This window comes from Siniperca chuatsi, linkage group LG23 (genome assembly GCF_020085105.1).
Source record: "Siniperca chuatsi isolate FFG_IHB_CAS linkage group LG23, ASM2008510v1, whole genome shotgun sequence".
In the NCBI taxonomy this organism is placed as follows: Eukaryota; Metazoa; Chordata; class Actinopteri; order Centrarchiformes; family Sinipercidae; genus Siniperca; species Siniperca chuatsi.
In genome coordinates, this window is record NC_058064.1 from 16,170,141 (window position 1) to 16,435,222 (window position 265,082).

The 265,082-nt window shown below is 40.6% G+C and overlaps 11 protein-coding genes and 2 long non-coding RNA genes across 37 annotated transcripts in view; 5 read left to right on the forward strand and 8 right to left on the reverse strand.

Moving 5' to 3' along the window:
• The window catches only part of sox5 (SRY-box transcription factor 5), a 198,913-nt gene extending 152,899 nt beyond the window's left edge, over positions 1 to 46,014 (reverse strand). The window contains exon 1 of the mRNA XM_044186029.1: positions 45,950 to 46,014. The gene's annotated coding sequence lies outside the window, so the exon portion shown is untranslated. The remainder of the gene's footprint in view (positions 1 to 45,949) is intronic.
• A 12,172-nt stretch (positions 46,015 to 58,186) lies between these two features.
• LOC122871212 lies at positions 58,187 to 86,889 on the reverse strand. The gene is made up of 4 exons (XR_006376821.1): positions 86,224 to 86,889; positions 84,256 to 84,457; positions 60,315 to 60,417; positions 58,187 to 58,879 (listed from the first exon to the last, which is right to left on the reverse strand). It is a non-coding gene; the product is annotated as an uncharacterized LOC122871212 (long non-coding RNA).
• Positions 86,890 to 107,254: 20,365 nt separating this feature from the next.
• bcat1 (branched chain amino-acid transaminase 1, cytosolic) lies at positions 107,255 to 119,350 on the reverse strand. 2 transcript variants are annotated; one of them, XM_044186149.1, is made up of 11 exons: positions 119,112 to 119,349; positions 118,271 to 118,330; positions 115,346 to 115,540; positions 114,310 to 114,420; positions 113,958 to 114,077; positions 113,703 to 113,863; positions 113,390 to 113,532; positions 112,986 to 113,071; positions 112,745 to 112,885; positions 111,887 to 111,961; positions 107,255 to 108,239 (listed from the first exon to the last, which is right to left on the reverse strand). In XM_044186149.1, exons 1-11 carry the CDS (start codon positions 119,151 to 119,153, stop codon positions 108,201 to 108,203), a joined length of 1,173 nt encoding a protein of 390 aa, XP_044042084.1. In that variant the 5' UTR covers positions 119,154 to 119,349; the 3' UTR covers positions 107,255 to 108,200. The 2 variants fall into 2 exon arrangements, with proteins under 2 accessions (XP_044042084.1, XP_044042085.1); XM_044186150.1 differs by lacking the exon at positions 118,271 to 118,330 and having other exon boundaries at positions 119,112 to 119,350.
• LOC122871248 (lymphoid-restricted membrane protein) lies at positions 117,983 to 152,483 on the forward strand. 9 transcript variants are annotated; one of them, XM_044186134.1, is made up of 40 exons: positions 117,983 to 118,150; positions 120,769 to 121,505; positions 122,383 to 122,493; positions 123,460 to 123,640; positions 125,097 to 125,155; positions 125,252 to 125,327; positions 126,595 to 126,753; positions 126,846 to 126,963; positions 127,703 to 127,753; positions 127,933 to 128,010; positions 128,161 to 128,217; positions 128,502 to 128,561; positions 129,200 to 129,264; positions 129,558 to 129,651; positions 130,131 to 130,277; positions 130,575 to 130,676; positions 131,413 to 131,564; positions 132,975 to 133,086; positions 134,088 to 134,367; positions 135,894 to 135,946; positions 138,175 to 138,274; positions 138,996 to 139,158; positions 140,399 to 140,483; positions 142,492 to 142,538; positions 142,768 to 142,856; positions 142,986 to 143,179; positions 143,943 to 144,027; positions 144,267 to 144,321; positions 144,436 to 144,463; positions 144,980 to 145,120; positions 145,894 to 146,028; positions 146,205 to 146,352; positions 146,792 to 146,835; positions 146,962 to 147,030; positions 147,542 to 147,600; positions 147,866 to 147,964; positions 149,120 to 149,248; positions 150,262 to 150,288; positions 150,901 to 151,049; positions 151,439 to 152,483. In XM_044186134.1, exons 2-40 carry the CDS (start codon positions 120,824 to 120,826, stop codon positions 151,579 to 151,581), a joined length of 4,626 nt encoding a protein of 1,541 aa, XP_044042069.1. In that variant the 5' UTR covers positions 117,983 to 118,150; positions 120,769 to 120,823; the 3' UTR covers positions 151,582 to 152,483. The 9 variants fall into 9 exon arrangements, with proteins under 9 accessions (XP_044042069.1, XP_044042067.1, XP_044042071.1 ...); XM_044186132.1 differs by lacking the exon at positions 117,983 to 118,150 and adding an exon at positions 119,606 to 119,810; XM_044186135.1 differs by lacking the exon at positions 117,983 to 118,150 and adding an exon at positions 119,607 to 119,810 and having other exon boundaries at positions 138,999 to 139,158.
• Positions 152,484 to 152,523: 40 nt separating this feature from the next.
• On the reverse strand, positions 152,524 to 160,407 carry dnai7 (dynein axonemal intermediate chain 7). Of its 5 annotated transcripts, none has more exons than XM_044186142.1 (17): positions 160,281 to 160,397; positions 159,619 to 159,636; positions 159,324 to 159,396; positions 158,992 to 159,080; positions 158,666 to 158,770; positions 158,182 to 158,319; positions 157,147 to 157,281; positions 156,874 to 156,977; positions 156,344 to 156,502; positions 156,046 to 156,199; positions 155,873 to 155,963; positions 155,418 to 155,581; positions 155,163 to 155,322; positions 154,858 to 155,072; positions 154,603 to 154,761; positions 153,229 to 153,342; positions 152,524 to 152,869 (listed from the first exon to the last, which is right to left on the reverse strand). In XM_044186142.1, the coding sequence occupies exons 1-17, from the start codon at positions 160,350 to 160,352 to the stop codon at positions 152,594 to 152,596; spliced, it is 2,226 nt and encodes a 741-aa protein (XP_044042077.1). In that variant the 5' UTR covers positions 160,353 to 160,397; the 3' UTR covers positions 152,524 to 152,593. The 5 variants fall into 5 exon arrangements, with proteins under 5 accessions (XP_044042077.1, XP_044042078.1, XP_044042079.1 ...); XM_044186143.1 differs by lacking the exon at positions 160,281 to 160,397 and adding an exon at positions 159,970 to 160,072; XM_044186144.1 differs by lacking the exon at positions 159,619 to 159,636 and having other exon boundaries at positions 160,281 to 160,407.
• On the forward strand, positions 160,035 to 161,505 carry lyrm5a (LYR motif containing 5a). Its single transcript, XM_044186151.1, has 3 exons — positions 160,035 to 160,168; positions 160,438 to 160,510; positions 160,607 to 161,505. Exons 2-3 carry the CDS (start codon positions 160,466 to 160,468, stop codon positions 160,817 to 160,819), a joined length of 258 nt encoding a protein of 85 aa, XP_044042086.1. The 5' UTR covers positions 160,035 to 160,168; positions 160,438 to 160,465; the 3' UTR covers positions 160,820 to 161,505.
• A 5,600-nt stretch (positions 161,506 to 167,105) lies between these two features.
• Positions 167,106 to 175,031, reverse strand: LOC122871250 (sodium-coupled monocarboxylate transporter 1-like). 2 transcript variants are annotated; one of them, XM_044186147.1, is made up of 17 exons: positions 174,660 to 175,031; positions 174,212 to 174,331; positions 173,730 to 173,795; positions 173,562 to 173,613; positions 173,378 to 173,445; positions 173,209 to 173,247; positions 172,676 to 172,791; positions 171,815 to 171,955; positions 171,505 to 171,634; positions 171,005 to 171,093; positions 170,579 to 170,688; positions 170,396 to 170,463; positions 170,126 to 170,212; positions 169,558 to 169,775; positions 169,122 to 169,225; positions 168,882 to 168,970; positions 167,106 to 168,805 (listed from the first exon to the last, which is right to left on the reverse strand). In XM_044186147.1, exons 1-17 carry the CDS (start codon positions 174,891 to 174,893, stop codon positions 168,677 to 168,679), a joined length of 1,860 nt encoding a protein of 619 aa, XP_044042082.1. In that variant the 5' UTR covers positions 174,894 to 175,031; the 3' UTR covers positions 167,106 to 168,676. The 2 variants fall into 2 exon arrangements, with proteins under 2 accessions (XP_044042082.1, XP_044042083.1); XM_044186148.1 differs by lacking the exon at positions 167,106 to 168,805 and having other exon boundaries at positions 168,880 to 168,970; positions 169,562 to 169,775.
• Positions 175,032 to 178,263: 3,232 nt separating this feature from the next.
• utp20 (UTP20 small subunit processome component) lies at positions 178,264 to 203,507 on the forward strand. 2 transcript variants are annotated; one of them, XM_044185546.1, is made up of 61 exons: positions 178,264 to 178,464; positions 178,761 to 178,841; positions 178,959 to 179,025; positions 179,165 to 179,297; positions 179,445 to 179,633; positions 179,772 to 179,853; positions 180,034 to 180,171; positions 180,443 to 180,598; positions 180,713 to 180,865; positions 180,987 to 181,121; positions 181,242 to 181,319; positions 181,429 to 181,607; positions 181,782 to 181,940; positions 182,401 to 182,489; positions 183,207 to 183,312; positions 183,643 to 183,793; positions 184,008 to 184,070; positions 184,168 to 184,335; positions 184,642 to 184,718; positions 185,035 to 185,114; positions 185,264 to 185,519; positions 185,676 to 185,861; positions 186,584 to 186,674; positions 186,950 to 187,035; positions 187,646 to 187,771; positions 188,762 to 188,928; positions 189,693 to 189,901; positions 190,760 to 190,903; positions 191,014 to 191,093; positions 191,238 to 191,473; positions 191,626 to 191,770; positions 191,898 to 191,985; positions 192,374 to 192,517; positions 193,179 to 193,232; positions 193,439 to 193,591; positions 193,708 to 193,863; positions 193,996 to 194,136; positions 194,240 to 194,377; positions 194,514 to 194,653; positions 194,830 to 194,912; positions 195,064 to 195,392; positions 195,493 to 195,632; positions 196,014 to 196,170; positions 196,549 to 196,647; positions 196,836 to 197,003; positions 198,172 to 198,338; positions 198,457 to 198,604; positions 198,700 to 198,816; positions 198,985 to 199,155; positions 199,407 to 199,538; positions 199,715 to 199,825; positions 199,948 to 200,097; positions 200,403 to 200,585; positions 200,784 to 200,915; positions 201,009 to 201,141; positions 201,238 to 201,422; positions 201,526 to 201,597; positions 201,707 to 201,982; positions 202,299 to 202,425; positions 202,565 to 202,710; positions 202,803 to 203,507. In XM_044185546.1, the coding sequence occupies exons 1-61, from the start codon at positions 178,414 to 178,416 to the stop codon at positions 202,956 to 202,958; spliced, it is 8,457 nt and encodes a 2,818-aa protein (XP_044041481.1). In that variant the 5' UTR covers positions 178,264 to 178,413; the 3' UTR covers positions 202,959 to 203,507. The 2 variants fall into 2 exon arrangements, with proteins under 2 accessions (XP_044041481.1, XP_044041482.1); XM_044185547.1 differs by having other exon boundaries at positions 181,785 to 181,940.
• Positions 203,508 to 203,544: 37 nt separating this feature from the next.
• Positions 203,545 to 208,461, reverse strand: arl1 (ADP-ribosylation factor-like 1). The gene is made up of 6 exons (XM_044185550.1): positions 208,327 to 208,461; positions 207,437 to 207,574; positions 206,466 to 206,547; positions 206,182 to 206,293; positions 205,029 to 205,207; positions 203,545 to 204,726 (listed from the first exon to the last, which is right to left on the reverse strand). The coding sequence occupies exons 1-6, from the start codon at positions 208,328 to 208,330 to the stop codon at positions 204,696 to 204,698; spliced, it is 546 nt and encodes a 181-aa protein (XP_044041485.1). The 5' UTR covers positions 208,331 to 208,461; the 3' UTR covers positions 203,545 to 204,695.
• A 454-nt stretch (positions 208,462 to 208,915) lies between these two features.
• On the forward strand, positions 208,916 to 221,504 carry LOC122871028 (DENN domain-containing protein 11-like). Its single transcript, XM_044185549.1, has 9 exons — positions 208,916 to 209,435; positions 211,746 to 211,845; positions 212,092 to 212,250; positions 214,633 to 214,789; positions 214,918 to 215,056; positions 215,812 to 215,943; positions 216,095 to 216,245; positions 217,833 to 217,901; positions 218,402 to 221,504. Exons 1-9 carry the CDS (start codon positions 209,033 to 209,035, stop codon positions 218,595 to 218,597), a joined length of 1,506 nt encoding a protein of 501 aa, XP_044041484.1. The 5' UTR covers positions 208,916 to 209,032; the 3' UTR covers positions 218,598 to 221,504.
• On the reverse strand, positions 209,216 to 211,409 carry LOC122871030. Its single transcript, XR_006376776.1, has 3 exons — positions 209,910 to 211,409; positions 209,690 to 209,818; positions 209,216 to 209,356 (listed from the first exon to the last, which is right to left on the reverse strand). It is a non-coding gene; the product is annotated as an uncharacterized LOC122871030 (long non-coding RNA).
• LOC122871027 (FYVE, RhoGEF and PH domain-containing protein 4-like) lies at positions 219,373 to 233,406 on the reverse strand. Its single transcript, XM_044185548.1, is given in 17 exon segments — positions 219,373 to 222,007; positions 222,596 to 222,641; positions 222,643 to 222,734; positions 223,044 to 223,184; positions 223,270 to 223,395; positions 223,499 to 223,582; positions 223,785 to 223,815; positions 224,090 to 224,262; positions 224,533 to 224,676; positions 226,429 to 226,487; positions 226,644 to 226,782; positions 226,885 to 227,041; positions 227,464 to 227,609; positions 228,075 to 228,549; positions 228,683 to 229,256; positions 229,471 to 229,608; positions 233,111 to 233,406. Coding segments are annotated over 17 exon segments (2,892 nt in total). The 5' UTR covers positions 233,238 to 233,406; the 3' UTR covers positions 219,373 to 221,767.
• An 842-nt stretch (positions 233,407 to 234,248) lies between these two features.
• On the forward strand, positions 234,249 to 242,675 carry LOC122871514. 10 transcript variants are annotated; one of them, XR_006376888.1, is made up of 17 exons: positions 234,254 to 234,529; positions 235,902 to 236,585; positions 237,132 to 237,254; positions 237,497 to 237,758; positions 237,862 to 237,937; positions 238,074 to 238,148; positions 238,333 to 238,343; positions 238,836 to 238,908; positions 239,234 to 239,308; positions 239,403 to 239,556; positions 239,771 to 239,935; positions 240,292 to 240,455; positions 240,569 to 241,337; positions 241,423 to 241,632; positions 241,725 to 241,978; positions 242,155 to 242,324; positions 242,481 to 242,675. XR_006376888.1 is itself a non-coding variant. In XM_044186710.1 (2 exons), the coding sequence occupies exons 1-2, from the start codon at positions 234,454 to 234,456 to the stop codon at positions 236,525 to 236,527; spliced, it is 702 nt and encodes a 233-aa protein (XP_044042645.1). In that variant the 5' UTR covers positions 234,249 to 234,453; the 3' UTR covers positions 236,528 to 237,125. The 10 variants fall into 10 exon arrangements, 1 of the variants encoding a protein (XP_044042645.1); XR_006376890.1 differs by lacking the exon at positions 240,292 to 240,455; XR_006376891.1 differs by lacking the exon at positions 239,771 to 239,935.
• Positions 242,676 to 265,082: the final 22,407 nt, after the last annotated feature.

Sequence of the window (265,082 nt, forward strand, 5' to 3'; positions counted from 1 at the left end):
ATGTTCCAGACGGTTCACACACACACATTTGCCAAATCACACACACTCCTTGCTCCTCTACAATGAAATCAATGCTCTCAGTTTTCCTCTCTATGCACAGCATCTCACAGTGCCAAAGCCTTCTTGTGATCAAACACCACATCATGTTCTGCAACTTCTGTAGTGATGCTAAGACAGTGCAGCTTTTGTACTCTGGTGTGGCTGTTCATCCACATTGTATTCAGTCGCAATGAAGGATGCCTTTTTTGATGGGTGTTTTACTTAAGTTTTCTTTTTTGGATGGACATTTATTCATTTTCTAATGGTTGCCATGCTTTTTACTTGCTGATATTTTGTGATTTTGTATTTTCTGATCACATCTCTCCCATATTTGCTGCCAGGTATAATATCCCTGAACCTTGCATTAACATTGTCTTTTCAAAATAAAATCTACAAACTGTAAAATTATGCATTGTGTAACTCAAATCAGCAAGATAAAACATGGCATAGTAAACAAGAAAAGGAAACAAAACAACACATTTGAAAATGTTTTTGTCTCCACATTTTTTAGACCAAAGTTACAGAATCATGTTTGCGGTGACTTTTTAGCAGAAACTCCACAAAAGTTTAAATCATCTTTGCAAACTGTGAAAGCAAGCAGAAAGGGAATATCTACCATAATCCGCTCACATTTAACTTTAGATTTAGATCGCCTGTTTGTTATTTGGCTCCACAATCTCTTCACTGTCGGTGTGGGCATGTGTGTGTGTGTGTTGGGGTTGAATGGGTTACACAAGTGAACATATGTCAGGAAATATGTCTGGTTTGGTTTGGATAGGACCGCTGGGCTGCTGCTCCACGGGCTACCGTGGGACCAGGAGTGTCCGGGGATAAAGCCTGATTGTTGGGAAGATAAAGACCGCTAAAAGAGTGGACGGAGAGGGGAGGGACCACAGGACCGTCCTGCCAAAGGCTGCCACACACACGCATGAAGGCACAAAGACGTGAACACATTCAAAAGTCAGTTAACCAAAATAGGCACACAAGCATTATCTATAGTAGTTCTACATTAGATTTCTAGAGTAGTTATGCTTAAAAAAACAAACACAGTGTCAAAGTGGTATGTTGGCAATGTGCTGGTGGGGAGATCATAGGACTGTTGGCCTAGACTGTGCGGATTGAGACAAGGGGAGTCAGACAAAGACAGATATAGAGAGAGAAGGACAGAAACATTCACATATAGATAAAAAGATATAAAGACTCAATACAGTGGGGATGATTTGCAAAGACATTTGTTTTAATTAAATGTGTCTCTAATGTGAACATTAATGCTTAGATATGGGAGTCTATTAAAGGGCTATTGTATTGGATTGCATTAGACTGCACAAGTACTTAATAAGCTGATTACAAGTGTGCATGCATTTGTTGGGCTAATTCTTACCGTCTGCATGCAATCTTCAAATACACTGTCACACACAACTAATAAACCTCAGAGAGAGGAAGGATGGACACACATGTGCACACACACACACACACACACCCACACACACTTAGAAGACACTAACAGGGACATGAGCAGCCTCAAAATGAAAATAAGTTAATGCGCAAACACACAAACACAGACAGTGACCTCCATCCAACTGAAAGCTTCTGACTGGGTTAAAAGTAAGTGACTTGATTGGATTATAGACAGGATACAATGGAGACAGATAGGGAGGTCTTGTAACCTCACATATTGTATCCGCCTGCAGGTTGCTGGTGAACAAGCACCGAGCTGGAGCATATCTTAGCTGACATTGGGTGAGAGGCGGGATACACCCTGTACAGATCGCCAGTCAATCACAAGGGAGGGCTAAATATCACTACAGATAAGTGAAAAAATGTATCTTTATGTTATTAGGGTACAGTGACCCTTTAATGGGTCAATGAATGGCTGAAGCAGAACAAAATGAAGACTTTGGAGTGGCCTAGTCAAAGTCCTGAATCCTATTGAGATGCTGTGGCATGACCTTAAAAAGGCAGTTCATGCTCGAAAACCCTCCAATGTGGCTGAATTACAACAATTCTGCAAAGATGAGTGGGCCAAAATTCCTCCACAGTGCTGTAAAAGACTCATTGCAAGTTATCGCAAACACTTGATTGCAGTTGTTGCTGCTAAGGGTGGCCCAACCAGTTATTAGGTTTAGGGGGCAATCACTTTTTCACACAGGGCCATGTAGGTTAGGATTTTGTTTTCCCTTAATAATAACAACCTTCATTTAAAAACTGCATCTTGTGTTTACTTGTGTTATCTTTGACTAATATTTAAATTTGTTTGATGATCTGAAACATTTAAGTGTGACAAACATGTAAAAAAAATAAGAAATCAAGAAGGGGGCAAACACTTTTGCACACCACTGTATATATATATATAGTGTGTGTGTGTGTGTGTGTCTGAGAGAGCAGCAGCAGTTGTAGCAACTGTGAGGGTCACAATGTTGAAGTCCAATCTTGTTTTATCAAATTAATAGTGGCCTTCTCAGCTTTCCTCCATGCACACACACACGCACACACACACACACAGTTGCACCGCATCTTCACCACTTAATCACATTACCCACAGCCTGCCGCAGTACAACACACTCACAACAGCAATACTCCAACACACTTACATACACTGTTCACACTCAGCTCCTAGACTCCACATAAGGAAGCAAATTATACCGTACTTATTTGCTACACTCGACACACACGTATTAAGAGGTAAAGGTCAAAGGGGAAAGATGCCATTGGGGAGCATCTCTTCCAATTTCCGTTGCAATATGGAGACTGCTCACAGTCTAATACCATTATAAAAGCCTATGTACATCGAAATTAAGTTGCTTTTCTCTAATTGCCTCTTAAAGTCACAACTCACTATTGAAAAAGCATCAATAGTAAAGAACTTGCATTGTGCTATACACTATTCCATCCTCAATTCAATCCATGTGGACAACAACATTGCCAGAGCAATTTCATTTATTCCTTCAATCATATAAAATGGATTATGGCTGTAATACCGCATTCTGTAAATGATAATAATAAAATGCACTTCATTATATTCCATGGGCAAATGAATGCCCTGTGCATTATATGAAATGAAGGCTGGTCTAATATTGTACAGACAATGAACCATTGGGTCCAAACATGTCATCATTAAACACAACTTATTGGAACAAATGTGCTTAGCAATTATGCATCAGTGACATCAGCATATTGTATTGTTTGCTGTATGGACAAGGACGCATTTCAGTACCTTGACCCCTTCTCACAGCTGGCTAATAGCTATTCAAACCAAGGGTTCGTTTTGAAAGACGACATTACTACTTTTCTTTGCCAAGTCTAAATCAACCCAGGTAATCAGAATTATATAAACAAGAAAGAATGAGACCTTTTCTGTTCCATCTTTGTGAGACAGAATGGATAGATTGCATTTCTGATGAATGTCAATAGGAACACGAGATACACAGCTGTGAGACCTTGTACAGACCTTGAAACAAACACACAAAACATGTTACAGAAGCAAACTCACTTGACAAACATACTGTCATTATGTCCTGTTCTCTATGACTCTCAAACCAAAAATCTACAGTAGTGTCTTGTCTGCTTAGTCCTCTACACGATCAAGTTTTAGTTGGCATACCAACCTGTTCAAATCTGGCCTCATGTGGGCAGCTGATAATAAATGACTGGTCCTTATTAAAGCCATTACATTGCTTCCATGTACTGTAGATAAGAAAAATGTGACACAGGATCCATGTTGCACATATGGAGGCAGTAGTTGTTCCGCCTCTCTTTCTTATGTCCGTTCAATGCATTTAGTTAGTGTTCGCACCTCTCAATGCCATTTTTCTCTCACTGCCTTGACATTCCTGTGTCCACATTGTTCAAATGAAAATTTTACTACATGAAATGGTAAAAATGCAAATTTAGAATATGAATGGTATAACACGAGTGGACTGATGAACACAATGCGATAAAATTTTCACTTTCTGCAAAGCGGCAAAGAAAGGCAGCCACATTGCCAGTAATGGCAAGGTTATTAAATTCTTACATATTCTGTAATGTTTTTGCATTTTGCTTGCAAACCAATCATGAGCTAGACTCAACTGCCACTTTAAATGCTGCGCCTTGATCACAGAGATCATTTTAAAATTGCACACTTGACTTTGAATTTTACTTTTATATAAAATGACTGGAAATTGGTCCAACACCTCCAAGACAACTTAGCAGCATGATGCAGTAAACAATCTCTAACCTCATGCATTGCACTGTATGTGATGTCCTGTGTTGCTGATAGTCTTGTCACGTTTGAACAAGTAAACATGGAACTTTTGTGACAGCCGAAAAGCTATTACTTTAACAGCAAGGCAAAACCAGTAATGTTTCAGAATACATGTCTAAAGGGGGATTTTGATAATGGCAGTGAAGTGGCATTAGGTGATACTGTACAGTAGGTAACATCCTGATGGACAGAGGTAATGAAAGATTAGGAGAAAGGCCAAAGTGAAACGCTCAGGCTTGGTTTTCTTGCTTCTCTCTCTCCAGCTTTCTCTCTCTCTCTCTCTCTCTCTCTCTCTCTCTCTCTGACAGTTGCTGTACTATTAACACCGCCTCCACAATTAGTGTCTTCTCACTGGCTACACACACACACACACACACACTCACACAAACACACTCACAAAAAGTGACACCCCAGGGCCCTGCACAACCCAAACAGCATAATTAGACATCCCCTAAACAAAGCACACACTCTGTAATTACTCTGTAATGTTACATAGCACAAGGGACTCAACAAAAGCCATTTTCCCTGGATCAACCAGTGGCACACACACCCACACACACGCTATACTCCTGTGCCTGTGACTGTGTACATTTCTATTGATTTCACCAGGCAGAGAATTCCCACTGGCTGCTTGACCTCAACATAACAGCCCCCCCCCAACACACCCACCCTGTTCGTCCTCCCCCTCCTCCCACCCTCCCCTTTTTCCGCCTCTATGCCCCCAAGTCAGTGCAGATATTGCTCCAAGTCCAGCGGCAGTAAATTAAATCTCTGTGCCAAGCCAAGTAGTGTGAAATCACATTAGATCTTAATCAGGGGCTATTGTGTTTGCCTTGTTGGATTTCTTTCTGTTATTATGGGTGTTATCTTTTGTTGTGTACAGTTTTATTTCACAATGTGTAAGCCATCACAGAGGGGGAATATCTGTAAGTGACTGTACGTTTTGACTTTGGTACACTGGATTGCAAACATCAATAACCCCGACTTCAAATGTAGTGATTTGCGTCCGTCAGTCACTGTCCCAAACACAGATAATCTCACATTATTATACAGGGTTTCCAACCAGGAAATTAGTCAGCAGAGGTAGAAAGCTTAATCTTTAAACCAACTTAAACTTAATGTCCAGCTGGCGAATAACAGACCTCAACTAACTTCAGCCTGGTGTTTGACCAGCAGCACTGCTTGCTCTCCTCTGCTTGTGCACTCATCCCCAACTAATAGGCCTTTTACATGGATGACATTTTGACATGTCACTGGAGGAAAAGTACAGGTGTAAATAATAAAATAATAATAAAATGAATGATTGCTTCAGTTCCAGGGTCCTGCTCTTGTGCATGCTGGCTCACTGTCACACTGTCATGGCTCACTGGTTCATCGTCAATGTTAATATTACTATCGATAGTTCCATTTCATTCTAAGACGAGTCAAAATGTTTGCTGTGAAAAAGATGTATGGTGACCAATTTATCCATTTGTCATTACTCTTCCAAAATTGTGAAAATTGTTCCTGTTCTTTCCAGACACATTCCTGGCAATGTGTTACTCTTAACACATTAGATACATCTCGTCTTTTGATCAATTTAGCTTCTCAAAGATGGCGTAAACAAAATGGCAAAATGGCGTTACCTCACACACACAGAGGTGGTCTTTTTACAGTATGGCAATGGAAGAATGATCTCTTTTCAGATGATGTGTACAAGACAAGACTTGGAATTGTTCTTCTTCGATTGTGAGAAAATGTAACCAAAGTGTCTGTCTTAAAACTCCACTGTTCTGTAGCTCCCCTTTAAATTCAGGTGTCCAAACCTTGTCCCCCAGAAATATTGTTTGTATAGAACTTATTTGTTTTATCCAATTATAGGAAACTTTGTTGCTGCCTGGAATATGTTCACATGTAACGTTTTTTAAAGTGAAAGAAGTGCTACATTTATGTACCACACACAAATTGTAGGGAGGTGGTCACGGTGGATGGTGGGAATTTAAAGCTCAGGACTTTGACACCAGAGACTGGGGCACACACCCTGAGTCCCGCATGTGGTTAGGTTTGGGCAAAAAAAGCATTTGGGTTACGGTTCTGTATTAAACCAAGATCATAATCTTCGAGTGCCTAAACATAACCATAAAAAAGTTTTATAGCCTAATGCTGTAGTCACTATGAGCAGATATTGTGGGTGTGTGTGTGGGGGGGGGGAGTCACTGAATATTTTGCTGATACATTCAGTATCAACATTTTGCAACTTGCCATATACTTTAATACACGTTTCCTCATCATGCTAATAAAAAAAATGTAATTCGGGCAGCATCAAAACATATTTGCTATATCATATACACATCATTTCTAGGAGACAGGGTTGGGTGTCCAGAGAAGTATGTTATTGTCAAAATGAAACACCGTCAAACCTAACAAACCACTTGAATGCTTCTCAATTAACAACAGTGCTGTTTTCTGCAGGATCTTTTACACTAACAATGCATTTGCTGTGCGATGTGTACAACATAAGTACAAGGAAATACAGTGGTGGATGAGAAGCAGTGCATGAAAAACTGTCCTCTTTTACCCAAGCACTGCGGTCCAAGCCTCCATGTTGACAATTATCTGTGCTGCCCAAGTGTCCTTGAGCAAGCCACTGAGGGTCTACTAGCTGCTGGTCATTTGGCTGATTGGCATTCAGCTTTCCTGGTTTACACACGGAGAGCTCTGCATGATCAATAATGTCACATTTCATCAATGCTATTTCTCCTTTGAAGTTCAGGTGTGTGTTGTCAAACTAGCAGGTTGCCCTTTATGAGTAATTTCACTTTAGATAATGAGCCCATGAAGGATGAGCATGACACCATGAATGATCTCCATGTTATGCGCTTTCTTTAATGATCTACACCACACTTTACAACACATAAAAATGAAAACTCTCCCTCTAATGATGTCTGTTAGGCTTAAAGACCTTCTCTTCTTCCTTATCTCACTCTGAGATCAACACAGCAAGTCTTCTCCATTACTAAGTTAACAATCTTAGGCATTATTCAACTAGTCAAACAAAGAAATAGACTGTGAACTATAACAAATAGTGTAGAACAGTGATTCCCAACCAAGGATACTTGTACCCCAAGGGATACTTCTGCAGTTGCCAGGAGGTACGTATAATGTGTACATGCTCAACTAATTTGACAAAATAAATATATATATAAAAAAGTCTAAATAGTTATCTTAATGTATTGGATAAATGGCTGAAATAGTTAGCTTAATGTAACGGATAAATGGTTGAAACAGTTAGCTTAATGTAATGGATAATGGCTAAATTGTTGAAATTGCTAAATGTAGTGGATAAATGGTTACAATAGTTGGTTAAAAGTAATGGATGAGAAGTTGAAATACTTAGCTAAAGGTCAAAGTTAATGGTGAAAAATCTAAGTAATGGCTATATGGTTGAAACAGTTAGCTAAATGTAATGGATAAATGGTTAATAGTTAGCTAAAGGTACTGTAATAGATAAATAGGGAAAAAGCTAAAAGCAATAGCTAAATGGTTGAAATTGCTAAATACAATGAATAAATGGTTATAATAGTTTGCTAAAAGTAATGGATAAATAGCTGAAATAGTTAGCTCAAAAAACGGTTAAAATAGTTAGTTATTGAAAAATAGTTGAACTTCTAACTTCTGCCACTCCAAGGAGTAGGAGTACGAAGAGATACTGTAGATGCTGTAGAGATACTAAAAGTGAAACCTGCCGCCTCAACTTTCATCTTTCTTATTGTCTTGTGGCACTGCAGCTCCTAACTGTCATCATATCTTCATTGTTGGTATCACAAATATATGAATATATATATATATATATATATATATATATATATATATATATATATATATATATATATATAAACAGGTGACCTGATGGAAGACCTCCACAACACGACCTTCAGGGAAACATTGTCTGTGCAAACAATCTGGATGAGCTGATATTAGGCATTCATAGAATTCATGCAGAGGCTCTAGCAATAATGAAGAAATGTCTGACGCCCCAGAGCCTTGAGCCTTGTGTGTTGATTGTCACACTAAACTCAACTTTTATTGAGGTTAAGAGTCAATGCTAGACAAGCAAGACATTTTGGCTATGGTTAGTAACGTGTGAGTTATGGTAAGACAAGAAAAGAAAAGAAAACATGTTTACAATTAAAAAGTCCCTCACTGTGTAAACATTTTTTCATGAGTTGGGAATTGAACTCAGGTCACTGGAGCTAAAAGAAAAAGCTATACGTCCGTTCACCACCATGACCCCCAAGCATTCACTTTCCTCTGTACTACTTCAATGTCACATAGCTGCCTGTTTCTATTTGTTACTCCTGCACGTAAATATGGTCCTGATGGAGAAACCAGTACAGGAACATAAAGAGTTACTGTGACAAAGAAGAAGCTCCCATGGACAAACTGATAAACTTTGCCTCTATAAATGTGTTAAGCTTATCTTACACACTAACTTCCTGTGTTCACGTGTCTTCATGTGTTTGTATGCGTGTGCCCTTGTGCGCCCCTCTGTGTTTGAGACAGTAGCTGCTTCATGTCTTGTCAACAAACTACCCCATTCTCTGTCTGGGAAACTGAACAGATACAGCCACAGTGCTGTTATCATTCATTGTATTACAGCTTTACATTTGACTGTGAAAAAGGTAAATCATCCATAGTTGATGTAAAGAAAAGAGCTATAATCAAAGGGGAGAAGCTTTTTAAAGTCTGAAGAAGAAAAAGGGTGATGATGGTGACAGCACTAATCTGATTGGTCTGTGGAGGCAAAGTAATCCTTTAGAACCTCAGCCACTCGAGCAGAGTAAAGTCAGTGGAATGATCTACATCTTTAGCCCAAAGGGGGTCTTTCTTCTGCACCATGTTAGTAGCGCATGTAACAGCAGTTGTCTTCTGGGGTGGTGGGATATCAGATTGGGAATCTTATTGGCTTACCCATGACTTGAGGAATAAGAATCCATATAGGGACAGAAAAAGTCAGAGCAGTCGGAGTCAGTGCACCTACTAAATAACATGCCCAAATATATTATATCAGCTGTGGTATCATTTGAAAAAGGACACTTGGAAGTTTCTCTGGATGTATGATCCAGCTGGGCAACACACAGTGTAAGAAACAGAAGTTCAGACATGAAGTTCAAACACATTTTTTAAATTAAACTTTACACTTCAAAATTTTACAGCTCTGCATCAAAATGACCACAATGTTTAAAAGGAGGAAAGAGCAAATCTATTATAACATATATAACATGTTTATATTCATATAACTGTAATTGCTGTCTCTTCAGACTCACATGTCTTTGTAAGGCCTAGCTGTCTATCTATATCACTTAAAAGTGTATTTATTAAAGATTTGGCTTTTCGAGCAAAGCTGACTACTTTGAATATGACAAATCTAATTTAACCTTCTACTTAGTTCATGTTACTGTGCTAAAATAAGCTTTTGGGGCTGCATGGTGAATTAGGGTAAGAGTTACACTACTCATGCATTGTAAATTCCTCCAGGTGAGAGCCTCACCTTAAATACTAAACTGTAAGTGAAAATGATCACAATTACATTGCTGAGCTTCCCAGTCGATCGAGAAACCAATTACATTTATGAATCAGATGCTGTGAGCTACATTGCCCAAATTTTGATGTGCAATCTTACAAATTCAGCAAATCAGACTGAAAGCGAGAGCGAGAGTGACAGGCTTGGTGTGAGGAGGGGAAAAGCCTCTTTTCCAGCCCTCTGCTCTGACATGGCTTACCTAACATGCTTTAGTTGATCACATTGCAGCAGAACACTACATGAAAACATGAAAGGAAGGACTGCCTGGTCGAGAGCAGTGAGCCAGTCTTGATACACAAACACACGCACACATCCAAACAAAAACCCTTACAGTAAAGTACTTATGTGTGAGTGAAGGCCTGTTGACAAAGTGTGTGTTAGTGTTTGTCTCAGTTTCTATACATTACATTTCAGACAATGCAGCTGTGACACTCCTCTGTTCTTTTCCTAGTTGCCTTTCTACCCTTCCTCTCAACCTCTGTCTTCCTATTTTTCTTTGCTGACCCACTCTTCTTCCCTGTTCTCTGAGAAACAAGGGTCATTTCATCAATTTTCATAGTTCTCCAATGCCAGCTGAGCAAAGAACCGCAAACAGACAAAAGGACAAAAAAAGGTGAAATTATTGATTTGATGTCAGTGTCAATTAGAGGGAAGAGGGGAGAGGAGCAGTACAGAGAGATCCAGGAGAGAGATGAAAGAGACTGAAAGTGAGCTGTTGGCATCACTAATGGAGAAGTGGAAAAATACAAATGTAGACTGATGGAGAAATGTCTAAAAAAAGCCTAAAAATATTTACTCTATATGAATGTTAATATGCTTGCAAGGACAGTATTTATAGGTGTATGTGTGCCCGTGTGTGTCCACATTTTGCTGTGCGAAAGAGCTTGTCACTGCTAGTGGCGATGAACAGATCACTTCTGTACCAATGCACACTGGGAATAGCAACAGCATCTCACACAAACACAAAATCGCACAAACATGCCAGAGAATGGTCATCAGTTATAAGGCAATTCACACATTTTTATCTATAATCTAATTCTGGCTTTTTTTGTCTTTCATCTTATATTTGAAGTCTTTATAGAGGATGGTATGCAAATACAAGTTTTTCACTTTTGTGCATGTCTGTGATGTTTCCAAACCTCACAGAAAACAGGAAGCATTGTCCAAAGCTCAGTGCATTTTGGTCCACAATATTTGTTGGGCATCTGTACATACTAACAACTACCTGTTGTGTAGGACATTTCAAGTCTGGTTGATTGAAGTTCAAAAGGTACAAAAACAAAATTTCAGCCTGAGAATAAAAGATCTGCGTTCTGCTTCTATCCAGTACATACAGGATCTGACAAAATCAACAAGTGACTTAATTAGGCTTAAAACTCATGATGCAAAAAAATCTGCCACTTCACCACTAGGCTTCTCACTGGAAATTCATCCTTTTATTGGTTTGGTAGCAAGAGTGATGTCCTTTGTTAGACCAAGTACAAATGCCCCTCAGTAGACAGCACGTACAGTACGCTGAACTTCTAAGAGAAAACAGAAAGTCCTAAGTTGGTAAAGGTAGAGAAAAAAACTTTTCTTATGACATTAGAATCCTGCTTGTCTTGTTTAAGGACACTCCAGCAGGCTAGATGCTTGCTATCACGGGGGGCTTGCCCCCAAACCAGGGCGAGCTGTAGCCGAGCATTACATGCATGCATAATAAAAGGTCTACCTGAAGAAACTGTGAGCGACATATATTGATTAAAGGAGACAATGTATTGATCTCCTCCAAAACATCAGAGGTAGAGGAGGAAAGAGGAAGAGGAGTATGGATGAATAAGTAACCTGTGATAAATCCGGTGATTCCATCAGAATCCAATGCTTTTACTCCTCAACCCTAATCCTACTGGATCTTAAAAGGTCGGTTCACTCAAATTACAAAAAAAAAAACAACATACTTCCTCACTTACCTCTAGTGGTATACTAGACACAGTATCTGTATCTGTAAAGGTGAACAGAATTTCATTTGTGGTGCTTAGAGTATTGAAAATTTACATTTACAAAATCAAACTGCAACACTTCATGCCAGAAACAACGTCCTGTTACTGTGGCTCACCCACAGAACACACTGTGAACAATTTTATTAGAGACTATTTCTTTGGTAGAAAGTAGGTCCAATGAAAACTGCATTCAGTTCCATTCACATTGATTGTAGTAGAATGGAGGTAGAAAATTGACAGATGCATCTCTCAAAAACTGGCTAAATAAAATCAAAGCTGCTGTATATGTATTAGTACTTGACCCATTAACATTAACCTTTCCCCAAACTTTCGTTAAATCCCTTCACTAAAGCTCTCACCCAAAATAAACCACTTGAAGATGTGTAGACAATCAAAAACAATGAAAGAAAATACCAATTGAAAACAGTCCCTGTTAGGCAAGTTGCTATTAGTGATGACACGTGTGGACATATATACGCATTCTGCGTCTAGTAATGATGGGTGGCATAAAATGTACAGGTTTAGAGAAGCAGAGGGAGGGGGAGGGAGCTGGTCAGGGTCAGGGTCTGTGTTTGTCATTGACTTCAGACTAGATACAGCTAGTGGAATGATAAGTGTGTATTTATGCATGTGTTTGCATTTGTGCACATGTGTAGGAGAAGGGAGGGCAGGGTGAGGATACTATTATTTTTCAGAAGACATGATGTCTCATGCACATCTCACACACACACACACACACACACACACACACACAAACCCACACGCCGTGTGTCACTGCGCATTACTGTTGCTTTCTGTGGACGCTGCGTCCAGACAATGACAGGCAGGCAGGAGCCACAGCATAATGAGAGAGAGCAGGGGCCTTCGCTTACACACACACACACACACACACACACACACTTCCACGAGCACACACGCGAACACAGAGGGCAGTCGGCTTCACTCCGTCCCCTAGCCTCTCAATTACCCAGCAGGCTTTTAGTGCCACTCCGCTCCACTACAGCAAATTACCCAGGGCCCTGTCTCACTTAGAGACCTGTGTGAGTGTGTGTTGGTGGGTGTGGGTGCTTGACAGAGGCAGAGCAAGAGAGAAAGTGCGTGTGTGTGTGTGTGTGTGCGTGTTGTGCTACAGCAAGTGCCTCCGAAACAGTGGCTGGAGCCCAGCAGAGGCACGTGAAAAGCTAATAAAAGTGTTTGAATGCAACTGCCATTAGGCTAATACCTCTCCACAAGTATGACAAACACACACACACACACACACACACACACAGTATGAGAGAGGAGAGAAGAGGCGACAGGGTCAGCTGCAGTGCCCTCTCTTAGATCAAATGTAGCTCTCCGGCTGGCTGAGAGTGCTGGCTTTTATTGAATGAGATATTAAAGAGTTGTTAGCTGAAGAATACAGATACAAATGGCTACTGATGACTGTTTAATTGCATCACAATTTGGTAAAACTTCTGAAAAATCTACACCCGCTCCTTGCCATAATGCACACATTTTTGGACCCTCTGTGTTTGGGTAATTTCACAACAGTATTATGTATATGCCTGCAGTATAAGGAACTTGATGACATCAGGACAGAAAATAATGCAAAGACCCTTGATTTGAAGGTTCTCACTGGCCATACAAACACTACAAACCATTGTAAACCTTCATATTGCTGAACATCACATTTACTGACAACAATTCCAATTTTGCTGTGAAGAAGGCGAGGAAGCAACGTGACATCGCACTATTAACTCCAACTCAGTAAAAAGGGTAATGTAACAATCAGGAGTTTCTGTTAAACAATCATAAAAGAGGACTGCCTCACACCAGAAACTCAGCTCTGGGCCAACTTGAAACTTCTTGGCATTTACTGAAACACTGAGTGATGCGTTTCGCGTATGCCTCATCAGGCTTTCTTGTCAATTAGAAGAACAAATCACAGCTGTAGTGCAGGGGACTCAAATCATGTGATCAAAAAAACACATACATTACTGTGTAGACCAAAAAAATCACAGTACACATACATTCTGATTTCTTTAATATTGTAATAAATATACACTTATATCCAGAAACCTCAAAAGTAGTTCATTTCAATTATGTGTCTATCAAATAGACACATAATTCAGAAGAGCAAATAAAGAAGCTACCAATTAACAAAACTAACATGCTCATAATGACAATGCTCACATGCTGATATTTAACAGGTATAATCATCACCATTTCAGTTTGGTGTGTCAGCATGCTAAAAATTGCTAAAAAGCACTAAACACAAAGTAAAGCTGAGGATGATGGGAATGTTATCAGTTTGGCAGGTATTTGGTCATAAATCAAAGTACTGGACAAATAAAAAAAATTTGACTTACACTTACAATTCATCCTTAAGGGAACATGAATGTCAGCACAAAATTCCATGGCAATCCAGCTGATAGTTGCTGAGATATTTCAGTCTGGACCAAAGTGGTGGACCGACCAACCGACAGACTGACATTGCCATCCATAGAGGCATGCCCCAAGCATGGCTAAAGATTTCATGTTTGAACTTGCTGTGCGTGTTACAAACTAGATCAGGAGAATGGGACAGAAACTGATGGGGACTCTCTCCTAATGACACTGGCTAGGCAACATTTTCACTGTCTGAGACCTGGTTTTAATATCTAATAATGAATGCAGGCCTTGGGTAATTTACATAACGTACAGTACTTTCTTGCTCAACTGCAATCTCAAAAGCTGCACGGTCTAATTTATTTCTGCCTATAAGTTACATTTTAATGGCCTACCATGTTATGCTGTGTGATATTGGTTTGCTTTAGTCATTGGCATGAGGACAGCAGCCAAGTGCTGACCTACAATACTCGACCTTTTGTGAATTTATGAATTCATAAAACTAATTGTGCAAAGCTGAGGGTATTTATATGTCTTTTCTTTTTCCACACTGTGAAGCGTGGAAAATATATATCTTATTTTCAGTCTTTTAACAGTTGCTATTGGTGTTGTAGTATGGTGTGTGACTTCTGTATGGTCTAAACAGCAGTTACCATTCTTGGCCTTTAATATTAGCTGCTGAGAGAAATAAAACAAATAATTCACAAAGTGACACACACGCTTTGGCACAGAGATTTCTCCAGAATGAAACAAAATTTAACTTGACTGCAACGCGACATGAAATCAAATAAAATAAAATCCACCTGCAGCACATGTCTAATTGAGCAGATTGGTATCACATTGACTAAATTGCCAAGGAGCCGATTTGTGCCAGAATAAGATAAAGATAAGTTCAATTGGTTAGAGTGAGTCAGACAGAAGAGGCACGGTGTGTGTTTATGTCTGTAAGCTAGAGTACACACACTTTTTTTTTTTTGTCTGAGCTGCCTTGTTAGCGGTCTTACTGTGTGTGTGTCCAAGTTTATGTGCACTCTCTTTGTTTGTGTTTACGTGTGTGTTAGTATGTACATGTATCTGTGCCTGTACTGTACTTGCCTGTTGTGGGTGTGTGTGTGTGTATTAAGAGATCTGTTAATTAACCAGCAGCTCTGCCCTGGTGCTGGGGTGCGAGACAGAGAGAGAGGCCAACAAAGAGACAGACCGGGAGAGAGAGAGAGAGGATCAAAGCAGGGGTCTGTGGCCAGGGGGCTCCCTCTGTGCTTAGATGAAATGCGGCGGCTGCAAACTTTAAAGACTTCCTGCCATTAGCCTGGACCTTGTCCCCTCGCAGGCCTGGGCTGCTTCTCCCCCCAAAAACAATGGCATAGAAGGACAGAGAACGAGAGCGAGAGGGAGGGAGACAAAGTACAATGACCATAATGACCATAATGTTAGATAAGTGAAACAGACCCACAGACAAAGCAGACTGCTATTACCACACACACAGTACAGCTTATAAATAGATAGAAAGAGCACTGATTAAGAGTCCACACTAGAAGGTTCAATTTCAAAAACACATCTTTTTCTCTGTATTTTGGACCTCTGTCCTCACTATGCCGACGTTTTTCACGCCCAAAAATTTTGCTTTCTGAAAACACTCTTTCGACTGGATCAATCTGAAACACCTGACACCCGATTCTATGTGGACACAGAAAACTGAGCTTTTGGAAAACGAAACAGATGATGGATGATATAAGCCTACTCGGAGGCTGTGGAGCAGTAGAGCTAAAAAGATAAGTCGATTTGCTGATACGTTGATCGACAGAAATTTTTTTTTGACAAATTGTTAAAAGTATTTTTTTAAGCAAACATGCCAACAATTCACTGGTTCCAGCCTTTAAAAAGGTAAATATATGCTGGTTTTCTTAGACCTTGCGGACACTGGATCCAGCTGCATCACATTCTGGTCGCGCTATGGCTCAGTCATGGCTTCGTCGCGATTTCAATGTCCAGTGGAAACATTTATATAAATATACATTTATAACATAGAGATGTTTTTTCATGTTTTACAGCAGATTAAAAAACAGTTAGCAGCTCATTTAGATGTGGTAACAGATCTTTTGTCGCCTCTAACCTTCTCTATGATCGGTCTTTTTAAATCAGAATCAGAAATACTTTATTGATCCCCGAGGGGAAACTCTTTAACGGCAATAGGCAGCATGCACGTTGGCGCATGCGCACTAATGTCAGCTGTTCTGATTAACCAGTGTTTTTGTTTATTTTGTCGTACAATGTCATGGTCACAAAATAATGATTAGATCTGCAGCAACTTTCTGTTTCTGTTTCATGTTTCTCTCTCTGTGATCGCTCATTTTAAATGTTAAAACAGGAGATCACATATCACAGTTGTTAGTTACTCTCATCAAATTGTGATTTGATGGGCATCTCAGCGCAGCAGCACAGGAATTACTTTTAGCCTGGTTAAAAGGTGGCATTCATAAGCCATGATCAGCTCACAATCTTATGATTTGCCTGACAACAGAAACAGAAAAATAAGTGAATAAGAACAACCAAATTGTGAGTTTGGTTGGCTGTCTCTGTCCCACTCTTTACCAGATGTTGGCTGTGATGCACAGTTTGCTGACAACAAAGGACAAAGAAGATTTAGATCTATTTTCTATTGTTTAGGCGTTTTTGATGATCTTTATGAAAACTGCCTGAAAACAATCAATGTTGTTTTTACACATAAACTGTGGTTTAAGATTTTGCCAGCTTAGTGTGGATGTGGTCTGTAATGGCATAAATAATGGACGTGCATTTTCACACACTTCCACCGTATGTGAGTTTGCATTTGCATTCTTGCATAACTAGTAAGTACTTGAGTGTGTGTGTGTGTGTGTGTGTGTGAGTGTGTGTATGTTTGAATTCTTGGCCCCCTTAGAGCAAGCACCTCCACCTGGGCTGCATTAGAGAGAGGAAGTGTCTTTACTGTCCTTTCGCCAGGACGCACACACAAACACATGAACACACACACACCTGACAGAGCCAGGGGCGTGATCTGACCATCTCTCTGGGCGGCAGTGAGCAGAGGAAGCTCACCAAGGGCTAACGACGGAGGATCAAAGAGCGCATTACCATGCCTCCCCTCTTCCTCTGTCTCTCCATTCCTCTCTCTGCCGTTCACAAGCAATAAGAGGCCCGGCGGCCGCCTGTTCTTGTGCTTGTTAGGCAGTGACAATAGGACGTGCCCTGAGCCAAAGGAAATGAATTATTTACCCCGATCCCTCTTGTACTCTTGAAGAAAGAAAATAAAATCCCCTTTCTTGTATTACTATTGAACTCACGGCCCTTGTATTACTCACACGCCTTGTTCTGTGGCCTTAGATGTTAAATGCTCGGAATAATTCTGTTCCCCGCTGTCGGCGAAGATATCCGTCCCCGGCTTGCCTGCGCAGCACACACCCACACAGAAGGGAAAATGATGCATACTTGAAGAGGTATGTGCATGTATTTTGTGTAGACAAGGCTACTTGAATGCACACGCACACTCAAACTTAATCAAACACGACTTTACTTTACACTTTAGCCTCAGTGGAGTTCAGGGTGAACACACGAAGGGCAAGTGAGGGCACCGAAACAAAGCGGGGGGGATACAGTGAAGGTTGGAGGGTAGGTGTTGTGGTTGGTGTGTGTGTGAGTAGGAGGCTGCTCCTGACAAACACACATCTGCTAATTTATCTGATTTTAAAGACACAATTAAATCCACAATGAGACTTCATATCTCATGACCCCCGACAGCGTAGCGAGACCCTCATAAGCTAACACTGCCCTCACCCAAGAGCAGACAAGAGCTGAAATTGGCTGACACGAGTGCATCCGTACAATGTGTGTGTGTGTGTACTTGAAGCTACTTTCTGCACAGTACAATATGCCCTTGGTGAAGTGGCTGCCATAATTATTTCACTTATTCTTACACGTCCTATCTTTCTCTCTCTGCCTCTCTCCCTTCCCCAATCACACTTTTCCTCATCATAATTCTTCATCACACCCCTTGCTCCTCAACCTCCTTCCCTTCTTCTTCTTCTCCTCTCTTTTCTCATCTGTCTGCCCCTCCTTATATGCTGTCTCCGCTTATCTTTCTTCCTCCCCTGTCCTCCGTCCTGGCCCTGCCTCTGTTCTTAGGGAGCCATAATGACTGTCTTTGAAACAAGGGGGAGTAATGGTCACCTTGATAATGATGATGGTTGTGTTGGCGAAGCGGCGAGAGTGCCGGGGGTGGAGCGCAGCCTGTCAGCTTGGGCTCACCTCTCCTGTCCCGACGTCAGAGTTGGAGCGGAAACTAGTGAACAGTAAAACTGGAGATTGTTCTTTTCTTTTCCTGTATTTTCTTTTCTTCTTTCTTTCTTTCTCTGTTCCCCCGGTTAGATCAATACTCAGAGACCTGGGGCTGACACAATGTGCTGCGGGCTACACTAGGGCCTGTGTGGGCCCCACACAATCCATCTCTATACACTTCAACTGGTGGGGGACATGAAAGTGCCTTCATTAGCCACGCTAAAAGACTCATATATTTCTCACAGGGCATAAAAGGCCATTGTAAAAAGGACCTCTGTTCCCTTTCAAACATAAAACGTGTCAGACGGCACAAAAGGATTCCAGTCGTCACAGAGAGCGAGGATCATTACCGAACAAGTCGGCAAAGCAGGCCGTGCAAAGTGAGCGGAGCAATGACAGGAAATCATGATTAGAGGAATACAGAGAGGGGAATGGGGAGTTTTGATGAGTAACCTAAAAGAGGAGGCTAAATGCAAAGCAGTGCAGAGATGGATGATGGAGGAGAAATGGCCTTGAGGAAAGGAACGTGATACATCAACACAGCAGAATATTTCCAGGTAGTCCTTCATGCTTCAGGCAGCTTTGTGTCTTTTTCTTTCTGACTTTCTGTGTGCAAACCTTGAGTTAGGGGAGCATCTGCTCTAAAAGCTCCTTTCTAGAGTCCTTGGACAGATAATGACTGCTCTGCTAGTCTATTAACAACCACATAGGCCTTGCACGCCGTTGTTCCAGCCTCTCCCAAATAGAGCCTCCACAATACAGGCAGCTTTCTGGATTTCAATGGTCCTGCACCCCCCTCCCAGCACCCAACTGTAGGGAAACTGACCCCACACATCACTGGCAAAGAAACTCAATTACTGGTAGGGTGCCACGGTCAAAGCTTTTCTCAGTTTCACGATGCCCAAACTGGTATTGTTCAGGTAGCAAATCACTGCGGTTGTAGTGAGGTTGTCCCTCATGAAATATAACTGGAATTCAGACATGGTGAGTTCTCCGGAGACAAAAAAGGAGAAAAATTACATGTAAGGCTCATTGAGATTGACCTCTGTTATATGCTGTACAACAGACAACGCTGTATCTCTTACGCAAGTTCTCTGTATGCGATGAAACGCAGACAGCAATGACCTCCCGATCTGCGCCATTATCCACCCAGAATTCTTTTCAGCTTTTAACGCAAAAGCAAATGAGTGTGCAGCCATGACCAAATTCGATGCAGTGGCAGAAATTTTTATTAAAAAAAGGCTGGAACGTAGAAGGTAAAAAAAGGTGAATAAAAGAAGAGGAATGAAAAGGCTAGAAAATAAATGAGCCAGGTATTTATCTGCATAAAACTATAGCATTCCAGTTTCCCTTGGTGTTGGATCATACATAGCAGGAATCCAGGTGAATGTCACATAAAAAATCCAGTTTTGTTCTTGTTCTTTTTTTCTTGCAGGCCGACTGTGCTTTCATTAACGCTTTGTGGTTTGGGACTCATTGATCCGAAGGAGAGTAATAAACACAGTGAATAGACACACATGTTTGAAATTTGATGATTTCAAGGTAGTGTTCTTGTGTCAAAACTGTAGATTCAATTTTATTTGTTCCTATTAGGTCAACTGCGTGACCTCAGAGAGTGTTCAGTGGGATCCTTACTCACCTGATTCTTTTTTGGAATATAAAATTTTATGAGAATGGTTGGCCTATGCTCCTGAACAAAAGTAGCCCTGATTATCTGTTAAAGACGCTTAAATTCTCCTGCTTTCTCCTTCTGTTCTTGTTTTGTGCTCCTGTGCTTCACTTCAGATAGTTGCAACTACGAAGCCGCTTCTTTGGATTGACCTATTTAGGAATTAGTGTGCTGATAAGACAACAAAAACAACACTTAGAGAAGGAGGGGACAGGGGGTCATGTAATGAAAGAAGTTCCCATATTTGTAACGGAGCGGATCAACTTGTCTGTGCAGCTTAAAAGACTCATTACATTATTAAGCCACAGTGCAGTGATTTGTTTTCAAGTACAACAAGGCTCGCTGTGCTCAACATTAACCACCCGTGTTGAGCTATGGGTGTGTGTGTGTGGTGGTGGTGGTGGTGGTGGTGGGGGGGGGGGACTAGAGAATTACTAGAGTATTACTCCAACTGCAAAGATTACATGGTACTTACAGGAGGTCAGGCTCCAGAGAGAGTACAGGGGAAGAAAATAGAAGGGGGAGGGAGGGTAGGTGTACAGCATGACAGGAATCACATAGAAGAGAAGATAGTAAAACCGCTTCAGTATGTCTTCACAGTTTTTCCATTACTGGGGCTCTGTGAGTGTATGTGTGTGTATAAGAGAGCTAAAGAGAGCGTACAGTACTTCTGCTTGTTATCATAACGTCACATTTGGATAACAGCTGTACATCTTGTGGCATTTCATTACTGATTCACCACTGCAGACACAGTACTTTATGATTCTGTGTGTCACTGTAGCAATAAAATCTGGTTTGCAGTTACAAGTTCTTGACTAAATTAAAATGATTCATGTATCTGAGGAGTCAAATATATATGTACCTAGATAATATGGTGAGAACCATGCTGCTTAGTGTATATTATTTAGGTGCTTCTGTTTTGACTGACAGTGACATGACATTTTGATGACCCCTGAGATCAGTTGAAAGTCGACAGATGATGGTCATTTTGAGATGAATTTTCATTTGCATACACTCCTCCAGAGAGAGATTTTTTCAAACTTCATGCAAAAATATATCCACATCTGAATGAGAAAAATTAATTTCAGACCTTTTGTGTAACACAGAATAACTCATTTACAGTATATTTTATTTGAGATAATAACCATGCTTACTTTTATTGTTTTTTGCTTGTGAACTTGGGGGCAGGACTTTCTGAATGACCTATTGTCCCAATTATCCAATCAGGATTCTATGCATACAGTGAATGCATAAAAATGTTTTTGTTTTGATTTCATGAACAAGCCACATAACCAATAAAGGCTTTTTAATCAAAATTCCACATACTCCTGCCTCGCTACGTGAGTCCCTGAAGCTGTCTCTTTCTTTTTCATTTGACCTCTCATGACCTCATGTAGCCACCACAGACCACCAAATGGAGGCCATCCCAGCAATGAAATGATTTTCGTGAAGCACTCTTTTTGATCCAAGCGGCTAAAAACAACTTTCAGGTGGTCAGCAGTGAAACCAAGCATATGAAGCACAGCAACCTTCTGCATGAGGCAAGACAAAATCACTTAAGAGCTACTAAAAAGCTTAAAAGAAAGGGGTATGAGTGGACAAGAAATAAAAGCCATCAGGTAGGGATCAGCAGGTGTTCCTTCATTATCGAGCCTTTCACAAAATACCTAAAACACCCTTTTTATTTAATGAGTGTCCTGTCCAGGCGGTTGAAAAAGCCTTTTAGAACTGTTAGATAGCAGATCACACATTATCGAAATAAAGTGTCTGGTCACCCAGCTGTACTATTCTCTCAAATGTTTTGTTGTAATTTATTTTTGTATTTTTCGCTTTTATTTTGTCGGTAGGGATTGTGTGCAGCACAGTTACATGGACATGTGATGGAAAGACAAGGCACATCCCGTGTTCTGCTGCAGCCTTGACCAAGAAAAATTGCATTCCTACCATTTAAAAATGCCTCTCGGCTTTTTAGATTATGTTGCACTTATGTCCTGTCATGTGCCTCTTTATATCACTTGAATACACAAATTGTAAAGACTTTATAGCATGTAATCCATATGTTAATCTGTTGTACTAGGCAACATTAGTTCTGACATTTGTATGAGTTAATCTGATAATGCCCCAGCAAACGTTATATTAAGTTCAGTTCAATCCTAAATACACTGTTAGGGTGCTTAAGCACATTAAGGGCAGTTTGACCAATGTGACTGTGACTGCAGTTTATGTAAAGTGAGTCCAAGTGTATCTGAATACTATGTTCAAAGTGCAGGGAGCCACAGCTGATGGAGATAACTTATCTCTGCCATTCGGCAAGGGAATACTTCTGTCACTTGGCTGGAGCATATGATTGCAGGTATATGCAGATTCTATCGGTGACTGAGTAGAGTTGTGAGTACGAAGGCTTATCAGGAGTTTGCAGGAGCCGGCTCTCCTATGGTGGGATCCACAAACACCTGTTGAAAAGGAGCGCGGGAGCTTCTGAACTCGACACGATAAGAGACGACAGTAAATGCACCAGTTACACTGACGAGTGGGATGTTCGGAGAGATGTTGATTGCAAAAAAAAAGCGAAAAAATACGGCAGAAGTTGCCATCTGAAATGTGTTTCTTTGCTCCGAGGAAACACAAACAGTAGCCTCAATGCAGCCACAATTTTGATATACTATTTGTGCTGCTGTTCTTTTCCCTTTTTGTTGTCTATTGTTTTAACAGGGGTGAAATGTTGAAAACCAGACTGGCCACGTTGAATCTTTGTGAAGATTAGCGAGCAGAAAGCACATGTGCTCTGAGGGAGGTTCACCACGATAATTACCAAGCACTCCCGGTTGCATCTGCCTCATGCTAACTGGTGACAAGCCAACCGACAACATGCACCGAAAACAACAGTCCCTCTCTGCTGGCACTGCTGCTGCTCGCTCTCTGCTTTTTTTTAAAACTCTCTCTGTCTCTCTGCCTTTTTCTCTCCCTCTTTCTTGCCCCATCTGTCTCTCTTCCTCTTTCATCTCTTCGTCTTCTGCATCTTTATCACATTTCCTTTTTTTTTTTTTTTTTTTGCTCCTGAGCTCTCTTTTTCTCCCCTCCTACTCTTGTTTCCACTCCTCCTCTCTCCGTTCTCTCGCTCCTCTCTGCACCCGAGGCCATGTGGTCCAGGCGAGGTAGCAGGGTGACAGAAGCCGGACCCTTTGGAGTCGCAAGTTCCTTATCTCGCTTACGAGGTGCTGCTGTGCATGTGCACTGAGTGTTTATGTGTGTGTGTGTGAGCGTGGTGCTGTTCTCGAGGGCAAAGTGAGGTGTGAGAGGATGATGCACTTGATACACTGTGAGGAGAGGAGGAAGAAGTGAGGGAAAGGAGTGAAGGGAGAGACTTCCAAAGGGAGGGAGGTGGAGGCCAGGATTGAGCTGCTTGCGCTGAGTACGCCTCCTACTGGACCTTAGTTTAGTCATGTGTGAGAGCCATGTGATTCCCAGTGAAAATAAAAGTTTAGTAAGTCGTTAACCGTGAGGCTTTTCTTCACCTTAAAACAACATAAAAATGTCATACTGGATTAAATGATTACACTTGTTTTCAACACAGACAATTTTCCTGTGCACCCTATTTTGCTTTCTCATTCATGAGAAAACAAGATTTTATAACTCAAAGTTAAATGAAATGACTTGCTGAAACATATAAGTATATATTTAGTTTTACACTATAATTCCACAATGATAACTAATTCATCTGGTTAAAAGCTACTGTACATAATTATGGTAATAAAAAAACAATTCCTAAAAATTAGTTGTATCTAATCTAGTGGGGGGAGATTTAACATTGCAACTCTGAATGGTAAATAATATCATTGCAAATCACTTTGAATCTTGGCATTTTTCTTGCAAGATGTTTCTATATTTATAATCTAATCAGCATAATGCCTGATATTTATTAAACATTATTATCATGCAGTTTATGATTTTGTAATATTTTCTTCAACGGATGGAAGAGGGAGAAATATGTTGACCTGTAGCACAACTCTACAGGGGACACTCCTCTACATCTATCAGTGTCATTGAGGTGTCCTCAGAAGTTGGGTGTTGAAGAAGTTGGTCCAGCAGTTTAAAGGTGTCAGTATGCTTCATCCGAAAAGCTTGTTGGATGGTCAAACAGCATCTGGAAACTGCCTTCCGTCAGAAGTGTGGGGGGTGAAAATTTCTGTAACTTTCCGAAACAATGTGGCAATCACGCCCACTTCACACTGCGATTGGTCAGGTGTGCAGAGGTGAGAAAGTAAGCAGGAGTTAAACTTCTCTCTCTTTTTTTCATTCCTCATTCAATTATTACAATTACTAATTACAACACTGTAAATGCCTTTGAGGAAAGATTGTCCAAAAGTGTGTGTCGTTCCCCATTTAAACGATTATCGCTCTTGCCCCTCTCTGCCAGAGCAGGCTTTTTAGACGTGGTCAGACGGTCAGTTCGCTTCAAGTATACTGACAACTTAAGTTACATAAATGTTTTTAAAAAAACTGGACTTCCAACAGCAATTTACTGGTAATTTTGCCCAATGAATTTTTTTTTTTAAAACAAAGTGATATATATCTGAAGGAGGACAGACTTGAGCAAATATCTGTTGTTTTAGAGTATCAGTGTCGATGATGAACTCCTCCAAGATGATGTGAAAATGCTAGTGTAAACTTTCAACATATAAACAGCATTTCAAATCTACCCTCATTACTGCAGACATGGCCTTAGAGCGTGGAGCATCGTTTTATGGATGAAGAGAGATGAAGAGCCTCCTCAGCACAGATTCCCTGGGTAAATATACGTAAGTTCAGAGGCAGAGGTCTTCGACCGCTTCTGCCTCTCTGCAGCCTGTAGCTGACAGACAGAGCAGAATGGCTTGACTTTTGGAGTGGAGCCCTTTTGTGTGTGGCACAGACGCCGAGCAGACATTGCACAGCCGTTGCGTGGACGTGGAGGCCTCGGGTCGCCGCTACACTGTTATTAAAAACAGTGTGATAGCATGTGGGCTGTTCCCTCTCTCTCTTTTCTCTCCTTGAGCACAATCAATCGCTCCTCTCTTGTCCTCTTTTCAGTGATAGAACTACTGCAGTCCTCTGTTTCTCTCTTGTTTTTCTTTACTGTGTTTACCAGTGAGGCAGCTTTCACACAGCAGACCTGATGACTGTATTTTACCGGAGCAGTCTCAGTGGCCCTCTCTCCCACAACCACACATTTCCATCGTTTATCTCATATACTTTTCATCATCTTTCCCTCCTCTTTTCTTGCCTTTTTTCATTCCTAAACTTTCCTCTACTCTCTCTCAGTGTTCAAAGATCTTAGCTTGACATAAAATTAAAAAAATTACACAGCCGTGTTGTGCGTCTTCTTCAGCTGACTTGAGCACCCACCACCTACCCACCCCCAATTGGGAGACAAATGTTTTTCAAAGATGCTCTCTTGGAGGTCCTTGAAGAAGATGGCGACAATTCTGCGGATTTTCAAATAAACCGTGGGCAAAAAAACACATCCCGTCATTCAGTGCTACTAAGTGAAATGGCAAGCATTTGGAACCAAGGGCTTCTTTCTATATCTGTCTATGTCTGTCTGCTCTTTGAAGTGAAAGGTTTTGTTTTTTTTTAAATCGTCGCTGTTATGGACCTTCTGAAAATGTCACAGTGAATTTTTTATGCAGGTTACACTCTTCATTTAGTGTTGATAATGCATTTGTGTACTCATATGCACACACACACATACACATATATATGTATATACAGTAATGATTTCTAACTACAATATTGATTGTTTTTACTTTTACTACAATCAAGTGCTGACCGAGAGGTCTTGACTGACTCACACCTAGGAAACACCTGAATCAGCCATCAACTATCTGCAGAAGTGATATGATGGCTTACTCAAACAGAGGCAAAAATCCTCATTTCCCTCTCATTTTCCTCTCATTTCCCCGTTCACTTTCCCCTGAAAGTGCTGTAAAATGGGTTCTATTACAATACCCATCACAAGCCCCTTTTTAAAAAGTGGATACAGATGCACACACAGGTATTCAGGAGATGTGTGTGTTCAGGCGTAAAGACTCATATGCATAGGCAAATTGCATGCAGAAAGTCAGTCACAAAGATCATGTCTTCAAACAAAACACAGGCTGGAACAAAGTCGCAAACACACACAGCAACCAAGCCAGGCTGCTTATATAGTAGGTCAGTAAGTACATCATTCAGTCGGCCAGGCCTGTCTGTCTGTTATCCATTCAGTTAGTTGGTCAGTCAGGCTCATTACCATCTTTGTTACCGGAGCCCAAAAAATTGAAAATTTTGGTCAACAGGATGGAGCCAAGGTCAGTCAAGCAAGCAGACACCCCTCAGTCAAACATACATTTTTAAGACTTAATATCCCCTTAATGAAGTAATCATTACGAAGACACACAAAAGAAGTTAAATTAGTCGTCTCAATTAGGTAGTAAGTTAGTCAAGTAGAAAGTCAGATAGTCCAACCCAGTATCCCTTTCTGCACCTCATGAGTTTACGTCCAGTGCCAATTTAGGAGTAGTGTGCTCTATATGTAGCGAGGCAAAAAGCAAGGGTGTGGAGGTCCGAGTGGTGGACTGGCTATAGCACAGCTATAGGATACCGGCGTTTGTGATTTATTTCAACCAAACCAGAGTTGATGATTGTTGGAACAGTTTAAAGACAAACCAAGACAGTTTTGGTGAGTTTTATTTTGTTTCTGTCAGAGTTTGAATGAAGTGTGTTTTACGATGTAATAGTTCGGTGAAAGAGAGAAATGTGAATTTAGAAGACTGTATTTTTTTTTTGATAAGGAAAATAGCTGTAAGAATATTTTATTTCTTGACATTTTGTGAGTTTGTTTATTTATTAGACTAAAAAAGCTCCTAGCTGGAACTACCTGAGCTATATTATCAAAATATCGCCTCTCAAGGCACAATTACAACACAGGACAGGCCGGGGCTAGCAGGTTAGCATGCTAATTTCAGTTGATATCTCTGCAACACAATACATAGACGTCTTTGACATGACATCATAACTGTTACTTCTCCACATTTTGTTGATAAGGTTAGTTCATTTTTAAAAACATTTTTATAAACTAAAATTCTGGCCAAATTTTACATATTGCACCTTTAATCATAGCCACAATCTTTTTGTAGAATCAACCAGTATCAATGTTCTCGTCTGGTGATACAGTTAGATAGTCAGACAGTGGGTCAGGTAGTCATCAGACTTACATCAAGCTACCACAGTATGCTTCAAACAAAGTGTTTGTCAGATCATCTAACAGCATCTGAGATTCCCTGGAAATGGGGGGAGGCAGCATTTACGCAGTGATTGGCCAAGCCTGCAGAGGTGTGAAAGTAGGCTAGGTTTGTTCTCTCTCAAGCTCTCTTTCTTCATTCTTGACACAACTACATCTGTCACTTCAGAATCAGAATCAGAAATACTTTATTGATCCCCAAAGGAAACTCTTTGTTACAGCAGCTCGCCTTTACGTCAGTGCACACAGGAGAAAGTACTAGCAAAAAATATAATACAATACACTATAAAAACAATAAATTAAGTACCAGGTGGGTATAAGATAAAATAAGTGTGAAGTACCAAGTGGGTTTACCGGTTTTCATGTGTGCAAACATGTGCAACACCATCAATGCTTTTGAGGAGAGACTGTCCGGAAGTGTGCCTTGACTGTGGTCATTCGGAACAGGTGTTAACACTTTCACCATTACATGTGGGCGGAGAAGTCGGACTACAACATCTAAAGGCAAAAGTGCATACTGAAGCATCTTAAGCATCTGTCATAGCAGTCATGTAGCCAGTCAGTCATCAAGTCAATGGGTCAATTTCACTCTCATCTACTCAGTCCTTCAGTTTGGCAGGGAATCAGGTAGTCAGCCAATCAGCCAGTCAGAGAAACAGGCAGGCAGACAGGCAGGCGTTATTCCTGGCTGCAGTCTGAGCTGATTCCCCAGGCCCAGCCTGCCCGGCTCCAGAGACAAGCAAAAGAGGTGGAGCCAGGAGGCCTATCAAAGGTCCATCCACAATGGACCTCATTACGGCTTCAAGAGGTGCAGTCACACCGCAGTCCAGCCATCCCACCACCCGGCCCCGGAAACCACTCTGCTACTCGTTCATTCTCACTCATCCTCACCATCCTCTCTCTGTTTCCCTCTCTCTCATCTGTCTTTCCTAGAAGGGGCACGTCAGATGTAAACAAAGCCCAACGCCAGCCACTAATTAAATAGATGAGCAGTATTAACATAACCTGAAAGCCCTAGCCAATTGTACCCCCCCTCCACTTCCCTTTAATACCCCTCCTCCTTATCCCTCCATCCATTTTTTGAAATTTTTTTCTTGTTGTGATCCGAGCAGTGAGCGCCAATTGTGGGCAGTGTAATTACCATTAGGACAGAAAGCCTAGCATGTCTTTGATATGGTAATGATGCTTCATGTACACCCTGTACACCCTCCAACCCCCATCCCTAACCAGCACACACACACCCGTTCCATCACCTCCCTCTCCTGTAACCCCCCAGACACACACTCTTCCAAATAATCTCACCCATGAATATCAAGTAGGGCAACTCGTCGACACCTGATAGTGATGGCTGCAGTTTTGCGTGAGCTGCTCAAGGGTGACGGGAAGAGTGAACGAGCAAGAGAGATGGAGGGGAGAAAGAAAGAGCAGATTGGTGATGGATAAAGCGACGGAGGGCAGGGTTGGGGGCAGGGGTGTGGTATGAACATAAGTGCCAAAATTACACAGGCAGACAGAGAGGGGGAGGGAGCGACAAAGGCAGAAGAGAGTGATAAGAGGAGGGGAAAGTGAAAAGATGACAAAATTGTGACTAAAGTGGATAAGAGGTGGAAGGGCAGAAGAGTAGGCATGTCACAGGAGTGTAACCTCAGTTATTGTCACATGCTAGCCGACCGTCGACTGCTGCTTTAATTATTAATTGCACTTGTCAGACGTCATTAAGTCCTCTTTAACATCTCAGTGTTGGTCTAACCAGACAAGAACAACCCCGCTGCTAGCATTGTTCTAGTGACATTTTCTTCTTCCCCTCTTTCCCTTTCTCTTCATCTCTCCTTTTTTCCTAACCCTTCCTGCCTTGGTCATAAAGACCTCATGTAATTTCTCCCAACACCCCCACCTCTTTCTCAGTCTCTTTCTACTTGTATCCGCCCTCTCTTCTGGCTCCTGCTCCCTCTCTCTCCATCATCTCTCATCCTCTGTGTCCAGGCTCTGGCCTCCAGCCCACGGATGGAACAGGAACAAACCGACTGCCCAGCTCCCTGCTGTCTCCCTCTCATCCCAACTACACACACCATCCCTCCAATGCCTCCATCAGTCCAAATCCCGCACCCTTTCCCCTCAACACCACGTGGCCCTGGCCAGCCGCACAAAATAGCCATGGACCTGGATCCCATGAACAAGAGAGAGTGACAAGTCTCATGGGGACACAATGCACAATGTCAGATTCACACAGTGCACTGTGCATTCAGTGTCTCGCCTTTGTGGTGGTAAAAACCCAATGCCATTGGCTCTGCAACATGAAGCCTATGCCAGCTAAAGAAAAAATTGGATTCAACACAAAAAAATGACCCAATTAAACTTCAAAAAAAGATATAGATATAGTATACGCAGCAACTGTGAACTTGTGCTGTACACTAAAAAAACTGTCTAATTGTTGGAGAATGGGTATACAGTGTAAATTGCAGGTACTGTAAGATGGCAGTGCCCTCAGGCATTGTGTGCCACAATTGGTCCGAAAGCTGGCAAAAGGTGGCATTGTCAGTGTCCATTGTGTGCATTGTGTGCAATATGGTGACAATTCTACTGACAGCTCTACAAATTTACTCACTGCACTCATCACATAATTTATTATAGTAGTATATTCAGACTCAACCATGTCTCCTCTAAATTAAGTGTATATACTACTAAATGGCTTTGACAAATATGCCCCGGAGGAAACATAATTGCTGCCTCGCTTATGCTGAGTGGCAACAATTATTTCTGTCCAGAAAGTGTTGTGTTTTCGTAACACCATGAAGTTGTAGGGAGATAGTCGGGGTAGATGGAAGGCCTACAAAGTGTAGCACTTTGACATCATATTCCAGGGTTCACATCTTGCATCCTGCAAGTGGTTAAGGTTAAGCTAGTAAAACACTTTAGTTGAGATTAAAAGCGTACTCCACCGATTTAGCAATGCACTCCTGTAACATTGTCAGCAACCCAACTGCCAACAGAATTTCCCCAAGTGACCTCACGTGAGGCAACTGTTAACTTTTTTAAATATTTAACCAAGACCATCATCTTCTCATAAACTTAACCAAGTGCATTGTGTTGCCTAAACATAACCATATAATTGTGGTTAAGTTGCCAAGAGTGGATATTGTAAGACAAACTAAATGCAGTACAGTGACAGTTCATATTTTGAAGATACATTTACTATTAATTCACTATTTATTAATTCTGTGATTTTGAAGATATGTTCATTAAAAAAGTTTCTTCACAATGTTAATAAAAATCTAAGTCCGGGTGGCATATATTTTCTTTAAAAACGTATTTGCTGTTGCACATTTGTATGAATATGAACGTAATTTTTAGGAGGCAAGTTTGTTTCATCATGAAATGTTTGCTCACTAAACTTTTCTTTACAGTATATAAATATTTAAATTGAATAAATATCTAATGAAGTCTGGCATAGTTTATACTAGGGCTATTAATCAACTACTCATTTAACCTATAAAGTGAAAGTAAAGAAAATAGTGAGCATAAGGTTACATCCTCAAATCACTGATTTTGCCTAACTAATCATTTAAAGCCCATGGTAATCAATTTACAATAAAATAAAATGGAGAAAAGCATCAAACCCTCATCATAATTTCTCTTGAGCTAATTTTGCATTTCTTCATTACTTCATACAACCTGCATTTACTAGTTGAACAATAACATTAATTGGTGTAAGAAATAGTGCGTAACCAGGTGATGTCATCCACAGGCCAAAGCTGTGTGTCTCACTGAAATTACGTAGATGAAGCATAAGTGTGCCCTGTAATCTTTGTCTATAATCTTATATTTCATACTTGAAAATATTGATATATTAGCATTTGCAAAAACTTATAATGGCTACTTAATTTAAGGATATAAAATGAAAAAAGTGAAGTGAAATAATTGTACTCTCCATTATCATTTTAGTCATGGCTGTGTAGCTCCTGTGTTACTTTTAGTGAACTATGCCATTCATCCGTTTAAGTCATTCTGTGTTTTGTTTAATATAATTTGAGGACAAAGTGAGGCTTTATGGGAGTTCAATGTGCAACAAAACATTGCAATCAAATATCAAACAAAAACCAAACTACATATAACAGTAAATAATCTTGAACAGGAAATCAATTCTACTTGAGGGTCTTGGAATAGTCCTTTAAGACAGACAAAACATGTAATTGTGTAAAACAACATTTATATAACGCTATGGTGCAGTAAAAGAACTGGTGGAGGTGAGAGAAGCTGAAGGTAGTCAGGCCTCGCTTCTTTTTCTCTCTCTCTCGCTTTCTCTCTCTCTCTCGTCCCGCCGGCTCCCAAGTGAGCCACAGAGAGCAGAGGGAGCCCCGGTCGATCAGAGGGGAGCCCAGATGGACTGAGACGCACACACACAAACACACACATACACACATACGCATACACACACTCACTCAGTCACTCACATGTCATATGTTATCCCATCTGCACTGTCACCAAGCTGCCTGTAACCCCAGGGCCTTGCGGGGGATACACACATGCACACACACACACACACACATACAGTATGCACACACACGCCACCACAGTCAAACAGTCACACACAAAGGTTATAAAAATGCGTGACTGTGTACACACACATATACACACTGCAGAGGTGTTCCCAGTGTGTAATTGGAGGTGAAGATAACTACAGCCTCTCTTGTTCGCTTGAGTGGGCACCCACGTTGTAGCAGCCATTCACACACAAACACACACATAAGCACACATACTCCTCAATATGAGTCTTTTCACGTGAGTGACAAAGCTATTCTATAGGTAAACAGTGTTTTATGATCCAGTGTGTTTTCTCTTATGGAGGCTGACAGATACTGAATCCATAAACACACAAGTATCTAATTTTCTATCAACAGTGAGTAAATAGATAAAGATATTGCCATAGTATAAAATGCTCTATGTTACACTTGACAGAAGAGGTGGCAGTGGCTGTTGCAGTACAATAGGCAGTTAGATGGTTCTGGCTATTTACTGAATACACACTGTGGCAATCATCTCAAGTATCATGAAGAATGGTATATACAGTATACTGTGGATAGACTGGTATTGGAGTGGACAAAGAATTGACCTGTAGATGAACAACATGTATATCAAAGTTCCAGTTTATTGGGTCTTATTTTCCTAGTTTTAGTCATCATTTCTATCAGTTATGAAAAAACTATACTCACCAAAGTAACTGGGAATACAGTGACATAGCTAAAAACAGGACTATGCGTCTATAGCCATTCTAGCAGCTCCGTGAGGCTGTATTTACGCACAACTGTGTTATGAGCAAAATGCTAATGTTGGCTTAATAACATGATCACAATTACAATGATAACATGCCGATGTTCAGCAAACATAATGTTAATCAAGTTCGCTAACAACATTTATTGTGTAAGCATGCTAACATTTACTAATTAGCCCTAAACACAAAGTACAGCTGAGGTTGACGCGAATGTCATTAGTTTTGTAGGTATTTGGTCATAAACTATTGGAGAAATTGTAATTATGACCTGATGATCACGCTTTACACAAGTAAAGGGATCACCAAAGTCATAGTCTGGGGACCATGAATGTCTGTACAACATTTTTTGACAATCCATCTGTTAGATGTTGAGATATTTCACTGGATAAGTAAAAAATGTTACCTGCTGGTGGCTTTAGAAGAAAAGCCAGTTGGTGGACTGACCGATTGACCGACCAACAGACATTGCCATCGCTAGTGTGGCAAAAAAGTTGACAGGGCAGAACTGAACAGTCAGATGATTATACAGGTTGTAAACAAGACAACAGTTTAACCAGATTATCTAAACCAGTTTAATTGGAGGTAAAAAACAAAAATGAGAAGAAGAAGAAATATCGGTATAATGCCTTGTTGGAGTCAGTTGTTAGCAATTGAAACATAACTCGTATAAAATGGTACACAGAAAAGCGATCAAATCTCATGGATGTGAAAATGAAACTCTATTGTCTGCTTTCTACACACACACACACACACACACACACACACATACTGAACTCTGACCTGCTTATTTATCATCAGTCACATAAGAGAATTAGCTAAAGGGTCTAAATGTAAAATTTACATGCCTGAAACAACAAATGCATTCACACACAGGCCTTTGTCTAACAGAATGAGACCAGTAATCTTTCCTCCACTTATCTTGGACGTGTCAGCTAAATGGGAAGTGAAAACTCAAATATGAGATGTCACATTTAGTTTACCTCCCTGGCTACTCCCTCCATCTCTCCCTCCCTCCCTCTCTCCCTCCATCCTTCGCCGGTTTTGTTCTGCACATCTCTATTTGATTGCATCTCTATCCGCCTCAACATGACGCTCACACAATACACACTCAGCTCCCATCTGGGTGATGGTTGTGTATCGGTATGTTGAGTTAATGGATTTTATACAGAGCATGGTGCGTTAAATCTGAGCGTGGAGTAAGGGCTTTAAGGAACTGACAAAGAAAGAGATAGAGAGACAGATGGATGAGAAAATGAAGGGAAGGAGAGAGACTGAGAAGACAAAAGCAAATCCAGAATATAAATCTTTGGGATTTAATCCCTCCACCGATCCTGTCTTGCCCTAATCATTACTTTTCATTGCTGTCACATAGTTGAAAAATAGCTTTTCTTTATGAAAAAAACACAAAGTCATATTGTACCTGGTCACCACATTGCCACATCTTCAAGAGCCAAATTCAGCCAGGTACTTGTGAAAATTTCACTCACACTTTTGCTGTGATTTTCATCTCCAGTAATCATCTTTGGCTGCAACTGACTTAGTGATGCTAAACAATTTCTCAATTATTTGTGTAGTGGATTATATGGACTGCTTCAAGAGTGATGTACTGTGAAAGACCCACTGCATTTAATGAGCTAGAATCTGGTTAAAAACCAACAGTTTTGTCAAATTGTACAACTGCCGTAAAATGTTGCAGAATTTCCCACTGTTAAAGTAAGTGGCCAGGTAAATAGTCACTACTGGCACTATAAGCTATTGTTACTGTACCACTGTACTGATAGCTCCGAGCAAATTTAATTTAACAAAGGAACTATTACTACTACTACTAACAGAGATCTGTTGTCCACTCTGTTTGTCCAAAGTTTCTCATTCTAACTTCTCTTTGACTTCATATTCATCCATTTTACTGTATTAATACTGTATGTGTAACTTTGGCAAAGCTGGAAAGCTATAAAATATAACAAAAAGAAACTGGCAGGTTTTTGCACATCTTATTTGATTTATATAGAATATAAAGAATAACTGTTGAATAATATGAAAAACCTAAGGTAATTCAGTAGGGATGCGCCACTTCGAAACTCAGTATCGGATATTTTAAAAAACTATAATTCAATACGATCCATTAGCCTAAATTTTCACATAAATGCTTAACTAAACTTTGAGCGACATGCCATAAAGAGAGATGTGTCACAAGTAACACACATGAGCAGCATGTGTCACGTGAACAGCAGCTATAACGTGAGTGAGACCTGTAAGCAGCGCTGTCATCATGTCAGCTGTGTGGAGTTATTTTAAGCTCAAGGAAGAAAAAAGCAAAACAGCAGAGTGCAATTTATGTAATACGAGTGTTGGGGGTGGCAGCAGCGTTGGAAACTTCAACACCACAAACCTGAGTAAACACTTGCAGAAGCATCATGGAAAGGAGTATGCTCAATTTATACAGGCAACGAGTGCCAAGAAGAAAAGTGTGCCGCAACAACAAACATTGCTGGAAACAATTCAGAAGCGTGAGAAACTCCCTCCACACAGCAACAAAGCAAAGCTGATAACGGAGAAAGTCGCTGAATTCATTGTGCTGGATGACCAACCCCTTTCTGTTGTTGAAAATATGGGTTTTCGACTCTTAATCGAACATTTGGAGCCTCGCTACACGTTGCCAAACCGGCATTTAATCTCCAAAACGGCTATCCCAAATAAGTATAAGCAAGCAAGCAATTTTGAAATGCTTGAAAAACGTTGCCATGGTTAGTTTCACAACTAACATCTAGAGCTTCAGACGTGTGTCCAATGCCATTGCTAAGTCTGACAGCAGAGTAGATAGGCTCAGGTTTTACTTTTACAGGGCTGCAGGCTAAACAGTTTTGGGGCTCACACACAGGAGAGCCCATCGCTACAGCAATGGGGGAGATGTCAAATGCATGGAAAATTGAGAAGAGGAAAGTCCATGTCATTTTAAGAGACAATGCCAGTAACATAATAAAAGCAATGGATCGCCTTGGAGTTGCCAGTTTGGGATGCTTCGCGCAACTTATTGTGAACGAGGGACTGCTATCACAGCGTAGTGTAAGTGATGCACTGGCTATCGGCAGAAAAATTGTGGGTCACTTCAAGTGCACGCCACCTGCATATTCACGCTTGGAGAAGATTCAGTTGGAGTTGGAAATGCCACCCAAGCGTCTGCAACAAGATGTACAAACGATACAGCGGAGTACAACCTGCCAGCCACATTGACTGCAAACCAGTGGGGGGTGCTGGAAAAGACTGTCGCAGCTCTAGCCCCTTTTGAGGAGGTGACGAGGGAGGTAAGCGCTTCATCTGCATCTGCATCTGATGTCATTCCCATTGTCAGTGTCCTTAAATTCATTCTCACTCGAGAAAACGAGGCACACGAGGGAATTAAAACCATGAAAGGCACCCTCCATGAGGCTGTGAATAGACGTTTCAGAGACGTGGAATCTGAGCCATTATACTTAGCTGCAACGCTACTGGATCCAAGATATAAAGACAGGGCTGTGGGGTCTCTGTTAACTTTATATAATATGATTTGCGTGCGCGCATGTGTGTGTGTGTGTGTGTGTGTGTGTGTGTGTGTGTGAGAGAGAGAGAGAGAGAGAGAGAGAGAGAGAGAGAGAGAGAGAGAGAGAGAGATTTACACACACAAATCCCACACCTGTCAGTGTGTGTGTGGAATTTTTACTTTTGCACATCTAATGACAGTATTTCTTATCAACCATCAGCCTTCAGAATGGGATTAATCACTTGATATTAAGGGTAGGCTAATTTTAAATAGCACATATGTGTATTTTTATTGCTCCAGGTACTTCTTCAGGCAGAAACCTCAAGACATGCCAAGGATGCATTAATGGCAGAGGTAAGGAAGATGTGTTGAGGATGGAAGAAGCCTCAGAGCCAGCAAAGAAGACTCCACGGGTGGAGGCTGCAAGCAAGAGCAGACTTGGAAGTGTTTTGATGAAATCCTGGGGGAAAGCACAGTAGAACCTGGTCCTGAGTCAACCACTACGAGTGCACGCATTGAAGTGCAGACCTACCTCAGCAAGCCAAATATTCGGCATTCGGACAATCCACTGCTGTACTGGAAAGTCAACCAACCTAGATTGCCCTCTCTGGCCATCACGGCAACTAAAATTCTCTGTGCACAAATGTGGAGAGCGTAAGGCTCTTCAGCACAGCCTCCATTATTATTGATGAAAGGAGGAGCAGGCTGACAGCTGAGAAGGCTGAAATGCTACTCTTTCTAAAGAAGAATATGCCCCTCATGTTAAAGTGAACAAAACTTAAATCACATAAGGACTGTAAAAAAGATGAGCCAATGGTTTTTGTGACAGTTTTTAAAGGCCAGACAGCTACTGCTGTGTCTTATCATCTTAGGGGGAAACTTGAACCAAATATTTTAGTTTACATTGATTCATTCTAATGTTTAGATTTATACAGGTGTTTTACATATAGTTCAACCCCAGAGGTTACATGTGAAAGAAATTTAGATTTCGGGATTTATATATTAATGACTCTCCACAAAAATATTTATCATTGTATATAAGTGTAAAACAAATCCACAAATTAAAAAAATATGGTACACAAATGTATTTCTGATGCACACACAAATATTTCTAAATAAATGTAATAGAAATCCACAAATACAAATGTATTTAAAAGTATTTGCAATTTTCATCAAAAACATATTTAGATGTTATTACATTTATATACAAACTGTTGAACCTGCATTTACAAACTGCAAATGCAGTTTTTTTCAACAGGGAATTCCGCTATACTTCTGCTTCAGCCAATCGCAAGCGTAGATTCGAGGGTGTCATTTAATGTGATCACATAGTGTTACGTCTACCTGCAAGTCAACCTCAACATGATAACTCTCCTGTCGTCCATGATTAAATATGTTTAAGTTATGAATACTTGCTAAGTTAGTGATGTGGCATTTCACATTAGCGTTAGCTAACAAGTTAGCTATATAAAAGAACGTTGTCGGTTTCCCATTTCCTACCGACAGACAACATTGGTTTCTTTTAACCATGACCACAATGTTTCCCGAAGTAGCGATTTTAACCCAAACCATGATCTTCCCCTAACCTTGACCAAGTCGTTTGTGTGCCTAAACTTAACCAAACCTTGATCATAGCGAGATCACATCAGACAGTTTTATTTTTGCAATGATTTTGGAAGGCACAGACAAATATATATAACAAATCATGTACTGTATTTAGTTGTTTAATTGATATTGATGCTTTCGGTGATCAGTCTTTCTGAAAAGGTGAAACGTGTTCCTGGAGTTTACTATCCTTATTCTAAAATAGTGTAAATGTGTATTTACCAAAGCACTTGCTAAACTTTAAATTTCAAAAGTTGGTCTCCCATTACGTTTTACCAACTCAGAAGCATGTGTACTATATGTCTCTGTAGCTGGATAAAGGGCCAAACCAACACTATGTCTTGGAGTTGAGCAAGGTTATGTTTTATGGCTGGATTTTTTAGTAATTTGCATTATTACAAATTTCAATGTGATTCTGAATTAGGTTCTCTTTCTTCTGCAATCCAGAATTCAAGTTTTCACTTCAGCTCTCTATCAAATAGCCAACTTCTGCTGCATTCTCCATAGAAGATATGAAGGCAGCTGATTAACTCTGGAGCATTGAAATAGGCTGATAATTAATTAGGTCAACATGTCATCACCACATCCATCACATGATCAATAGAGTCTTGGTTAAAAGCTGCAAAGTAGTGGCTTCTCTGCACTTCTGAGCAATTGTCTCAAACTTGGTTAATTACACTTTGCAGGTGTAAAAACCACTGCAGTGCATTGAAAAGTCCCTCTGGAGACTCCTGCCAACGGAAAATTGCAGTAAAAGAGTTTAATTGTAGAATTGAGAGCACTGGGAGGTATAAATTCTTTCTCCGGCACTCTGGAGAGTGTTTTCTTTGTTCCTGTCGGTGGGAGAGATAACAATTCCTCCCACCGTTAACTACCTGCCTGCCGACCGGGTTTTGTTGTGTTTTCTTGTGTTTTGTTGTTGCAAATAGGCCTAATTGGCCATAACATGTACACACACCCCCCCCCCAGGAGCCTGGGTTATTGCCTCTGTTCTCTATCTCACTTTCTCTTTAAGGAACAGTAAGCGCATTAAGGAAGGGTGTGAGCTCAGACAATCTATGAGGCCTGTAGCTCTGTGCACACACACACACACACACACAGGTAAAGAGGGGAGGAATAAGGTGGAGGAGAAGGGGGCATGAGCAGGTAGAGCATGAGAGAGAGCGATAAGAAAAAGAGAAAGGAAGGCGTGGACGTCTGTGCGGTTTGCCCGAGAGCGAAGAACAAAGCCACGTAATGTTTATGGATGATGATCTTTAAAGGCCTCGCGGTTGTTGAGCAGCACTTTGATACTAAAAACACCCTTGATTATCACTGGGTCAGGCTATAGAATGCGTGCTCTTGATGTTTAATTGATGTGGCTGTTTTGTGACAGTTAAATACGTCACATTTTGATCTCCCCAGTATGCCATATCATATAGCTGCAGGAAGCCATTGATGTGAGATTCATTTGTTCTGCGCCGCAAATAGTGATCCTTTACTTGATCTGTACATACGTGGTTAATCTTTAACTGTACCATCGTAACATTGTTCACTGTGTGTGTGTTTGCGTGTCAAACGTTCCTGCTAATCACCTTCTAGGAACAAAACCACTGGTATTAAAGTCATACAAACAATGAAACATTTGTGTAAAATAAGCAGTATGTGTACATTCCACTACACCTCAATGACCTCATCTAGAAATGTTGTGAATCACCGTGTGTTGTTTCAATACTCCTCTGAGATAAAGGCAGTGAAACCGCCCTGCCCGCACTCTGAGGGAATACTATGAGAACAGTATGTTAGTGGGCAGATTGTTTGTATGTGTGTGTGTTTGTCTGTGAGTGTGTGTGTTTGGAGCAATGGGACCTGAAGGTACACTGCGAGGACAATCTGTCGCCCCTCCGCCTGGGCCCTGGGTGACAGATGATGTGCTCCCACTGCTGAGCTGTGTGTGTGTATGTAAAGTGTGCATGTGCATGTGTGTGTGTGCGTGTTTGGGGGGTTGACCGTATGGAGCCAGCTTGCAACAATAACAATAGCTTTATTTCAGCCATGTTCTCAGAGGTTTCAGATGTTTCAGCCAAAATTAATACAGAGATCATCCTTGTCCCGTGTCAACAAGCTTCCACACTGCTAAAGTGTCTGTAAGCGCTGAATCTCTACCAGCTCCGGCTCCGGGTGTTCTGAGCTCTGATATTTAAAAGAGAATTTATCTTCAACATGCTGTGCTGTAAAGAAGTGAGAACTTTTCTGAGAAGCCATGCTGGCCTTATACACATAAAGGTACCCTGTGTAGTTTTTGACCAGTAGAAGCATAATCAAGCTATTAGAGCTTTCACTTTTTCAAAAATTCAAGTTTTACCAAGGTCAAACTAACACGTAATTCGTTCACACTAACTGGAAAGCAAACCCATATAGCCTATATTAGTTTACTGATTGGTCAATAGGGCACGAGAATAGAGAATTTTAAAAACGCCCTCTACATGCAAGCAGGCAATGAGACACACATTCCTGCCGATGGCTTCATGCTGTTCCACTGATTGACAGATGGTGGCAAAAAAGCATTGCTATGCACCAAGGCAGTGAAGAAGACTGCAAGCTAGCAAACACGTAACCAATGCATTAAAATATGATTTCAAATATTTAAAAAATCAGCTTTGCAAATGTTAAACGAGGAAGAAAATGCACTCAACACATTTGTCAGCCCTCATTTGTCAACACAAAATGTGTTTTCTTAAACACTGAATTTAAACATAACTTTTTTTTGTTGCTAAGACAATCATTTCACTTGCACACACACAAAGAAACAGAAAGACGTGTGTTATTGTTCTATCAAACCATTGACGCTATGCTCACCAGGAAGTTTGAGGATGGTGACAATTCTCTCCAACTCCCTCCAGATCTGGACGATGTGGACGTCCCAACCTGGAGCTGGTGGAGGTGCTGACCCTCTCACACTACAGCATGTAATAAGTGACAACCCTCAACTTATAACATTGTCATTTGCCTTTCTTTTTTTTTTTTGTCAGGGACAATCAAATAGGCCGTGACATTAACATATATATAATGTAATCCCAACCTGAGATTTCATTTTACTTTTCTTTTATTTTAATAATATAATATTCATTTTTGCATAAAATCATGCATGTAAAAAAGTGAATACTAAATGACAATGCTGAGCACAGATTAAGTATACACTTTCATACACCAAAGCACAATATATCAGATGGATTCTTGCACAAAAGAGGAACCAGTAATTTTTTTCCCCTTTTCCTCTGTCCAGACTGCATAATATCAGCTGCATGTTTGGACACATACTGGAAGTTCCTTGGAAGTTAATAAAGTCTGCTATCAAGGCCCTTATCTTTGCTTTTCCTCTTGTTTGTCCCTAAAACAACTGAACATGGGGCAACACCAGGGAGAGGAAAGCAACAGATTTATGGGAAATGTGGTTTTAATTTTGAGAAACCCAAAATGCTACATGCAGCACCTTTAAAAGCAGATCAGAGGCTAGAAAGTCCTTTGAAAATTCCACTAAATATATTGTGCATGGCTGCAGTGACCACAGGCCAGTCTTCTTAGCATTACTCACCATTGTATTTACAGTGAAACCCAGGGATAAACTCACCCTTTGTTACCAAGCACTTAAGACCTGACGTGTGGTGTATACACACAGCAGAGTGGGGGTGGTGTGTGTATGTGTGCATCCATGCTTGTGTGTATTTCGGACAGTCGTTTGTCTCTTAAACTCAAACAAAAGAGCGTACATCCTCCATCACAGCTTTATCTGTTTATGCCATCAGTTCCTCAGCACCCACATGCCAGTAAACACATCAACCCACCCACTCCGTGTCACACACACACACACACATACATACAGCAAAAGCAAACACCCATGTGGAGGCCAATGTCCCATGTCTTTGAAACTAATAAGTCCTGGTGGAAGTGAGGAGTTCATGTAACATTTCCAAAGTGCATAACTGTATATGCATGATTCCACAGGTTACAAGATTTCTGGAATATTAGGGAAATTATCCAATTCTCTAAAGAGAAGTCATGGAATATCAGGCACATACATACATACATACATGCATACATACATACATACATACATACATACATACATACATACCTTTTAATTCATTTTAATTTCTTGCCATTAATCATTTTGTCGGATTAGCTGTCACATTTTCGGTCAGATCTCTTCAATACAGACCTCCCTCTCTCGTACTTGTGTATATCAGAATCAGAATCAGAAATACTTTATTGATCCCCGAGCGGAAACTCTTTTGTTACAGCTGCTCACTATCACGTCAGTGCACACAGGAATAGAAGTTCTAAGCAAATCAAAATATAATACACTATAATACAGGCAAGATAAATTAAGTACAAAGTGGATATAAGTATAAAATTAAAATGTAAAGTGTAAAGTACAAAGTGGATTTACCGGTTGATGATAAGTATGTACGGTATAATAATACAATGTAATAATATATGCACACACATACACACACACACACACACACACAATGCAAATTTTGTACATAAATGCTGAGTCATTTAATGATGGAAGGCTGCCCTAAAAAACACGTTTTATAAGAGAACTTTTAGAGTCAAGGAAATGTAATTTTTTTTTGGAAAGATCTTTGAATATATGTATTGTCTCTGTATCTATTAGAAATGTGTATACTGTACCTTGTAGGGCACGCATATCCATCAGTCACACAAAAGATCTGCACACTGTACTGACAGCACCACTACTGCCACCTACTCCACCCTACTGACCATGTTTCCTTAATTCAACAAGCAACCTTATTATTATTTACGGCATACAAAGAACGTGTCAGTCAGCAGAGTTATGTCTGCTTAGAAGTAGGTTTGCATCTGGGTTTGAGATTGACAAGTCTTGGATGTTGGAATTTCCTTGAACACACCACCAAAGAAGACTTTGCAAACCAGTCCTTGCTTGGTTCTGCGTTGTTACTCGACAATAATGCAACTTTAATGGAAAAATAAAGGTAAAAGAATGTACAGTATAATAGATAATCTATCTCATGAAAGTTGTAAGTCTCTGTAGATTCATGAATGGAAACCAACTGAGCGACTGTTTAGGGGCAACAGCATGTAGATGAGCTATTCACAGAAAGTGTGTCTGTCACATTGACTCATGGTAACAACCTGCTCTCCCAACCTCCGCCGCTGACCCAGAAGTTTAACAGGAAACCAACACACAACAAAGTGACCCAGCGCTGGGGCCGGTGACCCCGTTAGCGGAGCCCCATCAGTACCCCAGTTTCACTCTGCTAACATTAAAGACAACTGGACTTGATGGAAACTGCATCAAACCCAAGGGCTCCATTCTGAGGCTGCCTGCTTGGCCTTGTTTCCTGGACAGAGCAGAGGAGCAAAACCCATATGTCAGACAATATAATGCCCTATGAAGCATACCACCCCAGTGGTATCTGACAGACAGGAGGAAAAGAGCACACATGCATAGACACACAATCTGATTTGAGGACAGGGCTTTCTGGATGGCCGCTCTGGCAGATGAAGAGACAGCAGTGACATAGAGTCTGTTTTAGTCAGTGTCCGTATTTGTGTGTGTGTGTGTGTGTGTGTGCATGTGCTCATGTCAATGTGTTTACATGCATTTGTTTGCATCTGAGAGTTTGTGTATGCATGTGTGTCCTATAAGAATGTGCATATGCTCTGTTTGTTTTTTTGTTGTATATGTGCATGTCTACTTTGCGTGTGTTTGTGTATCTCAACTTGGCCTGGCATTGTTACTGGGCTATACTTGCCCTCTCTAATACACACTTAGATACTTACACACACTACTCATTCTATCTCCCACTCTTTGTCCCTTGCGCAGATGGCATGTGGGTCTTTCCTCTTCTATTCTGTCCTTGTGGTCCCTCAGTACTGAGTCTCTGGGCTGGGCGAAAGCCATATGTCCCAACTAAACTGACCTAACTCACACCTCACTGTCTGTCTGTAGAGAGACAAACAGGTAAGTTGACTGACGTTTTTATTAGCTCTCTCTGTCTGCCATCACTAGCTCAAAGCCATACATTGCCTTGTGTCATTTTTCTTGATTGTACTGAAAGTCTTGAAAATCCTCATAGAGGAACAATTTGGTATTTCAGTGCTAAAAAACAAAACAGGCTCCGTGTTTCAAAAGTTAAAGCTCCATGTGTCTCTTTTGTCTCAGCTGTCCTTTGCTGTCCCCGTCTCCCACGGCTTTCATTCCCAAACAAACAATCCCACTCTCCCTACTCTCCATATGCTGTTCTCTGACCATTTACCTTGTTGGCCCTCTCACCCCTCGTGTCCCAGTTCATACACTAGTTCAACCCCCAGCGCTGGAAAACAGGGAATACAGCTAAATACACTGAGCATCTGAGCAACATAGCAGGAGAGCTTACATGATATATAATAAATGCGTTGTGGCAAAGGTCAAACTAACATTCCAACAACTCACCACACACACATAATTTACCAGAGCTGAACAAAATCTGTCTTGTCATCACTCATTGGTCAGCTTGCACTTAGGCCTGTAACTGATACTTCAAAGATTCCAGGTTTTCAAGGCAAACATACCGTAGTGACACTTTGCCATACCTTAGAGCAGAGATCTCAAACTACTGCACTTGGGGCCTGATCCAGCCTGCAAGACAATTTCAAATGGCCACCCACATGTTCAAAATGTATTGCTACATCCGTCCCACAAATAATGTTTTTATTTTTTCCTATGTAAAAATGTTTTATTTAAATTATTTACTGCAAAATCTGATGTATAAAAATTGGCTCTTTATTTCACATTTTGCATTTAACTAGCATAAATGCACAAACATGAACATGTTTACTACAAACAACAGCACTCCTGATTTATCCTGGCGCATCTCATACCAAAATGGCCCATTCTAAACCTAAAGGAGCACAGACAGTTTCGGCAGAGATGGATAGTTCAATATTTTTTGTGAAGTATAATGTGACTGCTCCCTGTCTCATTTGCAAGGAGAAAGCCTGCGGTTCTCTAGGAATACTATCTCAAGCAGCATTACTCTACTGAACATGCAGAGTAGTATGGAGAAAGTGGAAGGAGGAACGTTGTTCAGCTTCAGCGTGTAGAAAGTTGGTGAAAAGAAAACACTGGTCAGGATTTTGTTCCTTTATTATTTACTTCTGTATCGGGGTTGTTAGTCTCACTTCCCATGGAGTTACACTGTTTTTGTGGTTCCCTTTTCTCAAGACGATGAGAGTATCCTGGCATGTTTTGCATAGTGTCCTACTGTATTTTGTATCGTATTCATGGAGAGAGGAATGTCAGCGTGGAACTTATGTGACACATGTAGACTGAATTTGGAAATACTCTTTTCAACCGCAGTATAAAGAAAATATAGAAGTTCAAATGCAATTTTCAGCTAATATCACCACTTTTGAGATGTGTACACCTGTGAGATGCTGCTCAGTTTTGTCATTTATACACACCTACTGTGTGAATGTGATTTTTAAAACTGTTTGCTGCGATCTAGTTTGTACATCCATGTACATAGACTATATGAAAGCATATTACATGTAGAAATATTACACATTATTACTTTTAATACGTTTTTTTTTCAATACTAAGAAGAAAAATTGTTGTCAGTACACCTCACAAGATACATTAGAGGCGCTTGCACTAATCCCCCTCCTTCACACACACATACACACACACACAATCAGAAACACACATGCCCTCTTCCCCATATACCCTCCATGTCAGATGTACAGATATGATGCTTACTGGCTGCCCACTGGCCCCATAGAGGCTGAGAAAGCCGATTGGCTGGATGCTGACTGTGTAGTCATGGAAACTGACTTGAGCCCTGTGTGTGACCTCATGAAGGCCACATAAAAGCTGGGTTACAGAGAGAGGGAGAGAGGGGGAAAGTGTCTATGTGTGTTTTAGAGAAAGAGAGAGAGCGTGACTGACACTGTTACTCAACCCAGTTCAATGTGTGTTTGTTTTCCATAGTTTAAAAGCAGAGTCCCTTGAGCACTTACATACTAAATTAAATACCATAAGGATGTGTGTGTGTGTGTGTGTGTGTGTGTGGGTGTGTGTGCATGTGTGTGGTATGAAAATAGCAGCTGACCTACAAGCGTCCCCGGAGAGGTGGCTCTGCTGCCGAGTGGATACCCATCAGAGAGACGACCAACCCTGGTAAAGAGAAACAGAGAGAGAGTCAGGTCGACAATAACATTGTGAGATACACACACACACACACACATACATACAGCTAAAACACCACTACAGAGATAATAGTAGAGAAAGGAGAAAAGAGGAAAAAAGAAGTGTAGAGCAGACAAGATCGTCAGAGAGATGGAAGGAGAGTGGAGAGCGAAGCAGAGATGAACAAACAAGAGGAAAATCAATGACTATAAGAGGAGACCAAGTCAGAAAAAGAGAGCGACGGGAACTCCTAAAGATGAGAAAGGGAATGAGGAATAAGGAAAAAAAGAACTGAAGTTAGTGAAGAAGGTAGAACTACAAGTAGTAGAGGAAGCAAAGTGTAAAGAGGATCTAGCTACAAAACAATAGATTAATACATGTGTAGGTCAATAGCTCAACACTTCGAACAACTGAATACACTGTTTAAAAAACTGTTTGTTCTTGTAATGTCTTTTGTGTGAAGTGTGCAGAGCAGAATGAATCCTTCCTCCAGGGAATCTGTTTAACACCAGACTTCCCTTTTATTTTTTTAGGGGGTTGTTTAAAACACTTGTCCTTGTCCTCCAGATTTGGAAATTACACTGGTTAATGTTGCTATTTGTTTTGTTGTTGTGCTTGCTTTCATTGTTCAGCTCATTGTGGAAGAAAACAAAAGGAGCTACAACACTTGCTCTGTAGAAACAAGAAGCTCTATTTATTCATTAAAACATGATTTTGTGGAGCAAGTGCTGCACCTTTTCTGTTGGCAGCACCTTGTCTCTAGCTGTGTTTTTTGGGGAAATGCAGTCCCAATCCAACCCTATCTGGTTCAATTCTCTTCAAACCTAGCCAGTCTTGCTTGAGATCCAATGGAAAAAGCCAAGCTATTAGCTATTATTACATAAAAATGCAATTTAATATAAAGTGGGTAGAGTAAATTGAGAATTATCTTAATGAAGAGCGTTAGTAGGTGTGGCCTCTGTGGTTCACCTGCAGAGGGAGTCAGGTGCTCACAACTCCTTTAGACTTACACACACTTCTGCACATTTGTAGATTGGAAATATGCTCACTGCTACACTTATATACACAAATTCATCCTCACACACTCAAAGGCACGTCCAGTACAGACACTGTGAGCATGGACGCGGCTAATGAAGCTGAGGACAAAGACAGAACATTGCCTGTGTGAAATATAAACTCTGGGTAAACATCCAGATCAGTGGATCTCCACTTGGCAGGCCTCAGCTGCCTTTCTGCCACGTCCAGCCGCAAAACCACCATCCTCCTCCCCTTGTTCCAACCCAACACATCCCTCTTAAACATCAGCCATTAGATAAATACACACAAACACACACACACACACACACACACACACATACAGTTCCATTTATTACTCTTTAAAAAGGTCACCGTTTTCTCTGGCTAAGCGCCCTGCGCTATTGATAATTTTATGCATAAACAAATGGCAAATTTGTGCCACATAAATATGTATTAGCAATTAATAATGGTGGTGTGTGTGAGGGGACGCCAGGTGCATGCCGAGTGGGGCTGGCTGGCTGCTGGTGTAGCCGCTGAGCTGGACTGGTGGCTTTATGCTGCTAGCTGGTCTCCCTCTCCTCCACTGTGTCTGCACAATGGCCACTTAGGCACACACCAGCAGAAAAACACACTGAGACAAGCACACATACATACAGTACACCCAAATACCCCCACACACAGTTTAGAAGGTACACACAGGCATGTAGTTACAAAATGAACGCATACATAATAAACACATACAGTATATTACACCTGAGTAGAGTTAAATATTAACTTCAACACATTTGCATGTAAGTACACGTGTGTACATATGGACAGACATACACACACACACACTATGACAGGGCAGCATTTATGCACAGAGGCAGGCCTGAGGAAGTGATCGCACAGCGGGCTTAATGTCCTCTCTCTCCCTCCCACCTGGAGAACAATGCATTACATTACATTACATTTCACACCACTGAGAGCAAAGCAGGACTAAACACAGGCTTCAGTCGTCTAGGTGCAGTGGTACTGTAAATATTTCTGGTCAGTTTCATGAGGGGAAACATAGGCAGATACTAGCTGTGGGTCAAGCAGAGTAGGTCACTGATTAAGTTTGCTTAACATGTTGAGTCCTTGTCCTGGTGTATCATATATATTTTTATCGAACAGCTTACTTCACATACAGATGATATTGCTTCAGTTGTTTGTCAGTTTAATAATTATATTGAGCCAAAGGTAGCCCCGTTTGGACGGTTCCATAGAAAAGCTCAGCGAAGCGGCAGTGCGCTGGCTGCAACCAGACATACATGTGGCAAACCAACCAGTTAGTCTTCATCCTTGAAAGTCTTTTCTCTTGTAAAACCTAATAATACTGTTTGAAAACACTTCCAATAAAGCATAGATCTCACCTTTGTGTCGGTTATCGAAGTTTGTTTTAGAGTGTAGAATGGACTCATTCCTGCCCCTTGTGACCATTGGGGGAAAGACAGCCACTACAACTGTCAAGTACCAGGTGGTGTTTTCCACCCTCCAGCTTCAGCGGGCAGTAATGAGCCCATGACAGTTTTGCGCACCACAATAAGGCAAGGAAGATGCAACACTAGACAACTTACTGCGACACAAAGATGAGATTTATTCTTTATCAGAAGTGTTTTCTAACAGTAATTTTCGGTTTTACAAGAGAAAAGACTTCAAGGATGCTTCCCAAAGCTTTTCTATGGGAACCACACAAGGCTAAGCTAAAGGATGTGTTATAAATGTATCCACTGACATCAGTAAGTGAAATACTTAGGAACAATTACAACAACGTCACAATCTGGAAAAGAAAGAAAAATCAAACAAGAACCTAGATAATCCCACCCTGTCACCCCATTGAATCCGATCCCCCCCCCATTTGCATGATACTGTGCAATAAAAATAATATTTTATTTAATAATATACAATATGTAAAATTCAAAATTTATTGTGTTCTAATTCCAAAATGAAATCTACTAAATAAGGGGTTGACAAATGCGTTAAAATTAAGACACTTGAAATACGCGTAAAATGTAAAATCTCTTAATGTGGGGTATTAATTCACCCAGCCAGCCACATTTTGATGGTTGGTACAGTAGTTTCCTTCCAAAACATGTGAGTATAAATTTTGATGTCATAAGGGCATGAAAGGTTCCTGAGCTGTAACGAGGTTCACCACTGATACAGATAAATTGGGAATGATCAATAAAGAATTTGGTTCAAGATTAGAGTTAATGACTTTGGTAAATAATGTTTGAAAAAAAATGCAAAGACGGCGAAGGAGAAAATGATTAAAATACTGACAAGTGTAAACCAGATGTATACATTTGACCTCAGTTTCTTTTAGGACAGCAAAGCCAGTAAGGGATATTTAAAAGATATTGTGCAGGAGTTGCAGAGGTCGTGTGTGTGTGTGTGTGTGTGTGTGTGTGTGTGTTATGTTGTCCGTCTGGCATGGTGAGAGCAGGCTGGCTCCCCTGTAGAGCTCTATCACTCTGCTTGGCTAAACACAATCACACAACCTTAACCCAACTCAAACGGCCCACTGAGAGACGGAAAGAGAGAGGCAGAAAGAGGCAGAAGAGGGAGAGAGAGAGAGAGAGAGAGAGAGAGAGAGAACAGGGCACCTACATGGATATATACTGTATATGTGTGTGTGTGTGTGTGTGTGTGTGTGTGTGTGTGTGTGTGTCCTAGGTGCAATTGCAGGACAAAAGGCAGTCCCATCTGTTCCATTGTCACAGGGTCTTTAATACGGATCAGATAAACATGACATTTGGGATGAGTGGCCAAGCTCATGTTATAAACCCTGACATCAGACCCCTGCCTACTACCATGTGTGTGTGTTTGTGTGTGTGTGTGTGTTTAGGCGCATGCATTTGTGTCCTCCTTTTACTATCAACCAGAAAAAGCAGCGCACATTTAACTGTATGTATCCTGTGTATGTAATTTTTCAATCTTACCACTATTTCAATCTGTCTGTGTGTTTGTCCTTTCTGTGTGTGCACTGTTGTTGTGTGTGCCCTTGTGTGTGTGTGTATTAGTTGTATAACCTGTTCCCATTCTCAGAGGTGCAGGGCAGGGCTGACACACTGGATCTGTAGCGGCTGTGGAAGGATTAGCAGCCCATTGGCCTAATCAGAGGAGGTAATCAGACTATTCTCTATCATGACAACAATCAGCCGAGAGAGACACACATCTGCCTATTGAGCTCAGCTCTAATGCCATAATAGTGATGAAACATCTGGTCATTTGGGGCTCAATGCAATCAGAAGAGGGATTGGGACAGTTGCAGATGGCAGACCTATAGTAATTATCTGTTTTAGGCAACAGAGATGCAGACAGAGGGATACGCACAACACTCAGGTTCACAGGCCACCCTGCTTCAGTAACAATGAGCCCACACTGGGAGAAACATGTCAGTGGTCCTGAAGAGAGAACAAATTGGATTTCCATCATTCAGAGCATCTTTCTGAACTATTCATTTGAAAGATAAAGACACAACTGGACACACACAACAGCCTTGACTGCATCTTTTCTGTGTTCTGTATGTCATTTTCTGACCATATAGGTACAATAGTTCATGGGTGCAGTGCTTTTTGGCAAAGTGGTCGTGCTTAAAATGGTCCTACACGATGATAACTTCATTTTAATGATGACGAGTCAAATCGAGTCAAATGGCTGCCTGAAAAGTAGGAAATCAATCTAAAAACTTGCCGCAGTCAGCAGTTGGTATACAAAATGCGTAGTAACGGACTAAAACATCCAAAATCAACAGTACCATTTTTAAAGCCTACAAGAAGCAACACACAATCCATGATTTGATCATTTAAAACACTGTAGCTTTCAACAGGCCATTATAGATGGCACTGTGACCTAGCCTCTCATTGACCTGTTAGAATTAAGCAAAACATCAACAACCTGATCAGATTGCAGATGGATAGATTTCTACCTGCAGCTCCATGAGGACTCACTAGCTCTTATGCCAAAATGAGCATCAATTTTCAGTAGTTTTGTTTCATAAAAGAGAACTCTTCATCCTTGAGACTGTGCCAGACTTTCACACAACTCATTCTCTCTATCCATGGAGCAGTGAATAGTTTCATTTGTCAACATCACACAAGACTCCTGGCTCTCCTTGTTTACCCCTGGGGGAGATTTTTGTTTATGCGCACAATGGAGAACGAACGCCAACATCATTGTCTTTACAGGTAGATTTCAGGTGATGATCCACAGGCAGAAATTACATCAAGCAGTGTTTGGCCATAGATAGTTTTGTTCTTCAGAGCTCGCTGTGTTATACACTTAAATACTTTCCCATTTTCCCATCTGCTGGAGGAAATGCTGCCAACACTGGCGTTACCCTGAGAATATTTCATGGCAGCCGAGAGTGGAGATAATTTGAGTTTTGAGACCTTGGTTGTCTTTTGCTCTTAACTTCTCGTACCAAATGATAATGTTTAAAAACAATCTTCGATTTCAGTTTGTCAGTCATTTTACATGTGGAGTGATTAGCTATGCTATAGCTGCCCATTATATGTTTTGAATGGGAAAAAAAATTATTATTTGTCATTGTTGTCACCTTTTTCCTGGTATGGAGTATTTATCCAATGCTTTAAAGATGTCATAACATAACGTCAACCAGATAAAGCTTATCTGGAGTTAAAAAAGAGATTTGGCTACTACAGAGGGTTCCCCTGGTTTTGTTTCCTTTGCCCTGCCCCCTCAAACCAAAAGTGTAACCAACCACAGCTACTACATTCCACAGTGTCTGAAGCTGCAGCCGAGTGGGCCAAATTACCTGACTAAATACACGTACACACAGAAAAACACACAAGCGTCTAGTCTAAGCAAAAACTGACCCCCACTGGATACCCCCAAATAGTTACTGAATTAATGCGAGCACATTTGTGTGTGCGTGTGTGTGTGTGTGTGTGTGTGTATGGATATGTGTGTTTCCTGTCTGGCTCTGTGTGTGTGTGTGGCTGCTCTGAGACACAGAGTCCAGTCAAACGCTCCAGTGGAATAAAAGATCCATTGTTCACCAAGGTGGTCCCTGTAGGACCTCCAATCCTACCCCTTTACACACACACACACACACACACACACACACACACACACACACAGAAATTTACATGCACATACTACACTCACACATTCAAACATACACACAGTTTGTAGGCCACCAGACAAACACATAATACACCTCCTAATCATAGCTTTGTGTTAGAGGGTGGCAGTTGCACAGAGGTAAATATTTGGGTGTGGGATGTAAACGCTGGTCTGTGTAAATCAGACACACACAAACACACACACACATTCATGGTAGTCTGTGTAATTCAAACACAGGTACTTCCTTCCTGTGGGGTGATGATGTTTAGTCTCTCCACACCGCAATCTGATTGGTGCATTTGATCTCATCCACTTCCTGTTTAGGATCACTCCAACCCCTCCTGCCTCAGATCTGGGATCAGCCTTCATCAGAGAGATTCATGTGTACCACATGTAGGAGGGTTGATAACTAGTCTGAGATCAGATCTGTCTGCCGAAGGGCTGATTCATCCCAACTGTCTGCGTCATCTTGTTAATGGGAGCACACAGATGAATGAGCTGTTGCATCACTGGGTGCACTGCGTTTTTTTGCCGAGGGGGTCATGTACAGAAGGAAACACCACTAACTTGTTGGTGGTGAGACATGTTTTTAGCTTTCAGGATGCATACTCTTGTGATTCTTGCCCAGGCTCAGTCTAGCCTTGGTGTTTTTCCAAGAATTATCACGACTATCAAATGGACCCTAAACATAGCCAAACACAAAAGAGAGTGTGAACAACCTCTTACTGAAAGCATACACACCCCAAAAATGTTTCTCAGTTTGCATGTGTGTATGGTGTGAGTGTGTCGGAAGCTACTGGGCATAAAAGGGAACATGAGAATACCCTGATACAACACAACAACACAAAGCCATTTTGCTTTTAGTGCATTCATACAGTAGTTATTTAAGGGCATTTAGGGAAGTGAAAAAGATAATCACATATTCAGAGGCATAAGATATCCACTGTACGGTCAACTCAAACTGAATTTTGTAGGAAATGGCTACAGTATGTTGCTATTATTGAATAGCCACATAGCCATTCACTATTATAACAGCAGTACAACAGTAGTCAATGTTTGTACATCCTATTAGAGGTAACGTGTTTCAAAAACTCTAATGAGGAATTGAAACCAAGTAATAGTTGAAATCTCCTGCTGATTTCCGCCTTCAAATGTAATCTGCAGTCTGACAATTCCAGCCCAGTATCTCTGTGAAATATGTCGGGATGTCGAATTGGATGATTCTGTTCCTCCTGATTTACATCCAGTGCCAAAGTTCCATTCCAATGCAAAAAGTAGTGTGCCCGTTATGTAGCGAAGAGGAAAGGAAAGGCTGGGCTGGCTATTCTAGAAAATAACTGCTTTGAACGAAGCGTCGTCCAACCGCATCAGAAGGCAAAAGTGTTTATAGCTGTTCCGAACGGCCACCCTCGAAGGCAAGACGACATGCTGCTGTCATAGATGCGATGATCATTTAAATGTGGGGATCGCGGCACAAACATTCAGACAGTTTTTTGACAACGTGGTTGTAAACACGAAAAGTGACAGAAGTAGCTGTGTAAAGAATGAAAAACAAAGAAGTTGAGAGAGAAGTTCAAACCCTGTCTACTTACTCAACTCTGCTCACCTGGCCAATCATTGTTGTAGTTTCAATGCAAACTACTGTGGTATCCAAAGAGTTATTAAGATAAACCTCCTTGAAGGAAACATTTTCAGACTAACGTATTAATATTAATCTTAAAAGGGCATTAAACCATGAGGATATTTGTTATTGTGATGCAGTAAGCACTTTAATGTTAAATTAACAATAAAAAAATGGAAATTTAATAAAATAGAACATTTCTTCAATGTAACATGGTTCTAGTGTGATCATAAGGGTTGTTTTTTTCTAAGTTAACATCTCAATTAATAGCTCTGCTTTTGGTATTCTATGACAGTGTCTGATGTGACTCAGCCAATCAGACCTGTGTACTGGCACTGTCTTTCTCATAATACAAGAGTACTACCACCAACCAGCACATACATGGTGTATTGTTTTAACTGTCTGTCTGTCTGATAAAACCCTCCTGTAAACCTCTTGATGTCCAGACCAAACAAAGGCCTTTGTACAGACAGAAGCTTGCCCACTTCAGTACAATTGCACACTGGACAGCTTATTCATCTAACTAGCCCTGGTCCCTGGAGAGGAAAAAAAAAACAGATCACATGACAGTTACCGGTTAGATAGAATAGATAGAATGCCCTTTTATCTAAGAAATGAGGAGCAGGAAATCTCTAGCTTACACAGCATTATCTTTAGTCAGAAATATATGAGCTCAAATTAGCTCCTGTATAAATGTCACATATTTACTCAAACAGTTAATAAAATCAAGAACTAAATTAAGGGAGGTTTATTATGGGAAACTCAAGAGTAATTTAATGTACATGTGTTATTGGGTGGGTTCAATGGTTTGATTTATTGGTAAAAAAAAGAAGAAGTGGTCATTTATGAGAACAATGTATAATCAGTAGTTAAAAACACCATAAAAATCACACTAGCCACCCCCTATTATCACTCTCTGCTCTCCTGTCCTAAAATAAAAGATGTTAAGAATGAGATAACTGTTTCAGAAGAAAAGGGAAGCAAAAAGGGACATGTTACAAAGAAAAGCCTTCAAAAAAAGAGGAAGGAGTTGAAGACAAGACATGAAAATGAGATTTTGCTAAAGTTATGCTTCTGAGAAATTCACACACAGGACCCAAAGCATAACACAACTACTAAAACAAAATCTTTAAAGTCTCTTCTTTTGACACAGTAAACCAGGAGTTTCAGACCCGAAGTTTGAAAGGGAAACACCTTTAAATTTCAGTATTGAAGTCTGATATCTCTATACAGTTTGGTCTGTAAGACTACAAATGTCACCGTGAAGGTGGTCAGTTGTGGGTAGCACTTGTTTGTACTCGCTAGACTTTACTGTTTGTATCTGAGTCTGCTTTTGACAGCTGTGGGCTGACACACACGCATTTACTGCAGGGTTCAGTGACAGCTCTCAGAGCATGAACTATGGATTTGTGGCGGCCAGGAAGCATTGCAGATTTGCCCTTTTGACCCAATCACTGAGAGTTATGTATTATTTTGTACAACAGCTTCTACAATTTCTGCTTTAGGTAAAATGGAAGAGGACAGGAGGGAAGAAAAGAGGAGAATAAACAAGCAAAGAGTTGCCAGAGCCACTCCTGACTCCGGTCAGAACACTTTGGTTCAGGTAACTTAAAAGCTAAGTGCCAGATTTCCATAAAATTTGATCTAGATAATTATGGTCCCCAGAAGATGAATCTTAATGTTTTTGGAGACTTCCTAACCTTCCCTGTAGCACTACCATAAGTCTAAAAATGTCAACTAATATGCTAGAAATATCAAGGTTCTAATAAGCATATTGCCATCCTTTGCTCTGCAAAAGATGAACCCTTTCCTTTTTGGTTCATGAGGTATTTAAAATTAATGGCTGAATTGTTTCCATTCAATTTCCTGTATATCCATGGAGATGAAGACAAGAAGACAAACCCCGAAGATCTGAATGACCCCCTGACTAGGGCAACACTAAGCTCGATACAGACTAGATGTGGCTTGATCTCAGCAAAAAATTGGTAAAAAAAATATTTATCTCTTTCTAGAAATAGCCAACAAGGTCCATGGCAATCAATATACATTTTTTATATTTGTTTGACTTCTTACAAGAAATGAATCAAGACCACTCTTGAGTACAGTAGGTAAAGGATCAAAAACTTTAAAATAAACACAAACAAATAAAGCTCATTAAATCTTCATTTTATGTAAATAATGCTATATGCCAGTGGCTGTCAGTTCTGGAGCTCCGGACAGTTTGGGTTGCTTGTTTTCTCTCCTGAGATCTGGCAACCCCGAAGAACAGAAGCAAGATTGGGAAGGAAACATCAACAAGACAAAAAAAAGGAACGGATGTCCTGTGTTGTGCACACTCGGCTTCTACCACCTACCTGTTGCACATTTCCCTTTTGGCAGTCACTAGACACACATGGACACACACACTTCACCTCACAGAGCTGTGACAGGGAGGAGAAAGGAGGAGGAAGGCTGATAAAAACACTTAGGGCTGTCTTGGATTTGACAGGGTGAGTAAAACACACCAAGCACAGATCCCTCCTCATGTCCACACAAACACGCACACTCACTGATGTCTCTATTCATTTAGACTGTCACACTCACACACCCCCAAGAGATCTCACTTCCTCTGTCAGCCAGCTAAATTACAGCTCTCCTTCTTCCTGTCTTTCTCTCTTTTCCTTTCTTTCTGTCTCTCTCAACTCTGTCTGAGAGACAGACAGCAACAAAGACGCATGTTGTCGCTCTCTCACTATCTCTAAGGCTTTAACACAAAACCAGTGTCTGAAGAAGTATGACAGGACATACGTACCAGATGTGCTGCTTAATGTTTTAATGTGATTAAATGTTCCAAGTAAAACGCTGACATTAGGGAGAGAAATATAATTTGTGTGGGGTTGTGTGGGTCAGTGTCCTGGTGTGCCCTCTGAAGACAGACAAGGACTGTCTTATGGTTCTGCTGGCTCACACAAAGACAGCTCAGCTGGTTCAGCTGCTGAATGTATCATTGTGGACAATCAGACCAGAACCCACCTGACTGTCAGCCAAACAAATTAGCCAAAACAGCAACAAAAACTTAGCTTTATCTGCCAAATATAATGAAGGCATTTAATTGTGTCATTAGGAAGGGAACATATTGGAAACTAACAAAGTGAAATTATTAGTGCATGCTTGTGGTATTAGGTGATAAGGTTCAAGCTAAATTTTCATGTTTATGTTAATATGCCATCATGTCAACAATGAGTTACTATTCTACAACCTTACTGAGTCTACAACCATGCTAGCAGCTCTGTGAGACTATATTTAGGCATCGTGGTGTATTAAGCTAAATGGTAACTAATTGGATTCATCCTCAGGGGACCATGAATGTCTGTATGAAATTTCTTGTCAATCCATTCAATAGTTTAATAATATTTCAGTCTGGAGCAAAAGGGCAGACCGACTGACCAGCAGACAAACTGACATTGCCATCCATGGAGCCATGCCGCCAGTGTGGCTAAAGATGCTTTCACTTTACCTGGCGTAATCTATGGAGCAACAGTGATCTGCTATTTTTTTCCTGCTCATCGATTACAGGCAGGAGCTGTTTATCGACAGCAAATTTCTTAATTTAAAAATCAGAACATAAGTGAGAATGTCGTTTTTCATGCATCAATCTGCCATTTATCGGACTGTACAGTTTTAATATTAAATAAATATTGCTGTCTAAACCAGTCATTATACATGTGTAACTGTGACCCAAAGGGTCTTCTTAGGCTCCAAGTCAATTTTTTCTTCACTTACGCCCATAAGTACATAACATGATTATGTCCATCCAAAATGCTTCTGAGTGCACAGCAGAACTGTGGCTGGACAGATCCAGTAGCTGCTGTGCACTGTTCACTACACAGCCAAAGTAGACAATATGTTATATTCAAATGCTTCTTTAATCTAGAATTTATAATAATTCACTATAGCTATAGTTTATAATAGAAGAAAAAACTAGGCCACTAATGATTCATGTACACTGATGGAGAATAAACAAGTGAAGTGAATAAAGTCAAACCAGATCTGATTAAAGCCAAAGGTAATTAAGAGAAATAAAAGCCTGAGCTAACTGGACCTGTTGTGCCCAGTCAGGCTCAGGCTGAGAATCAAAGCTCTGGGACAAACTCAGATAAACTGACAGATCAACCTATATAAAAGGAAATGCATCAAATTGATTCAAACATAAACAGATGTCTACAGTTCAACAGGACATTCATTCCTAAAGAAAACAGACCAATTTTGTGATCTGTTTTAATCACGTAATGGGCAAATTTCTCCCCAAAAAATGTACTGCATTTTGAAAGGGTAGAAATACTTCAACCACATATTTTTATATGCCTCCCTCTTACACACATGTACACACATATAGAGTACATCACGCCCAGAAGTGGAACAAGAGCTTTAATTCTATCTCAGCATGGTAACAAACGCTATTCAGAAGAGATTAATTCCACAAGAGGATTATTCTCCACATTAGAGATAATAGGAAGTAGGATGGGGGAGGTGGACAACATTTGATCTCACAAACATCTAGCTAATCCCAGGTGTAACACATGTTGGTGTTCAAAAGACAACCGTATGTGTATGTGCATGATTTATCTATGAGTTTATGCCTTTGAATTCTATGTGAGTTACATGTGTGTGTGCGTGTTTTCTAACTGCTCTACTTTAAGTGTGTGTTTGCTGTGGGTATGTGGATGCTGATACATTCCCGTAGGCCAAAACAGCCGCTGTGCCCCCTGGCCTCTTCCTTACAGTGATAACATTGATGACAGTTTTGCTACTGTTATCGTTGACTGACATATCCAGTTCATGAAAGAGCTTACACTTGCTGTTCTAAACATGCAGGAAAGTCCTCTGTCGCGCAGGAAGTGATATGATTTGCATTTCCACAGCCATAGCGATTTGTTTCAAGTTAAAAGAACAAGAGCTGGGGAGTTAGCAACAACAACAGATGATAGAGCTGCAGAGAGTGAAAAGAGCGGCAGCTACAGAAACTTCATCAGAAAATCACAAAAAGAGGACGCAGCAGTACCGTCCATACTGTTTGATTGACAGGTGATCACGGGGAATCACAGCACAAGAACAGGATGGTAACTGTAAAATACGATAAAAAAAGAAATCTTGCATTATTTTCATGACAGTGTTGTCTAGAAGCTGTTTTTGACATTAAAAAAAATTTACCATCAAAAATGTGTTTGAGAACAGACCATGCAGAGATTCAAAATTATATTTTTACTGATACTGTATTTTTTCTACTAAACAAACATTTCTTTTCATCATCAGATAAAACAAATCATCTCCCCACATCATGCTATATATTTATTTTGAGGGTTATTCAATTAGTTGTTTTGAAGTGCCTTTTTTCAATTGTAATTTTTCAGTTCATCACAATTTTTCAAACAGTCTCACTTGAAAGTAAACACATGGGCTTCTGTATTATACTTGTTTTCTACCTTAAGTTTAGCAGTTTTGAGTTTAAACTACAAGCTATACACTCTGTCTAAACACATTTCAGTGTCTCCTTTTCTTTCTGAATTGTACCATGATAGAAGCTCCTGCTAACTCTACGGGGGAACAAATCCACATTAGACTAAAAAGTTATAGCATATTCTTGAAGAACTATAAGCCTAATGAAAACAGCGAGAGCTGCGACTAGCAATTATTTTCCATCCATCCATCCATTTTCTACCGCTTGGTCCCTGTTAGGGGTCGCGGGTGACTGGAGCCTATCCCAGTGACTTTGGGCCTTAGGCAGGGTACACCCTGGACAGTGGCCAACTCGTCGCAGGGCTAACACAGACACAGACAAGGACAGACAACCATTCACTCTCACATTCATTCAATACGGGCAATTTAGAGTTATCAATTAACCTACACATGCATGTCTTTGGACGGTGGGAGGAAGCCGGAGAACCCGGAGAGAACCCACGGTAACACGGGGAGGACATGCAGACTCCACCCAGAGAGATTGTGTGACGTTGGTCTGGTCCGGGAATCGATCCCACGAACCCACGATCTCCTTATTGGGAGGCAGGAGCTTTTAGCCGCTCTGCCACCGTGCACCCCGCAATTATTTTCATTATTGATTAATTTGCAGAATATTTTCTCTATTATTCGTTTTGTTCTATAGAAGAAATCAGAAAATATCAGAAAATCATGAAAAATGGCCATTACATTTTCCTAAAGCCAAAGGTGACATCTTCAAATAGCTTGTTTTGTCTGCCAAACTGTCTAAAACCCAAAATTTACTATAACATAAGACAAAGAACCTCACAACTAAGAAGCTGAATCAAGGGAATGTTTGGTGTTTTTGCTTGAAAAATGACATTAACGATTATTTGATTGTCAAAAATTCTTTGACAATTTTCTGGCAATCAACTGATCACTTAATCGACTAATCATTTCAGCTCTAAATGCAACCTTAGTTAATGGGACAAAGGATCAATAAAAATATTAATGTTTGAAAGTTAAAATATCCAAGATGCACTAGAAAAATTACACACAATGAGCAAGACAAGAAAACACACACCTTAATTAGGACATCTTGTTGTGCCCTCTTCCTCTGCAATGCTTCAGTGGCACCTGACTGGAGAATTAGCAGCACCAGCTGTTTATCTGGATGCACTCAACTCCTATAATAATAATAATATTCGCATGACATTAATTTTTTTTTTGGATGGAAGATTGACTATACACAGTTACACTAGCAATTTGTGTGTGTGTGTGTGGGGGGGGGAGTGTCAATCTGTCCACATCAGTATCCACAAGAGTGCTGGACCTAAATCACATGGCCATTCAGGCTTTAAAATACAGACACACACAAACACATGCTGACTCATGTTATGTATCTATCAACACAAATGTGCAAATATTCTCTCTCTCTTTCTCTCTCAGTCCCTCTCTCTCTCTCTTACACACACACACACACACAAATTCTCTGGAGCCCACTTAACGTGAGTGGCCTCTGTCTTCATCAGCTCATCTCTTAGACTAAAACACACACACATGAACTCACACGCACAAAGAGAAACAAATAAGACTTCTCGTCACTTGAACTGGATTGTCTGTCTAGGCAGAAGTAATCAAATCAAGGATCTCTGTCTTTTTTTCACTCTGGCTCTCTCTATATTTCTCTCATTGTGTCTGTTCTCTTTCTCTCTCGCTCTACCTCGAATGAGAAGCTGGCTGCCACTCTGTGTGGTTGTTTGGTGCTCATTTCAAATGCTTCCCCACTCTAATGAGGGTCAGACAGCTCCCGGTTCCTCTGGGTGAATGCTACAGCAAAAAACCTTTAAATGATTTTACAATTTAACTCTGATGGAGAAGAATCGCCATAGATGCATTAAAATGGAGCTACATGATGTATTTTAAACATTAATAAATCATTACAGTACAAATGTTACTGACAATTACAAACTCTGGTGCTCCCTATTGCACAGATGATGTTGATGCTCATGTCCCCTCACGCCATTTTGACATCATCTTTGTTTTTTCTTTTGGGTGTACTGAACAGGAGACACATCTTCACCCTTCACTCACTCCACCATCTGTGAGAAAAGCATTTTGCTTTCTTCTGCAAACTTCCACCAAAACTGGAAAAATCTCCACAAATGCCATCTTGGAAGTCATGTTCCCACCGTCACATGAATGTAACACACTAGGAAGCCTCTCAAACCAAAACTGAGTTTTAGGCTAACTTCAGTCTTTCAGATCTATCAGCAGACTTTTTTGGTATGCCAAAAAACATTCATTTTCTTTCATGGTTTAATACACACACTAGATGCATGTGTTATAGTATTAGCACTATTGGTTTGTGTGTTAATTTAGTCTCTAAAAACAGACGTGGTTGAAAAATAAAATAAAATGCTTAGAAAATGAATATCTGTATTCTCTGTATTGCGTCTGTATTTAATTGTTCAGTGTCAGCATGTGTCTGAGTGATGCTTTTGTTTTTTGTTAGTTTGTTTTCGACAGTAACAAGAAAATGTACCCGTAGTTGCAGGCTACCAGTAAAGCAGGAACGGACGTGTAACACTTTACCTTAAAAAGCACAAAAATAATAATTTTACCACATCCACTGTTTCAAAAGGTGGTGGTTAGTACCTGAAGGCACCTTTGTCAGTTCAAACAGCGAGACAGACAAGGAAGAAGCCTGCACTGTAATGTAAAAATAATTTTACAAAATGATATACGAACGCTTCTGCGAAAAACACACACCTTCACGTAAACACAAGGTTGGCGAGATGTTTGGACGGACAGACTGCGCACTGCTCCCCCCGTCTGCACAGAATTTGCAGCACTGCCTAATCATCGTCATTACAGCTGTTTGAAAACCTGTTTCCAAACAGGCAATCAAAGCCTGTCTCGATAATTAGCCGAGGGGAAGACGTCTTTGTGAGCGAATGGCTCCTCTCCCTCCTCCCATTGCCACCAATCTGAGAACACAAAATCAGATCTGTCTCCTATGAGAACACAAAAAACCTTGCACACGTGTCTTTGCACGCGTGTGTGTGCGCGCGTGCACCGGTTGCACTTATTGTGCTGCCGAGACAGCTTGACTGAAAACAAACTGACAAAAAACATTTGAAGCAGAAAAAACGGGGGGAAAGCGCGCACACACAACAACCTGTCAAGAGCGAAATGCCTCTAATTTTTTTGTCATCTGCCAGCCGTTTAACAAGACGAGAGCGCTCTGCCCCCACACTCCTTCTTCAAGCCACGAGAGATTGAGATGGAGGGAGGAAAAGGAGGGGAGAAGGAGAGGAAAAAGACGAGGAAAGAGACAGACAGAGCATCAGATATGTCTTTTTCCTATCTCAAATCATTTGACTCACTTAATCCTTCCTTTCTCTCCAGATTGCGATCTTTCTCTCTTTCTCTTAATCACCCCTTCTTCCCTACCTCAGACAGTGGAAGAACAAAGTGTATACTGTATTTGTAAGTATCAGGGGAGGCAGGGCAATAAGCACTTAGCCATTGGCCCTGTCTCTCTCAGACCAAACCTCCAGCTCTCTGCCTCTAGCCTTCTCTATAAGGGGGAATGGTGTTTATAGTAAAGGGCCTATTCACTTTAATATGGCACATTATGCTGATGCTGCTGTCAGCTCACATGAGAGTGCAGGCGGTGTGTGCGTGTGCGTGCATATGTGTGTCTCAGCGTGTCTATTTTTGTGTATGCTGGCTTGTACATTCATTTATGTGCATGCATGTGTACATTTACAGCAAATGTGTGTGTGTGTGTGTGTGTGTGTGTGTGTGTGTGTGTGTGTAGTGTGTGTGCGTGCTGTCAGCTTGCCTCCTCTTGCTCCTCCAGCGGAGCTGAGGATTGGTGGAGACAGGAGGATAGATGAAATATTTAACTGTCGTGTGTTTAAAAGAACAACAGATGCTTTGTTCTGCTAATTAGCACTTAGCACAGAGAGCAGCTACAGTACAGTTGTGTGTGGATGGGATTGTTATCCAAACTCAGCTGGGGCTTTAAGCAGCCCCACTTGACTTGCCAAGTCCAATCCTGTTCGCTCTCCACCAAACCTGGTGTTACAAGCTGGTATCGAGCGGGACAAAAGGTGGTAGAGAAAGACCTCCAGCCAAAGATCAGCACGACATAAACAACTGCAAATATAAACCAAAGTTGGCTATAATTCAATAAAAGCACACACTTCTGGTGAATGCAAAGGATGGTGATTTTAGGTGGGTTTAGTGAGTCAATTGGTCATTCTTCCATCTCTCCTACACTTTGGTCCAGAGCAAGGTATTTTGATCTAGATTTCTAGCAAGATTGCAATTAAATCAATATACTCTTATATTCTAATCAGCTGATGCAAACACGACTTCAGTACTCTGCCTGAACTAATGCTATGCTCCATATTTGGTCCATTTGGGAAAAATCCTAATGATTTTGGTGCCCCTTTAACCTATCCTCTAGCAACACCTTCAGACCAGAATTGCTGCCAGTCCTGTGGTGACAGCCGAATAGATGATCACATTATTTCAAAAGGTAAGACTTGTTGGCAGCAACAGGCCAACGTTCAGACTACAACAACAGTTTTTCAAGTTTGTTCAGCGAAATAAGAATGAGAGACTCCCACTGTTCACTGAACAGCTACCAGAGGTGCTTTTTGGCAAGGCCTTTTCCCTGTACTGCTCGAGTGCATCTACTTTCAGTCCAAAAAGAGGAAGTATGTGGTTCTCTCAAGCAGCTCCTAGTGTGAACATAAAGCATGGCAGCACTGAATATGTGTGGAAACCCTTGCAATTTGGCATCAACAGAACTCTGATTGACCTGAACTGACCTCAGTCAATTTGTGTTTCATTCAAAAGTAGCTGCATGCTGAATCCTCAACCTCCTGACCATCTAAATCTCACTAAAAGCCAGTGGAAACAGAACTACATTGTACATCTTTGATATTTTGCTCATGAGTTACATCACTCTATAGTGACTTACGAGGAGAACATTAGTGCAATAACCTTGAATTCCTGAACTCCTGAAGTTTGGAGGAGTCCAGCCAAAGCATATGACAATACCAGTTTTGTCAGCTTAAAATGAAAAGAAATGCAAGGAAAATAAAAAAACTATGGAAGAAATGTAGAAAGGATTTTCTCACTAGTCCTCTGGAATGCAATTTGGCTTGAGGTACAGTAGACATGCAGTTGTGGAAAGACCGCAATCCATTAGCCCAGCACAGCTCAGCTCAGCCCAGTCCGGTAGTTTTGTCCTTATATAGGGCAGGCTAGTGGACGGTCGTATAACACCCGAGTCACATTCAGCCAGAGCAAAACATAAATTAAGACAGAGACAACGGAGGCTACTCCGAGAAAACACAAGGCTAAGACTGTCTGGCCCGATTCTGTCACACAAAACAAAAAGAGAAAGAGAGCGAACAGGGGCAATGTCATACTGTACACAATATGGGTCATTATTACAAACACACTTTCATATCCTTTTGTTAGTGCGTTTCTCAGTAGCCAAGATGTCACTCTCTATAGCGGCGACAGGAGAAGAGGGATTTTGTATGCATGTGTGTGTGTGTGTGTGTGTGTGTGTGTGTGTGTGTGTGACAGGTTGTTGTAGTGCCATGCCCCCTCATGTCCCTCTTCTGCCCAGAGATGCTTGTCTCCTCTCCTCTCCTCTCCTCTGACACTTAATCAATGCACTGGAAGTAGCCTTTCACACACAATCTAATTATATGGAAATGAAGGGAAACCAGGGGGCTCTATGCTAAGTGCACTAACACACACACACACACACAAGAGTGAGAGCTCACTGTGATGGACAGAGACAGAGCGTTGTAGGAAAGTAAAAAGAGGGAAGGTTACAGGCAAATGGGGTCTACGTTAAGTGCTACTCATATCAACAATGAGGTCATAACTGTAGTAGGTAAAGACACTGTGCAGCTAGCTCACACACACACACACGCACATGAACACGTACATGCACTACATGTTACATATGTTACATCGCAAACATAAGCCTACATATCATCTGTATTAGCTTGTTATTGGTCCCTATCATGCTTTGTTTCTGTCCATATATCAGGCTCTAACACGTGCATTGAGTTGTAATCTTGTGCATGTGTGTGTGTGTGTGTGTGTGTGTGTGTGTGTGTGTGCAGTGAGGTGGAGTAGGGTCAGGGTTAACTTATATAATAAATCAGGCCTGTGCAGCCATTGTGAAGCCAGGATACTGCTCGGGCATTTGTCTAGGAAATCATCCATAAGCTGTGACTGCTCAGCTCTGAATGCCTACTCATACTGCACTGTCACAGCTCCCTCCTCTCACTGGCTTTGGGAGTCACCACACAAGGATACATACTGTAATGTTGCAGAGATATCATGTCACAGTGCCAGGAAAACTTTGGTAGTTACTGTTGCTTCCTTATAATCAAAGATGGGAATTTTGTCAAACGTGCTTTATGATATTTACTTTTAGTGAAATCAGCATACAGTGGATTCATAAAGGTGCACATATTTGAATTTTAAATTAAAGCCACTAGGTGTAGAATGTTTATGTTATTTTAGCATGTTTATACTAGCTTATTGTTATCATTGTTAAAAAAAAATGAGACTTAATAATTAATAATAATTCATTTGCATCGTCCTACGCTGCTGTCTTTTTTTATACTACTGCTTGCCATTCACCAAGGTAGGACATTTTTTCAAATAGACAAATAAAGGCATCAATTTGTAAACATTTGTACTGTACTTGTGTATTAAAAGTAATGGCTCGTTAATGCGCCAAAGTCTGTCTTTAATGGATGTGGTGCTTATGGCGTACAATGTTGCCATGGATGCATGCTGTGCCATCAAACCACGCTTCAAAACGCCTCTCATGTGTGAAGACAAACTTACAGTAGAGACGACATGGGTCCAGAATTATTTGGACTTTAAATGGCCCAGATGTCTTGTCAGTCCATGTGTTATGACATGCTTCACAAGCATCAAGAGCAATTTATGACAACAAGACGGTGTAGTCCCTCATTCGTCCAGGAGTGTTCTATCGTAGAAAAGGTTTCAGTTGTAGTCATCTGGACACTGTTTTCATCCGGAAGTCAATTGAGACTGAAACCTTTTCTACAATTTATGACAACCTCTGTTTTTATGAGCTCCACCCTTCAAAGATATCCAGTACCCATGAGACATATCTAAAATGCAAACTTAAATATCTTTGCCTAGTCTACCATCATATTTACCATACCATGTGATTATTAAACTGCAGCACAGTCACAGAAAGCAATGATAACTGATACATTAATGAATTTCATACTTAGAGGCATATTATGATATTGATTCTTAATCCATTATATATTGTACATGAATGTTTTGCCAAAAGGTCTCCGCATTACTGGATAGTGCATCTTTGTCATTTCAGTGTGTGTGAGTTTGTGTGTGCATGTCAGAATATGAGAAAGAAAGCAAGACAGAGAAGATCATGATTGAGACAAGCAACACTGACAGCTGTCAGTTGAACCTATTTCAGCTCAGACACAGACACACACAAACATACATGTCAATTAGGAGCCATGGTGAGCTGAGCAGTAGTGAGCTGATTGGGTCACGTTTACTCCCTGCAGCCACTGTCAGCAACAGACCGATAATACAGCGGACATCACCTGACACACAGACAAAGAAACAGACAGACATACACACAGATATGCAGTGTAACAAAGCATATACAACTACAGGTGCAAATCCTAGAAACACACACACGCACACAGATACAAATACACTTGCACTCAGAAATCCCCTTTGCTGGAGCTGTTGGGTGACAGGGCTACAATGCTGTAGCATTTGTCAGAATAAATTCACCATGTGCCAATAAAACAAGACCATGAGGCTACAGCCATGCTCGCAGCTCTGTGAGGCTGTACTTAGGCACAGCAGTGCTTTGAGATAAATGAGTCAGCATGCTAACATGCTCACAATGACAACGCTAACATGCCGATGCTAAGCAGGTATAATGTTTACCATGTCTGCCATCTTTTACCAACATTCACTAATAAACACAAAATACAGCTGAGGCTGATAGGAATGTCATGAGTTTGGCAGATATTTGGTCATAAACCAAAGTGTTGGACAAATGAAAAATTTGACCTGATTGTGGCACTAATTAGGATTCACTCTCTGGGGACCATGAATGTCTGTGCAAAATTTCATGGCAATCCATGCAACAGTTGTTTAGATATTTCAGTCTGGACCAAAGGGGTGGACCGACCGACTGACAGAACAATCGTTGCCTTCCATAGAACCATGCCGCTACCATGGCTAAACACAAAGTTGCAGTGTTTGTCGATGACATTAGTAAACCATTCTCAAGATTTTACACTTGCAATACTGGACAACACTTCCTGAATTTAACCAATGCAGCCTCATCAGCTATTGTTAGCTTAGTGGTGTGAAGTTGTGTGTGCTGAGTACTGTTGTCATTTGAGAGTGGTAGCAAGAAGCAAGAAAGGATAAGAAACAACCGATGATGAAATCTGCAAATTGGAGACATATCTCCTTGTAGAGCAGGATGAATTTTGCTGTGTCATAAAAACTGCAGAGCTTTTAAAGATTATTGGAGAATTTTGAGTGTTTTTTATTTGAAATAGGAGGTGGTATTTGGGGAAAATATACTTTGTGTTAACACATCCTTTTCCAAATACATGTCTTTTGACATCACCGGCAGATCATACTGACATTGGATAAGGATTGCATCTTGGTATAGATATCAAGTATCATTAAACAAACTGAACAGCAATTTGAAAAGTGAACGTAGCCAAAGAGGAAGACAGAGGACATGTTCATGTCCAGTAGTGAGCCATGCTGGGCCACATCATTGAAATACAGATTAGAGACAGAAAGGACAAAAGAGAAGAAAGGAGCGACACAGGAAGAATTAAAAGGATGTGGGCAACAGAAAGGAATGGTTGTGATAACAATACAACAAAAGACCAAAAGACTTTAAGAGCAAATAAGCAATAGATGAAGACAAAGTGATGAAGTGTGTGTATTCATTATAAAAGTGTTCTGATTGTCTTGGCGTCCTATCAGGTGGCATCAAACCCATGTGCGATCTGGAGGGGGAACTACAAAGTGGATCCTGGGGCCTGCAGAAAGAAGTCTTTTTGATCGCACTAATTAAAAGCCATTTTGTTTAAAACAAACAGACACAAGTCTAATTGGCTCTTTTCCATAAGAAAGAGAAGGATGTTGAAAGTGGAAGAACGCATGGAGGAGGGAGGAAGTGAGCATGTGTGTGTCTGTGTGCGAGGCGGTGGTGGTGGTGGTGTTGGATCAGAGGGAATCTGTGCTCAGCCTGGCACATGCACCACTTCAGAAACACACATGTACACATGGAAGCACACACACACATTGTACTGTGACCCACTATTAGGGATACCTATTAACAATCTGAGCATACAGTAAAAAGCCAGTATGCCTGGAGATAACAGGTGGAGATGACAAGCAATAAATTCACACAGGCATAAAAATACAAAGAAAACTGCTGTGATGTTGAACATATGTTGGAGTTAAACGGCCCCTTAATGTTCCATTATTCTCTCTTTCTACAGGAGACAACATTATGTCAACTTTAAGTCCTTTTTTTCTTCAAAAGCAGAGAGTTAACTGGCTTTTAATATTGTTTCATATTTACGTTTTTTACACAGTAGACAGTACAGTGGACAGTGGAAGCTCTCATGGATTGAACTCAGAGCCCTACCTAACCCTGCACATACATGCTAAAATTTGGCAATTTTATGTTTCATTGTTCATGCGAAATTACCTTACAGAACATGATTTCAAGGACCACTTCTCTTCTGAAGTGTGCAACTCCTCCGCCCTTATGACATTCACAACAACCCTCAGGTCTAAAAGAACTACTTTGTCCAAGAGTTACTCAACAGGGGTGTAGTGGTACCTTCAGAAGCGGGGGAGCACAGTTGCATATTGTTGCTCTATTTAGGGTAGATGGATACCCTATGCTTAAATCAATATTTAAGAAAATATGCACTGACTCATGCATGTACGCTACGCCTACCACATACAGAACAATGGACCTTTGAATTCTCTTGTTTCTAAATTTATTTTCAGTCATCAGTTTTTGTTTTTTTGGTGTGTTGCTGTTGTTTAGTAGATATTTTTTTATGAACAATAGCTGGGCGAGGCTAACAGCGGTGAAAAACACACTGTGTATCCTGTGACTTCTTCACCAGTGTTTCACTAGCTCAATGCTTTTAATGTGAAGTGGCAGCAGTAGGAAATTGCATCAGCAGTTTCTTAATACAGCTCTAGTATGTTTTTTTCTTTTTGACGTGATATCGAAAGGGGTATCGAGTATAATTTTTTAAATATTAGTATGCATGCATTTCCTGTGAAATCCTCATGCGTGGGTACGCAATAGGGCTGCACAATTAATCAAAATATTATCAAAATCGCAATATGGCCAAATGCAATAACCAAATTTCAGAAGCTGCAATTTTGCAAAGATAAACTATGTGACAAAACAACATTATAATGAAGTACTGTTGTGCCGAAGAGATGCCCTGGCCTACAAATGTTGTTCTCCAGATGTAAGAAAACATGTTTGTTTGGTACAGACCCCAACAAATGTCATATCATCATGATTTAATAATTTAATAGTTTTCTTCAGTGAAAACAGTGAAAATGAAAATTCTCATACAAAAATTATCATTCTCCACTAATCGTGAATTACATCAGAATTGTAATATCTGTAAAACTAATCACAATATGATTTTTTTTTCCCATATCGTGCAGCCTTAGTACACAATTGGAAGGACTATAACTTTAAAAAGTTTTATTCTTGCAGTAACCACTCTGCAACACCTACATTAACTTCACTCAACTAGACCTCCCTGATGCTCAGCTGAACATAGGGCTGAACCCTTAATTGAGGAAAAAAACATCTCCAGACCAGAAGAGGCTGCCATTTCTTTTTGAAATGTGTTTTAGAAAGTTTCCTTAACTTTGTATCAAGATTTTCCAGTGTTGTGCAGAATCACTACAAGCTCTAAATCAAGCTGTGGGATGCAGAAATTGTTTGTTTAACTCAACCTGGGCAACTTCTTCCTCTGCATTTCATTTTGAACCCTCCACAATGTTTGAAGATATTAAAGAAGGTGGTAAAGAAATTCAGCAGGCACAGCTCTGTCCGCAAAAATCTGAGTCAGGTACATTCAACAAAGTCAATAATATAACAAATATAAATAAATCATAACTTTGGTTTTTTGTCAATATCACAGTGCATCAAATCCTTGAGGAGCATTTGCATTAATACATACACACACTGCATGTGTGTCATATGTACACACACGCACACACACACACCTGGGGCTGAACAGGGAACAGATTGTCTCCTTCCATCTCTGAGTCATCACATCACGGCCTGCAGCTCCTCCGGCTGAGTTCGCACTGTTCTGCTGAAACTGACTGAAGTCAACTGAGCCAAGCTAGATCGGACCGGGTGGACCAGTCTGAACTATACTGGACTGGACTGGACTGGACTGGGGTTAACTAGCCCAGCAAAGAATTATAATCCAGTTTAACCAGTGCGTTTATATTGTGTGTGTATTTCAGTGATGCTACATGTGTGTAAGTGGGAGCCCTGGGAGGAAGAAGGCTTTGAGAGTTAAGTGGTGTATTCCTGTTTCTCTCGCTCTCACACGCCACCACACACACATACACATGCACATGCACATGCACATACACACACACACGCGCACACACACACACACTACAGAAGTGGCACCAAAAGGCTATTTGAGCCATGAGAGCTGTAGGGGATTTTCCTCTTGTCTAAACTCACTCCATCATTGTCAAAGAAATTCTCCTGTAGATACAAACACACACAACACACTTTGCACATTAAGCATACAATGCCACACAAATATGGAGTGTGTAAATGTCCAAAGTCTTGCAGAAAATGTTGAACTATTACTATTCAATGTAAACCATCATCAAATGCTTTTTCTTCATCTTCACCTTAAAATAAATATCCAGAATAAAGTGCTTTTGGAACCACAGTGCTACCACCTGTGGTTCCAGAATCACTCACACAGACACACACACTCCAGACTTGTACCCATGCAAAGTATGGGTACAGGAAGAGTACTTCTATTCCTTCTATTCTCAAGTGTGCATTGACGTGATAGTGAGCAGCTGTAAAGAAAGAGTTTCACCTCAGGGATCAATAAAGCATTTCTGATTCTGATTCTGATTCTGAAGACACATACATATACCTCACACACTCACATGCAAAATGCCCCACTTCACATCACAAAACCAAGTTATTGAGAAAACACACAAACACACAACATCTTTTCCTCATACACAAGGCCCAAAAAAACTCACAATCTTCAGTGATTGTGTTTACAACTATGACAGAGGTGCGGGCAGCTTGAATGGCAGAGGCGACAGGGGCCAATTTTAACAACGTACACAATACACTACATTACAGCCGTGCTTCCCCGTCTTGCCGCAACAGAACATTCACTTATCTATATGATAATAGGAGGGCGCAGAGCTCAATGTGACAACAAGGGAGAGACGCAGCACAATGCTGAGCGGCGCCTGCAGACAGAGTGATCCCAGATGTAATCTGCTCCGAAGAGAACAAGAGGGAGAGGAAAGAGAAAGGAAGAGGGAGATACTCGTCTTTATGTGCGACACAATTTGGAGTTGGATGGATTGACAATGAAGCTGTCAACAACAAAGTGCAAACAACAGCCTATTGTTAGGGAAGATATCTTTGGAGGAGATACTGATGCTGAAAGGGGATGAAATACAGCAAACAGTGTGATACAGGAAAGTACTGACAGCCTTTACAATCGCAGCTGGTGAGTGTAAGTGGAGTATGATTGTAGACTTGACGCAGTTTGGATGAATCACAGTTTTTCTCTCTAATGTTTAATGTATGTTTTGAACAATGGGACCTACTCTTCGTGAAGCAAAAAGTAGCAAAATTATGTAAAAGTGGATGGTTGCACCTGCTGTGTGTGGGTTTTCATGTCTGTGTGTGCAAGCTTGAATGTGTATGTACAACAAGCCTGTCTATTGAGCTTTAATAGAATAGTTCAACATTTTGTGAAGTACACTTATTTTCTTTCTTTTTGAGAGTGAGATGGAAAATCAATATCAATCTAATGTCTGTGCATGATATACAGAGCTGGAGTCTAGACATGTTTAGCTTAGCTTAGCATAAAGACAGAGAGCAGAGGGAAACAGCGATCCTGGCTATGTCCAAAGTTCAAAAATGTGCCTACCAACACCTTTAAAACTGACTAATTAAGATGTGGTACGTGTTCATATAAACAAAAATTTAAAAAACGACGATTTGTGGTTTCAAGGCGAGTTACATGCTTTAACTATTTGCAATGACTCTGCGCAGCTTTACAAGGTCTTGCTGACACAGCGGAGTTGCTTGGTTTAGTTAGTATCATCCTGCCTGTACAGAGACCAAAATAATCACAAATTGGCGTTGTTCACAACGTTGTACAGATAATGCCGAGATCAGACTACACAATATTTTTGTATTTTAAGATGGTCACTATGTCAGATTAAGCAGTCGTAGAGTCCTAAATTCTTGCCGTGACTTGGCTGAGAGACATGGCAGACTACACATTGGACCTCAACCTACTTGATGTATGTGATGTACAAAGGTGATAGAGAAGGAGGGTATGGAAGCAAATAAGGGTCATTAATATTTTGAGTTTGTGAAATAATGCTGACTAATAATTTCACAGCCTGCAGTTGTATATCACCTTTTGTGTGCATGTGAAAAATAAAATGCATGTGCACATCTAAATGTGTGAATTTGTAAAAAAAAAAAAAAATCTCACAAATTCAAGTTTGTGAATGGGAAGTTTTGCAGCTGTTGAAATATTTAGTGAATGTGTGAAAAAGTTTTGGGCACACAGATATAATTTGCACATATATAAAAAATGTTTTGTAGCTGTAGAAATATTTTGAACATGTGTAATTAAAATGTGTGCAGGAATATTTTCTACAGTAAGGTTTCACAAGTCTGAGATGGGCACACAAATTTCCGATATGTGTATGTGACACTGAAGTTACAAGTTCAATTAAATTTTATTTATATAACGCCAATTCATAACAGAAGTTATCTCATATATATATATATATATTTATATATATATATTTACAGAGACCTAACAAATCCCACCATGAGCAAGCACTTGGCGACAGTGGCAAGAAAAAACGTCCTTTAAGAGGCTGAAACCTCGGACAGAACCAGACTCAATGGTGGGCGGCCATCCGCCGATGCCGTGTTAGGTTTTGAGAGAGAAAGAGAGAGAGAGAGAGAGGGAGTTACAAGTTACTGTACATGCTACGAGTTACAAGCACGAATTTTGAGTCTGTTTTTACACCTCAGCTGACTAGCCAATCAGCACGTTGCCCACTGACTAGCCAATCAGAGGAAGTCAAATTGTCCAATCAGGGGGCAAAAGGTTCTAGAATGTTCTGGTTACTGACCACTATGCTAGCTTTGCCAGCCGGCAAGCCCGCCAGTCATGCTCATGTGAGCTTTTGCTTCTGCATTTCACATTAACTTAGTTTCAGTAGATGCAACAAGCAGGAACAAAAACGTGAGCTGCCGTGACTGAGTCACTCACTCAGCGAGTCAGTTTAGTCTCTCCCAGCTCCAGACAGCTCACAGTGGGGTCTGTGAGTGTGACTGGCTGGCTGGCTAGCGACGGCCGCAGGCACTAGCTTGCTGTTACGCCAGTTTGGGGAGCTTCTCTCTGCTGTTTTGGTGCGGGAGAGACTTGAATCGCTGTCAAACCACCCCACAAGAGAACAAGACAGATAACCAGGTTAATTTTTATTAATTTTATAATGGACATTTGTGTTGTGATATTTAAACCATCCAGCTGCTGCATCAGTTCTCCTCCACTACAACACACTCCATGGGAAAAAACGAGTAATTGTCATGCTCAAAGTTCATTTTTGGAATTTACCAAACACCATGTCAGGTCGGACCATTATCGGGCTGATATTATGTAGTCTGATCCCGGCATTAAACAAACAAGATACATTATGCTAAAAAAAAGCTTAGAGGTGTTGGTGGGTGTGAAACTGTTGCTAGCTGTTTCCCCCTGCCTCCAGAACTAAGCTAGACTAAACAAGTCCTGACGTCCAAACTCCAGCTCGGATCATCCTCCAGTTCCAAGCGTGTAGGAGAAACTACGGTGGCCGCGAAACAAAAAATGTGAAAGGCCCAAACTAGAGCCAGTGATTGATTTGTTTCTGGGCTACTGTAGAAACATGGCGGTGCAACATGGCAGGCTCCGTGGAAGGGGACCCTGTAAATAAGGTAATGAAAACACAACGATTCTTATTTTCATGTGATTATACACTAATGAAAACATACTATACATATTATATTCCATTTCTGCCAATAGCTCCTCCTAAATGTTACACACTGGACCTTAAAAGCTGATTCAGGTTGATCTGCTCATCTCAGCATATTACCCAAAATATTGACCTTTTCCGTCAAAGCTGGCTTGCCCATCACAGGACAATAAAACACAATAATCAGAGAAAGAAAGAAAGAGCAAGAGAAGTACAGAAGAAATCACAAAGGAATTACAGTTTCTCTTGGCTCATATGATCTATTATTAATCCAATTTTGCACGGACCCTTACATTGTTGGGGGGGAGAAAAATCACATTGAGCAAATTAATGAGGTAAACGTAATGATCTGAGATGATCAAAGGATATCAGTGTTGGGCAAAGTATAGCCACCAATTAGTAAAACAAGCGCAGGAAAGGGACTAAAATATGCACCACCGCGCCTGATGAAAAGACAGGGTCAGAGAGAATGGACTAATTTCACAAACGACGTGCACCAAGATAGGCCGACGTGTGTGTGTGTGTGTGTGTGTGTGTGTGTGTGTGTGTGTGTGTGTGTGTGTGTGTGTGTTCGAGGAAGAAGGGGGGGTGTATGCAGGTCATGTTTAGAGTCCCCCTGGGTCTATGAGCAGAGAGAATCAGGGAGGTCCCATAAGAGCAGCAGGAGAGGATCTGGCTTTACTTTGATAACAATAATAAGGTATTTCCCTCTCTCTCTCTCTCTCTCTCTCTCTCTCTCTCTCTCTCTCTCTCTCCCTCCCTCTCCCTGTCTCCTTTTTTTATCCCGCTTTGGCACAATGAGCACTGCCGCTCTCGTTTGATCCATGAAAGAAGCTTGTTATGTTTTTTTGAAGAGTTTGATGCACAAAGGAAAAGGGGAAAAAAAGTTTGGAAATAGGCTGCCTCTGTCCGATTTGGACTTTGGTTCATTAAGAAGGCCTCAAGGGGTGTACTTCTTTTTGTCGGTTCTTGTTTTGTTATTTTTTGTTTTTTGGGATCTTTTTTTGTTTGTTTTAAGGGCTGGGAGCTGCTTGACCCACTGATTGGGTACAAGGTTCCATGGTGTCTGCATTTGTGTTCACTAAAATGGTATGTTATATTATTATTATATACCACTGGAATGTTAAATCATTCTACTGACCCTTTAATATCCTCAAGCCCATGAAGATGAAAAAATCTCATCTCAAAAATGTAAAATAATGACATCTCTGAAATCATGAGGCAGCAGTTCACTTTCGCTTTGTGCCTGAAAATGCCTGCCCCCCAGTGTTACACCGAAATCTGTGACGTGTCAGATTCTGTGAAGCTACAGGATCAACTACAGCAAAAAGAGAGAGGCTGACCAAATATTTACAGGTGAGGTGTTAGTGATCTATAAACAGACCTACAAACTACTGGCCACCAGTCTCTGCTCTCACAGCTATCAAAGTTTGTGATCTTATCTAAATTCTACGGAGGCACCAGCTGTCAAAATACAGCATGTGACCATGACAGAAACATTTGCTTGGCAGCATAGCTGAAACTCACAGAATTTGGCGTAAGCAAGCGTTGAGGCCGAAAAACAGCCTTGCATTAAAACAACGCAACAAGCTGCGCTGGTGGAGGTAACGATCAGACATCAAATATGATCCAGGAAGTCCAGTTTGAGAAAAGGATCCATTAGTTTGAAGGATTATCAAACGTTAAAACACTGCACAGTGGTTTTTAATACTCTAAGACAGGATTTTACTACTCTGGAAGCAATTATTTAATCTTTCATCGCAACGATCATGAGGTAAGCAGTAGAAATACCGCATTCAAATAACAAAGTAATCTGTGTTGTTTGCTTGCTGGTATTTGATTGGCCACCACATCGTCTTGGCAGATGACACTGAGCTGCAGTCCTGCAAAAGTTGAGCCAGGTTCACCTATTTCAGCCAGACGACCCTGCTTCTTTTTCTTTTTTTTTACGTGTGGCGAAAGTTGGTCTGAACACATAAACAGCCCCTCTGGTATATTTTGGGTTGGGTTACTGATGCAACTTTATTGACTAGAAGTACAAAGACAGACCATTGTGAACTTCTCCAGAGCTCCAGGAGCTTGAGGAACTGAAGATCAGAGCACATGAGATGAAATTAATAAAATCTCAATATCACATTAAAACATACTGTAGGTGTCGCTGACTTTTGCATTGTACCATATTTTATGTAAAGGTAAAATACCGTTAGTTTGCTATCTGGAATGGGTGATAAAGTTTCATGCTCAGCCTTTCACACTGCAGACAGGATAAGCCTATAAATAGTTTGCAACATTAAGTAAACAATTCATTCATTCTAGGGCAGCAACTAACTAATTATTTTCATAAGCGATTAATCTGTCGATGATTTTCTCAATTAATCGATTAGTTGTTTGTCCTATAAAATGTCAGAAAATGGTGAAAAATGTCAATCAGTGTTTCCTAAAGTCCAAGATGACGTCCTCAAATGTCTTGTTTTGTCCACAACCCAAAGATATTCAGGTTACTGTCATCGAGGAGTAAAGAAACCAGAAAATATTCACATTTAAGAAGCTGGAATCAGAGAATTGTGACTTTTCTTTCCTTAATTATTTAATTAATAATTACTCAAACCAATTGATCAATTGTCAAATTAGTTGGCGATTAATTTAATAGTTGACATCTAATCAATTAATCGATAATGCAGCTCTAATTCATTCACATTCATTCATTCAACAATGGTTTTATTTATAGTACAGTCACCATTGAGTTGTGTTCCCAGGCCGGCTAAATGCAAACCATATTTATGTGCAATAAAAGTGATGTATTACAGGTGTGCATTACACACTGTGTAAAACCTCAATATGGTTACACACAACTTCAATAACTGTTAGATATGTTTTGTTTTCTGAGATTCTGACATATTAGATTACTCATTTACAATATGTTTTCCCAATATATATTACTTTTTGCAGAAAGCTTAGCACCTGATAAAGTAATTGTTAATCATAATCTTGGTGTGGATCAACAAACCTGTCTAGCTTTCTACCTCAAGATAATGTTAAATATTAAATCCAGATTAAATCCAGATCTCTACCTCTTCAACATGGGACACCTTCACACTACATTACAAATGCCAGCTAGCAAAGACCAAAGCTCATACTAAGCTCATAGAGACTTCAGTGTTATGTCACACTTTACACACAAGTCTCCTGACTCTTCTCCCCTCCTCTCCTTTTCTCCTTCAACTATTCATCCCTACCAGCGTCTTCTCATCCTGCAACATATACTGTAGTTCATCTGTAACAGTTTCATTCTCTATTTTTAAGGAGATTTGCCGTCTTTAAAGTCAAATATTGTAACAGCTCACTTACTAAAAGCCTCCACGGGGAATGAAAGCACGCAGCACATCTCACAATTTAATAACAATGGATCACTTTGCCCTTACAAAGCAGAGGAGACATAGGAGGAGGTGGGGAAGAGGAGAAGAAGAGAGAGGGGGAAAGTTAACGGTTCCTTTTGATGAATTTTAATCCTGACTTTGAAAAAAAAAGACAACGGAGAGGAGGGGGTTGGTATTTTGGTTTCATTCTAATTTTTTATTCCTGCTTTGTGTATTCTCCTAAGCCTCTGTATGACTATGTGTTGGAGGGAGACAATGTTAGGACAAGCCACTTAAGCCCATTAGTCTAATAATTCATACGTTTTGGCAGCGTACTCCTCAGCCTCGTCCAAAGTCTGCAGAGAGACACAGAGATATATAGATCATTAGATAGATGGATAGAGAGAGAGAGAGAGAGAGAGAGAGAGAGAGAGAGAGAGAGAGAGAAATAACAAAATAGGGATACAGAATACAAAGGAGAGAGAAAGACAAGGAGACTCAAGGTACAAAGTGTGTGCTTAAGTAGGCACTTAAGCTTTTACGAAGTACAGTGATGAGGTGAATCCAGGTAAAACTTATATTTATACCAATCACTTAACAAATGAGGATTAAATAAATGCAACTCAATATCATAAATATCAAGAAAATTGTCCCTAATATTTTAAAAGTCAAGACACTGAAGAGAGGATACTGTCTCTATTTGCAATATGGAGTGTTTCGTATGGAATCGTATACTGGACTATGGATTTCTGTTTTCATTTTCATTTTCAAATTGTTAGAAATGTTCATTTTCATTTAGACCCAAAAAGAGCATGGTGACATGTAAATTAAATGCAATAGACTGGGGGAAAATTAGACTATTGCATTTTCATTTTATTTTTTACTCAAATGACACATGCAAAATTATAATGCTATTGTGGAATTATATTTTCATTTTCAAGTTTACATTATCATTTGGACATAGTCCAGTATATTTCCATCAACTGGACTGTTATTAAATGTCTAAAAATGTCACTTTAAAGTAAAGTGGTAAAAATCTTTCACAAAGTTAAAGGAACTCTGTGGAGTTTCTGCTGTGGAGCAATGTTTTGATGAGTGGGACCTAGGGCTGAAATGATTCCTTGAGTAACTCAAGTAACTCAATTACTAAAAATGATTTGCATTATTTTCAAAGCTTTGTTTAATCCACATAACTATATATAGCTTTGCATGGATGAATATTACTGTTGCACAACGCGCTTACAATGTGTGTTCAGAGACGGTTCAGAGCGTCTTGGGTGTGATTTGACAGCACGGATTACAAAAAGGAGGAAGAGAGAGAAAATAGCGAGGGGTGCAGAGAAGAGACAGGCCAAAGAAAGCGACACAAAGTGTCCACCAAAACTCTGTATAGCGTGTCTACTGTAAAACTGAACTAGCCTACCACAACAGCATGACGTCTATGCTTCAGCATCTCAGCAGAAAGCGTAACGTTACAGTCTATGCATCCAGTCCACAGAGCAGACCCGACGCAAGGTATATGAAGGCTAGTAAAGAATGTAGGCTACGTTAATTATGGCTATATGTAATGGCTAGTTAACAACATAAATCAATATGGTGGCTAGTAATGATGTCCCTAAGTTAGCTAGGTTTTGTTCAAGATATTAACCACAGAAAATAAAATTCTGCAGTCAATTTGTGAAAGCCTGAACTTCATTCATGTTATTCATTATTATGATAGTCACAGTTCCTGTCCACTCGTTTTTGCCTCCTACAAATGCCACAAAGAAGACAGTAAAGGCTTACGTTATGCCTGAGCTGTAGTTAGGCTAGTTCTGAAACTTACTTATATACCTTTTTTAAAGCAAAAGGTGTTTTTGCATTTCAGAATTTTTTTCTTTAAAACCCAGAATGTAATATGGCACTTAAATGCACTAAATGGGTTTAGTATGGACAGATAACATTATTGTATGTAATTTAAGCAATGAAAATGTAGATTTTTCTAAAAAGCAAACCAATTAGTTGTTCATTTAAAAGAGACCTGTCTTATTTTCTCTTTTGCGTATTTACAATTGCTCTTCAATAACGCTCTTTAATAAAAGTATTTCTTATCCGATTACTTGATTAATCAATGGAATAATCGGTAGAATACTCGATTACTAAAATAATCGATAGCTGCCGCCCTAGTGGGACCACATTTTGTTTGTTTTTGTTTACACATTCCTGTTGCCAATACAACCACTGGAGGTACCTAAAGGAATCGGTATGCTTCAGACGAACTGCATGTCGGATTGTTGAACAGCGTCATCATTGGAAGTGTGCAGAGAGACAAAAACATCCAAAAGCCACTTCTCAATTGTTTAGCAGGCTGATTTTGTAAGCCTATAAAATTATTCAACAAATGTGTTTTTGATCGTTGTTTATTGCACAATTTCTTTCACCAAAACAAACCACATTTCAAGTGTACTAATATCTCTGCAACACTGAAGAACTGTTCCAATTTTCCACTCAGCTGTGATATTTCATTACGCCATTAAGTCACACAAACATACCGTGATAGAGAGAGAGGAAGAGAGGGATATGCTCCAGCAAGCGGCCACATGTTGGGGAGTTTGTTTACTGCTTCCTATCTTGTACGAGATCAACACCCCGGTAAAGTACTGACACTCAAACACACACAGCTTTCTCACCTGAGCCCTCCCCTAGTATATGTGTGTGTGTGTGTGTGTGTGTGTGAGAGAGAGAGAGAGAGAGAGAGAGAGAGAGAGAGAGAGAGAGAGAGAGAGAGAGAGAGAGAGTACCTCATCAATCGCATTGGCAAAATATCATTCAGAGACTGACAGATGTCTTTCTCTGTCTCTGACTCTTAACTGCATCTAACAGTGTGTGCCTCAAGACTTACGCAAACTCACTACAACACACACAAACACATTCAAGCACAGAGTGTTTGTGTGTGTATTTCTGTGTACAGTACATGTTTGAGTTTTCATCTGTCTAAAACAGAGCGGAAACCAATCCCTGATGCTTCAGACCGATAACAATATCCACTCCTGCCAAGCAGCGGCAACTGATACTGTATGACTGTAAACAGCAGACACACTTCACATTCAGTGCAGATGCAATATGACTCAGCAATGACTGCAATTTGCTCTTCAAATAAATTGAGCAGGAAGGTTGTAGGAAATTGAACTTTGAATAGCACGGAAAAGAATAGGTCTAAATAAAATCCATAGCTATGAGTGCAATATGTCAGAAATCAAAGTAAAGTTACTTGATCTTTCCCATTTGTCACTGTATAAATTAAATTTCTCTAATGGGGAAACATGATTTTACCTCAATAATGTTCTGTAGGTCAGGTCAGCCCTTACTGATGGTCTAAGACAACACTGCTCAATAAAAAGAAAGGTTCAGTAGTTTGTTTTAGTAGTGAAAATGTAGATCACAACCACACAGGAGCAGAGTTTCTGCACCAACAGGACACATTTTTACGGTGAAGTATCTTCAGCTTTTAACAACTTCGACTTAGGCATCTACGATTCCCCAAATCGTCAATGAACAAGGAGAGCAAAGTTTGTCTCTAAACGCTTAATGAGCAAGGCACACGGCTCAAGGAAGTTCCCGCGGCCAAAGTCACACAGGCATACACTTATACGCACAGTGCTCGAGCCATAAAGGCAGCCATTAGCTGGCAGGATGTCGAGACATGTAAGGCTTGTTAGAAAGGAAACGCCAGGAGAGTTTGACACATACACACACAAAGGATGTGAACTGAATGACTATCAGATGGCATTTTAGGAGGGAGACAACATATGTGATATATATATATATATATAAGATATATAAGATATTTAACACTTTTCCTCAAAGGAAGACATACACATCTTTGTTATATTGGAAGAGTATGACTCTGATGTTTACATTTACTAATTAGCAATTACCACAAAGTACAGATGAGGCTGATGGGAACATTTGTTCATAAACCAGTAAAGTATGGCACAAATTAAAATCTTGACCTGATGATGACACTAGATGAAAGGTCAGGAGATTGAGTTTAAAATTAAAATTCATCCACTGGGCACAATGACTGTCTGTACAAAATCTTGTGACAATCCATCTGGCAGATGCTGAGATATTTCACTAAATAAGTACAAACTTTGACCTGCTGGTGGTGCTAGAAGAAAAGTCAGAGGATCATCAAAGTCATTGGAATGTATCCTCTAGGGAGCTTGAATATATGTAGGAAAGCATTTCATTTTTCCATCCAATAGTTGTCACCATATTTCACTGTGAAACACAAATGTCAACCCTAATGGAGAGAGAGGAAAAGTCAGGGCATCACAAAAAGCAATAGGATTCATGCTCTGGGAACCATGGATGTCTGTACAAAATTTCATGGCATCCAATGGCATCCAATAATTGTTGAGATATTGCAGTCAAGACCTAAGTGGTAGATCGATCAACAGACTGACCAACAGGTAAGCGATGAATTGCCGTTATTCGTGGGGTAAAGGAATGTGTGTTTGTGTGTTTGAGCGCTGGTACTTGACAGATCATTTTAAAAAGCAGAAATTCCCATTTCATCTGTTCCAACCAGTCCAAAATGTAATAAAGCCTTGGCAATAAAATTCAAATGATAACCAGCCTTAAAAATAAACACTGTCATTTGTCACAACTTTTGTTTTTCATCTTTTTGTTCCATCTTGGTATAAAATTTAAATCCTTATGGACACTTTCATCTGTCAAATTGTGATTTTTTTCACTTAAGCGCACGGCACTCTAAAGGTGTGCGCACAAAATGTGTATGCCACGCATGCCACGCACATTCCCCAGACTTTGCCACCTTTGTCTCCAAAAAATCCAGGGAAAATCCTGAAATCATCATGGATAATACTAAACAACAGGCCACATCTTGTACAGTACAATTCAAAAAACTGGTCTCTAAGCACATGAACAATCACAAAGGCCTGCCAAAAAAGTAAACCAAATTCTGCTTAGGACCGTCCCTGATACTGTAATGAAGCCAATTTAGATACTTTACAAAATCTTTACAGTCCACTTATATGGGTTTTACCAGAATTACATGTCTACCATGTATGTTCTGAGTTAAAATTTAGGGAACAAAACATCACCTGGCTGTCATGGTTGAATCTCAGGATCTTTTCTGAAAAAAAGACTATATTTTTTTCTGCCAACAGTCATTCCGTGAGATTACTGAGTGTATCCTATTTTGTCACAGCTTAACAAAGCAACAATTGTAGTGATGGTACAATAAAAATCAGATTCAAGGACTGCCAAGGAATTCATTTTGTACTGGATACAAAATTTAGACTAACAGCAAAACCAAACAACAAAATTTGTTTATTTTCAAGGGCTGAAGGAATGGAAACCTGTGGCTTGCTGGAAGATGAGAAATCAATCTAAAAAAGTGTAAAGTGCACAATCCTACTGAATATCTTCAACACATTCTTTACAAATACAAGTTGCATGTTTGAATAATCCTCATTCAAACTTCAGAATTTAATTTTAAATTCTTGTTAAGATACCAGTGTTTCCAAAGATAACAAATATGATAAAGTGTTGGAACAGGTAGATACAGATGAACAGTATATGTGACACAGTCAAACAGTAACTTTAAAGCTACTTAATGGTCTAACACGTGCAGAACTTCTATGATAGTCCTTAAAAAAGTTTCTTTTAAATTCACTAATGGTAATGGTAATACTACCAAAGACACACAGTTAAATCCACATAGGGATACTGTAGCAACTTCAATGAATACCACAGACAAACAAAAAAGTTCCTATATGAATATTAAAGCAACATTCATGTCATGTCTCACAGAGAACTACCTCTCTACTACCTCTCCTTCTCTCCCTCTCTCTCCTCTACTCATCTACCAGCTCTCTCTTGCTTTTCGGGAGGCAGGGTGGTGATTGGCGGAAAAAAAGCCTCCCTCAATCCAATCCCTAATCCCCAGCAGGCTTTAAAACATATGAATGGAGGAGGACCGGCAGCAGCGGCTGTCTCGCTGTCCTGTTCTGAGCGTTTTTTCTCTTTCCTGCAGCAGCGGCAGTGGTGACAGAGGGAGAGGAGAGGAGCTGGTGCACGGGAAAAGCAGAAAAAAGCTCTCAGCCACGACTGCCTGCCCTGCTCTGTGCGCTCTGCGCCTTGGAGAGCCGAGTCACACTGCCAATGCACCCTTGTTGCCGTCGCTTCCACAACTTGTGTATGGTGTGAGGTATTTCTATCTCTGTTACGACTTACCAGATGCTGCGTTGTTGAGGAGACTGTCTTTCCTGTGACTCTGTCTCTATCTGTCTCTCCCAGGGAAAGGCAGAGAGGTGATGGAGGTCGGGGAGGCTGTCGCTGCTGCTGGTGACGGTGGTTTGGGTGCTCACATTGATTTGTGTCACTTCTCTGTCTCTCTCGCCACTCCACCTCTTTCCCACTCTCTCTCTTCCCTTCACTTCACATTACACACACATGCATGCACGCACACACACACACACACACACACAGACACACACACATACACACCAAGGTTTGGGCAAATTGCACAAGGAAGAGGCACCAAGGGGAGGAGACGTCAATTTGTTTCCTCTCTAGGATAGGGACTGCCACCGAGCCAAAACAGCCACCAACAGCCACAGCAGGGCCACCCAGCATCTCCAAACTCCCAAAAACTCAAAACAATTGTCAATTTCGACCACATAATGTATTGAAAAACTACACTTGTTCTTTAAAATACATCGGAGAATTCATTAGCATCCCAAGAATTAAAGATTACAATCTGGAGTGGTCCAACAGGCTCTGTGGGTTTTAGAATACAGTTGAGCAGCCATATTGGTCAGAGCTAATTTTGCAAACAGGATTGAAAACATAGTGGGCGGATGTGCCCTGAAGCAAGATGCAGTTGTATACTGTCAGGATGTATAACTTTTAATGTGTCAGTCTCGGGAGCTGTTATGCATTTCAACTCCACACAAAGCTTTATTATCCATTTAACATAGCTGCTTGAGCAAGCCTAGTTTCTGCTTGCCACAGTGCTAGGCTCGACTGAGTGACTAGCAGATTAGCAAACAAGCTAGCCATTGCACCTTGTTACCTTGTAGTTGGTGGTCTTACTGAAGCACTAATCAATATTTGTATATTAACAAAGGATGAAATGAATATGTGTAATGTGAAAGGGGTCACCTGTAGTAACAAACCTACAGATGAATATCACCTGACTCTGCAGGACTCCTCAACTCAACGAGGCATTTTAGCATCTTTCAGTTCATTGTTTTGGTTTTACGGCCCACAACTTAACTCTTGTGGTTTAATTTCACTGTTCTCATCAGCCCCAGGAGCTGTTTTCATAGAAAAAGCTCTTATAAACTCACTGTACGCTACCTGCCCAGTAACAAACAGTAGACAAAAAAAGTTAACGGCTAGCTGGTACTGGAACATAGTGGAGTATTTAGCAGCTAAATAGCTAAATAATTGGTTTTTTTTTCTCAGGAGTTGGTGGAAACAAAAAGGAGAGTAAATACTGGGATTACATTCCCTATGTGGCCTGAGACTCCAAATTAATGATAATATTGCTCTATGTCTGCTGGATGTGTAAAAAGGCAACTGTTTGCTAACAGTTTATAAGGTGATAATATGTTAATATTGTCTTTACAGCTTGTTCCACTACCACCTAATGGCCAAACAAAATCCATTCATGCTACTTTAAGCAGATAGGCATTAGAATTGCCATCTATCACATACAGTAGCTAGCATAAATCTTTTTGCTAATTTCTCATATTTTTCGGCAACAAGCAAAGTTGAAACTTCTGCTAGCTAGTGGAGGATGCTGCCATAAGACAACTTGATTTGTCGCAGCTTGTACTTTTAGTTATTAGTACAACTGCTATTTGAAGGTAAATGACTGGTAAAAAAAAGAAGTTAGGGTGAGTTAGCCTACTTAATTTGCAGTCATGATACATGTATATGCTAGCTTTTGCCCACTTTTCACATAGTAAGTATATGTGCCTTTTTTTGGGAGGGGGGGGGGTTATATATAGCGTTTGGTGCAAAAATTGTGCTTTGAATCTGCTGACAAAAAGTTGACAACTCATTGTCAATTTATTGTGAAAGCAGGAGGTCAGAAAAGCCAAAGCCTGTTTGTGGTTAACTGCTTTTCACACACATCTATTACATCTAGCATATTAAAAGCTTAGCTTTATTTTTTGAATACGAAACACTTACCCCTCCGTAGGCATGGCTGTGAAAGGTAAAAAAAAAAAAAAGAAAAAAAAGCTCCTGTCAAGCTCGTGGAGACTGACTGCTTGTTTTGCGCAGATTAGAGTGCCCGCCTCCTGCTTCTCCATTGGGCTGTACCGCTCTCTCCTAGCTCACTCATTGGCTGACCTAGCTGCACTTCATATAAACAAAATGAACATGCCTGAGTAGAAATTTGAAATGAATTTACCTAAATCTATTTAGTGAAGATAAAGACAAATACAAATGAATTTTAATCAGGTGGTTATCACTAGCTGCTATAAGCCTGGTGTGTTTATACAGGAAGTTACTTTTTTTAGTCATGTGCCTGAAAATCATTCTGTAAGCTACAGTTTAGACCGACAAAGGAGACTCAGGAGTGGATGGGCTGTCCCCACAATCTTGAACATATACAGACAGCTGACAAACTGAAAACCTAAACAAATGAGTGGAGAAATATAACAAATGCAGGTGTCTTTGTACAAGAGACAAAAAATCACTGACTAGTTTGATGCAGTGCTTGAAGTGGAATAAAACCAAATACAATATCCTATCCTATCTGGTCCTGAACTAGACCCAATATTGTGCCTCAACAGCCACCTATCATGGCTTGTTTGAGCAGGAAACAGACCCATCGACTTCACCAACATTTAGAATAACTACACCACGAGTGCCTATATATTCACAAGACAGTGCTCTCCACCGCCATCATCTAAACATTAAATCAGGGGCTATCTTTTGGAAGAGGCATAACAAAGCGAGGAACAAGGTCTACTCATTGTCCTTATATTAAATCTCTTGAAGTTTTTAAGGGTTCTACCAGCCAGCAGCAACAATCCACTAACACATTTTTCTTGCATTTTTGTTAAATCAATAGCAAAAGTCTACTGAAAAACAGGTATGTTTTTGATCTGCCCTCCTCAGTGCGTGTTCACACATCCGAGACAAACATTTGTGTCGGTAGATTATTGCTATTGATTTAATAAAAAGAAAAATTCAAAAAGACAATTTGTGAGTGCGCACCCTACTTATTTGTGAGTTCCAGACACTTGTAGAGGGAGCGCTGAAGCTATTGCAGACGTCATGGTGGCCAAATCTGTACTAAGACACTTTATGTTGGTTTTTCTTGTATTTATCTGAAATGATCTTATATTCAAGAATAGACAGTCAGTAGCATATGTATGTGTACATTGGTGTTTGCCTTATCACAGTCACCAGCTACAGGTCATTGTTTACCAAGCTTTTTATTTACTACTACATCACTGTTTCACTCAACCTTATGAAATGATTCACTCTATGCCTCACTCACTGTACCTCTCTCTCTCTCTATCCATGTATGCTTACTTGTTTCTAATGAGCGTTTTGCTGCCCACTGTACCTTGTAAATGCCACAGTATGCCTGTGCAGTGGAGAAAAAGGGCTCAGGGGCAATCAGCAAAAGCGTGAGGGCAGAGCGGATGCGCTTCAAAGCCTGTCAAAACTATATTATATGGTTGATCCCTGTCCAATTCACTTTCACAGTTCAATAATTACTGTACGTTGGAGAAAACAAAGGCACTCATTGGTGTCTCCTTGTTCTGACGTTAGCTCACACAAGAGGCTTTGTATTTGTGTGTGTGTGTGTGTGTGCGTTGGTGTGCAAACGAGGGAACATCTAAATAGAGTGACCACATAGGTCAGGTTTGACACATTTTATTATTCATTCACTGTCCTCAGCTGCACTTAGCTCATCAGTACACACACACACACACACGCACACACAACCTCCCCTAGGTGCGGCTTTTACTGCGCATATGCGCCTGGACGCTGCACAAATGTCATGAGCAATAACTGGGATGTCACTCCAAATTCACTCTCCTCTCTTCTGCGTTTAGCAGCTAGGTAGCTCAGGGAACAAGCGCTCTCTCTCTCTCTCTCTCTCTCTTTCTCTCTCTGTGTAGCTCACTCGCTCTCTCTTTCATCGTGTGTGAGTGTGTTTCTGTATGTGCCCTAACTTCTGAAAGTCTACCTCAAAAATGTCCCACCCAAAAGTACAATTCAATTCAATTCATTCAATTCTATTCAGCCACAGTAATCTGTATCATGACCACATGTCCTCTGGGAAGAGGGGGAAAAGCCCATCTGGTACAAACTGGTTTATTTCCCTCCTTAAGTCCAGGTCTGGTTGTTAAGGTGCATTCACAAATTTTACTTGGTGGGATTTTTAGGACTTCCAACATTTCAGTCACAGTATGAATCATTTAGTACATTTTATAGGTCTATTGTGAAATGCTGAATGTCTATTGACTTGATTTTTATCCATCATATGTCATTTTTTCACATCTTTCTTATCTCAAGGTATGTATGTATCTCATGTTTTGTGATTAAATGACTTTGTGAGTCTTTAGTGGCCATCAGATTGCAATAATCTTTGCACAGGTGAAGTTTTTTAGTTACTTTTTTCTGCACTCTGCTGTTTGACTCCCTGATGATTTGCAAAGAAGGCCATGCACTTTGGTGTACTTTTAATGATTTTGACACTTTTCAGTTCAACAGGGGTATTAAAATTGAGTAAGAATAAAGAAACATGTAATTTTAATGCCTGAGCAATAATAGTATTGCAGGTAAAAATTACTTTATATTTAGTTATCAGAAGAAGAAGGTCTGAGTCATTAGTCTCTTTGTCTTCTGTATTTCCTCTGGGTTTTAGCCACATGGAGAGAGTTTACATTCTACAGTTAAAAACTTGCACATGGTATTTTTAAGCTGATTCCAGTATTTTTTAGACTCAGTATATTTAAATTTGACTACTTGTAAAAAATGAATAAATAAAGGATTCAGTGTTTCTCCACCATAGTTTTGTTCCTGTAGAGGGCTTTGGAAAAGCATAGCGCTATTTTACGAGTCTGTAATTTCCCAATAAACTCCTATGTAATCTGGTACTAACCATAGGGAGAATAGAGACAAAGTTTGTTGACAGCTATCTTACATAGAGTTTAGTTAGCTGTGTTAGAGAACAGCTAAATGAATTGATAAAATATTAATAAAAATTTAATAGAAATTCAGAGACTTAATTTCCGAGGTCGGGCAGGAGGGTGGGGTGTCTTTGTGGGGACTTTAACTCATGACCTCAGTGTTCTAAAATCCTGTCTCTTTGTCTGATTGTACAAGAAAGACCTACATCTTTTCATGCTTATGTGACATACTAATCTGTTTTTTCACAAAACAATTTAGTTGTAAGAATTTCTGTGTCTGGGTTTGTTTGGGAATGTTTCCAAAATCTGTGTTGGTCTTTTAACTTCAAAACTGGGCATCAGAAATGCCCAAATTTGTTTAAAGCTGCTCCAAATCAAGATCATGTGCAGCCCTCTCTCTGGCTCTCTCTTTCTCTGTATAGCTTCATGGATGTTGCTGCGAGTTTGTGTGTGTGGGAGGGATGGTAATCAGGAAGCCGCGGACATAGTACGAGCATAACATTTAATGCTCGATCTGAGAAAGATCTTATTGTCAATTTCCTGTCTCTGACCTCTCAGCCATTTCCACAGATTCCTTTAGTTTGTGGAGGTTTTTTATGATGCCATACAACTTCTACAACCCATTCAAAATCAACAAAATTATGTTTGATGTAATTCATCCCATACAGAAAAATTACATTACACATAATGACTAATCATGTTCCCATTATAGAGTAAAAATGTTGTAGAATTCGTGATTTTCTTCTGGGAAAAATGTGGCCTAAGAATAGCTTTGCAGACTGTCTTTGATTTTTTAACAAAAACAAAAGGCACAGACACACACACTGAGCATCATGTATTACTCTTGAGTAGCTTGTAGTACAGCTACCTTTCCAGGATTTGGCAGCCTGTGCCAGACCCCCGGGGCCTGAAGCTCAAAAGCCTGGCCAAATGACACCCTGCTGGGGCCACAAGGCAAACCCATGAACCAATGACACTAGGTAGCCTTTATAAGCAAAAATCAGTCCTCTGTTGGCTAATAGCTGCAGCAACTGAAATCAATGAGTTCGTTACAGAAACATCCATCTCAAGTCTATTCATTTCCTTCAAAGTTAAAATGTTTTTGTGTCCACTGAAGTTGCCCTTGTGCGGCAATTTTTTTGAGACAAGTGTCAGTATCTTAAAATAAGTCAGATCAATCCACCAGTACATCATTTCACTAATCTCAAAAGAAAACTTGAACTTCTCAGGGATCAAGTGGATTTATGTCACTTCAAGTAGCTACTGAAATACTGCAGTTTTCCATTTGTTTCAAGGCTAACATCATTACAGGATGTCTATTGATGAACTTGTTAAGATGGTAAAGACATTTATTATAGGCTGTGCTTTACACCTGCTGCTGTTACAGAAAGGCAGGATGAGGTGGTGCATAAACACACATGTACACGCACACAAATCACATTCATACTGTAGCTTGTTTAGTCAATACTGTCTACAATTTTTGATGATGCAGAATGCAAACATGAGAAGTATTATAGAGAAAATTGATATTTGAATACAGTAACATTTTAAATAATAAGTATAGGCATGCATGCATCAAAGTGCATTTTTCAACTACATTGCCAAGTGTATTTCACACAGAGGAGAGATCATTTTGGGAAACATGTCAGTAATCTTACCTCCTGTCATGTACTGTATCTCCACAGTTGAATCTTGCTCACATAGCTCAGGCTTAACTACCCTCTAGTGACTCGAAACTAACATTACAATTACACCACAGCAATCACCAGTTATTAGGAAGCAGTTTTCCCTTCAGTTTACAGTGCTATTTCTACACGTATATGCTCTGCTAGACAAATATATCATGATATATCCATCCGCTGGCCGGGCTATTCCAAGCCTGAGAAATGACAGAGAAATGCAGGAAGTCGTTGGAACATAAACAAGGCGCAATGGAGGAAGCAAGGGTCAAGGCGGTGCTTCCTGTTCCAAAACCACCTCTGTGTGCCTGCAAGCAGACACTAGGCAGCAGTGACACAGTGGAATGAAACCTCCCATTACTATAAAGATCTTTGTTCTGCATATTTCCTTCATCCTAGTATACAATATAAGTATGTAAGTAAAAACCTGCATTTTGTCTAGTCTTAAAGCTCAATCTCTTTGTCAGACTTCTGTTTTTGAAGAAGTAATAATTATTTTCGTATGTTGTTTCTGTTTCCTGTTTTTATGTTTTCTATCAGTTGCACTATAACTCATTGTTTTGATTCAATTTAGCCCATAAAATGTCAAAAATAGTAATAAATGATGATATTCATATCATACAGGATAAATAGTTAATGTAAAATTGTTAGCACTAAACGAACTGCATCATCTTTTTACCCATGACAAAGCTATACCTTACCTTAAAGGGGAAATTGATATATATGGAATAATAGTAAACATCTAAGATGTGAGAGCATGGAAATAACCAGAATTTTGCAATTTGGGATTTTCATTCACTTGCAATCATCATTATGCAGCCAGCTTTGATTTCCTGTGTTTTTTTTCTCTCTTTAATTAGTATTTTTTGCAAATGAATACAACCTAAAACCTGTTCAAAGTCATTTGGGGGTTATGAAAACCTCCATTGTCAGATGTCCAGTTTGGATTAGATTCATTTGCCGGCCAGACAAAACGGTAGCATCTGGCCAGCATTATTACAGCATAATGAATTCATAATCTGGTATTATTGAAGCATTTGGTATCATTCTCAAACTCAATTACAGTAATAGGAGTATAATGATTTCAAAGGGTTTACATTTTGGGTGACAGACAGGATGTAACCTATCTCGTTCCCATTCTCCCACACTGACAGATAAAACTGCAAAAAAAAAAAAATGACCTCCATTTTGAGTGCAACATGCTACTCTAAATAACCTATTTCAAAATGTGCTCACTGAGTTTGTCTCTTTCATTCTGCTTTTTCTTTGCAGGCGGTCCAGCACTGCAGCCCACACAACACTTTGGACCACAATGCTCGCTGTATTCCACTCCAATGTCTTATCAGCACTTCAGAGAAGATGCAGTGTATTTCAAAATTTCAGGGAAGACATATGGTATACATGAGAATTATCTCAAACGACTTAGTGTAGTGTTTACAGCAAGAGCATCTGTATCTTAATAGTCTATGAGCAGTGGTGAGGGGAGAATGTGAAAGCTCTGAGGGATTTGGGAGAAAGGATATGATTGCATTTATGTCCCATCAAGCAGCTTGCTGGATCCAGGGGAATGCCTAATACATATCTGTGTTTGGTCGCCAGCTTACATCTGTCTGCTTATGGATTTATGACTTCAAAACTATTTGGAAAAAAAGGCGCCTCTCGACAGAGCCAGTGACTAATAACTAAAGCTGACAGGGATGGCAGGCAAACACACACACATGCGGATAGACGTAACGACAAGACTCGGCGACAAGGAACAAAGGAGTCGAAATCTGACACATTCTCTCTGACAGTAGGATAAAACTCACTCACCCCTCAAGCCATGCTAACACACACTACACACGCATGCACACAATTTACTTCTTTTTCTGTCACGCAGAGTTTTTCTCACAAACATGCACATGATGTTTTCACACATAAAAACAGTCCTGTCCGCATACTAAACTTTCAAATCTTCACATTAAGTGTGTTTATTCTCATTTTATTTCGTCTTTCATATACAAGGAGGTTCAGATACACAGTTTAAAGCAACAAGCATTTGTATAAATGCTGTTGGATCCAGAGACTGTGGGGGATTTTTGAGAAATACCTGGCTCTTTAGCTGCTAAATGCTCCACTAGCTAGTCGCTGACTTAATCTGTCTGCCGTTTGGTGCGGGGCAGGTAGTGTATCAGAGCTTTCTTGCTGAAAACAGCTGCATAATGCATCTGGAAACAGGACTGATGAGAGCGAAGTTGTGGGCCGCATAACCAAAACCATAAACTGAAAGATGCTAAAAAACTCTGTAGACATGAGGGCAAACTGCAGAGCCAGGTGATAATTGTCTGTGGGTTTGTCACAACAAGGAACACCTTTCACATTACACATGGTCATTTGACCCATTGCTTATAAATGTTAATTAGTGCAGCTTTAATGTCCAAATCACTGAGTAGTATACAGGGCCATTTCAGTCAGCAACACAGTCCACATGGTCCATAGTACATGGCCCATGTAGTAGAGTCCAGTTGGTCTGACTTGGGCTACATTCAAATACATACCTTGTATGCATGGATTCTGAAATCTGGGCAAATATGATGTTGCACAACAATTGTAGATTGTGGCTTTAAAATATTTAAAGATGCAGACAAATGAGAGAGTCAGCACTGGCAATAAGATGAAATAATGAAACAGGGGGAGAGAGAGAGAGAGAGAGAGAGAGAGAGAGAGAGAGAGAGAGAGAGAGAGAGAGAGAGAGAGAGAATGAGAGGGAGAAATGAAAGGAGGTGGAAAGGTGAAGAAGATGTGGATGGGTGGTGGGGGGAAGGCAGATTGTGTGTGAGAGGGGCTTTTAATCCCCAGAAGCATCCTGACGGCAGCTGCTCTGTACAGATGGGGACGAAGGGATGGTGAAACACACACATGTACACATGTACACACATACACACGTGCACTGTGTCACACAGAGAAAAAAAAGCACTGTCGAATGTTGGAACCCTTCTCTAACACCCTCGAGGATCATGATAAACATAAGGTAAGGGAGCTTGGTTGTGTTCCATTATTTCCCACTCTACCAAGGCCACTGGAGCTGTGTCATCAGCTGATTAATGAACACAATGCTCATTCTTTCTCTCTGTCTCTCTCTCAATATGTTATCTAGAGTTTTTTTATCTACTTAGCGCTGCAGCACAGACGTTTGAATCCCTGGATAGTCTGGGGAAGTGAATGTGTTATGTCTGGTTCATTCCTTATGTGTGGATGCATGTACGCAAGCTCCATATCAACTCACTTCATCCTGCTTGTATTCCTAAAAACTGTAGTTTGTTTCTGGTGCAGCAGGGAAACGGCAGCGGGTTTCAGCTAGTCTGGGTCAGTTTCTCATGGACTCCCAAACTTGACCCATTGTTAGGCCCACAGTTAGCCACAACCATTTTAAATACTTCCACATTTGCCTACAATTTCGCTTCTGCTGAGACGCTGATGGAGCAAGGCATTTTATCTGTTGAAAGCTATAGAGCTGCACAATGTCAAGCTCTACTTCACTTTGGCATGATATGCAAAGAGGCTCCGGTGCATAATAATACACTGGAGTTCATTAACAAACAAGCTTTTTCCAACATCTAAAGTGATCTTAGAGGAGAATAAAGCATCAGGAAAGCACATAGGAAGAGCAGAAGCTGAGCGCTCTAACATGCGCAACTCAACACATGTGCTGGCTCTAAAGCGTCAAGCAAGTCTCCCTTTGCAATCTAAAACAAAATCCAAGCCAATGCCATTGCCAGACACAGTGTTAATATTGAAGGATTCCTTACAGCACTACATTACCTTCAGTTGCAACATTTTAAAAAATGTTTAGGTCTTTAATATCCCCACATGGCAACTACAGTATGGTTATGGTCTGATCAAGATTAGTAAAAGGTTGGGGTTATGGCAAATAAACAACGATTAAAGCGGCTTTAATCAATATTTTTATATTTTAAATGGATTACATGACTACATGTATGTGAAAGAGGCCGCCCATAGTGATGGACCCACAGAGAATTATCACCTGACTCTGAAGTTCCCCTCAGCTCTACGGAGCATTTTAGCGTCTTCTAGCTGATTGATTTAGTTTTCCGGCCCGCAACTTTACTGTTTTTAAAAAAAGCCAATCAATTGTTGACAGAACTCAAACTCACCCCAGCCACTTTTCAGGTCTACGGGGGTGAGTGATTGATACTCAAAAGACAGACTTTGGGTCAGCCACAGTTCAGCCCATTCAGCACTTGTCAGTCAGTTCAGGCAAACTCATTAAAATTACGTAACATTATGAAAGCCAATGTGAAAAGGAACACAGAAAGTCTCTCTGCTAGATGCTCCACAATGTATAGTCAGTGCCTCATTATCATCATCAACCAAGTTTCAGCATCATAGTCTTATCTGTCAGCTAAAAGTCTGTTTAAATAAATTGGTGAATTGCACAGTAGCATGGTGTCAGTGTGACACAGTGTAAAGACTATATGGACTTTTCACTCCTCAAGGCAGGAATGTGGAGCAGCTGGAGAAGGTACTTCTGAAGCTCCTGTTAGATATGTGAGCTCTTTGAAACATTTCAGTTCAGAGAGTTAGAGTGACTGCATTGTCTTTCTGCCTTGTCTATCCAGGAGTTCGGCGCCAGGATTTTGAAGCTAAATTGGAGACAACATGAACAGTTAGAAACTTTAGAAAAAACATCACAAAACAGAATGTGAGAACAACCAACCACACAATTCATCCTGCTTGCATTTTTGCCTCAGCCATACGTATTTTACCATTTTTAACCCTGTTGCTGTTTTTTTATATATTTTTGGCGCCGTTTCCTTGTTAATCTATCATCGCTTGTTCCATTTAAAAGTGGAGGAGTTATTGTCAGCTGAGACGTGGAGGTGAGGTCACGGCATATCAGTGGTGCAGACTGCAATGATAGCCATTGTTCCTGGGACCAACAGGAAGTGTCTGCATGGGACTTCCTGCTGCAGATAGTGTACCTCTGGAGGGAAGAGAGGTGTGTGCTTGTACATTGGTTCATGTGTGTGTTACGATAATGATTACGTCTTTTTGATTACGTTTCTTTAGTTGATGTCAGCTCTCTTGTTTTGTCCCTGACATATCTCCTTCTGAGTCCCTTCTTTGCAAAATGGTGCTCCTTGAGGGTTTTTTCTCTTTGTTAATTTTAAATTATTGTAGGTACAATCACAGCAGTTATGAATTTGAGATGTATGATGGCAGATATTATTACTCAGTGGTAATGATTTGTTGTTTTGCAGGTTAAAATGTGTTTAATAATAGGTTAAAACTAGGATAAATTGAATTGAAATGACTATTTCAATGTGAAGGAGGTCGATAAACTTGTCTTCTGGTTAAATAATGTACATCAAAATGAAACAGGCAAAGGCAACATGCATACACAAAAGAGGGTTTATGTGATTGGGATCAGATCCTTGAGAGCCCTTTGCTAGCTAAAGTCACTAAAAAAGCACAGAATAGCATCACTGCAGTAAAAAAAATCAGCTTGCACCCAACAAAATTGCCACTTAACTACTACAACATCACAGTATTTGATATGTGTCGGCCCGACAATAGGGCCTTCCATACCTCTTTATTTCTCAGTGTCTCCCCCTGTAAAATTATAGGCACGATCAATTTTGATAATGCAAGGGAGCAGCAGTATCCGGCAGAAAAATAACCATCTTAATTATTCCTTCTCATGAAGAATTTTTTTTTCTATTCCGTACTTTCTTTGCCTTTCCACGGTAATGGTAACAATTTTCTCTTTTCAGTCTCACTCGAGGCCTCTTTCTCTCACTCACTGGAGAAATGTGGAGCCGTTGGTTTTTTTCCTGTCTTTTGCTGCAATGCTGAAAGCCTTTTGACCTACAAAGTAGGGTTTGGTTGATAGATTGATGCTTTCACACAGTGACATTAGCTGAATCGCTGGTGTTCAGAGGCCCGCGGTGCCACTCTGGAACAAATGCCCTGGAATTTTCCCAAATAATCCCCCTGTGTGTCTGTGTGAGGTACAGCGTCGATCTCAGGTGGAAAATGGAAAGCATCTATCTATACATCTGTCTGTTTGTCAGTCTGTCTGGCCATCGTTTACTAATCATTGTCTTTATCGAAGGGGATGGAGGTGCAGTAACCTTTGATGTGAGCAGCTGAAGGGAGATATAGATGAATGTGGGGGTGGAGAGGGGCAGGAGCAGGAGACGTAGGATTTTGTGATGACAGCTAAGGTATTAAAACTTGGTGACATTGGTACAACATGGCATTATACTCTGACAGCTAGGTGAGAGAGAGGCAGGGAGAGAGAAATGATGAAAGAACAGATGGAGAAGAGAGAAAGAAAATGTCTGTATGTCACATGAGAATCATACAATATTTAAGCCAGCATTAGTCAAGATTGCTATACCCATTGCTGTAATTGACAAGGTGGTGTTCCAGCAAAGAAGAACATACCATCCCCAACAAATGAGACAACAGATTTAAGTTGTTAGACCAAACACAAAACACAGCAGAAGAGAAAGCTTGAGTTACCAAAGACGAACCTCTTCACACTTAGAAGAGGAAATTTGGGTTCAAAGGAGTTATTTGTCCTGTCATTACACTGTGTGACTTAGATCTATATAAATTGATTTTTTTTTTTTGGGGGGGGGCAACACACAACACAGACATAGTATCACCTTATAAAGTTGTTATGGCTAACGTGTTAGCAAACAGTTGCCTTTTTACACATCCATACATGTGGAGTCATTTTTCTGACACCTGGTGAGTGTAAGTGCAATATTCACTCTCCTTTTAGCTCTGTTTTGGTCTCTACCAACTCCTAAGGGAAATATCTGGCTCTTTAGCAGCTAGATGCTCCACTATGTCAGTGTGCTGTTTAATGCAGGTCAGGTAGCGTACAGTGGGTTTATTCTATGAGTTTGAATTTTTTTCAATGAAAACAATTGCCCGCTGCATCAGTCTCACATCTGCAGTTAGAATGAACTGAAACAGTAAAGTTGCGGGACATAAAAACCAAAACAATGAGCTTAAAGACGCTAAAACGCTCTGTAGAGATGAAGGGAACTGTAAAGTCAAGTGATAATTTTCAGTGGGTTTGTCGCTTCTAGTAACTCCTTCTACATTACACATAGTTATTTGATCCATTGTTAATATATAAATATTAATTAGTGCAGCTTTAATTGTACTGAAATTTAAATTGTGAGAATATGGCGATCAGCTGGGCCTGACAACGTATGACATGCTTGGAGCTGGTATCAATATCAAAAGAAAAATCAACACTACAACACTTTCAACATGTTCTTTACATTTATCTGACCATTTGCTTGGATTTGTCTTGTCCCTGTGGATAACATACAGCCTCATATGGTAGAAAGTTATGGCATGTGAGTCATGTTTTGTATTTTTTCCTTCGCTCCATGTATCGTTATTGTTATTGGCTTCGCAAACCACATGAAAAAATCACAAGAGAAATTCAGCTGAAATTTTAGGTAACTTCTTTGGGGTTGTTAAGGGGGATTCTGGGAAATGTGGAAACTCAGTGTCTGAAATAGAAGAAGAGAAAGTGAGCACAACAGAAAGTTCAACTGAAACACGTTATCACAAAAGAACTCCTGGAATGCACCAAAAACAGTTGATCAAATCAAAACAACACACACACACTGAACTTGCAAACAGTTTCATCAATATGTCATTAAAATGCATGCCAGTGTGAAAATAGAGCTCTGTGTTGAGCTTTTGACTCTAGCCAGGGCAGCCTGAGTAATGTTGTCTTTACATACACATACAAGGTATTGTCAAGCCTCGCTAGCAGTGGGTCACAGCTGAGGGGAGTTCAGAGGGTCCAAGACCAGCACCGCCAACCCCCCTCTGCCCGAACACACACACACACACACACACACACACATACACACTGCCTTGTCAAAGGACCCTTTGTGTGCTGTTGTTTTTTCAGGGGAAATACTCTCTTTATTCCTCTATGGGGAATATAAAGCAGCGATCACCTAATCACACACTGAGAAACCAAGTCAAGCCCACCATAAACACACACACACACACGCGCCTTGCAGAAATACATATAATCAAACACATGCAGAAACACATACTCTGACACATGTAAATGAACACGTTTGCACAAACATTTGAGACATAGGCAAAGGCAAACACACACACACACACACACACACACACACACACACACACACACACACACACACACACACACACACACACAATGGGTCATTTATGTCCCTCTCTGCACCCCACATGCATACTTGGCAGGCGGGTGACTGCTCTGTTGTTTCAGTGACCTGGAGGAGAAGTTATGTGCTCTTAATTTATACATCAGGAAACACACCTCTCTCTCTTTCCCTCTTCCTCTCTGTCTCTCTCTCTCTCTCTCTCTCTCTCTCTCTCTCTCTCTCTCTCTCTCTCACACACACACACACAGGGATTTTCTAAGTTAGAACTGTGTTTTATATGCAACAAAAGCCAATAAATAAGCTTAATATAAAAGAAACAAATGAGAATAAACCTCCTTCATTATTTTGAGGAGAGAGAGAAAGACACAGGAGTAAAGTAACCCAGAAACCTGTAGCTGCCCTTGGGCAATGTAATACTGATGATGGTTGCAAGACCTCACCTATGGAAACACACACAGTGGTGTGGCAGCAGTGCATACGTTCAGGACCAAACCTTACAAAACCAGAGGACAGAAGAGGTGCTGTTGAAAATTAAATCCTCTAAAATAAGATGTGTGTGTGTAAAATGTATGTTGTATGTGTGTGTGTGTGTGTGCAGTACCCATTGAGTGCTGAGCTCTCCCATGGGAACGCGAGCACAGCTGAGAGTAAATGGCAATTACTGTGTTTAACTGTTTTATCCTCGCTCAGAGGCAACCATACATCGCCGATTCCACAGAACATCATTAAATCACACTTAAACACACACACACAGAGCCACACACACACACACACACACACACACACACACACACACACAGACACACACACTGTCACGTCACGTCTGGTGAGTTATCCATGCCTGTCACATCGTCATTTACTCAACCATGATGGAGTGATACAAATACTAGCAGACATATTTCAATATTCTGCTGGAGCAAATTATGATATCTGATTAGCAAATGGTGGAAAAGGGCGTCACACACACATACACGCACACACGCAGCAGTCTCTCCAGCACACAAACATTAGCACAGTTCATTGTAAATCCAGGACTTACAGTTGATGGATAGAACCATCAGTTAAGCGTTATGATGTGGTCATTCACTATGATGATTTGTGATGCCTGTACAGTTAAAAAGGAAGTTAGTATGGGACGGTACACAGTGTTACAGTACCTGCAAGGCTTCCGTTTTTAATCAACTTGAGTCACATTAGAAGACAACAAAAATCAACAATCCACAGTCAACAACATTTTATGAAATATATAAAAATATAGCAATACAAGAAAATGATGTAGTGACAGACATAGAGAGAAAGTGGATCGAGGAGAAATGTATGCAGTGGCTTCTTCTGTACTTTAACCCCTCCAGTAAAATGCATTTATGGATTTTGCAGCCAAGTCTCAAAATTCCTATAAATAACCTACATTCAGTATTCTGACAAAGCATGCTGAATAGTGCAACACCCCTTCAAAATGAGAATAATAATAACAGTAAACTAAGTCAAGAAATTGGACTCCTTAATCAATCAAAAATCCTACAAGTATACATGTAACTGCACTGTTTGTGACATAATGGGAACATATGTTTTTACTATTGTGTATGTCTTGGCAATTGCAATAATGCCTTGATTTAATGCTGTTTACATTTATAATTCGTACAGTAAAGCAGCTTGAATTTGAATTTTGAGAGAAACGTAGAGACAGACAGGGAGACGGAATAAACAGAGGAGAGAGAAAGGTACCTTCTCTCCACCTTAATGTGAGTTGGCATTTGACAGGGATGTGTCAGACTTGTGTGAGTAATGAGAGAGAATGACTGTGAGTGTGTGTGTGTGTGTGAGAGAGAGAGAGAGAGAGAGCACAAACATTCAGAGAAAGAACCTCACTCTTACTGCTGTGGTGGTATGTGCTGTTGCTCTACAGACAGACAGCCAGTTGGCTGCCATGGTCGCTGGGCTGGCACACTGAGGTGGTCAGCATGAAATGGGTGGCACTGCATGTATGTGTGTGTGTGTGTGTCTGTGTGTGTGTGTGCGTGTGTGTGTGTGTGTGTGTGTGTATGTGTAAGAGTGTGTGCGTGCATGTGTGTGTGACTCACTCCCACCTGCAGGGAGACAGAGCAGTGCCAGCCGCCAGGCCTGGAGAACATTACTCACCGTCAGGACCGACGTCTCCTTTTGATACATACACACACACACACACACACACACACACAGACACACAAATACTCAGCACACCACTGAATAATAAGTAGGTGTCCTGCATTCCAAGACTAAATGTGCCCACCTGCGAATAAAGTACATGCTTCACTCACACAGACGGAAAGCAAAAGCATAGAGAAATTCAATATAAACCGTGCGTTGTAGTAGCAATTTAAAAATAAATCAATATCATTTCAATTTTGAGACATTGTTCCAATGACCATGAACAAACTACACCATTGGCAAGAAGACTGGCAGCCTCTACACTGGATTTTATGTTGTGACTCATCTTGTCTAATTTTACTAAAAATCTGCTTGGTTGCTTTATGGCACAAAATAAGAAGCGCTGAGCTTGTGCAGTAAGGGACTGTACGAAAATTATTTAGGAAAAAAAAATATGTTAATAGAATAATCATTGTCACATATCCACCAAATTGTACATATAAGCAAATTGCATATAGCAATTGCCAAAATTATGGCAAACATAGCAAAAAGATGCATCCTGTTTACTGAATATTCTTGTTATTCTTTATTTTTTAACCAAGAGCTGTCATTATCACTTGACATGACACATGTGTGACATATTCTGACAAATGGCATGCTCTCTGACATTCTATCACTAAAGATCCTCCCCCACTCTCCAAAAAACATTTAGACTGCCCTTCATTCAGCAAAAAGAAAACAAAAATCACAACTCTCGCCCTTTTCTAAACCCACAACTAATTTTCGTACAGTTCCTAAAGTGAGCTAACTGAGCGTCTAAGTTTGGAAGGAGTGAAAGGTTCAAAAAAAGAAATGCAGTTTACAGGGCAAAAGTGTCATGATCCCTGGTGTTCAATAGAGATTACAAATTTTAAGTCTTAAACCAAGGTATAATGTTGTCATAGTGAAAAAATATATTTTTAAATTTGCATGTCACAAATTAAATGTCTTTAACTTGTTCGCTTTACTCCATTCAATCTCCAAAACCTAACCATCAGAAAAATGATGTATAATAAAATCAGATGCAGTTAGTACGGGATGAGGTGAATACCAGAGCAGCAAAATGGCAGATTTTTCTCTTCTGTACAAAATGAGACTTCAAGTGCTGTGTGACAGCGGAGCATCTCCATTACAACACTGATGAGAAATAAAACAGCTTTTACCACAAAGCAAATCAGGCTTTGGCGCTGAAGCTGCGTGAGTGACACTGATCTCTCTGTGCATGAGTATGTGTGTGTGTGTGTGTGTGTGTGTCTGATCTTCATCCATCCATCTATCCATCCGTCCATTTACTCTAAGCTCTTAAGCAACGCTGCTGTTAAAAAGTCCCCAAAAACTCTAAGCCAAGAGAAATAACATGAGCGGCAGGAGGATAACGTTGATGTAATGTCAGACACACACAACTGACACCCAGTGTTACTCTTGTGTTAACAAAACCCATCATGGTCTGTCTGTCCGTCTGATGGCGTGCGCTAATCTGCTCTTAATCACAAGCTCTTATTTACAAAAAATACATTTTTTATTAATGCAGCGAAGGGGGAGGGGAGTGAGGGAGAGGAGGATGATGGTGATATTGGTGATGGTGATGATGATTTTGTGATTAAATGATGCCATCGTTGTGCTGGTGGATTAGGACGGGCATGGAAATGGATTAGTTCTGCAGTGGTTTTTCATCATGATTGGCAGGCCTCCAAAAACTCACTCCACACACTCCCTCCTCTCTTTCTCTCCCCCTCTAAAGCAGAGCTGTGTTGAGGTCTATGGTTTGTAGGCTGCTAGCACCACCCGCTGGTAAAGACAGACATAACATTAATATTTCTCTCTGCCCCACATAACTTCACTTCCATTTCAACAGGATTGTGCAGTGGTCAGGGAGGTGGCTCGACCAAAAAGGTGGCAAAATAAAGGAAAAACATGAAAGATTTGTGGAGGAACATAACAAAGGCAGGTGTTTCCATAAAGGGTGCGTGGGAGTCAATGAATGTTGTGATGAGTATGAAAATTGTGTCATCAAAACACCAAATGAGGGAACATCTTTTGGAAGAATGGTGTTCATTCCTCCTGTATAGTCACTTGGACAGTCCATGCTGTTCTGGCAACCCTTTCTCTTATTACATTAATATATTAACTAATTTGTTTCCCCAGAATGCGTTTTGAAGGAAATGTAATTTGCTGCCTGGATTACAATATGCTCACTGGCAACATTTCTCCAGTCATGAAGGTGCTCTGTTCTTGTACCATACAGAAGTCGCAGGGAAGTTATTGGGTTGGATGGTGGGTGTACAAAGTGCAGGGCTGAGACACTAAAGGCCGGCGTTTGCATGCAGAGACTTGCGTGGGGTTAGGGTTAGGTAACAAAAACACTTTGATTAAAGGGCAGAGAGTGGTTTTGGTTAAATATTTAAAAAACTAAACACATCCTGTCTTGTGCTTCAAGTCACTGTTGCCTTTTTCAATATTTAACCACAACATTTAACAACAAGACCACAACAACGCAATATTCTTAACCAAGTGCCGTGAGTGCCTAAACATAACGTTACAAAACATTATTAAATGGTAAACAAATGTACAATGTTGTCAGTGAATATGTTGCAGATGAGAAATGTGAAAATATTTTGAGACTTGGTGATATGTTCATTAAAAACATGTCCTCATTATTGAAACACGTAATCCGGGCTGCATTATGTTTCTCCTTTGCTGTTGCAAATTAGTAGTATATAAACATAATTTCTAGGAGACAGGCTTGTGGTGGCCTTACTAAGACACTTTGGGTTTCTTTTGATTTGTCACCCTTCTGAATATACATAAAAAGGTGGAACTGTGGATCACTGGATATTGTCTCACAACGAGAAGAATCTTATTTTGATACCTGGTCTTGTGTGTAGAGTTTGCATTTTTGCTAATGTTTTGTTTGTTTGTTTTTTAAATACAGGCAGATTTGAGACTGAATGACCCATAGACATGAGTTTCTGAGTGTCAAACTTTCTGTGTTCACCATCAGCACCCTGTGGGTCCTCCACCCAAAGCAAATGGGAATGAACTTCACACACTACTGACAGTAGACAACATCTGCAAAGATCCATACTGTGGTTGCATTGATTTTATCTATATGCCTTTTCTATGATGTTTTTCTTCTTGTATAATAGATGAACACCAGTTTGCATCTCTACAAAGAAGTCTTTGCTCTTTGATTTTACGACCATCAAAACCTGAAGCTGACCACTGATGTTTATTGTGTCATGAGGTCATAGCTGTGACATATGTATGTTGATTTGTTGTGTCCAAATGCAAGGTGCAAAGCGTTTCAGAACATTAGGATGGAGTTCCCCGCTGAGTGTACAGTAAATGTGTGAAGTTCTGTAAAGAGAGACTGACCACTCCTCTGCCCTTCAGCATCAGCAGCCATCGCTCCCATCTCTGCTTCCTCATTAGGATTCTGAGACAAACAGAACACACACACACACACACACACACACACACACACACACACACACAGTTTGATTCTAATTGGGTGACCCAAAGCCACTGATATCATCTGCTATGGTGTGAGACCACAATCTCACCCGGAGCGACCGGAGGCCGAAGGAGACTGGAGGAGTGAGGGAAGGAGGAAGGGTAAAGAAAAGACAAATAGAAGACAAAACTGGCCTAAGAAGGATGGAGAAGAGGAGGAAGAACACAACAACAAAAACACAAAGTGGCGCCGAGTTCATTAATTAGAATTTCAAATTGGACAAACTCAAGATGACAGCGTTGCGCTTGTCAAATCAGATCATGCCCCGGCGGGGTGAGAGAGAGGGAAGAGAGAGAAGGAGGCACACTGCTCAGAGCCAAATACCACTCTTAGTAGTTGAATGGGTGCCATCTTTCTCTCTCTCTCTTTCTTTCCCTCTCTCTTTCTCTCCATTTCTTCTGATTACGCCGACTGCCTCCCCTCTGTCCCCGCGTGAATGTCACGGCCGCCTTAACAAGAAGTGACAATTAAAACATCATCGGCGTCTCCAGGCTGAATGGGAGCAGCCTGCCAGGGGTCCCTGCTTCCTGCGAGGGAGGGAGAGATGGAGGGAGAGAGAGGGAGGAGCTGGGGGGGAAATACTATGAGCTGAGAGAAATGGAGAGAGAGATACTTTGGCCTCATATCCTGAACTATCATGCTAATAAAACTCAATCATTGGAGATAAATGTACGTATGTTTGGATGTATAGGCCTATGTATGAGGGGTGGAACAAAGAAAACAACCTTAAAAACATACGGTACAATAATCCACCATGTAATGGCAAATTCAGTAATATGATGCCAAGAAATAATCTGTCCATTTAATAATACAGGAATATTTTGGTTATTTAATTTCTCTTGACCAATTATATGTGAATTTACTGTCATGCAATAATCAGATGTAATGAGCAGTTTTATGTTTTTGTTTTCTCTTTTACATAAAAAGGCTGGTAGATCTTCATAGCCCTACCTACAGTGAGTTACCAGTTTATTAGGTACACCTGTAAACCAATATCAAAGCCATGTAATAAATCAAATATTTGTGAAGCATATAATAGTGTAATAGTTTTTGCTGACAGTGTCAGTGGTTTCCAAAGTAAATGTAGCTAACCCTGAAGCTGTCCCTTTCATGTATGTAAATGGAAGAATTAAGAAAGAATTCAATCAAACCTAATATCACTTCTATCGCATCAAACATTTTGGCAAATGTACCAAAGATAGATCAGAGTCAGACCGTCGACTGCGTTAGATCAGCACCGTGCCAGTGTTTCCATCACTTCCCACCATCAGAGTTATTTTAACACTTTCACATAGTTATGAATTATTGCCTCAGAGGATTATCAGCTTTTTGAGTGAACAAGCAACTGTCCAATCAACACTTGTCAACTCAAAGTAAATATCAAAGAAATAACAACTCAGATTTGCTGTTTAGTGTTCCTGGAATGGTTTCAGTAAAGCTATCATCCAACATGCCCTTAAACAACCACGCAGTGTGTCCTCACCTGTCTAGATGTCATTTAGATTGGATTAGATGTAGTTTTAATGATCCCTGTGGGCGAATAATGGAGTGAGCTTCAGAAACTAATTTATAGCTAATGATTATTGAACAAACTGTTGTGAGCATTTCATTTCAAGGGAAAGCAAACAATAGAAAAGAGAATCTAGACTCGAGTATAAGACATTGAGATTCATGCTGTGGTAATTTCACCAGTGGCCTAGATCAAGCAGGCTAGATGGTGTTTGACATTTTGAAGTATGTGTTTTTTTTGTGTGTGTGTGTGTGTGTGTGTGTGTGTGTGTGTGTGTGTGTGTGTGGTGTGCGTGCGTCACATACACACTCACTGGGCTCTACACCAGCTGTGCCACTGCACACAAGGAAGGAGCTGCCGCCAAAATGAGCTGTCTTCACAAAGAGCCAAAAATCATCCAGCACGCCACTGGGCTCCCCCCTTACGCGCACACACACACACACACACACACACACACACACAAACACACACCATTCACACATATGTGCATCCTGTGAGGCAGACATACAGACAAGATCCCAGTTAATGAGGCATGAATTTAATAGTGGACACAACTTACCTCCTGAGTTTTCATTTTTAAACTAGTCCAGTGTATCCTGAATTATGTTACGTGTGTGTGTGTGTGTGTGTGTGTGTGTGTGTGTGTGTGTGTGTGTGTGTGTATGTGTGTATGCACGTGTGTGCAGAACCAAACAGCCAAGAGCTCTCCGGTTTGATGGCTTTCTGTTATGACTCCATTATGCTGATGGCTTTGGTTCAGTTCCAGGTTCTCTATGATTGTGTGTGTGTATGTGTGTGTGTGTGTGTGTAGGGTGGCAGGAAAACACTTCACAGCATCATTAAGGATAGTGGAAGCCTCTCTGCAGAGACTGGCTCGCCCCTAAAGTTCCTGAACCTTTGAAAAGCACTACACTTGGAGGAGATGCAGGTTTAGTTCCTGAGTTCCTAAAACGGTTCTCGGTCCCCTGGGAAAATTCATACAGTAAAAGGTGTTAGGTACAAATGATTATTTTATTGACAACTGAGACAACATAGTATTTTAACTTCAGGACAAAAGCACTTGTTTCCTTTTTAAATGAGTGCAAATGTGCGATGGTCAGCTCATTATTTCTTGTGCTGTGTTTACAGTAAGAGACACCACTGTTCTGTACTCCTTTGACAGAACACTGACAAGACCCCATTCACACAAACACAACACAACCAGGACTGATGAGGACTGACTATTTGTCCAGTGCTACTGACTAAATAACAAGTTCCATGAGGTAACTAGTGTGTGTTACTTATGGATACCCATTACATTTGACTGACTGTAGATTTAAAATGGTTCTGTTTACAACACAAAATAAAATGAAAAAGAGACATCAGCATGAACTCACATGTTTAGTGAAACTGGAAAGACTATGATATAATAGTATAAACTGAAAATTAAAACACTCAGGAAAACTGTCTTTGTACCACCTTTCTAAATTGTAGTTCACTGCAAATCTTTGAGACAGCATGACTTTTAAATTAATGTTTTCATGCCATACCCATATGTACCGTAGCCGCTTTGTAACTTTGTTCCTTTTTTTTAATGTTTTATCAAAGCCACAGCTGTATCCTGGATGTTGGTTGGAAAAGGAGATGAGAAACAGCAGAATAAGCCATGGTGGCTGGGTTACTGTAAGTTATTGTGCCATATTGCATGAGAAATTAGCCTAATTTTGTTAATTATTTTGGACAGTTGTGTGTTTGTCATTAATTTAAGTTTAAAAGGAGGTAAAGTGGTATGACACTCGCCGCAGAGCCGTTCTCCAACATATTGCAGTTAGACTACAAATATTGCACATACATTGTTTTCTTATTAATGTACATTTACAGTAGGTTGCATAATAGTATGTCCTTCTTGTACACACACACTCACACTCATTGTGCATGTATGTGTTCCAGGCTTCTTCATCACGGCTACACCAGGAAGGTCCAGTCGCTGGGTGTGCGTCCACACTGTAAGAGAACAAAGGCCATGAAAAGGTTGCGAGAGAGGCTCCGGTCCTCCGGGGCCCGAGCAGTAAAATAATTTTTGTAAATCTCACGTCACTAAGCACTGAACTTCTCTCGCTTAATTGCGAGCAAAACACAAATCAAAAAATGAAATCAAATATCCGTAAGCAAATCTGCAAACTCTGCCACCAACAGAACACAACACAACAGAGGAAAGGAACTATAATAAAAATCAAAACAAAATGTTCCCCAATCCGTGACAGCCGCAGAGACAAATCCAATTATTTGTGTCTCATGTTGCAAATTTGTTCTAATGGTCGAAGTGAGAAAGTAAATAAACGCCTGCGAAGGGGAAACAAAAGAATGTGATTTCTAATTAACTTGAAAGAGGAACAGCAGGGCGACTTAGTAAACCCATCTTTCATCTGCTGCCTCAGACCACTCGTTTGTTTGTTGCACAATGTTGTCTTCAAGAGAGGCGGGAGGAAGAGTGTGTGTGGGGGGATAACACTGCACTGCTTCCCTCCAAATGAAATGTCAACAGATTTAACAGCTCTGCAGAAGGAGCGCAGCGTTTTTCAGCGTTTTGTCGATTTTATTGTTCATTAAGCTTTGCTGCCCCCCCCCCCCAATCTTCCTCCTCCTCCTCTTCCACTTGTTCGAGGCTTCATTTGCAGCATCTTGGCTTTGAAGATCACAAAAGGCTGAGGCAATAATTGGGTTTGTGCAATTACAGCGAGCTTAATGAGAGAATCCAGGAGTTTGTCTTGCTCCTATCTCCAGCTCTCCACACTCCACCATTAGGCCGGCAACTGTCTCTCTCTTCCGCTCTCTCTCTGAAGCGCTGTCGACGAAGGAAGATGTTATCGGGTATAAAGACGTGGTCAACACATTCATAACGCACACCATGCATGCATAGGCCTGAATGATGGAGAGAGCAGATATGCTAATCACCTGCCCCAGACTGACCAGAAAGACAAAACAACAAAAACACAGAAAGTAAAGAGAGCGAGAGAGAGAGACACAAAGCAAAAGAAAAGAGGACAAAAGTCACTTGTTGAAGCGATAAGCCACATCAGCTAACCAAAGTGTTTCCAGTCAAAGTTTATGATTCATAATCAGCTTGTCATCAAAACAACTAAGCAAGGACGTGCTGACTTTTAATTCAACCCCGTTCAGGACTATTTGTGAAAACACTGGTAAACCAGAAATTCCAAATCTCTTTACAGATTCAAATTGTTTTGTTCAGCTTAGTTCAAAGATTTAAAATCACTAACTATGTGTAGTTTGTTAATTTGTTTAAGCCAAGCCGTGCTTGACTGTCCTCAGTTCAGTCATGGATTCTAAGAAGTGGCAGAAGAAGTATTCAGATCCGTTTCTTGAGAAAACGTACTAATACAACTGGTAAAAAAAACTCTATTACAAGTAAAAGTCCTGCATTAAAATCCTACTGAACTAAAAGTATTGATGTAGGGGCCAGACCCCTTTGGGGGGGGGGGGCAAGATAAATATCAAGACGGTCATTAGATGATAAATGGAGTAGGAGAGAAGGAAAAACAATGGTCTTTGTATTCATCTTTTTGGACTTTTCTCTAGTCTTTTTTTGTAAAATGTTGACGTCTTTGGGTCTCAAACTATTATTTGAATTAAACCATCTGAGAAGTTTGGAAGGAGAATGTCTCCTTGGTGGACCTGCTAACAACTCATAGATTCATCTTAAATGTGACAAGGGGCCCCGACTAGACACTCATTTTTTCTTAATTGTTAATCTTTAACAATGTATTGTATTGTAAGTAAAGTACAAGTACCACAAAACTGTACTTAAATATAATACTTGAGTAAATGTACTTTGTTACTTTCCACCACTGAGAAGGTTAATAGCTCAGCGAACAACTACTTGCAACAGTGTTATTACATCGATTCTGCCTGTAGCTTTTGCAGTCTTTCTGTGAGAGGAGCTACAATGCAAAAAGAAACTAATTTGGTCGGTGACATTGCTGATTCAGTACAGTTTAACTTGAGGATTCCATGTTACAGATTTGTTCGTTCATGTACTGAACACGTCTAGTCAACTCCACAGCTGAACAGAAACTACCAAGAATCTATAAGCTAAAGAAGGTCCCCAAGTTATTTGATTATATAAGTTTATAAGTTATATAAGATGATTAGGTTTTCACCTCTGTGAACCTCCGAGACGTAGTTAGGTTAGCTAACGTTACTTTAGCAACAAGTAAAGCTATCTGTCCATTAGGAAACTCCATAAATCACCTTGGTACTGTGCTCTGTCGTCAACTACCCTCATAACATTACTGACATCTTTATGACAAGTTCAAATAGTTCCACTTTACTTGAGGTCAAGTATGTCATTTACTCATGACACAATTATAATGGTCTCATGACAGTCGTCAAAACCAAGCACATCTGACAGTATAATGTAATGTTAACACACAAAGCTAAATAGTTTCTTTAAGTTTGATAATTAGGCCTGCTATGGCATGTTTATGACAGGTTATGTTTTCTTGGTTAATGTCAAGTTGTCATGACAAAGACATTTTGGTCTTGGTTAATGTCAAGTTATCATATCAAAGACATCACAAACAATGTCAACTTTGCATTAAAAGTGACATAATTGACCGAATGAAACTTAATGACAACAGTCATAAACCTTCATACAGACTCCTTCATGTTCATGACAGGTGTCATGTCAGTCTTATGAACCCACCTTCAAATAAAGTGTTACCCAAACCTTTACAGAGGCTGCAGTTTGGCAAAGTGAAGATTTGGTGTACGCTGCACCAAGACCTTCTTAGTCTGATAGTGATCTCAACAAACCATATGAGGTTGAGCTCATACCCCTACTAATAATAGGCTCCTACTAATAACAGCACAATAAAAGAAAGCCAGCGATACATAACACGCTCATTAACACAAATCAAGCCTTCAGCAAAGAACATTATGAATCTGTTTAAAGCTGCAGTGCTGCATAGACTGTAGAGGTGGCGTGTTTGTAGGCCATGTACAATATTACCAAGTCATTACTCATTACCTAATAAGATATTTCACTTATTATCTACTTACAGGCAAGATAATGCATGCTGGGGGTTTTGTTCATAAAGTAACAACTTAATGCTTTTATCTCATTGAGTTACATAATAATCACTCAACAGTCCTGTAATGCAATTATGGAGATGTACGATAAGTTAATATTTGGAGGGAATATTTGTTTTTGTTAGGTCTTGCCTTTCACCGACCATATTTTCAATTCAGTGAGTCAACATTTTCATTTTTTTTTCATTGAGGCCTCTTTATTGTTGGTTAGCAAATATGTGAGCACTAACAAACAATGTGACAGTACAAATGTTCTAGGCACTGTCATTTAGTTGCACAACTACTGCCACTCGCACTCCCACCATTTATTTTGAAGGATGCTGCTCTTCCAACTTTTTCTCCTTCAATCACATCACTGAATGCTTTATTCAAAGTAACCTATTACTACATGAAAATAGAGTCCTGAGGGTGACAGGAGTGTAAAGAACACAGATGCTCAACCAGCTGCTGCTGCTAAGCTAGGGGAAACATCTGTCGGATGTGCGTGTGTGTGTCTGCATATGTGTATGCATATATGCGTGTGTGTCTGTGCATCCACCAACCTGTATATCTGTGAGTTCCTTTGCTATCCGTGAAGTCAACTGTGAGTTTTTATCATGACAGGGGATATGCAAGTTCTGAAACACACAAAAACACACAATTTTAATAACTGAACCGACTCTGTGAATCTACTGGTTACAACATAAATTACGAGAACATAGGGAATATTAAGTAAACACATTATGATATTAAAACAAGAAGCCACAGGGTTCTGACAACCTTCTAAAGATGAAAACTGTCCATGTGGTCAGAAGAGACCGTGAGCCTCATTCATCAAAGAACTAAGCTTCTAAAAGTTTTTAAACTATTCACATAACTACTTTGTATTAAAACGTACTTATTTGAAATTATATATAAAAAATGTATTAAAATAAACACAGCATAACTATTTTACAGTGTAACTGCAATAAAAGGGGGCTCAAGATACAGATAAGTCCAACGTCCAAAATGGGAAGACTTAACGCTAAATACTAAGAATACAGACAGCAGCCGGATAGCTTAGCTTAGCATTAAGACTGGAAACAAGGTCAAACAGCTAACTGGGCTCTATCTTAAACTAATAATCTTGAGATTACAGGGAAAATAATTAATTGTTTGAGGAAAACATTTTCCAATTCTATTATATGGTTTGTTATTGCTAGGACACAGCAAGTGATAGAAACCAAGGAAAGCACATTGTGATTCACTAAGAAGGCTTTAAATATGTAATGGTAAAATCAGACAGGATTAAATATGGGAAATGTCTACAATACACCACAAACCATTATTTATTTTCACCTAATTTCACATAATTGGCTTTGGTTTATATTAGTGAACAGAGAGATACATACAGAATGTGTTTGTCTGCTGCTCTTTCTTACCTCTCCCTGGTAAACAATGTGTCCTATGGGGCAGATCATGCAGGCAGTACCGGAGCCAAACATCTCTTTGACCCGCTGCTGCTTCAGAGCAGAGCACAGCTGGCTCATGGTCAGGTAGCCCTCTGTCACCTTAAACTCACCCTGGGAAAGAGAAGAGAGCGGAAAGAACCAGAGGAAATGAGATGCCTAATTTGGAATATTTATCCATGCATGTTGACCTTTATGGTTTTGTTTTTCTCACCCATTTCCTGGTTAGTTCCAGGATGCTCTGTCGGGTTACACCTGGGAGTATGATACCGTCCAGAGGTGGAGTTGCAAGTTCCTCCTCTGAAAAAGATAAATTAGTAAATGGAACAAAACAAAACATAAAAATTGTTAAGGCAAACTGGAAAAAACGTGATTACTGGAGATGCTATTTGCCATTATGTTGTAGTGACGTTGTTCTTCCAGTAGAGGTCTAATTTGTAAAAGGTTTTGTATCCAAAGCACATTACGTAACCTTACCATGAGCGTGAACGTTGTTTGCATCTGTGGTGCAAATGGAACAACCCCTTTGACCTCTTGTCCCAAAGCTAAAACTATTCTATGCACTGCAACTCTGCACCTACATCTTCCACTTCACCTAGTTCTGGTAGTGTGACTAACCTCCATCCTCATTGATCCAGTGCAGGAAGATGTTCATGGTTCCTGCCTCAGTGATCTGGTGGTCCTCTCCGTACAGCCACATGACCTGCTGACACCCATAATCCGCTGCTTCATACTGGGCAGACAAAGAACATCCGTAGTTCCTGCAGAAATCCAAAGCAACAATTGTAATTAGGAGGAGTGTAATGCTGAAGATTTGCAGATTTGCTGCACTTGTCTTTAAGGATTCAGCACCCAGATATTGGAGTTGAGTGCACTGATTGATTATCAGTGAATAAAAACTAAAACATGCACACAGTTTGTGCCTACCCACCCTCCCATCTTGCAGTCTCCAGTTCCTCCTTTCCAGGCCCGTGTGTACTTTGGGTCGGCCCACAAGGACAGGGCCTCAGCCTCATTGTTGAAGTAAGGGCCCGCTTGACACAAGATCACATACAGCAAGGCACGGGTAGGCTTTTTTACACCCAGAGAGGGCTACCGTGGACACATAAATACACAGCAATGTATTTAAAAGAAAACAAACCTTCTGCTTCCACAAATTATTGCAGCACGTCACAATCCTCCTTACCTCAGTGCTAATAAGTGTTGGTCTGATGTACAGACAGGCTGAGTCTGAGTGAGGAACCCAGTCCTGGTCAATCTCTACCAGTCGCTTGATACACTCCAGCAACTCTGACTGATCAAAGGCCTGGAGGAGGGAGTGAGGTGGAGAAAGAGAAAGATAAGGAGAGTGGAGGTGAGAGAAAAGACAATAAAAGACTGGAGGGTGGCTATGGCGCTGAGATGAAATCAGAAGTGGAAGACTGAGTTGAACTTGTAGCTGAAGTTACAGTTTGAAGGCAAAAACAGTCATTTGCTCATCACTGTCACCTATCCTTTCATCAGCCCATCCATCCATTCATTCCTCACTTCCATCTTACAGGTAGACAAGCTCTCCTAGCGGATTTGGACATGCGGCTCATGTTGAGCATCGGCCTGAAGAGACGCAGTCGGTCGTCATCCCCACGGTACACCTTCAACCCTTCAAACAACTGGTGAGAAGAGAGGAGAAACTAAAGAAAAGTAATACTGTATCACAGTGAAAAATTTTGAATTTTGAATATATTTAACAATTTAGAGGAGGATTTCCTGACCATAGGGGTTGAGATCAGGGCCGTAGCCAGGATTTTAGAAATACTGAGGTCATGAGTTCATGACCCCACCCTGACACCAAAAAAATGCGTCCAAATTTTTTATCATTCTGTTTTTCAATGTTTTTCAATTTTAGAGTTACATGGTCAATTATATTTTCTTAAAATTGTATTTAAATGGAGCAGTTCTTTCAAGGAATTTCCTCCAACTGTTTATAAACTGTTTATAAACTCAACTAAACCCGGAAATAATTAGGAAATTACATGCCCATAAAATAATGCGTTACAGGTTTATTTCCCAAAATGAAGGTCTAAATGCAAGAAAAAAATTCTGGTGGAGAAATACTAAATCATTTATTTATTTAGTAAAAGTTACTGGGTCTAAAAACACTGGAAATAGCCTGCAAAACACCAGGTTGCTAAAACAGAAAAGATAGGACATGACGTCAGTGTCCTCAGTGGCAGCTACGGCTCCGGTTGGGATCTTAGTTGGGTCCTTCTGGGGTGTCTTAAGATATTCTTATCAAACTGGAATGATGAATAACAAATACCTATTAATACCATTAACAAACCTGTCATTTTCCCTCTTTCTTTGATTTAGTTTGGTTTCTCTGTATTTAAACATCCATTATGCGTTTGGTGCAATGTGATATTATGTTTTAAATAATGTACTGTTAAAAAATATTGGGCAAGTGCTCAGCTTCATATTGATACGATCTTTGCCGTATGTAGTTAGATCTTTTTGTGTTTTGAATATGTTGAAACCCTCATCCAGGAAAGGTATAAAAAGTGAGGCTAAAGTTTGAATCCTTCCTGGTCAGTGTACCTGTACACCGTAGTGCAGTGACGAACAGGCCGGGTGGAGTGACAGGTTCCCAAAGGCCTTGATGAGCGGAACCTGCCAGCCCTCAGTCGCACTCCACTCTATGGTCAGCATGTGGTCAGTGAAGACGGTCCCGAAGGCAAACATGTCCGGTTTGGTCTTTGGAGTGGAAGACAGCTGGATAACCAGGTCAGCTGCCTGGTTAACAAACACAGAACAGAACAGCAGAGGAAATAGTGACATTTTAGAAGAATCTGCATGTTTTATGCAAGAATGGTGTAGTCCCTCATTCGTCCAGGAGTGTTCTATCGTAGAAAAGGTTTCAGTCGTAGTCGTCAAGACGTTTCGGCTCCCATCTGGAAGTCATTCTCAATTGAGAATGACTTCCGGATGGGAGCCGAAACGTCTTGATTCTGAAAACAGTGTCCAGATGACTACGACTGAAACCTTTTCTACGATTTATGCAAGAATCTGTTCCTAATTCGCTCATGTCATCTTCCTCCTCAACTTGCTCCAGTTTACTCATGCTTTTTGCTCTTATATTGTTGCGTAACACCTCTATTACACCTCATTGTTTTCAAGTCACAGACATATTTTCTTTTGTTTGCAATCCTCACTTCTGAATGCGTGTAATGTTACTGATAATTATATATACTCTTCTGAGAGAAATACTGCACAACAAATTACAGTCATTACAAGCTAAAACCAGAGTTGGTTTAGGATTTAAGTTTCTGTTCATACAAAGGACCACTCTATAAGCCATGGAGAGCCATATTTGAGGCAAGTTTACTGCAATGTAGTCCACAACCTCCAAGATCTCCTGCAGTCCTTCAAAGAACTGCTCTGTGGGAAGAACCCCTGACTTGAATAGTCTGCCATCTGACTCCGAGTGTACTCAAACCTCAAGTCAACAGCAGACCTGACAAAACCTAGAGGACAGAGGGGCTGTTGAGGTCTGCCACGAAGTGCGGTGCCTCTTTCAAGTCATTGGTGTTCAAATATTCATCCATAATTTAACAGGAGAAACAGAAGAAAGAGCAGAGCCAGTCTCTTCTTTCTCCAACTCTGATTGGCTGTTGTCGTCATCACCTCCATAGAGCTGCTTGGGTTTGTCAAACAAGTAACGATCCACAGTGTCCTGAATAGGCTGAGCTGAGGAGTGGAAAACCCACTGTGCACTACCTGCTTAGCACCAAACAGCAGACTGACACAGTTAGCAACTAGCTGGTGAACACAGTGGAGCATTTAGCAGCTAAAGAGCCAGATATTTCCCTCAGGAGTTGGTGGAGACCAAAAAACAGAGATACAAGAGAAACAACAACGTATGCTTGAAGATGGTAAAGCCCCTTGAGGCAAATTTGTGATTTCTGATATTGGGCTATATAAATAAAATGACTTGACTCTGAATGAATGTTGTTGCTCTGTGACTGCTGCACATGTAAGTAAGCAACCGTTTGCTATCAAGTCCGCCATATCAACTGACAGAGGCGATGATATCAGTCAGTGATGTGTTTACAACTTGTTTCCGCTGCCCCCAAGTGGCCACAAAAAATAATTGCAGGTTTAAGAATAATATCCCACTGTCATTCATCACTGTTATTCCAATCTGTGTTTGGCCAGCAGGGGTTGCTGTAACATTGACAGTGTGACAGGCTGATTCAAAGACATGAGCCACAATTCACCTCCAGTGCTGCAAAACCAGACACCAGAGCAACATCAATGAGACTAAGACATACAGAAAGGAACTGTAGTCAAAAACAGGGTGATACTTTATGTATACCTGCATTGAAGCTGTCTTCCTTAACTACCCCATTTAAAGGTCAAAAGTCATGGTTAGATACAGAATAGAACAGCATCATATTAACATTGGAAGGGCTTGAATCTGAGTCACCAGAGTCCAATATGTCCCTATACTGCATTATGGCGCTACAGTAACGGCAGGTTGAGAATATGTGTCATTTTTTAATCACAGAACAAGTGCTGTCCTTTCCTGCTGTTCTGCGAGACTGAGTAATGTGATCCTTCTTTTAAAGAGACACCTCTTTCTGGTCTGCCATTCAGTTCGTTATCAATTCCAGTTGGCTGGGATTAGACTGCCTCGTCATCCCCTCCCTCCTGGCACAGGCGGGGTAGCATGTGCCATAATCCCAGATTACAGTACAACACCGTGTGAAAGTGGTCAGAGTAATGCCTTTTTCCTGCTGTATTTTATATTCGTCTCTGATCGTCTATTCAGTGTTCCATCACATGCCCATATACATATTAACACACTTGTTGTTTCATTGCTTACTTTTTAAAGTTTGTCTTCTCTGCTACTGTTTATTCTCCAAACCAAAGCCAACACTCATCCTTGTGAATGTGTGTTGGTGTGTGTGTCTGCACATGTCCACCCTAATCTCTACCTGAGCCTGCTGTCTACTGCTCAGGCGTTCAGGGTCAGAAAACAAGCAAAGCTCCAGCTACTTAGCGTGAGCTGGGAAAGTGGATTCTGCTGAGCAGGCTGCACCAGGAGGAAGAGGAGGACGGGAGTGGACGCTGGTCATGTCCTCAACAACCCCCCCCCCAACAAAAAAATGTCGACAACATTATTCTGTTTAAAGAGAAGCTGAGAACCAAATCAAATGCCTTAGAAAAGACTCGTTCAGGTTGACAGCAAGTGGACTCTCAAGGCCTTTCAGTGCTGCTCCTGGCAACATGAGGACAAGAAGCAGTGCTGGAATATCTTCTATGTGGAGCAACAGGGGGGATTTTTAAGTGTCAGGAAGCCAAGGAATCATCAAGATGATGCGGCTGGAGCAGCTACTGAGGGTAGGTTCTCTTAAATCATATGAGACAGTGGCCTTTACTAACATATATTTCGAAGTTTCGCATACCATCTATTCTACAAACCAAACAGCCACAACACACTTAAATAACTTGTTTCAATACCTTAAAGCTTGGAATGATGTTGTCAGCCATTGGAGTGGTGGAAATGTGGAAATGCTGTTCCTGAAAACAATTTGAACATTTTTAACAAACATCTGTCAGCACTGGTAATCAGGATCTAGTAGAGTTTTTTTGTCAGGGTGAGCAATATACTCCAGAATCCTCCTCCTTCACATTGCTGATAAAGAGTTCACATATTTTCTCACAACATGTTGCAAACTTATTCCTATTGAAAAACTGAATTGAAAAAAGAACTGCTGTAGAGACCCTATGGGCCGTCTTTGGTATTATGAGTATTGTACATTTGGTATTACCATTACTCATGTATAATATTGTACATGAGTATTGGTATTTCTCTAAGGAATAACAATCATCATGTTTCAACTCAATGTGAAAGTGGGTTTTGTGTATGTGTAACATTTTTTTTAATTGATAATATCATTACAGCTCATTTTCTATGATTTCTGGCCACACTGTAACAGCTGTTGTGTTTACCATCACATTGTTTAATGAAAGCCACATTGTACACTTTATCAAATATCTTTCTGAATGCAGGTGTAAACAGATATGGGCCTTGTGATAGAATTACTGTATATCATTGGCCTTCACAAACTACATATGGCTTTACATATAGACTAAGAGGTGACACTGCACGATAGCACTCCACAGCAGTTTGAAGTAGGTCTATATGTCCGAAAACATCAGTAATTTGGCTGTTTTAATATAGGCTATTATTATTGTGTATTTACACTTACTGCCAGATTAAAGCACAACCTGCATCACAGATATTTAGCCCTAACACTCACACACGTAGTCTAGTAGTCAGTATTGTAGGATAAGTTACCTTCAGAGCAGGAGAGACGTCTGACCCAAACGTTGCTGCCATGTAAATTAAACCGGTTGTGCACCTTTAAGTCCTCCCTACTAAACCGCTTACTGACTGCTCAGGTTGAAACCAGTCCCATTATTGTGGTGTCAGGACACCAAACATCCAAGTTAACCCTATTAATATTTCAACAACCTTGACGTGGTGACACTGAGCTGCCATGAAGTACGCCAGTGGCACAATGTCAGTCACCGTGGAAAATGTACGGCTTTGTTTTTGTCTTTGTTTGTTTTGTGTTTATTTTATTTAAATGTACAGGCTACCACTGCCATATGGAACCTTCTTTGTGAGTGTGGTGAGGAGCAGGCTACTTGTAGTTGAGACACTAAAAAGGCGGGTGGGGGGGACTGTGCTCAGGGACAATATCAAAACAATTTACACGTGTTCATCTTATGGACTTTCAAAAACTTACAAAAATAAAATAAAATGAAGTTGTCCCGTAGGCTGTTACATGCTGTTGGGTGCTGTGTCCCCTTCCAGCCGCTGGGAGGGGGTGCCGGCTCATTTTTAGAGTCGTGAACATCCAGTGAGCTTTTAACTCTTTCTGTCTGTCTCGAGCGCTGAGCTTCAAACTACCTGTGCGCGTGCTCTCTGTGTGCGTCCGGACGGTTGGCCAAACATTTCGTCGTGGATATTTGCTCATACAAGCTTTACAAGGTAACAAATATATACATCCAAAGGCTATTTTATAGAGTGACGCAGAAGGTGGGGTTTTTTTAAAAACATTTTTAGACTTGGTCAGGTGCATATGTTCGTATGGACGTACATTTGCGCTCGAGTCGCTGACGAAAAATGTTTTAAATGTTCCTGCAGTGTGGCTGCGTTAGCCGGACACTTTGATCTTCGAAATCTGTTTTTTGCTTTTTTTTTTTTTTTTTTGGTTGTTGTTGTTGATGATAAAGAATATCTTATTCTGCAAATTTATTGTGATGAAATTAACTGGAATATCCAGTTTTTAGTTTTCTTATTTCAACTGCAGGGAGTTGTATTAGAGAAAACGAGATATTTGCTGAAATAAATGTCATTGTGTTTAAAATTCGTAAACAAACTCTTGAATTAATTAGCTTGTTTGCACACCTGGAGCCTAAGTAGGGGATGCTTCGAATTTGAACACATTTGCTTTAATCTTTCCACACTGAGAAGCCAGGATTTGAAATCTAAAACCTTGTGGACTGTGCAAGGACTCTTGTCATAATTTAGTGTTTGGTCCCTTATTAAGTTTGTGTGGTTAGGTAGGTTATAATTTGATGCCCCATCTGTCCCTCTTTTCTTTCCTCTCCATCTTCTTTTCTTAGTCTGATAGCCATCTTGGAACTAATAATAACTATGTGGCATTAGGTGACTTGTATCATCCAATAGCTGTCCTTTTTCATATCGGGATACTCCATATTGGTCTCAAATACTCTCAATTATTCTGTGTATGCCTGCCGTTTATTGTATTTCCACACTGCAGCTCAACCAGAAAAATAGTCCTGTACAAACTGAAGGTGCCAGTTATCCAGTGCATCATGGTGTTATGCTACTAGATATAACCATGGCTTTCTCAGTGTTTTTATAGTTCCATGTTCTTTTGTCTCCATTTAACTTTAAATATTGTCTGCTCCTCTCTCCCCAGACTTCAGCCTCTCCTCAAGCCAGGAAGCCAGCACTGCAGCCCTGCCATCAGCAGCATGGACTATTTCACGCCCCAGCCAAATCGTCGCCACAACCCCGTGGACAGCATCTGCCGCAAACTGCAGACCATTCAGTGGCGCGGTGACCGAGAGCCCAATTCACCTTTCCAGATTCCCAAACTCTCCTCCAGCAGTTACGACAGCCCACAGTGTGGCCTCAGGCACAACCTGGAAGCCATCCTGAAGAAAGGGGCACTCCACAGAGACGAGGGGGAGAGGGGGAAGGAGAGAGTGAAGGGGAAAGGGATGGGTATGCCGAGCTCTGCAGCTTCCCAGAGGAGCAGCCTGGGTCCCTCTGTCCCTCTGTCCACCCCTTCCACTCCAGCTTGCAATCCCTCCACACCAGCCAACGTCACATACACTATCACTAGCACTCTGGGAGAGAGGAGAGGTGCTGATGGGAGTGATTTAAGACAAGTTAAGACATGGCAGAGGTATTGTTCAACGCCCACAGGCCAGTCCAAAGACTCCCCTTACTTTACATTCACACGAGGAGCCCAGTCGGTGCAGCCCGAGAACGAGAGGCCGAGCAGGAGCCCGCCTCTGTCTCGTACCTTCACCCCAAACCACAGCACCCTCTCCTACAACCTCAACTTCTGCTCAGCAGAGACGGGGAACTCAGAGTGTGAGCTACCCTACCCAGCTCTGGTTGTGAAAAGACTGTCCATGGGAGATGGAGGTAGGCAGGAGCGGCTGCTGGCCAGCTGGGATGCGTAGGGATTGTGTGTGAAAGTTCGTTCTTGACCTTGAAAACAGTAGTTTGACACAAAAACCTAACTCAAGGACCACTTACTACCTTTTTCCAGAGCTTTCAGTCACATCTCATGGCTCTCAGGAGTGTGAGATGCGGTTGAAAGCTCTGGAAAAAGCTTGTAAATGAACCTTGGGTTAAGATTGCCTTGTGGATTATTTGGTGTAAACTTCAGTTTAGTTTGCTGTGTAATATTGGCACCAGCAAGAAATTCTTGAAATTCCTGGACATAAGTTTTAGGTTGAAGACTGGAGGTTTTGCATCTTGGGAGGATGTTTAATTTCTTCAAAGGAAAGTTTTTATTACCCCAAGTTTGAGTTTCAAAACAGGGAATCTGATACTAACTGCTAAATAGTAATAATGTGGAGGAGGAGAAGAAGAGGGAGAATGCAGCTACAAGAAAATTCCAAATTCCAGTCTGTTTACCTCCTAGAGGAACAAAATTGGGGCTGAAAACTTTAGTAGTACAAATAGAAAAATCACGGACTCCAACAAAGTAGTTCAAAACCGATATTTCAGTTTTGTGCTTACATGTTCCATATTTATTAAGTCATTGCACAGAGAGTGGGAAGGACAAAGGTTAATGGGGGCCCAGTGCCTAGTTACTTTGTAGTTGTAGCCCCAAACTAACTTGCCTGGTGTAATTTTGTAATGGATAGTGTGTCTGGCCATCATACTGTTACAGTTGTTGCTGTGCCTGAAGGAAAATGTACTTGTGCATGTCATGTGCTTGCTTTGCTATGCAACTCAGTACACTCTGTGTTTGGTTTGGTGTGTGTTTTGTGTGTTGCTTATTCATGCTCAGGGTCCTCAATGGCCTCTGAAAACAGGAAGGAAAATATGGCAGAAATCAGTCTCATCTGTGAAGAGAATCTACTCGATACCATCTTCCATGCCTGTGACACCCAGCGCCGAGGTATGCGCGCGCACAGACAAAAACACACACACACACACACACACACACACACACATACACACACAAAAACACACACAGTTACATGTGTGGCATGTATGGTGGGTCACGCACTTCTGAGTGTTTTTCTGTGTTGAGGTAATTCCCCCAGCTTCCAACAGTCACAGTGTCAGCATTGTCTGTCTTCCTCTTGTGCCTCCTAGCATTGGCAACACAAATCTTTTCCTTGTATCCTTCAGCTTATCTCATCTGTTCAGAGATTTCTGTGTTTTCTCAACATTTTCAATGCTTTTCTGGAGTGAACCATCTTGTGCAGCAGAGGTATGGGATATGGAGGAGGTGGTAATTTTTTGAATTACCATTTTTGAAAAAGATTACCATTTTTGTTCTTTTGCCTTCACCTCCGGATCTGATCCCATCCTAGTTTGCAGTCTCTTCTGTTGTTTGTGCTGTTCAGGTGAAAGGATTATTTTTCTTTCTTTCTATCTGCCTCAATTCTCTTTGGGTTATGAAATAATAATTTCAAAAAGTAAATTCAATAAAAATAATTGCTGTGGAAATATAGCCATTTCTATCTAATTCAACTTTATGTTGTATATTAAATTGAACCATTTTGGAGAAAAGTACCATATGTAAACATATGAAAATAGTAGATACAGTACATGGAACGTTGCTGGTGGTTGAGTTTTAGTGAGAAAATTATTCATGAATTTTGAAAGATGCGGTCATTGAATGGGTTTTTATCAGAGGAAAGAAAACTAGTCCGCAGTTTTAGACTGTCACCATGGTTACTGCTTTTGCTGCCTACACCTATAGACAAAAAGATTGAGAAGTGCGTAGGCTAAAAAAGTAAATTACAAAAAACACAACATCACAAAATAAATCCTGTAATATATTAACCATCACAGTTCTAACGGGGTCAAAGTATCCAAAGATGAGAGAAGTGTCTCTGTTGCTGTCATCTTCCAGGTAAAGTGTTCGTGTCTCACATTGTGGACTACCTGCGGCACACCACCAGTCGCAGCACAGAAGACAGCGGACTGGAGGAACTTTGCAACATGCTCGATCCAGAACACAAAGACGTCTCCATCGACCTGGACACATATCACGCGGTCATGAGGGAGTGGATTGATGACTGCCGCAACAACGAGTACTGAATTATTCCAAAATGTTTATACCTTAAGTACATGATCCTTTATTTAGAAATGAGAATTTTCAGAGTTTCTATGGTCAGGTGTTTAGTTTTTGAAATGGCTGGAGGTTTCAGTTTTGAGAGGCAAAGAAGAAAAATCTCTGTCAATAGAGAATCATAAATCGATAGTGGATTAATTGTTGGATAAGATATAAGCTTTCTGCTGGCACTGTATCTTCTGGTCATGTTTTTGTCTTGCTAGAGTACCTATTTTAAATTGGAGGTGTGACAGTTGAGCGTGAATTTAAACATTTTAAAGTGTGAGAACTGGTACAGTGTAAGAGGTGAAGAGTTTATTGGTGGAGCCATAAAAAAAAAAACTGTTTGTGCAGGCATTGGTTTAATTTTTTATGAAAGTGAGAGGGGGATAAATGGTGAGTCTCCTTTTTTGCTCCTTAAAATGCAATTCTGACCAAATTTCTCTGTTATATTTTGCGTTTTTGACAAATGTTTGTTACTGTATTTTTTGTGTTAGCTAACTTTTTAATCAAGATCTGCACTATGACTAAATTATTTGCTAAATTTGCTCCACATGTTTGCTGTTTCCTTAAACACATTTTTCCAACCTCTTTAATGTGGTGTGAAAAGCCGAGGACAGCTTACACCATCTTTACCAGTCCTGTGCTTTCTTTATACCCTTTCAGAGAAGATTCTGTTTGAGTTATGCAAATAGATGTTGTGTAGGCGAGTTATGCATCAGATGAGAGATTACTGGTGATAATTTTTCCATGTGTGCATCTCCATTTAACAACGTGTCTTTTGTCTTTGAGTCAGTTGTGCATCATCATCGAGTGCACTCTACACTCCGTCAGGTCTATATCAAATGTGCATTTGACACCTCTGGTCTAGTTTGATGCGACTCGGATGGAGGATTAAAATTGAAAGTCAAAATATTTTATATTAATACTATATTAATTTATCTCTTATGTAAGTGGTCAAATTTTGACAAACCTGTGAGAGATGATGCATCTTGGCTGTTATGTTCTTGTGTTTAAAAATTGGCCTGGTGTGTGGGCTGTGAATAAAGCTAAAGCCGTCATACTTTGAAAGGCTGTAACTGCTATAATAGAAGTATAATTTTAGTGATGATGGCATCTTGTTACTGACTAGACCAAAGGGTCCCTGTGGGTGAAGACATATTAAAATACAGTATATTAAGTGGCTAACCACACACTAGTATAACTGTCAAGTGAGTAAGGGCTGTGCGGCAGCCAGCGAGCTCTCTTTGCAGAACTCCCTGTTTTTAGTGCTCAGTGTGCCAGGCACCAAAAATTAAACAGTTCAACAAATGTCAAACATATTTTCAGGAGTCCTAAAGCAGCAGCATAGTGCATGATTGCCAAATCCTAGAAAAAGATCATGAAAGTAATTGATCTTGCACATTTTGATGTTTGATTTCTCTGTTGTATCTCAGGGAAGAACCAGCAGATGACATCACTCAGGACTCAGTCAAACTCAGAGACAGCTTGTCTGGTGAGCGTGCAAATAAGCACATTTCCTTGTATTGTACACACATCCAATTTTGATGAAAACTGGAGCATTTTTGTGTTTTGCATCTGTGTGTTTTAGCCAAGAGGTCCATGCTGCTCAATATGACCTCAGGAAGCTTGGAGGCCTTTGGAGGGGAGGCATCCAGAGCAGAATTGTAAGTTATGTGTGTGTGAATTAGTGAAAGTGTCCGTGTTTGCCTTTATTTGTGTGTATGACCCCCCCCGCCTGCCTTTCATCTGTAAAGCTAAGTTGCATAATGTCTATATGCAGGGGAACTATTTCTTCAGTAGAAAGTAGTTCCACTGAAAACTGTAGACATTGTGTTCTGTGGATGTGGATTGTCCAGAGTAACAATGGAAAGAGATGTTGCTGTTGAATTTTCTAAATAGAATTTTTTTTTTTTAATGCTGTATCACAAACTAAATTCCATTCACCTCCATTGTATTAGTGAAATTTCAGAGACAGGTATCTCAAGTTGAATTGAACTATATAAATTGCCAGACATCACCAGGGAGATGCAAGAGCATTTTTATTTTATTTCATGTATTAATTTATTTATGGGTAATTTAGGTGAAGCGACCCTTTAAATGAGGGGGAAAAATGTTCACAAAAAGACAATAATACAATATCCCACATATACCCAAACACACTGCCAAGGGCAGTTTTATTTATTTTTTTGTGTTGAATTTATGGTTCATGAAACACTGAATTTTCTGTCCATGCATGAAAATAGACATCTTTGCACTGGAACATCTACAATATCTACAGTAACTCATAGGCTTAGTACAATACATTGTGTTTTCATTATTAGGCCTACTATCTGTTGCCTTATTCTTTATTGACTTGAGTGATTAGATAAGTTCCATGTTTGCAGTGATTCCACTACTGCAAATATCATAGCATTGAAGCACCAAAACTGAAAACTCCCTGTAAAAAATATTGTGATTCTCCAGAGGGAACGATATTTGGACTTTTGCTGAAAATTAAAATGTACTGACAGCATTGATGGTGCTGCACCCATCCTGAGCACGGCCGCTTTGTTCCCAATGATTTCACTGTATGAAGTCGGAATCTGTGTGCAACAGTTTACCTGTTTGCTGTGCAGAAAAACATTTAGGTTAATAAGGTATGGTAAGATCATAATGCCACATCAGAAGATTTAAATGATTAATGAAGTGACGGCTACACATACATCAATGCTGCTGCTGTGTGATGGCCACCACTATTTAATAAAGTCAAAGAAAAGGAGCGTACATTCCACCTTCTTGTTTGGTCAGCGTGAGACAGTGTCTGAAAGCAGATGTTTCAAGCCAAGGAGATGGAGCTGAGTTCTGACGGTGCGATTTGGATGTCAGGAGGTGGAGTTCCGGCCCAATTTAACCCCTGCCTATATGCATGTGTTTGTGTGTTTCTCTCCTCAGTGAGACGTCAGAGCTGGTGTATTGCGTTGCCGACCTTCAGATGAGCAACCAAAAGCTCCAGGAGGAGGTGAGGAAGCTGAAGCAGGTGGTGGAGGGCATGGAAGACAGCAACCAGAAGCTAGCAGAAGAGAACGAGGAGCTACGCAATCAGGCCAGGGTGTAAGATACACTCGCATGCAAATACACGGCACAGATTTATTGTAGTAGGCGATGGTTTGTTGACTTCCATCTCTGTTTGTCCTCTTGCACAGTACCCAGCAGCTGGCCCAGAAGGAGAAGATGCTGAAGGAGGAGGTGGAGGAGATGAAGGCCACTCTGAGCTGTACGGAGGAAGGCAGAGCTCGCGCCTCCGCACACAGCAAACATGTGGTCAGTCAAACAAAATAAAAACAGCACAAGAAGGAGCTATAAAAATGCATTCTGCTTGCATGCTTAAGTTCATACAGATGGCATGTGTCTGTTTTGTTTTGTTACAGGGGTTTCTTCCCCTACACTATGTTTAGACATTTGCAGCTGAAATGTACTGTACTGTAATGCAGACCAAAAGTCAAAGCATCAACTGTTTTTGACTCAATTTGGATTAAAATGAAAATGCTTGGCATTCAACATAGCTTCCAGTGTAGCCAGCGGATATCCGGACATCTGGACCAAGACTTCCTCTTCCGTGTGCCGATCATTGTTAACAGTCTGATTAGCAATCTCAGAACCGCTATCGTCTGAAGATGATTTGAATGGAGATAACGATAGCACAATCTTGTCCCTTTCCTACAGATTCTGCATTTATCTGTTTATAGAGATTACATACCATTCAACTAAGAAAATACTTGGCACCATTAGAACAATGATTCAAGCTTTGAACAAGGCCCAGTGTTTTAGCCACATTTGGCACTCCCCCAGTAAAGTCCACATTCCAGATTACATTTAACTTTGAAATGAAATGGCGAAATTCTTCAAATTATTCAATAACATTATTTTACAATATCTTAAGGAATTTTGGTAGACTATACAAGTCAAGCTGTCAGACTGTAATAGAGCAGAAAATGTAGGACTGAGCATGTGTTTCCATTTTGCTATTGATTGATTGACTGATTGATTTTCTTCTTTTCAGGAGAGAGAGAACCAGAGTCTAATTGCAAAGATTGCTTCTCTTCAAGAAGAGGTACTTTACTGTCCAAAGAGGACTTTTGTCAGAGGAGATGGCAGTAAAATCAATAACCTGACTTTACAGGGAATCAGTTGTACTCACCCATTCATAGACAGCTTACAGAGAGTATATTGTTACAAGTTTATTCATAACAGGATGTCACCAGCTGTCCTAACTCCCCTCTGGCTCCCCAGAACTTCAAGGTCACCATGGAAACGGACGAGCTTCAGAGGAGAATTGCAGAGCTATGTGACATTAACGCTGACCTTCAGGTACCTTCACTATGTCCAATTTTTTTTATATTTCTCACAAAATGACCTTCGCATTGTAAATCTGCCTCAGGCACATTAGAAATACTGTCTTCCGTGCTGCCTTTGTGCTGTCTTTATGTTGTTGTGTAACTGCCCTTTCCCTGTCATCAGGTGCAAATACACTCTTTTGATGCTGTCGTTAGTGAAAAGCAAGCTGTGATACTAGAGGTCAGTGCTTTATCTTGTTTTACTATCCATTTTACTGTCGTTTAAAGCTATTTGTGGCAGTTCTGATGATTCTTTACATAAAATAGCTTGAATCCATTCAGCCAACACTGGTTTAGTGTAAAAACCTGTAAAATCGTATTCATTTCAGCTACCAATTGTGATGCTGAAAGGAAAACAATTAAATAAAAAATCTAATTTCCAGGTGAAGGCTACTTATTCTTGTCCTCTTTTCCTTTTCTTTACAAAACTCAAACTGGTCTTGTGTCGTTTACCTCCTTTTACAGAAGAGCAGACAGATAAATGAGCTGAAGTCTACAGTGGAGGAATACTCCTCCATCACAGAGGTCAGTGTGTTAAACTTCACATCATATTATTTCAGTTTCTATGCATCAACAACCCCCACTAGTTTCTCATAGATGCTCTTTTACTGCTTTCGCATGTAGCTGATCTCTTCGCTTGCTTTTGCCTCTTGGCAATGCAGCCATTTTATATGCTCCTTTATATGCTTAGAAACCATGTGGTCTGCTTCCACCAATTTTTATTATTATTATTATTATTATTATTTATTTATTTTTTTTTAGTTTAAATGAATTTGCAGAAAATCAAGCAGTGGTTTCGCCTGATTTCCTGTGTGCAGCAATGGAAAAATCTTGTTTGGAAAAATAACTTAATTTCTGAAGCTAAATTATATATACAAATATTATAGTGATATTCTAATTTAACACAGGCAAAATATCACTTTAGTCAGCACTTTTAGTGTACAGGCAATTATTTGCTGTGTCCAGTGTGCTGGTAAAATTATCAGCATGTGCGAGATTGTGGAGACCGACCGTGGGAATTGAATCACCTGCTGTCCTTCCACACACAGGTCTTGCAGTCGACAGGTTTGTTCTAGTGGAGAAAGGGTAGGCAATGTAGTTGACCTCGAAATAACTGGATGGGATGGACTGAGTCAGGTTGGTTTCTCTGTTGTTGATTCCAGCTGCTGAGGGCAGACAAGAGCAAGCTGGAGAACCAGATGCAGATGATGCACCCAGACCTGGCTGGGTAAGTGAACCAAGAATAACCTGAGAGTGAAGTGGTTGGAGATATTAAGGGTTGATGGACTACTAAGAAAGTAGACATTAGTCACCTTTTTATTTTTTCACACTATTAATGTATGGAAGAGAAACCTTCTGCGCCACAAACTGTATCTTTATAAAAAAAACAATTTGAGTTTTGCATGTTGTGCTCTTTAACTTTGGGAAAGATTTGTCCATTACTGCCATTTCTAATTAATGTCTTTGTTTGTAACTTGTTTGCACCCCACCTCTCCACCCCCGTCCTCCTGTGTCTCACAGGGCCGGCCTGTCCCTGTCGGCGGCCTACAGGTTGAACCAGAGCAGCTCAGGATCCCTGCAGACAGAACTGGCTCTGGCACAGTCACCACTGGAGGTCAGCACTCCCTTACACTCTTTTTTATTTGCTCACCTTTTCTATCATGCTCTCTATTTTTTTTCTCTCTCATTCTCCTATCTCTTATTCACCTGTTCCTCCTTCTCTCATTTTGTCTTACATTCTGACATTTATTCTCCTTGCTCTGTACACACGGTTTCAGTCTCTGGTCTTCTTTGTAGCAGCCACACTGTTATACAGATAGAGCATTCACACCGACCAACCACTTTAACAGTCACAGCTAGTTTTGGCAAGGTTATGTAATCCCACCTTATAGTGCCTCTGCTCCCAGCTGCACTTCAGAGAAGTTTTGACTACAGGCAGGCGATTCATCTCTGAAGCTTTTTCTTCACAAACTGTAGGCAGCATTCACATGCTGTGTACTTGGCACAGTCTAGCCCCTCTGTAATAATTAGACTGATGGTAACTGTTTTAGTTCCTTTTTTATGTTTGTTTAAATGTATTGCTATCTGCTGCAGGCCCCCCATGGAGTTGACCATTTGTCCACCACTATGAGCTTTGCCTCCCCGCTGGATGAGACGCTGGACAGGGAGGTGTTGCTGATGCTGCAGGGACCCAGCCCTGAACACATGGCTCTGGAGTTCAAGAGCCTCCTGAATAAACTGGTAACCAAGTGTGGTTTGCTTGTACCATAACATGGTTACTTTTGAGACTTGACTAAACTTTAATAATTGACTTGGAATCACAAGAAACTCAAGCCTGTTGTGTTGGAGTAACTGTTGAGGTTCACTAAGAGGTGATTAAATTTTAGTCAAATTCATTTACTATCAGGTTAAGATTGCTTAGGCTCTCATATGAGCTTAAACCAATATGTGTCTAATGTGCATATTGTTTTCAGTTCTTAACTTTCCGTCTGTAAAGTATTTCCATCTCACAATATGCTTCCTCTTTATGTCTCTCAGAAAAGGGATTTCAGAGAAGAAACCAACTCTGTCTTGTCTACAGTTAGAGGCTTGCTGGATGACCACGCACAGCCAGGGGGCATCACAGATACCAGTCTCCAGGTCAGATACACTCACACACGCCAGACATATTTGAATTTGGTGTTCACTGTGAGACTACCTACGGCACTTGATGTAAGCTTAAGAAAAGTTGCGGGTTCACAGTGTACTGCAGTGTTGGTGCCTGTATGCGTTCCTAAATGTTGCATGCATATGCGTACGTGTTGAAAAGCGCCGTCTCAGTGCTGTTTTTTAATATATGAATCATGAAATTATGTAACGTGGTCGCTATCTTCCTCTCCCTCCACCTGTTGCTCCCTTTTTCTATCTATCACTGTCTATCTGCTCTTTCTCTCTTTCCCACCCACTATCTCTCCTCTCTAGAGATCTCACTTATATAACTCTCCAACAGACCCCATCCAGGCAGTGCTATTTAGTTGGTGTGTTGTACCATGAACACAACCCACTCCCCTCCTCCCTCACTCCAACTTTCTGTATCTCTCTGTCTCTCTTTCCCCCCTCCTCCTGCAGTGTTGCCACTCTGCATTCATTAGCCACGTACTGCCATACAGTAAACATACCAAATGAGACAGAAATCATTAGTGGAGCAGAGCTGTACCAGTACAAGTGTGTTCTCTGTTGGTTCTTCAGTCTGCTGGCTGACATTGAAAGATTTTGTGTCAGTTAAGTGTCAGAACTTTTTGGAGGCATTAAAGACACGCAGCTATTCAGGCTGTGCGGCAGCCTGCGGCCTTTCACCGTAGTGAGAGGCTGACCCCTCGGCCTTGTCTTCCCACAGACCGTGCAGGCAGAGCTGGACGCGAGGAGGGCAGACTGGGCCCTCAGCCTGGACCAATTGGCTCAGTACACAGACTCGGTGGAGAAGGAGCTGATCAAAATGGCCAGTAACATGAGGAGGTCCCGCACTGAGATCCTGCACCTTTCAGTCAGGTGAGCAAATCTTTGGCTGTGTATGTGAAAATCAGAGGGCAGTCGAAAGAAATGTGCGAGTTGCTGAATGCTGAAGTGAGTGATGTTGTTTTGAGAATTTCGTATGAGAGCAGAGGAGGCTGAAAGAAAAATACCAGAGGAAGATGGAAGAGAATATATTTGCAGTGGATCTTGGGCTGGCTAAGACAACTTGACTGTAAGGTAGGAAAACATTTCTTTGAGGTGGAGTTGTGCAGCAGTGATTTCATTGGTTGAATTAAACCCTAGTAGGCAGAGCTAAAGAATTAATTTTCTGGCTAAGTAAGGTAATACTGACGCCACTAAAGAAGACATTAGTAAGAGTACTAGAAGCTGATTAAATCTAGCAGTGTAATTACTAACAGAAAAAAAATGCAGTCTAGGCATAATGAGCTATCAAGGTTAGCTGGTTAGCCTAGCTGACCTTCCAAGTCCATACAAGCCTATAGTTGTCTCTAAGACTGTCAGGGTGCTTGCGGAGCTTCCAGGATCTTAAATGCCACATTGTCTTGAATGACCAGAGCTAAAGAGGATTTTATGCAACCAATTAAGTTATTTCTGCCATTAGAGGAGATCTGCCTGTCAGAAGTCAATATTTCTAAAACTCTACATAAATAACACTCTGCTCTCTAGTACTCTGTCTCAGTTGGTCAGTCAGTTATGCTGAGTGGGGGAAAGACCTGTCAATCATCCTGACCTCATTGACCCCAAGGGCCCGCCTCACTGGGCCTGGGCCAATTCTGGACTTCATTCTGACTCTTTGTGGATGGGTTTGCCGTATGTGTGTGTCTGTTTGTATGTGTGTTCATGGAGACGGCCATCCCCTTCAGATATATAACAGAGCTAGTGTGGTACAGTATCAGACCACAGAGGGAGAACGGGTCAGGCTGTCCAGCTGGGATTTACTGGTGCTCAGTTGCCAGGGTAAACTCAGTAACTTTAATATTGTTTTGGAGAAAAGAAAACTGAAGAGGGCTGCCCTGTAGTGTCTGGGCTAATACAGACTGTTCAGAGTAAGATTGGACTATAAGACAGGGCTAGGATCAGGGTTTCGTCAAAGAACACATTTGATGTTCTGTGTGTAGTCTGAGATCAGAGGGTTGGGCTGGGACTGGATCTACAAACCCTGAAGTGAAGAAACCAATACTGGGCCAGTCAGAGAACTGGCGCTGGTCACCCTGGGCAACAGAATGGGACACTGCATGGGCCTGCGGATTGGGTACAGTATGTTCACTGTACTGTCCTCTAGGATCTTTGTGCATGTGTTTTTCTATCTGTCTGGACAGTTAAGTGCCTTGCTAATTTGCTTTTTGTTTCTTCCACATTTCTCTTGAAAAATGAATAATCCCTCAGCTGCTTATAAATAATAGGATTTTGTGTCATTGCACGCAGGGTGCAGGAGCAGGAGAACCAGAAGCGGCAGCTGTGTGAGGAGCTGGAGCAGCTAAAGACACCTCAGGACAGCAGAGAGGCCTCATGCCAGACACCTGCACCAGAGGAAGAGGTCAGAGAGGAAGGGAGGAAGGGCGGGCTGGATCATGGGGCTTAAATCTACAAACCTATATTTAATAAACAGCAGCAGCTACTTGCTTCCACCATTCTCAGAAGTAATCTTTTAATCTTAATCAGGATATGTTTTTAGAATACTCAATGAAATGTGTCACCTACACTGTATAAATGTTGGTTGACATGAAAGTCATATTGGGTTTGGAATACATTCAACTTTGATAATTTACATGCATGTGTTTTTGTATGTATTAACATTCAGTTACCACAATAGAAGGACATTGGAGGGTTTGCTTGGAGAGCAGTGACAGAACTCATACTGTATTCAGACAGATGGAGTATCTGGTAGAAGAGAGCTGAGTGCGAGTTGGCGGCTGAAGTGGACATGTGCGCCCCCCCACACACACACACACACACACCTACGCACTGCTCCTCGCACAAAATACAGATGCACGCTTGAAGATTTCCATTACAGCACCATTGGTTTTACTGCAAAATATGATGAACTTGGTGCTGAGGTAGACAGGTTTGCACACAGTAACCAAGTGCTTTGACAAATTATGCAGTTCTCACTTTTTTTTTTACACAATTATGTATTCAGTATAGCTCTGGATCAGGGAACAGCCACTCAACAAAAAGAACCGTATTAAAAAGAAACGATCATCTATGAGCTCTGCCATGTTTGACAGATTTGTTAATAAGTGGTCTTTGCTGAGATTTTTCTGCACAGATTTTCCAGAAATCACTTGTCAATCAGTGTGTCCAGTACTGTCATCTTTTTTTCAGGGATATCTGTTGGAAAAGTTTGACCTTTTAACAGTGGTGCTCTTCTTATTTATGATGGCTGTCACTGCTCAACTTCAGCCTCATCACCTCCAGTCCTCCAGTTGGATTTTGCCACAGTGGGATTTATTACAGTCAGGCTTTGTCTGGTTTTTGTGCATCTCACTCTTGCATTTTTTATGGAGACCGTGTCTTTCTCTTTCTTTCTTTTTTTAGCCTGGAGATGACTTGGACTGGGATGAGGAGTTTGCCCTTCAAGACTTCCTGAAGAACGAGTTAGCGGAGAGGAATTGCAGAGAACAGGGCAGGCGAACGGACAGGAGGCCTGAGAAGACGGCGGATAAATTAACAGACAGAGGTGAAGAGGAAGATGGGGAGGAGAGATGGACGGTGGTGGACACAGCAGGAGAGGGAGAAGTGAGGGACACGTCCACTCCTCTGTCTGCCCTCTCTGGGGAGGTCCAGCGTGGGCACGGTGCAGCAGGAGAGGGTCAAGGTGAGTGGGGACACCAATGAGGACATAACGATCACCAGTCAACATCACAACCAACACTTCAACTGCTAAGCGATTATTCTAACTTTTTTTTTGTCCAATGGTATGTAACTTGGTGAAATTCTGACAAAAATGATAAAAATCCAGTTTTAAGAAATATTTTATGTAGTAGCTTAATAGACTATATCATGTAGATTTTGATTTATTCATAGAGGACCACTAAATGTAATAACACTGGTATACTTCATGTAGCTATTCATTTTGAAATGGCTTTCAACAGATGACATTTTCTGAGTTTATCTCAGTAAAGGTTGAGAACTTTGAGGAGTCTTCCTTGAGCCTTTAAAACACAGTATACACCAGAATTAGCCCAGGGCTAACTGGAACCTCATATATCCAAGCCAAATAGGGCAAAATATAGTTTAGTTTAATATTTGTGTAACCCCATTCTGACCCCTGCTCACCCTGTTCCTAGCTCTGGATCCAACTCAGTACGATTAACAGTAGAAATAAGCCTCATGCAACAAGAATGTGAGCTAATACATCCTGCGTCTTCTTAGCATAACAATATTAAAACCATAGTTTGAATGTGAAATTAATGGTTATTGAAACTAAACACTTTATTACATTCAAACAACTGCAGCTTAATTGTGCTGATGGTGGATGATGGAATAATGTAATTCCTTTCTGTCTGTATATATGCTATTTTAGCTACTTGAGCACATGTGTGGATGTTGCAGTAAATGGCAAAACAAAGGCAAACTACAATTTTATCCACAATAGCTCTAGATTAGATATGTATTTATTAATGCTTAAATTGCACTTGTCTGTCTCTTGCTAACCTTACAGGAATTGATTTCTGTCTTACAGACTCAGTTATTGTCTTTGAGTGTTGGTGTGTGTGTGTGAGAGAGAGAGAGTGGATTATCCTTCTGTAATCCATGGGAGTCACAGGGCACTCAGCCACCCTTGAAGCACCAGTACAGTACAGTACACACACACTCACTGTAAGGATACACACACTGAGGCCCTTGGAAGCAGACCCCTGCCTTCTATGGTTGTTGTGGCCCTGGTCTTATAAAGGTTGTGTGTGTGTGCGCAGGTGTCTACAGAGTATATGAAATCCTCTCTTCCTCAAGGTCCTTGTATGGCCAATGTACGACTGGTCTGAGGCCACGAAGTGAGCTCAGTAATCCCCCATTCCTCTGCCTGCATGAGCGGCTGGCAGGCAGAGAGACAGAAAACTAGAGTGAATGTGGTCATTAATGCCACCTTAGCCATGCATGGTATTTTAACCTCTCTGCCCCTCCCTCAGCGCAGTTCCTTGCATAATAGACAGTCTGACCTTTTATGGTAAAAGGTGGGGTTGCTTTTGTGGATGGCTATTAACCCCTGTAGACGAATTGAACAATGGTTTGGATATTTGATGATCAGCTTCTTTGTTTTGTCCTTTTTTCTGCCTCCTCTTTCCTCCTTTCATTTTTTCCTGAGTGGTATTTTATTTTTCTCTTCTTCTCTTTCTGTTACAGACTCGGCAGCCTGCACTGAGTCAGAGCCAGAAGTGAACTGTCAATCTTTGCAGGTAAATTGAATTGTGAAAATTTCCTTCCTATTTCCTATACCTTAGGTATATGTATTGTACAAGATGCTCACCATGTTTGGGATTGTGCCTTGATGTAACCTTTGTGTATTATCCTTTTAACTACTTAATATTTTCCTGAATATTTTCTTAAAATAGCACAAAATTGATAATAATTACCTTAAAGTTCAGCCATTAATTACTGAAATATTTAACTTGTCTGTTATTCAATGGGACATTCTGCATCCCTTAAAACATTGACTAGTAAACTTAAGAAAACCTAATTTCTTTCAATTGCTGGATGTAGCATTTCAGAGTAAATTCATCTTGAGCTAAAGATGAGTAGTTCATTCTTTTTTAAACAAGTCTTTAAAATATATAAATATAGTAATAATTAAATACAGCCAAACAGAATGTAACTTTCAAGCATCTTTCAATCTCTGCAAGCCACATGTCCAAATTAGTTTGTGATGGCTCACATATGATTATCAGAGGAAAACTCCACTTTTGACCTTGTGAAAACCCATGTGCTGGTAGCTTAGTGTAGTGATTTTCAGGAATTATGAAAACTTCCTTGTTTAGGATCAGGTTCCCTTTCAACAAACAGTTTTGTATCTCCCTTGATTTTAAAAATGTATGTTCAATGAAAACCTCATTCCACATCAGTCATTTTTAAGCTTTGTCCATTATCTTAAATGGGCTGTAATAATGTAATGGCCTTTAGGGAAAACTTTTGTTTGACACGCAAAAAACAATGTTGAGGAAAGATTTCAACAGTAGCTTCAGAACACTTACATTTTGTTGGATTAATTTCGGCTGGGCTGCACTGTAAAGAGTGTAAAATACAGAGGAGGAGAGACTTCCACCAAACCACAGCATTGTCGAGGTTACAGATGAGGAGAAGTGACTGACAGTTTGTTGGTTCGAATTTCCACATCTGCTTAGAAAATGTGGGTTGTTTGTTTCTCCACCCTGAACAACTACTGCTGAGGTGCTCCTGAGCAAGACACTGAATCCCAACCTGCTCAGAGGCCAATAATAGATAACTGTAGTTGTACTGGGCAGCTACCAGATGTGTGACAGGTGTGTAACTGTGTCAGCAGGAGGCAGGACAGTAACAAAACGGATTTGGTTTAATACATTCTTTAAAGTTTTAACAGACAGATCTTTGCTGTTTCTTTGCAGTGGTGGGAAGGAAGTAGGACATTTAAAGTTATGATTAACAACTTCAAGGGGGATTAGATCCATCTGTTTCTTTAAAATTACACTTTAAAGGACCATGTTTGGCTGTTGTGGCATATTTCAACCCATTAACTACAAATTCTCAATACTTAATATTACAGACAAACCTTTCATTTCACTACTGTATGAAAACTAGCTTTAAACTTGCTGGAGATGAGATTCCTCCCAGTACACATTTAGTCTTCCTTATGTTTTAGTCACATTTATCACCCTTTTTGTCACACAGCTACAAGCAGGGACTCTTTTGTAAACTCTTCCTGTTAGTGCGTTCAAGGATGCTCTCTCATTCTTTTTCTCTTTCTGCCATTTGCCTACCAAATAGTTCCTCACATATCATTCACAGCGACTGCTCACAGGCAGCAGTTTGCATGCTTGTGGTGAGGCTGTCCGCTTCCTTATATAGAATGGCAGTGATTAAACTTTTCACACCTAGGTAAAAGAGAAAAGGACTTGCTGTTACTGGCAAAAAGAAGGGATTATGCACCTGCATTTGAATAAAAATATATTCCAAATATATTCTGCAGCAAATAACGATACATGCTATACACTAAACTGCACATTCTGTAGCTATAATCTCAATGTCTTGTCACACTTTCTGATCTTGGGTGTTATGCATTCTACTCATTTGCACTCCTCAGTGCTTAATTAATTTCATGCTTGCAAGGTTTTTGAAACTAATTTAAACACTCCATCATTGCTGCAGTTAGTATGATGTTTGCTTTTGAATTCCTATGAAGATGACAGTAATTGGGGGTCTTTCCAACAATCCATCACAGCTTGAATAGATGCTTTGTGTGGTCTGTCAGCTGATTTTGTTGACTTCTTATGCAATGTCTTCTCATCTGACAAAGATTTGTTTCTATTGACTGATTGTGGACCTGCTGTTTGGTACATGGTTAATGTGTGTTGCTTATTTGATCTTTTCACCCCTTGCCTTTTTCGAATATTTATCACTCTGTGTGTGTGTGTTTTTTTTTTTTTTTTTTAAGGAAGAGGCAGCAGTGCCATTGAGCACCCACTCACAAGCTGACAGCATTAAACACCCAGAGGCGGATGCTCTTCCTGATCTGTCCCACTCAGAGAACAACAGTAAGATTTCTCCCTCACTCGCTCTCTCTAATTCACTCTCTATGTGGAGCACACACTATCTTTCTGTTTCACTTTCTTCTCCCCCTACTGTCAGCTAGTTGCTCCACTGTGGGCATTTACAAGTTAACCAAGAGTGAGTAATTTCCTGACTCACTTGGTATGTTTGCTATTTGTTTAGCGGAGAGAAGACTGCAAGATAAAGGTCAAACTCTTTTAAATATCACAGTATGAACATTGTTTTTATTGATGTGTTTTTTTGGTAATCCAGAACTCCATAACTGATTTTGTAAAATCATGTACTTAGTATATGATACTACAAGCAGTAATGCCGTTACTATCATATGAAGACAGAGATTTTATTAACTGGATAAGTCAATTATTAATATCTTTTGTGCTTACTAAGTGCTGCTTATTTTACTTTCCATATGAACTACATGGAGAAAGAAATGTTCTCAGATGTTCAAAAATGTTTTTAAATAGTTTTCCCACAACATTAAATAAAATATTAAAGCTAATGTATTCCATTTACATGCAGGTCACATTGAGCTAATGTTTTCTGGTGTTGTCAAATGCACCCTGGGAAATGTAGTAAATCCATTAGAGTAAATTACAACAGCTGATAACTCAACCTGCAATCCTGGAATGCAGTCATCATCACACATTGATGATACTTCACACCAAAAGTTTATTTATAGATTAACCCATTTTTCTCTTGTCTCAGCAGATGCAGAGTCTCATTCCTGTGGTCCAAACCAAAATCTGAGCAACTCACCAGAACAGAACAAAACGGTCACACTTAGTAACACCCCTTCCACAGCAGCCGAGATGGTTCCTCCTGTCAGTACATCACCTGGACCAGATGAGACCATTACCCAGCATGAGAGGTGAATAAAGAAATAAATATTGTATATGATAGACTGGGCACATCAGAGTATTAGAATGCCTGTCTCCTTATGGAAATTCCAAATTATATAAAGTATTGCTGAGTGCATTTACATGGTTGTTGATATTCTGTTCGTGGGTATTTAAAAAAAAACAAAAACAAAACCCTCCTGCATTGCTGTCTGCAAGTGTGTCCTTTTTGGCACTACCTGTAGGGGGCGGCAAAGTTGGGATTATTTTTTTTCATAGTGGCTTTAATCATACAGTACTTTTCATGTGTTAATTGCAGTAAAGATATTTATTCGACATCTTAGCATATTGTGAAACTGATTTGTTCTGGTCACTTCAAAAGAATGTAAAAATATAGGCAATTGAACCATGAAACAAATGTTTTCCCTTAATTTCTGCTGAGAGAGGGAGGGATCACTGTACACAGAGCAGTGGCTTTTTTTAAGGGTGACTCAGCAGGTCATTCTTCATATGCCCTCTGAATCATTCTTATTTCCCATGAGACATCGGATATGCATCTGACATAATAATGACTGGCAAAACAGGATTTTCTAAAACAGAGAATGCAACAGGGGAGTGCAAAAGACAAAGAACAGGAAGTTTACTCACCACAGATGATGCATCAGCTGGTGATTTGGCTGTTTTAATTGCAAGAATTACCTACTGAGATGGTTGATGTGGATGAGAAAAAAAAAACATGCACAAACCTAAGCTGCAAAACAACCTTCTCTATTTTTGTGTTCTTAAAGTTTATTTTCGCCATCACACCTAAACAGGAACTTCAGCCACAGACACACCTGTTCCGTTTGTCTTTGGAAGGCCACAAAACTAATATTACCATATAGCCTCATCCAGCATCCTGACTAATTTATATAGCAGTATAAAATGACCCTGCTACATTTGAAGTTGAAGTGATGGGTGTTATCAGTAGTCAACGTTGAAGTCACCATTTTACTGAGTTTCATCATTTCCCTATGACTTGATCAACATTTGCTAGTCAAATTGGTGTTTTCTGGGCTGTGGGAGGGGTGTGCAGCCTAATTAGTACCTCTGCAGCCACGCTTTGCAGGGACACAGTCCACCTACAAAGACAAAGGCTGTTCCTCATCTCTCTAACTGTTTCATACTCTAACAATTGTGTCTCATTAGATAGCTAGAAAGTGTATCTATCTGTATAAATCAAGAATGAGAAAATGGATAGTGCTTGACTGTTGACCTTTCACCTGTGGTTAGCACCCAGCCAACCAGTGAGGACACAGGAGAAGAAGAGAAAGAAGGCGAGGTAGACTTGAGCGCAGGAGCCATGAGCCGCACTAAGGTTAGTAGCAGAGGGGAACTGTTTTAATGCATAAGGGAATACAACTTCCTCTGTTCTCTTCAGCACCGTCTCCCCACTGCTTCCCCTTCCTCCTTTTGACCCTCTGTCTTTCTCTTTTTCTCTGCCACTTCATGTGTGTCTTAGCTGAGTGAGAGTAGGTGTGTTTTGAAGTGAGTGGGGTTCAGTGGGCAGGGCGGGGGCTGGCTTTCCTTCAGAAGGGCTGGTAGGGACAGGAGAGGGCAGGGGTGTAAAATTAAGGGAAAGGTCAGAAGACCAGGTGGCCATTATTCTACTGACCGCTCAAGCCAATGACTAACAGGATGGGTTATCAGCTTCCCTGAACTCTGTTGGCAAAGGAGGCAAGTACAAAATACTTATGGCTAACTAAGGTGTACGGGTTAAAAAAGTGCTTTCATTATTGCTAAGTTTACTTCAATTTGAAATGCTTCAGATGTCTTAACAGTTGGACGTTGGGCTTCACAAAAGACAATAAAAAAGGAAGATATCAATTCAAAGCAGATCATCAATTAAGAGACGGTTGAAATGGGGTAATTTAATAGTGCTGTATGAATGTTTTATACAGCACTATTAAAATACCCATCGCAATCTCCCCGAACACAAAACAACAACAACAAAGATATTCAAGTTAGAATGATATCAAACAGAGAAATGTTCACACTTGAGAAGCTGAAACAGTGAACATTTGGCATCTTTGCTTGATGTCTTACACGATTAATTTAATATCAAAATTGTTGTCAGTTAGTTTTGCTTTTACAAGCAGTTATATAAAAGTAGAATAATTTATCAAGAAGATGATTGCCCATTAGCAAAAGCCTGGACACAATGGATCTTCACCGTATGTTTTGTCTTTCTGTTATGATGAGTTCCTTTGATGCATGGTCTATACACTAAGATTGCTTCATGGTAATTATGCCCAGCCTCAGAAGGGCTTGCAGTGTTTTCATGTTAGAACCAAGACTCACGTGTTGTGATGCTGTTTCACCACAGTCTGCTGCTTTGCATCCTGCTGAGAGACCGATCAGCTTGGTTTATTTAGTCTCCCACCTGCTGGTGGCATGCTGGACTGCCTCCCTGCTGAGAGATAGTCTGTGGGGAGCCAAGGAAGGCAGGCTTTGACACTGCGGGTGTGTTCAGTACGTCAATAAAATGCTGTTTTACACTCGTAGAAGCCTGGTCAAGAAAGGCTTTTCAGTCAAATCCAAGTCCAATCCAACAATCAAGTCCTGGTTTTAATCGGCCAGCAAAGAGAAGGAGTTGAGTTTCAAAATCATTTGAATATGTTCAAACAGTAGTTTTACTTGTAAATGGAAGATATTTTCACAGGAATTTTCCCAATATTTATGTTGTGAGTAGGTTGTATAAGGTTCTATCAAATTGATAAAAATGTGCTGGATTTGAATGTGATACCAGTTAACGATTCATGCTGCTAAGAAATAAATGAGCAGCAGCCAGTTTTATTATGCTTCACTGTTTTTTTGGATGTAAAATGACATTGAAGTCTCCTTGGGTTTTGTAGTCAGTGAAATGCTAAGGCAGCTCTCCTATTTTGAGCAGTGTCAAAACGGATATTATGCAGACTCATTACACAATATCTCATTGCATTGCTCTGAGCGCTCACCTTGCTTCATTGTGTATGTGTGTGTCCACACGACTGTATGCACGCAGTCCGCCTCCACTACTTAGCACTGTGCCAGTGTTAACGTTTTCTCTAAGCACCCCTCTCAGCAACACACACACTCTCTGACAGAGCTGCAGGGCTCTCCATGAAGCTCCACATTATATAAGGAATCAGCCCAATCTTTCTCTTCGACACTCTGTACAGCTTAGATAGCATTTCACTGCCATGGGACAGGTACGCTACATGTATGTGTGTTTCAATCATTGACCGTTTCATGTAATGTGGGGCAGAAAACTGTGCTGCAGGGCCACCTGTCTTTTTTTCTCACCCCCTCCCTCGTTCTCTGCATTTTACTTTTGTCCATCTCAGAGCCTGAGCCAGGACCAGTCGGCAGACAGATCAGCAGTGGAGGACAGGTGAGTGATTCACTGTCAACTGCTAGCTCAGGGAACCTTTTGAACTCACAGGGTTTTCACACTGCTTCACTATCCAACATCGGCAAAAACTCCTAAAGGCTAACAAAGAACTGTTGTCTCTGCATCATCTCTAAAAGCCAACTGTTTTTCTTTGGTAGAGACATTAAGGTTTAGATTTGTTTTTTGCAAATGCTATATTGTCTAAAGGTGCACTGTATGTGTGTTCCAGTGCATGTCTGCTACCTGTGTTGGTGGAAGAGGAGGAGAGTGTGCAGGACAGTACAGCCGAGGTTCCAACAGTAGCCGCCAGCATGGAAGGTAGGAAGAAAATCTGTGTGTATGAAGGAAACAAAGAGAGAAGCTGATATTTCTAAGCTGAATGTTTGTTTATGCCTTCTTACATCTACATGTAACTTTGACCACCCACACACCAACTCTTCCTTCCAGGGACAGACCAGCTCACCAGCAGCAAAGTGACCACCTTCTTGGACAGCAGCTCTCCTCAGTCAGGATCATCCTTCACACATGCCAGCCAATCAGGGAGCGGCATGGGCAGCATGACCTCTGACCCCTGCCAATTGGAGGATAGTGCAGCCAAAAAAGACTCCCTCCCCCTCTGTGGTAAAAACAAGAAGGAACTGGTAGGACCTGCTCTACTCCCACTTTGTTCTCAACTGACTGTTGGATCAGTAATTCCACATCACTGAGCGAGTTGATCACTGCTTTGTGTGGATCAGGGTTATTATACTGTTGTTTTTGCTATTGTATTACTTTTTCTTTTTGGCTGGCTGTCAAATTTTTATTATGCTTTGGTTTTCATTTAGGTCTGGTAGTAGATATAACAATGATTATGATGGAGATCAGAACAGTTTGCAGCAGGTGTTATGTAATACAACCAATATATCATTCAGTTGTTACCTATTACACAAACAAGTTTAGAAATGTACAAGTTAGTTTTGTTTCAGTGTTATAATTTTTTCATAATGAATCATTTTTATAGTTAAATCTGTTTTGTGTTAAGTTTTTTAATGCTTAATTTTTTCAGTGACGAGATTGTGCCATTGGTATCTTGATTCAGCATGAAATGTTGTCTTTCCAGCTATGTGTGTGTGTGTGTGTGTGTGTGTGTGTGTGTGTGTATGAAAGAGAAAGAGAGGAAGTGCATAGTTTCATTTGAGCTCCACTCAGTCAAGAGCCAACTACACTGCCAGCTGCTTTGAATCTACATATTTGACCTTTATTATGTAAAGACTATTGAAAGAGAAGGGAGAGTAGGAAGGGAGCGAGTGAAGGGAGCGATATGGATGTTGAGGGCATTGTGAGCATGAAGGATCAGAGTTAAAAGGAGAGCAGGAGGGGGAGAATCAGAAGAGGGACGCAGTAATGTTTGTCTGTACCCTGCAGGAGCGGTCACGCAGCATAGAGGCTATCAAGGAGCACAAGATTCAGGAGGACCAAAGTGAGACCAGCATGGCCACTGAGAAGGAATGTATGTGTATTATATTTGTTGTACACTGTGTGTGTGTCTATCTATCTATCTGTCTATCTGTCTATCTATCTATCTGTCTGTCTATCTATCTGTCTGTCTGTCTGTCTGATATTTACTACCTGTCCTTTGATACCAAATTGAATTCCATTTTAAATGAGCATTTGTACATTTACTATTTAAAAATCTAAATGGTGTCATCACCGTGCCATGATACACCTGCTGATCATTTCCCTTTCTAGCTGAGACGTCAATGATCTCAGACACCAGTGACACCTTCAAGGAGGACAAGAACAGGTAAGACAGCAAATGATCATAGTAACACAAGCTAACACTTAAATCCATAATCATCCATGTGTACATGTGATAAGACTTGTCACAGAGTTCTAATTGTTGTCTCTTTATCTACAGCCTGTTGCCTAATGACAAGGAGATTGAGGTATGCATGTATGATCTTGGAGCTGCATTCTATAATTAGTAATGTATATAATTGGTGTGTTAGGGACACTTTTTTTTCTATTCTTTTGTTGTATAAACAGGACACTTTGGGGATTACGTGTGTTTGAAAGGAAATTTTAAAAGCCACATATGAGTCACTTGTCCTCAGTAGTCTCAATGTATGAATTCTCATTTTGAATACAAAGGGGTCACAGGGTTTGCACTTCTCTTTGAAACCCGTAACCATACTCATAGAAAGTTAATGTATCACTTTGTTAATGCAGGCTGATGAGATTCTCTTGAAATCTGAGGGTTTTCTACAGGGAACTGGGAAGTTTCATAATTTATCTAGTGTAATTATTCCACCAGTGCAACAATGGTGTCTTTAATAGGTGAAAGGCAAACACTCTTACCTTAATCAAACAAGGAAATGTTAGAAATGGTCATCTCATTTGCAATTGGCAGGATATAATGTATCCAGCAATGAGTGAGTTAAGTGTCTTTTTCATGTTTTCAGATGGAGTTCCAGCGTCTGGCGTTGGGCTTCAAGTGCGACATGTTCACCCTGGACAAGAGACTCCGGCTGGAGCAGAGGTCACGTGACCTGGCTGAGGACAACGTCCGCAGGGAGGTGTCCAGCTGCCAGGGCTTACTGCAGGTCAGTCTGCATACATGTGTAACTTTCCAGCTTTCTGTGGATGGAGCACTATCTTAAGTTCTGTTCCATCCCTGACAAAATCATTTTATTTGCCAAGTGCAATTTAATTTACATTGTCAGTCTCGAAGTGTGGACTTTTTGATGTTTGCTTACTGAATATTTGTAGTGCAGCTCTTTTTTTTAATAATACTATAATTTGTCTTGCACACCTCTCCAATTGCTAGAAACATGTAGAAAAACACAGCGTATTTTGGCTTTATTTTGGTGTGGCTTCATGTGGTGAGACTGAAACAGGTTTCAGCCTCCTATCACACTAGACTACTGTTGAGAGTAAACAAAAGTGCAAACGATGGGTGGCTATGATACCCTGTAAATGAAAAGACTGCTTGATGCACACTGGTGGCTTGGTGACAGACAGGTACAAACTGCTTGAAGTTGATTTGATAGCACCTATTTTTGGTGATTTATGTTGTGCAATAATTCTTGGCTGTTGTAAATAAATGGGCTGAGAACTGCATGAATCTTGCAAGGATCACAATGTAAAGCAATATTGAAGTGCTTTGAGTAGTCGGAAAGACTAGAAAGGCTTTATACAAGTACAATCCATTTACAAATAGTAGAGGGAATGGATCTTGCATCTTGTTCTGCAACTGTAAATGTAAGTGAATAGGTGTTGGGTTAGTGAGTATGAGTGGAAAATTATCTGTAAAACTATTTGTGTGTGTCTTGTCAACTCGCTCCTTGTCCTTTTTCTCTCTTATCGCTCCTCCCAGGCTCTGACTCCTCTGTGTGAGGACGACAACCAGTCCATGGAGATCATCCAGAGGCTCCAGAAGAACCTGGATATCCTCATCCAGTCCATGACTAGGGTGTCCAGTCGCTCTGAGATGCTAGGAGCTATTCACCAGGTGGGATAATGTGCGATATGTTTGTGTTGTATTTTTTTCCACTGATTTGTGGTGTGATGAAAGTATGATCTGAACTCAATTTTATTCCCATGCCAACAAAAAACCAAACAAATTGCACTGTCTTGAGATTGTGTGACTTTGATTCTGTGGATTTAATGGAGCCTTGTGAATGTCAGGAGAGTCGTATTGGTAAGGCGGTGGAGGTGATGATCCAGCATGTGGAGAACCTGAAGAGGACGTACACCAAGGAGCACGCCGAGCTGCTGGAGCTGAGAGAGACGCTCATGCAGAACGAGAGGTCGTTTGGGTCACAAACCGAAAGAGGTAGGGAATGCAGCGCATAGAGACACGTGTTACACACTATCAAGGTGCAATTCATTGTTGGACTGATGTTACCAGTTAGATAGCTTAACTATTATCTTGTGCTAATAGTTGCCAACTATTCAGTATTTTCTCCCACAATTGTCTTCTAGGACCTGTCTAATGAAATGTTATGGTTGTGGCAATGACGGGAAAGCTCTTGAGATGCATTAGGCATTACAGTATATGATACATATTTAAATGCACGTTTAGATTTTTTTTGTAGTTATGATTAGTTTTGAACCTCCATATATAGCACTGGCTCAATATACTGTAGTGACAAACCCATATAATCTAACTGTGCTGTATGCGTGTGTGTATATACAATTGGGGTATATGTCTAAATATGTATGCTTAGTTTAGTTATCTGGTTTGTGTGTACCATCACTGTTTGTCTTTCCAGATGACTTCCGTGGCAAGAAGCAGCCGACATCACAATACTACAAGGTCAGCTGCAGCTAGGTTACATATGATATTGTTGTACTTTACTCAGGACTGATGTTGGCTTGATGTGTTAATAATGTTCATGTGTGTTTATGAAGTAAAACATTTTTTCCCCCTTTCCCCCAACAGTCGTCAGCTCGGCGGGTCAGCATAGCAGCGATCCCCCGCTCTGGTGGAGGCAACGTGCACTTTGACATGGTGAGGACAATGCTGCCATTGCTTTTGTCCAACGAGAGTGATCCAATCAGATCCTGTAGCATGCACTTTAGCTTTGACACAGTCAGCAAGTGGGCTTTTTGCATGCTTAATACAATATAGTTTATCTAAAGCGTGCTTCACTAGAAAACTAGCATCCTGCTTGCAAGAGTGCACTTTTCACTAAAAGTCGATGGAAAGTTAAAAAAATTATCCCCAAAAGTGTCCAAAGTATATTTTTATAAACACATTGATTGCTCCCTCCATAACTAGATATCCTATTTTAAACTGTGTAGATAAAAGTCAGCCTAAATGTGTGTAAAATGTAGGACAGGTTTTAGTGCTGTTAGGACTGCACTACTAAGTTATGCATCCAGACAAGCAGAGATTTTGGTCAGACTATGAGAGAAAATGGATCCAGGTTTAAAATGTTTGTTGTTATGCTTCAGGTTGTGCAAAGGAGCATTTTTGTTTACATGATCATGACTCAAATAGTTTGATTTTCCCACCACAGTCCAAAACACAAGACGGCTCAGAGGCTGAAACAGAGAGACTGACCAGGCGATCCCCATGGTAGGTATTTGTATGTGTGTTAATGTGTGTGTTAAATCTTTTATATGTCCAGTGAAGTCTTAGTTGATTTAGAATGTGAAGAGGAGAGTGTGCTTAAATTAAATGTAGGACTGTTTAAATTACTTTACCTTTAAAACACCCCAGCAGTTTCTGATGTGTGGCAAGCTGTTCTCTGTGGCTGTCTTTCTCAAGCCACAGAAGTTGCTGTACCATGACACGAGGGTTGTTGTTGTTATGCCCTTTATATGATAACGGTGGTTTCCAGGAATGTGGCAGGGAAGAGCACGGCGCGCCCCCCACTAAAACGCTTTGTTAGTTCTGCGGCCTGGGTTGACACTGAAGAGCCCTCTCTCATGATGAAGGGGTAAGACATGCCAAGAAGAAGGGTACCACGCTGGCTGTGTCGCATAAGTCCTTTCACGCTGGACCCAGACGCATAAAGATGGCAGCTTTCTGGTATGACATCATTACTGTCGGTCCAACAGTGGAGAATACTGGGATCAATTAGTCAATTCACTTATGTTTTGGTCAGGTTTACATTGCTCCGAGCGCCCCGGTAGCTCACCTGGTAGAGTGCGCGCACCATGTACTTAACGCTGAGTCCTTAACGTAGCAGCCAAAAAAAAAATAATATTTTTTTTACATTGATCCAAATCCAAAATGCAAACTTTACAGGGTAAAACAGAGGTTGAACTTTCGTCCGTCTCAACAATTATGTGCCCAACAATTTTAGTTTCTTCCTGGGAGTGTCAGATGATTGACATAAATCGAGTGTAACATAATGCAGCACTAAACCCCAAAAATGACCAACTGTGCAGACATTAGCAGTAATAATGTAAAGGAAAGGGTGAAGCTTAGACTGCTGGAACAAACTCAAATTAGAATGTTGTCTGTGAGACCAGGAAAAATCAGTGATGATGATGTCAAACCACGCAGCAGCCATCTTTCATGCATCTGGCCCCTCCTCACATGGGGAAGTGTTTATCAGAAGGCAACATCCTTTTGTGACATTTTCCAAATCTAGCGCATTTTTCCTTTGTGTCTTTGTAAGATAGTGTGGACTTTTTTATTTATTTATTTATTTTTTTTTTTTTGCATCATATAGCTTTCAAATGTTTGGACAACAAGAGTAGAATGTGCTCTATTTGACCAGCTAAGCCAAAATTGAAGCTTAGATGATAAAATGAAGCACTTTTAATGCTCTCCAAATATCTGAAAGGTTGTGAAATTGCTTTGTGGGTTCATGATATAATATCGGAGCATGTAATTTGCATTGCTTGGCATGCAGAAAATGATTTCAAACATGATTTTATCAGGGATATCTAAAAAATATATCTCACCTGCTGTACACAAAGATAATGTTAATCAGTGAATATTTGTTGGCTGCATATGCATGAAATGAGCATGTGTGCGTGTGCATGTGCACATACAGAATCAGTGTGGTTATGCAGCCATGCTTGTATTTGAATGTGCAACTGAACAGTGTGTTTGTGGATGCCTGATCCACGCATGCCAACAGGACGGCCTGCGACAACACCGACTGCCAGTCGGACGACGAGCAGAAGGAGCAGCTGGTGGCACAGAGGAGGAGGTCCAGTCTCAGTGAGCTGGGCAACAAACTCACCTCCCTCATTCTGCCCCTCAAGACGTTAGTCCGACCAAATACCCACCATTAGCCTACTGCAGCTCCACTTTCTGCTAGCTAAGAGGCTAGCTGCATAGTGGAAGAGTTCATCATTTAGCTTGTACGTTTCCAGTAGCTGTAAACTAAATGTTTTCTGGCATCAGCGGTCATCTGTGACATATTAGATATTTTTATTTTATCTCTATCTTTGAAGTGCAGTGCAAAAACGCCACAAAATTGACTGTTTAACATCAGAACTCATACAGCCATCAATGTGTCCAGTATTATGACATCTTAACATCAGTGACAGATTTTTTTGTCAAAGTTGGTCTCTGTAGGTGGTGCCCCTTAGCATTTCAGCCAGTGTGGCTATCACTGGTCACGATAGCCACTCAGTCCCAGTACTTAACAAAATGATAGTTGTCTGCTGGAGACTTCACATTTAGTGCTCCAGAGCATTTTTGAGACACCAACAAATGTCGAAGATTTCATGAGCTACATATAGGCCGAATTGTTTTTCTGTAATTAACTTCATTCATACACTATGAATTATTTAATGAGATTATCACTTACGTGCTTTTTATCATTTTCTATTGTTCAAAAAGTTGTGAGTATATGAAACCTCCTAAATGATGCAACTCTTTCATTACATGGGTCTGTGCTGGACTAGCTTCTTCTTTGCTCCAGGGGCTCAATGGCTTTTAATCGTGTTAACATTTTCACTGTAAGGGCCAGAAATAAACCATTTCCTTCATCTGTTAACTGTCTTGAGATCAGTGTATGTCTAGTGTGACAAGTGATTTTAGAAGCTTTATGATTTGTTTCATGCATGGATCTCAAGTTCTGATTTGCGGTGTGCAGCTAACAAAGCATCTAACTGATAACCAATCATCTTTACACCTTAACAATTTTATGTGCAAACTACTACACTTGGACTATTTTCTTTATTTTTGTGGGGCAACTGAGTATTTTGTGCAAGTGGATCATGTGTTGTTCTGAACTGTCCTTTCCTCTTTTCCTCCCTCCACATTGCTCAGGAGTCAGGATGAGCTGTTTGTAATGCTGTAAGTGTGTAGGGAGGAGAGTCCAAAGTGGCAAGTGCTTGTGGATTCTATCTCTGTCCAAAAAAATAAATGCATGCAAAAGGCCTGTATTTATCAGGTGGGAGCGCCAATCAAAGGCCACTTAGAACCTTGCACTGACTGTCATAATGACTATAAAGTGATTTGAAGCAGCTCTCCTACTGTCGACAGATTCCAGGCCAAAATTGTCTGCTGCTTGTTTACTTAACCAGTCAATGCTCAAATCCACCTCCATGCCAACCGCTATTAATTGTGCTGCTGACAGCTTTTTCATTATGCTGATGAAGATGATGTGAATGGCTTTGCATCTTTGACACTGTTTTGAGACAGGTGGTAAAATGCGCTTCATTGAAGCCAACTTTAGATTGCACCAAGCTGCAGCTAATTCACTGCCTGCCATCCATTGCATTAGTTACCACAAATGATGCAGTTTTTACTAAAAGGTCTTCTGTGATGACTTATTCCCTTCCCTGTGTCATTTTTGGTAACTTATTCAATCTCTTGCTTTATCTTGGACCATCTTCTCTTCTGTCATGTCTCATTTTCTACACATCCTGTGATAACATTTCATTCTCATTCGTTGCTCACCTCCAGTCCAAGCCCTTCCTCTAGCCCGACGTCTACAGACCCAGGAATGGCCCAGTCTCTGTCCCACAGCCTGACCTCTTCCCGGGCAGCCGCAGCAGTAGCCAGAGGTGGCAGGGGACTCTGGCTTTGGTTGGCGATGGTAGTGGTGCTAGCAGGTACGCTCAGTTTGTGTAGTACTTATGTTAAGATAATTCTTTTCAATCTTATAGATGATAAAGATAATTTTCTACTTGGATTTGACAACAATAGAAATAAATGACCCACTCTATACTGACTAAAAGCCTATACAAATTGGCATTTTCACATTTAACTGTCTCCATGTGCATTGTTTAGAATACAGGAGTTCACTGTTTTACAGGTTTGAGTTTCCTCTGTTTTCGTAAACAATTTCTGAAAATTCATTCATAGGTTTTAAAACCATTTATAAATCTCAGTCTGTGTTCTACATGTTCCAATCACAATGACACAGCTGCTCTTTTAATGTAAGAGCAGCTGTTTATAGACATTTTCCCAATTCTGTTAAATATTCATGGTTCTCCTGCAGGTCTCTTGGCACTGCTGGCCAGTCTGGTGATGCAGCCAGTGGTAGATGCAGCCCCTGTGGGGACCGGGGACTCCTGGATGACCATCCAGCAGCTGCTGTGGCCCTATGCAGGGCTCCGGCACAACGGACAGCCCCCCGTCTAGCCCCTGAGAACCAGGGTGGATGGTGTTACTGCCGATCAGCCCTCTGCAGAAATGATCTGGGGTGGTGATGAAGAAAGTACAGTGTACCACTCCTGAGTGGAGGCTGTTGGGAAGTTGACTGGTGCCTGAAGATTCCTAGAAGAAGACTTGACAGGCCAGGCCTCAGGGGATAGTTAACTCTATAAAGGATTTTATGCATCACATCACGTTTGCTAAATTAGTTAGTCTGTGTGTGTGTGTCTGTGTTTTAAGAGAAGAAGCAGTTAAAGGTGGTGGCAACCAATGTCCTTTATGGTGGGTTGCTCAACATCGTTAACACATTATGATGCAGTTTTCCTGTCAGTGCTGCTGGCAACTGTCTACCTGGACCCAACAGAATCTGTCAAATCAGGCTTGATCAGTCATCACAGCTGGCACAACATTGACCAATCACAACTTCATCAGAATGATAGCACTGATCCACCAAGTCATGCAATGGGCCGCTGTGCAGTTTTCCATTGATAAACATCATGGACGATGGCTCCGATTGTGCCACATTTCATGCACTTGAGGAAACAGGACTGACAGCCTTTTTAATGGAATTTTCCATTAATTTCCTTGTGGGTTGCAGATGACATTTTATAACTTAAGTCTATAAACACTGGTAATAAAACTTTCATTTTAAGTGTTTTTTAAATTTTGTAATCTATATTTATGAGTTTGTTAGTGTTGAGTGGGGAGATGTGAATATCTGTTTATTTTTGTTAAGTTATAATTCTACATTGTTACAGTTTTAACACCAAAGGGTTTTTTATTTTTCTCTTTAAGTTCTTGCTGTGGTTCACCGTTTTCAACTTCATACACTTTTGTATGTTCCAAAGAAGATGAAACTTTGCACAAATAAAGTAGCCAATTCTACAATAGAAGACGTGTTCTTATGTGCATCCATATGCACATTTCAAATTCAGTTTAAAATGTCTTTAATTTGTTAATTTAAAAAAAAAAATGCAGCCTCAAGTTAATTTCACACATGTTATGAATACATCAGGGGTCTGGTGGCACAGAGCAAGCTCTGTACTGTATCGACAAACAGATAATTGGATTCTCTGGTCCTAGTTATGCCATCAGTGCTCATGTTGTCCTGCAGCATGTGGATAAAGGTGGAGTGAAACTCACTGCCGGGATAATGGTCTGGAGAGAAAGCCTCACTCTTCTCTGTGATTTCCAGCTTCTGACTCCTCTGAGCACCCAGCAGGTAGAGACTCCACGAGCCCTTAGGCACAGGAGCAGGGCCGTGGTGCTCACACACCTGGCAGAGGAGAGGGAAGAAGTACAAACAGGAAAAAGAATTTGCTGTTTTCTCTCATACTGCTGCAGTTTTCATCTCTGGTCTGTGCTCAACCATGGTCAGTATTATGTTGTAGAGGGAACCAGGTGCTCCCTGCTTGAGGGACAAGGCATTTTTTTTTTTTTACACTCTGTCTGGCACTACACAACGTCCCTCTTCCTCATTCTGAAAAGAAGATAAATCTGCCCTGCCTTGCCTGTAGTTGTCAAATCTGCTTGTATAAAGGGCACGGTAAACTTCCAGTTGTGGCGCAGCCTTTGTTACACCTAATTGTCACAGTGCCAGTGTGGTTAGTGGTTGGTATGTGTGAGCGAGAATACCTGCATGACCAGATGCTCAGCTCCACATTTGGCATTCCACTTGCTCCATGAGAACGCGCAGGCAGAGGCAAAGAGGGCCATCTGTTCGTAGGCAGCATGTTCTGTAAGTGGGTCCTGAAGAGGAGAGAAACCACACAGCACATTTATAACACTGTGGAAAATGTTGGACTGTAATTTAGAGATATGCAAACAAGTGGTAGCAGTAAAGGTAAATCTAAATAAGTTACTTATTCTGTAGACTGGTCCCTTTTGAGCTTAACATAATTTAATGTGAGTAGGTTGTTTTCAAGTAAGTAATGTTGTGGCTGGTCCAGATAGAATTATGTCCATCTATATTTTGATTAGCTAGAGAGATGTATACAATGATTCAGACATGTAACTACCCACCTCTGGTTAAGAATACTTTTTTTTTTTTTTTTTTTTTTTTTTTACAAATTTGACTTGCTAAATTCTTGTTAAGAGCAGCAATGCCAACTGGTCGGTCCATCACTTCGGTCCAGACTGAAATACTCTGACAACTATTAGATGGATTGCCAAGAAATTTGGTACGGACATTCACATCCTACTCAGTATGAATGTTATAAACTTTAGTGATCCCTTAACTTTTCATCATGGCCAGAATTTAAATTTGTCAAACTACTTTGGTTTTGACCAAATACTTGTAAAACTTTCCCATCAACCTCAGCTTTACTTTGTTTGGTGCTAATTGGCAAATGTTAGCATGCTAAAATACTAAAAAAAGATGGTAAAGATCGTACCTGTTAAACATCAGCGTGTTAGCATTGTCATTGTGAGCATGTTAGCATTTAGCGGAGAGCACTGCTGCTCCTAAGTAGAGCATCACAGTGCTGCTAGCATGGCTGTATTCTCAAGCTGTGTCCTAATTGCATACTACATACTAATTCTATAGTATACTGTTTTAGCAGTTAGTATACAAAAATATCAACAAACTTTGCCATTTTATACTAATGAGAAATGATACAATATGTGTGACATCACTACATACTAAAAACCTGCTTAGAATCAGTATGTAGTACGGATTTGGGACACATTAGTCTTGCTTGTTTGCGCACAGCCATTAAAACAACTGCTCCAAATTTTGCAGAATATAAGTTGGAAACATAAATGGCATTGTGAATCCAGCCTAGACAATATACTCTTTGAAATGATCCTTGGAAAGAAGTGGATAACATGTCATCTCCCACTTCCTGTCACTCTTAAACTGATAAGTGGATACTTGCCAGATGCTATGCTGCGACACTGGTTTGTGCATTCAACACAGCATAGCTAACCAAATAAAGCCAAACCTGACTCAAATCTAGTATATTGTTCATGATCTTCTATTCTAAAAGCCAACAAGTAAAATATGCAGACCTTGCCCCAGGTGCTGACATATTTGTCCGTGTACTCATTCACAAAGATGTTGATCCCCGCGTTGAGCATGGCTCTCTGCAGGGAGGGGCCACTCATCCACTTCCCTATGAGGTGAGAGGGACCTCTCTCTTGGTCTGACTGCAACATAACCTGATTACCCTGTTAGTCAAATAGGCACAAACACAAATTATAACAGTCAAGCTACATCTCCTGATTTACTCTTCTATGTGGGTTCAGCACTTTCCAGTCTCTTACCTGGATCGTGATACTGAGGTCAATGAGTGCCCCGTTTATGGTGAAAAGAGCTGAGTCTTGGCCCAATGGCCTGAGCTCCCAGCTCTGGAAGGGAAGGTTGGCATATGTTTCCTGCATCAGCACAAAGGCCTGGAAGGAGTCCATCTTGAAGGAGATCTTGGCCTCTGCTTCCTCATAAGAGACATCAATGATACCGTCCATCCTCCACCTCTTCCCTGGATGAAAAAAACAATTTCACATTTGACTTTTTGGTGCCTTTCAAATGTTTTTCAAAACCTGATCTGTCAATTCCAAATCAGCCATACCTGCAGCATCCCAGCGAGCCACTTGGGGAGTTTCCAAGAAGACAACAGAGTCAGGCAATGTCACAGACACACCAACAGGAGGGCAGGTAAGAGGTTTGTCGTCATCTAAGTTAGACTTCTCCATAGGGTAGGGGAACACCTGGAGCCCTTTGTCCAACAACTAGAAAACAATGAGCACGGTGGGTGTTTTGTGAGGTCAACTTTAGCTGCTGGGCCTGGTGTAAGCAGCAAACACTGAAACCCTTTTCTATTTACCTGTCTAATTTCCCAGCCATTGACCTGGTGGGCTTGTGGCGGGAGGTGAAACACGTCATAGTAGAGGACCCCACCCAAAGGTGTGTACTGCATTAAGTCCACCACCTGGACACCGCGGTCCATCACTGTCAGCTGCACTGGGGGAGAAGTCAAGTCCCCCTCAGCTGAAGAGAGAAAAAGAATCATCCAAGACAGAAGAAGAGCTGTTGATTAATACCTCAACGGAAAAATGAAATTTTTTGTCTTTTGAAACTTGATTTACTTATTGATGTAGACAGATCTTAATCTACATTATAAAACATTAGCAACTTAGATTTAGTTATTCAGTGGTGTTAGTCCATGTATCAAAAGACCTGTCAATCATTTTGAGTGAAAGCAGGTTTAAATCTTGCATGGTAGGGCTGTCTTTTTGTTTACATTTGGAGTGTCAGGACGTGTCAGGCTGGGCATCTTACCCCTGAGTGCCTCCATCTGAGTCTGTATCTGGCTCCCTTGACCTTCTGCAGACTGGGCACTGTTTCTCCTTGACTGTAGACTGGCTGCACTCTGTGAGATACATACACAGTAAGAATGAAAACATCACATTGAATTTAGTAACCCAGACCAGGAAGTCTTTCCTTCATCTTACCTTCCTCCCTTCAAACCCTTGGACGGACTGCACCTCCTCGTCCGCTCTCTGCTGCTGCGCCTCATTGTCTTCCTTCACCTCCCCCTCTCCTTTTGTCTCCCCTTGCTCAGGTACATCTATGTCTGCTGGAACCTCCTCACCGCCTGCAAGAGATCTGGGACCAAACACATGAGGAAAGACAAGGACACAGAGCAAAGAGAACATGATTATTAACAGCATTATTAGTACTGTAAAAATATTCATAGTAATAGTAGTATTAGCTGTATTAGCAGCGGTAAGAGCACTATCAGATAAGTACCTGTGGCTGGGTGTGTGTATTCTCAGGTGAGCCATCCTGGACACCAAGGACAGGTGGTCATAACGTGTGTGGAGGATCCGTATAGCGATATCGCTCACAGCCAGCTGTTTGGGAAGCTCAAAGCCCAGGCCCGCCTCTTTAAAGTTTAAACCTTTAAACCTGAATGGACCAGTTAGAAGCGAAAGAGAAATACTAAATACTTGCACTTCCTGCTAAATATGAATGTTCCAATTACAGTGTTATGACCTGTGAGTTCACAGGTCACACATATGCCATGACATATGCTCTTGTTCTAAGGTTCTTACAAAACATTTGAATAACCATTGCAAAGTATTGCTACCTGTGTTCTACATTCATAATTCAGTTTTTATACTTTATTACTGCTTTTCATACTACTTCAAATGTAAAGTATAAATAAAATATAAAATATTGGATCCCTTACCCATCAAGTCACAGCTGCACACCTTACTCTTTCTTTTATTGTCACATTTAACCCATTTAATGTATTTGTAGCACTTTCTTCCACAAACCTTGGATTCTTCTTGAGGTTGGCCCAGAGACACAGTGTAATATTGTCATCTTTGACCACAGTCTGCATGTTGCCTGTCTCAGTGTCGATGTTCGCACTAGCTGTCTATGACCAGCGAGCCACAAAACACAAAAATATGAATGATTCCAAAAAGCCATCACACACACTGTTTGCACATTTTGCCTTGGACATTGCACATTACTAAAAAGCAACCCATGCAGAAAATAATAAATACATTTTATTATATAGCACAAGTACAATATGAGTCTTGTACCTTGAGGATCTCCTCAGTGGCGAGGTGGTGTTTGGAGTGGATTAGCTCCTGCAAATTTATGAGAGCCTCCTGGTACTTCTGGCCCTCTTGTGGATCTGTGACATCTCTGAGCAGACCTTCCAGCTCCTCAATCAGCTATAAGGGATAACATTTATTTCATCACAGATTTTGTAACACTAGAATGCAGCAAATTATAATTTTCTCTCACACTTTTAAAAGGGATAATTCTAAATTTATAATGCAATGACTATATTGGATATTTTCCTAAATGGGCTTGTTTTAGGCATAAGGCAAATAATGATAATGCTGTTAATTTGAATTAGTCATTTGGTGTAATTTTTTCTTGAAGTGGTGCTAAATACTGTAGCTCAGTAGGTAGAACATATCATTAATATTTATATGCTTAGTTGTATAGGTCATCCATGTAAAAAAATGCTTACTGTCAGAACTGTACAGCACTTTGGAGAAAATCTGGGAGCAGAATGATTATAAAGGAAACTTATTATGATTTGTAGGACAAAGTGAAACCTTAATTATATCAAAATAGAAGACTTACATCTTATCTACTACCTCACATTTAAAGAGACAAACACTAATGTGTCACTGAACAAAGTATGCATATTCTCTATTTTGTATTGTGCTATTTTGACTATCATAAGACTGTTGTCGGGTTATAGAAACACTGACAAATGTGTTTTTCCTGCCTTTAATTCTTTGTCTCTCACTTTCACACATTAATATTAGGGCTTCAGCTAACAGTTATCTTCATTATCAAGTAATTAACCCAAACTAATATCCTTAAGTTACTTCCTTAGTCTGATAAACAGCTGAAAACCCAGAAAATTCATATTTTTAATATATGAAATTACTCAAAGGTAGCATTGTTTTTCCTTGGGAAGCTGTAACCAGCAAATATTTGGTGTTGATATCTAATAAATAATTTGTTTACTGATCATTAAAACTGAAGTAGATTTACTCTTCATTGATCAACTAAGTGCAAGACATAAATATCTACGATACACATAAAACACAGACCTTTAGAGCGAGGTTACATTGCTTGAGCACGAGTGTGATGTTGACTTCTGGGTTATCTCTCCATAGGCTGATATATGTGTTAATATCCTTCTGTACTGCTGGATCTGGGGTACCATCACAATGCATGTATCTCTCCCACTGGACACAAACAACATAATGTGTGTTAATATCAGCCAGAGGAAATCTGCTAGTGGTGCTTTGAAGGGAAGATGAGAATGCCTGATCAGGCTGTTTTAACTTCTAAATGTGTGGATGGGGACAAAAAGATAATATTTAGTTATTTGTGTATCCACATTATAGTCTTGTTTTTCCATGCTGGCGTTTGCTTGAGTATGGATTTTTTTTAAAGTATTCTAAATAATGTGTATTTTTTGAGGAAAAATTTGATCATTGGTAACAATACATGTGTCAGACTTCCCAAATATATTTTATTAATGCAAAGTGTCCATCTTGCTAAATAACTAGCACAGACAGGAACACACACCTTGGCTTTCTCCACAGCATCGGCTTTCCATTTGGATGCTGCAGTGTGATTCTCCTCCAGTAGATGGCGGAGTTCGTTCAGCTCATCTTCTCTGCGCTCTTGGTCCTGTCAGCAAAAGACACCCATGAACACTGCAAAGCAATATGCCCATACTAATCTACTGTGTATTTACATTTTCATAAAGAGTTGTCTATTTTAGTATTTACATTTCTGGTCTTCAATCAGGGTTTTGTTTGATACTGAATTTATCCTCACAAAGAAAAAGAATCAGATGATGCATTGCACATTGACTGACATGGTATTATATGCTATAGGGGACATCTTACCTTTAACTCAAGCCTTTTTAGCTCCTTCTCCTTTCTCTCTCTTTCCAATCTTTCCTGCTCTTCTTTCTTCGCTTGCAGTTGTGCTTCCTCTATAAAAGCAAAAGCACATATGATGTGTAAGTACAGTACCTCAACACATATCCTAAAACTGCAGGAATCTCTTTTATTCCTGGATAGTGTTTGGTAGAAACTCAAAACAGATTACTTTTCATCAGTTTCCTGCAGAGTTTAATGCCTCATACTAACCACATACACTGCATGAATGCCAATGCTTCCAACAAGTACCTAATTTTGCCCCAGTATAGATTAATAGAGACAGATATTTGGATTACCTTCCTCTCGCAACCTCCTCTCCTCCTTCTCTTGCTGCTGCTTCTCCTTCTGAGCCTTGGTCAGCTTACGTCCCTTTTTAGATGACCGGCAAAACTTTACATATCAGTGTTTAACCGTGATGGCTCACTACAATATGTGTAGTTGGAACAGGGTACATTACTGGGGGAGAAGGGTGGGTACACACATGTGACTGTACAAGCGTGTTAATGACAATTACTGTAGGAGTAAGAGCCTGGCTGCATAAATATACTACTATGATGAATTATAAATGTGCTGACTGACTTTTGCTCATACCTTTCCTTTCTTGGGCGGCTATCATTCACAGGAGAAAACATAGAGAGAAAGTTAAAAATTTGAAACACGAATCCAAGAAATTTGGTAAGAAACTGAAGAAAAGAAAGAACATCAAAATTAAGGGTGCTTCCTGTTAATTTGAAAGCTACGCAGTTTAGCTACTAACGTTAGCTAATTGCCGTAATGTATTTACTATCCTTTAAGTTAGTAACTTAGGTTATATTAAGCCTTTCTATGTTTTGTAACAGTTAACTATAGTTCACGTTAAATCCTGCGGTTTAAAAAAATGATAACGACAATGATTAAGGCCAAACAGGGGCAATTTATTCGAAAAACAATGTAAAAACTTACCATGTTGAAACTAAAAAGCTCTACAGCGTTCAAGTAACTATAGAAACGCTCACGCATGCGTGGTTTTCTGTTTTATTTGCGACGTAACAAAACGACATACTGTAGTTAAAGGAAGGACAAAGAAAAGGACGGAGAAAGAAAAGGAGACGTGCCTTCATCAGCGTACCGCTGGAGTAAATCAACTCAACAAAAAACACGTGTAAATATGAATGCACTGTTTAATATGCTTGTTTGTTGAGTCTGCGACGAATGTAGTATGTGTTAAATGCTAACTAACATGCTAGATAAACAGCTGTAGCTAGCTTGATTACCGTTAGATGTCCCATCTCTTCTTTCTTTAGGGCTCTGGTTAATTCTGTTGTTTGACTGATTTCTGTCTTCATTCACTCACGCCCACCGAATGTTTCTTTCTCTGCATTGTCATTTTAGTTAACGAACAGTTTCTCTTTCATATTATTCTCGTTTCAGAAGTGTGAAAGGCCACCTCGCTTCTGACATGACCAACCCTTTCAGGGGTGAGGTTATCAGACTTTACAAAACTGTAAGTGGATTAGTTAATGACACACACTTACACACACAAGGTTCGGTTGTGTCCTGTGCTGCAAATGGTTTTATTGTGTTTCTCATTCTCCAAAAGCTGCTGTATCTTGGCCGTGAGTACCCCCAGGGAGCAGCTTATTTCAGACAGCGCCTGAAGTCAGCTTTCATCAAGAATAAAGACGTGACAGACCCAGAAAAGATCAAAACGCTTGTGGACCGTGGCGACTTTGTCATCAAGGAACTGGAGGCTCTCTATTTTCTCAGGAAATATCGAGCCATGAAGAAGAGGTATTATGAACCAGAAAAATAATGACACTCACAGCTAGCACCAAATTATCCTTCTGAAATGAAATACAGGATGTGAAGAAAGTACAGTCAATGTGTCAATATTTTATTTATCATATTATGCAACAGTACTAATGAGATGCAGTACACATTACTCTGCAGAAATGAAAAACTCATTGTATACCCATTGTATAAAAATACACTAAGTTCACCTCACAAGGGAAATGGAAGATCCATCTGTAAGAAGTGCCAGAAAGTGATGATCATTTTTATTCACAAATTGTACCTTAAAGGCCAGTATTAGGTAAATCACAAATACTATATTAATATCATGGGTTTCCAGAACAGTTGTTAGGCCAGTGGCGGATTATTGAGTGTAGCCAGAATCAACATGTCATCAATCAAGGTTAATTAATTTAATGTCCATTTTGAAATGGGTGTTCAGATCACGACTCTTGTCAGGGTTCATAGTTAATACAGTTGCAGACCTGCACCTGCTTTGTAATGAACTGCTGGTATCAGACTGACTGAATCATATTGTACAATGTATTTTGTATTTCAGTGTATTTGTAAATACATGGTCGCATTTCTTGAAGAATGAATGCACATGACTATGTATCAATGCACTACTGCAGAGAAAACAAACAATATTTTAAAACAGTGATGTCCTGTGTCATAATAAAATCACAACAGTGTTCTTCAACAATTTAACTCCTTTACTGTCATTGCTTGGATGAGATTATACCATAAATATATTTGTTCTTTTGTATCGAGAACAAACACAACAACTGGTTGCACGTCATGTGCAAATGCTGCGTTTGTAATTCCACCTGCGAGTCATAGAAGACAGGACTGGTGTTACCAGATTTCTTCTGTAAGGTTTCTGTCTCATAACCTTCGGAGGGAAAAGCACAAAGCATACATCAGCAGACTTTGAAGAACTTGAGTAGGTAATAGAGCTGCTAACAGCATTACATAAAGTAAAGATTTCCAAAATGTATGTACCAAAAATTATTGTTTAGATCAGAGTTTTTCAATTAAATTTTTGAGTAGCAAAGTACAAGGAATTAGTGGCATCAACTTGTAACAAGATTTTATTACAAAATACTATTGAAGTATTTTCAAGAGCGTAAAGGGAACTCTGAACAGAGAATGCAGAATAGGTGAAATTCTATCACAAGGCAATTTCATTCATTCCTTTTTTTTAATATGTCAAAACATCTCCCACAATTCCCTCCAACTGAGAGGCTAGAAAACTCCGACATACTAGATACTTTGATAATTACGTAAGGGGGAAACTATTTTAATTTTAAGCATAATTTAATATATATAAAGCATTTTTAAAGTTGGAAAGCCTTTTCTATAGTTTCAAGTCTTTCTAAAAAAGAATGTATGTTTTAATTTTCACTTTTGTTTAAACCAACAGCCTTATTTATGGTAAATGTCAAAATGGAAAAGCAATCAGGAAGTATCTGATAATAATCAAACTAAATTACTGACTTACAGTTTTGATGAGGTAACTATTAACTATAATGGAATATAATTGAAGTGCAATATTAAACCCTGGATGTAAAAGATTCACAATGCTGATTTGATGCCACAATAATCTTATACTGCTGTTTTGTATCAATTTGTATCCTTCCAGGTAAGCATTGCCTTTGGTTTGTCCAGGGATTGTGATGGTCGTGCTGTGTATGAAACATTTTCATTGTGAATGGGTCAACAACACCATTCCTTTATAAATCTGTCTTTGCAGTACTGGTATTACTGCACCAACCACACAATGTGGATTTCTTCCATCCGGAAGTCTACCTGGAACACATCAGGTTACACCACCGCCTTCAGACCACCCCGTAACAATGTAGACCACAAACGGATGTTACAATACCACCATTCACATCCGGGTATCCAAATCAAACCTCAAGCACATCAGCCAATCAGGGGCACTCTCTGGTTGTGGGATACATTTAAATATGCTATTTATCCATTAAAATAGGGGTCAGATTTCTGATTTGACCCACAGAGGTCAATGCCCTGTCACTATATGTGTTGACTGGTTTCTTAACCACTGTCAGGGTAATGAGGAGCACAGATCTGAGCAGATGGGTTGCTCTGCTCCAGATACTTGGCAAAGACATAAAATAGACATTTAGAGGACATGATGAATAGGAAAATTGAATCTAGAAACTGTGTGACAAACATTTTGTGTTTGTTAAGTCCATCTCAGTGTCACAGAAAGCAGGACTTGTGTTGCCAACTTTCTTCTCTCCGTTGTTTGTCAGGTCAGGCTTTCCTGCTCTTCTCGTGACCTGAAGTACAAAGCAGAAGTCAGCAGCTGTTATCAGTCTGTTGCTTTTAATATTGTTTCCCTGCTGCAGCACTCACTCTGCCTTTGAAAAACATCACTAGGTGATAGGAAGTTGTGTCTTCTTTCATTAAGGTAAGCCTCGAATCCACCCTCGCCCTCCAGCCTCCTGAAATGTACAAAACAGGGTCATTACAAAGCAGTCGGACAATGAGATCTGTTTCCCATACCCAAAGCACTTAACCAATGCCAACAGAATATATTTATTTACCTGTAAAGAAGCTGACTATCAGTCTCACACTGATAGCTGTTACAGTTCCAATGACACTGAAGTAAAGGTAGGATTCATAATCGAATATCTGCAATAATTACATTATAGTAGGTAAAAGAATGTTTTACCTGTGTTAACATTTGCTTATTAACATCATCATTAATATCATCTAGTGCCATCATCATCTACAGTATTATCCATCTGATATCATACTTAACTGCTGTTGCTGTCACAATAATTATTTAAATTAAAATATATTAAACAATATTTAATTATTTCATTCATCACAGCCAGTTTCACACAGATTTGCCATCTCTGTTGTGTACTGGGACTGTGGTGATGGAGGTCGGCTGTGTTGGCAGAGCAGTGGAGGTCCAATCGAGGCTGTCTGTTGTGAAGTTACAGCCCTCAGTGGTCAGTGACAGAGGTCGGGCCATAGCAGGAGGGGGAGGGTATATCTGGGCTCCGAGGCTCACACTCAAGGACGCAAGGAAAAAACTTACTTTGGAATTGGCAAATGGACAGAGGATATCCAAAGTGAATAGGCCAAGCAAAGGACCTCCAATGACACCACTGATGGTGACAGCTGTCTGTTTAAGGAGACACACATCTACAGTTCAGCCTTAAAAACACAATTTGAAGATGGTTCATTGTGGTAAGAAACTGTTAGCAGCTGTTTGGAGCAATTGGTTTTGAGCTATACTGCGTATAAAAAAAGAAATGATGATGCTTGTGTGTTAACAGATCCACTCTACCTGCATCATAGCTCCCATGAGTGACGCCACTCCAGCCATGGTAACATATACAACCCCAAATAAGAAACCTGCAACCACATTGTGTCATAAACTGAGATCTGAAAACTGGACAATTTAGTTACCAGAGTTACAGCCTCAGTCACATACTGGTGCTCATCGGACAAATCATTCACCTGACATACAGTATAAACTGCAAACAAGGACAAGCCACTTACTCAGTCTTGGACATCCAGGACAGGTGTTTCTCAGACATGTTAGTGTACGGTTTGATCAGGTCCTCTAGTGTTGCTGTAGCCATTGCATTGATGCTGGAAGACACTGTGCTGGGGTTGATATGACACCAAAATCACACACAATTTAGTCAAAGAAGAACCGTCATATAATATCTTGCATATATGGATGCAAAATTACAACTTTTTTTCCTGTCAGTCCAGGCAAGAACCACCATATTTTAACGGCCAATGTCACTTTGGAGTACTGGACATGTAAAACTGATCAAATCAATTACTTTAAATTTATGGTATGTTATATCAAAAGATGGTAAATGATGGTGATAATGGAGCTATACAATAATATGCCTAAAGGTTAACTGTGAACATTACCCAGGTAGACAACATGGCACAGCTTAAAATGCTAAGTGTGTGAGTTGGATCTGTGGAGTGGAATAACTTTAATGTTAAGTTTAAACCTCAGAGAGCTGCTATATACTGCTGCAAAAAATAGTCCGGGAAGGCCGGGATAGCCTGTCAAGGTGTCAAATATGGCATCAGCTGTAGAGAAGGGATGACAGGGATTAATATACATGATTGGGAATTCTTGGTAGCCCACAAAAAAGGACACATAAAAAGAAATGGTGGCACCATAGAGTGTGTGTGTGTGTGTCTGTGTGTAATGCCCAACAGTCGCAGTGATTGTGGGGTTGGATGCTGAAAAACCTTTGATCCATGGGCCTATATGTTATTGGCATTCCAGTTTCTGTACAAGAACCCTAATACTGAAGCCTGATGTTTAGCATTGTGATTAAACCCCTGGCTGAGGCAATTAGAGATGAACTACATTTACACAGTATTCCAGAGGGGGATAAAGAGCATCTGTTATCAGGTCTCATTGCCCAGACTGGTGGAGCTGATACAATCTTACTGAGAGATATTCAGGCTTACAGCTGAGAATATGGAGGTGGGAAGCAGGCTATGATTTGTTTTCTGTTTCTCTGTGCCCACAGTGCACACCAGTTTCCCTCTGTGGATAATAAAGTCAAGCAACAAAGGCAAGCAAATATGGTATTTCTATTTGCTTTCAAAGGCAGAGATTTTATTTGTAAGTAAAGCTTTGGAGGACTTGCTTTAAATGAGCCTGTTGCCATTTGACCATGTACCTAACTGTACGTCATCTGTGCGTTTATGTATTTATTTACTAACCAATGTGCAGTAAAGAGTACAGACAATGCCTGTTGAAATAATTCCACCCCACAGATCCACATCAGTAACTGTAGAGAGAGAGAGAGAGTCACTCAATGACGCAAAACCGGATTTAAGTGCCCTCATGTAGGAATTTGATGTGAATTGTAAACCTGGTTGACCGCTGTGCACTGAAAACAACATACCTTGGCTTAATGCGAGAGCTGGGCCATACATGATGAGTCATTTTTGTGTGGATAATAGCCAATGCACAAAAACATCACATATGAAATGGAACTGTTACTTGCCACTTTTTACTGTCCAATCATCTGTATAAAAGTAATCTTTGTTCGGTTTGTAGATCACAAAACATGCTCTATATAGTATGGCTTTGGAGCAGCGGTGGAATGTAACTAAGTACATTTACTTCAGTTCTGTACTTAAGTACAAATTTGAGGCACAGTACTTGTACTTTACTTGAGTACTTCCAGCTACTTTATACTTCTACTCCACTTCAATTCAGCAAGAAATATTGTACCTTTTAGGCCACTACATTTATTTGACAGGTGTAGTTACTTTACAAATTAAGATTTTATATACTAAATGTATAAGCTTAGAAAATATGATGCACTAGTTAAAATTAGCCCTACCTCAACCAGCTACAACAGCTAAATGTTACACCAGTAATAATAATCCAATAATATATAATAGTAAAACACTCATAATGCATTTTTTTTGCATACGTTTTCTTGTTCGTTGAGTACTTTTGATACTTCAAGTGTATATTGCTAGTAATATTTGTGATTTTTCTTTTCTTTTCAAGGACATTGCATGAAAGGTGAAGTTTGCAGTAGCCTACAGCCCTGCACACATTGACGCCTCGTTAACACATGCCCACCCCACAGTCTCACTATGTTTGAGACTGTGGGGTCAGCAAACTGACCCATATCTTTCTTTGTGAATCAGAGCCATGTCAGCCTCAGGGACTTACTGTTTGGCTGTCACTTCTATCAACTCTTACAAAACTCTTCTAAAAATTCAGAGTAATACACAGTTTCTTTAAGGGTGTGTTTGTTTGTTTTTTTTACATTGTTGTAGGTTTAAATAGTTCTGATAAGTTCAGTTAGTGTCCTAAGAGGGTCAAATACAAGATGTTACACAATATACCTGTAAATACTGAGCCCATTGTTCCTGTTCAGTAAGCATGACTTGTGGGATTTTGTATGGAGACAGATTTCCATTAACTCAAACATTTATGTGTTTGCTCCGGAACGACAGAAAAAAAGCCTGTAATATCCATCCATCCATCCATCCATTTTCTACCGCTTGGTCCCCGTTAGGGGGTCGCGGGTGACTGGAGCCTATCCCAGTGACTTCGGGCCTTAGGCAGGGCACACCCTGGACAGTGGCCAACTCGTCGCAGGGCGAAAGAGAGGGGATGACATGCATCAAAGTGTAACAGCTGTACTTGAACCAGGGATGTTGCAATCACATGGCCATTGTCTTAGACCCCTGAGCCACCAGGACACCCAGCCTGTAATATATGTGATGTTATTTCAGTTGCAGTTAGATTTAACGTGGAACCGTTCTTTTTTTTAAAGGCCGAAATATATTCTTGTGTTTCCTCAACAACTATGGTATATCACTCTCTATCAAAGAGCACATAACCCTAAAATAAATCCATTAGTCTTTGTTTCAGAAGGTTTTCTGTTTCATTCTGAAAGGATATAAATGTGCGAAGAGACACTTCAATCAAGAAGAAGTGGAAGAGATGAAATTAATTGTGAGAAAAGATGGGGTTTTTTTTGCATTTGAACTTTAATGTAAAGCATTACATCAACCTTACCTCAACTGGGTTGGACAGCACTGTGATGGATGACATAAAGCTGGCAGTCAGGGACATGGAGACAGGCAAGGACGTCAGTCTTTGCCCCCATTAGGAAGTCCCTGGAGCTTCCTTGGCCCCTGCTGGCCCAGGCATAGTAGACCCCGACGGCAGTGGACACCACCAGCATGAGAGCAAACACCACATAGTCTGCTACCACAAAGGAGCCATCTACCAAAGAGTCCCCTGACATTTTGGTGCAAGTCAGACCAAAACTAGAAATAACACTATTCAGAAAGTTATTCAAACTGTTCAGTGTGCAGCTTTGCACTCAGACAATCCTTTATGAATAAATGGAAATCCTGGCAAATCACCTTCTAACATGAAACTGAACTGCAGGAAAATAAACCAACCTTTCGTCTGAGCGAGAATGAGAGTCCTTCCACGTAATTTTTTCACTCAACAATCAATAACAGTAAAACAGCCTTCACACCATTCATTTCCTAAATGTGTTTAGGTAATTATTATCTAGAACGTAACAGTATGTTCAGTCATATAAGTAAAAAAAAAAAAAGTCTGTACCTAGTATCATGTTTTTTTTCTCCAAACAGGCTGTTTGGCTGTATTTCGTCCATCCATTATGTGTATTTATCATGCGCAGTGAGGGGTGAACAGGTCGTCAGCTTATCATACACAGAAAAACATTCACACTCACAGTCATACCTATGGACAGTTGAGATGAACCTGACCTGCATGCCTTTGGACTGTGGGAGGAAACTTACGTAGACACACGGAAAACATGCAAACTCTACACAGAAAGGCCTCAGCTGGAAGGTGGATTTGAAACCAGGACATTCTTGCTGTGAGGCAGCAGTGCCCGAACATAAATATTGCACAAATTAATATTCTAAGCAGTGCTATTTTTTGGTAACAAATTCTAGAAAGTCACGCCATTTTTTTTTCTGTAATTCAACTCTTTCATTGACGTTTCTTGTATTACACCATAAAAAAAATGAGATTTAATCCAGAAATTATATAACAAACATTAGTTCCATTTCATGTGGGAATGCTGCTCAACATCACAGTAAGCGGGATTAGTGCTGCCAAATTTCTCCTCTCTGTCCCTTGTCAGGTCAAACTTTCCTGTTCGTCTCTTGAATAGGTGATAAAGCAGTGATATCCTGGTTTGTAATAAATTACAGATTTTTTCCCCAGTAATTTAAATCCTTCACTGACGCTTCTTGTAATGGACTATGCGATTAATATTATTATTATGTATTTAGAGGACATAACAAATAGGAAAAATTAGAAATAAATAGAAAATTGAATCTAGAAATTGGGTGGCAAACATTTTGTGTTTGTTAAGTCCATCTCAGTGTCACAGAAAGCAGGATTTGTGTTGCCAACTTTCTTCTCTCCGTTGTTTGTCAGGTCAGGCTTTCCTGCTCTTCTCGTGACCTGAAGTACAAAGCAGAAGTCAGCAGCTGTTATCAGTCTGTTGCTTTTAATATTGTTTCCCTGCTGCAGCACTCACTCTGCCTTTGAAAAACATCACTAGGTGATAGGAAGTTGTGTCTTCTTTCATTAAGGTAAGCCTTGATTCAGCCTTTAGCTTCCAGCCTCCTGAAATGCACATTAAGAACACAAAAGGGCATATCAACAACCTTTGAGTTCATTACGAACCAGTAGGTCAACCAGATCTGATTTTCATTACCAAAGTACTTTATTCATAAAAATGCCAATTATGCAAGAAGATACATGTTATTTACAGTACCTGTAAAAAGGCTGACTAATAGTCCCACACTGATAGCTATAATGGTTCCAATAGGACTGAAGTAAAGGTAGGACAGAGAGTACCAGTTATCTGCCAGCAGAGGCCTGGAGGTGGGAGAAAATAGTGCACGAGGAGTGAAATCTTGCACATACAGACAAAACTGTGACATCAATATTTTTTAATTTCTCCTTATGAAGGTTCTGTATAATTGGACTATCCAGCAAAGATTTAATAATATATATAGTAAATATAGCTGATTTGTACATTTCATTCATTCAATACTAACATACAACATCTTACTAACTTGATATCACAATGTTCTTATGCTACAATTTTTCATCTTTATAGGTAGACATTACCCTTAGCTCAGCTGAGGTCACTAAATATGGCAAATAATATCAAACCAATAATCAATCACAGTCAGTTACACACTTACTTGCCATCAATGTTGTGTACTGAGACTGTGGTGATGGAGGTCGGCTGTGTTGGCAGAGCAGTGGAGGTCCAGTTGAGGCTGTCTGTAGTGGTGAAGTTACAGCCCTCAGTGGTCAGTGACAGAGGTCGGGCCATAGCAGGAGGGGGAGGGTATATCTGGGCTCCGATGCCCACCCACAGAGACACAACCAACCCTGACACAAGACCTGACAAAGCTCCCTAGAAGACATTTCAATCACTGAAAATACTAAAACGGCCTTTTCAGAGGAGCAGGTATGAATGGTATACAGAAGTTTTAAAGGGAAAGTGAAAAAGTCCTATGATGTATAATTTGGGGAATTGTGCTGCTGAGCTATATAAAAAAAAGAAGATATTTATGACCTGGTAATTTGAGATAAACATTAGTCAGTGTTTTTGACATTTTAAAGGACAAATAATTTATATCATAAATTATTACCCCAGGAGTAAAAATTAATTTACAATGCTGGATTAACATCCTGTTTTAATATTAGCATGGGTTACTGGAGTCACAATAACAAAAAACTGCAGTTAAATGAGGACAGGCTTACTTTGGAGTTGGCAAATGGACAGAGGATACCCAATGTAAAAAGACCAAGTAAAGGACCTCCAATGACCCCAAATATACTGATGGCTGCCTGTATAAAGAAGCACACATCACTTAAGTTGCATTGCAAGGTTCATTCCTATGATAAATCATGAACCCCAGGCAGAGTCTCCTGCTAAAGCTTACAAAACTTAGCATAATTAACAATCACATACATCCATATCAATATTTTTGTCTTTGTTTAACCAGAGACTATGGAGTTTATGCACTTTACCTGCAAGATCCCTCCCATGAGTGAAGCCAGTCCAGCCATTCCAATACATAAAACCCCATATATAAGACCTGCAAACAACATGGGGAAGAATTTGAGATTTTCCTTAATTAACACCTAACGGTACTAGTGTTCAACAGACAGCTCATTCATCTGAAATACTGCAGATGAGGACAATCCACTCACTCAGTCCTTTTGAAGTCCAGGACAGGTGTTTCTCAGACATGTTAGTGTACGGTTTGATCAGGTCCTCTACTGTCACTGCAGCCAGTGCGTTGATGCTGGAAGACACTGTGCTGGGGTTGATATGACACCAAAATCACACACAGTTTAGTCAAAGAAGAACCATCATATAATACCTTGCATATATGGATGCAAAATAACAACTTTTTTTCCTGTCAGTCCCACTTTGTAGGACTGAACATGTGCTGATGTGCCGATCAAAGAAATTATAAATGAAGAAATTAAATAATTAATGATATGGTGAAACAGACCTAATATAACCTATAATACAACCTGCTAAAAACGGCAGTAAACAATACACACTCAACTTTTTGAATTCTCAAAGGATCTTTTGAGTGAAATAACTTTAACGTTAAGTGCTGTATTAACCTTAGAGATCCACTATATGCAGCTGCAACAAACAGTCCAGGAAGGCCAGGATAGTCTCCCAAGATGTCCATCACCAAATATGGCATCAACTACAGAGGAAGGATGACACTGGATTAACATATGTGATCAGGAGGGTTGGAGGCTCACAGTGCATACATATATTTATACATACACACATACATAAGCTATCTATACATATATACATAAACCTGGCTTGGGTGTTAAAAAAGAGTGAGTGGGTGGGTGCTGGCTGGGAACAGAAAATGGATTTCCAAGCAACCTCTCATCTCAGTTGGACCATCTTGGTCTCTCACACACAAGCACACAAAAAACAACAATGCTTATATGTTTAAACCCCAGCACAATCTCGGTTACTTTCTTTCCTCATGCGTACAGCTGTGTGTGTGTGTGTATGTGTGTGTGTGTGTGTGTGTGTGTGTGTGTGTGTGTGTGTCAAGACATTGACCATCATAACTGTCAGCTGCATCTCTCCATCGTACCTGATCAGGAGCAGAAACCAGTCCAGCTGTCCACGGGTCACAGTTCTTATAGACTGAGAAGAGGCACATTCCTGCAAACACTGAGCACAGCAAGATGGACAACAGGCCTAACAGGTTGATGTACAGAGATCTGGAAAAAGGAAGAAACACAGTAGTAAAGCACATGAACAAAAACATGTAAAGAAAATCTGAAAATTGTAAATAGACCAACAAATATATACCAACAAAGAATCGAAGGAGCTAATATTGCCATCATTTATACCGTTTCACATGTCTCAGTAAATGTCTCTCTTGGTAAAACAGGACTCACAGTTTGGCATGAGTGATGCTCTTGCAGGAGATGTATCTCTGAACCTGGGCCTGATTGATCCCATAGATACTGACCCAGACAAATGTCCCTCCAATGGTTATTGTCCAAAAAGTGTGTCTCCTCAAAGGGTTTGTGTCAAAGCTAGTGAAACAGAAAAAGAGGGCAGTTTGAATTTCAGCAAAGACTTGAATTTAAAAGTGTTTCAATTGTTGCCAGAAATCATTCATCAGTCCCGTAGTTCAGGGGTTTGTTCCTCCGGCAAACACCATTCACAAAGACGTGTTCCTTCAGAAAATCTGAAGGCAAGGCTGAGCCTGCGCCTCCTACTCATTGGTCTGGTTTGAGTGATATGGTTAACAGTAATCAATGACAACCTGAACATAAATATTTACCAGGTTACCTACCCAGGTGACATTTGTGGACTTTAGAAGTTGGTGAAGATCACCTAAACACTCAAACAATTGACAGTTTATGAAATGCTGACGTCTGCAAGGGATACACCTTTTCTCTCCCTCAATTCATTCATGTAACCTGTATCTGGTGTAGAATTGCTTCAGAGCATACAGCCTCCGATTTAGGACACAGGTTTGGGATTAAACTTTTCAGCACCATGTAGAGAGACAGACAGAACAAAGGGTTTGAATGTTTCAGCACCATCAGCAGATTGTTTTTCATAGCTGGAAGGATAGTACTGTACTGTAATTCTCTGTACTATTACGGTGTATCAACATGTTTACGTCTAGTTCCATGAGGGCCTGTTGCGGTAGCTCTGTCATTACAACCACGTGCTGCTCCTGTACCTCTTCTGTTGAGTGTTAATCTCTTCCTACCTAGAGTCATTCAACTCTGCCACATACTCACTCCCAAAAGTTGAGTCTCCCTCCTTGTTGTGAATCTGAGATGATGGGGAAGACTCCACCTTGTAAGACCACAGACCTGATGATGACAGACAGGAAGCCTGCAAGCATGACACCAAGCTGGAGGGGAAAGATTTTGATAATTTTAGGTTGCTTACCAAATCGTTGCTGTTCTTTGTCCCAGTAGTAGTTTTGATATCACCAGTTTGTTGCACTTAAACTATTGGATAACATATTATAATAGTATAATGCATTATTCCAAAACATGAGCCAAAATGTTGGTGTTTTGAATGAAATGTGGCTAATATGTAATGCCTATTTTTTGTATGAGTGGAGATTAGTTCCTTGCTGTGGTGGCCTACAGCTGCGGTGTATGAAACACTGGTGAGCAGTATTGTCACTAGCAACCACAAGAAGGTATAACACATGCACCGTAACTTGGTCGGTCAGTTTAACTCCCTCACAAATCTGACGGATTAGTACCAGTAGTACCATACCAACCACTTGTTATGTTGTTTTTTCCATCCAGAAGCCTACCTGAAACACATCTGTCCACACCACCGCCTTCAGACCCCCCTGTAACAATGTAGACCACAAACAGGTGTTGTACATTCAAAATTCAGGAATTCAAATAATTCACTCAGTGATGTCAATAGTTGTAATTTTGTGTGCAGCAGAACTCAGTTGAGCAGATTTTGTTACATACCATTGTGCAGTAAAAGGTACAGACCACGCCTGTGGAAATCACTGCACCCCACAGATCCATACCAGTTACTGCAAAGAGAGGGGGGGTTGCAGACATACTCAACTGAGCAAAACCAAGCAGCTTTAAGTGCCCTCATGCAGGAATGTTTCATGAATCTGACCGCTGTGGACTCAAACCAACATACCTTGGTTTAAAGCAAGAGCTGGGGCGTAAATGACGATTCCAGTGTAGAGGATCTGTGACAGACACAGAGAAATAATACAGACATAAATGACCTTCAGGTGTCAGATTTGCTGTTTTACCCTCAGAGGTCAAAGCCCTGTCATTATGTGTTGACTGGCTTCTTACTCACTGTCTGAACAATGAAGAGCACAGTTCCCAGCAGACGTGTTGCTCTGCTGAAACGCAGCTCCAGGTACTTGGCAGAGACAAGAACAGACAACATAAAGGTCAGTATCAGAAAGGTGATAAATTTCAATCATATCATCATTCAAATCAACAATTTGAGAAGTTATCATACCCTATTATCACAAATTGACCACTCATTTTACTCACCTTTACTTTGGATCCAAGGGTTCCTTAAGGAGCAGTGCTTGATCCCTATTCATCCAATCTACACTTCTGACATTTATTACCCTCTATCCACCACTGCTAACGTCTACCCCTGGACCACTTCTAAATCACCTTAACTTTCTGCCCTAAAAAATCCAATAATGTGTTACAGAAATAACAAAATGGACAAATAATCCAGAGCAAAAACACACTTTGTTGTGTGAGAAAAATACAGCAAGAGAACGAAAACAGAATGACCACACAAACGCAAACCACACTCACCTCATATGTGCTGGTGATGGCCAGCCTGTAAAAGACTGGGAGAAAGACCTCAGATGTGAGCACCATCGTCATTACATAGGAGAGACCATAAAATCCAATATTGGCTCCGTAGCGGTATACCTACAGAGGGATAATATGAATTTGTAATGTTTTCCAAAAAGAAGTAGAATAAAGGCTTTTTTTCTATTTTGTTCTATGCACAATTTCTAATAATGTGTTCTGTAAATTAATTTAATTAGTTAGAAATGTATCCATGATTGGTGTGATAAATAACCCTGCATTACAGCTCCCATGCATGTCTCATTGTCTCTACCATTATGGCTCTGATTCCACTGAAAAATCTGAGAAATTGCACTGGGAAAGTGATGCATCCCATCCCACTAAAAAGGTTTTCTTGCATTAAAGAGATGCATCCTGCAGACTGAAAAAGAATCTGCTATAACCTTACCTCGGCTGGGTTGGACAGCACTGTGATGGCTGACATGAAGCTGGCGGTCAGGGACATGGAGACAGGCAGGGCCGTCAGTCTTCGGCCTCCCATTAGGAAGTCCCCCGAGCTTCGCTGGCCCTTGTCCACCCAGGCGTAGTAGACCCCGACTGCAGCGGACAACACAAGCATGAGAGCAAACACCAAATAGTCTGCTACCACAAAGGATCCAGATACCAGAGAGTCCCCTGACATTTTGGTGGATGTCAGACCAAAACTAGAAATAAAACTTTTCAGAAAGTTATTCAAACTGTCGCACGTGTTTTGCACTCAGAGTGGAAAAACAGATAGTCCTCTGTGAATGAATAGAAGTCCTGATACATCACCTTCTCACTCAACACTGAGCCGAGAGCAGGACCACAGACCGAAACCTTTTATATGTGTGTGTGTGTGTGTGTGTGTGTTAGTGTGTGAAAGAGAGAGAGAGAGAGAGAGCGAGAGAGAGAGCATTCCAGGCAGGTACATGTGAAGTCAACAGGCGAGGAGAATGAATTGTTCACCTGACCGCAGGATAAAAGCTATCATCTGACTCCAGACCTTCACACACACAAAATACTATACTCTGTAAATACTGACTCTATCAATACGTTTACTCATTTCACAAAAGGAACAAGAATACTGGAGACAATATGATCCATATGTTTTGTCCTGGAGTTTGCATATTATTTAAAAGAAGAACTTTGCAACATGTCTGGATGAATTACAGTGTATGATAAAAAGTGTTGTAGATCTAATTTATTGTTTAATTGTTACAAGTTAATTGCCCATGGCCTACAAGCACTCCCATGTCAATTTCCTCCACATTTGTGATATCAGCTCCCACTGTGTAACCACAGTTTAGATATTTTTATGAACCTCTTTTAAGAGTCCCATTCTTTCACGTGTGCAATATTTTTGCAAGATAGGCATTTTTTATATTTACTTTTACACTTACAAAAAAGGACGATATGAGTAAAGATAAAAGTATCGAAATAAATAAATGAAAGAACAGCAGGTTCTCACATCCCTGCACAGGTTTGTACTAACTGACCAAATTTTGTTCATTTGCTGTTACTCTTTCATTTTTAACTGCCGTGCACAATTTTCCCTGTAGGTGTTATTCACTGAACATATGAAATGTGTGTAGTAAGCACTGATAACCTCTGAAATTTCAACAATTTAGCAATGCAGGCAGAGAGGGGAGGCATCACTAAACTATGGTTTTATTAAAAATTTAGCGAATGGGGGAAAAGGTTTGAAAGGTTGTGAGAATGGATTTTCTGGATTTAGAAGTCATTTTGTGGTGAATAGCTGCAGCCGGGCTGCAATCTATCAGAATCCTATCAAACAATTAGTCTTTTCTACAGACCTGGGGTGTTTTAGTCCTTGTGTAGTGTTCACTTTTGTAATTATTAATAATTTTTTGCTGGATCAAAGTTACCTGGGACCCACAGCAATCAGCATTATTCAAGACAGAAATACCTCATATACATTTTCTTTATATTAGTAACATAACATGATTGATTTTTTTTTAATTTACATTTTCTGACACATAGATAACATGCAAAGTGTCATTCATTTTTTTGTTTAGGTATGTGTTGCCTCTGTATGAGGTGTTACTAGTGCCTTGCCTAACTCCTCTAGAAATGGCTCTCTTTACTGGAGCTTTCCAAAGTGCCAGCCTGGGTTTGGTGCCATTCAGTCTGCCAAAAAAAAAAAATCCAGCATGTTGTAAAAGACCACAAGTAGCCATTGTAAGGTTTTTCCGTCTTTGTTTAGCGTACATAGGAGCACCACATTTTGTTACTACCATGGTCAGCTTCTGAGTAGTCCTTGTCCCAGGCTGTATGATGTGAATTATCACAGATGATGTTTTGGCCACGGAGGCCCTGCGTCATGTACAACACTACCAAACAGGTGTGAGGGTGTGTCTGTCTGTGAGTGTGTAAACTTCCAGTAAAGATTTACGAAAGGTAGTAAGAAAACAATCAGCCTGCTGTGTTGCAATAAAACTTTTTTTACTAGAAGATCTCGGGGCAAACTAACCTGCTGAGCACCAGATTGAAGGACATAAATCTGTAAGGGGGTGTATAGCATATGTACTCAGAGAAAATATGTTATAAACCAAGGACATGGCGTTTCACAATGAAGAACAAGTTTAAGCATAGTTTTTCTTTTAATAAAAATTCAAAAGTAAAACACCACATAAATAAGTCAAGTTATCTATGAAAATGAATTTATCATTAAATCATTATTGAATAATGATTACCACTGATGGTTGAAATTCTATCCATCATATTTTGTAGTAAAGGATAACGGACTCACCTTGAGCAGGGCAAGATTCGAGTGACTTTTACTGCCAAACATCCAGGTGGGTGGAAATTAATTTCAGTGCAGGTGAAAATCTGGTATGGAGGCTGAAATTCAGCCTGATGTGTTAGTTGTTTCGACTTTCTATAAGATAGATGTATGATAGACGACCCTCACTCAAAAAAGATTAATGTCCCAAACTGGTTTTAATGCTGTTTCATTGGTGTTTTGTTCTGACAAGAATGAAACTATGAGGCGTGACACTTTTAACCTCAGATGATCAGATTTGAACATGCTGAATATCAGCACAAAATACTGAGTGCTTTCATCCAGATGCATATGTGTCAACCTTCTTAAAAACGTACTGGTCCAACCCCAACTCATAGCTGCACTCCGGAAAACAGTTTACTTAATTTTGCAGTCAATTTGGCTGATATTGAGTACTAAAATCCTTTTCCCCTTATCAGAATCAGAATCAGAAATACTTTATTGATCCCCAAGGGGAAACTCTTTTGTTACAGCTGCTCACTATCACATCAAAGCACAGGAATAAAAGTTCTAAGCAAATCAAAATATAATACACTATAATACAGGCAAGATGAATTAAGTACAAAATGGATATAAGCATAAAATTAAAATAAGTGTAAAGTACAAAGTGGATTTACCAGTTGATGATAAGTATGTACGGTATAATAATACAATGTAAATATAAGTAATAAGTAATAGTGCATGTAGTGTCCAGTTAAGTGTAGCTTATTAAGATTATTATGAGACGGTGGTTATTGCAATAAATTAAACTGAAAACAGAGTATATTGCACCGGTGTATGAAACAGAGAACAATTATGTGTAAGGCATGGTCTAAAATTACTTCTTATTTTCTAATTGATGGACCAAATTCACTTACTGACATTTTAGCACACTTCAAGGTGCACAACACAGGGCCCAGGAACACCTAAATGTAATGCAGTCAGCAATAATTAATGTTATTTGCTAACTTTACACCTGTTTTCTGCTCTGACATGTCGGTAAAAAACTGAAAAAAACGATATCAAATATAAATATAAAATATATTTTTTACCTTATCTAAACATGGTACGCTTAGCTCCAAGCTCTTACATGATCCGTGGTTATTTACATTTTTTGGAACAAATATAAACGGAGTCGGAAGCAGGGAGGCGCGAAGCCTCAAACGAAGGCGGAAGTGAAGGCAAGATTTCTCCGTCGCCTCTTCGCTTCTCTTCGCCCACCACGCGGAGTAAAAAAAAATCCCATAATGCTTTGTTCAGCATGGCTGCGCCCTGGTGTCGGCGTGTGTGTAAACAGTTGTAGCCAAGAGAAGAAATACATTGTAGTTTTCATGAATCATTTCAACCGCACGACGATCTTTGGAATACAATTACTCTCATATCAAGCAACAAGGCAAAGATGAAGATTAAATCCAAGTCTTCGTATCACAAATCTGAGAACACCTACAGGGTGAGAGTCCAGAAACTTATTGCAGCATGATGCTAGTAAAGACGCAGGGGTATATGGAGATAAAAACACAACTGTACTAGTATAGTAACCGTTTGTTAAACAGATATTTTATATGCAGGTTATGTCCAAGCAAGTAGAGAGATTACTAATTCACTCAGAGAGCACAGTCTAATAAATTATGGAAAAGATGGCATTTAACTTAAGTCCCTAATAGTTCCATTACTACAATAGCATTGCTAGCTTCGTTGTTTCCCAGCCCTAGCAGGTTATAAACCCTTCTAACATGTCTCTTTCAGTTTCTCACTTTTGCTGAAAGACTTGCCAATGTCAACATCGATGTCATCCATCGCATTGACAGGACTGGATCTTATGCAGAGGTTTGTACAGTCAGCGACATTGGCAACACAATCGTTCCTCTCGTTTATACAATGAGCTTCTCTGTGTGTCTATGGTCTGCATCTGATTGGTAATGACTTTTTTTGCTCCCTATGCAGGAAGTAGAAACATACTTCTCTGAAGGTCTGACAAAATGGAAAGACCTCAACTTGACAGAGCATTTCAGTATGTATATATGAAAATACCACATCATTTGCTGTATTGTCACCTTGTAGTAAGTGACGTGTTACTTATCTGCTGCCAAACCTGAGGAAAGATGCTGTGTGTTTGAAGCCAATGTAAAATGAATGCCTGTCCTCCACAGCTACATTTTTGAAAGAGGTTTCCAACAAGAGCCAGTCATTCAACATGCTGGTTTTCCATCAGAAGTCGATAGTGGAGAGTCTGAAAACGCACCTGACTGTCAAGAACAGTCTGGCCTACCAGCCACTGCTGGAGTAAGTTGTCTCTATTGTTTTGCGTGTGTTTGCCAGATGAAGAAAAAAAAAAGTTGAATTACTAGGTGATGTACTAGCTGTAGTTTACGTGCATCTCCAGTAATTAACTCAAGATGTGTCTCTCCTCTCTTCTTCATCTTCCTCCAGCCTAGTGGTGCAGCTGGCCAGAGACCTGCAGACTGACTTCTACCCCCACTTCCCCGACTTCTTCATTCTGATCACCTCGCTGCTGGACACCAAGGACACAGAGGTCCTGGAGTGGGCTTTCACCTGCCTCTCCTACCTCTACAAGTACCTGTGGAGGCTCATGGTGAGGGACATGACCAACATCTACAGGTGAGAAATAAGATGGAGTCAAACTCCTGTGGATGCTTTACAGGTGAATGTATTTTTCCATTGTGTTGATGTGTTCTTGGAGGGGCAGGTGAAGAGATCACTTGTGGGTGGAAATGAACACCTCTTTTCACCCCACAGTTTATACAGCACACTGTTGGCACACAAGAAAGAGCACATCCGCAAGTTTGCCGCAGAGAGCTTCTCTTTTTTGATGAGAAAGGTGAGCTATTTGCATGTGAGCAGATGTCAGACATGAGCTTGTACCTTACGTTATTGTGCCTTTAAGTTGTATTGAGTATTATAGTGTTACACAGTAATTCAGCGTCAGTATTCAGCATTTTTGTGTTTTAGTGTGTTCAGTTGTTTTCATGATAAAACGATGTCTCGTTGTGTCACACAGGTTCCAGATCTTGATGCCCTGCTGAGTCACGTGTTCTCAGATCTGCAGCAGCACCCCGACAAGGCAGAGGGGGCAGGCCAGCTGCTGTTTGAGATGTGCAAAGGAGTCCGAAACATGTTTCACTCCTGCGCTGCAAATGTGAGTTTCATTTCCAAGGAGTGCACGCACTAAACACTGACGCTTCGCGGAATCCCCGCGCTGTGTTGGACAGTTCTCATTTAAAAGTTGTTTAGCACAAGGTGAAGTGTTGCCATTTAAGCAGAGTTTAAAATCACCCAGAATTCTAGCCGGTATGATTTAATGTGATGCAGCATTCTGTAAAAGAGAAGTCTGTTTCTGAAATGTAAAACCATGTAATAATAGACACAGTAGTTCTGAGTTTTCTGCGTCTCTTCACCCATCTCTCCAGGCTCTCCCAATAGCTTTGCGTAAGCTCGGACCCTCAACCAATCCAGGAGTCCCTCTGCCATGGGACACTGTCAGGGACGCTCTGGATCACACGGCCCAGGCTGCAGCCGATCACGTTGACACAGAACACTTCTTGGTTTTGTGGGAGTCCTTACAGGTGGGCTAGATGCACACAGCAAGATGTCCGACTTGCATCCTTTCTCCGCCCTCCAAGGATTTTTTCCCCCTCTTCCCTGCCTTGTGTCTGATGGTGGTGTGTCCCCATGTACAGGTCAGTGTGGTGGAGGTCCTGGGTGTCATGGAGGCAAAAGGAGAAGAGGCGGACCAGGCAACAGAGCAGCTGGAGAGGCTGCTGTTCATTGTCCACACCCTGGTGTCCCACAGGGACGGAGCCAAGGTCACCAAGCCGGAGGCTGTCTGCCAGGTAGGAGGAGAACGCTAATCTGTGAGATTTAGTTGCATACAAAAGCCTTATTTCCCCTTAAAGTCAAAATGGTGTGTCTTTTTACTGTTTTCATCATCATCTCGTTTTCTCGTGCCTACAGACGGTGTTGCGGCTGATTCGGAGCTCGTCTCTGTCAGCTTCTTGCTCCCGTCTGCTCCTCCAGATCACCTCCTCTCTGCTCCTCGGGGAGAACATCACCCTGCCCAAAGCACTCATCCAGGAGACGGTCCATAAGGTGTGCGTTTGTGTTAAACAGGAAAAAAGAACGAGATCGCATCTGTATGTTTGAGAGTTTTGTACATGTGCTGGATGTTGGTTTGTGTGTATACATGTGACTCTCTGTCTTCTTCACAAGGTGTTTGGCAGCACAATGGGGCAAGATCTGATACTCGAGTTCACCAAGGAGATGTTCACCATGGAACAGTTTGAACAGGTAAATCGTAACTAGAGTGATGTATCCAGTACTCTCCTCTGTTTCTGGTTCTCTTTTTCTCTCCACGACTCCCTGACACTAACTCTTCTCTCCCCTCCCTCTCCTCCAGCTCTTCCTCCCCAGCCTGTTGCGCTTCACCGCCGGGTTGTTCAGCTGCGGCGATCCCCTGTCTCGCCACTGTGGCCTGGATGTGCTGGTCAGTCTGATCCTCGCCAAAGCCGCACCCTCCACAGATGGCTCCATGGCTTTTGAAACCTACCCTCTGCTCTTCACCGGACAGACCACAGGGTGAGATACTACATCAGATGTTTTATTTTCATCGGTTAAATTCTGGGTAACTTTAAAAACAGCCGGAATAATAAGCCTTGGGTTGTCTCATTCATGCAGTTATTCTAAATCCTCTGGTGTGTTTAAATGTTACTGTATTGTTTTCCAGGAGGTAAATGTGTTTTTCTCCTCCAGCAGAGTGTTTAGCAGCAATCAGGCCAGCAGTACAACATCAGAGCAGCCTGCTGTGCCAGAGCTGGTGCTGTCGCTGATCACATTTCCTGAGGAGCAGAACCAGGCTATCACTGACCTGTCACTGCCTTGGGCCGCCCTGGTGCTTCTGCCACATCTCAGGTAAACACACACACACACACACACACACACACACACACACACACACACACACACACACACATATGCACTGTTACAGTCCTCAGGGCTCCACAGAGTTTCTTTGTTGAGAGCTGTATTCAGGACAGGAAGAGGAAGAGGCAGGGAAGTTGATATATACTTTGGGAAAGTGAAATTTTCTCAGGGAATTTTAAAAAGATAGCTAAATCTATTCTCCAACTTGGGTCTCATAGTAATTGCATTAGTTGGTGGTTAAGAGTGGTTTGCCTCATTAAAAACAATGTTAACAAAATAGATTTGGATATGGAAGGTCAGAGAACGATAATCTGATATTACAACAGGAGCCTTGAGTGTGAAAAGGTGACACTCGCTTCCTCACTTCCTTCATCGCACACTCACTTGCATGCATGCATCGCTGATTAGACTGATCTGCTGTATTTCCGTTTCTTTACATTTTCTTCAGGCCTATTGCTCCTGCTAGCGTCGTTTCCGCTGTGACTGCTTTCTTAAACCACCTCCTGTGCGAGATCGAGACGGAGAAACTGGGAAAAGGTTTGTGATTTCTTGTGTTCTTTTTTTCTTTTAATCACTGTGTACGAAAAGCGTCTGAAGCATAAATAGCACAATGTTAATAGCAACTAAAACGTTTGTGATTTACTAGGATTGATATGGTAACAGCTTTTCAAACTCAAAGATTTTCTTTTAACTTCATATTATAAATTGAATGGGTTTGGGTTTTCAGATAGTTCATCCGCAGCTTTAAGCTATTTGAAGGCATTTGGTCTGCTGGATCTTAATGTACACTTAAATGTGTTCGACATTTTATCAGCTAAATGACTAATCAAGAAGAATAGAATAGAATGGAATAAAAATAATCAGTTGGAGCTCCGTAATTTACACTTTAAAAGTGCCCCCATCCCCCAAAAAGAGAGATGAAACTGATGTTCCTAATTGTTTAAATGGAACAATCGAGCCAGTGAGCACCGTGATCCTTTGATTGAGTTAATCACGAACACCAAGCAGAGATTTTTGAAAATATAACCACAAACAAAAACATGTATTTAATTTCTCCATACAGTATGATCCTCAACAGTGTTTAAATAGAGGAAAGGCTGTAATTCCTCCAAAGAAGTCCCCTGAAGTCTGTTTCTCTTTGGAGTCTACCCAAACAAGTGTGAAAATAGATTTTAAATGGTGCATGAAGTTTCGCTGTTTTCTCGAGACTGACTGAAGCCCACTCTGTCCCGTCACCGCTTCTCCACCCTCCAGCTGGTCTGTTTGTAGCCAGACAAGCCCTGAGCTGCCTCCTCACTCTGGACGGCTCCGCCCAGCTTCTCTCACTGCTCACTGTGGACAAGATCAACTCAATCCTACGGTAAGTGCTGCGCATGTGTGTGTGTGTTTTTGCACGTGTGTAACTGTCACACAGACATTTGGAAAATATACATACACTGGTGGCATTTGCATCCATGTTGCTGTCTTTTTTTTTAATCTAAATAATCGATGTGTCAGTTCATCTCACAACAAATAAAGAGGAGACTGGATAAACAGAACAACTTAAAACACATCCATCGCTCATGTCTTAGGTGAAAAACATCTGTTTTTGTTGCTGAATGTCATGAGGAGTCTCCATGCATCGCATCAGAGAGTAAACACCTTTCTAACTTCCACTAAAGGCTTTAACTTCTTACCGTTGTGGTTACAGGAAGTTTCCCACAGACCTGTCTGCCCTGCTGCTAGGAGACCTGTACTACACCCGCCTGTCACTCAGCGGGGTTTCAGAGCACCTATCCCACAGTGCACTGCTGGAGCTCTTCCAGATACTGCACGCCAACCTGTCCTCCAACATCTCCAAGGTATGTCTGCAGTCACAGCAGCAGCAGGAGCGATCCCTCGTTATTTAGAAAAGATCAGCTAAACACAGAGTTTGCATTTGTCATTAAACCTGCATTTCTACCTGGGTGTTAAGGAGACATTTGATCAAGAGCTTCATAGAATATCTGAGAAATAATATGAACATGTTTACATATTTTACCAACAATTCCACCAATTAATTGTTCTCTCTCTCAGATCCGCCTGCTGACTCTGAGGATTCTCTCTCAGTTTGAGGCAGAGCTCCTTCCGCAGGCCGAGGTACGACTGTCAGCCCAGATTCTCATCAAACTCAGTCAAATATAGGAAACAATAAGCTCATGTACTTATTTGTGTGGGTGTCTGCGCCTCTGTCCAGGGTGAGGAGAATGTGGAGGTGCAGCCGGTGTTCGCAGTGTGCCTGCAGGCTGAGCTGGTGCCGGCTTCAGTACAGGACTACAGAGACAAGCTGCTCCACCTCCGGAAGCTGAGACACGACCTGGTGCAGCGCAGTCTGCCGCAGGGGCCGCCCGCCACCTTCCAGCAGGTACAGAGGAAGCACTCCAGGCTGGTGTAGAAAACAGCAACACTATGATATCGATAGTTTATTCTTGTGATGTGATTTCTGATATGTTGTTTAAAGTTGGCCGACATCTGCAGCAGAGATTTGAATGTGTCATACTGTTAGTAAACTAAAAATAAGACTTTCCTACTACCAGACTGTTGCATTGCATTATATTCATGCTAGTATAGCTACTACCCCGTGTGTACAAATGTAGATATAACAGCAGAGGTGTTTCAGTGGTATACAAGTGGTAGAAATGTTTAACGTAAACACATCGTTTTCCTTCAGGTGCCTCTGCGTTACCTCATCGCAATGCTGTTCGTCAATTTCAGGCCACTGTGGGATGCAGTCATCGACCTTCTTGTGTGAGTATAAAACAATCCTGCAAAATTTAATTAGTCTGGAATTTCATATTTTGATTCATTGAGTCATTTACTTTTTTGTCAGCAGTGCACTTTTCATATAAGGTGAACATTTCTAAACATGAGCAGTACCATGGATTGTTGGCATTTTACTGTACCTTTGAATACACTGATTTTAAATGAGGAATGCTAACAATGTTAACAGGCCTTACTGGTAAAAATACAGAACTTTGTCTGAATTGCCTGAATAGATATTACAGATGTTCCACATGTTGAGGTGTCCGCTGGATACATAAAAGAGTCTCTTTTCTCCTCACAGGAGCCATGCCAGAGGGATGGACAACAAGGACTTCTGGAGGGTCTTCCATGAACATCTGGAGATGGTGGCAGGGCTGGCTGGTAAGGCTGCCTGCTGTCCTGCAGGATTCTGGTGCATCATATTGTCACGAGTTACATGTTCTTTGTTGAGTGTCAGGATTTACACGCTGGGACCCACAGGTTTGCAAAGGAAATGTGACAACGTAGATCTTCCTCTCTGCATGTCACAGAAAAAGAACTGCAGGAGAGTGACGAGGATGATGAAGAGGAAGAGTTGGGTCTCCAGGACGAGCCGGGCTGTGACGTCATTGGAAGCGGAGACATAGGGGTGCTGTTCCTAGAGCAGCTGAAGTCGACCTCTGACCCCAACGAGAGGAAGGACTTCCCCAACTTCCGCAGCCTGCTGTGGCGCTCCATGGCCCAGTTTCCCGACAGAGTGGAACCACGCAGCCGAGAACTGAGCCCTCTGCTGCTCAGGTTCATCAGGTTAGTGTTTACAGTGTTTTTAGGTATATTTTGGACAAAATGTTTGCCTGATTGATCATTTCCCGATATTTTGTAATGGGTAAATCGGTGCCATCAGAGTGCAAGTATCTAGTCCTGATGTTTTTTTGTTGTTTTTTTTTTTTAAATTGTCGTCAGGAATGAGTTTTACCCCGCCGACCTGCTGGTGGCACCTACTCAGGACTTGAGGAAGAGGACTGATGCTGCCCTAGAGGAGTCTGGGATGGCTGTGGAGGAAGAGGAGGAGAGAGAGGAAGAGGAGCAGGAGGCCGAGGACGGAGGCAGACAACAGAGGAAGGCACTTCCGAGGAGAGCTGCTGCCAAGTAAGACGTCAGAATCGCACTGAATGTTGTTTCAACTTGCCTTGCGATAGTCATCATTAACAACTATTACACAAATTAACGATGGGGTCCAGTTTAACTTGAGTGAAGCAGTCTTGTTACCCTCCCTTCATGCACTCAAACAGGCTTCCTATTTTTCTTAAGGTAATTGTATTGTTACATCAAAATAAATAAAATGGTAAATATGTCAACAGAAACTGAACCTCATTAGGGCTGGTAATCTTTGAAGTTTTTAATACTACTTTTAATAATACTGTTGATACAATACTTGGGTTTCGGGCCCGATACCAAAGTAATACTTTTTTTGATACCTCACTTTGAGGTATATAATCAAGTTTTTCTACAAAACCCTTTTTTTTAATTCAATAAAAGAAGCCAAACTTATCATAAATGTTGTCTAAACATAAGCAGTTGTTCAAGAGCTTTGCCCAAATAAATAGTCTGAAATTGGCAAAATTTTGATTTGAATCAAGACTGATGCCAGCTTTTGGTACCTTGATGGTTCTCGATACTATAGTTACAGACACATTTCATACCAAAAAAGTACTTAGGTTTAATACCTGGCCCTTAACATTATAAGCTTTACAAGTATGATGCAGGGATGCACAGGAGGTTTGGTTGTTTCTTTACGAACAGTGTACCTGTACTGCTGGTGTATAGTCTGGAAGTATAATTGAACCCTGTGTGGGATTTTTTTCTTACAGACAACTGGTTGCCCATCTGAAGGTATTCGCCAAATTCACCAACCCTCGCTCTCTCTACCTGGAGAGCAGCCTCAGTGAGCTGTATTACCAGGTAATCCTAAAACCTCACACACACACACACACACACACACACACACACACACACGCACGCACACACACACACACACACACACCTTGTCTTAAAGCAATAGCAACATCAGAGTTGATAATTGAACACGTCTGTGTATTTTCCCCTAAATATCACAGTTTTGCTGTGAACACCAAGATGTTTGAATATATGTTGACACTCTTTTCTGTTTGTTTTAATATATTAAGAGTATTTTCTAAGGCATCAAACCAGCATGATATATTTCTCTCTGTTTTCAGTTGCTCTGCCATCAGGACCAGCAGATTCAGCGAGTGGCACTGGAATGTGTTCTCGCATACAAAGACCCCAACATAGTACCATACAAGTAAGAAAGCTACCTTAACCACCTTAATAGATGGATTGGAAAACAAATTTACTGTAATACTTCTAATCTTTCTTTCTCCTCAATGGGGTCATTGTGAGCATCTTCGATAGGAATCAGAGCTCTCGTCCTCCACCCTCTATGGTTACAGGCGGAGGAATGTTAACTTCCATCTCAGTGCTGACTCTGCCTGACATCATGCCCTCTGTTGTCTGTTATCAAACTATCCGTTTACGCTTCCTCCAGTGTACCTGCAGACAGATGTGTATTTCAGAGGAAGTTTTGCATTACAGATGCTTGTGTATGACTCTTTGTTCAGGATCAGGCTGTCACACTGACCTGGTTTCAGGACAGCAGTGAACAGACCCTGTGATTCAGATTTGTTCCTTCATGCATTTTAATTTTTCTTTGTATGCTGTTCATCAATCCATATCTTAGGATGTAAAACATGGCCTTTCACATTCAGTTGATATTGGTTATTAACTGGTTATTAGATACATATAGCTACATTATGAGGCTCCATTATGTGCAACCACAACAAGCTGCAGGGGTGATCCTCTGTTTTCCAATGTTTTGACCTTTTTTGTGTTTGTGTGTGCTTGTGTTTGTTCAGGGAGAATCTTGAGAGGCTACTGGATGACAAACACTTCAAAGAGGAGATTGTCCATTTCAACATTTCTGAGGAGACAGGAGTGGTTGATGTTTCACATAGAGCCAGACTCATTCCACTGCTCATGAGGTACTGTCTGTGTGTGTGTGTGTTGCAGAGTATGTTTTTTCGGAATTTTATGTTAGCTGCCCTAAAGGAATAATTTGGCATTTTGGGAAATACTTTTATTTGCTTCCTTCCCGAGAGGATACCGCCCAGGTCTGTCCAGTTAGCATAGCTTAGCATGAAGACTGGAATTGGGGGGGCAGCTAGCCTGGCTCTGTCCAAAGTTAAATGAATTTGCTTGCCAGCACCTCATAAAGGATTTTATTTTATTTTTTTACCTCTAGACAGCCAGGCTAGCTGTCAAACTGTTTCCAGTCATTATACTAAGCTAAGCTAACATCACCTGGCTTCATATTTAACAGACTGATAGGTGAGTGATATCAGTCTTCAACTTTAGCTCGCGGTAAGAAAGTGAATAAGCGTATTTTCCAAACTATTCCTTGAACTTGCCAAGAACCACTTTGCTCATTTTGGTAGTTTTTTTTATTGAACTATAAAACAACACCCATGGGTTACATATTAGCTAATACGACAGTTCGTCGTTACACTGCTTTGCATCTGCTGGAAAGCAGCAGGCTTTTAAAAAAGAGGAATGTGCTTCTCCACACCCAGCCAGCCTGTCTCTCACACTTCCATTGTTGACTTTTTGCATGACGGTTTGGATGGAATCAGCCTTTTCTTCTGCTGCCAACATTTTCTACTCCTTTAGAAAGCTTCAGAAATGGCCCGAGATGCACTGTGGGAACAGTAGACGCGTTCATACATAATTCATTTCAATATTATTGAAATAATAAAAGGATACTTCTAATTATGGGAGTAATTTTTTACTACCTGGTTTTTAATTACTTTGCCCCCAAGCTCCCATTTCTGTATCTTTTTTGTATTAAAAAAATTCAGGAGGCCGTTTTGATTATTTTTCTATTTTCCCTGTACAAAGTCAGCTTTACCAGATGTAACTAACACTTTGATTTGATCTCTCAGTCACCAGCCCTGTGTTTGCTGTTTATGACACAGGATCCTGTTTGGCCGTCTGCGCAGTAAAGCAGGCAGTAAGTTTCAGGGGAAGGCGAGCGCGGCCTCCCGGTCCTCCATTATTCTGCGCTTCCTGGCAGGTTGCCAGGCTGAGGAGCTGGGAATATTCATCGACCTGCTGCTGGAGCCCGTCTGCCATCACAGCCAAGGTAGGACACGTTTTATGGTAGAAAATGAAAGATTTGTTTTTCTACTGAAGAAAAACACCTTGCATAAGAAGTTACAGGAAAAGAATTGGATCCTGTACTACATTTTTAGTTTACTAGTTGAGTTTCAACCCTAATCAACATAAATTTAATTTTTGTTTTTTTTATGTGGGCGGCTCATTAGCACTGAAAATTATGTTTGAGAAGTGTATTTCCAAGTTCTTCTAACTGGTAGAGCCACTTGGGGTCTTGGTACATTGTGTGAACTTAAAAGCTGCTCTTTCTAGGCATTGTTTGACAACATTTTTTTTTTTCATAATTAATCATTACGGTAATATATTACGAAAAAACACCTAATATCTGCCAAAGTTTTAAAGATGTGAGGTTTTGCCTGATTTTACATCACAATAAATTTCATATTTGGGGTTTTTGGTGGGAAACCAAACAAAATTAGCGATTTTAAAACTTTTTTTTGCCTGGGTAACCTGTAATGGGTATTTGTCTTTATTTCAGCCATTTTATAGAATTTATTTTAGTTGTTTCTTCCATCCACTGGCAGCAACCTCCAGATAGACTGCACTCCTGAGGGGTCAGTAGGCTTGAATGATTCTAATAATCATATGCAGCACAGTACACAGGAATTACACAAGCCTCTCTTGAACTAATGCTCCCCTGAGCTTCAGATGTAAAAAAAAAACAAAAAAAAACAAAAAGAAAAGAAAACAGCAGTTTAACAGTAGCATCTTTTCCTCTGTCTGTGTCCTCAGGCTCCTGCCTGGCAGCAGTAGAGAAAGCAGTAGCTGAGACAGACGTGGGTGCCGTTCTGCCGCTGGGCCGCCAGCACAGCCTGCTGAACATCATCAATGTGGTGATCCAGAAACTGGGCCACCTCATCCACATCTACCTGCCCAAGGTGCTGCAGATCCTGCTGTGTGTCACCGCCTCTGTGTCCACCGTCCTGGACAACAGGGACCAGGTAATCAGGATAGGGATCGATAAGATCATTTCAGTGCTTGTTTCTTAAACATATTTCTAATGATGAGATTCCTGAATTCTTTCTTATACAGTATAAATTATGAAGACAACTTGAGAGCATCTCAGAAGTACCAAATTGAATTGGTTGAAGCTGATCAGATACAGCTGCTGTATTACTGTGTTATTTAAAGTATTCTTACCTAAAAAAAATACTCCAAAATGTACAGAGCGTGTGATTGACTTTTAAGCTGCAATGTGCCATTGTGAGCCCAAGGAGGAGTGTGTGTACACTTCTTCACTGTGCACTACAGGTGTAGTTTTTTTTTAACTAAAGTGAGTAGCAGCAAAATAAGATTATTACTGAAATCAAATCACAGTGTTACCACAGTTTTTTTTCCAGTGTTTACCTGTTCAGGTTTGTCCTTGCCAAAGTGTTCCTATAACTTCTGTTTCTGTCTAATGTTTGACAGGTTAATTCTTCAGTAACAATATAAGGACACTGCTTCCAAGAAAGTTCCTCAGTGAATCAAAAACTGTGCTGTCTGTGTCTTTGTATAATGTGTCTACAAGCAGCCCACATGATACATAATAAATTTGTCTGTGGCAAACACTAAAGCATTTAAAATCACCGATAATTGGAGATTAAATTGTTACTTACTGCAGTGCCACCTGATATTACAAATGTAAACAACACATCTGAATAACAAGTGAAAAAAATAACATCAACAAAAGCCAGTAAATACCTTCACTTTGTTACAACACTATATAACAAAATCCCCTGCATTTAGAGATGCAAACATCCTAAAAGAACTCTGTGGCCTGATTTCTCAGTGTTGAGTTCTTCCCCTATTGTCTGCAGCTGCGTGGAGGTTGCATCAGTCCTCTGAAGAACCTGAGGCGACTCGGCATCCTGAGGATCCAGGACTTCTTTGACGGCTTCGACTCCTACAGCTTCAGCCAGGATGAGCTGGATGCTGTCTTTCAGGCTGTGGTCTGGCCCCAGGTACGTGTTGCAAACACACTTTTGTGTTTGTATGTGGATTTTAATTGTTTTTGTTTTCTTTGTCCATACGTTTCTGGTTCACCTAGGAGTTTACATTTCTTTCTGTGCAGGTGTGTCGTCTCCCCACAGAGAGCCCTTACTCCCCCACCCCTCTGCTGAAACTCATCCATGTGTGGTGCAAAAATGCCAGGTGAGAGTCTGCCTCTCTTCTCCATCTGCCTTATTCCCATCACATCGCTCATCTGTCAACCAGAACATCTTCACCAATTTATAATAGTTTTTATCCAGAGTGAGTTAAAGGAAGTACAAAGATTTTTTTATCTGTCTGTCTCAGGTACTTCCCCCTCTTGGCCAAGCAGAGGCCAAACCAGCCGGAGTGTGATGTCCTCCTTAACGTCTTCGCCCTCCTCTCAGCCAAGAATGCTTCCCCAGTGACCATCGCCATGGTAATGGACATAGCTGAGTCCCTAGCAACGACCGAAGACTTTGTTGCCACAGAGACTGAGGCAGAGCTGAGTGTGAACGGCTGTGTGTTCCCGCAGCCTAAAGAGGGCGCTCTTGTCACTGCAGGTTAGCAGAGTTTGCCTTTAATAAAAAGATTAAAATATCAAATTCTCTGACTTAAAATATGCGTTATAATACATATATCTTCTAATTCCAATGTCAGGCTAATTGTTGCTGCTGGACAAAGTTAAATGTGCCTGTTGTTGTACCTCCTCCAGACTCATTAACTCAGGGCTCCAGACTGCTGCTGCCTCACATATCCACCCTGCTGCAGTACCTCAGCGGAGTCGTACGCAACACCGACAGACTCAAGAAGAAGAAGTTCAGGGCACAGGTGGCCAAAGAGCTCAACATCCTCTCCAAGTTAGTGTTTTATTAGTTCACATTCACGTTTCTTTCTGTTTCACTGTATGTAAGATGTGTTTTCTCGCTTAAGAATAACCTGTATGGAGTTTTCTTTTTTGAATGTTTGACTTCTTTCCTCTGTCAGGGTGAGTCGATTTGTGAGCGACAAGGAGCAGAGCTCGGTGCTCATCAGCCTGTTGCTGCCCTACCTCCAGAAAGCCAACAATCCTCAAGTAAGACTAACTGCTATTATTTGTCTGTTTTATAAAAAAAAAAAACTGTAATGGTCCAAAGAGCTCAAATAAGATAGATTTCATAGCAATCAAATATTTTATGAAAAATCAAGCTCTTACTGCCTTGAACAGAGCCTCCAAGGCTGTGTGTACCACCTCCAACTATCTCTACCAATTAAATTATTTAAGTTATGAATGCTTAACGTTAGGGTCAGGGATTTTGGTCCTACAGTGAATTCTAGTGAATGAGATGGGATTTGCAGGCATCCAGAGAAGCATGCGTGCCTGGGAGGCTCAACTCGGGTCAACAAATGTTGTTCCTCCAAGTTAGAGGTGTTTGTACGTCTCCATGCTGCCCATGGATGACCTTACTGTGTGTTCATTTCAGGAGACAGAAATCGACATCCTGGCCACAGTGCAGAACCTGCTGCGACAGTGTGTGCAACCCTCCGCCTTCCTGCGGCCGCTCAGCAAACTCTTCTCCATCATCCACAACAAGCTGCCCAGGCAGGCCCTCACTAATGTCTTCCAGGTACAGCAGTGAACTGAACAAAATATTATGTTTACAGGTGTACAGTATTTATAATTTAAGACATAAATGTGTAGTTAGTTACAATGTACTGAACAGGTGAAATCTCACTTATGGTAGTAGCCTGATCCATGACATGAGTGTATGAATCCATATACAGTAAGCAGTGTGTATTTCCACTACATCACTTCCTGTTGGTGTTACAGTATGTCTTTACACTGGTTTAACCAAAAAGATGCACTGTTATTTTTATTGGATTTTCAAATTAAGTTAAATATCTATGTTTACACAAACTATTTAGCATGTTGACAAGGAAATCAAGCTATCGCAGACCATAAAATTCATGACTAACCTCGACAAGATGCATAGCATTCAGGACAAAAGTAAATGCTGATAGACTACCTCTGCCAATTCAAAGTTGCTGTAAATGATGTTTACATATGGACAATAAAAATGTTCTTGATTATGCTGAATATTACTAATAGGAGATGACCCATGCTGTTGATATAAAGCTCATATTTGACTTAAATTATTAAAATGTGGTTGTCGGCCTAAATAACGATTCCACATAATAAAACCAAGACTTAGCGCGGTTTTTTTTGTTGTTGTTTTTTTTAAATGAATCTTCCTCGCTCTTAATCTGTGTGTGCTGTTCTGCTTTCAGACTCTGTCAGATCTGGAGCCCTCGCTCACGTACATCACAGATTTAGCAACAAAGGTAAGATCATTTGTTAAATTCACATGAAATATTATATTATTATTTACACATTTACCTGGAACAACATGGAGATGTTTTCTTGAATTATTTATCTAACTCCTCAAGAGGTTCCGACAGTAATCTCTCACCTATCAACCCTATCGAAACTTAACACCTGCTTCACAATATTACAAGCAGTAAGAAAACACTCATTGTTTCCTCTCCAGCTTAACGCATTTGACAGCCGACACTTGGATGAGATCTACTTTGACGTGCGTCTGACGGCTTTCCAAGACGCCACCAGGCGAGTCAAAGATATGACGACTCTGGACCTGGATTACATCAGCACCATCATACACAACTGCTTCCACACCTATGAGGTAAGCAGATATATGATACAGATATGCTGTCTAAACTAATAGCTACAGCCTAAGAAGATTTTCATTATCTGTTTGACCCTTCCCTCCTTTCACACTCCCTCCCTCCTTTGATGCAGATTGGCGACATGTCGCTGGCAGACAATGCCACCATGTGTCTGTCTGCAGTGATCACCCAGCTGGCAGCGGTCGGGGCTGGAGAACAGATCTACAAGGACATCGTACAACACACCATGCTGGACGCTGTCCACAAGGGGCTTCGCAGCAAGACAGAGGTAGGAACACACACCAGCTATATCAAGAGTAATGCTCTAAATATGAAACCGCTAAAGTCACTCAGTATGAAGTAAGTTTAAAAATGTGGTCTCTTCTCTCTCTTCCTCTACGCTCCCGCTTCACTCTACCAGAGTGTGCAGCACGACTACACCACCGTACTGGCCTGCCTGGTGAAGACCTTTCCCTCCAAGAAAGAGTTCAGAGACCTGGTACAGCTCACTGACTACAATGACCTCGAGTCTGACTTCTTTGAGCACATGAAGCACATCCAGGTAAGAGAGAAACCATGAAAACTCACTCCTTTATCTCCTTTCATCCCTTTTTATCTGACTGTTGTACACAAACTAACGTGGGGTTTTTTTTCTTTCTGTTTAGATCCACCGTCGGGGCCGTGCCCTGAGGAAGTTGGCCAAGCAGCTGACCGAGGGCCAGGTGGTGATGACACCTCGTTCTCTTCAGAATTACATCATGCCGTACGCCATGACCGCCCTACTAGATGAAAAGATGCTCAAGGTGACTCGTGCACACACACACACACTTGCATGAATCCGAACAGTTTCATTTGAAAATACATTCAAAAAAGAGAAAAATACACGTGTTGTGTTTATTTGTTTGTGTGTCTGACCCCTCCTCTCCTCACGTACTGCAGCACGAGAACATGATATCGGCGTCGGTGGAGGTGGTGGGCGCGGTGTGTCGCAGGCTGACCTGGTCCAAGTACCTGTACTACCTGAAACACTTCGTCCACATCCTGCAGACAGCGCAGGCTGAACAGAAACTGGCTGTCAGGTAGGGTTGTCTGTGTCTCCGTGTGTGATTATAAATGTTTTCTAATCATTGCGTTGCTTTTTAATGACCTTTTTATTTTAATTCATGATACTTACTTTAACATGATTTATTGAAGAATTTTGTGAACTCTGTACTAAGAGTCTTCTCTTTTCTGTGTTGCACCTCCCTAACTCCAGTTTGCTGGTCACAGTCCTGGAGGCTTTTCACTTTGACCATCAGACCCTCAGCAGAGAAATGGAGGCTGCCAAGGCCAGAGAGGGTGAGTCACTAACCACATTTAAAATTCTGTATTTGTTTGGTCATTTAAAGTAGTTTAAATTCTTTCAAACAAACAAAGTCTGATAAATGAGATAATGTGAGATAATGTGTCGAATTTCAAATTGATAAAATCAAACATATCTTTTATCAAGCTGGGAGTGTTGCGGTTGACGCAGATGATGAGGAGCAAGCTGCAGCCGACGAATCAGACGCAAGTGATGATGAGGAGGCAATGGAGGTAGACAGTAAGACTGCTCCATCTGACGTTCCCATGGAAACAGACACCACTAACGGAGAAAAGGATGTCGTCTCTAAGGACGCAGCCACCACTGGAGCCAAGGGGCCAGCAGCTCCTAAGCCCACCGCAGTGGCCAGCGGGCTGCCGCAGAGCAAAGAGGAGCTGGAGTCTCTGATCAGTGCCATCCACCAGACTGTTAATAACAGCGTGCTGCCTCGCCTGCACAAGTGTCTCACTGCAAAGGTACGATGCGCACATACACATACACATACACATAGTCTTAATCTGTTCTGACAAACTCTTAACAGCAATATAATAGTGGAAGTGCGTGTGTGTCGTCTAGGTGAAGCGTGACGACGAGCACAAGGCAGTGAAGTCGAAGGATGTGAAGGATGAGGAGGTGGTGAGGATACCGATAGCCTTCGCCATGGTCAAAGTGATGCAGACTCTGCCTCAACACATCATGGAGGCCAACCTGCCTGGGTATGCTGCTGTGTGTGTGTGTGTGTGTGTGTGTGTATGCATGCACACTGGATGGTGGATGTGTTTCCAAAATTTGTGGTGAAGAAAAAGAGTGTTGTTTAGAAACACTTCACAGACACTTCACTGTCTTTGTACTTGTTTCTTTGTACTTGCACTTGTTTTGAACACACTTTCTTTTCGAATATTGTATATGGAGAGAATGACAATAAATTCTACATTGAACTTTTTTTAAGTTCCTCTAGTGATCTTGCATTGTACATGTTTGAGCTCACAACTTATATATGGGACCACTTAAGATGCTGGTGTAGTGTTTGTTTTTGTTTCAACATTTTAGTGATATGTGTGTGTTTTGTCTGTTTTAAATATTTCTGTGTCATCCAGGATCCTGATCAAGGTGTGTGTGCTGCTGAGGAACCGTTTCCAGGAGATCCGTGACGTGGCGAGGGGAACTCTGGTGAAGATCATCGAGACTTTAGGCTACAGGTACCTGCAGTATCTGCTCAAAGAGATGCAGGGGGTCCTGGTCAAGGGCTACCAGGTAGGAGCGCACACAGGGACGCAACCGTGCAAGCACGCAAACAGTTACAAATACACATTTAAGAACGTACAAGTATTTGCTTGTGTGTGCAGGCTCACACATGTGTAATGCAGCTAAGGCTTGACAGTAATTCAACACTATCATGTATTGTCATTATTGACATCATGATAAAATGTTGACTCATTACAATACACAATGTGTTGTGTAAATTAATTGTATAAACCAAATAATCCTTAACATCCTTAACAAAGTAAGAGACAAATAGGGAATATTTTACTAACATTTTATAAATGGTTGTTGTGAAGAGATGTGTCACCATTGTCTTTGAAAATTCTAATATGTCTGTCTGTTTCTCTCTTTGTGCACTTCTCTCTCCAGGTCCACGTGCTGACATTCACAGTATACCAGTTGCTGTCAGTCCTCAGTCCAACCCTGAAGAGTGGTGACCTGGACCCATGCATGAACATGCTCATTGATGTAAGAACGTTTCACACCACAAACCCACATAGACTCCAGTATGTCGTATAACAAAGATGGCTTAGCAGTCATTCAGTTAACATCTGATTCATATAATGTTTTTGATGTTTATTCTGCATTTGTGTTTTTCTGGACATAGTCATCCTTTACGTTTCTCTTTCTCACCAATCTCCCCTCTTCCCTGTCAGATCTTCAACAACGAGCTGTTCGGGGCTGTGGCTGAGGAGAAGGAGGTGAAGGGGATCGTCTCCAAGCTGATGGAGGCTCGACACAGCAAGAGCATGGACTCCTACGAGCTGCTGGCCCAGTTTTGCAGCAAGGAAAGCGTCACCAAGTTCATATTGCCACTGAAGGAGGTGAGGGGAGGGGGTTGGATTTGATGTGAAAAATATAAAAACACATCCTTAAAGGAACAGTTCACCCCCAAATCAAAAATACATAGTTTTCCTCTTACCTGTAGTGCTATTTATCCATATAGATTGTTTTGGTGTGAGTTGCCGAGTTTTGGAGATATCGGCCGTAGAGATGTCTGCCTTTCTTGAATATAATGGGACAATATGGCACTCGGCTTGTGGTGCTCAAAGCACCAAAAAATGTATTTGAAAAACTCAACAGCAATGTCTCTTTCCAGAAATCATGAATTTGACTTATTCAATACAGGCCACTTTTCACTTTGTTCAAAAGCAGTTCTCTCAATTCAACATCCCGTAGTTTTGGAAAAAGAAACAGGCATTTAACTAACCCCCAGTATAATGATCATATTTGGTAGTAAAAGAAAAGAAAATAATGAATAATTAAAATGGAGTGTAAAAAGAAATATAAAGCTTTAGCCGAACCAACATGCACGTCCTGGTGGACGCTGGCCTCAAGGTGCACATTGAAATCGATGTGTGTCTGAAACTGACAAAATGTAGTAAAGAATGATCAGACAAGTCCAAACTATAACTGAATTCGTCAATAAATAATATTGTTAGTTAAATAATTAAAATGGAGTGTAAAAAGAAATATAAAGCTTTACATGTTTACTTCCTCCAATAAGTTTCATCAGCGGAACAACTGAGAGGACTGTGTGGCTAGCTAGCTTAAACTAACTGAAAACACAGGTAGCTCAACACATTGAGCACCAGCTTTTCAGCACGCTACTACCTAGCAAAAGCTAACTTTCAAAATTAAACTAACTACACTAGCCGGTGCATGTAATGTTAATCATCCACATACAGTATGCACTGCATATTGCTGTAAAATCACTGTATGAACTCTTGTAACTGCTCTTTTAGCCAAAGCATTTAGCTGGCAAGCTAACATTGCAAAGTTAGCTAGCTAACGGTACTTGGAAGTTCACAGACACCAAGCTTCTATCTTCATCTTCAAGTGCATGTCCCTTTTCTTCATCAAGGACCACAACGTTTTAAAATATAAAGTCATAGAAGTACAGACTGTTTCAATTCCATTTTAACGTGTATAATACTTGACTTCTCCTCACTCTGTCTTCTTTTTTCTGTTTTTCATTTCCCCTCCTCTCAGATCCTGGAGACTTCATCCAGTCTGAAGGTGTGTAACCGGGTGGGTGCTGTGCTGCGGCGACTGGTCCTGGGTCTGCTTGTCAACGGGGGCATGACTTCCAAGGATATCTTACTGCTGTGCCACGGCCTGATCAGCCAGAGTCTGCCGCTGCTCACCAAGAGAGACCGGTACAAACACACACACACACACACACACACACACACACACACACACACACACACACAAGCTCACATCAAAATACAGTAAATCACTTTGATGCTTATTTCCATGTGTATGTATTTGTAGAGAGAAAGCCTCAGCTCGGCCTCCCCCAGACCCCAGACTGGCCCCTCCCAGCTGCCTGCTCCTGCCTCCAACTCCTAAGAGAGGGGGTCAGAAAGCTCCGGTCAGCAGCCGAACCAACATGCACATCCTGGTGGACGCTGGCCTCAAGGTGCACATTGAATTTGATGTGTGTCTAAAAAAGTTCATCTAAAGCAGAAGTGTCTCTGAAGTGTTTGCCATCATGTGTGTCCGTCTATTTCTCAGCTGCTCCACCTGAGTCTGAAGAAATCCAAAGTGACGTCGTCTGAGGCCTCGGCTCTGGAGATGCTGGATCCTTTTATACCGCTGCTGCTCGACTGCCTCAACTCCATGCATGTCAAGGTACTAGCATTTTATGTGGTCATGGGTACCTTTTATCACCCCAATTTTGAGCATCGGTTGATCAAACCCATTCTGATCTCTCAAGTAATTCAAATGGATATTATAACTTGAACTCCCTCCACTCTTCCTCCACCTTCACCCTCTTCTTCTGTCTCTCCTCCCTCCCAGGTGATCACAGAGGCTCTGGTGGCGTTCACTTGGCTGTTGAAGTTCCCTCTGCCAGGAGTGGAACAGAATGCAGGCCAGCTGACCAAGCAGCTCTTTGTCCTGTTGAAGGATTACTCCAAGGCCGGAGCCGCCCGCGGGGAGAACTACAACCTGGTCCAGAACTGCTTCAAGGTACCACAAATAATAAATACTCATATGAGAACAGGAAGTGTTTTATGTTCTGGCAGCTTTCTGGAATATTATTAGACTTTGAAAAGGAAAGACGAGGAATTAAATTACATTTTTAGGTTGTGGAAGTGCTCCAACTAAAATAATGAAAAGTCATGCAATGTCATGGGCCACCCTGGATTGAAGAAATATAATAAAAAATGAAGATAAAACTGCTGCATTGATTTATGATGTTTATTCTGTCTGTCTCTCAGGCCATCACCATACTGGTTAAAAATGTCAAAAGCAACAAGATCTCAGAGACACAACTGCAGGTGCTGCTGGGATATGCTGAGGAGGACATCTACGACCAGTCTCGCCAGGCCACCGCCTTCGGCCTGCTGAAGGTAACCAATCAAATGTTGAGCTGAGTGTTCGTGGTGCTGTGATTTTGATGTGCAGGACAAATCCAAAGTTGAAAAATGTAAAAAAAAAAAAAAAAATCTTTAAAGCTTCATGACAAATTCTTTCAGGAAAAATAACCTGAGCTCTATGTGTTTACATGCGTATCTGTCTCCTCCAGGCGATTCTGTCCAGGAAGCTAATTGTTCCAGAGATGGAGGAGTTGTTGAAAAAAGTGGCCAAGCTGTCTGTCACCGGCAGCAACGCTATGATCAGAATCCACTGTCGACAGGTACTCGCACATAAAAAAAAAGAAAAGACAAGCCACATTTTTCCTCTCTGCTGTAGACTGAATGACAGAAATGTTCTAAAAATCTTGTGCTCAGCCAGTGTTTGTTGTTTTGTGTTTTGCAGATCTATCTAAAATACCTGCTGGACTACCCACTGGGGAGAAGGCTGAGAGAGCACCTGGACTTTGTGGTGGCCCAGCTGCACTACGAGCATGACACAGGCAGGGAGTCTGTGCTGGAGATGCTGGCCTTCATCTTCCAGACTTTCCCTCAGGTGAGTACATTTCCTCTCAAGTCTGCATGTACAAAAAGTGGACAAAAAAAACCAGAATGCGTGCATCTGACAGCATCATATTGTTATTCTTTCACCCAGGGTACACGCATATACTGTAATCCATAATCACCAGTCCAACACTCTCAAAAATCTCAATGTTGTGATAAACCCAGACCACTAGCTTCAACATTAAAGCCAACACATTTAACCAATGCTGATTTATGACTTTGCATACATTATCATAGCCCAAACAAAGGCAACCACATAATAGTCATACCAGATTGTGTTTTTATTTTTCCGCTCAGAACCTGCTGTTGCAGCACAGCAGCCTGTTCTTCGCCCCGCTAGCCCTGGTCATGGTCAACGATGATTCAGCACGCTGTAAGAAAATGGCTGCCATGGCCATCAAGGCCCTGCTGGCCCAGCTAGACTTGAACCACCAGAACACCCTGTTCTCCCTCGTCAACACCTGGCTTAATGCAGAAAAGGTAGACTCACACACTTCTAGGGATACAGTTTTACCCAAAAGTGAATTCAAATCAGCTGCTTTTTTTGTCATTTTGTAATATTTGTTTCATTTTTGTGCGCTCTACAGTACTTGTGGTGACTTTGGTATGTTTCAGTGTCTTAAATAATCTTGAATAAGATTTATTTACACCTCTGACCTTTACCGCCTGCCCTCCCAGGCCAGCCTGCGGCGTCTCGGGGCTCAGATTTGTGGTCTGTTTGTAGAGGTGGACGACGAGAAGTTTGCACGTCGCCTGGACGACCTGCTGCCTCTGCTGGAGAGAGAGATAAACCCCGACAACTTTGAAGATGTGAGGCGACACATTCGCACCATCTTTGTCCACAAATGATTAAAAAAAAAAATCAGAGGAAAAGAAAGCATCTTAACTCTGCCTGTCTTTCAGATCGAAGAGGAGCAGGATGAGAAAGGAGCAGACAGGCTGTTGTTCAGTTTTCTGACTCTCATCACCAAACTGAGCAAACACTGCGGCCTGCTGGAGCTCAGCAAGCCTCATGACACACTATGTCGTATCTGGGGTAAAGGACCGACACACACCACCTCTCTATCACTTACATACACACACACATTCCACACACATACTCAGTTTTGTTTTTTTACATGTACTCCTGCAGGTCACATTGAAGCCCACCTGCGGTACCCTCACTGCTGGGTGTGGCTGACCGCCTCACAGCTTTTTGGTCAGCTGTTTGCAGCCCATCAGGCGGAGCAGCTGGTGGCTGTGTGGAGAGGAGAGGGAGGAGATGCTTCACCTCAGTCGGCAGCCACAGCCTTCATCACCAACAGACTGGACAAGAAGGTGAGGCCATGGAACACTCGCTTTCTTCTGCGGTGATCTAATTACTGCATCTTACTTGTTTGAACAAATGTTCTCTTTTTTCTGCCTTCTTTCTGACATTTAGATGAGAGAGTTGGCGTTGTCTTTCTGCAATCAGCTACAGTCCAAGTTCCTAGACACGGCGTCAGGAGAGCAGGTGCCCAAACTCCACCACAACACTGTATCTAAAACACATTTTAGTCAAAGCTAAATTCAAAATCACGCACAAGATTTGATTGACAGGCATGTTCCGTTCCGCCCCGCAGGTGATCAAGAACCTGCTGTTCGTCGGCAAGGTGATCTACCTCATTTCCCCCGAGTCTGACGTCGCTTCCCCTCAGGAGGAAGCGAAAGAGGAGGAGGAGGAGGAGCAGAGGGAGGAGGAAGATGAAGAGGAGAGGGAAGAGAAAGAAAAGGAAGAGGAGGAAGAAGAGGAGGAAGATGACAAGGATGATCGGCCTCCTTCCCTGCTGTGGTTGATGAAGAAGCTGTCGCTGATGGCCAAGAGGGAGGCAGCGTACTCTCCCAAAGTTCCCCTGAAGGTACACACAGAAAATAAAGAGTTACATGTCCAGTTCTCTGGTTGACTACCCACAGTTCAGCAGTATCTAATTATTCAGACGCCTCGTCCAGTGATTGTAAACTAATGAGCCTTGACTGACCTCTTAAATCTCAGCAGGGTGCCAAAATGTATTTATCACATTGAAAATATAGAGATTAAAATAATTTTTAAGGGTACATTTTCTAGCAGATGCAATAATTATTTCCCAAGTCCACAATTACCATTGAATTACATCAGTCTTTTCATTGTCAAAGTTGTAAGATAATCATTTTCTTTCCCTCCACTCTCTCCCACAGAGAACGTGTGTGTTTAAGTTCCTGGGAGCGATAGCCATGGACCTGGGGAAGGAACGAATCGGCCCCTATCTGACTACTATCATCACTCCTCTGTACAGGGAGCTGGACAGCACCTATGCAGACCAAGGTAACTGCTCTTAACCTGTCTTAAAAAGCCTGAAAAACTCTTTGTCCAGGGTCTGACTTGTCATGTGTGAAATACACCTCAGACTTCCTACAAAAGTCAATAGTGATCCCACTGAACCCCGCCCTCTGTCTATGTCCAGATCCCACACTGAAGAACCTGGCGCAGGAGCTGATAGAGCTGCTGAAGAGACATGTGGGGCTGGAGAGATTCTCTTTGGCCTTCTCTGCTGTCCAGAAGGAGTTTTCACAGAGGCGAGTGGCACGCAAACGACACAGAGCCATGCAGGTATGATGGGACACCAAAGCACATACACACAAACTCAAGAGCAACAACTTCATTCCTAGCAATTAATTTATGTTTGTCATCTGTTTTGCCAGGCGGTGGCTAACCCAGACATCGCAGCCAAGAAGAAACTCAAGAAGCACAAGAACAAAATCGAAGCAAAGAAGAGGAAGATCGAGTTCCTTCGGCCTGGATATAAAGCCAAGAAGCACCGGAGCCATGCGCTCAAAGATCTGGCCATGGTGCAGTGAGCCATGTATGTGGCTAAATCTGGTTATCAAGGACGCTAGGTGGGAATGAAAGCTGGCCAGTCGACCCAGGAAAGTGACTCCTTTGACTGAGCAGGCAGGCATTAGCTGGACACGTCCAGGATCTTGTGGGCTACCTGGCTGCAGATTCCACAAGTCTCTCTTCATGATGTTACGTAATGACTTTTACTATTTCAGTTAATGTCAGCTGATCAAGTAAACATCACATTGTGCCAGAAAAGACAGAAAGCATGTTTCTCTCTGGTGGTTTGCCTCGAGCATGTGAGAAACAAGGATGTTGTGAAAACCCCATCTAACCATGCGAAATAAAATAATACCCCGAGACATCATGTAACAGCTGTTACACAGCAGGATGTCTCTGTATTGCTAATGACAATTCATATAAATTGCAGATCAAAGCTGAACTGTTTTTGTTTGTTGTTTTCCTGCTGCGAGAAAAGTGTAGAATTATCCTCAGATTTATATCCCGTGAACTGCATGGGTAAGTGTACAACTTTTTGTAATTAAAAAATATCTGACATTTGTACCTATCATCTGTCTTCTGGTATCACAATTTAACACAAAATGGTACAATCACTGATAGGAATCTTTACTGAGAACCATTTTCACTGTACAAGCAGATATAAATATGCAACCATAAAACTTCGAGCATGCAGTTAGTGTTCAGTAACTAAAATACCAAAGCTGTACTCAGCTGTACTACAATTTTTTTTTTTTTTTTTTAAGTGGGAACAACACAAATGAACAGGAGGAAAAAACAATAGAAATCCATGGCATCGCATCTGCCTCACTATATAGTACAAAAACAGCCCAGGCTGCAGTAACACTTGGCCAGAGGACATAGTAGATATGGAGTTTTTTTTTTTTTTTTTTTTTTAAACAGTTTGAGCACAAATTTGGGATTTCCCAAAGTAAATCAGAACATTTCATACAAGCCAGCAGATTGTTTACAGAGTTGGATTTCATATTTGCTGCACTGAACATGGAAATTCAGTACTGTATGGCTAGTCCAGCATACTATTTAAAAATTGTCTGAGTTGGCAATCAAGCAGCTGCTTCTCAGTGATGATGTGTCCTCGTCTCTGGTTGCCTCCTGGTGGATCTTCATTGCATCTTTTTGCTGACATTAGTGCCCATCAACTACTGATCATCTTCTGGCTTCACCACATGCAAATGACTTAACACCTCAGGGAGAAGATGAAGCTAACTGATGCATTGTCCAGTGAAGACACCTGATTTTAGAAATGCTACAGAGGGTCAGTGTGGATAGGCTTTTCACAGAGCCGTATTTATTGATTCCTCTTGATGCATGATAACTTATGAGTGTTGACACTTTTACAAATGGATTGATAAAATTAGCAACATTTAACATGTCTGTTCACAGGTGTTTAGGATTTTTTTGCATTTGCAAAACACAAAAATGTAGATACTAACTTGCTGCCCATCCATCACTGAAGTCATACAGCTCTCTAAAACCTTCACTTGTGCCACCAGCATTGGGAGAGATGGGGCTCATTGTGTTTGTGTCCGGTCCAGACATTACTGCAGCCTTCGCTTCTAAGTCCCAGGCTTGAAAGGCGTTAGGCATTGGGAGGGCTTGGCCAAGGCTTCAGGTGGGTTGAAGTGGGGAGGAGTGCAATCAATGGTCCAAGGGTCAGTCACAAGGCTTCATACAGAAGGGTCAAAGGTCAGGAGTATATACAGACTGGGTGGAAGCCTTTACTGTCGACTCTTCAGGGAATCCACCAGCCTACGGGACAGAGAACAGATATAATTCAGCCTTGGTAAACACAGAACAGATAACATGTTGTGCAATATGTACTAACTATGAACTAATACTGAAGAGAATGAGTAATCTAGTGTAATGAACTTTTTTATGAGCCCTCCACATTGTCTTTTGCTGTTTTTAAAATGGCTGGTGTGCTCACTGTTGACTGGGCGATTTCTCTCAATACAGCAGAAATATAATAGGAGTTTTTCTTCAGACCTATTTTAAAATAATTTACTCCCATTTCTATTATTTCTCTGTATAGAAAGTACAGTAAAGCCTACCATTCCATTGCCTCATCCAGGCCCGTGCCCTTTGTGGCCGAGGTCTTGAAGATCTGCCATTTTCTGTCTTTGAGGGCAGGAAGGCCCAGAGCGGTGGCCACCTCAGTGGGCGTCATTGCCTGGTCCATGTCCTGCTTGTTTGCAAATACCACCAGGATAGCTTTCTTTAGCTCTTCCTCCTGGATAAAACACAAGGTTGCAAAATGACATCATGAAAAGTAGAAATTTTTAGATCTTATTTCCAAAACGCTAGCAAGTAAAGCCATAGATTTGCAGCTAAAAATATCAGTGTTACGGAAGCAAAAAACATCTGTACTAATTTTATCTTATAAGCAACTAAATACTTGATTGTGAAAAGTTAACCACACTTAAATGCCTAACGTTGAAATTGAAATACCACTTCCAGAAGGACAATTTAAAAAACTTGGTAGCCCAGATGTTCAAATTTGAATTTATCATTTGGTGTCTGGATTTGACCAACACAATTTAAGCAAATTAAACTTTTCTCCTGACTTAAGTTTTAGTTCAGAATTTGACTAATTAAATTCGAGCAACTACTAAATATTTTTTTGAATATTGGACACTTGGATTTTGTAAAACCTGAATCTGGGGGAAAAAACCCCCCCCAAAAAAAACAAAAAAACAAAAAACCAACAAATACCTAAAACTCAGGTTTCTGAAAAAGCACCACATGAAATGACCTACTATACATTTTAAAGAGGGGAATTAAAACCCCATAAATTCAGACAAATTGTTTTCAGTGTAGAATATTTCAATGCTATAAATTCAGTGGTATTTCAATTTCAACATCAGAAGTTGTTACTTTTCACAATTGAGTATTCAGTTGATTAGAGGATTAAAACGATTTTGTTTTCTTACAGTTTGAGCTGATATTACAGTCCATTTTTATGACCTCATGGTGGCAGTAGAGGAAAGGGGAGGGTATTTTCAAAATGATTAGAATTGATCCTCTGTGGACATTTGATGTCATGGAAATCTATCCAACAGTTGTTGAGTAATTTCACTTTGGGCACAGTGTTGGATATCCCTACAGCTCTGCCGCTAGCATGATGGTTTGAGCTTGTAATGAAATTCCCTCACATCTGACTTGGTTCTATGTTTTTAGGTTGTAATTAAGAATAAGTTCACGTACCTCCAACATGGCCACCAGCTCAGACTTTGAGATGCCCATCCTGTCGCGGTCACTGCTATCAACGACGTATATGACTGCATCTGTGTTTGAGTAATAACACCGCCAGTAGGGCCTGTCAAGCAGAAAGATGAGCAGAAAGGTTGTCAGAGGGGAGAAGTGATAGAGAGGAGGTTTTTGCATTTAATATCACAAATTGGATATACACAAAAACTGGATTTCTCTATACACACAAATTCACTCCTGGGAGCTCCGCAGCACAGCCACCATCTGCCGCTTACACCTACCTGATACTCGTCTGTCCTCCCAGATCCCACACCTGGAACTTCAGATTCTTGTATGTGACTGTCTCGACGTTGAAGCCGATTGCTGTGCAGAGAGAAATCCAAATGGGTTCAGTGAGGGCAGAGAACATGAGCCTGATTATTACCACTACCATCTGCATGTACAGTGCGATATTTCTGATACTGCTACTGCAATTATGATATGCACTGCAGTACACACAGACACAGCTTGATTTAATTTCTATTATTTGGTAAATCTTCTGAAATCTTTGCCCCTGACAAGAAATTTTAGCAGATTTGATTAAAATTAGTTAGGTAGACCATACTGTTTGTCATTTTCTCTACAACTAATTGGTCATGGTTCACTTCATTATGAAACCAAATCAAAAGTATTCTGTCTTTATTCTAAGCATTTGGTGCTCCACAAAGATCCTCATATCAACAAACCACAGTGACATGACATGCGTGTGAGAAGTTTGTGCTGTCATGGTAAACATGCAAATATTCAGCATCTGTACATTCACACTGAATAATAACAAGGAAAATGCTGCTAAAATTGGACAGAACTGTTGTGCACACAGAAAAATATTGAGGATTTGTAATTGTGACATGTAATTAAATCAAAATTTGTTTGCAAACCTGTCCATAGATGACCAGAAGATATTTGGAAGTCCTCGTGATTTTGATCAGCTAAATATTCTTGCTTTAAAGTAGCACATGTGTCTATATACTTCCATTTCAATGTTTAAAAACCACAAACTGACTTGGCTGGTTTGTACATGCTCAGTACATACTCTATTAGCTGTAATGAATGCAATTAAAGCAAAGGAACCCTATGTTTCCACTACCACTATGTTAAAAATAGTGCATCTGATAAATGGAGAGTTTAACTGATATGAATCTAAAGATGTTGTGTGTTGGAATAAACACTAAACAAGTATGAAAATACAGAGATAGAGCAAACTAGTACATACTGGGGATTGTGGTGACAACCTCTCCGACCTGCAGCCGGTACAGAATGGTTGTTTTTCCTGCGCCGTCTAAACCCAGGATCAAAATCCTCATCTCCCTGGTGCCGAACAGGCCCGAAAAGATACTAGAGAAGAAACCACCTGAAGAATAGACACAGATGGAATTAGTTAGGAATTAGTTGCTTGTTCCATCTTCATTATGAATTGAATACTTTGGGTTTGTTTGGTGTAACACTCCACTTTAGGCTCTGCTAACCAATGATGGGCATTTTTCATCGTTTTGACTTTGCATTAACTTAACTCAAAGAATAAAAATTATGATAGTTAATACTTAACCAATGGTTAATCAACTGCCAAAATAGTAGTTGATGTGAGTCTTATAAGGATTACAGAAAGAGAAATGTGAAAGTCACAAAGACATTAAAGTGAATTCAACGTGAAAGAGTGAGCTTTTCTACATATTTAACTATTGAGAACCCAGCTCTTTCCCTGATTTGCATAACAGTGGCCTCGTTCACTGTCAGTATCACTCAGGTGGTTGAGCAAGTTAGCTGAGGTTAGCTGACGTTATGTCATGATGGAATGCCGTGCTTCATCTGTTACGTCATTGATGCCAATATGTAACGTTAGATATTAAAAAAGAAAACGTTTACGAACTGTCCACACCAAAACAAAATGAATGAAGAACATACGGTATTCACTGTAAATAGCTAAGTTAATGTTAGCTAGCTAGCTAGCTAGCTAGCTAGCTGACAACAGTCGCACTGCGCGTTAAATGAAGCAGGCAGACACAAAACAGAGATATGCCGTTATCTTATTATTCATACGCATGTAGGTTATAGGTACTCAAAGAACAAATACATATTTTATAGACCAATACTTTAAACACTCACCCATTTCGATAACACTACGGTACTTATATCAGCAATACAACACTGGCAAGTTGGATGGAGACCTTCTTCCGTGTGGCTGACGTGTCGCTGAACGATGTCACCAACTCTCGCGTGGATTTTGTTTCGCAACATTCGACACATTCAAACTGTCATGTTTAACTGTAATGGACTAATAGCACAAGTTTAAAATAATTTCAACAATACAGCTGACACATAAATAGTCTTTTAGATTTTATACACACGAATCATAGGTACACTGCTTTAAAAAACATAAATCCTTTAATCGAAAGTGCTGCTTGTAAAAGCAAGATTCATCCTGACGCTGTAGTACAGGATACATTCAAGAAGCCAAAACGGATTCGTGTTTCCAAATGTTCAATAGCTATGGTTAGTAAAGGGAATGTGACAGTAACTGGTGAATTGTTTTGAATGTAACTCGCCTTAGACGAAGGAGTTGCCCTCTCTCAACAGCATCAAATTAACGATCACCTCAGACAAGAAAGATTATAAAGATAGATGTTATAGCCGCTGCGCGTAACGTTAATTTAATGCAAAATGCAACCGTTCTGAACAGTTTAGAATAACTTTACAATGCGGGAATTGCTCTGAGCTGTAATTATCTACGGATGGACCTGGTGCCTGTCGGCTGAGACATAATTTAGCCTACAATTCGCGGTGAGACTGACGAGGCGGGACCGCCGACAGGATGGTGGAGCGCTCGGACCGAGCCCCTCTGCTGGACTGGGAGGAGGTTCCGTCCGCGGAGAAACCCGGCGGAGCGGCACCGGCGGCAGCACACGCCAAGGACCGACTGGCGAGCCCCTCCAACAGTCGTGCCTCATCAGGATGCTCCGCTCCGGGGTTTGGGCGGAGCAGCTGTCCGGGGGGTCCCACTCCCAGCAGGTCTGTCTCCAACGCAGACGGCTGCAGCGCCCCACCCGCGACCTCGAGCACCCCGGTGGGCAAGGATGAAGCGCTGCGTCCCGACGACGAGGAGCATCTCTCGGATTTAGGATCGATGGAGTTGTCGCTGGAAGACAGGATGGTGAAATGGGAGGAAAAGGACCAGATTGTGTCGGTCTTTGTGGTTACATTTAATACCAGATCAGGTGGGACATAAAATATGCAACATGGAATTATTGCTATATTAAATAAAATACAAAATGTAGCAGAAAAAGGTAAAGGATCATGTTTATAGACAGAAGAGGAAAAAAAATAGATGAAGCTTGCCTCGTCTAATGCAAGCAATTATTATGTCTGACGCCCAAAATGAAGAGCGCACGATGTACCAAGTCTGCAGAACCTTCTGTGTGGCTTTTTCTGACCTGGCCATAAGTTTAGAGACATGATCAAAAGCCCTTACACCTTCTGTAGTCTAACTACAGTGCAGACATGTCAAAATGTCAGGATGAGTTCTGTGATGGAAATCAGTCAGCTGGTTGTTCCTGCAGAGTCGGCCTATACATGTTGATTGAGAAGACAGGATGGGCCCCTGTGAAACAGTTGCCAATCAGGTTACTTACATGGAGGGCTAATCAATTTAAGAATCACAAGATTTAATGTTTCAAAATCATAGAGAAGACCTGGCTTGATTGCAACACATGAGATTCCCTACAGGGTGGAGCTGGGCACTTTATGATTTTGCAGCATGTCACATTGAGATGAGGCCAGAAGAATGGGGGTGATGAACAGGTTATATCAATGCTTATTACATATCTGCTCAGTGGAAGGGTCACTGATATCAGTACTCCACCATTGGCACCATGTCACACAGTCTGATAGGGGCTTTGCAGGAAAGGCCAGTTTAAAGCCAACAAATAAGACTCCAGGTAGATTAGCTGGATCAATTCCTGGTCTGTGCAGTCAATATTGTTACCCTGGACTTTCAGTCCACTAATGAGCTGATGCCACACGTTTCCTTAATACCAGAGCCAGGATTCACAGGGTAACTCATGATAAGATACATTATTGTTCGCAATACACTGGTATCAGCATATTAACAGAATATACAGTAGGTCAATCTATGATCTATGACAGTCAGCCATGGTACATTATTATATATGTACCTATAGAGGAAAACATTCCCTTTAATTCAGTATATTATTAAAAGTTTTCATATTTGCAGAATTTTACAAACAACCAAGATGCAACAGTGTGTAACAAATTGCAACATGATGTTTTTAGCGCTCACACCAAGATATCTACAGTTTATGCACTCAAATGTCACTCTTATGGTAAAATATCAAGGAAAATATACCTCTGCCGTAGTATCACATCACTTAGCATAGACTATTATGACAGTTCTGTCAGTGTTTTGGCAAGATATCACAAAACAAATTTGCCCCATCTCTACTTACAGATAGTAAGCTCCACGTCTACGTACTTAACAGAGCAATCCACCCTAAAACACTTTTTTTTTAAACAGTTGTAGCTTATGTGCTTTGAATTCCATGATAAATGTTGTTTTTGAGGATGTTATTCTGGCAGAAAATGTTTTAGTTTTTCCATATATATTATTTTCATGTTTTTTGGGGGGTATTTTGTTATTTAACCTTTTTTTATTAGAGATTACAGCAGATACACTCCGATGGTTCCTTTTTTTTAAGATAACAATGAGACATGTACTAGACACAATGTACTAGAAGATTTCTGTGTCTATACTGTACTAGAATGTGGATTGACTAGAATAGGTTTAGGATTAATTTGAGTATTTCACCTAAAATTATGCTATATAAGGTTGACAGAATGCTTAGACAAAATATTGATTTGAGGATAATTTCTTATAGAATTTAGTCCAGCATCAAGAGCCACATGATTGGCCTACATCACAAATCAAAGTAAAGCATTCTTATTTTGTGCTTTTGTTCACAAGTGGGATGTAAAATATGTAATGAAAAAATATTATGTCTTTACTATTTTAACTAACCTTTTATTACTGGCCTGTGTGTACAGGAAATAGCTTTGATAGGCACTTTGCACTGCATGATACTTAAAGCTAAATGCTTCAAGTCAATAACAGCTGTCAAAGTGGCAACAGAGCAGCTTTGGTGTTGAGCCGCAGGTGGCCTTTAGTCTCAGTGGATGATACAGACCTGTGGGCTCAATCTGATGACCAATCAACTCAGCAAACTCCACTGACTGATACATGTAGCTAATGATTAGATTGAAAAACCACACTGGCTGAGTCACCTTCTCTGCCTCCCTGCACCTATCAGACCATATTTGCTCAGCTGCCGCTCGAGCGTCAGCGCCCAGCCAACACATAATGAATTCCAAGGAATCCAATCAGGCTGTGTCACTGTTGTGTCGTGAACATGAAATGAAATGGCGATAATATATTTACCGTCTGGTCTTGTATCAGTGTTTGTCTGCTTGCCTCTGTGTTTTAATATGATCGCTCTGTTGCGTGGGTGTGATAGGAAACATGCTGGAGTGGTGTCTGCCCAAAGACATGGACCTGGAGGGAGTGGAGTTCAAAGCCATCGCCAGCGGCTCCCACAGAGTCACCACAGACTTCATGTGAGTGTGTGTATGCATGCATGATCAGTAGAAGTATTTGCACAATAGAGATAGTTGTTCACCTTCATTATAACCTGAAGGACACAACCAAGTACTCTAAAGCTAATTTAGAGTATTAGGATGCGGCCCCATGTCTTCCTCCTGGCAGGACAGAACAACAGAAAGTGTTGCCCGGCCATCTGGCAGTGCCTTTGCTTTTCATGACTCATGGCTTCGTCTCTCTCCCTCTCTCCCCTCCATCCACAGCTACTTCCGGAAAGGCTGCTACTTTGGCCTCGCCTGCTTTGCCAACATGCCGGTGGAGAGCACGGTGGAGAGGGGTGCGAGGATGAAGTCGGTAGGGATCCTGTCTCCTTCCTACACCCTGCTCTACCGCTACATGAGCTTCCTGGAGCACCAAGTCAGGTAAGAGGAGCTGGTTTGTTCAACGGAGTGGTCTGCTTATGCACATGGCAGGAGCTGTTACTTTCACTGAACAGCAGACTTACAATCAGGGCGATGTTCAGGTGACGACTTCAAATTGCTTGTTTTGTCCAACCAATTTTCCAAAACCCAAAGATATTCAGTCAATAAAAACAACCTCACCACAATGTCCATTTAGTAGCTGTTCTGGAATTTTTGATCATATCACACAATCTTCCTCGAGAGATTAAGTTTCCCCTGTTGTCATGAAATTTGTAGATTTTAAAATTTCCATTTTTTCTGAACACTTTAAAGAGTTACCATGTTGACTTAAAAGTTGAGATTAAAAGTCAGTTTATGAAACAAAAGCAAAACCTCACCTTTGAGAAGCTGGAACCAGCAAATGTTTGCTTGATAAACGACTTAAAAATAAGTAATTGATTATTAAAATCTAATTTATTTAAAATTTTCACTTTATGATATTTGTCCTGTGATTAATTGACTAAACATTTTAGCACAGCTTAAAGTTAGTCAGGGTTACTGGGCAAAAACGGACTCCATATTCATTTTTCTTCACAAGGGAGATCCTAGATTCCACTTTTGTGAGTAGGGTTAGGATACTAGAAAGTCTGAGGAGTAATTTTAAAATAAAATAATCAATAACATAATCAAATTATATTAAAAGTATAGATAAATGATGATATGTTTGTTATTCTTTTCATTTAAAACTGAATATGCATCTATGTTCACATCCCCTGGTTTTTATTGGCACCATGGGGGAACGACAAAGCATTAGTCACAATGACCAAACAAGTGAAACTAGAAGACATATCCTTGTCTGTTAAAGAATTATTAACAAGAGTCTACAAAAAAAGCTTTTTATATGGTTGCTGATCCACAGTTCCAAGTTCTATATATCAGAATGCACCTGTCTGTTGGGTCCGACTAGTAAGAGGCCTCTAGGGGCCACTAGTGGGGCTTTTTGACTCCTCTTACCCTAGTTCCTCTTCTTCCTTCTTTTCCCTCATCTCAAATAGACCACTCTCACACTTTCCGTAACACTGTTTTCTCTTTCTCAAACCGTAGATCTCCTTCAGTAAACATTTCCATTATCTTTAGACCCCATTATTAATTTTGCTGGTGTGGACAGGCCCGTGTACTTCACTGTTACATCCCAATATTTGTCACACACCTCTCTCTATATTCAGTCCCTCTTCTTCTCTGCTTTCCCCGATCCTCCTCTATTCCCTCTCCACAGTTCCCACACTCTGGCTTCTCCTGGCCTCCAGTCATGCAGCGGTCATGCTCCTTACTCATCATTCCCCACGTAGCTTGCTCCAGATTCCCCATCTGCTGACTGCTATGGCAGTTATATAAAGGGCTCACTGTTGGTCACGAGGTGGTTAAGATATTTGGGAATTTATGGATACTTTCCCCTTTTTCTCTCTCTCTCCTTCCCTCTATTTCTGATTTAGTGGAATACTGTGAAGTGGATAGTGGTTATAGAATAATTAACAAAGCCTTAATATAAAAAAACGTCACATTCTATAGCCATAGTTAGGGTCTAGCTATGTTCCTCTGTACTTTGGTAGCATATTTTTTCCCAGACTGACATCCAGCCCACTACAATTGGTGGCAGTTCTATTTAGTCTAGTCTATTGTTACTGAATGAGGGTTTCCAGGCCAAATTAATTTGTATTACAAAGAGCTGCAGCTGATCATTTGTTTCACTAGACTGTATCTGCACTAATTAGTGACTGTTAACTACATGCATTCCACATTTTAGCTGTCCATTTTAAAATCAAAATGGCTCTCTGTGCAGAACAATAAAAAAAAGTATTTTTAAAAATATTCTATATGGAGGAAAACTCTAGGTATGAGTATATCCCAAAAAGCAGTACTCTGCTGAACAGGGACAAGAGATATACACACATATTAACATAATCATTTGCATTTGTTTTGGAAAGTATTTACATGTGTTTAATGTAAGCATTACTACATTTTGCCAAATTTCTTCAATATGCTGTTCAGTGTACTGTATCACATACTGCTGGCATTATGTGGTTTTGTTGGCAGGCTTGTGGTACAGCTGTAGCAAAATAACACTTTGTGTGTAAAGAGCACCATGCATCCTTTTTTTTAGAATTATATTGGGATCGTTTGGAATTGGTTTGGTTGGGATCATTGTACTCAGATTTGAACTGAAACTGAATTGTGACAAGCACCTTGTTCCATGCTGTTGTGTCCTAAAAGTAAAAGTAAACTGAAGTTAAGAAAAAAAACTGCTTGTATCGAAAATGTTTAAATATTTAAATTTCAAAGTTTAAAATTTTCAAATTTTGATGTTGACATCATTGTATGTCATTTTTGTGTCCCCTGCTCCAGGCTCCAGCTTCAGTCCCCAGGCCACTACTCTCCCCTGGAGGCCTTCTATGAGGACAAGAGAGCACTTCTACCCCCAAGTGGTGATGGTGTTGTTACTGCATGTCCAGCCAACGCCTGGGGAGCTGCAATCAACCACAGCATGCACCCTGAGATGAAGGTAGGAGGGACATTTCCTCTTCTACAACTACATCAGCTGGTGTCTCTGGATGTGAACATTAAGAGTGTTTTTTACACATATTACTCAGTACCCTTGTGTGCCTCTGTGTTTGAATACTTCTGGACCAGATCACCCACCCTGCAGGCTGTATGTCCCAGTTTATCCGCTTCTTTGGGGAGCAGATCATGGTGCTGTGGAAACTGGCTCTCCTCCGCAGACGCATCCTCATCTTCTCCCCTCCACCGGTGGGCGTGGTCTGCTACAGAGGTGAGAAACATCTGGATTTATTCACAAGGGTTTGAATGAAAATAAAAGGAATAGTTAACATTTTGAGAATTATGCATAATCGCTTTCTGGTCTAGAGTCAGATGAGAAGATTGATACCACACATGTCTGTCCATTCAATATGAAGCTGGAGCCAGCAGCTGGTTAGCGTAGCTTAGCACAAAGACTGTAAACAGGGGGACAACTAGCCTAGCTCTGTCTGAAGGTAACAACATCTGCCTACCAGCACATCTAAAGCTCCTTAATTAATTGTTATTAATTGTTCTATCTTGTTTGCTGAATCTGTACAAAAGCCAATGTAAAACTGACTGTTGTTGTTGAACGTCATGCTAAGTTAGGCTAACGGTCTCACCACTCCACCTTCATAACGCACTGAATTGAGAGTGGTATCAATCTTCTCATCTAACTCTTGGCAAGATAGCACAATAGTGTATTTCACAAAATGTCAAAAATATTCCTTTAATTTAAAAATCATCAGAAGAAAATAGATTATTTTCATGTTTTTACTTTTACTACTAAAAGTTTACAAAATCTTTTACAGTTCTGAAACCCATTAAACGTCTTCAGAAAACTGTATTTTTTACTAATTTATAGTATGACTCTAGGGATTTTACATCAGCGTACATGCAGTTCCTTTCCAGCTGTATCAGTGTTGGACAGCCTGTGTTGCTCTCTTTCTCTCCCACACTCATGCATCATTTTTCTAATTTCACCCTCCACCCCCTCTTCCCTCTCAGTGTACTGCTGCTGTTGCCTGGCAAACATCTCCATCCCCGGGATTGGCGTGGCTGTGCCCGAGTTCCGCCCCTTCTTCTATGTTAATGTGGCCGATATCAGCGCCCTGGAGAACGAGCTCTCCTACGTAGCATGTAAGTGGATGCTTGAAACATGTTAACATTTGTGAAAAGCCCCACTGAAAAATTACTCAGGCTAGTTGGTCTAATATACATCTTTTGCAGGTATGATTAGCATCTCCGGTATCTCAAATCTTAGAGATTCTGCGTGTGTTTGCATTCTTAGGTACTACTGAGAAGATCTTTGAGGAGAAGAAGGATCTGTATGATGTGTATTTAGACAATCAGAATGTAAAGACCTGCAGAGACGGCCTGAAGCCTCTGCTTCGCCTCAGCACCGCAGACAGGGAGAAATATCGCAAACTCACTGAGCAGAGGTAGGTAACACTGCTAACAACAGGACTACTGCTTACACTTCACAATAATTAAATTCTAAGGCTGGTGTTGTTCTACATTTTTCTTATTGTCAACAAATGCCATAGAAAGACCAAAACTATCAATGAATTTAGTCTACGTAACGTATTTCGTATGTAGCCAAAGTTTGATATATCTCAGTTGTTGTCCAAAAACTATTAAAAACACATCAGTAAGCCACAGTGTTGCATGTAGTGACATGTTCCTTCACTACCATGAACATGGGCACAGTTTATTTTGAGTCAATCACACATACACCGTCCTACTGCCGTAAATGCTTCAAAATGTGTATTAATCCACGGGAGAAAATAGTCCCCAACAAATGCAACAAATCCTCCTGTTTGAGTAACATTGAGCTACAGTGCCCAGCTGTTTTAGAAAATTACTTAGACTTTTAAAAAAAATATTAAACTATATGTTTGTGAGCTGTTTTTAAAGATTTCTGTCTTCAGTAGGAACCAATGGGCTTGGGGCTGAGTGCCACAGACAGGGTAGAAAAGGTGGAAAGTATTGAGAGACGGACTAACACATTGCTGGTTTTGTTGTTGGTTCACTGGACTTTTTAACAATAAAAAAATGTAGAATTAGCCAGCCTTATCCTTTAACAAAATGCTTGTAAATTGTGACAAATGTAATCTAGTACATTGCAAAGTAAACATCCTTTTTTTCTGAAGGGTTTAATTGAAAAAAATCTGTACTCCTAGAAAAAAATCCAATGATTTAGCAGGTTTGTCTCTGATACATAAACTCTAAAATCATCACCAGAACCAGTAAGAATCCACATACTGATAAATAAATAAATTCAGGATCTTTAATTTTGCAAAACAGGACTTGAGGAGCAAATGTCATGTGACCAAAAGATCGTCAGTTCTGCACATCACTTATCCTCTATTGGATTACTAAATAATGTGCAAGTTCTTGTTGGTTTTTAAAGTTTTTTTAAGTTAAAAAATGGTGCAAATTGCTGATATTTTTAGATTACAGCAGCATCTTTCACAGTCATTTTTAGCCACGCTAGCAGTGTGACGATCAGTGTCAGTTGGACGGTCGGTCCACCACTTTGGTCCAAACTGATATATCGACAAATATTGAATGGATTACCATGACATTTTGTATGGTCCCCAGAGGGTAAATTGTAATAATGATGGTGATCATCAAAACTTTGTCCACTTCTTTGGTTTATGACCAAATACTTGCAAAAATTAATGACAATTGCTAATTAGCAAATTAAAAATACTAAACTAAGATAGTGACCATAGTATCCATTTACCTGCCAACTTTAGCATGTTAACATTGTATTAGCATTTTGTCATGCTAACATTAGTATTTAGCTCAAAACATCACTGTGCTTAAGTACAGCCTCACTAAGCTGCTAGCATAAACTTAACTGTTTCTTAACTGAAACACATGCATATGTCCCAGTACCACAAGTACACATTACATATCTTGGTATGAATCACAAATAGTGCACTTTCTCCTGTAGGTTTTCAAAGGGACAGCTAAAAATAAAGTGTGTGCCTGTGTGTGTGTGTGTGTGTGTGTGTGTGTAGGCAAATGTTGCTGTACTCCCAGGAGGAGAATGGAGACTGTGTGTCCAGTGAAGAGGATCTCTTTATTCTGTAAGTACAACATGATTCATTTAACCAGCCAGTGGTGTGGTGGTAACTACTGATAACCCCCACTAACCACTGTTTGCAGAGCAGACACAACTTAATCTTTTTATGAGGATCCTGGGAAGAATGGCCAGCACAGTGGCAGCTTAGAAACTTAAAATTGAATCCAAGAGGTAATGAGCCTGACAGAATCTCCCGACCTTTCTCCTCCTCTTACAGTCACTGTAGTTATTAAATCTCACAGTGTATATTTGTCCTGTTTTATGTGCTTCTTCCATGTTATCACTGCTACTATTCAGCATAGTGACATGAAATGTAACCACAGGAATGTGGGAGGAAAGCATACAGGACAAGCGGAACAAAACAAGGGGGAAAAAGGCTACTTTGTAAATATTTTCTAAATTGTTAAAAAATAAATCAAATTGAGTATATTTTAGTTGTGGAACTGGATAAAAAGCCATATAACAAAATCTCAAACTACCACCTTTCTTCTAAATCTTTTCCAGGTTTTTCCTGGAGCAGAACAACAGGATTTTCCAGACCCTCAGTGAGGTGGCAGGGAGCCCCGATCCCACACTGACCCAGGAGAGTGTGAGGGCCATGGGTCTGGATCCCCATGGAGACAGGCTCTTCCTGCTCCACCTGCTGGAGATCTATGGCTATGAAACCCTGCTGGTGTCGGAGCAGCTGTGCTGCAGTTGAGAGACAACAGACCACCGCCTTTCCGCCTTTCATCACTGCTGGTTTTTAAATGGGGTTGATTTGCATTGAGCCAACTTGAGTGCTGCACTACTGGCTTCTTGGAGTCTTCAGGACTGTTTGAGCCTTCAGAAATTTCTCTGGTATAACTTTTGTTGTTGTTTATCTCCCTGTGCTTCTTTTGTTCACTGTGGTTTCTGCTCCCTCACAACCTGATGGCAAGAGCAACAATAACAACTCTCATGTATTATAACCAACAGTAATGTGGTCAATTCTACGTGATACAGCCTCACAGAGAAACTCACCCTTAAGATGGATTACTCACCCTTGGCTGACTGAAAATGATTCTCTGGATAGTATACAGCTGCAGTATTTCAACACTAAGCCATGTTTGAATGCCATGGATGGCAGGTCCAAACCCAAGATGATAAGATCAAGTAAATACAAAAGTGGCTTGAACTGTATTCGCACATCAAGTTGAATGACAGACTTCTTCCAAGATGAACCCAGTGATTTGGAGATTTTAAGTGAACAAAACATGTAGAGGATTAATGTATGAAAGTGAAAAAGAGAGGTAGCCTTTGTGTAAATAATTCTGTTTTTTTCCTTTATGTGCAGTGTGTCAGCGTATGTGTGATACAGCGTCCGCCTCTCTGCCAGTGTTGTTGTCTTTGTATCAAGTGCTGGATTTAAAACATCTTATTTTGAAGCCTCTATGTCCAAATCAGGGCCTCCTTTCTTGAAATTTAACTTATGTCACGACAAGCAGGTCAAACCACCTTTGTCTTCAAAAGCCATGTCTGTAAGCACTGCTGTTTAAGTGGCACATAATGCGACAAATGACCAGTTTGCCATTTATTTTAACTAATTATTTTTGGCCTGAGCTAAGACCAAATCAGATTTTCTAATGATGTCCAACAGGCAAGGGCGATGTCCACGTGGACAGAGGCAATTTGAAATGGCTTATTTGCACCCGGGCTGTCAGCTGGGTCTGCAGTTCAGAGGAATAAGCTGTAACACAAAGAGCACTGTTTAGTCTAATGCTTTTCTCAGCTGTCCAATTATGTTTGCAACTCTAGTATCAAGACAAAGACAGGCCCTCATGGGGTGAGTTCACAACTTGAGATGATTCTCTCAATCTAGACACCGAGTTGATTTTTTTCACAGTTGCCATCTGCAGAATAGATCATAGAGAACCACTTTAGGCACAATTCTACAACTTTTAACAGCAAAACAGAGACGTTGCACTTGTTGGCATCTTATGTTGTGTATTGCTGTTGACACATGATGTAGTGCATAAATGATGACAGACCACGAGGTTCTTTATTATTAGGAAATTAAGTGTGAACCTTAAAGCCGCATTAATTACATTTCGGCCACTAGATGGCAGAAGAACTGAAAAATGACAAATACACATGGCTAACATGTTAGCAAACGATGACCTAATTACACATCCAGCAAACACGAAGAAACATTAGCATTCACGTGGAGTCGTCTTTTTTTGTCTGTTTCTTTTAGCTCTGCTTTTCTCTTCACCAACTACAGCAGTGTTTCCCACACAGACTTTACTTAAGCATATTAACGGCCGCCAAGCTGTATTTGGCGACCCATTTTGTCATTTAAAAAAGCATCTGTCCGAGAGGACGACGCTATCTGCAATCAATTAACTAGTGGACCAGCTCTACCCCTCCTGTGAGTCTCCTGTTTAATGTAGACCTACTTTTGCCGTTGTTTTGTAAAAGCTTGTAAGTGCAGCTGTTACCATGTTGGTTTCGATTGTTTCGATAGGCTACGTCATTAACAACAGGGGAGTGCAAGGTGAGCAGATTAAGTAGTAAACACAAAAATAAGGTAGAGAATTGAGTAGAATTACAATGGTGAAATAAGAAATAACCTACTAGAAATAGGGTTACAGGTTAATAGGGACAGTTACACTGTCATTCTGTGGGAAACACTGTACTGAGAAAAATAGCTGGGTTGTTTACCTGCTAGCTGTTCGACTTTCTTCACCAGCTAGCTGCTAACTTTCAGCACTAACACGCTCGTGTTTAGTGCTGGATAGGTACGCAGTCGGTTTATCGGAACTTTCTGCTGAAAACAAGAGTTCTGTTGACGCTGGAAACATGGTTGATGAGAGTAGATTGAACCATACAGTAAATGCTCTATAAAACCATAACTAGCTAAGAAAACGCTCCATAGAGCTACAAAGATGAAAGATAATTCTCTGCGCGTTTGTCAGCCTGCATACCTCCATAGATCAGGTATAGTTTAGCAATTCATGTGGAACAGCAAGGTCAATAGTTCGAGGAATTTCCCTTAAGGTAACCATCATTACAGAATTGCTACATGAAAATACATGCGCTGAAAAAGAAAAATTCTATGGAAATAACATCACTTAAAATCATATTGTTAAATAAGCTGTTTCTTCTTGCTGCACACTAAGCTAACCTGGTGCTTTGGTTACTCCATGGGCTTTGTGCCCAACACATACAAGATATGATGTACTCCTACAACAAGCTAAAGGTTATTATTCATTGTCTGTTTTACAGTGATCATTTTGATCCATTTAATTCTTTCTAAATGTATTGTTTATTTAGTTTGTTTAGCTGTAAATTGTTTTGAGTGTAAATATTCAATTACTGTAACATTATCTGTGAAGAAATGGGATCAGTTGAATGTGTTTTATAAGACAATTATGATCCCACAGAGCCTCTGTATCACTGAAACCCTCATGCAATTATGTGCATATTTTCACGCCACATTGCATGGCACCTTAGACAAGCTGTACAGAGCTGAACAGCCAACTTTGTAGTTGAAGGGATAGCCTGAGTCATGTTAAAACACCTTCACTTTATTTATTTTACTCTAAACCATTTCAGAAATAAAGTGCATCGCCACTTGAAAGGAAAACAGTTCTCACTCTGAATATTGTGTATTAACAACCTTTACATTCCTGAATTTCACTTCTAGATTTCATTCATTTTATCAAATGTGCAGTTCAAAGCTTTAACATCAATGGACTTGTTTTGTCTGTTGCTGTACATTTGTGACATGCTTCTATGAGAACCTTCCATCCATAGTGCCTAATCTCAAACATTCACAAGTGGTTTTCCTTGTTGCCATTGATGATAAATTCCTCACCACTGGAGACACTTCCATCATTGTCATTACCATTAGTGCATCTGGAGCCATTGGTGGTGATCATAGCCACAGAGTGTGCCCGCTGGCATCCTGCCTGCCACAGCAACTTTCAGAACAGTCAGCCAGCTCTGTTTGAGGTCCAAGCCATCGCAGGAGAAAGTGTGGGTGGTTTTGGATTGGCTTAAACAGAAACAAGGCTGACCCTGGAAGTCCTGAGGGGAATCCTCCACACTGCAGCCCAGTAGAGGAATGCGGGATAGGGGCTTCACATCCTGGAGATATGGGGGTGAATGAATGAGATAGAAAAGCAGGTGGTGGATGCAAAGGTTGACGCTGTACATGACTGACAAGACTGTCATCACATGTCCCACAGTGAGGTTGCAACAGAATAATGTGCTCTCTTTTCTAATAGAAGATATGCTGTGATGTCACTTTTTCCACATGATGCCACCCCTCATGGCAAACAAACCAATCAGTGGTATGTTGATGTTACGAAGTAGCAAGAAGAGTTTTTGGACATTTTATGGGCAAACCTGAATAAATGAGTGGAGCTTGTCACAACAGCTCTTCACAATTTTAGCAGTGCCCCCCATGTGCATAGTTGCAGATGCTGACTATTGTGTTGCATGTTTGCCACTGTTGAGTGACTGTGGTGACATTTGTGTATGACAACATCACATGCATACCCTCTAGAGACAGTTCCTCCGAAATGACCCAAAGTGAAATACTAACAGAAACGAGTATGTGGCATCATTACTCATAGTTTGAAAATAAAATGCAACAGTCTTACATAATTTCAAGGACAATACAGTATATCACATTGTTACGTTAACATTATTCTCTATCACAGAGATCCCTACCTGTGGAGCAGCGAACAGATAGAGGACCAGGGGTTCAGTCCTGGTGAACAGACCACACCTGTTGCCAGGTCTTGGGGTTGTCATTATACAGCAGGAAGCCACTCATTACACTGTCACTGGACACTGGAGATGCCTCTGACTGGGAGAACACACAAGAATTCACAATGCTGTTAAAGACTTACAACCATGTTATGTTGTATTTCTGCTCCTAAAAAGACAGACTTCAATTTTGTATGCAGAATATACTAAACTGAAATTCTTAATGCCAGCTTTAAAAAAAAAAAAAAAGTGTGTTTTAGTTTATCCACCACTGCCTTTGTTGCATCTGAGAGAAAGCTTGTCTTTGTGACAAGTTTATATGGAATCCAGTAATGACTAAAGGGTATGATTTTCATTCATTTGAAAGCTAAACCCTTGTCATAACCTTTAGAAAACACACAAGGCTCACCTCCAGTATTCTTCTCTTTCCCTCCACCCTCTCCCCTCTCTGACCAGTCAGGATCGAGTAGCAGGCTTTGCACACTTTGTTCAGCTTGTTGCCGTCATACTCTAAAGCAACTTTATTGTCTGAACACTTCCAGCATACCACCTGGGGAGCAGAGAAACCGTCACTGATACATTGTCCTAAAATGAGGTTTTATCTGTGTTTAGCGCAACGCTATCACGTCACTCACGCAGCCACAGGCTCTGCAGTGATGTCTTCTTCTAGTGAGTGCGTTGAAAGGTTCCTGGCATTTCATACACACAGTCACCTCGTTGTCCCTGATCCAGCGAGGGGCCCGTCGGCCGAGTTCCTCTCTCTGTAAAACACGCACAACAGCTGAGATGTTTTATAGTATCACAGAATTTTCTAAATAGATTATAAATATGTACAACCCCCTTTTGAAATATGATCAAACTTACTGGGTCTTCTACATTCAGCTCTTTAGAAGCCAATTTGAAGGTTTCATTATTCTTCTGAAACACGTCAATGGCTTCCTGAATTACCTGGAGATAAAACTTGTTTTAGAAAACTCTGTTCACACTGAAATCTTTTCCTAATCCACTCACAGTCACACCTATGGGCAATTTAGACTGCCAATTAACCTAACCTGCATGTCTTTGGACATTAGTTATTTATTTATTTATTTATTTTTTATTTATTTATTACTTTATGTGCTGCAAACACTAAATATAAATACCCTCTTACCTTTATCCACTCATCTCTGTCTTGTTCAGAGCTTAAAAAAAAAACAAAAAAGCAAAAAAAAAGAATTAAACAATTAAATTGAACATCACACTTACTGTAACAACTTGTACCAAGGCTGCCCAGTCCTCTAAATTTGTAATCTAACATTCATAGGCAGACAAGTTTACATGTTGACAACATGAGATGTCAGCTAATGAACAAAGAATAACCAAAAACAACAAAACCTTACTAGAAGTAAAAATTCATGCAGCTCAACTGGTATAATACACCCAACTTTTACTACACACACCTACACAAACACACACCTGGTCTGCAGTTCAAGGGTCCGCTCCTTTCCAGACACCTGGAAAGTGTATGGGTGGTCTTCATTGGTGGTCTGCTGCACCTGCATGCCATCCACCCCGATCCTGCAGCGGACAGTAAAACGCTGCCCAACTAGGCTGAATTTAGGAGTGCAGCACAGCAGAAAGTTGTTGAACTGTGGAGAAACATTACACACCAAAGTTCCGTTTAGGAACGGTAATCCATATTAGATTAAAATTTTAGGGCGCTCTTAGCTAGAGTGATATAGCTAAAGTGCAGTTTAAAATAATCCTGTGACTTTCTCTATGATAGAAAGGAAATTAGAGGGGTAGGTAGGCACATTCAAAAAAAGGTTTTTGTCAGATAATGGATCATTGTCTCAACAAAAATGCCCAAAGATGTAGTGTGTCAGAATCTGTTTCTGAATATACATCGGTGTTCTAACCAGGAATAAGTGCCTCTCCATGGCAGATGTGTTCCTGGCTGCAAGCTTGAGCAGACGACCTTCCCTGAGGAACTCGTTGGCCGGGTTAACCACTTCCTCTTCTCCAACCATTTCATAGATCTCGAGCAGCCGCTTCAGGCTCTCCTACAGGGAAACAAAAAACACTGAAACAGATCTGTACGGACACAATCATAGCGATAGATGCAGTGGGGCAAAAAAGTATTTAGTCAGCCACCAATTGTGCAAGTTCTCCCACTTAAAAAGATGAGAGAGGCCTGTAATTTTCATCATAGGTACACTTCAACTATGAGAGTCAGAATGGGGGGAAAGAATCCAGAAAATCACATTGTCTGATTTTTAAAGAATTTATTTGCAAATCATGGTGGAAAATAAGTATTTGGTCAATAACAAAAGTTAATCTCAATACTTATATATACCCTCTGTTGGCAATGAAAGAGCTCAAATGTTTTCTGTAAGTCTTCACAAGGTCTTCACACACTGTTGCTGTATTTGGCCCATTCCTCCATGCAGATCTCCTCTAGGGCAGTGATGTTTTGGGGCTGTTGCTGGGCAACACAGACTTTCAACTCCCTCCAAAGATTTTCTATGGGGTTGAGATCTGGAGACTGGCTAGGCCACTCCAGGACCTTGAAATGCTTCTTACGAAGCCACTCCTTCATTGCCCGGGCAGTGTGTTTGCGATCATTGTCATGCTGAAAGACCCAGCCACGTTTCATCTTCAATGCCCTTGCTGATGGAAGGTGGTTTTCACTCAAAATCTCACGATACATGGCCCCATTCATTCTTTCCTTTACACGGATCAGTCGCCCTGGCCCCTTTGCAGAAAAACAGCCCCAAAGCATGATGTTTCCACCCCCATGCTTCACAGTAGGTATGGTGTTCTTTGGATGCAACTCAGCATTCTTTCTCCTCCAAACGCGACAAGTTGAGTTTTTACCAAAAAGTTCTATTTTGGTTTCATCTGACATTCTCCCAATCCTCTTCTGGATCATCCAAATGCTCTCTAGCAAACTTCAGACGGGCCTGGACATGTACTGGCTTAAGCAGGGGGACACGTCTGGCACTGCAGGATTTGAGTCCCTGGCGGCGTAGTGTGTTACTGATGGTAGCCTTTGTTACTTTGGTCCCAGCTCTCTGCAGGTCATTCACTAGGTACCCCAGGTGGTTCTGGGATTTTTGCTCACCGTTCTTGTGATCATTTTGACCCCACGGGATGAGATCTTGCGTGGAGCCCCAGATCGAGGGAGATTATCAGTGGTCTTGTATGTCTTCCATTTTCTAATACTTGCTCCCACAGTTTATTTCTTCACACCAAGCTGCTTACCTATTGCAGATTCAGTCTTCCCAGTCTGGTGCAGGTCTACCATTTTGTTTCTGGTGTCCTTTGACAGCTCTTTGGTCTTGGCCATAGTGGAGTTTGGAGTGTGATGGTTGTGGACAGGTGTCTTTTATACTGATAACGAGTTCAAACAGGTGCCATTAATACAGGTAACAAGTGGAGGACAGAGGAGCCTCTTAAAGAAGAAGTTACAGGTCTGTGAGAGCCAGAAATCTTGCTTGTTTGTAGGTGACCAAATACTTATTTTACCATGGAATTTACCAATTAATTCATTAAAAATCCTACAATGTGATTTCCTGGATTCTTTCCTCCCATTCTGACTCTTCTAGTTGAAGTGTACCTATGATGAAAATTACAGGCCTTATCTTTTTAAGTGGGAGAACTTGCACAATTGGTGGCTGACTAAATACTTTTTTGCCCTACTGTATTAGGGGGCTGAAAACCACAATATCAGGATCAATTTTTGCCCCTATAATACAATTGTGTTGTGTGACATGAAATCTTTCTTAGAACAATGGTAAATGATGTGTACGTACAGCTTTGTGGATGGCGCTGTTTGAGTGGGTGGCTGCCATGGAAATGGTCTGCAAGGATTCTGCAGGAGACAAAGGAATTTCATTCTGACATAATGACCTATCAGACAGACTGACACTTTATGAGGGAAAGAGAGGTACCATCAAAATCTGATAAGCACACTCAGAGCAAGTATATTGGTAGACTGACCAATTAAGCACTGGTACAGCATACTTACTGTGAGCAAGCTCATAGTCAAGGTTATCCTCGGGCAGTTTCTTCAGGTAATCCCTGAGCAGCATCTCATAACGTGGAACCCTCTGGACTGGTTCTAACATGTGGTGCTGCAGGGTCAGGCTGCCACACACTTCCTGACTCTAAAAAACAGGACAACACATACATAACATTCTTCTCAGACCTCCGTACTTTTAGGTGCATAGGAATAAGTACTGATACATACCCTGCTTAGTATGTCTTACCTGTACGTCCTGGATAATGTTTCTGAAAGCAGAGGAGCGTTCGGTCCAGTGTCTCACCAGCTCCATGGCATGGTCAAAGTTCCTGATGTAGTCGGCATACATCCTCAGGAAGGGTGCATGTTGCAGCAGAACATTACCCAGGCCTGGGCTCTCACACCTAGATTTGGTGGAAGTGGGAAAAGTGAGTGAAGGAAAAATAAGCAAATAAAACAGATGCTCAATAGAGGTCAGGTGACTGATGTAACAGGTCAAGAACATTCTACTTTCTCACCTTTAAAAAAAAAACAAAAAAACACCACAACAACAACCCCAGATTCATCCTACTACCACAAACAGCTGTGGCATCATCAAAAAACCTCACCCTCCATCATGTTTAAACGATGAGACGGTACACCTTGGAAAAGTTGTTGACAGTTGTAAAGGGATTTTTTTTTTTGTAAAAGTGTACCAAGTAATTTTAGTTTGAGTTGTCACATAGCAAGTAAATTTTCATACAGCAACTTTAACACTACTGTAATAGACAGTGTCACTGCCAGGACGGGCCTGAATGTCGTCTGCGTTTATGACATGAGCACCTACCAGTGGCTGATGCAGTTTTCCAGGTCAGGTAGCAGGAACTGGCTGTGGAAGGAGTAGATAGAGGAAATGTTGGAGAAGATATTTCTTATCACCTCGGGAGGAAATGAGCCTCGGCCTGCCTCTTGTGTTAGGCGTAAGCAGAACACCTGTGGTGGGAGTTAGAGAGGCACGCCACTCAAATTAGTTTTACAGTTATTAATATCAACTTCACAGTACACATGATTGCACTACTATTACTTATATTATTACATTGTACTGTACACTTAGCTTTATACTTCATACCCACTTGTATTTAATTTGATTAGGTGTATTATTTCGATTTGCTTGCAGACTTATTTATCATTATGTCTATTTCTATTCTATTAGTACTTCTCCTGTGTGACGTGATAGTGAGCAGCTGTAACAAAGAGTTTCCCCTCGGGGATCAATAAAGTATTTCTGATTCTACACACACACACACACACACACACACACACACACACACACAAAAAAAGGTTCTATCTCTCAAGACCAACAAGCAATTGAAAAAATTTCATTTCATTACACACTTATTTTAGCATCAAGTGTATTGCGTTTTCGTGGAGGAAGCCACAAACAGATTACACACTGACCTGGTCTAGCAGGTGGAGACGAGACACGTAGGCCCTCTCTGTCTGCAGGAGTTCATTGGCTATCTTGTACAATTCTTGCTCTGTATTCTCTTCATATTTTGGCTCACCTCCTCCTCTCTCCTTCCTCTTCTGCTCATTAGTTTGTTCACCTTTAGACTCCTTGTGAATCCCGCCATCTTCTGTAGTTGCCTCATTCCACTGGCAGGAAAACTTTGAGCCATATCCTATGGGTTTCTTGGCTTCTTCCATTTTGTCATTTATTCCCTTCCCATTTACTACTGTGCAATCTTTCCCCTGCACTATGCTATTAATGTGTCCTGAAGAATGCTCTTTGCCATTGCTTGACAGATGGACTTCATTTGTGGCATGACTGAGTCTATGGTTAACTGGTGCATTGATGGTGATGGCTTGTTCGTTGCAGTTGGGTGATTGCAGAGTTTTCAGTGGAGAGAGTTCAACTTTTTCAGTGGAAATCCTGCAGAAATAATCATTTAAAATTCAAGTAATATTCACAAATGATAGGATTCTATATAGTGCTACTGTATACATGCTATGGGAAGGTATTCAGGTAATCAAGGTGCAAAAATGGACCAAATTAAAAATCTTACCTGCTCTCATCCAAGTAAAAGATCAAGTCAGGCACACTCAAAGATTTCCTCGCTCTCTTCTCTTGTTCTTCCATCTTGCTGCTTAGGATTCTGTGCAGTCCTAGCCAGGATTTAGAGTTCTTGGCGGGGCTGTAGCTCCCCACCCTCCCCTGCACAGGGCTGGGGGTCTGCAGTTTTCCTGCAAGAGGGCTCTGGTTCCTTGGGGACAACTTAGCAGGGCTGTGCCATCCTTCCGTCAATGGGCTACAGCTCTGAATGCCTCTTTTGCCTGGACTTGGAGATCCTAAAACTGAACTGCTTGTAAGATTTGGAATATTATGTCTGGCAGGGCTGATACATGCTCCAGATACTGCATTCAAAAAACTGTTCCCTTCTCCTCTGACAGGACTAGGAGAGCCTAGACAATTCTGAGCTGGGCTGAAACAGGGAACAGAAACTCCACGAACTCTGTTAGGACTCTGGTCTTGTTCTGTGCCAGTAACTTGTTGAGGTAATACTTTTCCTGTCGTGGGACTGTGAGCTTGAGCTTGTCCTGCCCTCAGAGGACTCTGGAGGTGAGCTGGTTTAGGAGGCACTGCAAAGAGATAAAACAGCATGATTGTACTATGATCACAAATTAGCCAATGTCTTGCAGGTACAGTATAGTCCATAAAACAATGAGTTAAGACAAGCAGTGATCTCAAAGAATAAGGAGGAATTTATCGAATAACACTACTTACTGTAATGGACTTGCATGGATAGGATTTATTTCTCAGGTTAAGTATGTAGGCTACTGGACTTCAGCCTACCTTGTGGTTTGAAAGGTGATCCTTTAGCTGGGCTTCTTTTGTAGTCTTCCTCTGCACCAGGTTTGGAGTTCGGTTCTGATCCACAGACCATGTCATAAGCATGGCCACAGCTGTACGAGCCACACGCTCCACTGCTCACTACTAAAAGAAATACAGTTACTATCTGATCCATATATACACGCACATAGTTTTTGCCCACACCGCATGGCCCCAAGAAATGCTGCCCCTTTGAACTGAATCACTACAGACCAGTAGCCTCACCTCCATAATAGCAAAATGCTTAGAGAAACTGGAACTGAATGCCATCCTCCCAGTTATAAGCCCACAGCTGGACCCCTACCAGTTCGCTTACAAGACCAAAAGAGGGACAGAGGATGCTGTGGAACGAACTTCATTACTGAAGTCTTACTGAACCCATCCTCCAGTACAGCGCCACCTGCTATTTCACCATGCTCACCAATAGAAACAAGCTCCTGAAACATATCTTGTAAAAACAATTGGTCTCCCCACTTCCAACCTGCCAGCCCTCATTGACACTGCCACCACTCGCAAAGCACTGACCATAGCACACAAATCCTGCCACCCCCTCAACCCATGCTTCACCCTCCTCCGCCCTGGCCGCAGATACAGACAACCAGTCTGCAAAAAAAATTAAAATAAACACGCTTTGGGAGGAGTTTTGTGCCCTCAGCTATACGTGCTTTAAATAGCCTAGGCACACGGTAATGGCTTGTTTTGAATGTTACTTTTGTACAGACTGTGAAAACAAATTTCCCTCTATAGAGGACAATAAAGAATGAATCTCTGATTTCTGTATACAGTACTTCTTTCACTGAGAGTTACGTTGGGTGAAATATTTAAAAAACACAAAATGTAAATTTATTTGGTTGCACTATTATAAGAAGTGGAAAAATTTAAATGTCTTGAAAAGGCATTGTACATAGCTTCCCTAAAATTTTCCAACTTTTGGATCTTTACTATAATCAAACTAAAATGTACTGATTTTGAGCTTTGACCTAGGTTTGGCTTGAGAGGGCCTATTTTGCTGAGTCCTAGGAAACTACATACAACATTTCTTCAACTTAAACCATTTTGAGGGTATGATTCAGAGTTCCTCCTGAGCCTTCAACTGCTAACAAATGTGTTACATGTACATGAAAAAAACTGACCTTATTGCAGTGTCATTAATCTCTTGGTTGTGTACCGTTATTGCTGACGTGTTTCTTCTGCACTTACATTTTTTTCTTTTATTTTGTACTTTTATAAGCACTGCACGTTGTTGCTGTACAGTATTATGCCCTGTCTATTCCTTCACTGTTCTGCCTGTGTGGTATGATATCATGTATGCGGTCACTGGTATCAGGTCTGCCATGTGGGGGCTATGACTGATTTGTTTTTATTATGTTCTTTTTTTTTTTTGCCCACACTGCAAATCTTTTCCCCTTTAAACTGAAAAAGTTAATTAATTGGTATCAGCCCTCAGAACCAATTGTTTTACCAAACCTTGCCTTCTTAGAAAAATATGATAATCAAGCAAAATACACCCTCCACTCCCTCCTCATGCATGTACACACAAACCGTAGCAGTGAGCCAGCTATTGCTAAGATTTGTAACAAAATCGTGCATGCTCAATCTTGGCCCCAATACTAAATTACATGTACAGAATGTTCCAGGTGAAGATGACTTTTTCTAAGAAGCCCCACAGATGATACGGATATTATTCTTGGTTTACATTGGTTTTGTATTTGATCTAACAAGGACCCTCACAAGGATAATAAACAGTATACATGTTAAAACACATCATAGTCAAACAGTCAGGGCACAGATTTCAAAGCGTAATGAAGCGTACTGAATACTGACATCCATACTTCACAGAAACAACTTACTACGTTCAAGTTGTGTAACCATTTGTTGTCTTTCCTGTAGTTTATTTCCAAACGTAAAAGGCACAATTATGCATTACTTGTATAACATAGTAAACTGTTCACTCCTGGCTCTGCTGAATTGTAACAGATTTGTTGGTCACATGGAGAGAGCTAAAGCCTACTTTCTCAACATTACAACATACTTCTGCTTTCTCACTTCTCTCTTTTCGCCATAGAGTCAAACCTTTGCCAGTCTTACATTATGTCAGCGTCTAGGAGGCAACATTCAACACTTCTAAATAAAGAGTACTATCACTCCAGCAGAATGTTGTAGACCTAGTTATTTTGTATTTATTTAATTTATTTATTTTTTTTATTTTTTTTTTTAGACAGCACTGACATCTAGGTGAAGCACAAAACTTTGAGAGAAAATGACCAAGAGGAAGATGCATGTTGATAGCTACAGCTATAGGCTGCTTTTTTCAGTTATTCAGAAGCCTCTTCCATTTGAGTTTGTTATTTTTCAAAGAACAGATATTGGAAAATAAAAAAAATAAAAAAATATGGTGAAGCTGTGTGCAGATGATCGAAAAATCATTATTCTTACAGGAATAGTTCAACAACAACGCTTATTCGTTTTCTTTCTCCACTGGCTGGAAGTCACTGCTCCAGCCTAGAAAGAGTCCAGAACATGACTCCTCCATAAAACTACATATCGTCTTTACTAGGGATGTCCTGATCAAGTGTTTTTAGCCCTGATCTGAGTCCTTTAATACTGCTGATGCCGAGTCAATTCTGATAAATGTCTTTACTAAAATATCGAACTTATTCCTTTAATGTTTTCAACTATTTTTGAACTAAATATAAAAAGGCACTACTGTGCGTATCAATTTCTAGCCTCTCAGTTGTTATAAAAAACCCAGAGTGAAGTTTTGAGAGGTCTTCATCTCCAAGTTTTAACATACTTCTTGCAAAAAAAAAGTCAATGTTATTTTCATCTTAAAAATTAAGAACTTTGTCCATAAAAGTTTTTGTAAGTCGTTTTGTTTCTGTAAGTGTGCTTGTTTCAACGAGCCTCATACCAAGCCAAAGAATAATTTGCATTATATAGGTCGGAGAGATGAATGGCACTGTTGAATCCTGCATCTGACAGTACCATTGGAGCAATCATACTTCTCTAATCTAAACAGAATCTAAACAGCTCTGGCTCAATGGGGGAACAGAACGGCTTTGTGTGTGTGTGTGTGATTGAGAAATGCTGGTCTCAAGACACACAGGCAAAGTCCAGACTGAATCAGAATATAGAGATTTCACTGCAGTAATCCAACAAGCTGAGGCGCCAACTGTGCTTAACACAATTTAAATATATGCACACACAAAATCCACTATCTTATCTACAGTGACTAGAACAAGAGCAATAGGGACTGGTACCTTGTTGCATTTGCTATGTAGCCTATGTCGAATGTAGAACGTTAGAGCCAATATAGGCCCACTAGGCTACTCTATTATTCTTTTTTGCATAAGTATTTTGATTAGAATTAATGCCTTAGTGTCTTACTGGTTCCAAAAGGAGATACAGGTTAGCTACAGAGATAACAGTTATGCCTACAATAGCCTATAGGCTATATGGTAAACAGGATTTAACTTAATGTCATAAAGATGTCTGTAATATGCGTTCAGTTCATGTAATTTGTTCTTTAAAAGCCTTAACATGTATTATACATAATGTGGATTAGAGCATTAGGCTACTCTTAAAAGAAAGGTGGCTACCTCACCTGTCTGTGAGTATTGGCAGTCCACCGAAGCACCTTTGACCTTCCGTCTAACCGCCGCTCGTCTGAACTCCTCCGTCTCACGGCTGCAGTTCAGACTCAAACTATTCCTTTTCTTCAAGTCAAACATTTTTACTAAGTAGTCTCAGCTCTGACTTCAGCCCGCTGTTTCTCCAAAAGATAGTGAATTGAACCGGAAACAGAGAGGGAGGGCGATGTGCCAGTGACCCCAAGATTCTGATGTTCACTATTTCACGTGCTCAATCACCGCCACTAATATCTATCCGGCTGTATGACAAGCACCGCCTCTCATTTAAATCCCCACGCGCCCCCGAACAAGCCCACTGGAGGACGTTGACCAATCAGCCAGCACACAGTCACTTTTCACATTATGAAGGGAATCTGTAAAATCAATGAGACTTTGACAAGATGCAACACAAATACAAAATGATTAAGTAGGCAAAATTTCTTTAGTCTTTTTTCTAATTTCTACAACAGCATTTCTGTATTTCTACATTTCTAGACAATCAGCCCTCTATAACAATATTAGCCTTATGAATTATTATTAATATAGGCCTAACAATTTTTTCAAATATCATTCTCTGTTTTATACATTGGCAAACTGAATACCTTTATGTTTTGGACTGTTGATTGGACAAAACAAAACATTTGAAGACGTCACCATGCGCTTTGGAAAATGTCCTTTTTTTGGTGCCATTTTCTGCCATTTTATAGACCAAACAACTAATTGATTAATTGATAAAATAATCGGCAGATTAATCGATATCAAAATAATCGTTTGCAGCCCTAATAATATTACTAATGATACTAAATACTATACTTTAAATATACATGGGCAAAAGTCACTGTAAAAACATACTTAAAATAAAAAGGAATTATTTCCAAAAGAGTGAAAATAACGGATGTATAGCTACAAGAAAAGGTCCTCTACCTTTTCTTGTAGCTCTACGGCTGCAGCTAACTATTATTTTCATCATCAATTCATCTGCCGATTTAATAATAAATAATATAAGTTAGTTTAAATATAAATGGCAACTGTTGGTATTAAATAAATCAATTAAAAAAATTTAAATAATAAAATAATAACAAATAATGTCACTGGAAGTCATGGTGATGAGGAATGACGTGAGATGCTCATTTAAAAGCAAACGCCACAATTCTAACTTCATTCTGCACCTGACCGCAGGATCAGGATCTCTTGAAAAGTGGAACTCTTCAACTGTGAAACTAAGTGCTGAATTGTTGAACAGGGAAACCCCCAAATAATTAAAACAACCTTTGAACTGTGGAAATCTTCAGGAACCAGCTGTTGAAGTGTCGAAAATATGGCCTCTGCTGGGTTACGCCGTGAGAAATACCTGCTGACCTTAGGCATCGTCCGTGTTCTGGATGAACGCTATGGTAAAACATACACAACATTTAAGCATCATTCCTCAACACAGTTATTGAATAAAGCATATAATAATATAATATTATAGGCCTATATAAATATGAGTTCTTTTATTTTGTTAGGGTGAAAATATTTACCCAGGCCAACATCAAACCATTACACCTGTGTTACACCTGTTATTTAGCCTAGGTGTAAAACTATTACAGATGATTACATTTTATGAATGTGCACGTGACAAGTGGAAAATGTATAATTATTAATGTTGTGATTGAGAAGAAATACATCAATATTGAGGGGGTGCACCAGTGTCTCGAGTTAACATTGAAAGTATAGAACAAAGATGGCGACTGGGCCATTTTTTTAAAAAAATACTAAAAGTTGTGTATATTGCACGCGCCATGGAGACGACGTCAGAAATTGGAACTAGAGGTAGACGTCTGCGATTTTGATAATATTTCAATTAATTGTGCAGCCCTAGTACAAATGATCTTCTGAGTGGTTCTGAGCAACATTCTGATGTAGGTGTTGTTCTCAAAGTGGGTGGAGCCTGATCTGAGAGCAGTGGAGATAGCATCCTCTGTTGGTTCTGTATGCAAACTGGTGAGGGTCCAGGCTGGCTGGGATGTTGTTCTTTATGTGCTTTAGAACCAGTTTCTTTAAAGCACTTCATCAGAATGAGGGTGAGACGTACAGGGTGGTAGTCATTTAGACTAGACACTGCAGACTTTTTAGGTACAGGGACGATGTTGGCTGTCTCGAAGCAGGTGGGAACAATCTCCTGTGACAGTGATATGTTAAAAATGTCACAGGCGGCCTTGTTGGTCACTAAAGCCCCTCATACTGTCATGTTGTGCTCATAAGTCAGAGAAAGATATAAAATAAATGTTATAATTTGAAATAAGAGTAGGCTATATTTGAGTATCACAAGTTGACATATCCTGCAGTTACAGCCTGCTTGAAACATGGAGCTTAGACGTTAATCACTCTGAAATCTCTGCACAGCAGTTAGTTTTGCTTTAAGCTGCTTACGTTTTTAATTCAAATGCAGCTAATAAATAATTTCAGAAACCATCTAACATTTGTAGGAGAAGCACACAGCCAATCTGAAGGATATTTAAATAGTATTTAATTTGAACCCAATGCCAAAATCTAACAGCATAACTTGTTTAGTGTCTACAAAATGCTAATTAACAAACTTGGATTGGATTCGAAGCTGTTTAATGTCATGTTGTGTTTTGTACATTTACAATACAAATAAGAGTTCACATAATTGTTTTTCTGAGCTTGAACCACGTTAATAATCTTGACATTTTAATCCAGGCTTTAATTAGTCCGATCATGTCATGTGACTAATGTTTTCTTTTTTTCCCCCTTTCCATTTAGTTGTGCTGCCGAGGCCAGGACCAGTCCTTCAAATGATTCTTACAAACCTGAGGAACCGTCCTCTGAGCAGCACAAACATGGACTCTATGTGCAAGTCCATCCTCAGCCTGTACCACAGCCTCGTCACAGGTTCCAAGGACTTCCCTTTGATTTCATTCAAAGGATTCTTCCGCTCACTCCAGACGACCACACCCTTTGTCCGTACCAAGCAGAGCAGAAGGGAGAACACCACACCGTCTCCTTTTACGGGTGCACCAGCAGGTATGATAGTGCGTACTGCAACCTCGAGCTCTTCTCCTCCAAATATGCTGACTCCAGTTCTTCCTGAGAAGACAGAGCTGGGAGCCCTAAAGGCCGACCGCAGAAACAGTGTCCGCAACATGGAGTTTGACGGCAGTACTGTCACCAGAGTCATCTCCACTGTGTACCGCTCTGAAAGCACTGAGCTGACCAACCGCTGGAGAGTGACCGACTACGGTGCAAACGGACACGTTCTCATGTCGGTCCTCTGTCAGTTTACCAAAAAGTCGGCACAGTATGCGGTGACTCCCAGGCAGGAGAAGAGGAAGGATACAGAGGAAGAGTGCAGCAGCCAGTCTCCATCAAAGAAACGCTTGAGACTGTGATGGTCATTTGCTCTGCTGCAGCTTTTGGCCTGTCCCTTATGGATTCAGCACCTGGCAGGTTAACAAACTGGATTATTGTGACCCCTGAGGGCTGGTCTTTGCATCTGGCAGGGCTAGCCACCACCCCTGGTAGCATCTTGCACCGGGACCCATGCTGCCACATATTAAGAAAATAGTTGGCTAAGGGGTTATTATTGTACATTTGTATATAGTTTGGTTCATCATGGTTGTGGTACACAGGTCAGTGTTTCTGGTGCGTCTCGTACCGGTGTGTCTTGCACCTTTCTTTATTTCTTAGTGCTGGCCTGTGTGTCTGACATGGTGGCAACTACGAGGGAGCTATGAGGAACTGTACGTTTATTTAATGAATGTGACTCTTAACTAGCATCACAAGCTTCAGATTTCAGTTTAAGCTAGGAATGAGAAGACCTATCGCAACAGCTGCAGGAACAGCGTCAGTGCCGACAACACTACTGATCCACCAAAGACAGGCAGGTCGACATGGAAGAACAGGCTTATAGAAGAAGCAGGAAAAGACAGGAACAGCAAGATAGAGGCCAGTGAAGATATTAACCCCACCTAAACTTCTCTCCCATCTAACTAGACCAGTCAGCGCTGGACAGAGAGGAAAACACTTGGGTGTTTTTTAAGCATGGGATGCCAAGATTTCACCTTTAAAGGAAGTGAAAGACTTTGCTTCGAAACATCACCATGAGTTAACAAATTGGTAAGTAGTCCTTTACAATCAGTCTGACAGTGTTTCTGGTGTAGTAGCTATTACTAAATACTACAGTATGGAGCCATAATGACATAAATTGGTAATAAGTTCTAAGTTACTATTAATGTCACTACCCAGTGAAAACATGACAGTAGCTGTAATGCAATCCTGTAACCAGGCAACATCAAAGATAAAAACAAAGGTAACAAAGGTATTGACTGTTATCCTCCCTTATCTGCTTTGTCTTTAAGAGAAAGGAGACAAGATAAGAAGAGACAAGAGAAAGGAGACGAGATGAGGAGAGAAAAGAGAAAGGAGACACCATGCACTACAAATTCTCTCATTAGAAATGATAACTATACATTTATTTTATCTTATGTATTTCTTCTGTTCTTCTAAAGTTATTAACTGCATTTCACGCTCAATTTGTCTTTTAGAAAAAAAGAGGAGTCCAGATGAGACAAGGAAAGAAGACAGCATACATTGTGAACCCTCTCATTTAAAAAAGATTAAGTATATGTTTTTATCTATTTTATTATCAGAATTTCCAAAACAGATGGATAGTTCTTCTGGCTGCTGAAGTTGTTTGTTAAATATTACCTTCCTTGTCTTTTAGAGAGAGGAGAGGAAACAACATGAGAAAGGAACAAGAAAATGACCAGGCGAGACAAGAGGCGAGGAGACAGGACAGTGTGCGTTGTGAACCCTCTCATTTAAAATGATAAATATACATTTATTCTGTGTTTTATTCTGATCAATCATCTTATTTTTACATCACTGCTGAAGTTATTAACAGTTATTCCTCCTTATCTGTTGTTTGCCTTTTAGAGAGGAGAGAAGAGAGGAAACAGCATGCACTCTAATAAACACATTTGTCATGTTTGGTAGTTACATTGCAGCATGGTATGTCATTCTCAAGGAGTTCTTTAAGCCCCTTTGGGTACATTTACATTTTATGTTCAACCCCTTAAAGGACAACAATAACATTGTTTCCTCCTTTTAATTATTATTATCAAGAAATCCCATGAAAAGATCTAAACCAACATGTATTTTTATACCTGCTTTTTGTCTCCAATACTATTCACAGGACAAGTTAAGGTGTGTTTTTGTTTTGAGATTATAATAGTTTCAAATAATTTCAATAATTCAGTATTGTGTTTGGTTCCAGGGAAATGTATCTGTTTCAAAGGGGATGCAACATAGGATAAGTTCTCTGTCTTCTCTTAACTCTACATTTTTAAAGTTTAAGACTATCCAGTTTATATACTTTTTCTCTTGAAAGAAAAAGTCCAGAGTCAAACTCTGTTGGCTCAAGGGCTCCATCTGGTGGAGTTAACAAGCCACTGAGAAACAGGTCACATAGCAAATCCTCCAAAGCCCATTTGTGATTTATAATTTTTAGTCCTCCACACAGGGTTTCTACCATTATACTACCATTATAATTTGTATAAAATACAATAAAAGGCCAGGTTCCTTTGAGTTAATAAACATGTAATGAGTAAATTATTTACATCAGACCTCTGTAACTACACAAATGAAAATCAATGATTTAATCCATGTTCAATTCAAATGTTCAATTTTTGTTTTTAGATTGAGTAATGTCCAATGCCGACACATGCCGACTCAAGTGAGGAAGTTTATGTGTGGATTCCACACTCAGAAGGTAACACTGGTCATTTAAAGGCTCGAGTAGTGTGTGTGCGTGCATGCGTGCTTGTGCGTGCTATTAGTACACAGAGTAATTAGTGATGTATCTACTCTGCCATGAAACAACAGCCAACCGGAGTAAGTATTGTTCAGGGGCCCACAGGGACAGACTGCAGCAGTGGGTCCGGTCCAAAGCAAAAAAAATAAGAAATCAGGAAGGGGGCAAACACCTTTTCACACCACTGTAGTTCTCTCATGACATGACCCTTTGCTTTATTGCCTTTATGTTGTAAATGAACTTTTTAACAAATGTGAATATATTCCTTGCCATGCGTTTACAGGCTCCAGAGCCTCAGACAGATGCTCAAGCTTCAGTGCCTGTCCTCAGTCCCATAGCAGTGTGTGCCACTGTGTCAGTAAGTAATTTAACATTTAATTTCATACTGTGTAGAGCATCAGCAGTGTCTTTTACCAGTATTAAGTATGTTTATGCATTTTGTTATTGCAAAGACTGCTGACTCCAGGACAGAGACACTTGAAGCTTCAACAACTCAGCTGCCCTGTTTGTGGTCAGAGGGCTTGCCACCTGAAGACCACAAATGGATTGTGAAGACCCTATGGGGCCCAAGGGAAAACTAGATCTTCAAGACAACCTGAAACTCTGGTACGTTCCACCAGACTCCTGCTCCAGACTGTTTTTTTGTCCACCTACTTCTTGTCTGGATGCCCTACAAATTGTGGAAGGTATAGGTGGTCTGTTCCAACACTGCCTGTGGGGGCATGGCGGTTCCTGGACGTGGACAGGATCTACAATGTGGTGACCGAGACTCTAACCTGCACCAAATGTAATCTCTTTTGTCTCTTGCCTTGTCAAATAGAATTATGCAAAACATTCTTACTGATATATCTGTCTATGACCATGGTACGCGTGACATCCGGGTGATCCGGCTTCTGCGGGAGAGAGGCCTGGGTAACAGCCCAACATGCATTTTAAAGCAGCTGAGGGAGAACTACACAGAGGAGTGGCTACATCACGTAGCAAGGTACACACAGAGTGCGTAGACTTCCTCCAGCGGCCTGGACTGTTGCCCATGGCTTTCAGCGGGTATTTCTGCCTCTGGAGCTGCAGAGACTGGATCTGTGGTTGTGGGCCACCTGCTGACCCCGTGTTCCTGCTCAACAACTGCTACTACAGTTGTTGTTATTGGCTCTATTACTAATACTGACATTATTTTTCCTATAGCTGTCATTCCTATTATTATTTATTTATTAATATTGATACTACAATTACAATTCTACTACTTAAAAAAAAATTCTAAGTGGTATTTGCATTAAGCCTCCCTCTCCCCACCCCCACCCCTCCCCCAAAACCTCTCTCTCTCAAAACCTAACATGGCAGCTGCGGATGGCCGCCCACCATTGAGTCTGGTTCTGTCCATAGTTTCTGACTCTGCCAAGTGGCTCCTCTCTGTTTAGCCAGGACATTTTAACAAGGCTGGAAGATATCAAGGCCACAATAACATCGACCTATGGCACCATTCTAAAAATGGATTCGCCAAAAAGGTTAAACAACCTTTTTTTCTTTAAAATAGGCTACTGATATTATTAACTACTGCCTGTATTTCAGTGTTTCTGAATCATGTTCACAGAGGCCCTATACATTTTCTGTGCTTCAGATCACCAAGAAGCTTGCCGGAACAGCCAAGGGGACAGCACTCTGGCTTACCTCTGTGGAAAATGAGTATGGTCAGATTCTCATCAGTGTGCTGATCGCTCACGAGGGAGCTGGCCTGGACATGATGGCAGCAGACCTGGTAAAAAGATACCAGCAGGCCGGTGTGGATCCCCCTGTTGCCTTATATGTGGACTGTGGCTGCTGTACTGAGGCAGGGGAGACCAAGCTGAAGGCCAGATTCAGCAGGTGGCTACACCTCACTATCAGGCTGGACATGTGGCACTTCAGACTTGGCTTGCAACAGATGCTCATCAGCTGTACCCAATATTTATGTCACGCCTATCAGCGTGCATATTGAGTGGGATGCAGCTGATTTAGCTCTGTTGCGCGAAGCAAAAAACAGCAACTTCAATTCCAGGACCTGTCTTCACTTACTAATGGCGACTTCAATAAACATCTATTAAGGAAGGAGCTGGCTCTCCATTACTGGAGGTGACCCATGGTGAGGAGACCACCACTCAGCTGCTGGAGGAGCTGCTGCAGGGGCTCATGGGGACCAGTGGCAACGACTCTCTTGGAGTTCCCCTGTTTGATAGGGAGAGGATGGAGCATATCTGGTGTGTCCAGAGAAAGCATGTCAACTGAATTCAAGACCTGCTCTATACACCAAGACAGGGAAGCTGTCGGTGTGTGGTTACCCATGTACAGATGTGCCAGAGGCTCTACATCTTTAGAGTCTTTTCATTTACACCTAAACCACTTCATACCAGGTTTGTGTGTGTCAGACATGTTGGTTCATGTGTTGTATAATCCAAGAATAACTTCATAATTTAATATTTAATAATGTACTTCTAGGGACCAGTGCCAACAGCCTGAATTTTCAGGTATACCTGCTGGAAGAACTGCATAGGTGGAACCAGGACCGTGGTAGTGCTTCCCTGTCTACTGGACCATCTGCTTTACACAGCTACTCGGGTGACCTGCTTCACTGTGTAAACAAAAATTACAAGAAGCTGTTCGGCAGGAAGGTGGTACCAGAGTTCTGTCCACCCTCACGTTACACTGGTAAGCATTTGTGAACACATTGGTAATTCAATTTGGTTTTAAAATCTTTTATTAACTTTTGTAAATGATCCACTTTACCTCTATTGTTTCAGGAGAGCTCATAGGCATAGTATCTATTCCGGCAGACTGGTCAGGCACTGCAGAACATGCACCCTGATTCGGAGGAGACTGCTCAGTTAATTGAAGAGCATGATGTGGAGGATGACGTGGAGGAAGATGAGGGCTTCTCTGACATCACAGATGACCCCACAGTGCTGGACCTGGAGATTCTTCAGGTTCCAGCCTCTATAATGAAGTACTGTAGTGTTGCAGAGATGCCCTAGCCTACAAATCTTGTTCTCCAGATGTAAGAAAACACGTTTGTTCGGTACAGTTCCCAACAAATATCACATCATCAAGACTAATAGTTTTTTTCAGTGAAAATGAAAATTGTGATGCAAAAATTATCTTTCCCACTAATCGTGAATCATATTGCAATCGTCTGTCAAAAGAATCGCAATCTGATTTTTTTTTCTTGTGTAGTTCTGGTTCCCGGCACATCCTCCCTGGCTCCCTGCACATCCACCCTGGCTCCTGGCACATCTGCAATGAGCTCTGGTGCATCAATTCTGCCCTCTAGTTCGTCCTCTGAGGCTGGAGTTGATACAAGCTGAAGATGAAGATATGGTGTCAGTGTGATCAATTTAGAATATGTAGGTATATAGATATGAGCCTAGCTCTTCACTATTTTTTAAGTACATATGCACACATATTTTAATAATTCACAGCATCAATAAAGTGTCATTAAAGGTCAGTGTAAGAGAAGGTTTTACATTGCTATTTTCTAAACTGTTTCATCATTTGCATAGGCTGTTGATGACCAAAATGTTCCTGGATATCAGCACGTGGACAGACTTGCTGAGTACTTGGTGGAGCTTCGGGATCAGACCTCTCTCTGTCTCAGCAACCAGCAGGCGAGCACAGTAATAGCACTGTGGGAGAGCCTGGATGAAGGTGACAAGCAGCGGGGGGTTTATGCAGCACGACATCGGGACAGACTTTTAAGTGGGACGGTTCAGAACACCAAAGAAGCCCTCAAAAACGCCTGGTGTGGAGAGTACCACCCGTTGCATGTTAGGTGCGAGTGGTGCACCTGCTCAGTGGCCTGACTGCTGTCGGTTGGTGGAAAACATTTGCACAAGACTGTGCAATCTTCACCCAAGCCCAGTAAGGAAAGGTGGTCCTTAATTCTGAGGGACTATCATAAGATTAGGCAGTTTGTAGTTGGTAACTCCCTGGTGATGCAGGGAACAGAGATACAGATGGTGGAAGTGAACCAGAACACTCTCATCCAATGGCACAACAACAGGCAGAAGAGGCAGGAGCTCTCTGTGCTGCTCTAGGGCACTGCATTGCCTCCAGCCCTTCCTGATTCTGAAGAGCCTCTTCAGGAGGCAAGAGTAGCATGACAGGAGCATCAGTACTGGCTGCCGGAGAGTATAGCAGGTCAGGCACAACAGAGGCAGACAGCCTCTAGTCAGCTCCCACGTCCCATCTTGCCAAAGGGGCCAGTGAAGAGGCATGTGTTTGTCACACCCCCAGCACCAGGACCCTTTCTGACACCTCAGATCCTCACACCAGCAGTACAAACTGTTCGTCTCGTACCCATAGTCCTTCCTTTCTCAGTAGTTCAGGGCACCAACCCACAAACCAGTGCGCCTACCAGCACAGTAGAAGCTGGAGCCACTCCAAAGAGGCCATATAGGCGAACTGTAGCAGCCAATACTTGTAAAAAGTGTGGCCAGTTCTGCACTGTTGACACTGGACACAGCCAGTACCGTGGCAGAGTGTATTGCCCTCTGTCTGAATCTCTTTCAAAAGACCAGTGGTTGGAGGAAATGAGGAAAAAGTTCCCTAAATAATCATGTGAAATGTATTGTAAATAGTTAATAGTTGTAAATAACAGTTGTTAATAGTAAATAGTTTAAAATATTGTTTATTATTGATATATTCTGTGTTTACTGAAAATTGTTGTATGAAAATCAATATTTCTACTTTGGAAGTCTTCATTGTATTTGTTGTACTTTTAGTGGTGTGTTTTAATTAAATCTTTCAATGTCTTTTTTCTATGAACAAATAAAACTGCTGTACAGCACATGTACAAAAGGGTGTTTTTGATGACAGTTTGTGTAAACCAGCACAAAAATAATAATAATGATGATGACAACATTCAATAACAGTAACGTGGTATGTTATTTACAAATTAATCAACTTGACATTTGAAAAAAAACACCATGCTATGAAACAGAGAAAAAGAAACATGCTTAGAGGAGGCCTTTTCACTACTGGTAAATGTTGGTAGGTAGTCTCTGATATACATGACGAGACGTTTCAGAGTGAGGGTCAGCAATGGAAAGATCCACTACCCAAGTCATGAGATGAGTGGAGTTAGACCGTTAAATTGTTTTTCACCACTTTTGTGTGAGGGGGCTGAAATCATGGCTCAATGGCGCACTGGAGCCACCGAGCATGCAATTGCAAGTTGATTAAAATTGCAGAAAGTCTAAAAAGATAGCTAAAACCTAAAAGTAAAGATACTGTAAATGGTTGAAACAACCAGTTTCTGTCACTCCAAATGGCAGTAGTACAATTGCAAATTTGGCCAAAACTACTGAAAAATACCATTGAACAATATCATAAAGCCATCCCATCTACTTAGGGGTACTTCAGAATCAGAAAGGCCCATCTGATAGGGCTGTGGGGGTGTGTCTGACAAATAAATTTGGGAACCATTGCTGTAAGCAACATTCACTGCCACTAAATGTCGCAGTAAAGAACCAGCATCTTAGACCAAAACAAATGGTAGCTACAGCCCATCAGACTCCATTGAGAAAAACAGTGATTTTACCTCACAGAAAATTGTAAAACACAATTCATTCCAAGTGGATTGAAACAAAAAATCCTAATTCACAGCTCAAATCTACCTCTGTCTCACACACAGAAACAAACACACACACACACACACACACACACACACACACACACACACAGTGTCATTTCAGATTTTCAAAATAAAAGCCCAAGATGGTGAAGACCTCCATTCAAACATTATGATCTTCCACATCTTTCATAGATTATTGGTACCATTCAGCTTTTAAAGCCAGCAATGCAGTTTAGTGTCAGCTATTCAACAAACATTAAAACATTCCACATTTTTCATACATTATTGGCATTATTCAACATGTATCATTCAACAGCCAGCCTTCACACCAGCAATTTCTTCTCTAGTTCAAACCAGGCTTTTTCAATTAAGTGCAGATTTCATTAGCGGCATTGATATACCCCCCAGGTATAGAGTTTAGGCTGCATATCTGGCTCAAATGAACACAAAGAGAGTGTGTGATGTGAGCCTAATGAGAAAATAAAAGTGTAAAAATGCAAAGGTCCATCACAGATGAGTTGTTTGTGTTTGTGGTTCTGTAGAATACAACAGTACAGGATGATTAACAATGAAAACTCTAGCATATACAGCAAATGTAAAATAAGCTACAAACAACAACCAGCATACAGAGCTAAAGGCTAACAATAACGGTACAATCATAATCTAGTGATTAGCAATCAGCCAACACAGAATAAGCATTAAACAACAGAAAGAATAGTAACTGGAATGCACAGAAACAATAGCTAACAAAAGTAGCAATACAACTCTCAGACTATGAAAAGCCGGCAGCTAGCTCTGAATAGAATAATGCACTTGTGGTTAAATACAAACACCAACAGTGTATAACATTAACATGAAAGAATATTCGACTCACGGTTTTCATAGACGCTCAAAACTAAATAATGTTCATCTGCGTCACCCTGATTCGAGTTTAATGTCATCTGCCCATCTCACTCAATGCTGCCTTCGCAGGCACACACAGTGTGGGCACACTGAGTTCACATGCACAGAGCATGATCAGACTGCTGTAAAATCCAGCTAGAACCAGCTTCAAACCTTAGCTGGTCATTAGCTGGTCTTGCTAGATTTAACTGGTGGGTCAGCTTGCTCAAGCTGGTTTAACTGGTGATCAGCTGGTAGACCAATTTTGGTTGAGAGGTGAGCACTGAGCAGCCAGGTTCGTAGTGCTGGTGTAATTGGTCAGATGGTTTTAGACCAGCATGGCCATGCTACTCGAAAATCCATTCACCGAACAGCTTAGTCATTTGGATTGGACATGCTGGAGAGGCAACGAAGCCTGCGTGTTCACACGATAAGCAAGACAATAAGGTTAACCTTGATGTTAAACTTGGCAGATTTATTTTAGTTCACATAAAAGTTGTAATTATTTTTAGAATTATTATTATTATTATTGTTATTATTATTATTATTATTGCTATGCTGTATTCTGTAAGCATGATTAATCTGCCTCATGGTTGCCTTAAATATTTCTGTTAGCTATGACCTGCTAGCTATTAAGTATTTTGGTTAGGTTAGCTAACTAGCTAATGATATTGCCAACACAAGCAAGCCAACTCGCACTAGCTAACGATATTGCTACCTCACGCTAGCTAACTCGCACTAGCTAACGCTGGTATTAGCTAAATCTATCTGGTTATTCAGAACTAGCTAATTAAACTATGAGGCAGACAAATAATGCTTCTGTCATAGCAGCACATCCTCAAGTTAGCTAGTTTAGTGATTGCTAACTTCAGTTGAGATAATGTATGAGCAAGCAACATATAGGTTAATGTGTACTGTGAATATTGTGATTCATTTTCAGCCTTACAGTACATTGAATTTGAACTATATTTAGCCATCTCTCTCTATCATAACCCTATGCCAGAGATTTGTAGTATCAGGCATTGGTTGGGAACATAACATTTCAACTTAACATGGATGTCTAAGTTATTGCTCAAACAGATGGTGAGATTAGTGATCGAGCACAAACACATTACAGTGGCTAGGCAGATTATTAATATGATTTGGGTTCCATGACTGTTTTCAGCCTGTTTGAGCTGGTGTTGACTGTTGGCACATAAAATCATACAGTGTTTGGTGTTTAGTGATTATAGGTTAATTGTTAGCCATTTGATCTGCTGGTTGTTCCCATTAAGATTATTTAAATATGTTTAATATTTACTAATGGAATTGTGAGTCTCAAAATCACTTAGTTTGAGATTAATAAAAAGATTTTTTAGAATTATTTTAGAATCCAGTTCATCAGGTTTGAGGTCAAAGCATCCTTCTCTCTGCACAGTTTAAAGTCTGTGATGTCTCATCCAAATTTAGCATTTTTCCTAACTTTTTCCCCCCTTCTCCTTTTCTGTTCAAACTGTATTATACATTAGAAAGGCACACTTTGTCTTTGAACTCCATTTTAATTGAAACTCAGGAACCTGTCGTAGGATAGCGGGGCTTGTCTAGCTAGCAAGTGTAATCATAGGCTATGTCTGAAATGACTCCCTATTTACTATTTAGTGCACTGTATTTTATCTCCGCCATTTTATTTGAGTGTATGAATTCTGACTGTGAAATTTCCCACAAGGGAACAAAAAATGTTAGTGTCCATGACATGTACACTACCCTCTGCTAACAATACCACGACGCACTGCATTGCATTTTATATATATGAAAATTACTGTTGTGTGACTCTACAGCTATCAGTGATGATGCAAAATGATGTTGATTAATGTGTTTGAAATCTCAATTTACTGCTCACTGTAAACTATTGAGAGTTCACATAGGGAGGAGTGAATGTGTGAACGAGGGAGTGATATCGGACACAGCCATGTTCTGCTGGTGGTAATAGTTACAGTGGTGTGAAAAAGTCTTTGCCCCCTTCCTGATTTCTTATTTTTATGCATGTTTGTCACACTTAAATGTTTCAGATCATCAAACAAATTTAAATATTAGTCAAAGATAACACAAGTAAACACAAAATGCAGTTTTTAAATGAAGGTTGTTATTATTAAGGGAAAACAAAATCCAAACCTACATGGCCCTGTGTGAAAAAGTGATTGCCACCTAAACCTAATAACTGGTTGGGCCACCTTTAGCAGCAACAACTGCAATCAAGCGTTTGCGATAACTTGCAATGAGTCTTTTACAGCGCTGTGGAGGAATTTTGGCCCACTCATCTTTGCAGAATTGTTGTAATTCAGCCACATTGGAGGGTTTTCGAGCATGAACTGCCTTTTTAAGGTCATGCCACAGCATCTCAATAGGATTCAGGTCAGGACTTTGACTAGGCCACTCCAAAGACTTCATTTTGTTGTTCTTCTTCGTCTGTCAGCCTCACTAGAATGCTGTATCAAATTCACATCTGAATCCATATAAGGTCAACCATTGATCAACCTCCTCAGCCTGTCGAAACATATTTAAAGGTATAACAATAAATGTGTAAAGTATGGATCAACAGCTCTTAAGATTTTCAGTTTCTCCTTTATAAATGATTGGCATTAGTGTTGACTAGTTTTTTTGTGTTATGTGATAATGTGATAATATTCAGGACCCCAAAATCCTTAATTTAACAAACAATGGACATTGTTCTGGCACATTATCTAAAATAACGTTTCACTGTTTCTTGTGGTTCTGTAGCAGTGATCACTGTTACCCTTAAGCTGCCTCCAGACATCTTTAAGATGTGAATTGAGCTGATTATTATTATTATTTTTTTTTTTAAATCACATCACATCTGTTACCTATGTGATCATTCCCCTTCCCCCTGCAGTTCACATTTTAAACAATATATGTCACTATAGGTCTTATTTACCAGGTCACAGCCCTTGCCATTTGTAAACTTGATGCACTCTGTTTTTAGCTACAATGTCTACTGTATATCATTAACAATTTTATTTGAAGTGATAGTTTGGATACATCCCCACAGTCATATTTGTTCCTCTATGCAAGTGCGATACAACCACCAAGTTTGTGTCACTATTCACAAAGGCAGCCTTGGACACAGAGAGGTGATTAAGAGGTAAGGAGTTTATTGTATAGTTCACCAAAGACTTGAAAGGGTTGAGGGAAGGGAACCGGTGGACGGAGACCGAGGGATTATGTGGGGGAGCCATAGGAAGATGAGGAACGACCGAAGTCCAAGTCCAGAGGTGTGTGTGGTTAAGACCAAGCGAGGCAGACAGACAGGCAGGCAGGCAGACAGTGTGGCTGGGCAAAGTTAACAGACAGACAGTGAACCTGAGCACAAGGAGAGCAGGGTTAGTATAAGCCAAAAAATACAAGTGAGCAAAGATACTAGCGCATATAGTCTAGGAACTGGGGACATGAACTACCACATGAGCTGAAACAACAATCTGGCAATGAGCAGAAGGAAGACCAGGGTTGATATACTGCAGCGCTTGATTAGTAGATGAGTTGCAGGTGTGCGGCTTGGAGCAGGTGTATTGGGTGATGAGTCAGGAGCCCGTTGAGAGAGGGAGTGCCACACAGGGGCCCACAACACAGACACACAGAGAGAAACAGACAGAGACAACAGAGAAACTCTAAGGTTACGTCACAGGCCGTAACAGTCCATTAGCTCCTTCCTTGGTGTAAGAATGGGAGCTTAACCAAGAGTGTACTGCTCCAAAATGAATAAGGAAGACCAGAAAGACTGAAAAAATAGCACGATTTTGAGTGGCAAAAAGAAAAAAAATTGAAGGATGCACAACAACACATGTTTGTTTAAGTTTCTCTTCCATCGCTCTTTGCCAAATTCAGTCTACGGGGTGACGCAGTGGCAGGGCTACAAAAACAATTTGGCCATTTTGGTAGCCAGGGTGCTGGAAAGAGCAGTGAAACCAAAACAAACGTGTTGTTTATTCTTCAAAAACAATTTTCAGTTTTGGTCGCTGCTCAAAATTGTGTTGTCTTCAAGTCTATATCTACTTAATTCATTTTGGAGCACCACACTCCTGTTGAAGCTCCCGTTGTCAGAACAGGTAAGAACTTAATAAACCAAACTTGGTCGATGTATTATACTTGCATACAGCACTAAATACCACTGTATGGGTAACTAGATGTAAAAGGAAATGAATGTACTGCGCTTATTCTCATGTTATAGTGATTGGCTTAGAAAAAATTCTTATAAGTGCTTTTTTTATTGATATCTACAATTTTATAATAGGTTAAAATCATTGCCAATGCCATTAAATAAATAATGAACAAGGTGCACGTTTAAATTACCTTTTAATTATTGTTTTTAAATAAAGCATATACATACATTCATATACCATTTATGGTCTCTTTCACTCTCTCCCTCTAGGTTGTTTTCAGGACTGGCTACAGGCCAAAAACCTGCCAGAGGAGGAATTTTTAAAAAGACACTCAAAAGGCAGGTAGATAAATAACGGAAAAAATTATTGACATCAACAAAAGAAAAAAAGAAGTCCACCCAAACATTATGTTAATTTCGCTTTGTTCTACTTCAGATGTTTGATGGCAAAACAACTGAAACACAAAATAAAGATTTGAACAGATAGTTTTTTTCTAAATAGCATTAGGTGGTATATTGTAGACAAAACATGCATCTTGCTGCAATTACGTATGTTAGAGAATGTGGGGTTTTTTAAAGTACATTTTTAAAGACATTTGAGAAGCTAGGCATAGCACTTCCTTTGTAAACCAAAAACTAGATCCTACAAGCTGGTGAATTTTAGCAGGTGTTGGTCTCACCAAAAGCAGCTGGTAACTGGTAAGAATCTACTCTGGTAGCTGGTAAGAATAGGAGCTGGTAGCTGGCCTACCAGCTGTCAAAAACCTAGCGCAAACTGGTCAAGCTGGTTACCAGCTACCAGCTCAAGCTGGATTTTCCAGCATTTTTACAAAAAGATTGTGCTAATTAATTCACAACATCAGTGTCTTCGCCATGATTGGTCAGCTGTGCAAACCAGGCACATGTTAAAGATTAGTTAAGAAATGTATAAATGTAGCAATGTTTTCAACATATTTATTTATTTAGGCCTATTTTCTGATTAATTACCAACTTTTATTTATTAATTTAATTATTACCTCTGCCAAGGAGGTAATGTTTTCGGTGCTGTTTGTTTGTTTGTAAGTCTGTCAGCAGGATTATGGAAAAACCACTGCCCCGATTTTTATTAAACTTGGTGGAAGGGAAGAACCCATTAAATTTTGGCACGGATCCAAATCACAGGGTGGACAGGATACACAACTTATTTTTGACTTTCGTTAACATTGCAAGATAGGTCAATTGTAACACAGGTTTTGGCAGAGGAGATGTACTGTACTATTTTTGAGCACAAAGGGCATGCGTGAACCCATCTTAATTAAAGTGAATGGTGCACTGCAACTAAACATACAACAAAACATAACAGCCACCTAAAATATCACTGTATAAACAAATGCAGCAGGTAGCCTATGTAAGAAATAAGCAATCAGGGATGTAATTTGTCCCGATTAATCCGGAATTCTGTATTTTCCCACCTGAAAATGTAACCCACGTGAATCATGCAGATCCGTAAAAAAATATTTTATGGTCACGCTAGCTTCTCTGTCCTCTCCTCTGTGTTTGACTGAGAGCAGGGCTCAGCTCCTACACACACACACACACACACACACACACACACACACACACACACACACACATCCTTGTACTTCTATCTTTGTGGGGACCATCATTGACATAATGCGTTCCTTAGCCTTTTACCCTTACCCCTACCCCAACCATAACCTAATTATAATCTAACTCTTAAAACCAAGTCTTAACCTTCAAACAGCCCTTTGAAGGTGTGAGGACCGGCCAAAATGTCCTCACTTTCCAAAAATGTCCTCAATCTGTAGGTAAGAAATGTGTTTCAGTCCTCACTATGTAGCAAGTACAAGTACACACACAGGTTTTTGTGTACTAAAAGGACACTGCTCCCCAAACCATTTTTTTGCTTCATTAGAGGAGCACCCCTTTCCACTTGCTCCACAAAGATATGGTAAATATCAAAAAATCTATTTTGAGCCATACAAATCACTTGAAATACTGAATACACAACACACGTCACAAAATACAACAACCTGACAACATGCTTAATTATGAGGACAGTAGATTATACTGTAAGTGTATAAGCCCCGCCCATGAAGCAAATGGAAATTAAAAGGACTAACTCAATTTGTGAAGACAGTAGCTATACAACACACAAAAAACATCACTGAAGTGTATTGAAAGGTCTAACATGTCTAAATGGAACATGGCTAAACACACACACTGAAGTGAAGGCATTGTGTATCAAAAGGACACACCTTATATATGAGGACATACTGTTTTACACAATACAACAGCACTGTGCATTGCAAAGATATACTTGATCTGAGGACATATTTTAACAGACAATATAGGCCACTATATAAGAGCCCCTATATACAGTATATAGTAGTTTAGTAACTCTCAAAAAGAAAACAGAAAACTACATAAAATAAATAAAACACACAAAAAGTAAATAGAATTGAAATAAAATAGGAACGTACAATAAGGACTCCGGGTGCTCACTTCAAAGAATGGATGAGCTGAGAATCAGATGGGGTCTAGAGAGGTAAGAGTATTTACATATGAGATAACATCTTTTGTAGAAATTGGCACATGCACCTCTTAAGGAATATTTCAGTTTTTCTAACAACAGAAAAGACATTAAATCTGTTAGCCAGGATATAGTAAAAGGTGGATTTGGGCTTTTCCACTGTAACAGAATACAGTGAGTGAGGCAAAAGCAACAACAGAATTTTTCTTAGTGTGACTGGCTGGTATAAGGGGTCCTCCAAAAATGGATATCAAGGGGCAGAGTTCTAGTGTAATATTGAGGGCTTTGCTTAATGTGTTAAAGAAACAAGACCAGAACTCAGCTAATTTAGGACAAGAAAAGAACATACTGTATGAGTATGATCCGCTGGTGACAAGCCACATCTATCACAGGTATCACTAGTGCTTGGAAACAACCTACTAAGCCTAGCTTTTGCAAAATGAACCCTATGCAGGATGTTAAACTGAAATAAACTCAGGCACATGAAGATGTAGAGTTGATCCTGACTAGTGCCTCCTCCCACCAATCGTCTGTCACATCAAGCTGCAGCTCCTCCTCCCAAGTATCCTTAAGCCCAGCAAGAGTGGCCATACCTGAAAATGATCATATCAGGTCATATAAAACTGAGATCATACCACGTGCTTTAGTGAGGGAAAGCACCTCAACCACAAGAGAACCCTTTGGAAGCTTAGGAAAGGATGCAAAATTAGTGCGAGCATAATCACAAGCTTGAAAATACCTAAACAGATGGGATTGGGGAAAATTATACTTAATCCAAAGATCATTAAAAGTGGCAAATATAGATCTGAGAAATGAGCCAGTCCTCTCTCTCTCCACAAAGTGAAAGCTGTATCTAAATTAGAGGGAAGAAACAAGTGGTTATTACAAATGGGGCTGCATGGGGTGGGTTCAGAAAGTTTGAAATGTTGCCTGAATTGTTTCCAAATTTTAAAAGAAGAGAGAACAACTGGGTTTCTACTGTATGTGGGACAATAAGAAATCAGAGAGGCACAGACCACAGCAGCTAAAGATGATGGACAGGAAGAATTGTTCTCCATTATACACCTATCATTGTTGGGAGAGTTACACCAGACATGATTTTTATTAATTAGGCCTCTGTCCTTGCTTCTCTGCAGTACTGCTCTACGTGCTCTTGGGTTCTTGCCAGCCCAAATAAACTTTGAAATAGTTTTGTCTAACATTCGAATAAATGATGTTGGTAGGAATATTAGAAGACACTGGGAAAAAAATAGTCTGGGCAGAATGTTCATTTTAATAGAATTGATTCTTCCCATCAGAGAGAGAGGAAGGGAGTCCCAGTGCTTCAGATCAGATTTAATTTCCATGACTAACTTTGTAAAATTTTTATGTAGAGAGGGATGGGAGTGAGCAATGTTGACACCTAAATAACAGAATCTATTGAGGGTCAATCGGAATGGTAGGGTACCTGAGGGAGTTTTCTTGGCGGCCTCATTAATAGGGAAACGCTCGCTTTTACTGATGTTTAACTTATAGCTTGAAAATGACCTAAAGGTTGTCAAGATTTGTAAAATATCATCTACACAATTACCTGGGTCTGTGACATATAGCAAAAGGTCATCAGCATAGAGAGATATTCGATGCTCTAGTCCCACTCTATAAATAGGAGGATTTGAGAACAATGGAAAGAGGTTCTGTCCGCGTCAAAGCAAGCTGTTCCTCCAGCTACCCTGTATTTGATTACCGGTGTACTGGTGTAGCATTATACCCTCCGGTAACGCATTACGGCGAGCCTACCAGGTTTCGATTAACATTTGTTTGTATGTGGAGCTACGTACCCGGAGTTCAGCTAATGTGTCACGACGTGCAGACTCTTATGGTACTCGGTTAGCCAGGCTAAACCCTTTGTGCTAACGCTACTGACCGACAGGCTAACGTGTGGCAACCCAGTATGGATAATTATTTACACAATTTTATTCCTTTCCAGCCACCATGTCTTTGGTGGACCAATCCCCACCAAAGGGTCAGAACCGAAGGTTAAAAAGGCTGCAGGAGGTTTCTCAGGTTTGCATATCAGGGCAGAGCCTATAAATACCATTATCCCTCAGGGTCATTAGCCACACACTTTTATGAGGTTTTACAGGCCGGATGTCTTGGGGCCATCCTTGGCACAGGCAGTGCTGGAGGAAAACGCGCCAGGGTCAGTGTGATAATCCCTGTGCAGCTCAACATTGTTTATGGCTTTGGGAGCATGTAGCCCGGGAGTGGTCTATAGCTCCCATAGTGAAACACCGAACAACATTAGAAAAAGAACTTTGAGTTACTTAACGTAATCCCCGGTTCTTTGATAACAGAGTGAGGTGTTTTACCATCCCTTCCCTCCTTGCATAGACATGGAAAGAAACTGGTCTAGAATTACTTGAGAGGGACTGGTCGACTGTGATAATATGAGAGGGCGTGCCTTGAGCACAGTTCGACGTGTCTGTCACCAACAGACATGGTGTCATTAGAGCTGCTATAGTAGGTCATGCCCAGGTGATTCCCATAGTGAAACACCTTACTCTGTTATCAAAGAACCGGCGATTATGTTAAATAACCCAAAGTTTTATCACCATATTCATAGTATGTCCCTTTAGTCCATCTTAAAAGATATTCTTCTGTTTCATATAGTTATTGCCTATTTCATGTTTGCAATCTATTTGTTGTTTTCATGCAAATGTGCAACCACACTTTCATATCATGCACTCAGGGATTTTCTGTATTTTGTTGTCTGTGTTGCGTCTTTTTTCTCTTTGCTCCGCTGTTCGTGTACATACAAGACTTCAGTTTCATTGGTAATACAAGTGGTATATAAAACAGTACATATGCAGCACTGTTCATTGCAATGTCATCACGATACATATTAGGAGGACCATTTTAAAGCACAGTGCCCAAATTGGTGTATCACTGAAATACACAATGCTATATGTGTGATATGATATGGATCTACATCCAGTATGACCTTTTAAAATCTGATACATGAGGACATATTACACCATGCACAGTCAGTGAACAAGAAGCCAAGTTTAATCATTGTTGGTTTTTGACACAACATTAATTTTCTCCTGATAAAAATTAAACAGAGAGATATAACATTTCTCCTTTATGTTAAAGAATACAGTGGTATCAATTCATAACTGTGTGATATTGGCTCAATTGTGAACTGTGCTGTTAACATTCACTGTGCATTTCGACCTTGACGGCAACAGCACCTTAAACAACAAAGGTCTGTAACAATTCATCATTCACATCATTTGACTTTTTATTTTTTCAGAACTATGCCCGATTCCTGACAAAGTCTCTTTTATTTTGAACAGAGCGACTAGCCAGAGCAGGATGTTCAGCAATCTTGCACTGTTGGCATTCAACCATAGTGGCTAGTTTCCCCTTCGCAATGTGCTCATTAAAATGTCTCATCACAACCTCTTTTTGAGACCACTGCTCTTTCTGTTTCCTCCTAGGATTCCCTTCCATAGCATTTTCCAGAGACACTACAAAAGAGGAAACCAGATTGTCAATGGTAACCCAAACTCTAGGGTTAACCCATAATTTTCTTTACATTTGTTGTCACTTACATCTACAACTTCAAAGCAATGCAAACTAGGGATGAACCGATCCAACATTTTCCTCTCCTGGAGCTGTACTGGTTTGATATCCCAGCTCACGGTACTGGTACTGGATAAAACCATGTAGTGATCAAATGTCAATGCTCTCTCTTCCCCATATTTAAAATATGTAAAACTACTAGTGCAAAGCTCATCTGGATCATTCTTCTATGTGTAAATTACCATGATGCGTTTTTTACTCTAGCTGCTAAAAGTTAGTCAATGAGATGTTAACAGTAGTCCTTGTTTTCTGAGCTGCTCTCATGTAACATCAACTTTGTGAGATGTAAAAATGAATTTCATCCTCAAAATGTTTCTAAATGACTTCCTAACAGACAAAAATAGAGCCTGTGAAAATATGGTTTTAGGGAAACTAGTTTTTGGTGATGATAAGCTAACCCCAAATCACATCATCCATCTAGTAAAATCATACCACTGCCTTTACACTATAATGCTTGTATTGTGACGCACATGCAGGAAGTAATTAATTATTATCAGCAACAGCTTTACATATCAACATTAACTCATCGCAGCAAATGAACAGAGTAGAACAACAAAGGAGCCACCTGCTGTGAAAAAGCCATTTAAGTAACAGAATGACTGCCAGCATAGTATGATAAATACAATATTATGTACCACCAATTGCTGTGGTACTGGTGGCTCACCATGAATTTTAGAATTGCAGTGATGAAGAAACTGTATTTAATGTGGATTGGTCACATTTGGATGATATCTGTATCAGCACAGATACAGATTCAGTGGATCAGAACATCCCTAATGTAAATTAGGGATGGTGTAAATTAGTTATCACCTTGTCTAGTCTAACAGCTCAGATCTTATAATTTTACTGTCACAGCTAATCAAGCTGATTGGTCTGTAGCTTTTGCAGTCTACCGGATCCTTTTTTTTTTTAAATAAGAGAAATAAGCTCTAAACAGGGAGAATCCAGCCTTTTGAGTCAAAATGGAAGTTCATATTTGAGTCTGGTCAGGTCTGTCAAGTTTGAGGGAGACATATATTGTTTAAAAGCACCCTCAGCGATAGCAATTTCCCTTTCCAAGTCAAGTTGCTTGGTGATGTTTGCTTTCTTTTTGAATGAGGCATGTTGTATTATATGACCTCTAGTAAATGCTTTAAAGGCCTCTCATGCCACACCTTCAGAGTGTTAGTTTCTTTAAAGAGATTGATCTGAGCCCTTAATGATTCCTTAAAGCCTGGGTCAAGCAAGAGGCTCAAGTTGAGCCTCCACCTGGGAGACCTGACAGTGTTGCAAAAAGGGACCATACGGAGAAACACAGGGGCATGGTCAGAGAGGCGAATACTACCAAAAGAGCTAGACACTATTGAGGAGATGGCAGAGTTAGAGACAAAAAGACAGTCCTGGACAGTGTATTGTGAGGCAGGGAGTAAAAGGTATAGTCTCTTGTAGATGGCTTAAATAATTGCCAAACATCCACTAGTCCAGAGGCCTTGCACATTTCCTGTATAAAAGAGAATGATTTACATTGGCGCTGTGAAGGAGTGCTGCGTTCCAATATACTGTATTATCCATGACCTGATTAAAATCACCCCCAATTAAAACTGGGTAGTCCCCCGTATCATTGAGTTTACACTCAAGATGCCCAAAGAATGTGGAGTCATCAGTATTAGGGGCGTATACATTGGCTAATATTACCTTATTATTACCTCATGAGCCTGAATCTCAGAGAGAAGCAACAAGACCAGTCCTGCTTCATCCCCACTGTCACCGATGCACTTAAACTGCAACTGTTTATGGATTAAGATCGCTACCCCCCTGCTCTGGTTACTCCCACACGAGGCAGAAACGCGGCCCACCCAATCCCGGCAAAGTTTTCTTGATTCCTGGACCAGTAAGTGAGTCTGCTGAAGAAACACAATATCACATCTATTAGATTTTCTAATAATATTACCTAGAGGAAGCATTTATAAGGTGAATAGAATCGGTCCAAGCACAGAACTTTGTGGAACTCCGTGACTAACTTTGGCGTGCACAGAGGACTCACCATTAACATGTACAAAACTCTCTCAAAACTAAATTGAAAAGTTGGGCAGCCCTGCATTTATTCCATTTATTTCTTGTAGAAGACCTGAGACAAAAATACCACAAAGAGTTAAAACAGTTCATACCAATTTCTCAGACAGAAAAATGGGGTCAATCAGAATGTAGTGGGTAGGCCTAAATTTTATGATAACCCACTTCTTCAGTTATTTATGAGTCTGAACAGAGGTGGTAGATTTCTCTGATCTGCCAGAGGGTCTGAGTTATTTGGTGCAAAACAGCGCCATCTTCTGGCAGCAGGGCCCCATGTCTAAATGATGCATTCAGCACATATAGTCAAATAGTTTCTCACTTGCTGAGCTCACCATTACTTCTTCACAGTGTATAATTGATTTTGACACAGCTAATATTATATAATTTAGCTGTGTTTCTTATTTCTTTCTTATGAGTTTTTTCTGCATGAATAATGATGAAAAAAAGACGCTTCCCAAGAAACATTGGAGCATGCAATTATCTTTGGTCTCCTAAAATTGGGGGACTATATATAAAGAGATTGCATAAAGAGCTGCATTTGGTTCATCTAATGTGAATATTAACGCCCTCAAATAAAAGCAGAGAGGAATACAAATGTCTTCAGTCTGCACTTCAATAATAATAATAATAAACTTTATTTATATAGCACTTTTCTTTACATGGTTACAAAGTGCTTTACAGAACAAACAGCAGATAAAAACAGAACAGATAAAAACAACAGATTAAAAAACACAGGGATTATAAAACACCAGGGATAAAATAAAGTTAAAACAAATATAAAATGGCAAGAGTGAAATGATAAAACCCAGAAACATATTAAAAATTCACAAACGCTTCGCTATAATGAAAGAAGGGATTTAAAAGACAGCAATGATGTAGCCTGTCTGATCTCAATAAGTGTTCCACAGTTTGGGGGCTCTAACAGCAAAGGCCCGGTCACCTTTGGATCTAGGAATATAACAGCAGAGCTGTATCCACCAATCTAAGGGAACGCTCAGGCATATAGGGAGTCAGAAAATCCTTCATATAATTTGGAGCAAGGGCATTTAATGATTTAAAAGTGATCAGTAGGATTTTAAAATCAATACATAACAAGATGGAGATCCAGTCTAAGCTGGCTAGCACAGGAGTAATGTGTTGGTATCGCTTGGTGCCTGTTAAAATTCGGGCAGCGGTGTTCTGCACTAGTTGGAGTTGGTGAAGGGAGCTCTGACTAATACCGGCATAAAATGCATTATAGTAGTCCAGGTGGGGAAAAAATTAACGCATGTATGATTATGTAAATCAGTGGGAGATAAGAATTACCTGATTTTGGAGATTGGACTGGACAATGTTTTTAGCTTGAACCTCAAAAAGAGATCTGCATCAAAAATTACTCCAAGATTTCTAGCAATTAAAATTAACAACAGAGGAACAGGCATTTGCTATAACAATAGAGAAGGTTCTGTTGGAGAGGTATGAATGTAGCAGATGTAGAGCAGGTAAGTCGAGGATGTAAGACCCGAAGAAAGTACCAAGTCGAGGATATAACTTTTGGAATGTGTAGCTTCTTTAACTGATTGTAATGATTGAATGATTCAACTAGATCTAGGAACTCACCAGACATGGTGTAGGCTATGAAGGGCAACACGCGAATATTAAAATCACCCAGTATAAATACTCTGTTGTACTTAGATAAAACAATAGACAAGAGTTTATTCTTTAGAAAATTCTGTAATAAAATTGTTGTACCTTGGGGGTCTATAATCTAAAATACACAGCAAGGGAACAAGACCTGTAATAAGGAAGTTTAAGACTTCAAATGAAACTGTTAAAAATCAGGTTAAAAATCAATTAAAAGATTAAAAACCAATAACAATTGAGCAACAACCACACAGAGTTGCACGGTGACTTTAACCTCATAGTCATTGTTTCCGCTCACATTTAATGTGCTGCAGTACTGAGTCAATCCAACAAAAATGTGTCTTCCCATTGTCACTGTTGTTGACATGGTGCTTGGGAATGTCCGGTTTACTGATGATCTGACTGAGCAATTGGAACTTCCTACTTAGAGTAAACATGAACAAAGAAGCATGTTTCTGCCAGGGACCTTTTGTGTGTTGAACATGATAAATGATAACCACTACTACCTATGGAAACTGGGGAAATTGTTGAAAAGATCGGGTTTCAATTCCCCGTCAGGGAGAGTTAGGTTTTCTGCCAGCTGCTGATTATTCACCATGAAAGACAAAAGTAATACAGCATCATTGAGCATGTCCTTCTGTCCAAGTGAGGATATGGTTATCTTCCCTATTAACAAGCAGAAAGAAAGGAAATTGGCAAAGCAGAAACAGGCAATATACTTTAATTTAAAGAGAAATAGAAATATCGAAAGCATGATGATCAGTCACTGTCTGTTATCTTTATTATCAAGTTCTATTCTATTGTGCACACAGTGCTTTATGGAGGATGAAAAATGACTTAAGTATCAATAAATAAATAAATATAGGAATGAATAAATAAATAATTGCATAAATAAAAGAATAAATAATTACATAAATGCTGAAATAAATATACAGTGATATAAATACAGAACTTCCCTTTCCTCAGGTGGACCCAAAAAAAACAAGTGCGAATTCACAATAGTTGCGACCATGTACATTAATGCATCTACGTGGGCATGCATTCACACACACACACACACACACACACACACACAACCTCACAAACACTTGATCTCCATGGCAAATTTCAGCCTCATAGGTAGAAAGTTGTGGTTGCTATAGGGTGGGCACAGCTTTGTTTTGTGGACCAATGAACTGATGCACCAACAGAATGTGATACAGAGCTTCTGGTTGCAGCTGTTGTTGTGATGCAAGATACTGTGTACTTTTTTGAATGTGAAATTCCTTCTATACTGTATATTTGGCCAAAGAAAGTGAAGAAAGAAAAATTACTTTCTGCTGAGTGCAATGATGCCTTTCACAAGTCAACGACAAATGGTTCATGAGTTATGAAAGGGGCATGGCCATGTTACCTGAATCTGTTAAGTTATGTTCCTTTTTGTTACAGGCTACTCCCATGGCCACAGCCTTTTTTGCCAATTGGCATTAACAGTTAAGCAGCTGTCCCAGCTTTCATGACCAACCTTTCCACCAAATCTTGTGCAAGTCTTTGAATCCATTTGGAAGTTATGCGCCTTTTTGCGATAGGCCACTCCCACTGCAAGGCCCACTTTTAGTCAATTGGCATGAACACAAACACACACTTTCACACTTTCACACACACACACACACACACACACACACACACACACACACTTAAGCTCCGTGCCAAATTTCAGCCTCCTAGGGTGAAAAATGTGGCCGCCCAAGGGTGGGGAAATTTTTGTGGACCGACCGACAGAGCGAGCAATAGAGCTGCTGATCGCAGCTGGGAACGGAAAGAGAGTTGCTCAGTGTGGGCTGAGTCAAACATTTGACTCTAATTCGAATTACACACTGCAGTGAGGGGTACTTGGGTGACTTCTTGAAGGTTGTGTAACACTGTTGTTGGGTCAACTTCCACATCCATATCATCGTTGAGCTAAGTCATAAATTAATCCATCCAGACGAAACAGAAGATAGTGGCTGAGTGCATGGTTCTCTAAATCATTCGCTAATGATCGTAAATCATTTGCAATGGCTCGTTAAAACTTTCATCAATAAACCAGTGCTCTATACAAAATACAATTGTCAACAACTTCAACTTCAGCAGGCTTGTAGCAAGCAAAACTAACCTAACCTAATCTTGCATAACCAAACACAATTCTGCACACACATGAATAAAATCTAAAAAAATAAACATATGTTCATTTCTGTATTGCTCTTGACATCTGTTTTCCTGTCATATTATTATCAGTAGTCAAAACTATTTGAATTATTAGAAGAATGATTCAAATGTTCAGTTCTTCATGTATTTTTCATGTGGTTGAACTGATGTTGAGAAAAAAGTCATCCTTTATTGTGCACATTAAACTAAATGAAAACTCAAAGGCAATGTAAAAAAAAACATACTAAAGCAAAACAAAACTCGACATATAATGGCATAGTTATATCTAGTACTTGACTTGCTTATGACTATTAACCAATAATATTACAGAGTTTTTTTACTCATTCAATTATTTACTTTTTACTGATCATTATACATTATTCACTTATTAATGAGACATGTAGACATTACTGAATGAAATGTGTTGTTTATTAAACACTCTTGACAACAGTTTAAATATTCAACAAACACACAGAGCCCATAGTGCAAGGACACACATACACAACACAAAAATACAATTTTAAATCAATTAGAATATTAAGAGTGCTTGTGGTCCAACACAAACACCCTCCCACTTGTCTTCAAAGGTCCAGTGCGAGCGCCAGTTGGTGAGGGTTAAACCCCAATTCATACACTTATATGGGTGAAAACCCACTTTCCAGCTGTGAAGCTAATGTTGGTCAGATTTTTTAGATAAATTCATCATGACTGTCTGGTATGTTTATGTAAACGTCTATTAATTAACACATTAAGTTCCCATATTGTCACATCACATCTCTAAGAAAAGAAAAGACAACACATTGATTAGGCTATTTATAAAAAATTAATATGATTGAAATCCAGGCACTGCTACTAGTGCTAAAGTTTTTGTTCACTACTTTCAAATATTTACCTGGCTCTGTCTCAGGCTCTGGAGCTGTACTTGGAGTCACATCTGGTTTAACACTGAACTACAGAAAGTGATGTAATACAGCAGCATTGAGCATGTCCATCTGTCCATGTGAGGATATGGTTACCTTCCCTATTAACAAGCAGAAAAAAGTGAAATTGGTGAAGCAGAAATAGGCAATATACTTTAAGTTACAGAGAAAAAGAAACAGCGATTGAAAGCATGACTGTGTGAGTGAATTTGTTAGTCCATGTCTGTTGTCTTTACAATGAAGTGGTATTTCATGTGTACACAGTGGTATACATTGTACAGTTGTCTAAAAATTTCAATACAGTTTGAATTTAATACTCAGAGTAAACCTCTATATGACAACCACTATTCCACAGAAACCAACAATGACCCTCGGTGTTCTTGGTCCAGTCCAGTGTATTGTCCAAGTGTACTCCCAGGTACTTGTAATCCTCCACAATGTCCACACTGACCCCCTGGATGGAAACCGGGGTCACAGGTGCCTTGGCCCTCCGTAGATCCACAACCAGCTCCTTAGACTTTGTCACATTGAGCTGCAGATGGTTCTGCTCACACCATGAGACAAAGTTACCCACCACAGCCCTGTACTCAGACTCCTCACCACCGCTGATACATCCCACCACAGCAGAGTCATCAGAAAACTTCTGAAGGTTGGCAGGACTCTGTGTGGTAGCTGAAGTCCGTGGTGTAGATGGTGAAGAGGAAGGGAGAGAGGACAGTCCCCCGAGGGGCCCCAGTGTTGCTGACCACGCTGTCTGACACACAGTGCTGCAGGTGCACATGCTGTGATCTGCCAGTCAGGTAGTCCACAATCCAGGACACGAGGGGGGCATCCACCTGCATCGCTGCCAGCTTCTCACCCAGCAGGGCTGGCCAGATGGTGTTGAAAGCACTGGAGAAGTCAAAGAACATGATCCTCACTGTGCTTGCCGGCTTGTCCTGGTGGGTGTGGATGCGGTTAAGCAGGAAGATGATGCCGTCCTCAACTCCCAGCCGGGGCTGGTAGGCGAACTGAAGGGGGTCCAGGAGGGGTCTGAGCATGGACCCAGTGCAGCATGTCAAAAATGTTCCCGTTTGTCACACTGACATTTGGCAGTGTGACAAACTGGTGCTGGAGAGACTGTTCCAGCACCAGTCTCTCCAGGGTCTTCATTATGTGGAAGGTCAGTGCCACCAGTCTGTAGTCCTTGGAGCCACTGGGACGCGGCGTCTTCGGCACAGGAACGAGGCAAGATTGGGGTTTTGGGGTTGCCAAATGTCAGTATGACAAATAGGAACATTTTTGACATGGCATAACTTGGTGTCCAAAGGGGAACACTGAGGGCTCCATTCTGAGGTATGGCAAATGTAAAAATATAAGGCCATTTCTTTCATTTTGACATTTGGCACACTTTTGAATGGGGTTTTTGGGGTTGCCAAATGTCAGTGTGACAAATAGGAACATTTTTGACATGGCATAACTTGGTGTCCAAAGGGGAACACTGGGGGCTCCATTCTGAGGTATGGCAAATGTAAAAATATAAGTCAGTGTGACAAACAGGAACATTTTTGACAAATGCTGTGACAAATAGTAACATTTTTGACATGGCGCAATGTCCAAATGGGAACATTTTTGACACAGCATCCCGTGCCGTCCAAAGGGGAACACTGAGGGTTCCACTCTGAGGTATGGAAAATGTCAAAATATAAGGAATGAACCTTATATTTTGACATTTGCCATACCTCAGAATGGAGTTGTCAGAATTCCCAAATGTCAGCTTTTCAAAAAAAAGTACATTAAACACGTCATGATAAAACACCATCATCGCTGGATTCAGAGTCCAGAGTGCTAACCATTACACCATGGAACCGAAAATACGCGCGTGCAGAGGCATGAAAGGCATCGGAAAGCTGTCGGAGGACGGGGTTTCCGAAAATCTTCAGCCATCCGACAAGTACTTCTGATGGAGTATACCGGCCCCTTCATTTTGAGCACTGTGGACTATAAATGCAGCAATCTGAGTTTACATCTCGGTGAGACCTCATTTTTATGATGAGTACAAGACGGAATTCAAAGTGTGCATCCGTCATGTAACTCAAAACCTTTCGCCTCCTTCTGACCTTGTCAGTACTGTCAATTTTGGAAGTAGAGATCGTTCACGTGGATTGGTCCAAATCATGACCGATTGACCCCTCGGTTGTTTTATGTCTCACTGCTACCAGTTTTAAGTCTGAATGCCCGCGAGGCCTTTTGCCTGTAATCCTACTATAAATTAAGTTTGGATCGCTGGATTCACAGTCCAGACTGCTCACCATTACACCATGCAACCTCTACACCGCCTCTCCAGACTGTTCTGAACCAGTTTCTTCCATGATCTCACAATACCGGTGACGCAGAAGATAACATGCCTAAAAGCAACCTTTACTGACTAACTTAATCAACTTAGTTAGCTAAGCGTTCACAGACAAGAGATGTGGGAAATGGTAAAGTACACCATTGTTTTCAAAGATTTCCCACAAACGCAATACAGGCCTACTGTATACAAACACATTCTAGCATGCTAACTTTCCAAAGGTGAAGACCGCAGGGACTCATGGC

Bases quoted from the DNA above. Each gene is read 5' to 3' on its own strand.
- bcat1 (XM_044186149.1), bottom strand. From the start codon at position 119,153: ATGGCAGCAACGTTTGGGTCAGACGTCTCTCCTGCTCTGAAG. The intron at 113,864-113,957 runs GTAAGGAGGATT...TGTCCACGGTAG, and splicing joins CAACACTTATTAGCACTGAG to CCCTCTCTGGGTGTAAAAAA. The intron at 111,962-112,744 runs GTAAGAAAGAGC...TGTGTGTTTCAG, and splicing joins ACATTGTTTACCAGGGAGAG to AACTTGCATATCCCCTGTCA.
- LOC122871248 (XM_044186134.1), top strand. From the start codon at position 120,824: ATGGACTATTTCACGCCCCAGCCAAATCGTCGCCACAACCCCGTGGAC. The intron at 131,565-132,974 runs GTGAGCAAATCT...CATTGCACGCAG, and splicing joins ATCCTGCACCTTTCAGTCAG to GGTGCAGGAGCAGGAGAACC. The intron at 143,180-143,942 runs GTAGGACCTGCT...TGTACCCTGCAG, and splicing joins GTAAAAACAAGAAGGAACTG to GAGCGGTCACGCAGCATAGA.
- dnai7 (XM_044186142.1), bottom strand. From the start codon at position 160,352: ATGAAGACAGAAATCAGTCAAACAACAGAATTAACCAGAGCCCTAAAG. The intron at 156,978-157,146 runs GTACAAGACTCA...CGCTGGTCATAG, and splicing joins CCACTGAGGAGATCCTCAAG to ACAGCTAGTGCGAACATCGA. The intron at 154,762-154,857 runs GTAAGAGACTGG...TTTGACTAACAG, and splicing joins ACCTCAGTATCACGATCCAG to GGTAATCAGGTTATGTTGCA.
- lyrm5a (XM_044186151.1), top strand. From the start codon at position 160,466: ATGACCAACCCTTTCAGGGGTGAGGTTATCAGACTTTACAAAACT. The intron at 160,511-160,606 runs GTAAGTGGATTA...ATTCTCCAAAAG, and splicing joins TTATCAGACTTTACAAAACT to CTGCTGTATCTTGGCCGTGA.
- LOC122871250 (XM_044186147.1), bottom strand. From the start codon at position 174,893: ATGTCAGGGGACTCTCTGGTATCTGGATCCTTTGTGGTAGCAGACTAT. The intron at 173,614-173,729 runs GTGAGTAAGAAG...TGTCTGTCACAG, and splicing joins TGCTCTTCATTGTTCAGACA to ATCCTCTACACTGGAATCGT. The intron at 171,635-171,814 runs GTGAGTCCTGTT...TCCTTTTTCCAG, and splicing joins AGCATCACTCATGCCAAACT to ATCTCTGTACATCAACCTGT.
- utp20 (XM_044185546.1), top strand. From the start codon at position 178,414: ATGAAGATTAAATCCAAGTCTTCGTATCACAAATCTGAGAACACCTAC. The intron at 191,771-191,897 runs GTTAGTGTTTTA...TTCCTCTGTCAG, and splicing joins GAGCTCAACATCCTCTCCAA to GGTGAGTCGATTTGTGAGCG. The intron at 195,633-196,013 runs GTATGCTGCTGT...TGTGTCATCCAG, and splicing joins ATGGAGGCCAACCTGCCTGG to GATCCTGATCAAGGTGTGTG.
- arl1 (XM_044185550.1), bottom strand. The intron at 206,548-207,436 runs GTATGTACTAGT...CTCTCTGCACAG, and splicing joins GGTTGTCACCACAATCCCCA to CAATCGGCTTCAACGTCGAG. The intron at 204,727-205,028 runs GTAGGCTTTACT...TCTGTCCCGTAG, and splicing joins CTGGATGAGGCAATGGAATG to GCTGGTGGATTCCCTGAAGA.
- LOC122871028 (XM_044185549.1), top strand. From the start codon at position 209,033: ATGGTGGAGCGCTCGGACCGAGCCCCTCTGCTGGACTGGGAGGAGGTT. The intron at 211,846-212,091 runs GTGAGTGTGTGT...CTCCATCCACAG, and splicing joins AGAGTCACCACAGACTTCAT to CTACTTCCGGAAAGGCTGCT. The intron at 217,902-218,401 runs GTAAGTACAACA...AATCTTTTCCAG, and splicing joins GAAGAGGATCTCTTTATTCT to GTTTTTCCTGGAGCAGAACA.
- LOC122871514 (XM_044186710.1), top strand. From the start codon at position 234,454: ATGGCCTCTGCTGGGTTACGCCGTGAGAAATACCTGCTGACCTTAGGC. The intron at 234,530-235,901 runs GTAAAACATACA...CTTTCCATTTAG, and splicing joins TGTTCTGGATGAACGCTATG to TTGTGCTGCCGAGGCCAGGA.